At 36.2% G+C, this 238,827-nt stretch overlaps 5 protein-coding genes across 29 annotated transcripts; 2 read left to right on the forward strand and 3 right to left on the reverse strand.

The window, feature by feature from the left end:
• Nucleotides 1-6,824: 6,824 nt before the first annotated feature.
• On the reverse strand, nt 6,825-12,510 carry LOC128233422 (LIM domain-containing protein A-like). Its single transcript, XM_052947091.1, has 8 exons — nt 12,381-12,510; nt 11,641-11,751; nt 11,423-11,506; nt 10,555-10,953; nt 9,986-10,411; nt 9,551-9,640; nt 7,675-7,802; nt 6,825-7,363 (listed from the first exon to the last, which is right to left on the reverse strand). Exons 1-8 carry the CDS (start codon nt 12,469-12,471, stop codon nt 7,181-7,183), a joined length of 1,512 nt encoding a protein of 503 aa, XP_052803051.1. The 5' UTR covers nt 12,472-12,510; the 3' UTR covers nt 6,825-7,180.
• Nucleotides 12,511-22,562: 10,052 nt separating this feature from the next.
• On the reverse strand, nt 22,563-126,177 carry LOC128234931 (rho guanine nucleotide exchange factor 12-like). Of its 25 annotated transcripts, none has more exons than XM_052949568.1 (44): nt 125,835-126,177; nt 124,248-124,286; nt 113,577-113,650; nt 112,984-113,085; nt 106,730-106,779; nt 106,232-106,289; nt 88,646-88,776; nt 80,209-80,289; nt 75,237-75,362; nt 74,913-74,975; nt 74,003-74,191; nt 72,075-72,128; nt 68,989-69,114; nt 67,900-67,995; nt 66,999-67,067; nt 65,017-65,229; nt 64,480-64,654; nt 63,952-64,051; nt 63,210-63,387; nt 62,529-62,637; nt 61,050-61,172; nt 59,652-59,693; nt 56,568-56,663; nt 55,278-55,362; nt 54,845-54,889; nt 53,491-53,523; nt 52,077-52,145; nt 46,729-46,780; nt 43,791-43,888; nt 42,242-42,408; nt 40,543-40,689; nt 40,079-40,158; nt 38,552-38,677; nt 37,881-37,998; nt 37,432-37,604; nt 36,704-37,035; nt 35,261-35,377; nt 34,664-34,782; nt 32,812-32,921; nt 32,084-32,201; nt 31,290-31,393; nt 30,046-30,093; nt 27,070-27,349; nt 22,563-26,500 (listed from the first exon to the last, which is right to left on the reverse strand). In XM_052949568.1, the coding sequence occupies exons 1-44, from the start codon at nt 125,849-125,851 to the stop codon at nt 25,659-25,661; spliced, it is 5,574 nt and encodes a 1,857-aa protein (XP_052805528.1). In that variant the 5' UTR covers nt 125,852-126,177; the 3' UTR covers nt 22,563-25,658. The 25 variants fall into 25 exon arrangements, with proteins under 25 accessions (XP_052805528.1, XP_052805514.1, XP_052805516.1 ...); XM_052949554.1 differs by lacking the exons at nt 124,248-124,286; nt 125,835-126,177 and adding exons at nt 116,217-116,386; nt 118,441-119,661; XM_052949556.1 differs by lacking the exons at nt 43,791-43,888; nt 124,248-124,286; nt 125,835-126,177 and adding exons at nt 43,953-44,047; nt 116,217-116,386; nt 118,441-119,658.
• A 274-nt stretch (nt 126,178-126,451) lies between these two features.
• Nucleotides 126,452-159,113, forward strand: LOC128236237 (beta-galactosidase-1-like protein 2). The gene is made up of 18 exons (XM_052951117.1): nt 126,452-126,554; nt 128,571-129,155; nt 129,368-129,436; nt 129,900-129,995; nt 130,722-130,830; nt 131,480-131,572; nt 131,888-131,981; nt 133,244-133,402; nt 133,781-133,924; nt 135,656-135,799; nt 139,692-139,747; nt 147,544-147,690; nt 149,507-149,593; nt 150,042-150,129; nt 151,784-151,874; nt 152,276-152,390; nt 154,742-154,858; nt 155,890-159,113. The coding sequence occupies exons 2-18, from the start codon at nt 128,587-128,589 to the stop codon at nt 155,956-155,958; spliced, it is 2,247 nt and encodes a 748-aa protein (XP_052807077.1). The 5' UTR covers nt 126,452-126,554; nt 128,571-128,586; the 3' UTR covers nt 155,959-159,113.
• LOC128236238 (E3 ubiquitin-protein ligase TRIM71-like) lies at nt 142,927-144,492 on the reverse strand. Its single transcript, XM_052951118.1, has 2 exons — nt 144,378-144,492; nt 142,927-144,126 (listed from the first exon to the last, which is right to left on the reverse strand). Exon 2 carries the CDS (start codon nt 144,119-144,121, stop codon nt 143,075-143,077), a length of 1,047 nt encoding a protein of 348 aa, XP_052807078.1. The 5' UTR covers nt 144,122-144,126; nt 144,378-144,492; the 3' UTR covers nt 142,927-143,074.
• A 1,431-nt stretch (nt 159,114-160,544) lies between the features above and the next one.
• Nucleotides 160,545-211,420, forward strand: LOC128235983 (protein C-ets-1-like). Its single transcript, XM_052950767.1, has 11 exons — nt 160,545-160,580; nt 165,930-165,984; nt 166,223-166,344; nt 174,861-174,996; nt 201,945-202,073; nt 203,980-204,180; nt 205,812-205,919; nt 206,183-206,257; nt 206,573-206,770; nt 207,357-207,638; nt 208,003-211,420. The coding sequence occupies exons 1-11, from the start codon at nt 160,545-160,547 to the stop codon at nt 208,344-208,346; spliced, it is 1,686 nt and encodes a 561-aa protein (XP_052806727.1). The 3' UTR covers nt 208,347-211,420.
• The last annotated feature ends 27,407 nt before the right edge of the window (nt 211,421-238,827 follow it).

A 238,827-nucleotide genomic window follows, 5' to 3' on the forward strand; every position in this document is an offset into this window, starting at 1 on the left:
AGTATTAACTACGAGTTTCCATCTATTACAATATTCAAACAAAGCATCTAAGCTTAACTGTAGTTCATTTTCGGAATTTGCAAATAATACTATATCATCAGCATATAAAATCAGAAATATTTTAAACATATTAACATCTATGCCATCTAGGCCTTTGTGTATAAAAACATCTTCTAAATCATTTAAAAACATAGAAAATAGGAAGGGCGACAAACTTTCGCCTTGCCGTACACCTAACCTACAGTCAAAGCCTTCTCCTAATAAATTATTATGTTTAACTTTCGATTTGACATTATCATACATTGATTTAACTATATTTAATATTTTACCTCTAATTCCAAGTTGAATTAGTTTGTACCAAAGATTATCTCTTACAATATAATCAAAAGCTTTTGTGTAGTCTATAAAAGCACAATATAAACGTTTACCTTGGTTTAACATATGATTAATAATACCATGTAATACAAAAATGTTGTCAACAGTTCCCATATTTGACCTGAAACCTGCCTGTGCTTCGATATACACATTGTATAGTTCTGCCCAATCAGTCAACTTATTGTTTAATATCCGCGTAAATAATTTACCAATGGTGCTCAACAATGTTATCCCTCGATAATCATTTTCATCATTAACATTTCCCTTTTTATGTAATGGTACAATAAAACCCTCAGACCATGTCTTTGGGAAATATCCAATATCAAACAACTTATTAAAAAGTGTAAGTAGATGCGGTAACAATACAGACTTTCCATGGATGAAAAATTCATTTATATGCATATCTGGTCCACCACTGTTATTTGTGTTTAATTGTGCAATAGCCTTTATCAAACAATTAGAAGTTATCGGTGTATTTAATTCATTTAACATAACATCGAATTCATTCTTCTCATATCTATCTATGAAATCAACAACATCCTCATCGATAGAGAAAAAAGGGTCATCGGGGTTATTTACCGTTTTAAAATACCGTTCAAACGTGTCTAAAGATATATTGGTGGCTTGTATATTAGCACAGCCTTTTAACATATTCCAATATAACTTTGCATTTTTAAACCGCGATTCATTTAACTTTTTTGTTTGCATTTTATCACAAGAAAGCTTATTTCTACGAATGCACATTTTATAGCGAGATCTCGCATTTACCATATTTAATCTATTTTCTTCGGAGTTGTAATGTCTAAAAGTATTTAATGTGCTATAAAATAGTCTCCTATTCTCATAGCAATCTTCATTGAACCAAGGCTGGTCATTGCTAGAGCTATATTCAAAACGATTTGTGTCCGACTGAATAAAACATTTACGCATAAATGGTTGTGCCGAATTATGTATAATAGCAGAAAACTCAGAAATACAAGAGTCCAAATCTTGGGCTGTTGTAGCATTTTTTATCCTAATATTACAAGATTGTAAATCATCAAATGTATCTTGACATGATAAATTTTGCATAAAAACATCTTTTTTACTACTATCCCACACGTATTTACCTTTAACGCTACTACGACTACTCTCATTACATGTTACATCTGCTGTATGTTTACTAAAAGACAATGCAAAATTAACAGCACAATGGTCTGATAATATGTTTGGTGAATCAACAACAAAACTAGAAACATGCTCAAATAAATTTTGTGTAGTTAAAACATAATCTACAACACTTGACCCTCGACAACCAACATGTGTATAATTGCCCACTTTATCTCTATCAAAACGACCGTTTAAGATACGTAATCCGGTTTGTTTACACAAATCTAATAGCATTAATCCGTAATTATTTATCCTGCCTTTATCCTTCGAACATCGCGCAATAGGTACATCAGTTATATAGTTATCGGGTAAAAAATCATTTATATGTGTATAATTATCATCTGTAACATAATCTGGGTAATCCGACGTGTGTGCATTCAAGTCTCCACAAAGCACAAAATAAAAGTTTGAATTATTTGATTCAATATCGGTTATATGGGAAAGTAACCTATCAAAAGTATGTCTTTCAATTAAACTTTGTCTACTACTATTTTCCGGTACAACATACGATAAACAGAAATACAAATCATTATCTAACCCCAAGGTCGAACCATTAATTTTAATACATAATGTATGTGTTTGTATATGTATGTATAATTATTTTTTATTGATCTTACTGCGAAATTTTGTGTCGTCTAGTTTTGCATGATAAAAATAGCATTTACTGCCTAAGTTTTGTCACCATACCTAACAACATTCTTTCAAGCTTGTTTTCATAAAAGAAAATGTTTTCATAACTGTATTAGTTTGTTCACTTAAACAGTTATTAAACTTCTTTATCGATTGAAAAGGCCAGAGGTTCGCTTCTGGTGCTCTATTGGTGCTTGTTTATGTATTATTCTGTATGTGCAGCATATTAGTCACTGTAAATGAATATTTTTCTTTCTCGTATAATTATTGATCACATTTATGTTTTGAGTCAATCAATGCACCGGCGGATCCAGGAATTGACGTTAGAAAGGGCAATATTTAGGCGCGTAAACTTTTAATTTGCGCCCATCGCTCTGACCCGAAAATTATTTTGTTTAAAGTGTATTCAGGGTTTGCTGTAAAAATATTGACACTTTATAGTCCGAAGTGGTGCATTTGGGGTATAGTTTTTACTTTTGTTCTCCTTTGTGGAAATTAAAAGCAAACGTGGACGATTTTTGATCAGCTGGATCAGCTAGTGCAATTTAACTGAGGTTAAGTGTATGTATTAATTAAGCTTTTGTATTAAAAATATGAACTTTGTAATATTTAATCAAGTGACAAAGATACAACAAACATATATCAACAATGCATATAAGCTCTTGTTTGGGTTATTTTATCTTCATTCATTTATGTTGTCTTTCCTAAAACTTGTTTCATACCTGTATTCATGTTTGTGAACAATAAATTTACTTTATACTCCTATGCCTTTCAATGGATACCTTGTTAATCCACTTAATATCTAAACTCATTTCCTTGTGTTATTAAAGTTCTTGCTCCATCAAGCTGGTCCTTATAGAAAGAAATGACGGAGGTATTGCCATAGTCATTACAACAGTGTGGTTTTAGAAACTCAATATATATGCAAGGGTCATAAGTCGGGCTGCAATATTTTTCGTTGTTCCTCTTTTTTCAGCTTTGAATGAACTGACGAGCGTTTGTGTCTGCTCCCTATCGTTTTGTTTGATGCAGAACACATTCAGGGCGTTCATTATACAAGCTTCAAAGTGTATTTGTAAACGCAACAATGCCTTTCGCTATTTACAATGCAAACATATTAATTGTATATATATATGAATTCTAAATATTGTACTAGCTGCAAATGTACGGTAAGTTAGACTTGCCATCCACTAGGCTTCAGAAGGGTTTCCGGACGCGGAATTTGCGAAATCGGAACGTTTCGGTTGTCTTCGCGATGTTCTGATACCATTCCATCGTGTCATTCCTTTATACGTCTCGGAAATCTTCTCGGCACTTCGGGCCAAATCGAGATCGAAAAAACTTCGGCATCCAAATTTTAAAAGTTTGAACATTTGGACGCCGAATGTTTTTTTGGGGGGGACGGCTTTGGGGTCTTCGGCAAATCATCTGCAAACATTCAGGACGTTCAGTCACCCATTGTCTTTCCTCGGCATCTTCGGAAAGCCAAAATCTTTTAGCTATCTGAAATGGTCCCAAAAGGAAGCTCACTCGATGCCGAATTCTCACCGAAGACGACGAGTGGAATAGTCCTGTTTCGCGTGAACACGCTTATATAAATTAGCTGATGATGTAATGACCACGTTAGGATATTTATACCTTTAGAAACTAAATAATTGAAAAAACATGAAACATGAACTTTATCAAATTATTAACAATGTAATCATATGATATTAAACACATTCAAACATTTTTTACACAAGTAATGTAACGATATCAAACCGAACTACTGAACATATTGAAAACAATGACACATTAAATATAATCCAGTCCATGTTTCTCGTCCTAACTACTAACTATCTACTCCACCATTATGTCTTGCTATGGCACCGATCCATTATTGTTGACCAAGTAGAACCTAAGGTGTTCCCGCTGGCGCTTGCCGGCAGCAGCGTCGATGTTTCCTCTTCCAGCTTCTCGATCAACCTCATGGAAGTGGATTCCTGTCTTCCAGGCTCCAGGCACCAAGTCGTGAATGTTATCCTCAGCATCAACTGGCCAAAGTCAAGTGCTGGATACTGCATGCATATACAGGCATTGACGATGTTTCGAATTACCCCTGAACGTTGAAGCATGGCGTTAGAAAGCAATTACACCGAGCAGAAAGAATGACAAGCGCATCTTCTACTATACTTCTAGCCTGGAGAGCCTGTAGTTGAAGATCCTCTGGCTATGGTTAAAGTTGTATCGGTTTTATGGCTTCATAAGGTTGATACTCATCAGAAAGGGCGTCATCTCCTACGATAAAGTAGGGCATTTCACTGCAATCATTGGTAATTGGCGAAGGTGGTGGCAAACCAATAGAATTGTCGTCCAGTCATTCCTTCAATTAAGAATTATTTCAGATCTGGCAGTCTGTCATGAAGCCCATGCCCGAATGGTCACACCAAATAAACTTACAGTTTGCATCGATAAACACCAGAAGAACGGTGCTAGAGAAGCACTTGTAACTGTGATACAATTTCTCCATTTCCACTTAATGCCATCGAGGACACCAAGAGAATTGGGCATGTTTCACATTGTCTCAAATTGCGCGGCCACTTCACGCCAGGCTTCTGGATGTCATCGACCTCAGCGTCATCGTAAACTTTCAGCCAGCAGGGAGGGCAATACGGAACCTATGGTCCTTTGACTGAATGCAAGGTAAAGGTCTCTAACATCCATAGTGTCCCACTAGCAACTGATAACAAAATAGGAGTTCAGCATCGTTTATATAGCCCGACTCTCAAATCGGCAACAGTTAAGCATTCTATTGCTAAAGATTCGGCAACTCTTCACCATGTTCTGCAATGTAACCGCAACAATTATGCACGATCGGGGAACATTCGGGAGAAAATTCCGTAACTGTCGGCGTTCTTCCGCGTCGCTATCGGCTGCTTCGGATAGGTTTCGTCGTTAATACCACGACCTTTCGTATAACATGCGAATACAAGCCGAACGAGCACGATGGGAAAGGTTCGCCCAATTATTGATGAATGATCTCGAAAGGTTCTCAAAACTATCAAAATGTTATCGGCAACACTTCCGCAAATCATCAGGGCTGTAGTGCACGGCATATTTTACCGAAATATTGGATAGGTTGACCGCTACAGTGATTCCTCTATCTATAACACAGTTTAAACTATGTTATGTTTGTATGTTTGTTTGTTTGTTTAATTATTGTTGTTGTTGTTTTTGCAACATCCCATATTTACAACGGTCACCGCGTTAACAGTCACAATAAAACCTGAGATATTTAAACAAGTACTTCAAGTCTCATTCGTGTAGGTAGCAAGTGGGCACGGCACCAGGTTTCAAATAATGTATGCACGATTTAAAAATCCGCATGTTGTTTGTGTATTATCTTTGTATTAAGAGCAACTAATGCACCAGTCATTTGAAACCACGCCCCCCTCCAGGTCCGGGGAATAGCCGGGACTTTGACTTTCGGTCCAGCCAACCCCGGGTAAAATCCCAGCCCTGCGAGGACGAACTGATGGTTAAACCCCGGCCAAATGCCCCGCACCCCAGAGACTCTATATAAGGCCCAATCTCGGCTTAATTTGGCGCTATGACAAAACCACCGCGGTCACCCGGCCCTGCGCGGCCACCTGGAACGTAAAAACACGGCCCTTTTCACCGGCTATCCCCGGTATACCCCCGGGGGCCGTGGTTACAATTGACTAGTGCATAACTGTATGACTCGTGATCCGTGAGCAGAAGAAACAAAAAGATATGATACATAAGATATTTCATCAGAGATATTTTAGATAATCAAATAATGCTTATCCACTGAAGTTCAAACAACATGCTTTTCATGTATATAAAATCGTGTTATCATATTTAAGAAATACCAAGGTCCTCAAAGGCGTTCGCCTCGGTGACATTTTTTTTTAATTCTAGCGAATTTACTACATTAGGAACGATATATTCAAAGAAACAAAAAAAACACAAGCAGCTCATAGAAATGGTCTTAACGCCCGAAAACACATTTAACTACGTGTTTGCTTAAAGTATATTACTGATTTTAATTTCTGTTTTGTATAACTTTAGATATTAAAGGACAGCGATTTTTATACAAATTATACGTGTAATGATTTAATAAGGACTATTCTGAACTTGAAAATACAAATAAGTTATTCTCTGCAATTGTTATGAAATTTAGTCAAAACACTAGTCTGCATGTTTTAACATGGACGACATAGGCCCGCCCGTCCAAAAGCCCATCCGGTTACGCGTAATCTTTTGTTGAAAAATCCGGCTTAAGATGGCATTTCATTTCTTTCTGTGTTTTAGGTGAACGCGCGGTAATACAAAAACACTGAGGTCTCAAGAGGAATTGCACCACCATATTTCAACACGTTGAATGACGTACACGATCTCTGTTGCAGATTTAATAAAAAAAATCCAAAAACATGTTTGTTTCAGTGAAATATCGCAATATATTTCACCGAATTAATATTTCAAGTGTGAAATATTTACTTTTCGTCTTCACGAAGATTGTATTGTATGCTTAAAAGGGATAAAATTGTAGTGATAATGTCAAATTGTATTCAAAACGTCATTTCAGAAGTCGTTGAAAGTGTGAGAGCCAAGAGAGCGCTGACGTGAAAGCAGGCTAAGATTTCAAAACAGTGAATAATATCAAAAAGTTAAATACCACTTTTATTTTACTGATATAGTGTATAAACCACGGCAGTCGTATAATACATAACCATGTTCACAAGAACTTCAATCACTATACTATGCATCATTCTATCAATCAATTAGCTTAAGAGTTTTATAAAATATAACCTAATAATTGATAAAGGATCAGATAAAAATATATAATGACATTGACAATAAATAAGTAGCCGCAAGTTTTCAATAAAATACTTAATATTTTAAAAGTTAGCATGCTAAATATGCAATATAAGTGTCTAGGAAGATTATAATGTTGGCTCCACTTTCCTTCTCCCTTGTTCAAGGCACATTTATATCATGGAACTATCCATATAGAAGTTATATATTATTCATCAATTACAAAGTCATTGTCCATCCCATCCTTGTCAGTTGGCTCCCTCCACTCTTCAGTGACGGCATCATCTTCATCATTATCTACCGGTACGTCACAGTTGTCCCCTGACATTCCCTGGTCTAAACATGGGATGCGGAAACATCCGTATTCGATTGACCCATTCACGTGTTTACCCTGGAAAATAGACATGATTAAATCTGAAAATATACGTCTTCTATATTCAATATTAAAAACATATTATCCCTAAAACTAATTTGCTTTTTATTATTCAAGCAACAACGTACGGAGAAAAACGGACAGAGAACAGTAGAGCAACAGCACAGTTTTTATTTGATAAAAAAGTGTTGCACATAGTTACATATCTTAGAAACTGAAACCAGACGACAAATATGGTAAAAATGTTCTCAAACTTTGAAGATACTCTACATGTTCTATATAATAATTAATAACGGTGCCAGAAAGGGTAAGGTGTGAGGAGATCGTACGTTGATGAGTGCGTTTCCAAGGAGACGCGTGCACATTCTGCGACCTCTGACATTGTAGATCTGAAAACACAGGGACTTGTCTTTCCCGAGCCCGGGCACAGGCGTGCAGACGTTCGTTCTGTTTATCACTGGAATAGAAATATAGTAAGTTTCTATTAGTATACAACTGTATTTGCACCAACACGCCAAAAGATGGCAGAAATAGCTTACTATATGAATCAGATACAAACAGTTCCAATTAAATTGTCCGATCAACTCAAACGATCTGTAGCTAGGTATAATCAAACAAAACAGTGACTATTGTCTTTTGTTTAGGCACAACTGGTGTAAAGCAGATACAAGTATAGTAGCTGAACTATTGCTTATTGTTCGAAGGGACAACTTTGAAACCCTTCGTAGTTAAGAAAAAAATCACAAACAAAGTCAACGCAAGACTGCACATTTCAGTGAACATCAATTTAATACTTTGGGTGTCCATATTGGGTTTGATCATATGTTTTGTGACCGTTTGTGTCCGTCTTGGAATGTCTATGACGCATTGAACCACTTAACAGGTTCGTCGTCAGTTGTTTGACTACTGGGGTTTTACTATAGTCTTTTTTATTTGCTTCTTGATAATCAAAATACTAAAGCTTTAGTGCATGTAAAAGTTATTTTGCTCTTGCTAGACGTCCTAAAAGTTGCAAAACTTCTGTTGTCTCATAGGTTAAAAAATCCACCGTGTCATGAACCATGGTCGTCCCTGTCCTGTGAATATGGTCGTTCCTGTCACGTGACCATGGTCGTCCCAGTCATGTGACCATGGTCGTCCCTGCAATGTGACCGTGGTCGTCCCAGTCATGTGACCATGGTCGTCCATGTCAAGTAACAAAGGTCGTCCAAGTCATGTGACTATGGTCGTCCCTGCCATGAACCATGGTCGTCCCTGCCAAGTGAATATGGTCGTCCCAGTCATGTGACCATGGTCGTAGCTGTCATGTGACTATGGTCGTCCCTGTCATGTGACCATGGTCGTCCCTGTTATGAACAATCGTCGCCCCTGTCATGTTACCATGGTTGTCTCTGTCATGTGACAATGGTCGTCCAAGTCATGTGACCATAGTCGTCCCTGTTGTGAACCATGGTCGTCCCTGTTATGTGAATATGGTCGTCCCTGTCATGTGACCATGGTCGTCCCAGTCATGTGACCATGGCCGTCCCTGCCATGTGACCATGGTCGTCCCAGTCATGTGACCATGGTCGTCCCTGTCATAAACCAAGGTCGTCCCTGTCAAGTGAATATGGTCGTCCCTGTAATGTGACCATGGTCGTAGCTGTCATGTGACTATGGTCGTCCCTGTCATGTGACCATGGTCGTCCCTGTCATGAACCATGGTCGTCCAAGTCATGTGACCATGGTCGTCCCTGTTGTGAACCATGGTCGTCCCTGTTATGTGAACATGGTCGTCCCTGTAATGTGACCATGGTCGTCCCAGTCATGTGACCATGGCCGTCCCTGCCATGTGACCATGGTCGTCCCAGTCATGTGACCATGGTCGTCCCTGTCATAAACCATGGTCGTCCCTGTCATGAACCATGGTCGTCCTTTTCATGTGACTATGGTCGTTCATGGCATGTGACCATGGTCGTACCTGTCATGTGACTATGGTCGTCCCTGTCATGTGACCATGGTCTTCCCAGTCATGTGACCATGATCGTCCCTGTCATATGACTATGGTCGTCCCGTTTCTCTGTAGGTTCTATTTCATTATGAGCATTGCTTTTGAATTTAAAGGATTTCTTAAGACAAGACAATATGTTTAAGTTGATTGTGACATGTTTGTTGTGATAAAAAATATCACTACCAAATCGTGCGCTGAAGGAAACCATCACTTACATCTCATTTGGTGGTAGTACGTCCGATACCCGTTGATGGTTAAGCCAATAAGATACTCCCGTCCTCTCTTGTACTCGACTGTTCCACAAGCTGTAATCCAGCAACAGTATAAAGCAAAATGTCACGCTCAGAGGAACAATGTTAAAGTGAAAATAATATTGTAATAACTGGTGAAAGTGCAAATGTTTAAGGTTATGTAGCTCCGGGTTTCGCTACGCTACAAACACGGTAAATCGTAAGGCCGGTATATCGAAATGATAAGTAATTATGTCTATCTAAACTAGTTCTCCCTTATTATCTTTGAAATTAATTTCCTAGTTAGGTACAGGTAAATGGATATTAATGGACTTTATTTTCAAACAAGTCATACAAGAAAGATATCAGAATAAGCCATCCAAGAAAGATACTATACTAGTACATGTATGAACAAAATACCTTGCAGCTTGAACGTCTTGTTCACTTTCAGGGTTGTTCCGAGACAGGAGGTACAGCTGTTGTGTATGCACTGGGTCCATGGTTTCATCGTTTCAATCTTTGGACATTTGTGGTGGTGGTGGTGGTGGTGGTGGTGATGATGATGGTGGTGGTGGTGATGGTGGTGGTGGTGGTGGTGGTGATGATGATGATGGTGGTGGTGGTGGTGGTGGTGGTGGTGGTGGTGGTGGTGGTGATGATGATGGTGGTGGTGGTGGTGGTGGTGATGGTGGTGGTGGTGGTGGTGGTGGTGGTGGTGGTGGTGGTGATGGTGGTGGTGGTGGTGATGGTGGTGGTGGTGGTGGTGGTGGTGGTGACAGTGTCGGCGATGATGATGGTAGTGTCGGTGGTGATGGTGGTGGCATTCCAAATCATCGCGTTGCTGATCTTAAATAATAAATAAAAAAGCAAATTTAAATAGACGTGTTTTCTTGTCAACAGAACAGCGTATGTCCGAGCCTTAGAAATATCAATATATAGATCCAGTTCAATCGAAAAGATAGAATAAAAATCACATGCATCGCCTATACCTTTGCAAGCAAGATTGGCTTCTGCATACGCCTCTGCCTCTGTTTCAAGGTATTGCATATACGCTGTGTCATTGGCAAAACCATAACTATCAAAGTCCAATGGGCTGTCATTCTCAGAGTCTATTTCATCACCGATCGCTTCATCTTCTGATTCTCCGTAGTGATAATCGTACGTGTAGTCCTTGTCGGAATATTCTTTCGGTGCAGATTCCTCAACATCATAACTGTGATCGCCTTCATTGTTGTCTTCCATATTTTCATGGTCATCTCCTATAGTTGTTCCTTCAGAGCTCTCTGTCATCAAATCCGCTGCTTCATCAGACGCTGTATACTCGCCAACTAGCGTTTCTTCAGGTATATCTTTATCATTATTTGCTCCATCTGCTGGGTTTCTTTGATCTTAAAAGAAGGAGTTTATAATACTACATTGGAAATAGCAAGGATAAGCTCAGGAGCCAATCAAACATAGTATGTGTTCAGTGGCACGATGATAAAACACTCAATTGTAAAGCTACAGTTATTACTGACATATCTTTATTAATTAAAAACTATCATGACATTTTATCATTTTCTCAAGGAAACAATGGCTATGTAAATGTATAACTAACACCAGTTTCTAAATTCCATTTAATCAATTATCATTGTCGTTCAGAAATGTACATATTGATGTTCTTTTGCACAATACATTTTAATATGATAAATTTGAACAAGAAAAATGGCTCTATCGATATACTTTTGCAGATGCTTGTAATCGATATATTGTTGTTTTTCAGCAACAAATTTAAACACTGGACACTAATGGGACAGCAAAGACCAATACCAATTACTATAGGTGTCGCTTTGCGAGGTTTTAAACATGAACACTCACCCTGCCTTGCTTTGCGAGAATACCACCAACCTAGGCCTTCTGGTGTTGCTTTGACTTTGTCCGCGTCTTGTCTCGTCTCACTCTCTGTTAAAACAGGAAAGCAACAATCAAATCTGCAGCCTATGTGTTTACGAACATTTCAAATCCACTCGAGAAATTTAGAAATCTGAATAAATAACAAAATCCATCCGTCAAACAATCTTAAGAGACTAATATACCCGTGCTTAATGAAATCTTTTGTGCATCATGATGTGGATGTAGGAGTGGCTGGTCGTCAACTTCATGTGAAGCCGCTTCCCCACTGACCCATTTCAGATCTCCATTGCTTTCTGTAAAACAGGTTTTAGAGATGTTAAATGTTGAATAAGTTTTTACCATATCAGTACAGCATGTAAATTCAATAATAGAATGATCATATCAACAATACGCTGTGGAAGAGAGATCATTCATAAGTTGTCGCTGTTAGGCTGGATCTCTTAATTGGTAAGACTAACATTGCCCCCCCCCCCCCCCCCCCCCTCATATAAATATAAACATTAAAATAAATCAGCAATTCAATATCTAAGATGGCAAGGCGTGACAAGAAATAAGCTTATTTAGCATAGATGAAACATTAAGTCAAATGATAATTAAAAATATCGAGTGTGTGTTTTTTTCTTCTGTATCTGATGTACCGTATTTTGTATTGATTTTGCTGTTGTATACATATTAATAAAAAAAACCTTACATTATCAACGCCTGCAAATCGCCCTAACCCTCATTAATACGTCATTTACACCTAAAATGCATATTTTGCTGATCCTGAAGAACCAGACAACGAATAATAACATCACAGATAAAGAACACACACGATGTAAGCAAATATTTAAAATTAACAAAAAAACACACAATCGAATATATACTGTATTATATTTAAGACAATTTATCTAGATGTTAGGCAAAGAATATCTGCACTTACCAGAATCCGCCTGAGCCGGAAGACAAACAACTTCCCACGGTAGCGCAACAGCCAGCAGGCACACTGCCAACACCTCTCTACACGCCCGCATCGTGCGTACACACAGAACGAGTTCAAGGAGATGATTGACTTTCGCGAAAATGTTTAGACTTATATTTGTACAGTATTGACGTCACCAAATAAAGGCACAGATGATCGGACAAGAGATTGCTTGGAACACTTTAATCAGATTGATTTTAATTATGATTGGCATCTATGATATAGGTACATTATTCAAATGCAGAAGTATGAAGATGTGAGTTGTTCAGTACGTTCGACTTGCGGCCGGTGGTTCCCATTGTGTAAGCCTTAACTCCACCTTTTGCTGCACGGTGTTCAAGGAGGTGTGAAGGGGTACACTGGATTCAAGAAGAAACTCACCACTTGGCATAACACGGCGCAAAGACTCTCAAAGCAGCTTAATAGTATATGTCACGACAGATATGGGTAGAAATTAAAGGGGTATTCGATACGAAACGGGGTGGGCTCAGGGTAACAACATTCTGCGCCATCTGCAACATAAAATCTATGCTATCATGACAATCGTTTAATTTTCTCCGCTACAATTTCGCTGTCATTTAACATGTGCCTTTATAATTGATAAAATCATGTCTGTATAGTTACAGATTGACTCGTATCCGAACGAATAAGATTTCAAGATTGCACATTGACAATGGTAGAAGATAGCATCTGCGTCCTTAACGAAGATCCTGGTTCCTAGCCTTCGAACGGATGACAATAATGATATTGTGATAACATATAATTGATTGATTAAATTTAGCAGCTTATCTTAACCACTTAGTTTTACTTAAATGTATCTAGTGGGTCGATTGGTTAGATAATACTTAAAGGAAAGTAATGGACAATAAGTAGTTGAGTTCATTTAATAAACCGAAACCATAGGGGTCAGTATCTATCAGGACTGCCTTAATATTTGTTTTGTATTACTAGTATGTATATATATTTTACATTTCAATCATCCCTGATCGATTCCACCGATAATGTACCACATACAAACTGGCTCCGGATTTTCAAACTTAATCATAAAAATTATAATACCGGATATGTAAAAAAATGTTGAAAAATATTTTTTTTAAATATGCACTTTGTTAGTATATTATACAGTACAAAGTGCATATATATATATATATAAAAAAATATTTTTCAATTTTTATTTACATATTCGGTATTATAATTTTGAATAAAGAATTATAAGAACTTTTTTTTATTTTTTTTAAAAAAATGATTGAGTTTGAAAATCCGGTGCCAGTGCAACATACATACCGCATTTGTCTATATGAAATTGATTTAATTTAATTAAAAAACAACAAGAAGACATGTATCGTATTCCTTTGGTGAATATGGAGAGAACCGCTTGGGTAAGGCAGTAAAATGAAATTTACGTTAGAAGGGAGGATTGGGCAACTTTGGTCCAGAAACCCGAAAACGTAGATGGTGTAAATGTTGTAAGAGGCGTTATATGTTAAATACTTTGAAACAGATTATAGTAGCTTATTATTTATCCTACAAAATTCTCCTATTAGCCAAGCAGTCTGTTAGCAGGGATTTCGAACTATTTTTCTAATGGGGTGCTTAAAACGTACATTTTTATGGGACAGATGCAAATAAATGCTGACCTTGTGTTCAATGGACCTCTTAAACAGACGAGGAGGAAGACGTTGCATATTTGCTACTGTGGATTGGTGACGGAGGTTTGGGTTGCCGCTCGTACATAGACATAAGTTTACACTCATCTACGTTTACAACGATTGAGAAACAAGCTATTACAATTTATATCAATCACTCTGCGCGAGAGTGTGGTTCTGTGTTGTAGGGGGAACCGGTGTACCAGGAGTAAAGCCACTTGGTGACCACAAACCAAACTCACATGCGCTCAGACCGGGAATAGAACCTGGACAGCTTGGTGAGAAGCGAGTGCGACAACCATCAAGACATTGATCAATAAGGAGGCACAGCAGCTTAACATGCACTTTGACAAATTTCAGACTCATGTTCAGGAAAAACTGTTCGTTACCTACAGGTTCAACAACGATATTCAAAGAGCAAACTCGGCTGATTCTTATGTCATCCGACTGAGAATGGTAGCAAAATACTGTACGTTCTCAGATTCTAAACAAGACAACCTCATAAGTGACAGAGTCTTATTGGAGCAGATTCAAGCTAAATGCGTGAGAAGCTAATCAACGAAGCTAATTAGACAAAGCAATGGCTATTGAGAGGAGCACTGACACTAGCTGACGACCAAAGATACGTAATTCGAGTATTTAAAGAATTCGATTTTGGGATAACGTTATGGTTAGTCAGAGGTAGGGTTATTTTTGAATCCCCTCCATCATTTAAATAATGCGAAAACATTTCCCATATAACCAACCTAAACTTAACGAAACAAACGTGCACAATCAAAGCAAATGTATCTAATAACACATACAAATGAACGTTTCGGGGAAACGTCGACCCAAACCGAAATCTCGATTCTAGGGGGATACATGTTGAAACTGTGGATTCGGGTATGGATCATATACGCAAAAGGCCTGCCCAGCATAAGGAAAAACGTACCATCGTTGTGGTTATCAACCATTTTAAAAAGCTCTGCAGTTCCGTTCAAAGGGTGAATGGCATTGCCAAAAAGACTTGACGTGGCATCGATATGGTACACGATTTTTCATTGAGGAGCCTCTTGAAGAAAGTCGTAGAGAACATCTGGGATTGCAATCTCACACCCGTCTTAGCATCCGTCCGATAAAGTCATAAAATAAGCGTCCAACAGCCTCTCTTCTCGATAAAAGATGTATGTCAGTTAGAAAGAGTTATATGCCATACTGTTGGCAGACAGGTCAAAGTACATTGTGATCAAAAACCGATTGGATTAATCATGAAAAAACCTCTACCTGCACATTCGGAACTCCTCGGCCATTTTTTCAAAAACAACCTCGGATGTATTTGAACGGTTTACATACTCAAAAAGAGGTACGTTTAAGTCCGCTGCAAGTAGATCGCGTAGTAATTTTATTTAGCAGTTAAACTTTATGTCTTTACTCTTGGAAATCTTAATTATGTTTTCAATAATCCACTTCACTGGTAATCAATTAAAACTTAGATCAATTAATACAACTCTAAAACACTAAATTTAATTAACGATATAATTAAAAAAAAATACGAACTACTTCAACTGATGTACCGGCATACATCCGAGGTTGTTTTTGAAAAAATGGCCGAGGAGTTCCGAATGCTACCTGCAGCATCTACAGTAACAGTATGACAAAACCGTTCTTCAGCGGAAAAGACGTACCGGTAAGTGACTGTTTGTCTCTTCAGTCAATCTCAGACAAATATCCTTTTGTCTCAGAAGATCGTTTTGTTTAAGCTCACACCACCAGGCAGCACCTGTTTGTTACTGTCAGGCGTCTTGAAATTGTCAAAAATGAAACAATACTGATTCACAAATGCATTGTCTGAAAAATACTATACTCCAATGATGGCTAGACAGCAGACATTCTGGAACCATCGTGGATTTGTGAATAATCTGATTCAGTGGTCAGATATAGAGATCATCTCGAAAGTGCACACTGGCGAAAGATCATTTAACCAGCCATGCATGTCTAAAATCATCAGCATTTGGTTTACTTCCATATTTGTCTAACAAACCACGACGCAAATCCAATAGAGCCAATGATGACAACTGAAATAGCAGACAGGCCATACCAAAACACTGGTACCGATCTACTTCAATTCTATGCCAAAGATTACTTTTTGATAATTAGAGTCGATAATTATCAAGCACACAAACACATTCTGTAGTACAAATGGAGCTCGGTCACTGTCTATATGAATTTCCTTATCATAAATATGAAAAATACTTTATGAATAAAGTTGTCTACATGTAGTTCAACGCATGCTGTTTTTTAACTAAGATATTGAATTTATGGTGGGCATAACACAACTACAATTACACAAAACACCCATGGCAGTTGCACCCACGCTTAATGGTACGGCTGCGATCCCCATCATCTCCACACAGGCCATTTGTTTTGTTTTTAGAAATAAATAAACGCTTCGTATGACTGTAATGCACATGATAAACACAAAACACCGTAATTGAGATGAAACCAATTTTCAACTGTTTTTCTATTTTTAGTAACATATACCTTGACCTTAAGTCTGGAGGTCCCAGGCGTAATCCCATGAATGTTCTTCAGTTACTCTTCCTACATACCAAGTTTGGTTACAATATGTCAATCATGACTAAGGTTCTAAAGTTTCACCAATTGTTTGTTTTTTTAGTAACAGCGAACTTGACTTTGAACCAATGGCAATCCCGTGAAATGTTTTCATAAACTCATCTTATGTACCAAATTTAATCACAATATGTCAACCATAACTTAAGGTATTCAGTATCAACCATTTTTCTTTTTAGAAACAGTGACCTTGACCTGAGGGGCCTAAACGCGGCCCCATGAAAGGTCTTCATAAACTCTTCCTATATACCAAATTTGGTCGCAATAGGTCAACCCTTACTAAAGCTATTCAATACCAACCGTTTTCCTATTTGTAGTAATATTGACCTTGACCTGAGGGGCCTAAACGCGGCCCCATGAAAGGTCTTCATAAAATATTCCTATATACCAAATTTGGTCGCAATAGGTCAACCCTTACTAAAGCTATTCAGTACCAATTGTTTTCCTATTTGTAGTAACATTGACCTTGACCTGAGGGGCCTAAAAGCGGCCCCATGAAAGGTCTTCATAAAATATTCCTATATACCAAATTTGGTCGCAATAGGTCAACCCTTACTAAAGCTACTCAGTACCAACTATTTTCCTGTTTGTAGTAACATTGACCTTGACTTTGACCCTTGGGGCCCCAAACGCAATCCCATGAAATGTTTTCGTAAACTCATCCTATATACTAAAGATGCAAACGAATATGCGAATATTCGATCAAACGTTTCGATATTTGGTAGTTGAAAAAATAGAATAATAAACCTTTTGCCCACAACTCTGTTGTTGTGTATAAGGTTCGTTGTCTTGTTCTTAAGACGTTTGACCCATACTGCCAGAGGTGTGAATATTATGACAAAACACTAAACACGAGTCATATGTCATTTAGGGACATCGGCGGGAACCATAAAAAATCCCCTTTAAAATAACTTGCTATATAACAAGTGGCATAAAAAATCAGTTATTTTCAATAAATTTAAATGCCTTTGTCAATTAGGTATTTACAGAATCGGCCTTCATACCAATATTTTGTCTTAGCGGCAAATTAAGGTGTGCAGCATTGCTTAAAACGCCGTCATGATATGAATGACATATGCTACAATAATGACGTAGTTTCATAATTATACATATGTGCTTTAAACTGTTTCCATGTTTCGATACAATGTTCGTGCTTTGAGATGTAACTGTATAGTATAGCGTTTTATGATATATTTATTCTATTGATGTACAATAGAAGAATCAAATTCCACATATGTTTTCGATTTATTACTTGACTAGTTCCCGAATAGGTTTGGTTTTTCCATAGTTATATATAGTAAAGGTCATTCCCAGAACGAGGCTGCTAGTCCTACGGAAAGACCCTCCATTGCCGCATAATGCACCAGTCAATTGTAACCACGCCCCCAGGTCCGGGGAATAGCGGGGACGTTGGCTTTCGGTCCAGCCAAGTCCGGGTAAAATCCCAGCCCTGCGGGGACGAACTGCTGGTAAAATCCCCGCCAAACGCCCCCCCCCCCCGCACTCCAGGGACCCTTGACCTGTAAGGCGGGGACACCTGAAAGGTAATAACACGGCCCATTTCCCCGGCTATAGCCGGTATACCCCCGGACCTGGGGGTCGTGGTTACAATTGACTGGTGCATAACGCCATTTTGGCAAGGAATCCAAGTTCACATTATTTACAAATGTGAAGGCAGTGGAATTTAAATTAAATGGTTTTGTTTTTTAATTGTTCACAATGTATTACTTTTTGTCTTTTTGAAAATGGGGAAATTCAGGGTACTGGCTACGAATTAAAATGCCCCGTCTATTACGTTAGCGAATGCTAATAATAGTTTACTACATGAACGACTTTTAAAAGATGTATTTTAGTAATCGAATATTCGGTAATTCCTTCGATCGAATATTGCAATATTCAATTACTCTATTTTGCCATTCGTTTGCATCCCTACTATATACCAAGTTTGGTCAAAATATGTCTACCACAACTAAAGTCATTCAATACCAAAATTTTCTTTTTTAGAAACAGTGATCTTGACCTTAACCCTAGGGCCCAAATGCAATCCCATAAGGTCTCTATAAACCTTCATATATACCAAGTTCGGTCACAAAATGTCAACCCTTACTGAAGTTATTCAATACCAACCGTTTTCCTATTTTTTAGTTACATTGGCCTTGACTTTGACCCTAGGGGCCCCATACGCAATCTCATGAAATGTTAACATATTCTTATCCTACATTCCAAGTTTGGTCAAAATATGTCTACCACAACCAAAGTTATTCTGTACCAATCATTTTTCTTTTTATAAACAGTGATATTGACCTTAACTCTAGGGCCAAAATGCAATCCAATGAAAGGCCTCCATTAACTCTTCCTGTATACCAAGTTTGGTCGCAAAACATCCACCCTTACTAAAGTTATTCAGTTTACATATTTTAAGTAGCAGTGATCTTGCAAACCTCTGAACGGTATTCATTAACTATATACGAAGTTTTGTCACTTAAAGCCAAACCTAACTAAAAATCGATTCCGAAGGTGTGTTTGACGCTGCCCACCAAGGTTGTATTTGGATAATGAATACATGATGATCATCAATGCTGCTAAGGTGCTGCGACACCTAGTTGTAAACATTGGCATTGACCTTCACCAAAACGGTGCCCGAAAAATCCAAAGTGAGCTCTCCACATGTTCTATACACCGAGTTCGGTGTCCATATCTTAAACAAAATTGTAGTTATTCGCTGGAAACGACATTTTGATATTTAGTAACGGTGACCTTGACCTTTGACGAATCGGTCGCAAAAGCAATACAAAACGACCTTTCCATTCGTTCTCACTATACACCGAGTTTGATTTTCATTTGTTGACAGAAACTGTAGTTATTTGCCAGAAACTACATTAATACATTCAGTAACAGAGATCTTGACGTTTGACGGTACGGACCTTAAAGCTTTCCCAATTAAGTTATCCACATTTTCAAAATATACACCAATTTTCGTGTCCATATTATGAACGATCCTCAAATGTATCGCCGGAAACCAATTTACTATTTAGTAACGGTTAGTGTTTAAAAATCGGACTCCATTTGCTATCGATAATCGAATCGGACCAAGCACTTCGATTTACTATCGGACAATAATCGAAAGTTCATAATATGAGTAAGGAATACATTCTTTATACACAATATCAGCATGATCATTTAAATGGTTAAATCTGGAATCAGTACGTGTGATGCTATAGTCATGCTTTTGGCAACGGTAAGTAAATTTCCATAACCTTTTTCTGTCTTTAATAATTTAACGAAAAACATAAGAACACAACACATATTTAATAATTGCACATCAATTGCAAAATGATACACACCGCATCAAGTAAGTAACTGAGCATTTTATCCATGTAAAAGCATATTAAATATTTGTGAACCAGCTAAACATTCAATAACCTGTTATATTGAACATTTCATTAGAATATTTTAATTTCATAAAATTTTCACAAAAAAGTAAATAGGTTAATTATAAACGATACCAAATAAGTTTTCAAAAACAGAATGCATCGAGCCAGGATTCCCTGTATTTGCAGGTAAGACTGGGCCCACTACACCACAGAGGCAGGTTATTGAAGGTGGTTTCATGAAATATATAAACAATTACAATTTTGTGATTTGGGGAGAGATTGTAAGTTGTTCAGCAAAAGTGTTTACATTCACCGCATTTCTGTAAGAGAGTGACATCTCCTGTTAAAATGAACTCAACGAGAATTTACCGGAAAGAAAGATTGACATTTATTCAACTTTGACCACAAAACAAACAAAAATTACGTAGTTACCGGAAGTAACATTAGCGACATCGATTTTGGACAACCACAATCGATTGTTGCCGACATAGCATTGTCAGCGACGATTTATCGATTGTTCTCGATAATCGTTTCATCACTAGTAACGGTGACCTTGACCTCTACTGTGTCCTACTATATACCATATTTGGAGCTCTCCACATGTTTTAATATACACTGCGTTTGGTGTCCGTATGATGAACAAAACTGTAAACCAAAGTGAGCTCTCCACAACGAGTTAGGTGTCAATATGATGTAGGTAAATGTAGTTATTTGCAGGAAACAAAATTTCTATTTAGTAACGGTGACCTTGACCTTTAACAGAACGGGCCCAGAAGCAATCCCAATTGAGCTCTTCGAATTGTTGTTACAATATAATACGTTTGGTGTCCATATGTTGAACAAAACTGTAGATATTCGCTGGAAACGAAATATTCATACTTAGTTACGGTGACCTTGACGTTCCACGGAACGGACTGAAAATCAATTTTCTCTCCGCATACTCTTCATTAACCACACGTTTGGTGTCCATATGATGAAAGAAATTGTAGTTATCCGCTGGAAAAAACACACTTTTATTTAGTAACGGTGAACTTCACCTTTTGAAGGAACACTTGTGATAAGACGCTTATCAAAACGGTGTAATTCGTTCCTCAGAATAGTGAATACTTAGTAATACCTCATTATTTTCAACTTTTCTTTAACTATTTTGTAAAGAAACTATTTCTATGTCTGACAATAGATAAAACACTCAAATAAATCATGCTCTATAAAAAAAATTATAAGTCAGACGGCTATTACGAAAATCAACAAAATTATTCACTTCAATTTCAATGTTATTGGTCGCCAGTCAGACGAAGCGATTATTTCCCTTTGTCAAGTCAAAGCTCAGAAATCGCTACTAGTTCATACGCATACCTCTCATAAGTTCAACAATAACAATCACAAGTCCCAAGTATAGCGCTTAACGCAAGTTTACAGACAACTCGAGTATGCCTTTCTTATAGCCTTATGTATAGTTACTCCCCTTGTTATCATTTACACTACAATTATTTATATAACAGCATAATGCTACAATAACTACTAAAGTAGGAAAACACTAGGCGAGTACCCACCTGATATGTTTTTCAACATTTCTCCTTAATTGTCGCTTATTTCAATCACTTACTACAACTATGATTCGCATGTAAAGCTATTCAGCCCCATCTTTGGTCTTCCATCAGAATTTGTCTTGTATTCTATTCGTACAACAAAACAAAAGCTTCCACAGAAATATGATATACATATACATATTTATCCCCCCGTTCAGGTCTTGTCAGATGGATACACATACATATTTACCATTTCAAGTCAGTTAAACCTATCATATATTGATGTGGTGTTTGAACATGTGTCGCCCATCAAGTGCAGTTTGGGCTACCTTGTGTCTCTATACCTTGTGTCTCTATACCTTGTGTGTCTATACAGGGTCGAGTATTTTACTACTGGGCTTGTCCCTGTAGTTTCCATTGTATTATTCAACACAATTCCATCAACAGAAACAATGTTGGGACAACTATTAAAATACAATCAAGTTTTGAATTTTGGCTGCATTGACAAGTGTCACGTTAATCTTTGGGCTGACAGAATATGTCTGACAATCCAATGTTGCTTTTCCAATAACATTTATTTGGTTTAACTGAATGTCTAGAGCGCCAAACATTGTCAAATCGTAATCAGTATCAATTTTAATGTAAAGATGAAGGTTCAAGATCGTAGGATCAAGCCTTCTGAATATATTCACTGGAGACTGTCAACATCCATCTACTGACCCCTATTAAATCGTTAGGTTTCATCCACTGACCATGACCAATGTCTAAGTTTGAGGACTCTATCACAAGTCATTAAAAAGTTACAGATAGGGTAACTTTGTTGTAAAGGGCACCATGACCTTGACCTACTGACCTCAAAATCAGTTATATTGTTACCATAGCCAGTGTAAACACAGAGATCAAAAACTTAAAAAAGTCATTAAGGGCAATGAAATATGACCTTGGCATGTTATAAACTTAAATTAAAAGAAAACTAGACAAATCTGAAATGATATTATTTATTTATCATTTTATTAAAGCAATAATCAATAGATTGTTGCATTAGAATTAAGATATAGAGAATCGACACAGCGACTTTAAATATAACTTCAGGCTATACTATACAACATAATGATAGAATATAACAACATACACAGCGTCAGGCATAGCGGCCTCACTCTTTACAAATATCTAGAAAAAACTCTCAGAATTAGGAGACTTAACAAAGATATGACCTTAACAAAAGTCAGTAACAACAACAATAAAAGATATAAACTGGAAAATCCTGTTATTTTTAACATGCACACACTTAAATAATAGTATAAGAAATGACTCATTCAGACTATTCGTTTCTTGATAAATAACTCGTAAAAAACTATAATAACGAAATTGCTAATGTACTTGTATATAACTTCTTGGCTCAAAAATGTCAACAAAGAAGAAAAGTCAAACTGGAATAACTATTGCACATTATTCAGAAAGGGGAATAACCAGTGATTATTCAAACATTGATAATTTATTTGACTGCTTTTTCAATAGAATTTAGCAAATATAGCACAAGTATGTGAGTGGTAAACACGCAAAGTAATATATGAACCTTTACCACATGTAGATTCGACGGACTTTCTCCATTTCGTAAATTTAAAACATGCAAGCAAAAATTCCCATATCCAATTTATTAAACAAATATACGAATATCTGTAGTTAGTTCTGAATATATATGTAGTCAATAAACATTAACACAAGATTTTCATTTAAAAATTTATGTATTTAGAATCTATAGCTTTAACTCTCATTTATGAAGTAATCTTAGTATTGGAAGTACTGCAAGATTTATGAATTAAATAACCAATCATAATAACCAAATATTAAAGTTAATACATACAAAATTTGTTGAACTTTTGTAAATGTTAAAAAGCTTTTCATATTTCTACATAATTCAATACATAATTCTAGGACTATTTTCCACTTGACGCTCAGTGTTTTCTACCAAGGGATGAACCCCTAAATAAGATTCACTTTCAAAATCTTTCCCCTAACAATGACTTAAGGTAGTATGTACAGTTGAACACAATCACAGAAATGTTGTAATGGTGAGTATATAAGCTGTGTTTACACAGTGTTTGTCTACATGTGTACACATATGTTTCATGTGTCACCATGTGATTACACAGCGTATGTTTGAACATTGGTGCTTTAATTTTCATGTAAACCAGGAACAGAAATGAAGACATGATGCACCAATGTGCTGCTGATGTTAACATACACATACATGTATTTACACATACATGTATATACACATGTACACATATGTAAACGTATACATACATGTACACATACATGTATATACATGTACACATATGTAAACATGAACACACATATAAAACATGTGCACATATATACATGTTTATGTAAATGTACACACATAACATACATGTTTATTTAAATATGTATATATATATATGTATTTTTATATATAAACATGTATAAACAATGCGCACATTTTATAGGAACAATGCGCGCATGATGAATAAAGCACTATGTCTAACAATCCCTGATTGCAGGGAAACAATTGTGTAAATATATATATATATATATAACAAAATACAGTCATACAATGGTCATATCTAGGTCAAGGTCATTGAAATACTAAACATTTTATATCAAAATGTGGAACCTTAAACAGCCAACACATTTTTCAAGTTTGGGTTAATGTTGAATGAACCTACCAAAGTTTGTTCAATGATTGATTCTTATATTTGCAGACATCTTCTTAGTAAATTTTATTCCAAAAGCAATGTTTTTGATAAAACAGTTTCAATGTATCTTTATATTTAGTAATAAAGGCAATATACATATAAGTAAACATTAAAGACTTCATTCTGTACATAGTAAAGTAACGGTAACTGGTATTAGTGGTTTAGAAATCATCATGCTGTGACCTTGACCTCAGGTATTTCCATCTTGTTCAGTACATATTGCAACAAAGAAAACTTCTATACATTTCTATACACATATCCTATCTACACATACATATTTACTGTATATACAGACATATTCCTATATACAAATATCAATGTAAGAAAATCACCACAGCTGTACTTTGCCTTGTGCCACACAATGAGAGACCAGAACAGTTTTGTGATAAGTAGGAGTCAATCATGAGGAGAAAACGAATACCGTCGATCAGTTCTTTTATCTAATGTCACTAACAACTTTTTCAAATCTCGAAATGCTTTTTATGGCCATCATAAGAATCTGTTCAAGCAGTTATCAAGTAGTGGATCACACATAGCGGGGAAAAAAGTATCTCTTTTCATCGAAACAGAGGAGCATTACCGACCAGATGGCCATGACAAAAAATAAAACATTTCCTAATTATAAACAGTACAGAGATGACATATTCAGTTTGTTAAACGGGTGCAGAAAAAATGTTTTGCAGAAAATTTCCACAAAAAACCATAAAGCAGAAATACAGACTAGCACAGGAAAGATCAGGTACAAGTAGAAAACAAACAACAAGAAAATGGCACAATGTCACAAAATCACAATTTTGGAGGATGAAAAAACAGGGACATGTTTTGTTTCACTAGCTTCATAGCCAATTATGCAGTAACTTTAGTTGTTTCTCCTCGTGGAAATAAAAAAGTGTGTTGTACAATTTGTTTTCTCCCGTTAAAGTGTAGAAGTATTTTAACTTCAATTGTTTCTCATATGAAACATCATCATACCGGACAATATAAACAACGGTGGTGAGTTACAATTCCATTCTAGCTATAAAATGGCAAATGCTAGGCTATATATAAGTGTATAGAAAAATGAAAAATAATTAGTATCTGCCCTTTAAATATTTTGGAAAACATATGTAGCATATACTCTGTTCTACATAATAACTTGTTTATAATCTTTTATACATTAGACCACTTTACACTACTCGTCTAACCCATTATAGCCAGATAAAGATATGTTTGTCTTTCAAATCCACACAGAGGATGTTTCTTTCATCTTCTTCGTTTCCTTTCTCTTAAGCAATACTGCTGATTCTACAGTGTAGATTCATACATGTATTTCTAACATTGTCCAATTATTAACTAGTTTTCTTCAGACCGGTTCACTCTTATCATTTACACTATTAACACTAGCATCAGTTTGTATTTGATCACCAGAATCTTGCGCTTGTTTATCTGTCACATCTTTTTCATTATTATTTGAATGCAGTTCACTGCTAGTTGATTCATTTTCCTCATCATTTGTACTCGCCATCTGTCCACACTGATCCTTTTCACTTTTATCCACATTATCACCTATACTAGATTCATTAATTTCACTATTCTGCCCTTTACTAGTTCCACCTGGGTCTTCTCCAATGTTATCAGTCTGTTCAGCTGCGGGGTCATCACCACTATTGTCTTCGGCATCATGATACACCTCCCCACTATCTCTCTTACTACCATCACCATCAACACTATCCCCCTCTGTCCCCTCTGGCTCTCCTGTAAGTCTATCTAGCACAGCTTCATCACTGTTTCCACTCTCTGCCGTTCCTGCATTCACTGTGTCAGTTCCACTATCACCTTCAGTATCATCCTCATCTTCAGCCTTTCCTTCATCAATTTCCGCATCTACATCTTGTTCCGACTCAGTTTCTTCATCATCTTCATGATCATCATCATCATCATTTAGATCACTTTCTGGGCCTTGAATTTCAACAACTGGTGTGTCCAAATCTTCCAGATGGTCTTCATCAGGAGGTTCAACCTCATGAAGAGCCTCATCTAGTTGCTCAGCATCATCATATTTGTACACCTCAGCCCCCGCATTTTCCTCATAGTCTATCTCGGTGTCATCCACTAAACTATCTGACCCTCCAGGAGGTGTTTCATTTAGGGGCCCTGTCTCTTCTGGATCTATTGGAAGACCAGGCATGTTGTCTTCTGCAACTTCTGCAATTAGAATGAACAAATTTCAAGACTTACTATATCATTAGTTTCTTGATGGACATAAACATGACATGACTTATACACAAACTCTATAAATATATCAAAATACAAAACACAATCAAAGAAGTTTGTCCCTTTGGATGAATAAGTCCCAATACAAAATACAATTTTATAAGATTGATATGGGGATATCATTAAAAGAAATCATAATAAATAATATTTAAATCATATCATTATTAATTATTAATATTAATAGTTTTCATGTTTATATAATAATTAATATAACTTAAATTAAAATTTAATCAATAATTGACAAAATAAGGCTCGAATCATGATAAATTATTGGTTATTTAGAGATTAAATACAGTTTTGTACTTAACAGAATCTAACATGATTTTTAATCATGAACCAATTGTGTGCTTCACACTTATTTACGCATCTGATTATGATTAAAGGAGGTATAATTTGTACTGGAGGGCGTAAGAATTACCTACATGTATATGTGATGTGATTTCTCATTTGGGCTTTATCACTTAAAAACTGTCATGTTAATGACATTGGAGTTCACATACCAACAATGATCGGGTCCTCCGCCTGTTCGCTGTCTGTCTTGCTGTCCTCCGACTCTGACACCGTGGATGCCTCAGACACGAGACTGGCGGGCCTCTCAGCTTTTTCTCCACTGCCTGTGACGGCCGCTACACTGATCCCCACGAGGCTTGCATCCCCACCCTCCTGCTGGGCCTCCATCTGGATCTTCTGTATCCGACGGAGACGGTTTAACTCCTCCTGTGCAAACTTCAACTCCCGTCTCAATCTATCACGCTCCTCATTCTGACTGTTGACTGCAGCCTGTGGAACAAAAGGGGTTAAGTTAATTATATGAAGTTGTTGAGTGCAACTGTAACTTGTATAATGGAAAATACTGGACAATTAAATGTCAACTTCAGGGTGAAAAATCAACAAAGCTTGCATATTACATAAATAATGATTTTTAAGTTACTTTATCTATTATCAAAACTGAAAAATGAAAGTAAGAAAGTTTTGTGACATTTTATAAGAACATATGTTGCATGTTGGTCACAAAACATAATTTATAGCATAGAAATGTTTAAAACTTGCACGGCTGAAACAGAGGTTTTGTGTCATAATACAACCATGCTGCTGAGCTACTGCATGTACAACTCTACATTGGATTTTGCATTACTACGTTTGAAAATATATCTATAATCCTATCAAGACAGTATGCCAGTTATCTAGACCTAAAGGTTAAATGTTTTCATTCACAAACTATGAACCAGTTTATACTTCTTCATATCATTTAAATATTACAAGTCATAATTTCAACAATAACGACAATCCAAGGGTACACTTGCCCATTATTTCTAATTAAAGACTACTTTATGTGAACTTTTCTATTGGTCATTGCCACCATACACACAGTGCACACTGAACACATGCATGTAGTCACTAGAACATGAAACATACTGTCATTCACAGAACAGTGCAAACGGATTAAAGAAAATCAAATCACTTCACTTACCAAAATTTTAGAGAACTTTCAATAATTTGCAAAACTTGAGCTGATAAAGAACTTAGATAAGATAACTCTCAACTTGCAGTTACTCATTCTTGGAAAAAATCTGAATAAGAACCTATATTTTTATGCTGATTGTGATTTTGGCCAAAAAACTAAACAGATAATTCACATCAATGGCGTACATGGGAGTATTTATCCACACACACATCTGCATCTAAATTCCATTAAACAAATAGCAATTTTCATGTTAAGCTTCATTTATTTCCAATATAAATATGATTATAAACACAAAAGTTTATATATATACACTTTTATTTCTTTTATATTTGCTATACTGCAAAGCTGTGATTTACTGTATGTATACATTTAAATGCAATTAATGTTTTAATGTTTTGCAGACATAGCTTTTTATTTCTTTAATATTTGCTACACTTTAAAGCTGTAATTTACTGTAATTTGTATACATTTAAACGCAATTAGTGTTTTGCAGATGTAGCTTTTCAATCTCAAAATACAAAAAATAACTACAGCATTTTCATAAACATAAGTGTACATAGATGGATGTCTGATTTGTGAAGCAGTTCGAATTGCATTGTGATAACTCTACCACAGTAGCTATTTAAATGTTCACAAAAATACTGAATACCAATTTTTGAAACATGCAAAATTGTTTGATTTTTTTTAACCACGTTCTATAAGCAAAGCAAATCAGTAATAATTGTGTTTGTTTGCATTATTCGAACAGTTTTTTTTACATGGTGCATTTTAATTTTTCACAATCAGCCAAATTTCCACAACATGCAAAACATAAATCTAAATGGCCGCCACAGAAATGATTGAGAAACATGAAACTGAATAGCTACCATGACAGGGTGTGACAAAGAATAACATAACAATGGGGCTGACAGTCTAGAATATATCTCCATGTCTGTATAATCAAAAATGTGTACAGTTTTGGACAAAGAGTGGCAAGAACTATAGCTACAAAATTCATATGACATTATACCAACAGAAGAAAAAGCAGGAATTTCTTGACAATACTATTCAACAAGAAGATACAGAAAGATTAAGAAAAAAATATTTGGTAATAATTTCCTTTTTGCTTCTCAAGACAAAAACTGCATGTTTTTCAAAAAAAAATAATAATAATTGAATTTCCTCAATGGTCTTTAAGAAATTATCAATAAGCCACTCTGTCCAGAAACTGACAAGTCTCTTTTTGGTAACAATAAGCAGTATAAGATTCTGTTTTAGTCTGATATGTTCCTCAGTGTGCCAGTTCCCATACATGTATGTCCTGTTATCACGTTAGTATAACAGTTGTGTGGTGACAGCCTTTCAACATGGATCTTAACAATTGGCTCTAGCCTTCTATTCACCAACCAAACTTCACATCCATAGTTTATTAACTCTCTAAAGCAAAGCATATAATTTATGCCCAAAACACAAAACTTTCTGACTAAAATAAATACTTTAAAGCCAAAACATGTTCTACTTCTATGATTGAAGCAAACATTTTACATCAATCTTTATTTTGTTTTGTTTGAATAGAGAACCATTGATAAGCAATAGCAATTTATTTACATGAGTTTTGACTACCTAACAACTAGCCAGTCATACTTGCATGTTACGGGTTGGTGACTACAGGGCTACAGATTTAGCAAGGCAGAGCTGTGTTAATTAATAAACATGTACTGCTGTCTGCAAAGATGCTGCCCCTCCAGTCATAGAGACATTTAGTAGCTGATAAGCCTCCTAATTTTATATATTTAAACAAATACTTACAAATGTTTTGTTTTTTTAATTAATCAATTTTGAATGGCCTAAGTTTAATTCATCCAATCTAGCATTAGGCAGAAAAGAAGCAATTTAGCTGACATACAAGATGGAAATATCAGGTTAAGTGAAGAGAGATTTCATTTGATTGGTAACAAAGAAATATGTTCCAATTAGGACTGAATGACTGGAGAGTGTTTAGTTTTAGTTGCCTAGCAACGGTTGCCCTGACCTGAGACATTGATGCTGACATGGGATTGGCTGTTGCTCGAGTTTGTGCCTGACAAATGAAACACAAAAATAACATTAACGGTACGGAGACCACATGGACATGAACATTCCTCTAGATGCTGGCTGAAAGATGATGACGCACACGGAAAATGAGGTCTGAAATAGTGGAATGAATGTTCTAACAACTTCTGAAACACAAATTTACAGTTACAAATGTACAACAATGGGACAACATTTGAAATAGGATGACATGGTAGCTACTGGCTTCTCTAAAACTCCGCAAGAATATTTGCATTTCTTCCGTAAGTCTATTTGATGGGTAATTATGTAAAAACCTAATTTCTGTACTCCCGAATTCTTACAATTTTGGCCCAGTTTGCCAAGAACAGATTTCTGTATCAAGGCTTGTATTCTACCATAAACTGGGTACAGGAATATTTCACTGATTTGGCATAAAAAATGTCCTTACAAAACACCATTAACAAAATTGGAATTGAAAGAGATTTGTTTAAACTCCAGATAGTTCTAAATTTCTTTAAAGGACCATCATAAATACATGTATCATACTTTGCCAGGCTGATTTTTTTCTTGCTGAAAATACCATCTTAACAGCATCACTTTCCAAACCATGAATACAATAATTAACGAAACAAATATAGTGTTTTCTACAGGCCTAAAAGTGAACAGTGAAAGCGATGGTGATCAGCTACTTCAGGCACCAACACGTTTAAAAAGCCGGTAATGCATCTCAACATCCACCAGGCTAATCAAGTCCTACACCGGCTCAGCTTGATTTGTACTCTCAAATTAATCGATTAAAATATTTTAAAAACGAAACAGACCTGTATTTTAGTAACCTTTTAAGCAAAGTCAGGTCCTATAAATTTTCATCAAGCTATGCCTTGTAAAAAGACATGATATCGTCAATAATTATCTAACATACACTAAAATTGAAAACTTAAAGGGTGAACAACTTTTCACAACACCAGGATTTAGTTTTTGGAATCACCAACTATAATGAAAACCATCGAAATATAAACAAAATACAGGGGTGGTATTTCATTAACACCTTTGAAAACTTAAAAATCAAAGAAAAAAAGTTAAAAATGTAGAACAGAAATAACGGACATAATTTCATTCAGAGAATCAAGTCACTGAAGCATGACAAGATCTGAGTAAAGAAGCATAATGAATACCACCCCAGTGTACACTAAGCCTGGAGTACCTGAGTACCCTGCTACTCACCAGTAGGTTTGTGAGTATCTGGTTCATGCGGTTGGCCATGTCCCGAAGTTTGTCCATGGGAATGGGCAACGTTAGGTCTTCTACAGACTCGATCCTCTCGCCAGCTGTAAACAATCACGTTACAGTTCTTCACAAGACACTCAATATGTATCTTATAACTGCACAATACCATGTTTTCTATTCATGTGGAATAAAAAAGGGGGACCATGTTTTATTTCTGAACAAGCAGTAATATCATTGACCATAAAAATCTGTATTCCTGGCTCATTTCTCGCCAATGTTACTCTTCAAACATGATGTGCATCCCTAAAACCCTCAAAGTTAACTGACTTTTTATGGATTAACCTTTTGTTAATTACTTGAATATTAGGGAACCCAATTTTTTACCAGGAACCTCCGGATGGTAAACAGGAAGATTGTCAAACCTTAGGATGGAAATTTCATGGGGAAACCTGTTGCTTATCTTTCAAAATATCATCATCCTTTTCTAATAAAGATAAGCAGCTAAATGTCCATGCAGTTTCTATTGGTTGTCATTGTCACATCAAATCATGCTTTGTTTATGTCAACAGACATGATCGTTTAGTATTCACTTGTTAGTTCATGCAGTCAACAATTTCTGAAACGTTATACATATGGAATGTCAATATCAAAGCCACTTTCCTTCTTTCATTACCTTTGGGCATTAAAGTCATAACCTGTGATGTTTTACACCTATATCTTCATTCCATCAATACATAATATAAATATTTTTGTGTTATTAGGAGCAGTAGACAGTGATTTAAGCCACATACATTCTGTGACGGCGAGTGGGGTAGGTGAGTCCTTCATGAGGTCAAAAATCTCCGTGGTCTGGTGCTGGCATGCCGCTATCAGGTCGTTGGGCTCCCCTTCTCCCTCCTCAACCACATCCTATAGGGGTGTACAGGAAAGGGTTTTAATAATGAAAAAATGCTGTTAACTGAGCAATGTAAGAAATTTGGTTGATCTAAAACTGAATGAATTTTTTTGTGAGCATGGAAGAGCAGTCAAATTTAGCACAAGCCTGCAAGCTGTGCACTGGTAAATCACTTTCCAGGCTGATTCAAATTCTGAGTTTTAGCAGAGCTTGTTGATTTGATTCCAAGCATTAGTGTACGAATGATCATCAAAGAGTATAATTTCTATGACAAATGAAATTTCCAAATTTCAGAACAAGATCACTGGAAACAAATGCCAGTGCTCTTCCCCTTTTCTCCGAAACAAGTGGCACTCAACAATAAGTTTAGGCAGAATGAAAAAACTTGCTGCAAATAAGCATACTGTCATTGAATATGGGTGTACCAAGTTCCAATTAAACAACTCAAAAAACTGTTCAATATTATGGCCAACATACATCACCACCAAAACCTGCACACAGGATTTAAAAACTTTTTTTTAAAATTAGGCTATTAAATCTAAGTGTGTCTTCAAATAATTAAAGGTAACACTGGAATCCTTTGGTAAACCTTACAAACTGTTCAAAACAATGCATGTGACCCACCTGCACCTTGTTGGCTACTTCTGTTTGGGGAATGTTGAGGATTTCCGCTATCAGCCCCTGTCTCTCCTCCAGCACCATGGCCAGGTTCTCATCATTCTGTCGCAGCTTCTCTGTAACCATGGCAACCACTTACAGACACATGCAGGACAGCTACACAAGGGGGCACAGTCAGGATTCAATGAGTGCTTCATGTTACTATTTAGTTTTATAGACATGTTCCTGGCAAAAAGGCATTGTACATAGTAACAAAATAATTCTGCTTAAAGAGAATTTAAAAAAAACAAAAAAACAATCTCTCTACAAGTTTCTATAGCAAGAGTTGTAGACAACAATTGAGTTATCTCATTATTCAAAATCATTGCATCATCCACTGATTGCCTGGTAACCGGTTGCCTGGTAACCTAGCAGGGTGATGGTCATAACAACAGTAACAGTTCAAGAGACCCCATGCTTGTGCTCAATATTGCCCAACAATTTTATTTTCAGATTGCTAAGCATGTTTGGGCAAGCTGCTTTTTACTGTTGTATTTTGTGGGGATTCTTCGGCCAAATTTTGAAGAATTAAAAAGTTGGTAATTTAAGGAAAGGGGGATTTGGGGAAAGAAGATGAAGCTGAACTGTAACAATGAAAAACAATTAGTTTGATTTCATTTCGTAGACTTTATACTAGAATTAGGCAATATTGGAAGTTTGGAAATGCGTCCAAAATAACCGGGAAATAATAGAAAGCAAGAAGCAAAATGAAATAAATATTAAAAGCAAAATATAATGATCCTGATTACTGTTGAGATGAACACAAAATATAACTTGAACAGCTTGCCCTTGCAACATATAAGTAACATGGAATTTACAGTGAGCCATTATGATTAGTGACAGGTAGGGTGCAGTTTGGGGTTTACACATACAATGGACAGGGCTCAAAATACTCCAACATAAAAACAACCAAACCTCAACTCAAGCTAACATTTTACACACAAATCATGATGGTACAGAATGCCAGGCAGGTGTCTTTTTTAAACTGATGGCCTAATGTAAGACTGTCGTCACAATCTCAGTTTGTATACGAAAAGTCTGAACAGTGTAACATTAAGCAAACAATTCGGATAAAGGTAGAAATGTAACAGACAAATGAAGCAACCTTACAAAAGCGTTACCTGGCATAGTGTATTCATCATTTGAAAACTATTGTTTGCGAACAAGAGAGGGTGGGGGAAGAATGTCATGTTAGTATTTGGCACGAGCTAGAGGACTGCACTCATGCCGCTCTACTAGCTGCTTATCTTTTATCTTTTCTCAGAATTGTGAATTGTATCTGTTTGTATTTTTCATCTGGATGTTCTTTATGATTTGGATTGAAGGTATCGTATGATATTAAGCCTTGATTGCCGACTTCACAAAAATAAACTAAAGTGGTATTTTACGGGGAAAATTCAGCAAGATTTTGTAGCAATGAAAAGAAGGTCATTAAAGTGTGTGGTACATAAGTGACCATGTACCTTGGCATACGTTCCTTGAGTATAAAACCCCCAGAAAATCTTTACCCTACTCGTTATTTTTTGTCAAGTTATCAACTTAAGAGTACTTTTTCTATGCAAAAAAGGAACAAGAGCTGGACTTTTGAACTATTTTTGCAAACACTCAAAGTAATTATATCCGCAGTTGTTCAGAGACTTGTTTTCCTCAATAAGATTTGAACAATATAATGTTACACAAAAGTAACTTCTCTACTCCAGTTTTCAACAGGTGACTGAGGTGATAACCAAATCGCTCACAGCAAAACAGTTGTAACTGACAGTATTTCCATAGCAAGATACTACTGTGTTGCCATGAGACTCCTGAAATATTTGTGTACCGAGAGGTGTGATGACTTGAACAGCGGTGTTAATGTCGGGGGCGTTGAATGTGATGTCCTCAGGGTGGACGATGTTGTCCGCGTCAAGGTCCTGGATCTCACCCCTTTCCTCCTGGGCACTGCAATACACACATTCACAATTAAAGTTATGTAATCATTTGTAGACAACTAATTATCAAAAGCCTTTATCTGCTTAGCTTGAACTCGTTAATTGTGAAGAGAACTTTGAACAGATATAGATAAAGGCCTAGCCTTCTTTATGGGTGGAATGTATACATGCAGAAGTCCACAATGAGAATGTGTGTGGAATGTGTTCACAGTGCGACTTGCATGAACAACCGGTCATCAACATAATTCCTCCGATAAGCGTCTATTCTTTATGTATATTACAAAATTGACAGTCAAGGATCATTAACACTATTTTCTAAATTAGTTTTGAACACTACATTGCATTCTCATTTAAAACACTCAAACAAAAGCAATACATTATCAAAGCTTAGTTTCTATTCTTCATGCAATCCACTTAATTGTAATAAGACTCACACCTACATTTTATTACAATATTACAGAAAAAAGTACACAAGGGAGGTTACTCACACTTGGCTTTCTACAATAGTCTCTGTTGGAGTTGTCTGTTCCTGCACAGGGGCTTTATTCTTGTTGATCTCCGCACGCTTTTGGGCTTCTGATGCTTGAGTGATATACTTTGTCCATCTGTTTGTTAAGAAATATTCTGTTAGCTAGTTTTGAATGGCAAAGCCTAAACATTCTGCCATATTATATTAACAAGATACTTTTTTTAACTTTAAAGATGCACAATACAGATGGTGCAAAATTATTGTCTTTATTTTTAATGCATTATTGTGTTAACCTCATTTGACTTTAATGATAACAACCAAAAAATCATAAATAAGCAATATTTTGGGCTTTTAACCATGAAATTTGTGGCCACTTAGCTTAAAAAAAAATTGTTATCAAGGCTAATATTTTTTTATCTGATCATTCAAGTCAATTTATTTTGCATCAAACTACATGTATGTTGTACCCCTTAAAATGCTTGGGTAATATGTAGTGTATCCATCTGTCAGTGGAAATATGAACATGTTGCTTCCCTTACCACCCATAACAATTATAGGAACAGAGACATTTGGACAAAAACAATAACATACCAGGGTTGTTCAGGAGGTTTGTGGAATTTTAACATAATATGAACCGAGTTGTTGAAAATGATTGAAAGATATAAATGAAGTTTAATGCAATCCACATTAATAATATAAGAATGGTGTATTTCATATCAAGCTTCATGATCATCTAGATTTCTGGAATCCATGATGACAAATGAGTGTAATAGACACAAGTTATTGTCTCAACATTTGCAAAATAAAGTAATTCTACAGTATAAAAGCACCATAATTTGACAGGTTGATTTGACGCTGTTATATGTGACACAAGCGTCTTGTCTTGGCATTAATGATCACATCCTACAAATTTGGAAACTTTGTCTAAAGCAGCAACTAGTAAAAATCTTGTTCCCAAAACTTTGTTTTTTTATGTGATTTGTGGCCAGCTTGGACCCTTGTTTCTAGCCACTTTGTTGGATAGCATATATCATGTTTACAAGTTTGGCCTAGAATGTGGAATGGGAGGGAAGGGGTTTTTCACTTCTTAAGGGGCTGGGTTGTGCTTGAATCAGACCGTCATGTGCTAAAGTTGAATAGCAAAATAGGCCATCCTTAAAAAATTGTTTGAAGTGTCCTGACAAACTCTTTGAAAATGCCCACACTAAAATCTGTTTGACCACTGAAGTAATCACAAATGGTGGCATGAACAGGGTCACTAATTAACTTTGAATGGTTAAAAAGCTTCTTTAGGTGGTCCATGTGCGAAGAAGGTACGTAGAAGGTGAGAAGTACCATCCTCAGGTGAGATGTATGTTTGAGGGCTTTACTAATAATGTAACATTAATTGAAGCTTTCAGAAAGAAAACCCATATATATATAAAATTATTGACATAAGAATAAAATCATTGTGAAAACTTACATTCTCTGCTCCTCCGCTGTGCCTGCCAACAGCTTGTAGATCTGTGGTCCTGCTTTAGAAGTGTTCACCACAAAGAATGCTTTTTTATCCGTAGCGTCATTCCTAGCTAACACATTGTTCAACCATAAGAGTGGGCTGTGTTTTTTAGCTTCAGTTCGACCCGCTACGAGCTGGGTATTTTGTAATTTTAACACTAGTCTGTCTTCCTGTTTTTGTAAGATCACCATGGCCTTTTCCAACAACACTAAATGCACTTCGATCTGTTTTCTGTTGTTTATATTCCATATTAAAGGTCCATCATGTACAAGGTTATGTGATCTAATATCCAACTCCTGAAAAATAAGAAAATATTATACATAAATTTCAGTTAAAATAGCTAGGTTCTAAATGCTCATGGTTCAACAATAACATTATTTTGCAGACAAAATCCAATGTTTTTGGAAGTTTTTTATTTTCTACTAGACAAACTTTCCTATAAAACATATATAATCAACTAACACTTTAGCTTACAGTTAGAAGCTTTTCAGGTAATTGTATTTTGAAAAGCAAAATATAGAAATACATATTGATTTTATTAAATGTATTTCCAATTTCAGTAGATAAGTATATAGTATGTATTGACTATGTCTTAATAACAAAGGCAAACCTAAATCCAAAACAACTTATAACATATACACTTGTTACAACATTCACTAATTTAACACATCTACCCCACTCATATAACGTACCCTAAGTTCATCAGCCTCCGAAGAGTTATCGATGGACTTCTTGTCAATACGTCGATGAAGCTCCACCAGTCGCTGCCGATTCTCGCAGACTTTGACCTCCTGATTTACATGTGTGAGGATTCGCTTGCTGCACTTTAGCGATAACTCGAGGTTACGATACTCATCTGTGTTGGCTGTGGAAGAAGAAATATGTTCAAATTTTAAAAGCGATGCATGAAAACGCAATCACTCACGTCTTTTTATGCTTTTGCTTTATTTTTGCTTCATTTTTATTATCATGGAAAATATGATGAATTTTTAAAGTAGTTATTTGCAAATAATCATTTACATGTTATTTTGCGCTTTAAATAACTGTTTTTAAACAAAAACATGAAGTTTTTAAACAAAAACATGAAGCACCTTTCTTCAGTAAAAACATCATATTTACAGAAGGTTGTAGGTATCCTTACGTGAAGTATATTTCATGAGGTTCTCGATGAGGAGTGGGTATTTAGTGAGACGCATAAACTGTTTGGGAATGATGTCTCTCAGGGCCAGTCGCTGACACAGAGGGTTGTTCTCAGCATCCTGTGATACAAGGGGAACCAAACAAGTTAACAACACACAGTTTCAAGAGTAGAGCTTTCTTTGTGATAATGAACTAATTCATTTTTTGATTATTGAAAGTAGTATATAAATGATGAACAGAAGACAGACTAAAAAGATACAGTGCTTTGAAATGATTCCTTACTCAAGCAACTGCTTAATGACTGTACCCTGGCTCTAATTTCTCGAAACTCCTTAAGTCCCTTATAACAGGATTAAGCTAAGCTCACTATTTTTGTTTTTCAATAATTTGCGTATTATTTACTTCTTTAAGAGTTTTTATACTTTAAATAGAACTAATCTTTATGATAATCACAATAAACCATTTTTCATACATCAAATTTCAGTTTTGATATGTATGTTGGCTAATTGAGAAAGCTACTTACCGGTAAGCCTATTAAGAAGTTTCAAGAAATTGGAGCCTCATGTCTAAATAATCAACACTTGATCAAAGCAAGACAAAAGGAATAGTTGCACGTACATAATGGCAAAACCACAATTTTTTTTTAGACAAGATAAACTCATTCAAACTCACGGCTAGTAGTTGAGCTGTTTTGGTTTCCTTGCGGAGGCGTAGCTTGAGTTGTTCGAGCATGTGTGACTGGTTACGACAGAACACCGCACACCCGTGCTTGAAGTTCTCGCCCTCATGATTATCAAACTATAAAAAAACACATATATCAAAGCATTGACTTTACCTAGATTTCTCATTCATACAAACACCAGTGTACAGCAGTCACATGACCCAGCTCATGCTGGGGTCTGTTTGAGTAGGAGTAGGAGGGTTTCCTGCCCAAAGCAGTGTGAAGAAGCCAAGGCTCCTTTTGACATTGTTTCCAAAGCTATTCATATCCATTTCATGGAACTTCCTTGTGTTTTTGATGCAAGGGTCTCAGCAAAAATGTAAATAGATTGAACTCAAAAGATCTCAATCCCAATTTTAAGATTAATCCTGACCTTAAGAACCCCTGTACAAAACAACAGAATCAGGCAAAACACAAAATAGTGGCACCATTTTGAACTCTACCGTTCCATAGCTGCTTTCCAGTTATCTTCATCTAAGCAATAGGCATATACTGGTTCATGCTAAGCGCTAAACAAGAGCAAGTGGTGGCAAAGCTTATCTGTTATCTTTTAGGCCAAATGAGGGACTTAAATTGGCAACTATTAAATCCAAAGTTAAGGGTCTTACGAAACAAGTGCATATTGTCAATGGCAATGTGAATACTAAGTTCAATGTAAATAGCTTGAAAGGTCTTTCAGCTATATCCAAGGCTAGATAACTTGCAAGACTATGTCACCAAGGCCATCAGTGATCCATTTACAAACAGAAAATTTCCTCATTACTTGGATTCAAACTTACTGAATAGTACATGTAGGTCATGACAGTAAGATGTAAAATGTAGAAGGTTTCATTACTGTGAAATCATTAATGTTCGTGGGGCATTAATGTTCGTGGTTTTCGTGGGTAGGGTGATCCACAAATTTAAGATCCCACGAAATATAGACCCTTAATTCACTTTTTCAACTGCCATGTTATGTTCATACTAGTTTATTCGTTACAGAGGCCGCAGTATACAACGTTTATACCTGCCTCACTGTATATTTTACTATTATTGCTTTGTTAATATATTATATCAGCCTTTAACAAATAATAAACCAAATCAATTAAATGTGTTTTTATGAACCAAATGACAGAAGCAGGTGTTTAAACGTGTGCTGTTAATGAAAATCTTCAGGTTTACTAGATGTGCGTGATGAGTGTAGTACTCGATTTTTTTATTTAATGAAATTATTAATCGATTACATTGGAGGTTAATGAGCACCAAAAATAAAAAAACAAGAATTCAAGTACCCACGAAATTGTATTTTTTCGGCAAACCACGAAATTTCATGCCAACAAATATAAATGATTTCACAGTATATTATTTATTCTTTCTTTATAAGAATTTATATAACTAGCAGTTCTAAGCAAACTACCGGTAGTTACAAATACAGCTTAACTTTTAATGTGAATCAGAAAATCTCAAGGGTCATTCAAGTAGCTACAAGTCAAAATTACCCTTTGTAAAAGGAGATCTCCTACTGCTGTGACTACAGACTTTTCCTTGCGCCGTTCCTTCATAGATTTGTTAAGGGCACCTGTATTAAATATAAGCAAAACAGTTAAAGGTTGTACAGGGACACTAAATTGGTATTAAGTTCTGGAAGTAATAGTTATTATTCAGCATTGAATATTCATGGGGATTTCCAGTATAACAAACCAAATCTTATCATTTTTTTTAATTTAATAGATTTTAACATTATACAACAGCTGTATTTCTAGTACTACTAATATCATGAAACCTGATTTGAGATTTTTTTATCAAGTTACATTAAACGCACAGAAATATTTCATGATTTATTTGAACCACATGGTACAACCTGCTTTAAGGGGAAAAAAACAACAGAATATACAAGTTCGGAATAAAGTGTAATGTATGTATTCAACCAACCAAACTCGGGTATGAAACTGCAGGTACTCACCATGAAGTTGAATCATGGTTTCCAAGTTAGGAAATAGACTCTTAGTGAATTCTAGACTAATGGATTGCTCATGTTTCATAGGCTGATAGAACAGCTTGTCCAGAATCTTCAGATTACGAACATGGCACTTCTCCGTGTAAAACAGCTCTGAAATAAGTTGAAGAATGGTTTTGAATAGCATCCATCAAATTTTTCAATTAGGTCTAAAAAAAAAATATGTCTGTTTCGGGTAACCCGACCCTAACTATAAAAATGCGCCGACCCTAACTATTTTTTTCCGTTTCTGAGCAAAAAAAATATTCGTTAGGGAATAGAGAGTTAAGAAGGGCGGATAAATGCAGATTTTAATCAGAATTATTGTTTATATGATAAAACAAAGTCAGGCAATGACAGTAATGTAGGAAAGACTGCCATGTGCAAGAAAACACTCTGAACTTACGACAGATTTTGAAAAAAAATTAAAAAAATTCCCTACCTACCGGTACCTACCTAGAAATTTTGGGAAGGTTACCCTAAACAAACAATTATTTTTTTTAGGCCTTAGAAGTAGCTTTAGGTCACATTTATACAATCGCCTGACTAAAAGTAAAGATTCTTGTATCTTGTAATAGTGATGATATCCCCAGTAAGATAAGTGCTCCATACAATCTAATACATACAGTTGAACACCGTTAATCCGAAATCGTAGGGACCCAACAGGTTATTTCGGAATAGCGATGTGTTCGATAAATAATTTTCAAAAAATGACAGCATTCCCGAATTATAGATGACGTGAAATACTAAGTCGTGAAGATTGCAATGTCGGTTACACGCTACCAATACGGTAGCATTCGGTTTGAGAGGTCTTTCATATACGAAAATATTTGTTTATTTTTTCGGAACACGTATTGTTCAGTAGCGGGTCTAGTGAGCAATGCGGCAATCAAATCTGATGAGATAGACATTTTCGAATGATATTCAGGTTGTGCATGTAAGCTTATTTATACTCGCACTTGGGCCTTGCCCATTCAGAGAGTGTTATTGTTAGTCATTCAGGTTCTTTTAACCAGTGTATACACACTACACCACCCAAATGAATCGCTCATTTTCTGACATCAATGTTTGTAACATATGCGTGCTCAATGTCATTCTTTTAACAAGCGCTAATTGTGCTCCAATGTCACCTCAAGCCGATGCCCAAGTGCATTCGAAGTAAGGTGTGAAAAACCTTGACATGATCCAGTTTGAAATAAAAATTGATAAATAAATGTGAAATACCCAATCAGGACTATAATTTTTACTTCGAAATAGCGATTATTTCGGACTATCCAATTCGGATAAACAGTGTTCAGAATAGCGGTGTTCATTTGTATTTAATACGGTTGTTTGAAGTTACCCATCCCCAGACTGGCCTTTATAATATACATTGTAGATGAACATGTATGAATATTACCAAGGCTGGGGCTTTATTCAATTACCAACCTCGCTCAAACTTGTATTTAAGAGCAGAATCTGAGTGCTTTCATTGGACAGTAAAACTAACTTGCCAATAAACTGAACGGAACAACTATGGGGTGGCCATCATTTTATATAATTCTTCCTTTTGCTCTTCACTTTTCCAGGCTTCAAACTCAAGCCAGCAAAACACCACAAAAACATTAAAACTTGTCATTAAAACTTTTAAATCTTGTACAATCCCCCATCCTATTTCCAGACTTACCATTGATGACATCCTGGCGTTTCTTCTCCTTTGGTTTCAGTTTGCGTACCGTGTCCTCACCGAGCACTTGTTTCAGGGAGGGTAACTCTGCCTCCACCTCAAAGTCGGAGTCTTCCTGTATCTGAGCCGTCAATGTGTCCATTGAGTTACTCGGGCTCTCTTGAGACCTAGGCGGGAAACATAAATGTATCTTATTGAATTACCTTATTTGTGAAATTTATGGAATTTGAAAATATAAAATTTTCAAAAATATGTAACTCTCAAATAAAATGTAAGCATTATTATAGCAATTTGGACATAGGAGAATTCTAATACAGTTGTTTATGTTTATGTTCGAAATTCTTTTTCTTTTTTAAACCTTTTTAGAACTTTCCAAGTGTTTCAAGTACTGAAGACAATGTCATCTAAGTAAGCATGGTTATATCATTTTGATAGTAACAAGTCTGTTGTATTACAGTGTAAGCCATGGTTGTTGAGCTGGTATCTCTTTTTTCATTTACATGTGTGCTTGTGTACACAAAACTACAGCCATGAAGAATACCCCAAGAAGCTACCTGGACACAGAAATGGCTGTTCTCTCACAGATTGTCAGTTTTGACACTTTTTAAAAAAGTTTTCTCAGAATCGAATTTGGGCATCAATGCCTTCAATACATTCATATAAGATAATTCACAATAGAACAAATCTCAAATGTTTGGTAAAATTGATGAGAAGTTCATTTTTCATAAAGCGTTAGTAACGCTTTCAGCCATAAAACATCAATTTTCGAACTTAAATATGATAAATTGCAATCTGATCTTTTGACAGCAGTCTTATATCACTGGTTTCCAGACATTTACGCAAAAATTGGCTCATTCAAAAAAATGTCAAAACAATCAATCTGTGAGAGTGCAGGTTTAACATGTGAAAAGTGAAAGATATGGCAGGTGCTCATAACCATGCTAACCAGCATTTCTATGAAATTTCATAATTAAACTTTTTTTCAGTTATATGTGACACAATAATTTGTAATGGGACAAGATGTGACGAAACTTGACATACTAAACTATATAGCCCCCACATAAATCTGTCTGCTGGCTTTATTTAATGTTACTTGAGTACATGAAAATATACTTGTGTGCTTGTTATAATTACTTGTGTAATCACAAATTTTACATGTGTGATAGTTTTTAAACAAATGTTTTTAAGAGTGCTTAGTTACATAGCAAACTTTGTGTGTTTTATACTTTTTTGTTGTGTTTTTGTGTATCTATTGATGTTTTTTGTGGATAACAATGCCTAACATAGCATATTTTATTTTGGTACTTGTGGTACTAGTGTAAAAACAAATTTTACTAGTGCTTGTATACATAACAAGTGCTACCTGTGTATAAGTATACAAACAAAGTTTATGTGTGTGCTTGTGTACATAACAAATGCTACTTGTGTGCTTGTGTACATAACAAATGCTACTTGTGTGCTTTTTCACTTTGCTCAACCTTTGCACTATTGTGTTCACATTTTCTATACCTGGTGCACTTTACCTTTATATCATTGTGCTCTAACAAACCTGAGTGAGTGACTGAACGATCCTGATGACCGAACAGGCACAGGGGCATCTTCAATATTCGAATCTCCCGTGTATGAGCGGCGCCAAAGCTTTCGAGCCTAGACATCACCAATGATAACATGATAGTTATATAAACCATGAAAGAAAATAGCCAACACATACTTGATGCTGGTCGTTGATGAACCCGGCGTGATGGTACGAAGTGTGTTTTCATCCATCTTCAGATCGCTGAGCGAGCGCTTTTGCACCTTACCCCGCTGAAACCGTGTATAAAGCATGGTTTGTGTTACGGGTTAATAGGCTTGTAGCATACAAGGCAGTTATTTCAGGTGCATTTTTAAGGGATGTGAAGTCTTCTTGTTGGAAGAAGAATGCCCTAAAAACATTAGTTATAGACAAACATATTGATGATAATACATAATATTAGAATCAAAATGGTTGTTAGATTTCTTTAGCGATACCTTCTTTATAGATTATATGAGTGTCATTATAAATCAATTCACATCCCTTACAATTCCAAACCTTTATCGTAAATTGTGGAAAACACCGAGTGTTAAACACTTTACACCTTTTACCAACAAAAAACGCTAAGCGTTACTATACTTTTTCATGATATATGAATGAACAAGAAAACGCCAATGTTTGAATGTTGTTGATGTTGTTTCTTTCTGTCAAATTGGAGGCATAACGCAACTATTCTGATAGCCTTGCTGTACACATGAGCTTGTATTTAGCAATATTTGTACCAGGTTGAATTTGAATATCTTCAACAGTTTAAGAGTTATGACCAGGTTTATACAACTACCTGACGAAGACGTGGACAACAACATCAAGGCTCTGACAATACCTCACAAACAAATTTCTTTCAAATAATTGATGAGCTAAAATTGTCAGATGAATACAAACTTTTAATTTCAGAGTTTTCTTTACTACAATATATATTTATTTATCTTCTGTTTTTAAACAAAATGGCAGATGCACACATATTTATATAATTACTACTCGATTTTTTCCAAAGGGTCACCTATTATTATTTTGATTTTGGAATTTTAAGCTGTAGAACAAATTACGAACCATTTACTTATATACTATCAACACTGTTTAGTCAGACTTTTGGATAAATGATCATTTTTAACATTTAATAATTAAGTGAACTGACATCAAAAATGATGTCAAGATATACATGAAATTATTGCTATATGTATATAAAATATAAAAAAGAAAACAATTTAATTTATATAATCTTTAGTCAGATATAAATATGACTGAAAATAAGGATAAAACCTGACATTTCATATTTCTTACATTAGTTGTACTGTAGTTATGGCCCTTGAAAATTTAAGGCTTAGGTGACCCTAAGCAATTTGTCGAGTAGTATTCGTGTATTTCACAACAATTCTTCCAAAACAGGACATAAAACATTGTGATTAATTTTCATTTACCAATGATGAATGATAGCGCTGAAAGTGTTGAAAGGCTGTGAATGCAATAAGGCCTAAAAAGTATTATTTTGTTTCTGGTTTCATGCCACCAAGGCAATAAAAATGTTTAGAGTCGGGCTTAGAGTCGGGCCAAAAAATAGGGTAATTCAGGAAACCGGAAACAAAAGAATTTACGCTTAGTTTTACTCCTAAGCGTTATTTAAATTTTTCCCGATTTTATTCAAAGGCAATAAAAATCAAATCCAAAAAACCTTTCCAGTGGCCTTTAACTGTTACCGATAAGTGCTTGTCATTCAAATTGATGAACTTTTAATACAATTACGTAGTTTCATAACAGCTACTGAAAAACCTATATATACCAGGATGTAGGAACATCACTTTCATCTCTCAAGTGTATTGCTATTGTAAAGTTAATTAAATGAAACCTGATATTGGCGGAGGACGTTATGAATATTTGTAGTAGATAAAATAAGCAGGGTCTTTTAGTCAACTCATTTCCATTTTCTGCATGATAATCTATAATTATCTATTCCCCTCGGATCAATTTTAGATTCTTCAGCTTGTTTTCAAATTCACATTTAGGTTGCAATCTTATGAACATATTTAAATATAGTGGTCTTTCAATTCATACTTTTAAAAGCATTTATAACACCATTCATCCCATATTGAAACCCAGCGCAATAATTATTTTAACATGTGACGTCAAAAAGTAGGTCTGACGAACCCTGATTTTGATTTGCGATACTAAGGTCCTACAGCCTAAAAACACAGGTTTCTTACAAAAATTGATCATGTATGAATAAAATCTTATTCCTTGCTAAAATAAATCAATCCAGGTTAATGATAGCACTTATTCCATGACATTTCTTGTTTCGAGTGTAATACAACCATAACCTGTTTTATTATATAACAATATTGTAATAAATCATCATTTCTACTAAATGAGCATGAAACTTTTTATTGGGGAAAAAAAAATCAAAAAAAAATCTTAAATTTTTCACAAATAAATGTGTCATGTGATAAAAACAAATTTTACATTCATTGTCGTTTAATACAAAACTTTGTGAAACAAAGTTATAAAGCTAGCCAAAGTATCGCATAATAACTTTTCCGCAATGCGTTTTCATTTTGTGTATCAAATGGCAATCTATGTGTGTTAAGAAGAAGTACAATACTTTATGCCACCAAAAACCAATATGTTGTGCACAAATTCAAGCAATATTCTGTGCATTAGGAGCTTATAAGTTTAAACGCTTTGCAAAACAACAAACACGTATATGTCAAGGTCAGAAATATTCATAACAATAAAAACCAATATATATAATATTATTTTAAAATACCTTGAAAAAATAGTCAAATCGTTTTCATAAATCTGATGTCTGATGTAATATCTCACAGCATTCACTGACAGATTAGAACCTAAAAGTTATAAATATTGTGATATATTTTTCAAAGGAACGCTAGTATTGACTTAACATAGATACAAATGAACCTACCAAGTCATCCCGGCCCTTCATGCTCTCAGACCTCTGGACATCGGAGTTTTTCCTGGAAAAATAAAAGACACATTGTCAGAAAAGTAGGAACAGAAACCGAGTCAAGATAAAGTTACTGGTTACAATTCCTCAGAAGTTACTAAGGATCACAAACTTAAGTAGCTGATTAAGATTGAGATTGTTTCCTTTTGGGGTCCAAAAAGTCTTTAAAATAAAAACATAACAAAAATGATACCTAAACAAAAATTGTGAGCTTAGCTTAATACTGTCATAAGGGACTTAAGATATCTCCAGAAATTGGGGCATAGGCCCCAATTCAATAAAGGATTTTATTTGTGACATCAAAAATGGTAAATCTGTTGTAACATCACAGTTGGTAAAAAGTTAATTGTTTTTTAATCCACAGTTTTTTCATATAAAAATTATATTTATCCATATAATGAATACATGATGCTAAAATGATTTCACTTGACGACTAAGATGTTTATTGAAGCAGGCCCCTAGTTCACAAACAGCAGCATTGCTTCTGCTTACAAGTAAATAGCAGGAATACAGAATGGATCAGTTTAATTTCCTATATTGTACTTAAACACAGTCATAGGATGGTTCATTTAGATGCAAAAGCCTTCAAGCATGCATGAATAAAAAACGGAATCTGCCATTGGACACAAATGACATGCCTAGCCCACAATTATCATAAACACACAGTGTACTTGGTAAACTTTCTATGCCGGTCTTGTGCATGGAAGTCATACAATTATCATAAACACACAGTGTACTTGGTAAACTTTCTATGCCGGTCTTGTGCATGGAAGTCATACAATTATCATAAACACACAGTGTACTTGGTAAACTTTCTATGCCGGTCTTGTGCATGGAAGTCATACAATTATCATAAACACACAGTGTACTTGGTAAACTTTCTATGCCGGTCTTGTGCATGGAAGTCATACAATTGTTATGACTTGGGAGTTTTGACATATTTGATCAATCATATTTATAGTTATTATTTATTTGTAATCATAAACACAAATCAAAAATGGTTCATTGTTAGTTATATTGGTGGTGGGTGAATCTGCCGTACAACAAACTGATCCAGCTGTTCAACAGAAAGCCATCGTCTATCTCCAGTTCTATAAACCTCACCTGAATGTCTGTCTACAGAAGTATAGAAAACTCTTACCTTTTCTTGAAACTCATGCTCCAACTAGTACTTGATGATGACACATTTGGAACTACTTTCTGTTCCATGATTTACAAAGTTCACAAGATTCCTCATAAACAATAGTCTCATTCAACTTACTGTCATATAGAAATCACTGTTTTAATGAATCCAAAATTCCTACTTAAATTTTGATGTCTTGTGTTCATCAGATCAACCATATATACTCAACCAGGGTATAAATAAATGTACCCAATTCTGAGTAATAATTTCGCTATAACATTGGGAAACTCCTAGGAAATCCTTCCTTTCCACTTCAGTAAATTTGGAGCATTAAAGGATAAAGGTTCTATCTGCTTGTTTAGTTAATGTCACATAGAACCTTATCGCATTAAGGCCTCCAGCTAATCACTAGCCAACAATCCATGGTCTGGTTATTTTTATAAAATAATTCTATACATGCACTATGTCTATAAACTAATCTATATTCTGTACTCTATTCTTTATGATTTTATTAGTTATTTTATAGTTCACAGTGATATTAATAAATTATTTCCTTTATGTTAAAAAACTGATCATAAAATTAATGTATTTAAGTTTATTACAACAATGTTTATCAAGTAACGCAACATTCATTGCAAATGAAATTTAAAAAAAAATCACTTTAATTAGTTAAGACTATTTTTGACTTCAACTTGATAATTGATGATGGTAACTTGTATTACTGTATGGAAATCCCTCTTGAGTTTGCAAGCCTACAGTCAGGAAATATACACTTGGGACATATGGTGAGATGCAGCGCTTTGACGTATCAGAGAAGTATACTCAGCAACAAAGAAGCAGCAGATACGGACAACAGAAAGAATAGACCACCATGGCACAGAATATTTCAAAGAAAAGATATAGCCACAGAATTATCCAAATTCAACTATTCTTGAAAAAAAAAGTACTAACTGGATGCATGAGGTCAAAAACTGGTCTACAGTAATTGCATTTATATTGATTATCCCTAAAATGTACATGACTTTAACTATTAGGCGAACACATGTTTTTCTCTTTCCATAACAGCAAAACTATTATTCTGGACATTAACTACTGTACATGAAATCAAGAAAAAATCCATCCTAAAATATCCCAAACAGCAAAACTAATATTCTGGACATTAACTACTGTACACAAAATCAAGAAAAAATCCATCCTAAAATATCCCAAACAGCAAAACTATTATTCTGGACATTAACTTCTGTACACGAAATCAAGAAAAAATCCATCCTAATATATCCAAAACAGCAAAACTATTATTCTGGACATTAACTACTGTACATGAAATCAAGAAAAAATCCATCCTAAAATATCCCAAACAGCAAAACTATTATTCTGGACATTAACTACTGTACACGAAATCAAGAAAAAATCCATCCTAATATATCCAAAACAGCAAAACTATTATTCTGGACATTAACTACTGTACACAAAATCAAGAAAAAATCCATCCTAAAATATCCCAAACAGCAAAACTATTATTCTGGACATTAACTACTGTACACGAAATCAAGAAAAAATCCATCCTAATAAATCCAGAACAGCAAAACCCGGATGAGTAATGCTATTAACACTTCAATAAACAGCATAGAACAACAATGAAACTGGAACAATGCAAAATTACAGCATTTGGCCTCTGTGGTAGAAAAAACCTTGTAATAAGTGCATGGTGCTTGTTTGATGTCTTACATTTTGCAGCTTTGTCAGTCATAGAATGCATTCATTAATTGCAGAATAATTGCCGCCCAAGTGCTTCAAGACACTGAGTAGAGGTCTACACACAATTTTATGTTAGTGGCACTTGTACAACACTATTACTATACCAACAAAACCACGTTTAAGATGGTATGGTAGATAAAACCACTGTAACAACTGCATTTTATATGAGAGTTGCACCAATGGAATGCAAGTGATCGTGAAACATAATTTAATTATATGATAATATACTTGCTGTAGCTGGTTTGCGGAAGCTATCTAAGAAGTATTGCACTGCACCATCCACAAACATATTGTAAAAGCAAAATTGTCCTTTAATGTCATGACTAAAATTTCACGAGTGTTGCCTGTCGGGAGTGCCCATTTTTATACCTTCAACATATTGACCCCAAAATTAACATGGGTCAACCACTGACCATGACCAGTGTGCATACCAAGTTTGGAGACTCTGCACCAAATAGATAATAAGATATTGGTCAGAAATGCAAGCACAACACTGACCATGTGAACCACTGTAATACAAACCATTGAACAAAACAATGAAAAAAACAGGAGGCAGCTTACTTGTACATGAATCTTTGGTAATCAATGTCAAAAGAAGAAACAATTTTCAATTTAGAAATAAAAGGGTCCAACAACCATGAAGAACGTGAAAAAAGACAATACTGCATTGTTCTCAATGGATCATTTTGGTAACACCAAAGAGAAGAGTGTACAAGAGAAAGCTGAGAACATGTCGAGGGTACAAGAGAAAGCTGAGAATATGTCGAGAATACAAGAGAAAGCTGAGAATATGTCGAGGGTACATGAGCTGAGAATATGTCGAGAATACAAGAGAAAGCTGAGAATATGTCGAAAGTACAAGAGAAAGCTGAGAATATGTCGAGGGTACAAGAGAGTCGAGGGTACAAGAGAGAGCTGAGAATATGTCGAGGGTACAAGAGAGTCGAGGGTACAAGAGAAAGCTGAGAATATGTCGAAAATACAAGAGAAAGCTGAGAATATGTCGAAAGTACAAGAGAAAGCTGAGAATATGTCAAGGGTACAAGAGAGTCGAGGGTACAAAAGAGAGCTGAGAATATGTCGAGAATACAAGAGAGAGCTGAGAATATGTCAACGGTACAAGAGAGTCGAGGGTACAAGAGAGTCGAGGGTACAAGAGAAAGCTGAGAATATGTCGAGGGTACAAGAGAGTCGAGGGTACAAGAGAAAGCTGTGAATATGTCGAGGGTACAAGAGTCTCGAGGGTACCAGAGAGTCGAGGGTACAAGAGAAAGCTGAGAATATGTCGAGGGTACAAGAGAAAGCTGAGAATATGTCGAGAATACAAGAGAAAGCTGAGAATATGTCGAAAGTACAAGAGAAAGCTGAGAATATGTCGAGGGTACAAGAGAGTCGAGGGTACAAGAGAGAGCTGAGAATATGTGGAGGGTACAAGAGTCTCGAGGGTACAAGAGAGAGCTGAGAATATGTCGAGAATACAAGAGAAAGCTGAGAATATGTCGAAAGTACAAGAGAAAGCTGAGAATATGTCAAGGGTACAAGAGAGTCGAGGGTACAAGAGAGAGCTGAGAATATGTGGAGGGTACAAGAGTCTCGAGGGTACAAGAGAGAGCTGAGAATATGTCGAGGGTACAAGAGAGTCGAGGGTACAAGAGAAAGCTGAGAATATGTCGAGGGTACAAGAGAGTCGAGGGTACAAGAGAGAGCTGAGAATATGTCGAGAATACAAGAGAGAGCTGAGAATATGTGGAGGGTACAAGAGAGAGCTGAGAATATGTGGAGGGTACAAGAGAGAGCTGAGAATATGTCGTGGGTACAAAAGAGTCGAGGGTACAAGAGAGAGCTGAGAATATGTGGAGGGTACAAGAGAGAGCTGAGAATATGTGGAGGGTACAAGAGAGCTGAGAATATGTCGAGGGTACAAGAGAGAGCTGAGAATATGTCGAGGGTACAAGAGAGAGCTCAGAATATGTGGAGGGTACAAGAGAGAGCTGAGAATATGTGGAGGGTACAAGAGAGAGCTGAGAATATGTGGAGGGTACAAGAGAGCGCTGAGAATATGTCGAGAATACAAGAGAAAGCTGAGAGTATTGTCAAGAATACAAGAGAAAGCGCAGAACATGTTGATGGTACAAGAGAGAGCTTAGAATATGTAGAGAACACAGAAAAAGCTGATAATTTGTCAAGTGTACAAGAGAAAGCTGAAAATATGTCGAGGGAACAAGAGAGAACTGCATATTTATGCTCATGGAACACGGCTAAAAGCATCAACACATAAAGGATGAAAACGGGCAAAATTCCATGTAAAAATACAAGAGAGATAAAAGCTCAGCATTGGGGAGAGAGAGAGTAGTAACTGGTAGTTATATGATCTATACTGCAATACAGGATCCAGCAACATTCGAGCAGGAGATTGGTCACCTACTTCATGAGTCTAGTTCCCGCCGGAAGAGACAGCGAGCTGGGGGTGTTCAAGCTGATCCTGCGGTTCTGTCTGGTACACGATAAAGGAGACGATGATTATATTGATTCATATCAGAGTGGACCAGAGTAAAATATGATAACGTCTATCACAGTTTTATTTTTACTTTTTTTGCTAAGGTAGTTCTCATAAGAAAGAATGCATCTTCTGTATCTACATCTGCTCTACATTAAAACAGAACAACTGTGTCAAGTTCAAATACACGTCTGTGCAAAGGTATGTTAGAATTTGTGGGGATATTCACACGCTATATACTATCAGATCTACTGATTTATTGTTAGTTAAATTGAGTCGTGAACAGACCAATATAGTAAAGGACTACAAATCTTTGAGCTGGATGAGAATGAAAATACAAGGTGTACTCAAGTAAGTTTAGGAAGTAAAGTTTTTATTAAATATAGGGTCACCCTCTAAATTACAGGCCAGCCCACTGACTTATGAGACATTTTATTTAATGAACATTTTTACTCTGGATTCCTATCCTGTATGGTTGCCTGGTAGTAAGACAATTGGTACCCATCCACTTAACTAGCTGCTGGGTAAAAACCAGCTATTATATTAGCCTGTAAATTCCCTTGAACACCCAAAACAAGTTTCTTAATCTATGACTACATGGAATTATAAAAATATCGAGCCAATTGTTCAGACCTTTGTTATATTAACAACGCTGCTAATTTTATCATTGTTAACTTTCCAATCTTTACTGCTTTAGTAGTTTAATGGATACAGTATTTCTAGCAAGTTTTGAGACAACTGGTTCAGCTGTATTTGTTTTATTTAAAGATGCACTCTTACTCCCAAATAAGATTTACCACAATAAATACAATTGTTTAAATATACCAAAACAGTTGAATAAATGTCAAAAACAATGATTCTTATGAAGCATACCAAGTTGAATTTGAAAGAAAGGTGCAGAAAACACGGTATTTCTACCTTATGAGATGAAAGTGAATCACAGTAAATATTTTAGCATTCACCAATCATTTAATACTTTTTGCGTTTTCAGCCATTAAATACATGATTTTAATCGTGTTATCAGTAATTAATATTTTCCATAAAACATTTTTTAGTAAGCAGTTAAAGATTTATCACTCAAAATTGATGTTTGTTATACATTATTTTGTTTGTATTTGTTTTGAATAAGAGTGTTACTTTAAATATATTAGTAAATCATCAAATGCTTCACCTTTAACTGTTAACAACGACGTCGTTAATCACGCTGTTACCTTTAACAAAGTTCTGAACAAGCAGCCCGTTATGTGCATGTCACTGAGTGTATGTTCAGCAGTGGGCTCAGGGTACATGCTGGATATATCGGTATTACATGACCGGCTCTACTCTTTATTCTAGAACTCACCTTGGAGACGACATGGCATTTTTTCTATTGTGTCTAGAATGAAACAAACGAAATATATGAAAACAAGGATAGTAATAAAAACCAAAAACTGACTCAAGAAGAGAACAAAAGGTTTTTAATTTCTGGTAATCGTATTCTTTACGGCAAAATTGATTTAAAAAGAACAGTTTTAAAAGAAAGATATTTGACATTGTTCAAATCAGTCGAAGTATTTGATAGAGGTAGAGAGATGATTATTTCTCTGGTTTGGATGCTGAATATGCTGAATATGTTGAATATTTTCACATGATGTGGCCTTTGATACACGTCCAACATGCTCTATTGTCAAGGAAATAAGTCATACATTGAAGATGATTGAATATCTCATTATATGTAGGAGTACTCTAAAAGGCTAGGTTCCATGTACTTCGATCGTACCAGTATGCATTCCTCCATCAGTGATATCGTTACATGAAAACATTTTGAAATGTTAAACAAGAGGATGCCAAGTGATTCAAAGTAATAGATCCCTGACTTCATGCAGGTCATAGCAATAAGGTTTCTTTTTACACATACCAGGCTGAGATCAGTGAGCTTTACACTGCCAATAGCTCGCATGACCACTAGAACATGGCGGTCAACATACACCAGACTCGGTAAGAACTTTTTATACACTAAACAGTGTGTATATTAGCATGTGAAAGTCGCACGTGATGAGTACAGAAAAATACTGACAATATTTTTAAACTTAATGGGATTTACATGGTAGACAAGCACAGTTATTTTCGAATTTGAAGAATTCGCAAAAACTGTGAAAAATACTTTAGTTGGAAGCGATATGATACATCAGTAATTAAGATTCAATGTGTTATACACAATGATATCTGTATAATATAAGTTTTCTTTTTAGCCCAATATTATCCGAAAAAAAAACAAGTTAAGATTATTACATTAAAGCCATGATAAGGAATTGGATGCTGTTTCATCAGGACTCTTAGGGGCAATTTTGTACCTTAGGAAGGAGTTGAAACACTGTGGTGATACCGTTGTAAAACTCTCTATTGAAAAGGTACAAGTTGCTCCTACAATTCTTGATGAAAAACCTCTTTGGACCTGCTTACATCAAGCAATGCTGTAAGTTTTTTTGGAGATATTTTGCTGTTTAAAATAATTCCCAGGTACACAAAACTTTCAAGGATTCTTAAAATAACAGCGCTCAGAAAAACGGATCCCAAGATTGTTCACTGACATAATTTTTGTATTGTTCTTTAAAGCCTTAGCGAGCTACTGATTGAAGTGCCAAGCCTACAGGTAGCTTTCTTATAAAGCATAAATCATTGAAGAAACACAGCAGGGGGATGCAAAAGATACATACCTGGTTGTTGTAAAATCATTCGCTGGGCCTGATTTCTTTATATACCTACTCAAAATACATCAGGCAACCTCGTAAATAAGGTATATATTGAGCTGAGCTCTTATTTAACTACTTTATTTGTATCTCATATATTGAAGATTACTCAACATATCTTTCCATACTACTCAAAACTTTGACAAGTTCATGTAAAACAACATCTCCACAGCACTTATGATTAAACTCATTTTTGACCCCAACTTCCCAAACAATGTATGCCTTTGATGTTATGCCTTCATCTGCAAGCATGACAATTAACAAAGAATTAAAAGATGGAAGTATCATTTATTAACTCTTCAATGGTCAAGTCAAAGTTATGAAAGTATGACCTACCTTGAAATAAAAATCTCCAACATAAAAAGCATAAGTAAAATATTTCCAACTCATATGATCTTACTTTCCAGAGGTTTCCGGGTCCGGACTTCTGTTCTCGAATCTGGTGACCAGCTTGTTCACAGAGTGGCCTTGCTCTTTAAATGCGGCTGAAAAAAACAACAGAAAAATGTCCTTTATATCATTCCCCTATTTAAATCTCTACAATGACCAACATTTTTTATTGTAATTATTATTGTTATTTATTTGTCATTTCATTCCAACTTTTATTCCGTCCATATAATGTATGACTTCATATTCCAACTTTTAAAAATCCCTCCATGTAATGTATGACCTTGCATTCTGACTTAAGAATCCCTCCATATAATATATGACATTGTCTACTGACTGAAACCCCTCCATTTAATGTATGACATTGTATTTTGACTGAAACCCCTCCATTTAATGTATGACATTGTATTCTGACTTTGCAATCTATACATATAATGTATGACACTGTATTATGACCTTGAAATCCATACATAATTATAATGTATGACAATGTTTTCTGACATTGACATCCTTCCATATAATGCCTGACATTGTATTTCGACTGAAATCCCATCATTTAATGTTTGACTTTGTATATATTCAGACTTCGAAATTCAGCAATATAATGTATGATATTGTATTAATGATTCCAATTTTAAAACATAGTTTTCCCACTTTACAATGTATGACAATATATTCTCACCTGGAAATTCCCCTTTCAATGTAAGATATTTTGAAATCCTGTTTTTAAATGTGTGACATTAACACACCGATCACCACCATTGAGTGTTTAATTGACTGTTAATATTGCATCTTATGACATTTCGTCACTTTACCTTTCATAGATGGAAATGGTGTTTATCTATCCATATCACATATTTGTGGTTTAAATCTATGTAGGAAAGCAACATTTCCTATAACTGATATCCCATGTATTTCCATTAACAGTCCATATCACAAAAGTTTCACAACAATCTCAGTGATGTAGAATGGTTTACTAAATTATGCCTTGGAGTAACATGTGCAAAAACAAGTATGTTTATTGTGCAATAATAGGTGAGCCTGAAGCTGCAGAACTAACCTAATTTATTCATTAAATATTTGCTACATTTTTTTTGATACTGCATGACTGTGTTAAACACAGATTCATTTATTATGTGCACAACAAACGGCAAAATGGACCTCTGAGACTTTATAAAGTTTGATTGTTATTTCGAATGAAGTCATGAAGTTTAAGGATGGCCTGACAAGACCGTATGATAAGAATTGAGCCAGCTCGCTTACATGACATGCAACAGGGGAGTGTATTAAAACTGATACATACACAAGTCTTGATCTACAGGCCCCTGCAGTGTGTTTACTAATGGGCCAGGGCTACTCTGGTGACTCAGCTGGTCCATATCGGGCAGCACCTGACTCGCTGAAATGTAAAAAAGAACACAAAGTAAGAACTTGAGAGTAGTTAAAGGACAATCATTTCATTTATGAGGTTATAGACTTTATTAATTTGCTTTAGGAAACTGCATCATTGAAAAATATTGATTATCAAGTATTCCGAATGAAGAGCATAGATAAATGATTACTTCCAATGAAGAAGATCGATAACTGATTATTCCCAATGAAAATTATCGATCAATGATTTTTCCCAATGAAGAATATTGATAAAGGAGAATACCCTATGAAGAGTCTAATAAAGGATTATCCAAATAAAGAGTATCGATGAAGGATTATTCCTGGTGAAGGGTATCGTTTAAGTATTATTCCTAATGAAGAGTATCAATAAAGGATTATTTCAAATAAAGAGTATCAATAAAGGATTATTCCAAATAAAGAGTATCGATAAAGGATTATTTGAAATGAAAAGTATTGATAAACAATTATTCCCAATAAAAGCATCTATAAATGGTTATTTCCAATGAAGGGTATCATAAAAGGATTATTCTTAATGAAAAACATCGATAGAGGAGTATTCCAAATGAAGAGAATTGAGCAAAGATTATTCCCAATGAAGAGTATCCATAAAATATTACTCAAAATAAAGAGTATTGATAAAGTATTATTCCCAATGAAGGGAATCAATCTAGGATTATTCCAAATGAAGAATATCGATAAAGGATTATTCCAAATGAAGAGTATCGATAAAGGTTTATTCCCAATGAAGAGTATCGATAAAATATTACTCAAAATAAAGAGTATTGATAAAGTATTATTCCCAATGAAGAGTATCAATCTAGGATTATTCCAAATGAAGAGTATCGATAAAGGTTTATTCCCAATAAAAAGTATCCATAAAGGATTAATCCCAATGAAAAGTATCAATAAATGATTATTCCCAATGAAGAGTATCGATAAAGGAGAATTCCCAATGAAAATTACAATAAATGATTATTCCCAATGAAGAGTATCCATAAATGATTATTCCCAATGAAGAGTATCAATCTAGGATTATTCCAAATGAAGAGTATCGAAAAAGGATTATTCCAAATTAAGAGTATCCATAAAGGATTATTCCCAATGAAGAGTATCCATAAATGATTATTCCCAATGAAGAGTATCCTTAAATGATTATTCCCAATGAAGAGTATCCATAAAGGATTATTCCCAATGAAGAGTATCCATAAAGGATTATTCCCAATGAAGAGTATCCATAAAGGATTATTCCCAATGAAGAGTATCCATAAAGGATTATTCCAAATGAAGAGTATCGAAAAAGGATTATTCCCAATGAAGAGTATCCATAAAGCATTATTCCCAAGGAAGAATTTTGATCAAGGATGATTCCCAATGAAATTTTAGTGTCATCTTACAAAAGGACAGGGGCTGTATTCAATTAGCAACTCAAATTGAACTTAAATATAAGAAACGACGTATTTTGTTTGGTCTGTATATTTAGCTGACCAATAGGCTGAATGGACTTACTGGTGCATGTCTTAAAATAAGGATAAGATCAGTATTGAATACTGGCTTGGACTTAAAAATGCATTTGGGCTGAACAAAAAACTGTGATGTTGTGGACCATGTGCCTTTCAGCATTGCTGTTGTACAACTACAAGTACATGATCTGTATGGCACCATGCAACAGGGGTCCTAACAGCTAATAATTGTCAATCCTGAAAAACAGCTGGGGGTTTGTTGGAGAATGAGGGATTCATGCCCACGGCAGAGTTATGGGCCTCGAACCCCTTTTGAAATTGTTCCAAAGTCATTATATTCATTCCAAATAATGTTCTACTGTTTTTAATGCAAATATCCAAGCGTAATCAAGCTTTACACAGGTATGATAGTCTGAAGACTAAAATCTCTCATTTCTGCTTTAATTGGATTAATCCTGAACATTAGAACCCCTAATAAGACAAATGTTCAAAGAATAAACTGATACACTTATAAACAAAACTTAGGCAAGAAAGGCATACTTAGGCCATCTAAATAATAGAAGATCAAAATGACAGAATAAATCAGAAGAAATATACTCTAATACTGTTCTAAAAATAAATGTGAAAGATAACTTTTGGAAATTATTATATACACAATACCTTACAAATTAAGGCATGATTAATAAATTATACATCTTAAAAGTTTAAGTTAAATGTTTTATTGCAGCTTGCCATCTGACAAACCAAAATGAGCTGACCAGTCTGAATGCAAGTTAATAATACATGTTATGTATGTTTATGGTTAACTTACTATTTTATTGACTCACTATTAATGCCCTATAATCCTATATTAAAATATGAGCATACCGGACCATACAATATGTGAGTGGATGAAAGCTTATATGTTCAAAAAGCCACATGAAAACACACCACACCCCTTGAGTTGCAATGCATCAGACCAGCTCTGGTCCATATCACTTTACTGACTGTTACTGGCTAACACCATACCACCATTACAAATTACAATTACATATAATATGCCTTAGTTTTCAAGGTATCACATAAATTAGAAGGTGAAAAACTGACATCACAGTTTATATCATAGGGTGATATCATTTGGAAATTACGTCAAGTTCAGGTCAAATAGGTCAGAGGGACTATGAATAGAACATATATAAATTGGAAATGAATTCTACTAACAGACTTTCATATTTCCACAAATAAGTTATTAAAATAACTCCATTTAAAAAAAAATAATCAAAAATGTGTAAATTGTATAATAAAACATGATAATATATGTTTTATGTACATAAATGCTGTATGAAAATTTTTGGCGTTTACTTGCCAAACTCCACAAAAGCTCTGGAGACAAAGCGGTCAGTAAGCAAAAATCCACAAGTATAAGAGGCAACTCTAGAATCAATTACATTACACAGCTCATTGAAAAATAAAGCGACTTGTAAAAGGTTAGTAAAGCAAAGTCATCTATGTATACATTAGGGAAGTTAGCTTCAATACAGTGTTGAATGGTTTACCTGTGGCTATAAAGTCAGAGAATGCCGACTTAATTGCACTGCCTGTTGATAAGAAACTGGTCTATAATTTCCCGTCCAATTCTTTTTTTGCGCATCACATTATTCAAATTTTCAAAAGCATAGTTTTATATGAAGGATGGCAAGCACATTGGTTGGTTCCTGTTAAAAGCTTGTAAGTGTATAAAGTTAATAGGCACCATTATTAGCCCACTGAGAAATCATTTTAGAAATGCACAGGTATTTTTTTTTGTTGAATTGAGATAAACGATCCCTCGCAAAGTTTTTATTCGAAATTATTGTTTTAAAATGATTCCTTTAAATTGGTATCATATTTATGACAGAATTATGCTATGGGTTGCTCCATTTAGAATACGACCCACCCCAGGAAATCACTTTCAAATTGAAGCTTCCCCTTTGGATGTTTTTTTTAACTTGATGTAGCAAAAAACAAACAAACAGGAACCTCCCCTTTTGAATTACTTTATTATACCTTCCTGGGGTGAGTTGTATGTTTGAATGGAACAGTCCTAACATTTAATGCATTTTTTTTGATAATTATGCAAGCAACATAGAACTTTTAAGAAAGAAAAAAACGTGCAACACCTTTTATAATGTTGAATGAGTGCATGGCGTATGAACAAATGCGCCCTTCACATGTGCAACATGAACACTTACAAATATGAAAAAAAAATTCAACATCAGACTTGGGTAATTTATCCAGATTATTCAGTATTGGTAGTCTATGATGATGCCATATCATGGTTTTTTGTTCATACTTTAAAGGGGCTTTACTCTGTATGATGAAATAGCGAATAAAAGGAAGAAAATTGTCGATAACTGACATAAGCTTGGTATCGATGTGTACAATGCATTGAAACTTACTAACTGAAGTACCACATAGATTATAAATTTTTTCGCAGTTTTCTCGTATTTTCCATTAAAAAAAGATTTCTAGGTATGTCTACCTAGTAGAATTCATTCCTAATGCGTGATTGGCTAATTGATGTTAACATGTGATATTATCAAGTTAAGTATATAACTTAAATGGGGTAAGCCTTCGTAGCACAGTGGATACAACACTGGACTGCAATATTGGTGACACCGTTTTGAACCTGGTCTCCCAGTCGATTTTTATTTTACATTTTGGTATATTTTTTTACAATTATGATATCAAAGAGTAAAACATTTCATTAGGTAATTGTCCTGAGATTAGTTACAGAAAAAAACTTTTTTTAGTGCCAATCTGGTGTACAGTCCCTTTAAAGGGGCATGTAAAAGTATCAAAACATATTTTTTTCAGCTATAAAATAAACATAGACTACCAATACTTTTTGCCACTTATTACAACGGGTTACATACAACCAATAGCTGTGGTCATGTGATAAAGGACATTATTACCTGGGGTGGGTGGAAGTTTCTTGTTGAAGGGATTAACCATGGATGAGCGATTCTTCTTGTCTTTTTTGCTACATGATTCACTCAGATCCTCCACGCATGTCTTGTGAACACATTGGTCGCACGCTGAAATGTACATAGATATAAGTCATTTCCATTCCATCAAGTTGATGGGAAATGATAAATGTGAACATATTCCTGTGTCCTGCTTATGAAAACACAAACATTCCAACAGTCTAAACCACATCTTATACGCTTATGCTGCAATTCTAAAGTACAGATGCATTCTATCAATATTCAGTATTAACCTAGGTGTAGAAGTGCTGTTACTTAAAAGATAAGTACAGTCAAACCTGGTTGAACGGTCACCTGCTTTAAATGGCCACCTGCCTTAACGGGCCACTCCTAATTCCCCCTGTACGTTTTTACTATATAATGTATGTGCATTTAGCGGCCAACTGTCTAACACGGCCACGGCCACTAATTTTTGTCCCTATGAAGCCATATAATCACTAATTAGCGGCCACTAATCCCTTGTCACTGACACTTCCGCTTATAAAGTATTCCAATACACAGCTTTAATTGCGTATGGAAGTTTACGGAAAAGAATGACGGCCTCGGGTATCTCCATCATCCAATGAAAATGAATATTGCATCACACGATTGCCATTCTGTTTACTCATCGAGAAATCATGTTTATTACACGTCGGCAAATGTTTTGATCAGAATTGACAAAATTAATGACACAATTTATAAGATAATTAAATAGTTACAAAGATAATTATTAAATACCGACAAAAACACCAGTTTTTATGAATTCACAGTTTGCATTGTCATTCGAAGGCGTGAAACGAGTTACGATTTTTATGCACTTCAATACTATTTTTCAAAGTGCACGGATTTATATTTCTACGAATGGATATTTACAATGCATTGTTCTTGATATTTTTTTACCTTTGATTATGGCTGAAACTAAGACTAATCGAAAGTGTTTGACTCTAAAAGAACGTGTCAAGTTTATAAAGTTATTAGAAAACGGCCGTAGTGCCAATAGTGTTGCCAAGGAATTTAACTGTGGAAGGACTCAAATCAATTTCTTACTTAAGCGTAAGCGTGAAATGTGTAGACTGATATGTGGTGTGTTTTATTTATGCCTTGTATCAACATTTATCTATTGTATTTTATTTATAAATTTGAAATAAATTTATTTTATCTATACAAATGTATTTGTATTCAACCTTCTTCAATAATATTTATACAGATGTTACTGATTGTGGTGTGAGGTGGTGGTTAAGATACATACTCCATCTCTGAATAAAGCTAAAGGCGGAAATGTCGAACCTGGATTAAGTGGCCACCTGTCTTAAGCAGCCACTTTGATCATTTCCCAAGGGTGGCCACTTAATACAGGTTTGACTTTATTTATTTTATTTAGTTGAGTGTAACCATGGCATGTGCAATAGGGTTTGTGTTTGTACATACTCTGGCACTGGTATCCCTGCGGTCCCACGCCCCACAGTACTTTATTGCATGTGAGACAGAACTCCTGCTTTGTCAGGTGCGTCAACACAAAGTTGTGACCTTTATGTGTCTGAAAAACAAAATAATGATAATAACAACAATCAGGGTTGACGGCCAGCTTTGGAATCCTATCTTGACATGACATACAGTTTGAACTTCGACATGTTACTTTATCTTTACAAAAGCTCGTTACTGTTTACATTGAAGAAAACTACATAATTACTGATTAAATTAATAAGATCAGCTTCTTATTACAATGAATATCATGTGGCTAATTTCACAACCACCAGTTTGGGTAAAACATTTTGGATAACAGGCTCTCCAGACACATCCCATAGAAAGGTACAAATAAAATAGAAGAAAGAAGGAAATAAGAAATTTTGAACATCAATTGAATATAATTTACAACAATTTTCTTGAACATCACTTTAAGACCATTTACAAGAATTTTCTTGAACATCTGTTTAAGATCATTTACAAATTTTTTCTTGAACATCACTTTAAGATCATTTACAACAATTTTCTATCTTAACAAACATTATATAACATCTTTCATCATACCTGTGATGAAAATAAGCCCTAATTGACAGTTTGAAGTTGTAGAAAAGTTTAAAGCTATTACATCAGTGGGCCAAAGATTACCTTTTTCTTGCTATCCCTGCTGCTAAAGCTGAGTTTAGAGCTGCGCGACCGGTCCTTGGAAACAAAAGAGAGGGTGCGTTCCAGCAGGCTAGTGTGGGCTTTACTGTGCCCAGTGTTACGGAGGAATGTGGCGAGTGCCCAAGTCTGCGCTATGTGCTTCTCATCATCCTCTATTTGTCTGTAACATATCGTACATGGATGAAGTTTAGCAAGTGATCTTGAGTCAAATTACAGAAATGCATTTCATTTTATTATATACCCATCATAAATCCACGCGCAATACATGTTGCAAAATACAGTAGTCCATATTCCACCCAGAGAAATATGGCTGTATTCCACTCTTGTGATGTCACGTCATAACAAGTATCATTGCGCAATGTTAAAATGATGTCATAAAACAAAAAAGAATGTCGTTAAAATTACATTTATTTTTAACATGTGTGGCTTTTAAGTGATCTAACCAGTAATGTATATAATAAAAGGGTTATTAGTTCTGCTTGCGCCTCGTGAAATCCGAATCTGCAAAAATCCACTGGAGTCGAATACAACTCCCGGATCAAAACGCAGTACTAATTACCCTATTATAACTACATGTTTGTCCAATTTTCAACATGTTAAACAAAATGCTTTATTTAACATTAATTGCAAATATTAATAAGCTATTACAATGCTCACTTTATTTGATACCACTGTAACAGTCTGACAATTATTTTTCATCACTTATATAAAAAACCTATCTTACAGCGACTTTTCCAGGTCAGGAACCAAGTATTTGTCTACAACTTTCATCTCCTCATTTCTGTCCATACTGTCCTTCAGCTCAGGAGCCCCCTCTAACAAACCTGCAATATGCACATGAAAAATCTGTAGTGACTACATAACGAAATCATTACATGTACAAAACGAACCTGGAACAATACAAAGTCAAACTATGTGAAATCTATCTAACAATATTGAAACTTTAAATAATGCACTACTTTTATATTTTCTCACATGAGTGATGCTAACCATACCCAATTTTCCACTACTGCCTTAACTAAATCTACATTTGATGCAAGTTATGTCCCTTTGAAGTTAAAAATGTAAACAAACGCCTTTTCTTCCATTTTTCTATTAAAGCAAATTTGGCAATAAATGAACTGCGAAAAACATGCCAGAAGCCTTTACGGGCTTTATTCTTTGACTTAAAATTCTGAAGGCATTTTTCTACTTGAATTCTGGGCCAAGTACATCCTATATATAGTATAATACAAGAGTTTATATATCCCACCTTGCTCCTTCCTTTTCCTGAGATCATCCAGTAGTTTATGTATTGTGTCCTCGGTCGATTCCCGAGCCTTGTCAAAGATGGCTCGGAGAACTGTCTCCTCACGTTCTGCACGGTACATCAGCGATTTATCTATCTCTTCAATAACATAGTCTGGTACTGTGTTCACCTTTAATGGCTGCAAAGAACAGGAGCATTCATTTCAAATTGCTTGATAGATACAGAAATATGACATGCCATAAACACTGATGCTGACAGTGGTGAAATCTTTCTAAATAACAAAGTTATAAACAGGTGCATGTTTGATGTATTTAATTAAATAATGAACTTTTCCACTATGATCTGAACTTTGCACATTTTTCACTCCAGTCAAGGTGCGATTCACAATCTGATTAACTTGAATAATAAAACCTAAACCATCAACCTTCACATTTAATGTGAAATCTTTAACGGGGGGGATAAAAATGGCTCCAATGTCAACTTGCCCCAAGCTAAGATACATTTATAGTCCCCACCTAAGTAAAAATCTATCTCACTTACTGCCATGTGAATTATGAATGTTGAGTGTATCTCGTAGGCCCACTTCTTCAGGTCTTTGGCGCCGCCCTGGGCGCTGCTATAGATACCAGACAGCGTGTAGAAGAGGATTGGGGCGGGGTTGTGGAACGATATCACCCAGTGAAGAAACACCGCCATGTGCGCCGCATGCTTCTCCAGCGTCTGCATGTCCGCAAATATACGATTGTCGCCCACCTGGAGGGAACATGCACGTATATATATGTGATATTTAATGATTGTTTTAATGCGATGTATATAGACTTTGTGTGACTATCCGTAACCTGCAAGGTACATCATCATTGCAAGCATTTACTTGTAACTCGCGTAGTTACACATTTTAAAGATCTAATATTGTCATGCTCATTATGTAGGTCATGTTTTGTTACACAATGTAAAATTTTAAAAGTTGTTACTGTTACTTAGGACTACTAATGCATGTTTAAGTCAATCAAAAGCATCCAAAATATCCAGAAAAAGCATTTCCTAACAAAAAAAACAACAACCCTAAACCATAATAAACTATTCTGTTTGAAGCCATGCAATAGACCTGCAAATACACAGTTTTAGTAAAGTAGAAAATCTGCCTTTCAATTTTAAGCTAAGATACATTGGTGAAAATAAGTACCAATTCAATCATAATGATTCATTCATATTATATATGTTGTCATTATGGTAGGCATTTTAATATTTTTTACTGTAAAGCAAAGCAGGTTTATGAAAAATATTTCATTTTGTAATTTTTGTACATTTTCGAAAAGGAAAATTATACAGGAACCATGCGTTAAGACAGGTTTTTCAGTAAAGCAAATATATGTGTCACTAATCCATCAGTATGAAAATACATCTAATAAGCCCCGTAGCCGAGCATCGTCTGGAATTCTGTTGCAACATTGCCAATATATAAAAAAACAAATAAAGTAGCTCAACCCAATGCTAGCATGGAAATTGAATCTGTAAAATATTCCGTGAACAAATCACAATATTGGATTGACTGAAATTCAATTTTTAACAAACGTAGTAAAAACTTATTAACAATGGTACTTATGAAATAAATCATATCAATTAAACTTTAGCCGTCATGAAAAGGGAATTTTAAAATGATAACAAATTGAAGGTGAATAACTAGTAAAGGATCACTCATTGAAACTAGACTATTTGGATTAATTAACTCTGTGAAGATAAATATAAGTGATCGCAAACTGGATGTATACATCTACAAGTGAAGGCATACAAATGTCACCCCAAACTATATAGCCAATGTAACGCAAAACTACATAGCCAATGTCAGCGTCTAGTGACACAGAATACATGATATTCTTAAGAAATAATATACGATTTAGTGAAAGAAAATAGAGCTTGTCACAGGGTGCAGTGTATTTTGAAAGGAATTGAACAGAGTTTAAGTAAAGTAGGTGATTTGGTCAGTCTGGACTTCCAAGATTATCCATAACCTCAGTGTGTTTTCATTATATGAACATCAATTCTAAAATATCCATGGTGTATATATTGACACTCATTATTTGCGAATCGATCTGGACAATAAATCTACAATGCTGAAAAACGCTTCCCAGACAAATAAAATTTGACTCTCAGATCAGAGACAGGAACATCCCATACAGTTAACCAAAATAAAAAACATCAGTTACCGAATCAGAAACGTCATTTTTGTACAATCTGAGGTATTCTTAACAATTTTCATCGGAATATGAAAGCAAATGAACGATGCGTTCATAAAGATTCACAGTATGAGTGTAAATATACATATATCTTCCTTTATGAAGATTTTTTTTATTATTCCTTTTTTCTTGTAAAATAACAACATATAGTCCTGGCCAAAATGCAAAATTCTTAACTGAAAGAAATATATTTCTGATTTCTGGTGTGTTCCTAACACTGGTTGCCATGGTAACAAGCCCTGATTTCTTGTATGATAATGTGGGCAAGTGCTAGAGAGGACAGGGCACCTCAAACTGCTGATGTTTTTTAAAGAAGAAAGGTGATGACGGTGGCTTCGAACGCCGATCTCCCTCAAACTGAAAATATACACCTCACCACATCATATACCCACGTCGAACTCCTCAACATTTCTTTCATAGCCTTGTTTTATTGGATCAAGTGCTATTTTACTAATTTCATTCTTGCTGAAAGCATGGCATTGCTTGATCTTGTTAATTTTTACTAAATTTTAATATGCTCCCAATTTCTACTATGTATATAACAAACCACTATTTTAGAAACAAGCTGTCAAACTTCTACAAGCTTATTTAGTATATTTTTATATAAGTATATATACATGGTTTGTTTGTAATTATCTAAATAACCAACCATTGCAAAGGGAGGCAAGGCAAACTTGTAGGTTAGATTTCTGATTACAACAAACATGAAAGTGTGATATAAAAATAAACTGCAATATCAAAATGGATTCTTTGTGCAAATATAATGGAGGTTGATTTAACAGCATTTGCATAGCACAGAAGTACACTCATATTAAGTTACCTATACAAAATACACAGTCTTTTCAAAAGACAATTTACTTCAATCGAATCAATTAAATCAATAAAATATTCAATTTTTAGCATTCTTATAAATATAGCTTCCTGGTCAGTTATTTGCTTTCATGCCAATACGAAGATCATAAGGAAAACTAATGCTATATGCTCAATATACACACTAATTAATCACTATCTACTGCGTAATTGTAAATCAATGCAAAAAAACAAACTCTTGACAAAATCAAATCAATGTTTAATGCACAAGAACCAAAAACAAAATCCTCGTCCTGGAGAATGACAGAGTAACAGAAGAAGGAAGTATTCAATGATAATGCACAGTGTAGAACACAAGCGGGTACGTGTAGACACTTACACATTCATCCTCGGAGGCGAAATCGTCGTCCTCGGCTCCTATGATCTGTGTCGTGGGGCTAGGGCGCATCATAACTATAGAATTCTGGCTGCCGTCCTGAGGAAAAATACAAAAAAACTTTTAAAAGTGTTGAGAAAACTTGAGATTATAGTTTAATGTGTATAATAACTGTAAATAACATACTGGATAACTGTACATAACATACTGGATAACTGTACATAACATACTGGATAACTGTACATAACATACTGGATAACTGTACATAACATACTGGATAACTGTACATGGATAACTGTACATAACATACTGGATAACGATAACTGTACATAACATACTGGATAACTGTACATAACATACTGGATATTGATTGAATTTGAATGCATATTTTGCCATTGAGGATGCAATGAAGCACTTTGTAACACTTAACATAAATACCAGTAGTTAGATGGAAGCTTTGATAATTTGGCTCCCCATAGGAAGTCAGCATTATACAACGCAACATTAATATGTGCACTAAAAACGTTTTAGACGAGAGGTAATAATATTAGCTGTTAGCTATTTCCTCAATCCTTCTTACCTGTGTTGTTTCCATATATTTTCATGAAATAAATATTGCTTAAACTGAAAATATATTACTTTTGCATTTGTCCCTCCCACCGGCCTAATGGATGTTGCTATTATCACACTCAGAAGGCAATAACAATACTTAACATCAAGTGACAAAGTAGACCTGTAGCAGAACAGGTTTGTTAACTTCTGCTTCTTCTGACAGCCATTAGATCTTAACGGAAATCAGCCAACAAAATTTACTTCTCTTTGGGATGGGGTCTGCATCTGTGGTACACTTATTGGGAGAGTTAGTTAAGCATACATCTTATTTTTCAAACCTGTGTTTACTCTTGTGGGGCGGGGTGGGAAATGGTGATGTCTACATTAAAACCCTTTGATGGGTTATTGACTGTGCATGTGAACATTAGGTAGAAGTGCGCATTGTAAGGGTTAACTACTTAATACCCTGGAATGTTTGTCTGAGATCTTGGTGGGTTGGTGTTTGGGGTTTTAAAATAATTAGTGAAAGTGTTGTCATACCTCTATTCCAGAGTCGGCTGTTACGGGGTCTATATCTGGGTTCTGTGTTGGGGTGGGGGATGAACTGGGGCTAGTGCAAGGGGAATCCGAGCCCACATCAGACACAGAGTAAGGCACTGACGCAGTCTGAAATAAAGCAAAAGGTTTTAATATATTCTGTGACATCTAAAAAATCATTCTGCATATTTGCAACAAAATCATGAAAAATGACAACTTCCATGGAGAATTTCAAGCATATAAATTCTTTTGCACATCAAAGCATTCCATGGTGACAGATGTATGTCCCCTGTTTGTCCACCATTCAGGCCGGTGACCAGTGTCCTGGAGGTGTGACAGCTTTATTTGCTGGTCACACACTTACACATACTTGTGTCCAAAACAGAACTCACAATGAACAATGCATACAGTCATAGTTGTATAACAATCAGGTATATTTTGCAAATGTTTAACACATTTAAAAAAAAAAATGAATATCAGTTAAGTACATAAGAATTACGTTCACATTTAACATTTAACATAAAAACTTCGACATTTTAAATATCAAAGAAATGCTTAAACATCAATCATACTTAAACCACACAAATGTAATCCAGGTATTTTACACCATTATTATGCACCATGTTTTGATAAGATATACAAAACTCCAACAAGATCATATTAAACGCCATTAACATTATTCATGCCCTTAAACCACTGCATATTAGTTTTTGAGGTAAAAATCATTCCACATGCTTTTATAATCACCCAAAAACGTATCACAGGGATATTTGTCGTTAAAATCTTTCATTAATCACTTTAACATACGCAATGTTATGCTGCACTGCACTTAACGATGTAAATATCTCACAGTAGAAGGGCTTTGAAAATAGACACACAAAAATAACACAAATTAGAGGACTAAACGCAGCAACGAATAGAGTAATAAACCAGTCATGAAGACCTTCATATGTGAATGACCTGGTCACAGTTTCCCTATCTAACACAAACATGACTGTATAAGGGATATCCCAGTCAGCATTTTGTAATACAAGCCCGCTAACTAAACATAAACACAATAACAGGAGACTACCTTAAGAAATATCTAAGCTACGACCACTAGCTATCATGTGAACAGACATCTAAATCATGCATATATAAAACTAGTGTCTAGCTCACGGATTCTCTACAAGATGACAGTTTCAATGGTTAACGTGAACTTGTTATATAAATGTGTTCATTTAATTAGAATATATTATCTTTTTTATTTAATAATAACCTTGTTATTTTTTATGTACATGACTTTTTGTCTTTTGCATATGATACTGAAAGATATAACTAACAAATTCAGTTAAAGAGGAGTAGAAATTCAGATTGTCAATTTAGGTACTTATTTAATGTACACCATTTTTGTAGAACTAGCCAAGTTGTAAATGACTTCTTTTCATCTGAACAATTAGTTTGAATTTTATTTTTACTTTATGTTAATTACCTGGTTATATTCATTGTAAGCCTTTTTACAGTTCTGACTTGAAAGCTTAAGTTTTATATTGTTGAAGCTGTCAGTTTGGACAGGCTACACTTTTCCTGTGAGCTATTTGCATTATAAAAGGGTAATTTACATATACAATATCTTGTTATAAAAGCCCAGAGTGTCTTAATAAACGCCCAAAAGTCAAGCTTTGTAAAGAATTTGTTTTAACAGTTTTGCAATCTTAAGACAGGAAAGTAGCTGATTACAACCCCAAATAACAGCATACTGAACTGTTGTAAGTACAATTTACTAAACAATACAGTGAAGATTCAGCATCCGCCATATTAATATCTATCAAAGTATAATATATTGTGCAAATTTGTTAAGATAACAAAATCCTGTGTGCGAGTCAAGCCTGCATTATTTTGATCAACCTGTCCCTGTTTCCATGATCAAGAGTTATCATGACCTTCATTTTGATGAAAATAATCTCATGTATAGTGAGGATTTCTAATAATCATGAGAATTTCATACAGTCATTACAGTTTTAAAACTCTGTAGCACATGTAAAACAAACATAGTAAACATAAATAGTTTACCTTTAACAAATGATCCAGGTAGAGAAATGGCAATCCAAATATACCTATGTACTACACCCTAATAACCTTCGAGTAGTCCTAAACCAAAGTGAGATAAAAATTTCACCAAGCCCACTTGGGTCTGTTATCTTAAGTCAAATAGGGCTGAAGCCCAAAACTTCCTTCTCTGCCTTTTACAGTCAACAGTGCATATTTTACGACTTAAACTTTCTAATTAAAACCTGGGTATCAAAATTTAACAACCCATATCATGATAACTATTCCAAAATTGTGTATGCAGTACAGCATGGCGGTTCTAAAGGTATTAAATATCATAGAAAATAATCTGTATGCAAGTAATACAAGTTCTTATTCTTTTGAAAGGGTTCTTTCCAAATATGAGTAAAAGCAATGGTGAAACATGATATAAATATGTAGAGCTAAATACAGGACCATTGCTATGTATTAAAGTCAATAAAGACCGACAGTTCAGTGAACTGGAGCTAAAACAAACTACCCATAGTTATGAAAGGATCTAACGGAGTGTATGACATATATATCCACATTTCTTGTGCACGATTATCCATGAATACTTAAAACCTACTCAAGGGTAATGAAAACAACAACGTTTTTGAATGTCAGTATCACTGTATAATAATTACACATCATTAAACTATGTCAATAAAACATGACCTGTCATATCATTTTGCTTTGTCATCGATTTTTTTTTAAACTTAAGGTATAAAATGTAAAATTAATAATTGCTAACAAATTATTTTAAATCAAAATATTTAGCAAAACATATTTCAATTGACTGAAAAACATGTTTTAGTAATCAAAATCTCATTAATGCAACCAGCTCGTCCTCCAATTTATATCAAAACATACTCTTGCTACACTACACATCTATGCACCTGACTGGGTAAACAAACCAAACATCACAGCACATGATATAATCAGTCACACATCCAAAATGCATCAACCAAATCAAGCACAGACTTTTCTATCAAACTAGTTTCAAACAGTTTGTTCAATCAAGCAGGCCGCAGCCGGTTTACCTTCCTGATTGTCATTTTAGGCTTCATGAGTCTTCGTCTAAAAGACTCAGTGCGCTAAAAACATGGAACAAAAAATACAAAACATTACATCACAAGAAACATCACTGGTGTCATACAATGGTCACGTAATGGAGAAAATCTGCTTTTCTCCGCAAAGGCCGGCACTACATAGTGATGGGGGAAATATAATGTAAAATACAACAACGACGATTTGACACGACAGAGGCAGCTCGCTTCTTTCAGTCACCTTAATCCCAAACTCCCTCTGGAATTCTGCTGTACAAAACAGAAACATTACAATCACAAACATTATCAACAAGAGCACCACCAACCAACGCTACCGCTTGTCCATTTTACTCCATCAACGCAATTCAGCCATGGGATATAACTCCACAATTATATAAGCCACTGAAAGACATTTCTGCCCTTGGAAACATAACTATCATGAATATTTATAACAGTTCTTTCATCCCAAAACACTTTTTTAATGGCTCACCAACGATATCTGTGCTATGACTATATTTTTTTTAATGTTTTCTTTGAGAAACAGAAAAGCTGACAAGAAAATGGCATCAAGACTTTCAACAACATACAAATTCACAATAAAGTCACAATGTTTACAACATTTTGCACATATAATTTCATCAAAAGACAATAGAAGTTTCAAGTTAGTTTCGAAACTGTTTATAAAAGTTCAAGACAGACAAATAATATACATGCAAAAACACCGACACCTAATATGTGAGTTCACATGCTTAAAACTAAACAGAACTGGTGAAGATCATGACAGTATAGGAAACTATTTGTATATTAAGTATATTGAACTGTCCATATTTTATCTCAATTTATTTTCCATTGCTATTAATCCCTGCATCTATGCATGGACACTGTGCACTGTTATGGTACTATGATTAACATGCCTCCATAAGAGCGCAATAGGCCAGTTCAAATACTGTTTATAGATATCAAACTATATTGCTGTTCAATAAACCCAGTGTGTGTAAGAAAGTCCACATCCTTGTAAGTTGATAAGAAAATGTTAGCCAAGGTTTAGGGAGATTTTTATTATATTAAGTTGAAGAAATCTTACAGCGGACTTGATCTTCTTGGCATACGTTCTTCGAAAGCTTTTGAAACTGGAGCTTTTCTTAACTTTCTTTGGTAGAGCAAGGGAAGACTGGCAGACCTACGTATCCATGGTAACAATAGTTCATTATAACCTGTCCCGTTACAACAATGTTCTCTTTTAACATATTCCATCACAACAGTATCCACTTTATCTAGGTTACATTATAACATGTTCCATTTAAAAACAGTTCCATGATAAAAAAAGGTTCCTTAAAAACATACTCCACTTTAAAACAATGGTTCATTTCAACTGGATTTTACTCTTAAAGGTTCCAAAACCAGGTTTAATTATAGTAAGGCACACATAAATATAATATGTAGAAACATTCCCTACAGTATATATAATTGGCTACATAACCTGTATTTCATATAACTAGCATTTACTAACAGCAATATTTCAGCCAAATGAATGCAGTGAAATATTGCAAAAGATAATTGTAAGCAGTAACAAATTGCAATGAATACTTCTGTCAGCCAAAAGCCTCTAACATTATGAGAATGAAATAAAACTGAATAAAGCAGATATTTGCGAAGGTTCTCTTACATGGCAGAGAATTGCTTAGAAATTACAAATGTTTAACAATTGTTACAAGTACGAATAACTGAGTATACAGAAAACCACACTATGCTATATAACGTAACTGAAATTCAAAGGAACCAATTTCAAAACCACAAGGTCATATAAGGGTTACAATGTGACGGTTGCAATTTGGATACAGCGGTCAAGACTTAGGCACACAGGCGTACACATTTACGGTCAGTTAGTGGTGAGAGAAACATTGATAAAACAACATGGCTACCTCAGGGCTAGATTCGGTGCGTTTGTATGCCTGAGGGGCAAACATATATTCAGAGAGGCCAGTTTTTCGTGAGGAGACATCAGACTTAGATCGAAAGACATTGGCCCCTTTCTGTTGTGAATCTTTTGGCTGAAACATGGACCCCGGGCTCGAGCTGTGCTGCACGTGTTTCCGATCTTTCTTGGAGAGCTGGCAGAAATAAACACCGACAAACATGTTCAGTTAACTCGTCAACTTGACAAAATACTGAAAGCGAAATGCTTTTAATTCATATCCTGACTGAGACAAACTACAATTATTCTACTGAATCAAGCAACATTGATATACAGTTATCAACATTTGTTATATAGACAGGTATAAGCACAGATATTGTTTCATAAACCCACAATATCATTAAATGCTGAAAGAGAAACTAAACATTTACACAACATACAACTCTCACTGTTATAAATCTATGAAAAAACAACTTTGCCCATGAAACATGAGAAGACCACAGATTAACTGCTAAGAGATAAAGACCTTGGCACACCTGTCTAATGATAAAAGTTGAACATGTATTGTCTGCATTATTATTTTTTGTACTTAATTGTGTGCTTAATACAAAACCTACTAAATTACGCATATTCTGTTGTGCCAGGTGTAGATAGATATTATACTTACAAGCAGACGTCATATTTCGTATCACTATTATATTAACTAACACCAAACATAACTATCTTAAATCACCCGTTTGATCATTGAAAAATATTCCATGTGCAAATTATAAGACAGGCATATTCATGCACAATGATTGATCTTGCAAATGACAATATTTCATTTCACTATGAGGATCTATAGAGAGAAAAGGGCAAAATTTGAAGACATTGAGATAATGCTGGTTGTAAAGATATAATAGTGGTGTGTAACCTACCCCGCTTGGCCCCGAATCTGTGGTCATCTGTTCTGAACTATCTACACTTATGGTGGGTGGCAGCTGAAATATAAGCAAATGTTATGTGAGTGAGCATTCGACAGCCTTGTATAATAAATCATTTTTGTATGTATGAAAACAACCTTATGGAAAATTAAATTCAGTTTTACAAGCAATTTAAGAGATACATTAGAACAACTGGAATTTGAACACATGGATGGTTAGGTAAATCAGGCAAACTTCTAAGAAAGCTTTTTGGTAAAATCTTTCATTTTCACTGCTGTTTTCATCAAGTTTTGAAGCAAGATCAATTCCCCTACCCACCTGTGTATCATTCCCAGACAATGCATTGATCTGAGCCTCCAGTGTCTTTAACGTTCTCTCCTTGTCCCTAAACTGTTCCTGGAGTTTGGCGTCACCTGGGTTCGCCTTGCAGGACTTACGCAATTTCTGTACAAGGGGAGAGAAGAATAAAACATTTAATAATCGAATGTTGGTTATTGATTGTCATGAAAATATCCCTTATCCAAAACTTGGCTGATACTAATTTAGTTCCTCTATCATGGAGACGGCTTTAAGCTGTAGGTATGTATGATGTCTACAGTCTTTTACTTGGGTAGAACCAGTATTTTAGCCTTATTGAGGCTATGAAAGGTACCCCTAGTGAAAATTAAACACAAAATCTCTTAGGTGAAATGTGGACAACTATACCACCTGTCACCCAGATGGAGATCGAACCTACATTTTGGGTGAGAGGCAGACACCTATTCTACATGTCCACTCTCACCCTGGTGGGGATCTAACCTCTTAGGTGAGAGGTAGACACCTATACAAACAGACAAATCTCACTCTGGTGGGGATTGAACCGTCAACCTCTTTAGTGAAAGGCAGACAATTATACCGCTTATCCACTCTCAGCCCCTGTTAAGGTCAAACCCACAACCTCTAGGGTAAAGGCTGACAATTATACCGCTTATCCACTCTCAGCACCTGGTGTAGTCAAACCCACAACCTCTAGGGTAAAGGCAGACAATTATACCGCTTATCTACTCTCAGCCCCTGTTAAGGTCAAACCCACAACCTCTAGGGTAAAGGCTGACAATTATACCGCTTATCCACTCTCAGCCCCTGTTAAGGTCAAACCCACAATCTCTAGGGTAAAGGCTGACAATTATACCGCTTATCCACTCTCAGCCCTTGGTGAAGTCAAACCCACAACCTCTAGGGTAAAGGCTGACAATTATACCGCTTATCCACTCTCAGCCCCTGGTGTAGTCAAACCCACAATCTCTAGGGTAAAGGCTGACAATTATACCGCTTATCCGCTCTCAGCCCTTGTTAAGGTCAAACCCACAACCTCTAGGGTAAAGGCTGACAATTATACCGCTTATCCACTCTCAGCCCCTGTTAAGGTCAAACCCACAACCTCTAGGGTAAAGGCTGACAATTATACTGCTTATCCACTCTCAGCCCCTGGTGAAGTCAAACCCACAACCTCTAGGGTAAAGGCTGACAATTATACCGCTTATCCGCTCTCAGCCCCTGTTAAGGTCAAACCCACAACCTCTAGGGTAAAGGCTGACAATTATACCGCTTATCCACTCTCAGCCCCTGGTGAAGTCAAACCCACAACCTCTAGGGTAAAGGCTGACAATTATACCGCTTATCCACTCTCAGCCCCTGTTAAGGTCAAACCCACAATCTTTAGGGTAAAGGCAGACAATTATACCGCTTATCCACTCTCAGCCCCTGGTGAAGTCAAACCCACAACCTCTAGGGTAAAGGCTGACAATTATAACGCTTATCTACTCTCAGCCCCTGGTGAAGTCAAACCCACAACCTCTAGGGTAAAGGCAGACAATTATACCGCTTATCTACTCTCAGCCCCTGGTGAAGTCAAACCCACAACCTCTAGGGTAAAGGCTGACAATTATACCGCTTATCCACTCTCAGCCCCTGGTGAAGTCAAACCCACAACCTCTAGGGTAAAGGCTGACAATTATACCGCTTATCCACTCTCAGCCCCTGTTAAAGTCAAACCCACAATCTCTAGGGTAAAGGCAGACAATTATACCGCTTATCCACTCTCAGCCCCTGGTGAAGTCAAACCCACAACCTCTAGGGTAAAGGCTGACAATTATACCGCTTATCTACTCTCAGCCCCTGGTGAAGTCAAACCCACAACCTCTAGGGTAAAGGCTGACAATTATACCGCTTATCCACTCTCAGCCCCTGTTAAGGTCAAACCCACAATCTCTAGGGTAAAGGCAGACAATTATACCGCTTATCCACTCTCAGCCCCTGGTGAAGTCAAACCCACAATCTCTAGGGTAAAGGCTGACAATTATACCGCTTATCCACTCTCAGCCCCTGGTGAAGTCAAACCCACAACCTCTAGGGTAAAGGCTGACAATTATACCGCTTATCTACTCTCAGCCCCTGTTAAGGTCAAACCCACAATCTCTAGGGTAAAGGCTGACAATTATACCGCTTATCCACTCTCAGCCCCTGGTGTAGTCAAACCCACAACCTCTAGGGTAAAGGCAGACAATTATACCGCTTATCCACTCTCAGCCCCTGTTAAGGTCAAACCCACAACCTCTAGGGTAAAGGCTGACAATTATACCGCTTATCCACTCTCAGCCCCTGGTGTAGTCAAACCCACAACCTCTAGGGTAAAGGCAGACAATTATACCGCTTATCCACTCTCAGCCCCTGTTAAGGTCAAACCCACAACCTCTAGGGTAAAGGCTGACAATTATACCGCTTATCCACTCTCAGCCCCTGTTAAGGTCAAACCCACAACCTCTAGGGTAAAGGCTGACAATTATACCGCTTATCCACTCTCAGCCCCTGGTGAAGTCAAACCCACAATCTCTAGGGTAAAGGCAGACAATTATACCGCTTATCCACTCTCAGCCCCTGTTAAGGTCAAACCCACAACCTCTAGGGTAAAGGCTGACAATTATACCGCTTATCCACTCTCAGCCCCTGGTGAAGTCAAACCCACAACCTCTAGGGTAAAGGCTGACAATTATACCGCTTATCTACTCTCAGCCCCTGTTAAGGTCAAACCCACAATCTCTAGGGTAAAGGCTGACAATTATACCGCTTATCCACTCTCAGCCCCTGTTAAGGTCAAACCCACAACCTCTAGGGTAAAGGCTGACAATTATACCGCTTATCCACTCTCAGCCCCTGGTGAAGTCAAACCCACAACCTCTAGGGTAAAGGCAGACAATTATACCGCTTATCCACTCTCAGCCCCTGTTAAGGTCAAACCCACAACCTCTAGGGTAAAGGCTGACAATTATACCGCTTATCCACTCTCAGCCCCTGGTGAAGTCAAACCCACAACCTCTAGGGTAAAGGCTGACAATTATACCGCTTATCTACTCTCAGCCCCTGGTGAAGTCAAACCCACAACCTCTAGGGTAAAGGCTGACAATTATACCGCTTATCCACTCTCAGCCCCTGTTAAGGTCAAACCCACAACCTCTAGGGTAAAGGCTGACAATTATACCGCTTATCCACTCTCAGCCCCTGTTAAGGTCAAACCCACAACCTCTAGGGTAAAGGCTGACAATTATACCGCTTATCTACTCTCAGCCCCTGTTAAGGTCAAACCCACAATCTCTAGGGTAAAGGCAGACAATTATACCGCTTATCCACTCTCAGCCCCTGTTAAGGTCAAACCCACAATCTCTAGGGTAAAGGCTGACAATTATACCGCTTATCCACTCTCAGCTCCTGTTAAGGTCAAACCCACAACTTCTAGGGTAAAGGCTGACAATTATACCGCTTATCCACTCTCAGCCCCTGGTGAAGTCAAACCCACAACCTCTAGGGTAAAGGCTGACAATTATACCGCTTATCCACTCTCAGCCCCTGGTAAGGTCAAACCCACAATCTCTAGGGTAAAGGCTGACAATTATACCGCTTATCTACTCTCAGCCCCTGGTAAGGTCAAACCCACAATCTCTAGGGTAAAGGCTGACAATTATACCGCTTATCCACTCTCAGCCCCTGGTGAAGTCAAACCCACAACCTCGAGGGTAAAGGCTGACAATTATACCGCTTATCCACTCTCAGCCCCTGGTGTAGTCAAACCCACAACCTCTAGGGTAAAGGCTGACAATTATACCGCTTATCCACTCTCAGCCCCTGGTGTAGTCAAACCCACAATCTCTAGGGTAAAGGCTGACAATTATACTGCTTATCCACTCTCAGCCCCTGGTGAAGTCAAACCCACAACCTCGAGGGTAAAGGCTGACAATTATACCGCTTATCCACTCTCAGCCCCTGTTAAGGTCAAACCCACAACCTCTAGGGTAAAGGCAGACAATTATACCGCTTATCCACTCTCAGCCCCTGGTGAAGTCAAACCCACAATCTCTAGGGTAAAGGCTGACAATTATACCGCTTATCCACTCTCAGCCCCTGTTAAGGTCAAACCCACAATCTCTAGGGTAAAGGCTGACAATTATACCGCTTATCTACTCTCAGCCCCTGGTGAAGTCAAACCCACAATCTCTAGGGTAAAGGCTGACAATTATACCGCTTATCCACTCTCAGCCCCTGGTGAAGTCAAACCCACAACCTCTAGGGTAAAGGCAGACAATTATACCGCTTATCTACTCTCAGCCCCTGTTAAGGTCAAACCCACAATCTCTAGGGTAAAGGCTGACAATTATACCGCTTATCTACTCTCAGCCCCTGTTAAGGTCAAACCCACAATCTCTAGGGTAAAGGCTGACAATTATACCGCTTATCCACTCTCAGCCCCTGTTAAGGTCAAACCCACAATCTCTAGGGTAAAGGCAGACAATTATACCGCTTATCTACTCTCAGCCCCTGTTAAGGTCAAACCCACAACCTCTAGGGTAAAGGCTGACAATTATACCGCTTATCCACTCTCAGCCCCTGTTAAGGTCAAACCCACAATCTCTAGGGTAAAGGCTGACAATTATACCGCTTATCTACTCTCAGCCCCTGTTAAGGTCAAACCCACAATCTCTAGGGTAAAGGCTGACAATTATACCGCTTATCTACTCTCAGCCCCTGTTAAGGTCAAACCCACAATCTCTAGGGTAAAGGCTGACAATTATACCACTAACCCACTCTCACTTTCGTGGAAATCTAACCCACCTTTTGATTGCAAGGCGGACAACTCAATCACTCGACCAGTCACACTGAGGTGGAAATCAATGTACTTCAAGTTGGTCATGCACAGTTTAGATGTCAATTTTAAAGGGCAGATCTAGACTTCCATTTATAGTAGATAACGACAACTTACCTCATACCCCTCATGGGTGGCATCATACATGGCATTAAGAGTCTTTAATTTCTGTTGCTGTAACTCCCTGTCCTTTTGGGCCTGCAAGAACACAAGCTTAAGAGTGAGAACAGTATCTAAACATCATGTTTATATCTTCCATATATCTACAATACCATTGTGTTCATTAGATGTTGATCTTCTAATAATGTGTTGATCTTCACGGGAGATGCAGTCAAGAAGTTCGATAATATTTCTGATCACATCTTTTCGTTATATTAGAACGTAGGTCTGGAAGTGACAAACATCTTTATTTACAGTTGATGTTGTATTCAACAACAACATGTGGTTTTAAATATAATTGTATAATTTTATTTCTTTAATAATTTATTCTCATCTGTAATTGTTACACATTCAGTGTGATTACGATGTTTTTATCCATATAAAACATTTTATCTTGGAACGAAGTTACTTAGCACATGCTTCAGAAAATATATGAAAAGAAACACATGATAGAGCAAGAATATGTAAACATGTGAGCAATACCTTAGAGATTGTTGCATAAGCTTTGAGGAATTTGGAAATATTTGACTAGATACAGTATCAAATGCAGTAGAATGTATGAAGAGTTTTTGTTGTATGATTGTTTTCAGATTATATGAACCTGCAGTAATTTTGACAAGTTCTTGATTAGCCTTTTCCAGGAAAGCCATGGTGATCTGTAGAGATAGCATCAGATTGGTTTACAATTCTGTAAGCCCACAGAAACACACAGACTAGCTCACTACAGGAAATTGATCACCACTTTTGAGGATCACTGCCTTTTATTTGAAAGATTTCTTGATAAAATGCTTGATGTTTGAAAACAGAAAATAAAAGAAGACAAAATCCCAGTGATTAAATCAAGAATTCAAAAGACTTTTAAAGTTTATTCAAGACATCTTTTCTTTCTTTCTGAGAAATGTTCTTTAAAGCAAATAACAGGTTAACAAAGCTCAGGGTTTAAATTTATAAATATGAATTGAGGATTGGATTTCTTTTTTGTTGCACTTATGTGATCTGTAACACAACGACCAAATTGGCAATTCCATGGAGCCCCATGTGATGCCACACACACTTTACACAATGGCCTATTCCATGGAGCCCCATGTGATGCCAAGCACACTTAAACACATGGCCAATTTCACAATTCCATGGAGCCCCATGTGATGCCAGGCACACTTAAACACAATGGCCAAATTGGCAATTCCATGGAGCCCCATGTGATGCCACACACACTTTAAAACATGGCCAAATTGGCAATTCCATTGAGCCCCATGCGATGTCACCAACACTCAACACATAAATCAGTTCAACAGATAAGTTTAGGCAATACAATATTACAAAGATACAATAGTATATAATAGTTTTCCTTTTATCTCAAGAGTGTTAGAAGCAAGGAGGGAGAGGTATGATTAGATAGGAATGAACAATGTACATGAGTCATTTCACAAACAGTATTAGGGAACAACTACATTTTGAGATGTCTTTAAAACATTAGCATGAAAGTGTTACGATGAAGATTATTTGTAACATTCAATTACTCAAACTTACTTGATGCTTCTGAAAATGATTAAAAAGGATTGTTCCATGTATGTATTCCACTCAATTGAAACCATAACTCACATAATATCATGCCAATTGTTACTAACATTATTATGATGTTTCTGTGAATGCACCTGAATCTAGTGTTTTAAAACAATGACCTTAAAGCCTGGCTCACAAATCATGAAACTATTCCTCTGCAGCTGGTCCTACTCCACTAACATCATAAACAGTAACAGAGAGCCATAACTGTCCTAAACTAAACTGTCCTCAGCCATTACATTGTGTGGATTTGTCAAAAAAAACATCAACCAGAGACTATCAAATAAATTACAAACTGAAGATTCTACTGCCAGAAGCAACATCTTTTTAATACCTAAGACAAGATCCAAGATTACAAGATTGAGCCTACATGGCGCATATTAACTCTAACATCTCAATACATTATATTTCACCCCCTTCCAAAACCAAGATTTATTTCTGCACCCATTACTTTATTACAGACTAATTACATTAGCACCAAAACAACCAACACATGTCTGAACAATTACAGAACAATTATAACTTATCAAGGAAATTCATTCATCTCTCTGAATAGTTTTGCACTTGCTGGTTTCTCAAACTATCAAAATATGAACATGAAGTTAGGTCAGAATGGGTGCGTTACTATAAACTTGGTGAACGACCTGTGAAATCAACTGAATTGAACTTAATTGCGTGGCGCCATGTACAAAATGTACTAATATTAATGCCAAAATAAGTTGGCATAGAAGAATGTTAATCAAAGGGCAAATTAACTCAACCAAAATATTACAGCAAGAGTGCTGGGCCTTACTTCACATGTGGGTGTTGCCATTCAGACAGTTAACATCTGTATATTAAAGCTAGAGTGATGGGCCTTACTTCACATGTGGGTGTTGCCATTCACACAATTAACATGTGTATATTACAGCAAGAGTGCTGGGCCTTACTTCACATGTGGGTGTTGCCATTCAGACAGTTAACATGTGGATATTACAGCAAGAGTGCTGGGCCTTACTTCACATGTGGGTGTTGCCATTCAGACAGTTAACATCTGTATATTAAAGCTAGAGTGCTGGGCCTTACTTCACATGTGGGTGTTGCCATTCAGACAGTTAACATCTGTATATTAAAGCTAGAGTGCTGGGCCTTACTTCACATGTGGGTGTTGCCATTCACACAGTTAACATGTGTATATAACAGCAAGAGTGCTGGGCCTTACTTCACATGTGGGTGTTGCCATTCACACAGTTAACATGTGTATATTACAGCAAGAGTGCTGGGCCTTACTTCACATGTGGGTGTTGCCATTCAGACAGTTAACATTTGTATATTACAGCAAGAGTGGTGGACCTTACTTCAGATGTGGGTGTTGCCATTCAGACAGTTAACATTTGTATATTACAGCAAGAGTGCTGGGCCTTACTTTATATGTGGGTGTTGCCATTCAGACAGTTAACATTTGTATATTACAGCAAGAGTGCTGGGCCTTACTTTATATGTGGGTGTTGCCATTCAGACAGTTAACATTTGTATATTACAGCAAGAGTGCTGGGCCTTACTTTATATGTGGGTGTTGCCATTCAGACAGTTAACATTTGTATATTAAAGCTAGAGTGATGGGCCTTACTTCACATGTGGGTGTTGCCATTCAGACAGTTAACATCTGTATATTAAAGCTAGAGTGCTGGGCCTTACTTCACATGTGGGTGTTGCCATTCACACAATTAACATGTGTATATTACAGCAAGAGTGCTGGGCCTTACTTCACATGTGGGTGTTGCCATTCAGACAGTTAACATGTGGATATTACAGCAAGAGTGCTGGGCCTTACTTCACATGTGGGTGTTGCCATTCACACAGTTAACATGTGGATATTAAAGCTAGAGTGCTGGGCCTTACTTCACATGTGGGTGTTGCCATTCAGACAGTTAACATCTGTATATTAAAGCTAGAGTGCTGGGCCTTACTTCACATGTGGGTGTTGCCATTCACACAGTTAACATGTGTATATTACAGCAAGAGTGCTGGGCCTTACTTCACATGTGGGTGTTGCCATTTAGACAGTTAACATGCGGATATTACAGCAAGAGTGCTGGGCCTTACTTCACATGTGGGTGTTGCCATTCAGACAGTTAACATTTGTATATTACAGCAAGAGTGGTGGACCTTACTTCAGATGTGGGTGTTGCCATTCAGACAGTTAACATTTGTATATTACAGCAAGAGTGCTGGGCCTTACTTTATATGTGGGTGTTGCCATTCAGACAGTTAACATTTGTATATTACAGCAAGAGTGCTGGGCCTTACTTTATATGTGGGTCTTGCCATTCAGACAGTTAACATGTGGATATTACAGCAAGAGTGCTGGGCCTTACTTCACATGTGGGTGTTGCCATTCAGACAGTTAACATTTGTATATTACAGCAAGAGTGGTGGACCTTACTTCAGATGTGGGTGTTGCCATTCAGACAGTTAACATTTGTATATTACAGCAAGAGTGCTGGGCCTTACTTTATATGTGGGTGTTGCCATTCAGACAGTTAACATTTGTATATTACAGCAAGAGTGCTGGGCCTTACTTTATATGTGGGTGTTGCCATTCAGACAGTTAACATTTGTATATTACAGCAAGAGTGCTGGGCCTTACTTTATATGTGGGTGTTGCCATTCAGACAGTTAACATTTGTATATTAAAGCTAGAGTGATGGGCCTTACTTCACATGTGGGTGTTGCCATTCAGACAGTTAACATCTGTATATTAAAGCTAGAGTGCTGGGCCTTACTTCACATGTGGGTGTTGCCATTCACACAATTAACATGTGTATATTACAGCAAGAGTGCTGGGCCTTACTTCACATGTGGGTGTTGCCATTCAGACAGTTAACATGTGGATATTACAGCAAGAGTGCTGGGCCTTACTTCACATGTGGGTGTTGCCATTCACACAGTTAACATGTGGATATTAAAGCTTGAGTGCTGGGCCTTACTTCACATGTGGGTGTTGCCATTCAGACAGTTAACATCTGTATATTAAAGCTAGAGTGCTGGGCCTTACTTCACATGTGGGTGTTGCCATTCACACAGTTAACATGTGTATATTACAGCAAGAGTGCTGGGCCTTACTTCACATGTGGGTGTTGCCATTCAGACAGTTAACATGCGGATATTACAGCAAGAGTGCTGGGCCTTACTTCACATGTGGGTGTTGCCATTCAGACAGTTAACATTTGTATATTACAGCAAGAGTGGTGGACCTTACTTCAGATGTGGGTGTTGCCATTCAGACAGTTAACATTTGTATATTACAGCAAGAGTGCTGGGCCTTACTTTATATGTGGGTGTTGCCATTCAGACAGTTAACATTTGTATATTACAGCAAGAGTGCTGGGCCTTACTTTATATGTGGGTGTTGCCATTCAGACAGTTAACATTTGTATATTACAGCAAGAGTGCTGGGCCTTACTTTATATGTGGGTGTTGCCATTCAGACAGTTAACATTTGTATATTAAAGCTAGAGTGATGGGCCTTACTTCACATGTGGGTGTTGCCATTCACACAGTTAACATGTGGATATTAAAGCTAGAGTGATGGGACTTACTTCACATGTGGGTGTTGCCATTCAGACAGTTAACATTTGTATATTACAGCAAGAGTGATGGGCCTTACTTCACATGTGGGTGTTGCCATTCACACAGTAAACATGTGGATATTAAAGCTAAAGTGATGGGCCTTACTTCGCATGTGGGTGTTGCCATTCACACAGTTAACATGTGTATATTACAGCAAGAGTGCTGGGCCTTACTTCACATGTGGGTGTTGCCATTCACACAGTTAACATGTGTATCTTACAGCAAGAGTGCTGTGCCTTACTTCATATGTGGGTGTTGCCATTCACACAGTTAACATGTGTATATTACAGCAAGAGTGCTGGGCCTTACTTCACATGTGGGTGTTGCCATTCACACAGTTAACATGTGGATATTACAGCAAGAGTGCTGGGCCTTACTTTGCATGTGGGTGTTGCCATTCAGACAGTTAACATTTGTATATTAAAGCTAGAGTGCTGGGCCTTACTTTATATGTGGGTGTTGCCATTCAGACAGTTAACATTTGTATATTAAAGCTAGAGTGCTGGGCCTTACTTTATATGTGGGTGTTGCCATTCAGACAGTTAACATTTGTATATTAAAGCTAGAGTGCTGGGCCTTACTTTATATGTGGGTGTTGCCATTCAGACAGTTAACATTTGTATATTAAAGCTAGAGTGCTGGGCCTTACTTTATATGTGGGTGTTGCCATTCAGACAGTTAACATTTGTATATTAAAGCTAGAGTGCTGGGCCTTACTTTATATGTGGGTGTTGCCATTCAGACAGTTAACATTTGTATATTAAAGCTAGAGTGCTGGGCCTTACTTTATATGTGGGTGTTGCCATTCAGACAGTTAACAATTGTATATTAAAGCTAGAGTGCTGGGCCTTACTTTATATGTGGGTGTTGCCATTCAGACAGTTAACATTTGTATATTACAGCAAGAGTGCTGGGCCTTACTTTATATGTGGGTGTTGCCATTCAGACAGTTAACATTTGTATATTAAAGCTAGAGTGATGGGCCTTACTTCACATGTGGGTGTTGCCATTCACACAGTTAACATGTGGATATTAAAGCTAGAGTGATGGGACTTACTTCACATGTGGGTGTTGCCATTCAGACAGTTAACATTTGTATATTACAGCAAGAGTGATGGGCCTTACTTCACATGTGGGTGTTGCCATTCACACAGTTAACATGTGGATATTAAAGCTAAAGTGATGGGCCTTACTTCGCATGTGGGTGTTGCCATTCACACAGTTAACATGTGTATATTACAGCAAGAGTGCTGGGCCTTACTTCGCATGTGGGTGTTGCCATTCACACAGTTAACATGTGTATCTTACAGCAAGAGTGCTGGGCCTTACTTCATATGTGGGTGTTGCCATTCACACAGTTAAATTCACACAGTTAACATGTGTATATTACAGCAAGAGTGCTGGGCCTTAATTCACATGTGGGTGTTGCCATTCACACAGTTAACATGTGGATATTACAGCAAGAGTGCTGGGCCTTACTTCGCATGTGGGTGTTGCCATTCAGACAGTTAACATGTGGATATTACAGCAAGAGTGCTGGGCCTTACTTCGCATGTGGGTGTTGCCATTCACACAGTTAACATGTGGATATTACAGCAAGAGTGCTGGGCCTTGCTTCACATGTGGGTGTTGCCATTCACACAGTTAACATGTGGATATTAAAGCTAGAGTGATGGGCCTTAAATACTTCACATGTGGGTGTTGCCATTCACACAGTTAACATGTGGATATTAAAGCTAGAGTGATGGGCCTTGCTTCACATGTGGGTGTTGCCATTCACACAGTTAACATGTGGATATTAAAGCTAGAGTGATGGGCCTTACTTCACATGTGGGTGTTGCCATTCAGAAAGTTAACATGTGGATATTACAGCAAGAGTGCTGGGCCTTACTTCACATGTGGGTGTTGCCATTCACACAGTTAACATGTGGATATTACAGCAAGAGTGCTGGGCCTTACTTCACATGAGGGTGTTGCCATTCACAAAGTAAACATGTGTATATTAAAGCTAGAGTGATGGGCCTTACTTCACATGTGGGTGTTGCCATTCAAACAGTTAACATGTGTATATTACAGCAAGAGTGATGGGCCTTACTTCACATGTGGGTGTTGCCATTCACACAGTTAACATGTGGATATTACAGCAAGAGTGCTGGGCCTTACTTCGCATGTGGGTGTTGTCATTCAGACTTAACACGTGTATATTACAGCAAGAGTGCTGGGCCTTACTTCACATGTGGGTGTTGCCATTCAGACAGTTAACATATGTATATTACAGCAAGAGTGCTGGGCCTTACTTCACATGAGGGTGTTGCCATTCACAAAGCAAACATGTGTATATTAAAGCTAGAGTGATGGGCCTTACTTCACATGTGGGTGTTGCCATTCACACAGTTAACATGTGTATATTAAAGCTTGAGTGATGGGCCTTACTTCACATGTGGGTGTTGCCATTCAGAAAGTTAACATGTGGATATTACAGCAAGAGTGCTGGGCCTTACTTCACATGTGGGTGTTGTCATTCAGACTTAACACGTGTATATTACAGCAAGAGTGCTGGGCCTTACTTCACATGTGGGTGTTGCCATTCACACAGTTAACAGTAAATTACAGCAAGAGTGGTGGACCTTACTTCAGATGTGGGTGTTGCCATTCACACAGTTAACATGTGTATATTAAAGCTAGAGTGGTGGACCTTACTTCAGATGTGGGTGTTGCCATTTAGACAGTTAACATGTGTATATTACAGCAAGAGTGGTGGACCTTACTTCACATGTGGGTGTTGCCATTCACACAGTTAACATGTGTACATTACAGCAAGAGTGGTGGACCTTACTTCAGATGTGGGTGTTGCCATTCAGACAGTTAACATGTGTATTACAGCAAGAGTGGTGGACCTTACTTCACATGTGGGTGTTACCATTTAGACAGTTAACATGTGGATATTACAGCAAGAGTGCTGGGCCTTACTTCACATGTGGGTGTTGTCATTCAGACTTAACATGTGAACATTACAGCAAGAGTGGTGGACCTTACTTCAGATGTGGGTGTTGTCATTTAGACAGTTAACATGTCTGATTGGCCTTACTTCACATATGGGTTTGTTTGGATGTGAGCAACTGCAGGGACACCTGTTGTAATAACTGTTAATCATTATGATGAAATTCATATAAAGTAACTCTTCATTTCAATCAATTGTAATCAATCTTCCATTACTCACATCAACAGGTTGCGGTATGGATATGGAGTCCCTATTTGGATGTTCTCGATGCTCTATGAGTGATTCCCGAGAGTGGCTCGGTTGTGACGTGGATGGCTTCCCCAGTAACGTTAACGCCACGTATGAACCAGCTGGAAAAAGAAAAACACATGAGGTTATACACAACTTAGGACTTAAACAAATATAACATGTGTCTGAGTATCAAACTTTATTCTTGTTATTACTGTTCATATATTCTATGCTACATCTGTTGAAATTTTGAATTTAAATTAATTCTTAATTTATTCATTGCATCCACCATCAAAATACAAAGGATGTTTTATACTTGCAACTGGAGATGTGCATTCAGCTACAACAAGGGCTATCAAGCCTATCACTATGATTGACATTATCCAAGGTGATTTAATAATAAAGACGTAAATGTTGTGATACTAATGTTTTGACAGATACTGCTCTAACAAGACCAAGTTATACACCCTACCAAAACGATAGTCACCATAATGTACCATCAGTGAACTTATGTTCTAAATTTACTTTCCAACAAAAATAACATAGATCATTTGAAAATGCTTTAAACAACAATCATTTTATAGAAATTTATAGGCATAATTCATCACGATTTGCATAAAATATATGCAAAACACATTAAGAAATTTGGTTCATTTAAATCATTTACATGCTTCATGTCTCAGTAAACACAATTGTTACTAAGGCTTATCCTTGTTCAACACTTAACTCATACTGAGGACTACTTAAAAACTACACCTTTTCATAATATTTTCACACCTTCATGTAACTGTTAACCTAGTTTTCTGGACAAGAACAAGGTGTTTTCTTGGAAACTGTTTGGTCAGAAGGCAAAGGCTACAATAAAACACAGTTTCCATTCAATGAAGAGCATGTTTAGACAGACATGGAGTTAATTAGGCACATCAAAACAAGTCTCTCACTGGTTATTTCTTGTGCCATAACAACTAACCACACCGATTATGCAGACATTATGGCACATCTAGGCTCCAATAAATTGTTCCAAACTCATACAAATCTGACAATAAACAGGTCATCATATATTGAGTACTGATGTTCTAGAATTTCCTAGAAATAATCATACATATATTTTAGATATTGGAATAGACATCCTGGTTAGTCTCAGATCAGGTCACCTTATGTCAGAAACATTTCTGGTCAGTGACCATTGCTTCGCTGTCAGACGTTCTGGTCAATGTCAGCAAATGACACTGCCTCACTGTCAGATGTTCTGGTCAATGGCTTTTATCTGTTTTGTCCATAAGCTGAATCTTGACCATTGCCTCACTGTCAGACCTTCTGGTCAATGTCAGTAATCTGTTTTGTCCAAAAGCTGAATCTTGACCATTGCTGCACTGTCAGACCATCTGGTCAATGTTGGTAATCTGTTTTGTCTAAAAAAGCTGAATCTTGAACATTGCCTCACTGTCAGACCTTCTGGTCAATGTCAGTATTCTGTTTTATGTCCAATAAAATTGAACCTTGACCATTGCCTCACTGTCAGACCTGGTAAAAAAGCTTTCACTTTTCATGTCATTTTAACAGGACAAGAGCTGGTTCTTTTCTCTGAAGAACATGGAAGTTTTACATGCATCCAGCATCATGAGATGCAGCCAGCATTCTATCAGGTTTTGTTGCATAACATGACACAGGCACAGCCCCACCTACCCAGTCTGACAATAGGTGATTAAAGCTCAATCTGTAAGCCCCATTTAGCATCCTAAGTAGCAGGTAATGACCAGCTCTGCCTAGAATAGAACTGTAAACAGCTACATGCCGCCAGAATATTCACAAATCTAACAGATAATGGATGTGCCAACAAATTAAAGACATTAAGGACCTTGAGACAGTATTGCACAACAATTACAGTAAATGCTTTCATGGTTTCACCAACTATTTACATATAACACAGACAAGTAGGCTAAAAAAATGTTCCAACGTCATTGATCAGAAATATTCATCTTTATGCTTACCTGTTATTCAGTTACAAACAAATTTGTGTATATTGATGAACACTAAAACAGTTCCAGGGTCAAAACACCAAGCAGTTATTCATGAACACTACAACAGTTCCAGGGTCAAAACACCAAGCAGTTATTCATGAACACTACAACAGTTCCAGGGTCAAAACACCAAGCAGTTATTCATGTATTGCTGAATCAGGGTATCAACAAATAAACAAACAAACCTGGCATTAGTCAAGAACTAATCAAACCAATACAAAAGGTGAACATACATGGCACAGGGGAGTTTTATTGCCCCTATAAACCATATGCCAGAGAGCCAGACCCAACGCCCCGTGCTGGTTTATGCCCTCCCCCACTCTTCAATGCACACATTCCCATGAGGATTCTTCACACCTCAGTTCAGCCAAATGTCTTCCATGAAAATTTTAAACATTCCTGGAAAAACCTGCGTCACTTTTTTCAATCAAAACATTAATTGGTGATGATCAGAACTTGTTCAAGTATTTTAAGAGCTTTAAGAGTCCCAAATATTTCGCTTTAATGCACATTCTGCAATGTTCCACTTTATGTTGCAAATTATAGTTTGGTAATTTCTTTTCAATCCTTTAATTAGGACATTAACACAGGCATGATGATATATGGCAACAAAAGAGTTCCGAAAATGTAACTGTTCACCTATTTCCACTAACAAATGCCATTGCCTCATTGAATAACAAATGGAATATTCCCTTTCAACTTTCATTCACTTCTCAGAAAATTACTCCCCCAGTACAGTGAACTCATTCATGATGAAAGAAGGCTAAAATAAATGAGGCAAATTCAATTTAATAAATGCAAAAATATGGAGCAAAATTCCACCCCAAAAATCACATCACACATGTAACAAATCTGCAATGAAAAACAACTCCAGTTATCCCAGTTTTTTTTAAAGCACAGCTACACAATGAAGGGAGGAGTGTGGCTTTCTCAGAGAACCATGAACGAATATTACTGAGACAAACCAAAGTAAACAATACCCTTTGCAAACTCTGAATGGCCACTTGTAAACAGGAAGATGGCCAATTAAGATTAACAGAGATTCATGAAGAATTTCTGTAGTTCCTTGCATATTCCTTGTGTATATTTCCGCATTGTAAGCACAGGTCAAAAGTCTAGAATTGTTGCAATTTGGTCAATGACATTGGGTGCCGTTGTTTACATGATTGTCTGATACTAAATCCATCTCCTAACAAATGTAAATGTCAGGAAAACAAGAGGAAGTGCCCATGTCCTGAGCTTAGAACTAAAATTATTGTTACCCAAGAGGATGAACCAATTAACTGTGTTGCCTTAATTATATATGGCTCCCATTTGACCTTGGACATTACTGGAGGATGGGCTTTGACAATCAAGTCAAAATGACTTAGTTATTCAAGGTCATTTGGACCCAAGTCTCATTCAGCAAACCTCATTTGACCATTTCAATTTTGATGCAGTTAACCTGAACCCTCTTTTCTAGTTTTCTTTCCACCACGACAGGGTGTGTAACTGCGAAAGGGTGTGTATCTGCAGTTCCATGGTTTGCATTGCAATATTTACACTGTGGCAAAAAGTTTAAACAAAATACTGTAATAAACCTAAGGCTGTCAGCGTGTTGCAATTACTTTTGCACTTGAGAACCATAATAAATATCCACACATCAGGATAGGCAACTCTTTATGATGATTATTTCCACTGGCTTCTTAAAAGGACACAGCCCCATGACCCCTTGTGCCTTACCCATGAGAGGTGGTGACCTGCTACCTTGTTTTATTATGTTTCTATGACCCTGAATTGTGCCCCAGCCAATAATAATGCTCCCTGTATCAATGTACACACCTGTTGGTGCCGATAAGATATCAACTGTACTTTACATCTGCCTTACATTCTCTCTCCCTCAAATTCTGATGGGTATCTCTCTCGCCCAGATTTTTTTTTAAACTTTCAGCAAATGAAATATCTGCGCAATGCTTGTTTCAAAGGAAGAACATATAAAGAGATTTTTCATCAAATTGCTTTACATTTTTGTATTCCAATAAAATTATTGGCAGATGTGGTAACAATACTACAAGAGGTACAAGGGGGTTTGTGCCCAATCAGTAAATTATAACTCTCTATTTATGGGGGACTGAAATCTATTATATTTAACAAAGAGTCGAGCATTTAATTCACATAGTGATTACTTTATACGAAAATTTTGGGGTTTTCCACATTGGTAACAACTCCCACACATGTTTTGTTGACAAGTATAACTAGTTGAGTAATAAGTTATGACTCACCTGAAACTTGAAGCATGTTTATGCACATATCATATGAATTATCAGCAGATACATACTACTTATCAAGTTATAATCATACCTTATCTTTCTTAGTAGTTTGTTTATAATTGAAAACTTGACAGGCTTTTCATTGCTAAAAAATTGGCATTAGTATATGGTATAGTAAGTACTGTTTCTGTGACAACTGCTGTTGCTAATATCTGCAAAGGACAGGAAGATCATTTTGGTCTTATCCCCGAAAATAGAACACCACTTATTAAGATACACAAGACACAGTTTGTGCATCTTATAAACCACTTGTCGTGTTTCGATTGATAAAATCTACCAAACTGGTTGGGAGCAGCCATTATTTTGACAATTCTTGGGCAATAACTCCAAAGTGACAATAGCGATCTGACTGGTAACAAACTCAGTCAAGATTTTACGCCAATAAGCATTGCTGCCAAGTTTTGTAAAGAATGGAGAAGATACATCTAAATTAAAAAGCGTAAAACAGGTGTGCAGCTGAGGTCAAGGATGCAAACTAAGGTGACCATGACGCTGGTCATATGTATGATCCCCTAAGATGTCTCTGACATGCTACAAAGGCGATACAAAAACAACACAATAACTTGATGCTCATTTTATCTACAAAATAAATCCAACTAATCTAGCCAAGAATCTCATCTCAATAGCTGCACAATCATGATGCAATCTTCATTTGATGCAAAACAGTGGCAAACTTGTGGAAACCAACTTTCAATGGATTACTTGAGATCCTCAAATCAATTTCTTTCCAATGAGTGGAATTCAGACAGGGAACCAACCAGTAACCAACCAGTTCAGCTCTATCCATGTAAGAAACATCTCAATCATCATATTAAGAAGGTCTTTACTGGGATTAACTATTGACCGAATTCTTTGGCAATGATTGACAATAGTATCTGTCTTCTCTCATTTAAGAGCTTGTTCAATTTCTTCAAGGTAAACACATTTGATCTACATTCCTGATACATAAGATATTTTCTGTGTTTTGTTTTAAATTAACAAAACATTTCATGTGTACCCTGTTATAGACTGCAATAATTGCAAAAGAGACACAATAGAAAGGGTCAACAATACTTCAATCGGTTAACCAACAATTTCTAAGAAAACAAATCCAGCTAGATGCTAGTCAGAAGAGGACAGAGACAACATACCTTAAAGACAACTAGATTAAACTATTATACAAAAAGGCCCCTATTTCTGGAAAGTCCTTTGTAACAGGATCATGAATTAATGATGAACTATTAACCAATTTTCACTATCAAAATCTAATTAAAGTATGTATTTTGGCTAATTGAAATAAGCTACTTAAGCCTGTCAAGCTTAAGAAATAGGGACCAGGATATTACCAACGACAAAAATGCAAATTGTCCAAATGTAGTCAGTAGCCAGTCCAAACGAAAAAAGACAATTCAAATCAAATCGGAACATGGAAACTTCACAACAGCTCTCCAGTACCAAACAAACCCGGACAGCTGTCTGGGATTCCTGCCGCTTGTTTAAACTTCCATGCTGCGCTTCCTGCTCAGGTAGAGGAGGCAGGGAAAAAATACAAACATACCCAAGATAAACACCAGGATAACCACTGGACGGATGCTTATAAATGCAGATCAAACAATGTAATAAGAAAAAGAGATCACTTATTTTGTTTCATCTGACCGATATTTTGTATCTTCCACGATATTTTGTATCTTCCACGTTATCACTTGTCGAGTTTGCTTTCTAAAACCTAGGAGAGTTGCACAATAAAATAATTTCTTCCTGGCACAATTACCTGTTTTTATTGTCTTTATTTTCAAGTCTTGGATAAATTGTTTCTTTATAGAGATACAGAGAAATAAACAGTGTAATGAAATCAGTATGTATAACAAAGTCCCATTAAAATCAATTTCATACAAAAAAAGAACAGAATGTTTACTTAGATAAGAGACAGTAAATATCTTTATTGGTCAGATTATGGAAGACACGAATAACAACAGACCATAAATAACTTGGTTATTTGCGGAAGAGAATAACAACAGAAATGTTAAGGCCGAGGGTCATAACTCTAGATAGTTTGTGCCAAAAGGCATAACTCAAGAAAGTTTAGCCAAGGGGCATAACTCTAGAGATATTTAGGCCAAAGGGCAGAACTCTAGATATGTTTTTGCCAAGGGACATAACTCGTGATGTTTTAGCCATGGGGCAGAACTCGTGAAATGTTTTTTTGCCAAGGGTATAACTCTAGAAATGTTTTGTCAAGGAGCATAACTCTGGATTTTTTTTGCCAAGAGGCATAAATTGAGAAATGTTTTTGCCATGGGTCACAGAACTCTAGATATGTTTTTGCAGAGGGACATAACCTTGGAAATGTTTTTGCTGAGGGGTATAACTCTTTAAATATTTTCTTAAAAACTTACATGTGTTTTACCATGAAAAATATGCTGTTTCATTGTGTATTTTGTCATGCTATTGCAAAAAAATACTGCCAATGCATTAAAGATGGCTGTTGTTGATGATGGTTTGAAGCAAGTCTGATATATATATATTTCAGTATGGTATAGTAATCAAGAATATTTACCTGAAAATCTTTTACGGCTCATTTTGAAGTGATTTACACACTACATGTAAAATTAATTGCCAGTATAACTGTAATATCCATCAAGTTTTTGGCCTAGCTGCCAGCATACAGCAGTACAGTAACTGTAATATGCATCACAATCTTTCAGACATACTATCATTACGTTTCACTAGTCTCCTCACATTATTGATTGTTGCAACTAACTTTCAAACATGTTCACATAATGAATCAAAGAATTTAACTTTACTACCGATATTAAATTCTTTACCGATATTAAATTCTTTGCTATAAATAGTCTTTTTTAATGGATATTAAAGTAAGCTATCCAGCTGAGCACTACTCATTTATTCGGTATTTATTTCTTTCACTATATTCACCGCCTCAAAAACACAGATATTTAAACCACTTATACATGACAGTTTTATATGAGAGAGGAATAACAACTTGAAACTGCAAATGACAAGCAGATAAATGCAAACACATCAAAGCATCCTTACGATGCTTTACAACGATAATTTATGGTAGATAACAAAGAACTAATTATCTCCATCTTGGGGCATGATAACATTTGTCTCTGATATGCATCCTTCAACACCATGATGAGACGCCTACAAATGCATGACTGAATTTGGAAAATTAAACGACAGCAATTAGGTAACAAGTACAGTAGATGTTTTATACCATACACTGTACTAGCTGTTGTACAACACACTCGTCTATTGATACTCAATGTCTCTGTTTTCCCATCACCCATGATTGCCCATGAGTTTTGATGCAGCCTTATTTGGGCAAATCCTGTGCATTATTTAAACTGAAGTACCACAAGCGGGTTCCTGACACTCGATCTGCTGTTGTTGTATTTTCAGTTTAAAAAAACAACAGCATTACTAATCATTTATTAAAGCCAGTGTGATAGGCCTGGCTTCACAAGCACGTTCGATGACTCTGGAAACATGTGTACCAAGTTCAATGTGTACTTTTTGAAACGTTATAGCCAAGCTTGAAAGTTTTGCATTACCACACCAGGGCTATCACAATTTCTTCAAAAACAGCTAAAAAAATCATTGACTGTAAGATTCTTCCTCTGCTGAAAAATGTTTCTTTACATTCAAAAACACAAATTATTAATCAACGAGTGTCATCTGACTCAGACAGCAGTCTATTTTCAGAGACAGACTTTTGGCGTTTCTACCCTTAAAGCTATTTCAAATTGATTACATCTAAGCAATATTAAGGTATGAATAGTAACCATTTTCAATTGTTTATCAATACTTACACATGGCTATGAAGTTTGTCAGATCTTCACCATCCCATAACCAATGCTAATCCAATAAATTCACATGAGCATGTAACACTGAACTGAACAGAATATTATCAACTTTGGATAACCAGAAAACCATGTATATCCAAACACACTGTCCTAACTTACATCAGCTTAATAAATATCACAATTCAGCATAAAAACCTTCAACAATTCCAAATAAGTTTTTCTCAGTTTCTCAAATGAAGCAATATTGCCAATTTAATATTGCCAAGGCAATTATTATAAGTGATATTATCCATAAGCGGTAATAAATCTGTGTATCTGTGAGAGATGCCAGGCACAGCCTCTACAAGAGCCAGGCAGTATTGATCCTTCGTAAACACTTGTTACAGCAAGGCCATACAAGACTCCAGAACTGTCCTGAAGGATTCACTGGAGCTTGAGGTTACCATTCCAAGAGCTCTGTCACTTGTCTCTTTATTAGGACAAATATCGCCCAAACAAGGTTAGCGCTGTCCCCCAGTCTTCTCCTCTCTGAAGAGTCCGGTGCAAAGTGTCTCCCTTTTTCTGTATCCAATTTATCATGCTATGGTTTTAGGGTTACAGTGACCCCTTCAAGATCTATATTCATTCAATAGTAGGTCAAGAGTTTAATGTCACTTTCACAGAAAACAAAAAGTCCACTACCATTGCACAAAAGAAATGAAAACAAAAATCTAACAGGGAAGGCTAATAAAATCCAAACAGCAGTTATTCGCTTTCTCCTTTTATCTCCAAGGTAAATGTAGAGTTAAAGTAGTTCACTTACCAAACTTTACTATAAACTGCACTTAGCTTACATTCTGTAAAACCAAATTCCTCACCCATAACAGGCATAACTTATATGAGAATTAAACACACAGTTTTCTGCTCCAACACTGCACAGGAGTCACACTCTTGGTGTACAAGCACAAGGAACTGAATCTATTTCCAGGTTTTTAGCCTACAAAAGAATCTTCATGATAAAACACCATCCAATTCAGTACCAAACAATCCAGTAAGAACTAAGAGTGGCTTCCACTATCAAGTCCTATGACACCAGCATTCGGTCAGCAAACAGAGCTTAGCCCTTATGAGCCAATGTAACTATCTTTTTTTCACAAAGCAAGTACCTTTAGTTCTGAAACTCTTACTGCAATAATATGAATCCTGTTAAATCACAGCTGCCTTGGGTATGTTTGAACAATTACTTGCAATTAGCCTTGCGATATGGCCATGTATCTGTGTAGTCTTTTACCCAGAGATATTCCCGGCTTCCAGACTATTCTACTGGAGCAGTTTCACAGGTAGCTAGCTTTGTGCCAAGCAGAACTGATAATCTCTGCATGTAGATCTAAGTGAAAAATACCTAAGCCTCCCCACCTCTCTGAGAATAGAACACTTCCATTTTCCTCATTTTCCACTTTAACAGATCTACATATGCAATCTATTACATAACCATTCATCAAGAAGATTTCAAATTTAGGTCTTGGATCTCTTTGATGGAACTAAAACAAAGTAAACACACCATTCAATAGTGTTCATCATAACCGCTTCCCTTAACACTTAAAAGAACTCTCATTTACAATACAATCAGCTATAATGTTTTATGTTCTTTAAGAGGGAAAGTGCCACTGGTTTGTACCATGTGCAAGAATGTGGTTTGGCATAAAGACATACTCAAATTGACATGTGTTTGGTGCTATCTTGGAAACTGGATTCAGTTTGAAGCCTCAACACTGACTTAAAAACTTGCTGAAGCATGGGACCTTCACACTGACTTGGAAACTGGCATTTAAGCATAAGACCGTCACACTGCCAGGGAAACTGGCTACAGCATGAGACCTCCACACTGACTTGGAAACTGGCTACAGCATGAAACCTCCACACTGACTTGGAAACTGGTTTCTGGAGCATAAGACCTCCACACTGACTTGGAAACTGGCTACAGCATAAGACCTACACACTGACTTGGAAACTGGCTACAGCATGAAACCTCCACACTGACTTGGAAACTGGTTTCTGGAGCATAAGACCTCCACACTGACTTGGAAACTGGCTACAGCATAAGACCTACACACTGACTTGGAAACTGGCTACAGCATGAGACCTACACACTGACTTGGAAACTGGCTACAACATGAGACCTCCACACTGACTTGGAAACTGGCTTCATGCAGGATAAGACCTACACACTAACTTGGAAACTGGCAACAGCGTGAGACCTCCACACTGACCTGGAAACTGGCTTCATGCAGCATAAGACTTCCACACTGACTTAAAAACAGGCTACAGTGTGAGACCTCCACTATGACTTGAAAACTGGCTTCAGTATAAGACCTCCACACTGACTTGAAAACTGGCTTCAGAATGAGACCTCCACACTGACTTGGAAACTGGCTTCAACATTAGACCTCCACACTGACTTGGAAACTGGCTTCAACATTAGACCTCAACACTGACTTGGAAACTGGCTTCAACATTAGACCTCAACACTGACTTGGGAACTGGCTTCAACATTAGACCTCCACACTGACTTGGAAACTGGCTTCAACATTAGACCACCATACTGACTTGGAAACTGGCTTCAACATTAGACCTCCACACTGACTTGGAAACTGGCTTCAACATTAGACCACAACACTGACTTTGAAACTGGCTTCAACATTAGACCACCACACTGACTTGAAAACCAGCCTCAGCATTAGACCTCCACAATGACTTGGAAACTGGCTTCAACATAAGTATTCCACATTGACTTGGAAACTGGCATCAGAATGAGACCTCAACACTTGACTTGGAAACTGGCTTCAACATTAGAACTCCACACTGACTTGGAAACCGACTTTAGCATTAGACCTCCAAATTGACTTGGAAACTGGTTTCAGAATGAGACCTCCACATTGACTTGGAAACTGGCTTCAGCATAAGTTCTCCACACCGATTTGAAAACTGGCTACAACATGAGACCTACACATTGACTTGAAAACTGGCTACAACATGAGACCTACACACTGACTTGGAAACTGGTTTTAGCATTAGACCTCAACACTGACTTGGAAACAGGCTTCAACATTAGACCTCCACACTGACTTGGAAACCAGCTTCAAGATGAGACCTCCACACTGACTTGAAAACTGGCTTCAACATTAGACCTCCACACTGACTTGGAAACTGGCTTCAACATTAGACCTCCACACTGACTTGGAAACCGGCTTCAGAATGAGACCTCAAAACTGACTTGGAAACTGGCTTCAGCATTAGACCTCAACACTGACTTGGAAACTGGCTTCAGCATTAGACCTCAACACTGACTTGGAAACTGGCTTCAACATGAGACCTACACACTGACTTGGAAACCAGCTTCAAGATGAGACCTCAACACTGACTTGGAAACTGGCTACAGCATAAGACCTCAACACTGACTTGGAAACCGGCTTCAGCATTAGACCTCCACATTGACTTGGAAACTGGCTTCATAATGAGACCTCCACACTGACTTGGAAACTGGCTTCAGCATAAGTTCTTCAAACCAACTAGGAAACTGGCTTCAGTTTAAGATCTCCACACCGACTTGAAAACTGGCTACACCATGAGACCTCCACACTGACTTGGAAACTGGTTTCAGAATAAGACCTCCACACAGACTTGGAAACTGGCTTCAACATTAGACCTCCACACGGACTTGAAAACTGGCTACATCATGAGACCTACACACTGACTTGGAAACCAGCTTCAGAATGAGACCTCAATACTGACTTGGAAACTGGCTACAGCATAAGACTTCCACACTGACTTGAAAACTGGCTTCAGCATAAGACCTCCACACTGACTTGGAAACTGGCTTCAGAATGCGACATCCACACTGACTTGGAAACTGGCTTCAGCATAAGTTCTTCACACCAACTAGGAAACTGGCTTCAGTATAAGATCTCCACACTGACTTGAAAACTGGCTACATCATGAGACCTACACACTGACTTGGAAACTGGCTTCAGAATAAGACCTCCACACTGACTTGGAAACTGGCTTCAACATTAGACCTCCACACTGACTTGGAAACTGGCTACAACATTAGACCTTCACACTGACTTGGAAACTGGCTTCAGCATAAGACCTCCACACTGACTTGGAAACTGGCTTCAGCATAAGACCTCCACACTGACTTGGAAACTGGCTACAGCATAAGACCTTCACACTGACTTGAAAACTGGCTTCAGCATAAGACCTCCACACTGACTTGGAAACTGGCTCCAGCATAAGACCTCCACACTGACTTTGAAACAGGCTTCAGCATAAGACCTCCACACTGACTTGGAAACTGACTTCAACATAAGACCTACACACTGACTTGGAAACTAGCTACAACATAAGACCTCCACACTGACTTGGAAACTGGCTCCAGCATAAGACCTCCACACTGACTTTGAAACAGGCTTCAGCATAAGACCTCCACACTGACTTGGAAACTGACTTCAACATAAGACCTACACACTGACTTGGAATCTGGCTTCAACATAAGACCTTCACACTGACTTGGAAACTGGCTTCAACATAAGACCTTCACACTGACTTGGAAACTGGCTTCAGCATAAGACTTCCTTATTGACTTGGAAACTGGCTTCATAATGAGACCTACACACTGACTTGGAAACTGGCTTCAGCATTAGACCTCCACACTGACTTGGAAACTGGCCACAACATGAGACCTACACACTGATTTGGAAACTGGCTTCAGCACAATACCTCCACACCGACTTGGAAACTGGCTATAACATAAGACCTCCACACAGACTTGGAAACTGGCTATAACTTAAGACCTCCACACTGACTTGGAAACTGGCTACAACATAAGACCTGCACACTGACTTGGAAACTGGCTACAACATAAGACCTCCACACTGACTTGGAAACTGGATACAGCATAAGACCTCCACACTGACTTGGAAACTGGCTTCAGCATAAGACCTCCACACTGACTTGGATACTGGCTTCAGCATAAGACCTCCACACAGACTTCGAACCCGGACTTAACATTAGACCTCCACATTGATTTTTCTTCCTTTTGCTCATCTTAATATAAAATAATAAAATATTTGAAAAATGCTTTTTGTGACAACTGAAAGAGATGCTTACATAAAAGATTAAAATTAGACATTCTTTTTCCTTTTAATATCACTAAAGATAATCATTTTAGTTGGTATGTTCAAAACTTAAGCTGTCAAGTTCATGCTAATAATCAGAGCCTTTTCATGAAATTGGCTTTACCATGTTGCTGTTTTTTTACTGTTGTTGTTTTTTTTATTGTGGACTTGATGTTTGTGCAGATTTAAAACTAGTTGTGTTTGTTTTAATTGTATGTTAATCGTTCATTGATTTAAATACATGAGACTGTTAAAATTATCCAATTTGAAGCATTTACGCATTAATATTTTCCATGATGAAAAGGAGCCTTTTCCTCTTTTTTGCTTAAAAAGCCCAGTTAATTAGAGCAATTGGTTTCTACCTCATTTCTTTAATGATATTCATAGTTTTATGATTTATTTCAGTCTCATCAATGCATTGTACATTTAATAAGTATAATGGGAAAGTTTATGCATACATCCTGAATATAACTGTTTAGTTCATTAATGTTTCGTGCATATCTCAAAAATCATAAACAAATGAACATACACTTGAAATCAAACAGAAAATTACAGTCTGCATCCTTAATGGTGCACATAGATGGCAAAGATGTGCTGCAAAAAGTACAGATGAACATTTTTAATGTACAAAGATAAATATATGCCCCATAAACCCATGAGTTTTCAAGAAAGAAGCACCATTTTTTTTACCAGCAGGCAAAACCTTCATTGGCAGCTGTTGGGCGAATGTTTTTTGTGGCTTCAATACTGAGGAGAGATTTATAGATATTGATAAACTGTGGAAGTCATTCCAAACCAAACAACACTTGGAGAAACTCTTATTTTGATTTCATTAATTCCACCCTGATTAAACAAATCTTATCAATATAAAGACCATTCGCGGAAGCAATGATACTTATATAAATTTAAGAAGTAATTATTTCAAGTGTATTCAGCAACAACATGCAGTATCATTTTCTCCTTGTATAAATCATGCATTAATTTGAAGACTAAAGTCATAAGTTATCTTTTTTTTTCAGATTTGACAAAAACTTTGAAAGAGGATGAGACTCAATGACTAGTAGATTAAAGGAAGTGAATATCTTGTAAATTAAACATATGATACACGCCTGTTAAAAATAAAGCCCTTGTAGAATGAAGCCGTAGATTCTAGAAGTGGTCCTCCACTAACACAGATAGGTTGTGATTGCATGTTTATTGACAGTAATGGAGTGCAACAGTGTCCACGCCCAATAGCATTTGAGGCCACCAGTTATCTATAAGAAAACTACAACATACTCATTCTTGAATTGAATGATTTGATTTGAATGTTTACTTAGTGTGTAGGCTCATTCCTTCAGCTAATGGGATCACCGCTAATTCCTTCTGCTAATGGGATCACCGTTAATTCCTTCTGCCAATGGGTAACGCTAATTAGTTCAGCCAATGGGATCACCACTAATTAATTCCGCCAATGGGATGACCAATAATTCCTTATGCCAATGGGATCCCCGAAAATTCCTTCTGCCAATGGGATAAATGCTAATTAGTTTACCCATTGGGATCACTGCTAATTAGTTCAGCCAATGGGATGACCAATAATTCCTTAAGCCAATCAGATCACCTAAAATTCCTTCTGCCAATGGGATCACCACTAATTATTTAAGCCAATGGGATGATGGATAATTCCTTCAGCCAATGGGATCACCGCTTATTAGTTCAGCCAATGGGATCACTGCTAATTAGTTCAGCCAACTGGATGACCAATAATTCCTTCAGCCAATGGAATCACCGATAATTCCTTCTGCCAATGGGATCACTGCTAATTATTTAAGCCAATGGGATGATGGATAATTCACATTTTATCATTTAAAAAGCCTCTGACAAAAATAACAGCCAAATTTTGATTTAGTCATTAATTGGTTTCATTGAGTGGGTTAATTTAAAAGCTTGAACAAGTGCATTGGCTAGTATGGAGGCATTTGGTACCAAACACTAAGAAAGTGAGCACTTCTTTTAGGTCTTGCATATAATACCAACAAAAGATGTCATTTTACAATGGCCATGGTAACAGAACATATACTTACTAGTTTATCTGTTACCCCTCATTCATCAACAAAAGACAATGCAAAAAACAACCTCAGGCATTAAGCAATTCTGTGCTACTTACATAACACAGTTATCCACGTAACGATAACTGTTTCACAACCAACACTTCTTTAAATCCTTGCGATATTTGCAACAAAACATACAATCCAATGAATGCCGTTTTAACGATGAAAATATATATAAAGAACAACTAGTTAGGCGTTGTATGACTGGCAGACATAATGCAATGTCTTATTTAGAACCTCAGCATTCCAACAACAAATATCTGCCAACTGAAATAGCAGTAAAGAATCAATTCTTACTGTTAGGTGGAGGGAATAACCTCCCGTAAGTAAGATGCAGGGGAAATACTGATGTTTCCAGTTACTGACACCAGGCAACCTAGCTGGAGGTATGGATGCTATGCTAAGGAAAGTGACATTACTTAGCAAAAGCTCAAACCAGGTAATCATTAGACATGTTCAAAAATAAAATTGAACATAACATGTTTTTTTTTTTTTTAACAGCCAAAAGAACAATATAAGAATTTCCCCTAAACATAGTTATTGTGAGAAGTCCTGTTACAACAATGGGTTGTGTAAAAAGTCTGCCTCTCATCCAAGAGGTCTAGGACTTGTAAACATAACTCCCTTGCTTAGGGTTTTAGCCAGATTTTACAATGGGCAGGGTGCGGCAAAACTGACAGGGTGCTGCAGGTGAAAGGGCACGTTGTATCAGGCTGTGAGGAACTATTATCAATTTGACAAAAAAAATATTCAGGGATGTGATTGACCTGGCAGCTGGAGGGCTGAAACCATTTTGGCCATTGGTTCTTGAGGCACTATTGGGGTCAAAAGCACACTGCCGTAGAAACTCTTTTGAGGGTTCTTCTGACATTAAATTTGAAGCAAACTGGGAGATCAACTCTAACAACCAAAAGTACACTAATCAATAAGAAGATTTTTCAATTGCTTATCGGGGAGTTTAGTCTCAAACAATTGATTTCGACAATACTTTATCATTGTTTATCCCAACTGAACATTGATGTCTTATATTTGTATTCCCATCAATGATGTTCACTGCTCTGGTTCCCATAGATGTGTGGGTTCTTAGCCGGCTGGCAACCAGAGATAAAAGTTATTTCACAATTAGACCTGCACAATTTCAATGATATAGGATGCTAGAAAACCAATCCATTCCACTTTGTTCTGTATAACATCATTACATTCACAGGCTTTACCAAGACCTGATACCAACAGTCATAAAACCCAGGCCTAAAAAAAATTATATTTGGTTCGAGTTAACCCATCCTACCAATGAAAAAGGCACTGACTTACTGTTTTTAGTTGGTAAAAAAAACGTTTTCATGTGTAGTTCACACCTAGAAGTTTTGAACAGAAGCTGACTTTGACACCATTCTTCAATGGTGACACTATCATTCTTACTTAAAGTCCAGTAAAATTAAAAAAGCCTACCTACCCTACCGGTTCTTGAAAAGGATGTAACCCTTACCAAATATAAAAAAAATTGGCCCATATAAAATAATAGATTCACCATTGCTTATAACACTTATATTAGTTGATGACCTGTCTTAAAACTGGTTCATAGTTTTTAATCATAATCATAATTTACATTTCTCAGAAATTAATTGATTGTGAAAATTGCATTTCAGTGTTCTTTTCAAGTATTCTCAAAACCAAGATGACCTTGAAGAAGATATATTGCTTAAAATATACTTAACAATTATCCTGTTTCTTCAGCATAAATCAATATGTACTAAGGAAAAAATATTCATTTATATTCTGGGAACAAAACCAAGTCAAAGGCAGGAACTAAAAGACACTGCCAAGATATTTTAGAATAATTGTTAAGAATGGAAAACACAATTCTAATGTGAAGGACAAATTCTTGCTGGCACAGCCTTCTACCTTCGATGAATAAAGTTTATGAAGATGGACATCACAAATTTATAGCTTTAAGGTTAAATTTCAATTAAGTCATTAAAACGCTCAGAAAAGGCTCTACTGAAAAGAGGTCAATAGAACTTCAAATTGATTTTTATTCCAAATACTTGTTGTAATAATTAAAGTATAATTCTCTAACTTCTTTCACTTCAACGTTTTTTTTGTTTCAATCAAAATTGAAAGTCTGGACAACCACGAAAGACTTCTTTCAAAAATTGGACTTGAGCAGCTATATTTTAACATTGAGCACTTACATTTGATGAGCTTGACAACCTCCGGGTGGTTGGAATTGATCACAAGCTTTCCGTTAACCTGAAAACGTATATACACTAGTTGAATTCATCAGAGACATGGTTTAGCATTCTTCAACAATATATTCTGTCCTACATTTTTTTTTAATCTTAGCTAAATTCTGTTTGTTCAACACATTCATGTACAAAAAGTGTTTTACTTTTCCAGTATTATACTTCAAAAGAAATAGTAGTAGTTACACTTTAATTTGTCCATTAGATTACACTCATTCTATCAGCTGAATTGTGACCAAAGATTCAATTTTGAGAGGCTACAGTATGCCCACGGTGCTAAGCCATACGTCGGTTTTGTGAGAGGTGGACACCACAATACACCACCTATACCTCTAATGGCTTGATTTTTTGGCAACCTATCACAGTACTGAGTGAGAGATGGACAACTATACCACTATTCTAACTCTAGCAGCGCTTTCACACTCCGCCAAGATTAACAAACCTCACCTTTATGATTTTATCCCCCATCTGCACGCCAGCCTTCGCTGCAGCCCCACCTGCAAAATACAAACACACAGTTTGTATACCTTCTGTTCAATATGTAAAATCCTCTTAAATTAGGGATCAAACCCAGATCTTCAGATATGTTCTAATGATTAACTATGATATATAAACTAAGGTTCTTATTTCTGAATGATTCCTGTATAAGTATAGTGTTTGGAAGAACTGTCACAGTGATGACAAATATCCTCGAAATTCTATCTAGTACAATAGAATATGCACTTGCTTATATGTCTACATTCAGGTATAGGGCTCATAAGCTATAAGGATTATCATGCCCCACCCAATTACAGTTGACCTCAAGTGTGGAGGAGTGATGCAGTAAGAGGTGGGGACGTGGCTCTTGCACGCGACAGGTCTTCTTTATGTACTGAACACAGGTGCCAAGTAATTTCACAAGACAAGGAAAATCTGATGGACCTATGAATGTACTGATGGTGCAATCATATATTCCTACCTTTGGGGGCATAAAAATGGATTCCTATGGGAAATGCCAAACTGAAAGACAACTTTTAATATCTCATGTTCAAAAGCATAACACACAAGTTCATGTTTTGAAAAACTGTACAAGCTCACATGAATATTTCCAGTTTATAGCATACAATTATGGAATTTAGAGAACTTGTCAACATTCCTCCTACCTAGGGAGACAAGCACATGAAAAGTCTTCCCCACCGTGAAGTTGGCAAGTACTTGATTAGATCAGTAAGTACTTTCATCAGTGTGAAGTCATGTCAACATTGGTTTTTATGATGAACATATAATTGGAATGTTGTAAGCACGTTTACTTCCTCACTTTAATTAAACAAGAACTCCACAAGGGGATTCCATCGTTTATCTGTTGTTCTATTGGTAGTAAGTGTATAATTAATTATTCAATCAGAGTTATGTGCCTTCCTGCACATATATGCATACAGTGCTTCAGCTAGGCATAAATAGCAGGGGTGGGTCACACATTTGCCCTTTTCCGGCACCCTTCTGCTCTTTTCTGGCACCCTGCTGCCTTCTTATTATGCCCCCTGTGCCCTTTTGTTTGACAGAGCAGCCTTTGATGATAATCAACTTCATTTGATAATTATTTGACATCTTGTCAGGTCATTTTTTTGAAAAATAAGTATTAAAATACTATATATATATATAAAAAATTAAACATAATTTTCACACTTAATTAAATAAGATCAGGGCTCATCCTACCAGGCAACTTAGGCGATTAAGTCGCCTTGCCCGCAGCAACTTCGCTATTTTCTTAGATCAAAGCGAAGTCAACTTCGCCAACTTTTTCAAAGATCAAAAAGTCGATATCGCTAAGGACTAACGCTTGTCAAAACAGAGCAACTCCGCCTCCCGCCTGTCAGCTCGATTGACAAACAGCCAATCGTGTTAAACCTAGTAAATATGCTCCATTGACTTCAGCCAATGAGAACGCTTGTTTTATTCAATCGAAGCACGTGTTTGCACCATTGACTTTGTGTACAAGCGCTACGTCATCGATGAAATAAAATTGTAAGGGATTAATATTTACACTTGCCGATGTTTGTAAATGTCTATTAGTGCCAATTAGGATTTATACTTTATGACAATAGCGGTTTAAATGATGTGCACTGATGACAAATGAACTTAATTGGGTGTGATTACTGCGAAGTTAGCGAGAAGGGCAAGTCAAATCACAGTTCCAGGTTTGTTGTTTTTTTATTTCAGAAATGCTTCCATTATTATTTTTTCTTCGAACGGTTCACATCAATATTCTATATATGAGATATTTTGCATTCTGTTTAATTGTAATCATGCTTTCTACGTGGCTTCTGCGGGATTTCCCAGGCCTGAAACGTAAAGCTGACAATGTTGATAGTGATGATATGATCGACAGTTCAAATAAGAAATCATTCAAAAAGTCAAATTATCAAAATAATTTCAGTTGGTACAAACAAGATGCAGACAAAAAATGGCACTGCGAAGTTTGTAGAGGTGCTAAGTTGGACAACGCCTACGCCCTTGGACATGACCAACCAGCAAAAACAACCAATCATCAGAGACATGGCTTGTGTAAGTATTTATTAAAACAATAGAAGCATTGCTTAGTCCGCAGATAAATCAATTCAAAGTGGTATTAATTTTAAGGTGTCTGGTTTTATATATTTTAAAACATGTTGTAATATATGCCCAAATTATTTTAAATGACAGCTGAAAATGATGAGATACTGTGAAATATTTTTAAAGAAATATTTTGTGTATTTTCAGCAAATCAGCACAAGGCCGCCTTGGAGAAGACAGTTCTGCGTTCCGAGGAACCCATGAAGAAAATCGTACTGGCCAAACTGTCCAAGGATGACGAGCTTGGGGTCAAGCTCCTTAAGACTGCCTACCACCTGGCCAAGCGGGAGCTCCCCAAGGAGGAATTTCAGTACCACCTCCAGCTTGCCGGGGCCATAGGTGCTGATCTTGGCCATCTCATGAATGGGCCCTCACCCTCTTACACATCAAACAAGAGTGTAACTGAGTTACAAGATGCCATCATGTATCATGTATTTAAATTCTGATATATATGTATGTGTGCATGATAGGTTTGCATGTAATAAAATGTTTGAAACTTTACTTTTTTATATATATATACAACAAATTAATTCCAACTAAAAACAACCAGTATGACTATTTTAAAAACAATTTAAACACCTATTTAAATGCATAAAAAAAGTTGTCCAGGACACACCAGAACCCACCATTTGACATTTAAAATCTCAAAATTTTCCACCCTCCCCCGTTCTCACTTCTCCCTTAAAATTTAAAAAAGGATGAGCCCTGAAGATAACAGCTACGACATCACAACAAACTATAAGAATTGAAAATAGTTACAATACATACACAATACGAATTGAACATTGACCCTTTCCAGTGCCCCATTAAGGCTCACTCTATGCCCATCAGAAGTGCCCTTTCTGTCCTAGCACCCTGCCCAACTCAAATCCTGGCTGGAGAATCAATTGATAATAGGTGTTTTTGAGCAACAATGTTGATGAAGACGGTAGTGGTATGTTATAATAATATAAGTACATAAATTCTTACATCATATCAAGGTAAGTAACTGCATTTTAAGTTGCACTTGCCGGATGAAATAATCACTTCCCATTGTTCCAATTATGAAAAGTATGAAGTAAAATTACGCAATAGACCATTATTAAAATGATGTGGTTTGGAAATATGATGTTTATTGTGAGAACATGACAAAATATTCTGCATAGAGCACATTAGTTACAGATCTTGAATTTGATACTAGTAAGATTTCCTCACAATGATATTATCTGTAGCAACTTATCCTTAAAGTGTGAGCGCGAGTAAGGCATGTTCTACAACCTCGTTGTGGTAAACATGACACATTGTCAGTTCAAATCCTTTTCAGTAAGATGAAGTAAGCTGAATTTGTGCATGTGAACAATAGACCTTGAACATAAATTTGAAATATCACCAAAATAAGGTAGATTTACCTTACACAGTCCTGACAAATACATAGTGTATGGAATGACATGGGGTTGAGATCCAAGTGTGAACTATTCAGCAATGAATATGAATGCCATATCAATCTATTGCCATTAACAATGTGGGCATAGGTCATTTCATAAAAGCTTTTCTTACTAAACAAAATTTTGGGAAACATTCTGCAAGACCAAAGTCCTATTATTTTATGTTGACATGGAAACAGATACACCATTTTGTTTGTTACTGTCGGTTGATGAAATAAAGTATCCAAGAAATCCATGTATCCTCTGTTTTTATAACAATTCTTTCAATGCATTTTTAAGTTTTCAAATAAATGTTCCACACTTGCATATGTCTGTAGTGCTAGCTTACCCTCATCCTTGGCACCCCAGCATATCATAACCTTTATGATACCATGGGCAAATTGGCTAGGAAAACTTCGTAAATCTTGAATAAGCATAAGCATTTTCAGACCAACGAAATAGCCGATAACAAAAGGAAAGAATCTCCTTTGTGGAGAGCTATTGGCATATTTAAAAATATCCTGCCTAAAATGATCCGTAAGCAGGGATCTCATTGGATTATTTCGAATCGAGATTACATCTGTAACTTCTCGGCCATTTCCACACCACATGAGGTGTGTCTCATGCGACCAATCAAGAGGCTGGATTTCACCTTATTTAACAAGAGATGTTTGTCAAACATTATGCCCCCCTGAGCGCCATGTTGTCAGGATTATATGGACAATTGAATGAAATATGCATGGACCGAAATGACAGCTGATTTGTTGCTGTTTTAAGATTATGACCATTAAAGTGTGAGGATAAAGTGTGTTATGACCGTCATGACCTTTGACTCTATGAACTCAAAATCCAGAGTCATCAGCTGGTCACCAGAAACCTAAATGTCAAGTTTGAGGGCCATGGGTGCAGGCATTGTCAAGTTATCACAGGACAAGTTTTTTTTGTTCAAGGTCACTGTGACCTTTACCTTTGACCCGATGACCCCTTAAATCATAAGGGGTCATCTACAAGTCAGATGCAACTCCAAGTAAAGTTTGAAGGCCATGGGTTCAGGCATTGTTGAGTTATCACTCGGACAACCTTTTACCATTCAAGATCACTGTGACCTTGACCTTTGGCTCTATGAATCTACTGGTCAGGCTTAACATCCATGTCAAGTTTAATGATCATAGGTTCAGGCATTGTTGAGATATCAGTGGGGGAAGATTTGCTAACTTTTTTGCGTTAAAGGTTACTGTGACATTGACCTTGGCCTGATGACCCCCAAAGTCGATAGGGGTCATCTACTGGGCAGGCCCAACCTTCATGTCAAGTTTGATGACCATAGGTCCAAGAATTGTCGAGTTTGCTTTCAAGGTCACTGTGACCTTGACCTTTGACCCCTAAAATCAATAGGGGTCATCTACTGGTCAGGCCCAACCTCCATGTCAAGTTTGAGGGCCATGGGTGCAGGCATTGTTGAGTTATCACTTGGACAACCTTTTATCATTCAAGGTCACTGTGACCTTGACCTTTGGCCCAATGACCCCGAAAATTAAAAGGGACAATCATCTGGCCGGGTTCAACCTACAAATCAAGTTTTAGGGCCATGGGTGCAGCCATTGTCAAGTTATCACTCGGATAACCTTTTACCATTCCAGGTCACTGTGACCTTGACCTTTGGCCAAATGACCCCTTAAATCAATAAGGACCATCGTCTGGCCAGGCCCAACCTCCAAGTCAAGTTTGAGGGCCATGGGTGCAGGCATTATCGAGTTATCACTGGGACAACCTTTTACCATTCCAGGTCACTGTGACCTTGACCTTTGGCCAGATGACCCCCAAAAACCATAGGGGTCATCTCCTGGTCAGGCCAATTCATCAAGTCAAGTTTGAGGACCATGGGTGCAGGCATTGTTGAGTTATCAATCGGACAACCTTTTACCGTTCAAGGTCACTGTGACCTTGACCTTTGGCCCGATGACCCCAAAAAACAATAGGGGTCATCTACTGGTCAGGCCCAACCTCCAAGTCAAGTTTGAGGGCCATGGGTGCAGGCATTGTCACGTTATCACGCAGACAACCTTTTACCATTCAAGGTCACTGTGACCTTGACCTTTGGTCTGATGACCCCCAAAAACAATAGGGGTCATCTACTGGTCAGGCCCAACCTCCATGTCAAGTTTAAGGGCCATGGGTGCAGGCATTGTTGAGTTATCACTCGGACAAGCTTTAAAATTATTTTACCATTAAAGGTCACTGTGACCTTGACCTTTGACCCGATGACCCCCAAAATCAATAGGGGTCATCTACTGGTCAGGCCCAACCTTCATGTGAAGTTTGATGACCATACGTCTAGGAATTGTTGAGTTATCACTCGGACAAGCTTTGGTCTACCGACGGACCGACCAACCGACATACCGACATGCCTGTACAAAGCAATATACCCCTCTTCTTCGAAGGGGGGCATAATTATTCATGAGTACGAGAGTTTTACAGCTGATTTTCCTATAGTATCATATAGGTTATGATACGCTGGGGTGCCGAGGATGGCTTAACCTTTGGTTATACTAAGTCTGACAATGGTCAAATATATGAAGGGTTTATCCTACGGGTTACATGAACAGAAATTTAACATTTTGTTTTGTCAACTGTTCTAGGCAAATAAGGAGAAACAATACAGGGCCTCTTATTTATAAATTGTCCTGCTTGTTTTTTTCGTTATACCTGGTTTGACGCTGGCCACATACACGGGGTTATCGCCACTGACTGTGAGACCGTAACCCTTCTCATCTTTCTGTATTATCGCCACACGCTGTAACAAGGGACCTGGAAACACACAGGAATGTGTATAAATGTATTATTATAGGCAACAAAATAAAACTAACAAGAGAGAAACTCCTTCCTGCCAGAAGTTTTCAATACCATCCATTACGAGCACATAATCAGTCATCTTGTTTATAACGTTTATGCCTGTTTTGGCAATCAACCAGCAAATCCTTCATACATATCCCCAAATTGCTGTATTTTTGCATTTTTGTGTTGGTTAAACTTATTTAAGTTACTGAAACTTTAATTAATGGTTATCTGTATGTGTTAAAATGATGAAGTCTTTGATGTCACAATGTCAATCATGGACAACGACCAATCACAATGTCGTTTATCGACAACGACCAATCACAATGTTGTTTATGGACAACGACCAATCACAGCTCAACTCAAGTGCTTTGAGCTCAGTCATACACATGTACAATAAAAATGCTTCTGCCTGATGCCAATGATTAGGGTTTAAAGTCAGTACATTTAACATCAGGCCTTACTTGTGGGCTCAGTAGTATCTCTATTTGGGGAGGTCACCTGGTCATCTGGCTTGTCCTTGGTCAAACTGCCCAGCCTGAAAATGTACATAGAAGCCTTATTACCACCTGTGTCATACACATAATTCTTCTTACCAATCCTCTTGAAAGATGTTTTGTCTAACAAGCAGTTAGGGGTTACCTAGCAAGAAATAGAAAATGCTTTGTTAGGCAGTAATCTGCGTTCTGCAAACTAATTTGAGTATATAATTATATGTAGATACCGTGTATTTTGTAACGCAACTATTTGCCAATAACAGAGTTTTTACTGCTTCTACCAGGAAGCGCCTTGTAACAGTGCAACACAAAGCTGATGAAGAATCTATAATGTAACAAAGGATGTCGCTGACCGATCTAGCACCATAAATGGGTCCCTCATGACCACATCTATGGTTCATTAACCTAGTGGCTACTTAACATGCACTTTCTTTTTCTAATCATACAGAAACCTCCACATGGGGCCAGTAAATTTCTAGTTTCCCCAAAGTAAGGTATATTGCTTTTCCGACTTTCCAAGATCTCTCAAGGCAGTGTACCCCTTATCCTCTTGCACTCTTAATACTCTTCTATTTCTGAATCATGCTGTTAGAATAACAGGGAAGTTTGAATAACCTATTTTGACAGTTGGGATACAAAAACGTACCCATTTGATTTGTTTTCACATACAGCATACCACTTTCATTCATACCAAATGCAACTTAAACCATTCTGATAACATGTTACAAAAGTAGGTAAGTGATCTAGTCATATGTGTAGCTTTCCGCCTCTCAACTGGGAGGTTGTCGGTTTGAGCCGAACCATGCGAACACTCTCTATAAAAAGCTTTCTGTCCGGATACAGACAGCAGAGAGATTAATATCAGCTTTTTGCAGTATTCTCAGTCAAGCTAAAATAAATACATATAAACCAAAAGAATGGTTTCAAAATGATGACACATATATGCTGTCAAAACAAGTTATTACCAACATAGCTACAGCGCTAGTTATTCAAAGTGCAATCACGAGTTGGCAAGTACTAATGGACACTCATATTGTGTCATTATATCAGAAGAGACAGAAATGGCCCAGTTAACATACACTCAACCTTAATCATACTTCTAGAATAATCAGATTACTACTACTGCATAATACTATATGTATGAAACATGTCCTCAACATAATTATCATAATGTAAATTCATGCAAATGAAAAACTATTTTACTTAAAAAATGACATGTCAAACAAAGCTCATCATTTCTCCTAGAGCACTGGGCCAATGTATCAGAAATCTAAGGCACTTTCAACAACAGACTTGCATCATGATCAACAGGGCTTTTATTGGAAAGAAATCTAACTGCAATAAATTATCTGCCAGCGATTTTCTTCCACATCAGCAGTATTAGTCAGCTTGGAGACTGATTCACCAGAAACTACTGTTGATTGTGTTGTACACAAACTATGGGCTATCATGGCATTGTAATGTAGCACACATGTGCACACCATCTCATCACTTAACAGGTGTTAATATGCAGCAGGCAACTGGGTCAATGGAAAAATATTATCTACATTATACATGGCACATTATATCACAGTCACAAATCCATAATGTTAACACTTTTATTTTAAGACTCCTTCATAGCTATGCCTTTTTACTCTTCTATCCTTGAAACCTCTATTTTACTCAGAAGTTATGTAAGGAGTGGATAATCGACGTAACCACTGCTCTATGAAGGAAAGGGTTAAATAAGCACATTTCTAGCTAGGTGCTGCTTGAGAGTTGTCTTAATTTCTACCCAAAAACATTCAAATGTGAATCATTTGCTTATGCCTCTTCCTGGTCTCTGAGATGTTCCCATTTATTGGATTTCAGTCAAACAATCAGCTGCCCTTTAAAATCTTCTACATTATGAGCAGCATCTGCTCAACATAATTCCAGTTTGAGAATTGGTAGAAGTTGTACAGAATTTGACAGCAGTCAGCTTTAAAAGCTCTTCAGAGCTTGTGTTTCTATATGTTGTAAATCCGACTTTATAAATATATATTACTTGACTTGACTTGACTTGCAGTTTTAGATTTCTCATGCATTTGAACTGCTGTACTACAAAGGATATGGCACAATTAAGAACTAGCTGAAGCTAGCCCAAGCCAAACAGTACTGATGATTGATCAGCTGGGTTGTTGTTCTGCAAACCTCTATCATACATCAACATTTCTCCATTGAAGCTTCAATGAGACTTACAAAAAATGTCAACAATGCTCTGTGACTAGAAGAAAAGGAACAAAAAAAGTGACTAAGAGCTAAATTTTCATCAGGCTTGAAGGAACAATTAGTTTAAACTTTATTTAATTTTACAACGATTGTGAAACAAGCTATTACAACATATATTTATCACTCTTGTTGGCACGCAGTTGGGCGAGAGTGTGGTCTTGTGTTGTGGGGGAAACCAGAGTACACAGAGAAAACCCACTTGTCCGGCTTGGTGACCACTAACCAAACTCACATGTGCCCAGGCCGGGATTCGAACCCGGGTCGCCTTGGTGAGAAGCCAGTGCCCTAACCACTGCGCTACCCGGATAACCGAAGGAACAATTAAAACAAAAAGTTTAATTGTAACACAAAACTCACCGTTTTTTTCTTAGCAATGTTCCTGCATGTGACTGCGAGATTTCAGCAAATCGACTAGATATTCCGCTATCCATTTCACTGTCTTTACTTCCATGTGAGAAATTAAATATATCCATGTAGGATCGCCATTTTTTGAGGGACATAGTCGCCGCTAATTTGAACTTTACCACCTTTTCATGAATAAATTACACACAAATAAATAACACAAAACCAAAAATAAACACAACTCACTATTTCCGTGAAATGACTTTTACTTTTTTTGCCTACATTTACAAGCACTCCTTATTCATTTAAATGTGATTCATTTCAAAATGAAACAGTGGTTTAATGCAACCAGTAAATCAATCAAGCATTTTACACGAAAAATTCCGACATAAATTCAACTAGTAGTATGTGTGGCAGTGTTAATTTTTCCATGAACATAAAAAAATCCAACAGCTAGAAAAACCACTCAACCAAAGACTGTTTTGTAAGACTAAAAAGATTATACAAATATTGCCAATCTGGCTGACAGTACATAGGTAGGAGAAACACAGCAGGTAAACATTGACAATACCTTGGCTATGATGATCTCCTATATGTTTTACCAGCATCAGTGCTGTCACATTGAATACATTGGCTACCGTCATTCCCCCAGTAAACATCACAACCTGTTCAGATTTCGGGCCAAAATAACATTCTGGTGGGGCTTTTGGGAATGAGGATGGAAAGTGCAGAAAACAGAAGAAAAACTCTATGAGGCATTGTCACACCTGTTCTGCAGTATGTCCTTATGAAAATGCCCGACATAACTGACCAATGTATCTGTATATTATGAAATCAAAGACTTCCACTACTTCAGGCTGATCAGATTTATATGAAATCACTTGAAATCAGGTTAAATTGTTCTTCTCTGCATAATTTGCATTATTTCCAATTTGAAATAAGGTTTTAGTAACTATTCAAGGTTGGCCTACACTATCATGGCTTAGTCATAGATGACAAAGATTATGACAGAAACAAAACAAAATATGTCACAACTGATTCTGTTATTTTTATGCTATTTACTCATATAATAACTATTTGGCCAGCTGTCCATAGCATAATAATAGTCAAACTCTCCAGATAAGAACTGTTCAATGATATGAGGAGGACAGGGTGACCTTTTTCAAGAATGGCCCATAAACCCAGCCTAGTGGTCAGCCATACTGTGGGCTGGTGGAAAATGATGAATTTTATATTTACAACCTCTTGAGCAAACAAGGAGTATGTGACTCGTGACTTTACTGTGACATGGTCAATGCGTACATCTAACTGACCGCTGACCACTGCTAAAAGAGTGGTAGACAAATAAAATTATACCTATAATATGGCCATCTTTTGGGAAAAATTATCATTTCTGCAGGAAGAATTCATTCAATGTTATTATGGAAAAAAGGGACATAGATGATTTCTCATCATCAAATAACAAACAAGATGAGAGGTTCATCCGTTATGCCAATAGATATAACCAAGTCACATCTATGTCACACTAAACTGGACCAGACTGGACCACAACATAATATACTTGTAGTCAACATATTACAGCACAAAATATCGAAAACAAATTTGATGAACTGCTAGACTCTCAACTATCCGAATCTTCGATTATAATCAAGTTTCAATTTCCGTCCTAAATGACTGCATATATTGACAAAGTGGAGTATGTAAACATCATCCATAAACATGTTTCACTTCAACAGCTTGATATTGAAATCAGGACTGAATTAATTATCCAAGTACAAATAAATACACTCTTACACATTAAACCTCCAAGCAGTTTCATATACAATCGCACGCAAAAATAACTTGTTTTCATTAAATGTGCAGTTAGTCATATAAAATTGAAAAGCATGGTTAATTATTTTCGGCCCTACATGCAAGAGAAATTAACTGAAACATCCTTCGCAGGAAGATTCATACTTCATTCTGCATAGAGTCATAATACTTTTATTTTAGCACAACATGTTAATTTGAATGGAGACGTTATTTAATATAAATATTAAATATGTTTGCGATAAAGAAACAAGCATTACATAACACTGCCACACATATATTTAATTGTGTTTTTGAATGGAGACGTTATTTAATATAATAATGTTTGCCATAAAGAAACATACATATATAACACTGCCACACAAAGTCATATATTTAAATGTATTTTTGATAAAATCCAATTTTTTGTTGAACCAATAATATACATTACCCTCCATTTTTCTTGTATGGTTAAACATAAAGATGAGTAATTTCTGACTTCAAACTACAACAATTTATTTTCAATGGTTATCGCTTGTGCATCACTAAATTCATATCCTGTTCAATGAGCACAGTAATCCTACTGATCACGCAATGCAATCACATACAAATATATACACCACTTTTCTTATCAAGGTCGCGTTTTAATCACTTTTTTTCAACTATGTTTTACACATTTTCCTGGTCACGTAATCTGACCTCATTTACAATTGTGACCAAAAAGCAGTCCATTTCAGCGTATCCAAGCACCAAGGAGCATTCAGCCAGTATCTTCACCTCTGAATTACAATATCGCCAGTTCTATAATTATCCGTGACCTTTCAAACACTATAACCACAAACACTGACAGCTAATTTCCATTTCAATCTAGTGCAACATTACTGTGTAAAAGCGTCAAAGCCTTTCCTATAATTTGCAGCACATATAAATTGTGTATTCTAGGTTAGTTTGTTAGCTATAACTGTTCGACCACTTTAAATGATAGATTGAATTCATGATTATTACCCAGTTTGGGGCCCCGGGGCACGTTTCAATACGATCACCACTGTCAACGGTGTCTCATCAACTAGACTGATCAAACAGTGACGCTGATTTAATTAAACTTTGGATGTATAATTAAGAAATCTGCGTACATTTAATAAACAATTTACAAAACAATTTATTGGAAAACACTATATTTTTGACATTAGTTTCTTGTTTGCACTGATAGTGGTCTGTTGTCGAATGTCACAATGATATGATTCAGCTAAATGATTTGAATATTTATCTTTCCATACACATAAACAGGGTTAAAAGTTGAAGTAGCATCATCAAAGAGAATAAGTTTGCTTTAATTCAAGGCTCATGTACAATATCAGTCTTTGATAACTATTTTAATAATCCTGTAATGACCATTAATAGTCAAAACCATAAATATTCTTAAATGAGTATTCCACAAAAACCCAAGTTCACAAACATTAATAAAACTCAGCACAAAGCACGAATCATGATCATGTTCATCAATTAACTTAACAAGTCTTAAGACTTTTTAAGATGAAGTTCACAATCTTTTCATAAATGATTACAACCTTTTGGCTATATTTCTTTAACATTCACCATATTAATCCTTCCATGAATATTTACACACAAAATCACACTTTATCTCCACAACAACTCTGAACAATGGAAAATACTCAATTAAAACTGTGGGAAGACATTATCCGCCATTTTATTTATCAAGTGCCCTAACTATACATGTGTTCAAGAGCAGTGTGAGTTGTACACTGCACAACTTTAGTTGTCCTCCACAGTGGCCAGTGCCCTAGCCCATGAAAATATATAAATCAGTTTTCCCCAGAATCACGCATCCACAGTTGTGTACCTCCATGAAGGTACTTTAGTCTTGGGTTGCATATCATTGTCAGAGAATAGGCTTTTTAAGTCTTAAATATGCAGGAAAGCACGCATACAGATACATAAGAATTGAAATTCCCTAGCCCCTAGCAGGCCAGGCCTGCATATCTAATTTGGTGAAGCTAGGCTGCAATAAAGCAGTGATGAAATCAATTGGATATCTTGTTATTACACTCATATTATGCTCATGTAAAGTTTAAGTTTAAATCTAACACATTTACAACATACAGGAAACTAATAACGTCAGTAAAACGTAAATAAAAAAATTGACAAAGAATGATTAAAAAAAAAACAACAAACAAATCAAGCCTCATTACAGTGAATTTTGTCTTTTGGGTTTTATTTTAAAGCCGCACTGCAAACCTGCAAACCAATGATAAAAGATTGCTGACAAAAGATCAGAAGGCAAATTTTCATATTTCCGTTCGAAAATTAATGTTTACTAACAGTTTGAGATAAATGCATAAAACATCAATTTTTCAACTTAAGTATAAAAATCTGCGATCTGATTTTTTGTCAGCAGTCATATATAACTGGTTTCCATACATATTCCCAAAAATTGGCTCGTTCCAAGACAACAAGTAAATATGTTATCAAAACGTTCAATCTGTGAGGGTGCAGCTTTAAAAAGAAGGGATAACATTCTATAATTCATGGCACGATTTTATTACTGAGAAGTTTACCTCAATTTCCCAGACGAGGGAGCAGCTACATGTACACACTCTGAACAAGTGTCAGATGACATAACAAGGGAGACAATGCACTGTAAAATCTGTCAGAATACATCACTGGAGTTATCTGACATTAAAAAGAGCTGTTGTCTTCAATTATATTGCTTATTTCAAAATTACATAATTGACAAATCAAACAAAATAGAGTGCACAAAGTATCAGTGATCAAAATCAGCACAAGCCCTGTAATGGTAATATTTTCCGGGCTTGCTCAAATTCTGGGTTCTGGGCTTGTTCAAAAATGTTATGCCAGAAGTATATGAATTCGGGCTTGTTCATCCAAAAGACTAATTTCGATGACTGAAGTACTCGGCTCTTGTTTAAAGTGATTAGTTATGAGGTTATAATACATTTCAGTTTTTAGAGAGCTGAAATATTTCAGTTTTGTATTTAGATAACCGAATATAAAAAGAATGTGAAATGCTGAAATATGATCTACCAAAAAACTGTCAGTGTCACAAGGAAGTGAAGATTTCCCTCTGATAATACCAGGTACCAGGTCTTTTGCATCTATGTTGAGATTATAATAAACGTTAATATGCATATACTAAAAATATAACTATTACATATGGCTATAATGCATCAGTCAATTGTAACCACGGCCCCCCATGGTCCGGGGAATAGCGGGGATTTTGACTTTCGGTCCAGCCAGCCCCGGGTGAAATCCCGCCTTGCGGGAACGAACTGGTGGTAAAACCCCGGCCAAATGCCCCCGCACCCCAGAGACATAATATAAGGCCCAATCTCTGCTAAATTTAGCGCTAAGACAAAACTACCACGGTCACCCGGCCCTGCGGGGCCACCTAGAAAGTGAAAACACGGCCAATTTCCCCTGTATACCCCCAGACCTGGGGGGCCGTGGTTACAATTGACTGGTGCATAATTCTATGATTTATATTTTACATTTTATAAAACAATACTTTTTGCCAGATTAAAACACAATAATATTGTTATCACTTGCTTGTAGTATAGTATATCCACTAGTACTTTAAACTGGTGCAATTGCAATGGCCTATCTACACAATACTGGTGAATTTGCAATACATCGTTTTGTGAATATAATATTATTCTCTGCTCTGTTCTGCAATGGAAAGTTTGTTTTTTGTGCCCTTCAGAAAAAAAAGTTTCTACCAATAAATTGTTCAGTTTGATATTGAACACATTTTTTTCTGGAAACCATATTAAGCGAAAAAAATTGCAAGAAAAATCACACAAGATATTTTACAAATCACATGAGTGCACTTTCCTTTGCAATCGAGAATACAAATATGCTAAGCAAGCAGAAAATGTGTGGCTATCTTCAAGTCAGGCAACTTGATTTCAGAATAAGACAATAAACTATGGCAAATTCAAAGTGAGGGAACATCTGATGTTTTGTTTGTCATTCCTGCTGACAGTTTAGCATGTCCTACTAATAGTTTGACAGTGGTCGAAATTAGCACAAGTCTGCAACTTATTCAAAACTTGTTAAATGCTTTCGGGTCTTGATCAAATTCTCAATTTTATATGGCAGGGCTTGTTAATTTTTTTATGGCAATAAGGATTCAAACTTGTTCACCCAAAAGTCTTTGGCCTTTTGCCATCTGCACAGACTATTTCTGAGCAACTTGCCTGACTTCACACATACATTGACACTTCAAGATGATTTGTAACCTGCAGAGCTACAGATAAAAAGGGTTGTAATTGGCCTAAATACGCTTTAAAATGAGTCAATTACAATATAAAATCTAAGAGCTGATTGTATGGGTACGATTAAAAATTGTTAAAAGGGCGTACTGTTACCGGTTTCATTAAAATCAAAGATGGCGCTAAACGGTGTAGTATCACTCCTCCTCGATCACTGCATTAACCCTTTACTTCATAGATACGCAATTTTACTTATCTATCCATAGCTTCATAGATACGGATCTTAACGTTTTATCCATAGCTTCATAGATACGTAATCCTACGTATTCGTAATGTAGGGGCATTTATTTTCATACCTGATGCTTGTTTATTCGCTATAAATTCATATTCATGAAGTATAAACATCGATAAATACAATGCACTAAAAAAAACACTATGTTACTATTTAAAGAATTTCGGAAAATCGCGAAATAAGGTCATTGGTATCAAAGATGCGTAAAACGTTGACTGCGCAGGTTTGTGGGCATTCCTTTCTCGTTTTCCTCGTGGAAATTTACACAATACTGCAAGTTATAATTAACTACCAATAATACAACTATATTTTATTGATCACGCGCCTGACGTCAGAGGTCATGGTTCGAAAACGTGTCAAAATGTCGGCCATGTTGGATAAACAAAAAATCATCTGGCTTGTATAAACAAAGGCCATAAATCATTATATGGGACATATGTGTCACTTCTGTTTCGCTAATCCGGTCATAAAAATGCGCATCTGCTTCTACAAATTGAAAGTAAGTACAAATGTGTTATAAAATAATGACTATCCCTATTGTTAAACTTTGACATGACCCAATTTAACATCGATCAGCTGTTGAAACACGTGTTTTCGAATACACAAGAATGCAATGTAGAGCTAATTTCTGCCCTTGTTAACTTCAGTTTAAAACAACATTCCTGAATAATGTCATTTATATTTCAGTGTTTGTCTGACGAATCGGAACATTCTGGCTTCGATTAAAATTAGTTTGAGTACGACGTCGAGATGGCGAATTCGGACCTCGGCGTCACGCACACAAGGATACGAGAAATGATGATTTTTAAAATCAAACCCAAATGACAATACCTGGACATGCAATAAACGATATAAATTTAGAAAACAACAACATGCAGGCCTCATTTAGTAGTTGAATAATAACTTTATTTGTTCATTGTATTGTTTAATAACCGAAAGTTATACGTACTGTGACTGTTGATCAACTTTTTTTTTCTGTTTCATATATATAAATATACCGTGCTTCTTTGTTGTGAATTATTTTTTAATTCTGTCCATCTTTGTTTCAATTCAGGTTGCATTAAATGAATTATAAAAATATGTTGTTTATATAATATTTTGTGTTATGTTTGATAAATAAAAGTGTAATAAAAATAATTTTCATCAAATTTGACGTATTTTTCTGTTTATTTATGAATATCATGCGTAAATAATTTAGATAACAAAATAAAATTTATATGACTGGATTAGAAATTTAATTCTCTATAAACTTTACATTGATGACTTATTGATAAAACCAAAAGAAATACTAAGAAATTAGGTTTGTAATACATGAGGGTTAAAATTCCAATAATATCAATAATCTCCTATGAAGTAGGGGTACTGATATGAACTGATAAGCCATACACTGGCAGCCTGAAATGGCTAAGGTTTACATGAAGTAAAGGGTTAAGGACCAAGTCTATTGTGTATGTAAAATATGTTTGCACCTCAATGTGCCAGCAGACTTTAACAATGGCCATAACACTTCATTCATAGAAACCAAGGTGTACATTACACTTTACAAAATTTCATAAGAGCATACAATACACTTTATTTAAAAAAGGTACCTGTAGCTCTGATCGAACTTGCCTTCCAATTCAACACAAACAGTCTTTAACAATAACATCATATGCAGGACAAAACATGGACATAACAATATGCAACCATCTCATATATATACATACTACTACTTGCCTTGGCCGTTTTGGTGGATCCGAAATCCTCTTAAGTAAGCTTATAAGAGAAAGAAAAGATACATCAAAAAATATGTCACATCAGAGATTGATGACAAAAAACATTTTAACTCAAGAAACAGTCCACCTAGCCACAATAATGAAATGCAGGAAAACTTTTGATTTTTTTTTTAATTTTGACACTTGTCATTCTCTACATTTGCCTGCTAAGTACACACAATTGTCAAAGATTGTGGTGGCCATTCACACTAAAAAATAACTGAAAATACAATCTAACTCCCATACAGAAAAGTTTGGCATACCATACAATAAGACATCTGACAATTCAGCTTAAATCGCCGGTAAATACAGCCCCGAACCCATATAGCCCAGGTTGAAAAACAATAGCCTACAGCACAGACACAAGGAAAATACTGCTAGTACTGATGGACCATGTTCAGGGTGGATAACTGATTTGGGCTGCAAGGAAAAGGGACATGGATAGTTTCTGATCTGCCAATCAGGGCAGGAAGGTAGTCTAAAATAATAGACGTGTTATAAGGGATTCTTCCAATCCCTAACGTCTAAACGGGAATGTGCAAAAAACGGTGCTGTTTTAAAAATATTGAAATTGTTTTAAGTGAAGTATTTTATGGTTGAAATTGATCATAAAGAGTTATATTCATATTTTACCATGTAAGTGAAATGTTATTTTGCACTAAACAAGCATTTAATGCATTAAAACAAGTTGTTTACCTTTCCAATAAAACGAAAGTTGACTGACACAGAAAACAATTATGCGAAGGGGAACAACTCGATACAATCGTAATAACTCGGCCTCCTCCGACAAAGCTTCGAGATAGACCTCGTTATACAATCGTAACAACTCGGCCATGGCCGAAATGTTCCGAGCGCTTTTAAAACTGTGCCCTGAAGCCTTGCAGGTGCCCTTCATGTATATATCGTTATGTTTTGACAGACAGAAATGAAAAAAAGCCGTCAAACTCATAATTATAAGTTGGATATTTATTTTTTGTGTACGGAACTAATATAAAATAACATTATCTGGTAATATGTCTTGTTTTTATGATATTTTATAGACTCTATATGCTTTAACCCGGAACCCTGATCGGAACAACTACCCACTTTTGATACTAAACAATTTGTACGTGAAGGATTTGCCATATTAAAAATCCGCCAACGTACAATTATTTGGACTAGACAGGAAGGTTCCCCTGTCTGGGCCATATCATTGTCGAACCTGGGTTATATCATATACGGTCTTTGAAATTGGACGATCTTGTCAGTCAACCTGGGCCGCATCAAGAATGGGCCTTATAATCTAGAATTGGTTCATAATACGTGCTTTGACATAAATACATTTTTGTGGTTTGAGATCCAGAAATTGGCCTTTCACTATTACATCAGCTTGAGTGGGTCTTGAATGTGAATAATTTTAACATTCAATTTGTGTTCAGCATATCATTTGCACAAGGAATGCTAAGGTATACTACACAAATGACATGACCTACTAGTTTCAATATAGTAGGAAGTTGGAACTACTCCTGTATATCCAATATTGCAAATGAAGTTATGTGAACATACTTACTTTTCAGAAAATGACATCTTCAGCCTTTACGCCTGTCCTCTTCTTTTGGTTGAATAAAAGATAAATCTTTCACGTTTTGCCTCTGAGAGATTTCCTATGTTATGATTTTGACAACTTCCAAAACATCAGGTCGACTTTACCAATTTACTAGTGTGGTTTTTGTTGTCGTCTAAACATAAAAAGGTCAATTAAATATTGCAGTGGGTACACTAAACCATACTTTTTCTAAACCCCAAATCAAAACGAGATGAAAATATGCTTTAAAGTACTGTATTTACATTTTTCATCATTTCGGGTCAATTTGCTAAAATCAGACATTATTAACCGCACAACGCCTTTCGTTAGTAAAATATTTCTGTAAATAGATCTTTTTTCCATCTTGATATATGATTTGGTCAATAGTTTCTTTTTAAACAGAATGATTTGTTTTCATTTTTTCTCACAATTTTTAATCATCTTCTTTAATTAAACAATGAAATTAAATATAGATTGGAACTATTTTGCTCAATGATATAGCACCTGTTTCAGATCTACTTTATACAGGATTGCACTAAATTTGAGATACGGTATCATTGGTCAAAACCCTGGCTAGTCACATGACAATCATGTGATCAAACAAAATGGTTGCTGATGGATTGAGATTTTATTGCGCTTAGAATGCTGTACAAATTATTTTAATACTTTGTTTGTTCAGTGTTCCATTCTCAACGTTTAGGCAAGGTTGGGACTAAAATAATCTGACAAAATATTGCACTGCACCAGCACAATGTTAAAAATCATTTCACTGCATGCATGTTATTTATAGCTAGGTTTAAAAATTAAATTATAAAATTTTCATTTTCTCAGACTCATGTATGTTATTACCCTGTCTATTGGTATATCACGAGCGTGACATACCGTAACATACCATTTCTGAGGCCTAGTGGTTAAGGCATCCGCCTACGGAGTGATAGGTCGTTGGGCCAATCCCTTGCTGTGTCATACCGAAAGATGTTTAAAGTTGTTACAAGTAGCTCCCTTGCCTGGTGGTCGGCATTTAAAGGGTAGTGCTTGGAAAAGTTGTGTACTCTGGTTTAACCCAGGAAAGTTATACCCCGTGATTCGGTGCTTTACACCTAGCACTTAAAAGAACCAAGGGGTCTCTTTGAAAAAGAGCTAGGGTAGCCACAATAATGTGCATTAAGGAACTTTTTTTACATTTGGATATTCAAGTTTTTATTGAAACACAAATAATTAGTTTAATTTAGATCGACTTCTGTCAATAAAGCATCGCCATTTTGAAACCATCTAGCAGGTGCCCGTTATCTTTCCGCTCAATATACTTAGATCTGTCATTCTTGGCTAGGAAAACAACAAGTGGGATATGGACGTGTAGAGTCGCCAAATAAAAAATTGTCAAAGACTCTGAAGGGGCTTTTTATAGGGACTAGAGCTAGGGTATCGCACCAGGACTTCCTTGTATCCCACCACTGTCTCTTCTGTGTGCTGTCCATTCAGCAAAAACAAAGTAAATAAGTGCTTGCACTTCCACAGGTTATGCTTGACCGCAAAGTAATCCTTGTTTGCTAGGGGGCATGCTTCCAGCACATTATTATTCAGGATGTTCAGGGGTCAGCAACGGGTGTTAATATACTACTGTACAAGTGTTGAAGTGTGTGATTAGAGTGCCGTGCTAGTTTCCAGGGTCAGGGGTTCAAGCCCCATACTGGGCAAACTTTTCCTCCCAAGTTTACTTTAATGGTATCAGCGGTAAATGGCAGGAGTACCTGCATCTGTCTAAAAGGTTAATGGAAGGAGGAGTGTAGTGTGCATGGGTAAGAATCAGCCGCCTGGTTAGCTCAGTTTGTTAGAGCGCCATGCTAGTGTACTGGCGGTTGAGCCCCACACCGGGCACACTTTTGCTCCCAGGTTTACTTTTTTGTACACCCATTATTGACATGGAAGCTGAATGATTTGCCTCTTGCTGAAGTTAGAATATGGGTCATCTGGGGTCAAAAACTAGGTCACAGAGCCCAAATATGGAAAAACCGTGTTAACACTCTAGAGGTAGCATTTTCATCCCAAATATCCTGGAAATTTGTCAGAAAGGTTGTTTCGCTGATTTCTAGCTCAAGTTCAAATATGGGTCATCTTGGGGCAAAAACTAAGTCACAGAGCCATAATATGGAAAAACCTTGTTAACACTCTAGAGGTAGCATTTTCAGCCCACATCTGACATTTGTCAGAAATGTGTTTGCGTTGATTTCTAGCTCAAATTCGAATATGGGTCATCTGGTTTGTGACAAATTATGTAACTCCAACTTAAATATTGTAAGTGTTATGGCCCTTTGTAGCTTTTTAAACTAATACTTATTTTTCATGTTTTTATACGCCTTTTTAAAATATGAGACATAGTCTAGTTTCACTTGTGGCATACAGGCTTCCAGGCTAGCCAAAGCTTCTTAGTCACCTGAGAGTTATTGCCCATTTATTATAGAAAAGTCCAGAGCACCTTTTTTAAGTTTATTCAGGTGAGCGATATAGGGCCATCTTGGCCCTCTTGTTTGTAAATTGTGGCTTTAGAGAATCATGGGTAACTGGTCTAAGGAAACCTACATGAAAACCCCTGTTTCTTTTCCCTATTTTGCTACAGTACCACTGTAATACGGGTATGCTCATTCAACCTTTTCATAGTTTTAATTTGTTGTACTATACATTTTTTCCTGCAATAGAAAATCATTAATTCTTCTACTTCAGGTAGCAGCTGGTGGAGATGTTGTATGGTGACACCCAACGCCGAAAAAACAAAGGCTCAGAAAGTTTGCTGGCACAAGCAGTTGGACAGGAGGCCAAAGAAAAAATGGCCAAAACAATGTTTTCTAGGTCTAACTTAAAACTGATTATAATTGGATTAATAGCTATAATCTTATGTACAAAACTTTGGCAAATGTTTCTGTCATCACCTGATGTAAACTTACCACCTCCCGATGCTAAAACTGACATTCCAGTATGGCGGCATACAAATAATCCTCAGGGCATGACTAAACAATCTCTCAATGATATTTTAAGTGATATCGGAAAGCAAGGTGAGCTTGACTTTGAACGACCACTGTCTGAAGCTGAAAAAGAAACAATTCATTCCGTTAGCAACATTAAACTCCCTAATTTAAAGAATGTGTATAAAAGCACTGGAAGTTTGATTTTCAAAAATGGCGAGTTCTTCTTGGAAGGGGAGCAACTGAGAATTTTGAGTGGTGCAATGCATTACTTCCGTGTCATGCCGCAGTACTGGACAGATCGTATGCAGAAGATGAAAGCATGTGGGCTCAACACTTTAGAAACGTAAGATATCATCTTTAAACTTCTAGTTTCATGATTGTTTTAAGTGCTTAGTATCAATTATTTTCTTGTATTATATAAACTTTATTTTTTGTATGTTTTTTTTAAGAAGACAAAATATCAATCTGTTTTCAATATATGTTCTCACTTTCTAGTTATGTGATGTTTCTATTATTCCATATACATGTATATTATGTCCATACGCTGTTTTACAGGTATGTCTCTTGGAATCTCCATGAGGAAAGTCCCGGAAACTTCAACTTTGAAGGAATTCTCAACATCAGGTGGGGTTTTATTTGCATTCTTAAGATTATGTTTTGTATTGACCATAGCAATACTTTGCTTAAGCAGACTTGAATATTTTATATGTAACATAAAATCAGTTTTTAAGGTTAAATTTTATTTCGATCGTCGTTATATCTTACTGTCTTGACAGCATTTGGTCTGAAACCAATAAAGATTTATTACCCAAACTAATATAATATGTCCACCTAAAACCATGTTCAGCTGCCAGTTGTATACTCTGGCAAAAAAGTTAGCCAACATGTTTATTGATTGGTCAATATGTATCCAATAAATAATATTAACCAATCAAATCATTTATCTGTATAAGCTAGGCATAACTATGGATAATGTATCAAAGCTTTATACACTTGATTGCAGTTGGAATAGTTCTGTACATTTAAAGCAATACTTCTTTAAGGCCTTATTCTAAAATTTATTATGAAGTTTCTGTGTGTTTTCCAGGGAATATATAAAGGAAGCCCAGAAACAGGGATTGCACGTGATACTGAGGCCTGGCCCCTACGTCTGCTCTGAGTGGGACTTCGGGGGCATGCCAGCGTAAGTGCACTCTCCATCTGTCATTTGGTTTAAGCTAATTTATCTTAGCTTGATTATGACGAAAGCTGATATGAATCTCTCTGGAGCCCGTTTCTTGGGTAGCAACAAGTACTGGTGTCCTTTTTGAGAGGCCAAGAAAACATTTTAATGGTGGGGCTCAGACCCACAAATCCCTTGGTGAGAGATGGACCACTAGACCACAATCATTGCTCTTTTCTACCATTCTTTTTTTGAACGTTTCTTAATTAGTAAGCTTTATTAAGCATAATGAACGTTACAATGAAAATATAGTTATATGATGGCATTCATAGGCAGCTCACTCTGACCTAAATGGTTTCAGGTTTGCAATGGCGCCTTTCTGTATAAGGAGCACATTGATACTTCTTTAAACCCAAGCAACAGACAACAGCATGATTCCAAACAGCTAGGATATACCTTCATATAATAGTTAAATTAATAAATTTTGATATAGAAAAGTTACCTTTTCAATAGAAAATCATCATTTTAATAAATTCTCTGGGTTTGCATTAGCTACCAGGTACTTTTATCATCTTTTATGTTATAGCAATGACATAGCAATATCAACAATATAGCATCATAGCTGTTGTTAAGTGAGCTGAATTAAATGCTTAGTGATTATTTTTAATATCAGCTGTTATTGTAAGTGTTAAATAACAAAGTTGGAATGATAACCATAGTCATATGAGATTTTTTTCCAATGCCTAGCTGGTTGTTACGTGACCCGAATATGAAGGTGCGCAGTAACTACCTGGGTTACCAGAAGGCCGTGGAGCGGTTCTTCAACAAGCTCATACCCCTGATCACTGACCTTCAGGTGAGTTAACCATCTCACCGTGAGATTACAAAATATTGCCAAATTGGATTCTCTAATCAGAAAAGAGTATTGTATGCCCCTGAAGGCAGGCAGTTTAAATACTCACACCGTCACTCTATCCATCTTGTCAGTTAGCCTGTCCATCCATTAACAATCTCTCTCATCCATGACATATTATTAATTGAATTTCAATAAAACTAGTAGATGTGGCTTTTTTGTTACTTTCAATCAACACATTTGTAGAGCAGCATGAGAGAGTTTGTCATGTATACAATATTTTTATCATCTTCAATGGTCAATATTCCATTTGGAAGTCAATGTTCCAATACTAAGTGTCTCAGTCATAACTAAAATAATTGATGGGAATTCAATTAATATCTCGATTTGTTCGCTATATCAAGTGAGAAAAGAATTCAGAATCCAAGGTGTTGGGTTGGGATCTACATTTTTTGTAATTGGATGTAATGAATGTTCATTAGTTCAAAGTATTTCCCGAGGTTCGGACGACTTAAACATAACTGGTTTCAACTGTATATTTTGTTTATTGTCAATTCATTGTCGTATCTCATTGATGTGAATGAAAATGTTTAAACTAAATCAGATGGGGGTTGTGTTGGTTCTCAGTATGTACATAGTTGTCTGTTTTCAGTACTCCAATGGAGGACCAATCATAGCTGTACAGATTGAGAACGAGTTTGGATCCTACAGTTCAGAGGTCGAGCATCTCCTCTTTGTCAAACAGGTGCGTGTAATAAAGTAAATCTCCTTAAAAAACAACAACAATTGACCATATACCAGTCTTCAAAATGAGCACAAGCCCGCAAGCCCAGCACTTGTACTTTCAGGGCTTTGCTTCATATATGTCCCACTTATTCTTAGTGTGTGTCGTTTTTGGATTAACATAAAGTCAAAAAATGTTCTGTTAAAATTTGTGCAGTTGAAAATCACTGTGATTTTGTAACTTGCTTTTTATATGCATAGACAATTTTACATTATGTATAGCACATTCTTTGAATGAGATTTATGGGTTTACAAATTGATTGATCTGATTTTTCAGCTGCTTGTGAAGAATGGTATCAAGGAGTTGGTATTTGTGTCTGATGGTATAGTTCAGGACAAGACAGGATTCCAGGTGGCTCCGTTCTACGATGGTAAGCTTTAAGTACAGGGTAACCTGCATACACAAGTACTGTTGTGTGTAGGCAAATGAAGGGGAACATAACCAAGGTCTTAGTCAAAACTTGTTGGCTCGACATTCCAGGGACTGGCCAGAATACCTTGAGCCTCAAGAATATCAAGCCAAGTTCAAGTAATGCGATATCGAGCCAATGAGTTTCGACTGTACAACATTGATAATAATAAAGTATTTTGTCCATCATTGATTGTTTGCCACCAAATTCGGCAATATTGATGTTTTAAAAAATAGCTAGGAATAAAATCATATGATATAATATTTTATTGAAATTTACATGATAAAATATTTTAAGAATCTTGACCAATTCCAAGTATTTTACCCCATTATGGCTCGCTTTGATGATTTTAATTACTAATCATTGTCAATGTCGTGTAGTGATATTTCTGATTGACCAAATGTCATCTTAAATAATTAATGAATAACATTCAGCCAACAGATTTTGGCAACTGCTCCTTCTCATGTATGTCTTCAGTTTTGATTTAATCACAATAACCATTCCTCTACATTATCCATAAAATGATGGCATGTTGCTTCAAGACAACCTTACAATAGTGCAACTATTTCAATGTTTTTATGGTTTTAGTCATGTTTTAAAAAGGGCTGTGTAATGAAAGAAGAAACAGTGTGCTAGGGTGATCAGGGCCACATTGTAGCGGGTGAAGAATTTAATGATTGTAAATTTGACAAAAAAATGTTAGAAATGTGTTTAATTGAGAAATTAGAGGTTTCAACTGTTTTTATAATCATAAGATAAGCTTTTAAACAAAACAAATGAAATATTAATTATCTAACAATTAAATTCTAAGAAGGCATAAGGGTTCACATGCTGGTCAAAGGGGTGCTACCAAAAAATTGCAGGGTACAGCACCATCCTATAACTCTACAGCAAACTTCATGAAGTACATGGTTGGTGAGCTGTTTTTCCAGCACCATCCTATAACTCTACAGCAAACTTCATGAAGTACATGGTTGGTGAGCTGTTTTTCCAGCACCATCCTATAACTCTACAGCAAACTTCATGAAGTACATGGTTGGTGAGCTGTTTTTCCAGCACCATCCTATAACTCTACAGCAAACTTCATGAAGTACATGGTTGGTGAGCTGTTTTTCCAGCACCATCCTATAACTCTACAGCAAACTTCATGAAGTACATGGTTGGTGAGCTGTTTTTCCAGCACCTCCTATAACTCTTTACCGAAAACCCTTGCTTTATTACAGAGTCCCTGCCCACAGCCAACTTCATGAAGTACAAACTTGGTGAGCCGTTATTTCAGCAGATCCGCTCAATCAGCCCAGACTTCCCACTCATGGTGATGGAGTTCTGGGCGGGGTGGTTCGACCACTGGGGGAAAGCCCATGCCAACCCCAGCACAAAATGTAAGTGTTACCTTTACTGTTTTATACGTGTCCTGAAAGCAGATGTTTTTATACACTCTGTGATCTCTTTCACGCACAATAGCAAGCCACATGCAAGCACATGAACAACTTGAGAGTAAAAGTGTGTATCATAAACACTTTAATCTGTATCCCATATTGTACAATGAAGTGGACCCGCTTTCAGTTTTTCTTTTGTGCAGGTGTTTCGCAAATTTACACATACCAATTAACAAAATATACATGCAAATTAATATCAAAGGTCAAATATTAGATAGAACAATCCATTTTGAAACTGCTCAAAATTTATTTCTATTTTTATTTTAACATGCTTACAATCTGACAGAATATTTTACTATACATGCACTCGTACTGTTTCAGATTTTGCTCGTGACTTGGAGCACCTGTTGAAATCTGGGGCATCGGTGAATTTCTACATGTTTCATGGTGGGACAAACTTCGGATTCACGGCCGGGGCCAACTGGTTCAACAATACGGGGTACAAGACTGACGTCACCAGCTATGGTAGGACTCGTTAAAAAGATTAACATCCAATTGTATCGAACCTTGATAAGTTGACCATAGGTTATGCTTTAGCTAGTTTTCACATTGAGTTTATTTGATTGGTTGGTAGTAATTATTGACCAATCAATGAAATTTCAACCAAACCAAAGAGTTATCCAGTTTTATGCAATTGGCAATTTTACTTACTGTAACAATGTTCAGTAGCTAGGCTAGATCAAAATGGGTTATGTCATGAAATACTTTTTTAAGATTAACTAGGGAATGTGCAGAACAGAAGGAATTTAAGAACTCCAATTTATTGCCACTCAAAGTCAAAATTACAGTCCTGAACATTGCTATGTTACGAATGTACAATCATTTAGTTTTACATGCATAAAGTTGTGTTAACCAAAAGTATAATAGCAAATTATTTGTCATTTTATTAAACAATAATTCAACATACTCTGAAAATGATCATTCAAACAAAAAAACAACATGTTGTTGGGAACGTGTAATTTTAAAATTTTCATTACTTAATATTTAAAGCACCAATAATTTGTGAACGCTGTCATTTCTAATAATTGTTAATCTCGGTTATCATTGAACAAACTTTTTATCTTGGCCCCGATGATAAAGAAGTAAAGGTGTTTAAATGTACAAGTTTGATAAAAAAATTAAAACTTCAGTTCCATGTATGTGAAATTATTTTCACTCTATAGTAACACCTTTATCATGGCATAGGGACATCACACTAAATACATGGCTCTTTAGCTGCATGTACTTGAAATACTGGTTTTTATTCATCAGCGAATTTTTAGGTAAACAAAATTAGTCTTAACCATATTTAACTTATAAAACATACATGCCATTGCAGGTCATTTGCATTTTTACGGACTGGTCAGATATAATATGTGATATGATAAGCAAAGCTGAGGTCCGTATATCATCTTCAGTCTGACCTCCCAGGCAGTAAACATGCCTATGGCCCGGCAATGTCATGTTTTATTTGTTATATTATACCAATATGAATGGACACCATTTTTGTTTGCGTGTATAAAAATACTCAAAATCTGAAATTGTGACACTCCTTCCCCCATCCACCAATTTTTGCCATAGACTGTTCTAGGAATGTTCATCTTGACAAAAAAATGTTTTGTGACCAGTAAAGAGAAAAATAAACATTTGTAAAAATCTATCTCAGGGTTTATACTGAAATAAATTTTTACAAAACAATAAATAGTATTGAACAGAAAATTATTCAGCCCACGGTAAACTGCAAGAAGGCTTGTATGTTTGTACATTCCCTGGCAGTATTTCTTATCTTGGCATAAAATGTTCAAATCCTGTAGTTTGACACAGTGAAGTTTTCGAACTCGCCGTCCATGTTATTTTCTGTTAATTATTCAGGAAACATTTTGACAGCATGTTTTGTTTCTTGTTTGGTGTTAATTGAATCTTTAACATCAGTTATTTTGCTTAAATCATTCTCTGTCAATGAAGCGAACTTTTGGCAGCCATGTTGTTGTTTTTTTGGTACACTATCGCGTGACGATTGAGGTAACAATACTTCTCCGATTAAGGGTAAGGCACAATTGCAGCCTGCGCTCATAAAATATTGACTGGTTGATGTCACATTAAGTAGATAAGGAAAAAATCAAATGAGGTATAATATTTACATATATATATATATAAATATATGTATATACATAAGTATACGTAAATCATTTACCATGTATTTTGATATATTTTCAGACTATGTTGCACCAATATCAGAGTACGGAGAGATCACACCAAAATACGAGATTATTCGAGCCCTGATTCGTAAATATGAGATTCTGCCGAAAGCAAAACCAGACCTACCTCAGTTGCCCGCTCCAGTCAGTACTGCTAATTATGGTATGGCTGAAAGCATTTGTTGTTTCACCTACATGTCTAAAAGACATAATAAAAAAGGGACTAGATAAAAAGGACTAGATATATTCTGCTTTGCGACCTCCTTTTGCTTGATAACCGCAATTTTTCCCCATACAACTTTCATACTAGAAACCTGTTTGAATCAAACTTCACACACAGACAGGTTGCCCCTTTTGAATAAAAGGAGGTGCTATTCTTGTTCTAAAAGTAGCAAGAGTTTCGAATATTTTTACATGCAGATAACTCTTTTAAAATACATTACGTAGATTTACAAATTTTGAATTTATGCATATTTCATTAATCAATCTATCAATTAATGCATTCTTTCACTCATCGATCCATTCTGTCTATCTTCATCTATTCCTTTATTTCTTTCTTTTGTTCATTCATTCACTCAATCACTTACTACTATTTATACATAAAGATTAATCAATTAGTTGGTTAGTCAGTTACTCACTCACCTACTGACAACCATTAAAAGCAACTTTGCAGAAATTCTAATAAGACATCATATTGTCAGTATTCACTCCTCGAGTACTTTCCAATCTGTACAGCCCGCCTAATCATGTTATTATACAGATAAAATTAAAAGCCAGACCAATACGTCAAGCTTTCGACCCTTCTACCATCTCTTCCACCTTCAAACTTCTATCATTAAACCATCCGCTAAGTTCATCACAGCTGTATCAAAATGTTCCATCCTTTAATTCTTTAATTATTGTTCTCTCTATATACCCTGCACTGTACATGTGAGCCATAATTTGCATTATACGGACATTGTTCATGAATAACATAAAGAGTTGCTCTTAACTGTGCATCTGGAAATCGTTATGTGTCAAACTCCTCTTGCTCTATTCTGAGGATTCAGGCCATTTGAAACTAGCACCAATGATCAGGCCGTTTGAAACTAGCACCAATAATCAGGCCGTTTGAAACTAGCACCAATGATCAGGCCGTTTGAAACTAGCACCAATGATCAGGCTGTTTGAAACTAGCACCGATGATCAGGCCATTTGAAACTAGCACCAATGATCAGGCCGTTTGAAACTAGCACCAATGATCAGGCCATTTGAAACTAGCACAGATGATCAGGCCGTTTGAAACTAGCACCAATGATCTGGCCGTTTGAAACTAGCACCAATGATCAGGCTGTTTGAAACTAGCACCAATGATCAGGCCATTTGAAACTAGCACAGATGATCAGGCCATTTGAAACTAGCACCGATGATCAGGTCGTTTGAAACTAGCACAGATGATCAGGCCATTTGAAACTAGCACCAATGATCAGGCCATTTGAAACTAGCACAGATGATCAGGCCATTTGAAACTAGCACAGATGATCATGCCATTTGAAACTAGCACCAATGATCAGGCCATTTGAAACTAGCACAGATGATCATGCCATTTGACACTAGTACAAATGATCAGGCCATTTGAAACTAGCACAGATGATCATGCCATTTGACACTAGTACAAATGATCAGGCCTAATGTTCAGGTGGCCAAAAAGGAGAGTTTTGTACTGCATCCATATTGATCAGAATTATTCACCTCTGAATTTTTATTTAGTATATAAAGTATAGTTCAAAAAGCATGCGTGCAAGACTTGTATCTCATGGAAGGTTTGCTTCAAACTTTCACAGATGATAAAGCGTTATATATCAACAGGTGTAAAGTTTGATCAATTTATGGAATCTTTAATTGTTGGTTGTAGTAGCAAATTATCTTTAGAAACTAAAAGATTGACTGGAAAGGTAACACTTGGTTTATTTGAAATTCTAATTTTAAAATGCCAAATTTTTTGTGAATTTCTTGATTGTATGCAATTAGAAAAGTGGTTTCATTTTGGGTTTTGAATAGTCTCATTGACGATTTTCCAGTCCACTCACTATGACACAATTAGTTACAAAGTGGCATTCATATCATAATGACAGATATAGAATAGAGGGGCCATCGTAGGGACACAATTTAATATATATTCATCACACAAATTTGGGTTTTTTAGTACTGTCACTTTTCATGCAATATTCTAGGCTCCATGATGCATCAAGCTGTAAATTCATGAGATGTAACATAGTAAAAGATAAGTTTCTTGATTAATGGTAAAAGAAGTTGGTGGCCTTGTTGAATATTTTTTAATTTAAATCCTACAGTCTTGTCTGGCCAATATGAGCTCACAAACATGTTGGTATCACTTTAGCCATGGCACTTGTTGCTTAGCGTATGTGTAAGAATCTTTTTCTGGAAGAGCACTGAGTGACTCAGTCTGAAATCATGTGGCTAAACACATGCTTGTAAAAAACCAACACATTATCCACCAGTTTGTACAATTGTTAGTAACAAGTGAGAAAACTGCTATGCCTTGTGACATCCTTTGGATCATTCATGTCATCACATATATAAATAGGACTTATGGGAGGGTACTTCAAAAATTAATGTTACAAATAATAATCCATACTTAAATTTGCCATTTCTTTTCGAAAACCCTGTTCAAATATATTGGTCAAATTTTAATGTACATAAAAAGAAATATTTCATAGAAATTGGTGTATATTCAATTTTAAAGAAGTATATCTCCTATCACTGCACTGTAATGAAGGAAGAAAACTTAAAGGGACTGTACACCAGATTGGCACCAAAAAACGTTTTTTTCTGTTAAGAATCTCAGAATACCAAAAAGTTAAAAAAAAAATGTCTGAGACCGGGTTCGAACTGGGGTCGGCAAAATTGCAGTCCAGTTTTGTATCCACTGTGCTACGAAAGCCTACTCTTTAACAGGGATGTGATTTGTCCGCGGATTTGCGGAATTCCGCGGATCTAATGGCCCCAGGGACCTCCCTCCCCCCCCCCCAAAAAAAAAAAAAAAAAATTAAAAAAAATATTTATTTTTTTTAGCTGATTAAAAAAGATATTAGTGTGCTTTTGGTTGTTAGAGTTGATATCCTAGTTTGCTTCAAATTTAAAGTCAGAAGAACCCTCAAAAGAGCTTCTGAAAAGCCAGTTTTTCTTCTACGACAGTGTGCTTTTGACCCCACAAGTGCCCTAAGGACACAAGGCCAAAATGGTTTCAGCCCTCCAGTTGCCAGGTCAATCACATCCCTGGTCTTAACGGTTGGAATATTTCAGCTATATACCTAATTTGGTAATATCACGTGATTACATTGACTAGCCAATCACGCATAAGGAAGGAATTCTACTAGGTAGACATACCTAGTTATCTTTTTTAATGGAAAAATACAAAAAAACTGCAAAAAATAAATTAATTGTAAACTATGTGGTGCTTCAGTAAGTAAGTTTTAATGCATTGTACACATCAATACCAAGTTTATGTCTGTTCTCGACAATTTTCATTTTTTTCCGCTATTTCATCATACTGAGTACAGCCCCTTTAAGTCAATAAATTAAAATAGTAATGGAGTGAATTACTTTGCTGATATGAGGGAATTGGTATGAGGAGATCAGCAATAAATGGTTTGAGATATTGATGCTTTTACAATTTGGATTTCATAGTGGAGTATTATGATATATACTTTTCTGACTAAAGTATATGGGAATATGAAAGGGCATTCAAACAACAATGTGTCAGTGCCTTAAGAATATACCAAGGGCAGACAACTCTGACACTTTCAGACAGTAGGATGTTAGGATTACAAAATTACTTTTTTGACAGGAGGTATATATTGTGCTGTAACAACAAAGCGATTTCATGACTTGTATATTTTTGTGTTTGTACTTTATTTACCATATACGACAAAACGTTTTGAAGGAACCTTCTAGAATATTCTATGAAAAATACAAAAGTACTTTATTTTTTGCTAGTCACATATATAAACAAAAATAATGTCAGTGATTTTGTCAATTTTTTATTGTTGCAGGTAAAGTGGTAATAGATGAATTCTTACAGCTGGAAGATATGATGGTGCCAGTCAAGGTGAGTGTGAACACATACACACTTAGCACGGAAGGAAAGGGTCACGAAAATAACTAATAGGCAAACCACGCTTGTTTATAAATAAGCTGATGCCTTGTTTTTAGCTCTACTGGCAAAGGCCAGAAGAGGTATGTGATGGTAATGTGTACGTCGTATGTGCGTCCGTGTGTCTGTAAACTATTGCTTGTGAATTGCTTTGATTGAATCTCGATGAAACTTGTACAGTATGTAGATAATCATCAGAGCTTGGTTCCTTTCGAAAACCAGATCGGCCCATACACGACTAGATTATGGCCCTTGAAAGTATAAAAAATGCAATTTTTAGCCAGGTTTATAGCCAAGTCTAGGATTAAAGGGAGACAACTTGTTTTTTTGGATTTGCAGTTGGTATTATGTTCTACTTTCCCTTGCCCTTGTTGAAAGAGATCAAAATTACAGTTTAAAGGGGTTGGTTGGTTTTTAGCTCTGTTGACCAAAGGCCATTTTTAGCTCTTTTGGCCAAAGACCGGAAGTGTCTGTTGTTTGTGCATCCATCTGAACATAAGTCCTTCTGGATGAGGATTGTCTGCTAGACAGACCCTTGCTATTTTGCTCAAATAAGTGGTCCGACACCATGATTGTTCAAATTATGCCCCTGTTGTCAAAACTGGCCTGCCCCGGGGGTCACAAGTTTCGTAGAGACTTATATAAGAAAAACTTCTTGTTTCAAACCACATGGCTCATACCTTTGATATTTGTTGTGGAGCATCATATGATGACCCTCTACCAAAGCAGTTGAAATTATGCCCCTGGGGCCAAAGCTGGCCTCACCCCTTTTGACCTACTTTTTAGCTCACCAGAGCATGAAGTGCTCAAGGTGAGCTATTGTGATTGGTCTTTGTCCAGTGTCCAGGCCAAATTCAATGAAACTTTACAGGAAGCTTCCTTGGGTGACCTGCTACAAAAATACAACAAGGGGTCACGATTGATCAGCAACAACAACAACAAAATGGCCGACTTTCTGTTCTGCTTTAAAAAACATCTCTGAAACTACCAGTCCAAATTCAATTAAACTTTACAGGAAGCTTCCTTGGGTGACTCTTTTCAAAAATACAACAAGTTGTCACAATTGATCAATAACAGCAACAACAACGAAATGGCTGACTTCCTGTTTTGCTTTAAAAAAAACATCTCCTCTGAAACTACCTCTCCAAATTCAATTAAACTTAACAGGAAGCTTCCTTGGGTAACCTTATACAAAAATACAACAAGGGTTCACGATTGATCAACAACAACAACAATCTGGCCAACTTCCTGTTTTGCTTTAAAAACATCTCCCCTAAAACTACCAGGCCAAATTCAGTGAAACTTTACAGGAAGCTTCATTGCATGACCCTCTACAAAAATACAAGGCATTGAGATTGATCAACAACAACAACAACAAAACAATGGCCGACTTACTGTTTTGCTTTAAAAATAATTCTGAAACTACCAGGCCAAATTCAATGAAACTTTACAAGTAGCTTCATTTGATGACCATTGACAAATATAAAACAAGGCATTGTCATCAGTAAAGATATGTTTAAATTGCAACATTTTTATTAATGCTTTATCACAGAGTTGTGGCCCTTTGCTTAGGTGAGCGTTTTAGGGCCATCATGGCCCTCTCGTTTATTTTTTAAGCTACAGCAATAAAATTTGGACCATGTGTACAGTTGTGAAAATGATCATCAATGTTGTCCTCAGATGACCTTGATTGTGACCTTTGGACCTACTTTCTTATTTTTGAAGCTATGTGTACAGTTTTGCAAACAAATATTATTTTTTTCCTCGGATGACCTTGACTTGGAACATATTAAAATAATGCAACTAATCTGCTTACAACATTACTGTCCTCAGATGTTGAATGTGCAACGTTTTCAGCTAACCCAACACAAAACGTGAACTACATGTTTGTTGCCTTTTACCTATACATACATACATGTTCTGGATTGAAAATGACCACAAGAGCCATGCCAGTAGAGCATAGGCCCTCATGGGCCTCTTGTTTTTTTTAAAAGAACACCTAAGTTTATATTCTCACAGAATATTATGAGAAGACATCAAAATCTTGATAAGTTATAAAAAAAGTCTACATGTTTTTTAATGACCCTAGTTTGTTGTTGATCATATCCCCTGTGTCAATATTTACCTATACACTAACCTATATATGAACTTTGTATATATATTGAGTAAATATATAGTGTGGACCCCCCTGGAACCTTAAAATTGCTCCTCTGTCAAATATGCTATCATTTTGGGCCCTTATCACATCCTGTCAATTAATAACAATGATACAATTTTTATTTCCCCCTTCAAAGAAGTTGGGACATGTAGAATTGTGAATGTCAGTAGGTTGGTCATTTTGTCGGTCAGGTAATCTGTTGGTCAGTTTGTAGATCATGCCTTATCTTGTCTACACAATAACTGAAAAATAAATAAACCTTTAAACCTGTAGTTAGTTGCTAAATACTCAAAGGTCAGTTGGTCAGTTATGGAAACTGTCACCACAATAACAGGATAGTGTTTGACCCAGAACCATAAGACTTCAGTGGTTGGTTGCCATTGACCAGTAAATGACCTTTATTATGTGTGTGATCAAAGATCAAGGTCAATGTGAAAAGTATTAAAAAGATGTTTGTTTGTACAATAAGTTGTTATCAGTTTGACTTAGGACAATGAAACTTCATATATAGATTACCCTTTGGCATCACATGACTTCTATAGGGGTGGGTTGTCAGTAGGTCAAATATCAAGCTCACATTCAACCTTATTTATAAAATTTGTTTGCACAATAATTCAAGAACAGTTTGACAAAGTCTTATATGAAACTCCACTAGTTCGTTGTTTTCAGTGGTCATTGTAACTATTACATATCCATATTTTGTTTTTGGGTCATTAGATCAAAGGTCATGGTCAAGGCCAACACTTTCTGTAGGCTTACTAACATAACAGGCTTAATTACTATTATAATCATATGTTACACCTTGTTTCTGATTCAATGCCATCACATTTCATGAAGCTGTTGAATAAAACTGTATTATTTGACGTCTTGTGACAGATCCAATAAGTAAGCCTTTATTCAATCTTGTGCATGTTCCTGGCAAAGATTGGCTATGAGAATTGATTAAGTAATGACAGTAGGAACAATGGTACGTTTAATAAGTTATAGTGAACAAAATGTATAAACTGTAATTACACGAAATTAATATGACAGAAATAAAAAGTGGCAGTATATCTGTTACCATAGTTCTAGCACTTCATGTACACACTATTTGAGAAAGAATGCACTGAGCTTAAATTGCTTCTCTATTGTTGTCTGTTTTCATCATTCATTTCTGTTTTTTGCTCGTGCGTTTTGTTAACAGCCCCATCAATGTTCTTCTTGACTGGTCCATGTGTTTTGCCTGGTTTCACACCATTTTCATTATCCTCATGTAAACCAGTGCCAAACCTAACTGGGTCTTTCTTCACAGACACTTTCCCAAACATCTTCATTTTCCGCATGTTTTTGAGGATCTCAAAATTTTCATCAAATTTAACATCAACGTTGTAGCTGGAATCCTTTACCTCCTTCAGAACGTTGTTATTTTCCTGTACTTGACGCTTGCTTGTTTTGGCAATGGTGAATACTCTATTCACACTCTCCGACTCCATGGCAGATTCTGTCTTCTTATAAGTGTTACGTAAAGCCTCGAGCGAGGAGTCACATTTGTTGATCTGTTCATTAAGATCATTGGTATTTATTTCAATAACCTGTTTCATACCACTAAGGACTTGCTTTTCAAGTTGTTCCAAGACCACATCAATTTCCTTCCGATAACGTCTCACAGCCATAGCGAAGTCTCTCCGTTGTCTTTCCATGTCTTTGAGTCTTTTATTTGACTCCCCTTTAACATGTTCCAATTGACCAATCAGAGCTTGAATTAATTTTAGAACCATGGAACAATCCTCATTTGGCGGAGTTGACAGAGTTTCTGTGAAGTCCGGTATGTAGACGTAGTCACAGTTCTTGTGTTTCGCTGTGGCACAGATAACGCAACACACTTCATCGTGGCCCTTACAATACAGCTCCAGAATCTTGTGCTTATGTTCTCGGCAGGTTTCTAACAATGGATCCATACTGACCGCTGGGGTAGACACTTCTCTGGGCATAGTGTCTTTGTCCAGTAAGACATGAGCTCGTCCAAGGTTTTGGTGATATGCAAAGCAGTTTTTACAAAGGTAGTGTCTGCAAAATTGGCAATATCCGATGGCAAGTTGGGTCTTGCTGTCAGCACTACATGGACCACAGGCAAACTCACCAGGCCCAATAACATCCTGTTTCCCCTTCCGACTCCGAGCTGTGCTTGCCATAGCAACTGAAACATAGGACAAGGATCATTGCAAGAATTTGCATTTTCCTTTTAATCAGTTTTATTTCAGGAAGATCTATGCGCCATAGGGAATGAAATGATAATTGTTTTAAGTATAGTTTTGACAAATAAATAAATACATAAATGCAATTTAATTACAATAGCTCTCCATAATAATGTTTTTAAGTTCACTAGAAATATAACCCTTTTCAAAATAATTTAACAATTTTCCATAGTTACAAGGAAAACATACTCACTCTAAATTGTATCACAAAATAAAATTATCATAGATGTTCACACCGATATCTTAATTAATTAAAGCCATAGCTATCCTTCATTAAATCAAATATATATTTCATTTTCTTGCCAAACAATTACATATCTATAAGCAGAGTGGTATGCCAGTTTGTTATAGGTCTGGGTCTATTTTATATGGATCTATATCAAATTACACTCATTGGCAGTGTGTAAGTGCTAATTGTATTAGGTGAAAAGTGGTTGGCCAGAGTGTATTATTTTTGCTAAAACAAAGGGTTATTGTTTGCAGATATTGGTCTTTGTGGACTAAATATAGTAGCAGTTTAACATTGTATTGTCTTCTGTTAGTGCTATAGTTTACTGTGTTGTTGTAGTCGAAGTATCTTTATTCCGAATATTTTTTAGCCCACCTTTATTTTGAAGAAAAATAGTTGAGTTGTTGTCATAGCCTTGGTGTTGGAGGTGTTGTCATCATTGTGCAAAAGCTTTAACCTTTTAAATCATCCAAGTTTAATTCTTATTTCAATATAGGGGAAGAAAAGTAATCATATACGCCAAAAATGCACCATTTCAGACTCGAAATTGTTTAAATTTTCTTGGGGGAGGACCCCCTTATCCCCCTGCCAACCATTTACGCCCCCTCTAATGTTGAATCTTTGACAGCCCCTGCCTTGGCCATTACTTCTAGATGTTCAAATAAAAATTGGTACACATGTTGAAAATAGCAAGGGTGATAACTCTATCTTTAATCTTTTTTGAGTTTTGCCTCTTATTTGAATATTAACAATTATAGACAAGTTTTGGCATTTATCATGCGTCGCTCTTTTTCTTTGTAAGAAAGACAAAACCTAGACAAGCTTGTAGATTAAGCTAGCATTGTTATAGTATTTCCCCCTGAAAAGTTTATTGCTATATAACTGACTTAAAGTTTGGAAGGGCATTTTCTCATATTTTGGAGAAAAATAAATGTATCACAGTTAATGCAAACTTGAACAATATTGTTTAAGACATGACAGTGATGTCTTAATTACAAAGGCGAACTTGTTAGTGTAGCCACTCAGCTTTAACACTTGTGAATAATGGGCATCTCTTTTGTAGGTTAAAAATTTGTTTTTTTATGTGCCACATTGTACAACAGTGTGTTTGTTATAGATGCAACAAGATGCGAGAGATTTTGTTTTAATGGGATATAAACAAACAAGACATTGTTTTATTTTGGTACTTTGAATTGCTGTTATGATACAAGGCATAAACAGAATATAAGAAGAGTATGTTCAATTTTGTCATTGAAAAGTGAGTGTTTTGACGGCTTATGGCGCCCTTGCACTAAATTGGATGCAAATTTTACATGAAATAGGAACCTTTTTGTCAATATGATGTTTGCCACAAGCAAATTGAAAAAGGTCCGAAGGGGAAACATGATTTTGAACCCAAACCAAGGGCAATTTTGTTGGTAACATAAGGGCTGAAACAACATGTCAGATCACAAACCCCTGACAAGTCAGATAGACCAACCCCTAGAGTGTCAGATAGACAAACCTTTGACACGTCAGATAGACAAACCTCTGACAAGTCAGATAGACCAACCCCTAGAATGTCAGATAGACAAACCCTTGACACATCAGATAGACAAACCCCTAACAAGTTGGATAGACAAACCGCTGACAAGTCAGATAGACAAACCCCTAGAGTGCCAGATAGACAAACCCTTGACACGTCAGATAGACAAACCCCAGACAAGTCAGATAGACAAACCCTTAGAGTGTCAGATAGACAAACCCATGACACGTCAGATAGACAAAACACTGAAACATCAGATAAACAAATTCCTGACATGTCAGATAGACAAACCCCTGACACGTCAGATAGACAAAACCCTGACACATAAGATAAACAAACCCCTGACATGTCAGATAGACAAATCCCTGACATTTCAGATAGACAAACCCTTGACAAGTCAGATAGACAAACCCCTGATGCGTCAGATAGACAAAACCCTGACACATCAGATAAACAAACCCCTGACATGTCAGATAGACCAACCATTGACAAGTCAGATAGACAAACCCCTGACATAACAGATAGACAAACCATTGACAAGTCAAATAGACAAAACCTTGACACATCAGATAAACAAACCCCTGACATGTCAGATAGACAAACCCTTGACACGTCAGATAGACAAAACCCTGACAGATCAGATAAACAAACCCCTTACATGTCAGATAGACATAACCCTGACACACCAGATAAACAAACCCTTGACACGTCAGATAGACAAACCTCTGACAAGTCAGATAGACAAACCACTTACAAGTCAGATTGAAAACCCCTGACATGTCATATAGACAAACCCCTAACATGGCAGATAGACAAACCCCTAGAGTGCCAGATAGACAAACCCTGACATGTCAGGTAGTCAAACCCCTGACACGTCAGATAGACAAACCCTTGACAAGTCAGATAGAAAACCCATGACATGTCTGATAGACAAACCCCTAACATGGCAGATAGACAAACCCTGACATTTCAGATAGACAAACCCCCGACACGTCAGATAGACAAACCCCTGACACGTCAGATAGACATGCCCCTGACACGTCAGATAGACATGCCTCTGACAAGTCAGATAGACAAACCCCAGACAAGTCAGAGAGACAAACTCTTGACAAGTCAGATAGACAAACCCCTAGAGTGTCAGATAGACAAACCCTTGACACATCAGATAGACAAACCCCTGACATTTCAGATAGACAAACCCCTGACACATCAGATAAACAAACGCCTGACAAGTTAGATAGACAAACACCTGACATTTCAGATAGAGAATCCCCTGACACGTCAAAACAACAAGCCGTAGACGCTTCTGATAGACAAATCCCAGACATTTCAGATAGACAAACCTCTTACTTGTCAGATATACAAGTTCCTGACACGTCAGATAGATAACACTTACATCAGGCATAGTTATGCATATGATACTTTGTCTGAGAATGAAATAAAGACAAAAACATTGTTCAAACATCATGTGTTTTTATAGTGTCTTGTTTAGTTTTGCATCCATTAAAAAAATCTCTAAATATCTGCTCATCTTTTCAGTTTCCTGTTTCGTTGAACTTTTCAGTCAATAAGAATGTAATTAGTGATATATGTTTATATTTACAGCCAATCAAGTTGGAGCATCCTGTTACCATGGAGAAGTTGGACCTAGGTGAGGGCAGGGGACAGAACTTTGGCTTTGTTGTGTACAGGGTCATTATAAAACATGGGAAGAATCTCAAGTTCACAAAGCCTGCTCGTGACAGGGTTCAGGTTAGTGTTACAAACTGAAATATTACATTGTCAGACAATATGGTGTGACATAGTATTTGATTGTTATGCAGCAGAGAGGGGGTTTGAGATGGGGTAGGCGGTAAAAGACCACCCTCTCATCCACTTTATAGACATCCAGTTCATATGTTGCAGGATTGTCTTAAGTCATCAGTTGTTGTGTTTACAAAGTTGGCCTCTTCACTGACTTCCACAATGCCGTGTCTGTTTTTTATTTAACTCAACCCAGCCAATTTCTGCTGCATACTGCATGGCCTTGGCCTTAAGAGTGTCCCCATCTTTAGTGGAGTTTTGAGCTCTTTGACCTTTAAACTGTTTTATGAAGCTTCTTACTCTGGCCACTTGGCTGTCCACACTAGCTTGCTCTCGGGCTCTATGTCACAAGCGAGGAATGTGGCTCTTATTTGGTCTTTATTTTTCAACCAAGTTGAAAGCGTATTCTGTGTAATGCCCTTATACTTCTCAAGGTAGCTTTTTACAGTAAGTTTTCTCTTTGTCCCCTAAGGCAGAAACCTTTGGGGTTGCCAATCAAGATATCCCGCTGGTGGTACCAGGTGCTCCTCGATTGATTACCATTTGACATTTGTATAAATATTTTCTATTTGGAGAAGCATTCAGCCCAATATTTTATGTGGGCCTTCTCAATATGCATTGATTTTACATTTTTTTACTCATGCCAATTAAAGACAGCAAATAAAGTGATGGCATGTTTTCTCGAACTGTTTAACCAGTTTCATTTGATGATAATGATACCAACCAAGCAATTCTTATGGACTAGCACCTTATGCGAGCCAAGCAAACAAATTAAGGTGTAAACATTTTTACCTGATACGGCTAAAAGGACAAACAACTAAAAGTGGGAAATTTCATGAAAGGGAATACAAAAATTACATCGAACATGGTGAAAAATTGACCCTCCAGAAATCGAGCCATTTGATTAAATTTTATATAAACATATAATAAACAAACATATGTCCTTTCTAACCGATTCGATCCAAGGAGGATATTAAGCAAAGTGATATGGAGCCAATTATTTTTTGACTGTAGACACTTATTGGTCATGGTCAGTAAATGATTGATATTAGGTCAAGGTTGCAGTAACCTTACGTTTAAATAAGTCCCAGCTCAATAATTGGACAATACTCTGACCTATGACCTCAAGGCTTATTTGTTATTGTACCCTACCCTATTGAATTTAAGTCTGTAGACACTGGTGTCTGCTTCTTTCTTTTTTCTTTATATGTTCAATTCGGTTCTATTCTATTTTGTTATGTTCTGTTCTATTTTATTCTTTTATGCGTATAATTGTATTACTATTTGTAAGACTCTGCCTGTTTTACTAACTATCTAACTATATGAAAATATTTCACTGAGCTGTATTGTTCATGTGACATTTACATTTAAACCTAAAATATGTATAAATAAAATGTATAAAAACATGCTGAAACAAATTTGTTTGATGCTAAAAAAAAATATATTTCATTTTTGTATTTTGTTTTTAGCATCAAACAAATTTGTTTCAGCACCACTTGAGGGTAGGGTTCCAAAAACAATGTATCACAAAATGACCCAATTGTTTGTGTGAAAACAAAGGTTCAACACTGTTGATTTTGAATTGATGATAAGATAGTTACTGTTCAATGACTTCTGAGTGAGACAGTACTTCGGACTGCGGGCCAAAATCCTGCAAAGTAACACATTACCGGTACCTAAAACAATCATTTAAAACCAATGTGATTCCTATGCATACTGCCATGGTACTATATTTGAAAGTTGATACTATTATTTAATTGTGTAGGTTCTCCTGAATGGTATCCAGGTTGGTGTGTTCACATGGATGAGTTCCTTCTGGCAGACCACCTTTCCCGTTGACAAGGTCTTTGATGTAAGTTAGGGCTTTTCCACTTGTTGTATGTTAAGAAAAGGAATATCTTTACCTTTCATAGGAAACATAAACTTTTACTCTGAGCAGATTCTTTCATAATAGTACTGTAAGCAAACTTATCCACTTTCAGTATATCCAATGTTCTATAACTCAAGAAGTAAGATTTCAAAAACTGTATTAGTTGTTCCCCTTAGATACATATTTAATCGATATGATAAAGAATAATCATGTCATGTTTCTTTTTTTGGAATGATACACTAATGAAACGTGCAGTAGTTGTTCAGGCCTTTAATTTAATTTCTTTAATTAAAATGGCTATTGCACTTCACCAATATCGATTTTGCATGTACAGTACATACCAATTAGATGATAAACTTAGTGTGCTCATTTAAACATAACTTGTTCATAACTTGTACATAACTTGTTCCTGTGTATGTATTTGTTGCAGGAGAATATCTTGGACATTATAGTGGAACATCAAGGTCGGGTGAACTACGTACATCAGGGCTTCAACAGGTTCAACGAGGAACACAAGGGTACGACTTACTACATACTTTATGGTAGCTCTGTTGTCAGCTCACATGAGTTTAACAAGGAACACATTTTAAGATTAAACTTAAGTGACTGATAATATTGAAATGTTCAATAAGTAACCTCAGGCATGTTTCAGTACACTCTGAATAATAACAATTGACATTTGCAGACATATGACGATATGTTGAAGGTCCCATCTGTATTGCTAAGATGTTTGTTGAGTGTGGCCCTGGGTATCAGTATATATGGCTCATGTTATATTTTTAGGCCTGGCTAGTGATGTGTTATTGTATGACAAGCCTCGAACTACCCCTATCCCAGGGCTTTTAAAAACCGGCAATTTGCCGGTCTGGACCGATTTTGACCAAGCCAGACCGATTTCCGTTTCAACATGTGTAAAAAAATCGGTCCGAAATTTTCTCATTTTTTTTATAATTTCGATCCAAAATGACTAGGTCAGTAAAAATTGTAGAAATTGTAATACACAAATATTTATGGGTCATTCACACATTCAAAACTACCCCCAATAGGTCATAAAAGTGTCTTAGTTACCATGAGACTAATGCGACCAGCTGCTTTTTCCGCTACGCTGATCACTCTATAGCCTATCTGTTAATTAGCAGACGCTTGCAATCAGTCCAATCGCGTGTATTGGTAGGTCGCAGAAGACACAATTAAACAAACTATGTGTTAATTGTGTGCTTGCAGCTATCCTGATTAAGTGTTGAAATCGGTTCATATTTTCACATGACAATATGCTATGTCGTCGTCGATCATTACATGATATATCCGTTTGTTGATTACCAAACTGTTAAATTTAAATTGTAATATATAACCATTGCTGGTTAAAAACGGTTTTAAAGATAAATGCATATGTCATTGTTAATCTGTGAAAGCATTAAAAATCCGAATTAATTAACCTAGTCATATATAGGATATCAACAGCGACACGCTTGATTATTAAACTACATAGTCTGGAAGCTGAGTGCACCGCTTACGTCATTATAATTCGCAGTAGTAAAAAAAATGGTTGTCAATATCACACTTATAGCTTGAAGCCCCGATTATAAATCTAGATATTTATTATTATTCAAGATTATCAGTTGAATGTTGGCCCATTGTAGAAGCCATAAGCAAATAAATCATTGTACTTTTTCACTGTTTGTTGTCTGATCGCTTCCCGACAGCCACACTTAGTTACGATCGCAGTCATTCTTATGAGACAGGCCGCAGAACTCGATGAGAATCTCATTTGAATTAAGCTTGTACCAATGACTATCTGAATGGGCTATGCGGCTCTAAAGCCCTCTTACGAATTGCCACATTGCGAAAAAAAAATGACAGAAAGACGTCGCGAAAATGTATGACATTTCTCAATAATCTGACTTTTTAACAGGCCCATCTTTTTTTAGGGGGGGGGGGGATTTTTTTGATGGAGGGTGGGGGGGTGTCGCCGGGTCCGAACCAATTGAGGTTCCAAAATTTTAGAAGCCCTGCCCTATCCTATGTCATGCATGCACATTTACTGGCAGAGCTCATGTTATATTTCCAGGTCTTGCCGATGATGTTTTACTGGATGACATACCTCTAACTACCCCTTCCCTATCCTATGTCATGCATGCATGTTCACTGGCAGAGCTCATGTTATATTTCCAGGTCTTGCCGGTGATGTGTTACTTGATGACAAGCCTGTAACAGGCAATTGGTCTGTCTACCCTCTGCCCTTTACTAAGGAACAAATTAGCAAGTAAGTCAAATAGACATTTAACATTACAATACCATGTATCTTTATGTGAGCCAGTTTTATGTCTGAATTCAAGGTGAACATGAAAATAAGCTCAGTATTATGTATTTTCATTAAATTTTAGTTTAGCCAGTCAGTACAAAAAAGATTAAGTCCATGTTTGGCATCAAGTAGACCCCAGTACTTGTTCCATTTGAAAGCTGATGAGAAAATGTTCATGAGTTTCAAAGTTGTGACCTTGTGAGCAAGGGGCTGCACCCTTTCATTATTTACACCAATATTTCTCTTGCATAATTCTTCCATTTACAGCAACCGGATTAAAGTGTATAGATGCATATGTTTTATGGTGAAGAACCTTTCGTCTTGTTAGGGACAAATGATTTTATGTACCAGTATTTCTTCAGATTTGAGGAGAGCAAGAAATGGAAACCGTACGCGAACTGGAAGGGAGTCTCGTCACTGTACCGTGGTTCCCTCTTCATCAATGGAACACCAAGGGATACGTTCGTCAATATGAAGGTAAGATGCTGCAGTATTTTATTCCTATGGCACATGGAACATTTATGCAAAGTTTCATGCTTTTCTTGTGATTTGCCTAATTTTTCCAACACTGACTTGAACCATATTGCAAATGAAAAAAGAGAGTTTAAGTTTTGATTTGAAAATAAGAGTTTAAGTTTTGATATAAAAATTAGGGTTTAGGTTTGTGACTTCACTTTCAGATCATTGCTGGCTGTTTTTTATTCTATTTTTATATTTTTGTAGATGTAGTAAAATTAATATAGACTTTGCTTGCTAAGTATAAGCTATTGAAATAAAAGGCTTTTCAACAGTTTTGTTTAAAGTCTTTGAAATGTATCCTAAGGTGAGTCCAAAACATTTTGTAATCACAATTTTTGTCCGCTTATACAATGCAGAAACTAAAATAAGAACTGAGTGTCTTGTTTAGAAAGTAAGACCCTGTGCCCATGTTTTGACAAGCACATGTTTTATTAAGGTGAGTGATTTTTTTTATAAATTGTGACCATTCTAGTACAAGATATATCCAGATATGTATGTCAGTAGACTAGAATAATTATAAAAGTGATAGCTTTGAAAATGGAATACAATAGCTATACAAAGGATTAAAAAACAAATTTATTTTTATCTTCTCAACTTTTTTGGCTAGAATTATCATCACTTTTACAATATGATATTCCTATTAAAGGGACTCATCCACCAATTCTATGTAGATAAGCAGGTCCTTCACATATTGTTCAAATTGAGATATTTGACTTAACAAACAACAAACAGCAACTGGCAGATACTAATTTGAACAAAATGTTGTAAAAGTAAGCCTAAAGTGGCACAGTTTTTATTAGCATTACTAAAGCTTCCAATCCAAATAGAGCTCTTGTTAAAAAAGATATTTTTATGCTGCCCACTTTGTCCATCCATTTATCCTGGTAATGAGAATGGCGTAGGTCGTTGTTCAGGCGGCGTCAAACTCACCTATGGTAGATAGGATTGACATAGAAGTCCAAACTTGGTTTATAGGAAGAGTACAAGGTTACCTTTCATGGAAATGCATTTTGGGCACCTAGGGTCAAGACCAAGGTCATAAAGATCACTGTTAATAAATATAAAAGGTTTGTAATGAATAAAAATTAAGGTATAGCTTGACATATTGTGACCAAACTTGGTATACAGGAAAAATTTACAAAGACCTTTCATGGGACTGTGTTTTGAGACCTGAGAGTCATGGTCAAGATCAAGGTCACTGTTACTAAAAATAAATACTCGTTTGGTACTGAATAACTTTAGTTGGGTTGACATATTGTAACAAAACTTGATATATAGGAAAAGGTGGAAAAGCTCAAAGAGACCTTTCATGGGATTGTGTTTTGGGATCTGAGAGTCAAGGTCAAGGTCACTGTTACTAAAAATCAATTTATGTTTGGTACTGGATAAGTTTAGTTCGGGTTGACATATTGTGACCAGACTTGATATGTAGGAAGAGTTTATGAGGACTTTCTTGGGAATGCATTTGGGCCCCTTGTGTCAAGGTCAAGATCACTATTACTAAAAGTAAATAACAGGTGTTGACATATTGTGACCAAACTTGATATGTAAGAAAAGTTTATGTGGACTTCCATGGGATTGCATTTTGGGCCCCTTAAGTCAAGGTCAATGTCACTGTTACTAAAAATAGAAGAAAAAAAACAACAGTTGAAGCATAATCTCACAATGAAGACTAAAGTTTGTCTGTCAATCATTTTGTTTTCATTTTACACAAATTAATCCGTTTCATATTCAACAGGAAAAAGTCCTTTTAAAAGATTTTGTCATTCATTCCATAATTATGCTGGGACATAAATTCTAAAATATAACTTATCATGAAAATGATCAATAAAGGTAGCCAATGATAACATTATTTTTTATAGGAAAGATTAATGATGCTTTGAGGTTATAATTTATGCTTTGTCAATGTGACCCTCAGTTTCTTTTTCCCAATCTCGTACCATCAGTTTGACAGCTGTTAACATTTACCTAGAGTATGTTAAGGGCTTTAGACCAAATATTCAGTTCTGAAATTGGTTATACAAAAAGACATGTTATGGGTTGAATTGTCCTTCAAAAAACAGCAAAACTTATCTGGGAAATGCCAAAAATATATTTTTTCCAAAGATACTATAACAGCACTGTTGATAGTGATCCATTTGCTAACTCTTTGTTGTATAGAGTTGACAATGTGACATACTTGAATTGGTAATTTAGCTATGTTTAGCTTAATTTGCAATCACTGATTGCAGTTTCCATTTGTCTCAATGTTCTCAGTATAAATACAATTTTAGAAAAGCATGTCTAACATTTTCTCTCCATATTTTCAGGGCTGGAAGAAGGGGATTGTGTCCATAAACGGATTCAATCTGGGCCGTTACTGGGAGGAGGGGCCACAGAAGACCCTTTATGTCCCCGCGCCGATCCTCAAACCTGGCTCCAACAAGGTAACCATGTGATCTCATTTAGGTCATATATTTTTAAAGAAAAGTAGTTTGGGTTTGTGGTGGCCAGGCTTGATGTAGGGGTGGCATCATCGCTGATAAAATACATTAATCTTGACCATATTTCAAAAGACCATTCAAGATATTCAACTGAAACTTGGTCCGCATGTTGCCAGACAAATTACACACATGTACAGAAACTCTGACTTTGATCATTTTCAAGTTGTGCCCCTTGTTTGAATGGTAAAGCAAACAAACAATATTGGAGTTCACTCCACAGCGCTCTGGTTTTTAAGTAACAATGTGTTTGGATGATCTTGGATTGTATTTTAAGAATAAAAAATGCCGTACTAAAATAATATAATAATAGCCTGTTCAGTTGATAGGACCACTTGAATGCAGCTATAAATTATTAAAAATAGTAATCTTAGTAGTGGATAACAGTTCAATCATTAAATATTTACAACACCAACAAAACTCCAACCAATAAGGGCAAATGAACATTACATTTTCTACACAATAGTGTGGTATAGTGAATATATCAGACATTGCTGATAAAATGGTAACAAGGTTCATCAATGTTAATCAATCATAAACTGTAATATTATTATATAATATTTCAATTTATAATCAATTTAATATCCAATAGGCATTATTTGAACTGTCTATCAGAAACTCAAACAGCCAAAACTATATAATGGTACTGTTTATGGCCACACTTCTTTTTCTGAAATATTTAACTAAATAGAAAAGCAGTCATTCAGTTGGTGTCATTAGTGCTCCTAATCTGGTAAATATATCTTAAATAAAATAATTTATTTTTTCCGTGCACATAAGCCTTCAGTATTCAGTATGTCTATTCTGCATTTAACTGAAAAGCAGAGATGATTTATAGGTATATCATGGTTCGCGTAGATGCCAAGATGTTTTGCTTTTTATGATAATGATGGTTACCTAAGTAACCTAACATCAGAAATGAGCATGATATCTCAGCGTAATGACTCGCTATTGTATTACACTGATCTCTGTTTCAGATTGTGATATTTGAGCTGAATAAAGCCTCACATTCGGTGACATTCGACAACGTCCCCAATCTTGGATGAAAAGAGGAGAGTCGTACTGAATGAAATCTTGGGAACTTCCACTTAAGAGTCAACTTAGGGCACACAAATATGCACATCTGTCACATGATTTTTAATATGAAGAAGTATGAAATATTGGATGTTGTTTATTATTTTGCAATTAAGAATTCTTCATAATTATGTTATCTGTGTATTTATTACAGATTTATTAGTTGCAAATTAGAAAAGAATGTCTTCCTGTTCAGATCTGCAGCAAACTGTATAAACTGATAATTTCTTTGGTTAGAATTAGTCAAAATAGTTTTTGATTGGTCAATATTTATCTAATAATGGCTGTTGACCAATCACATTGCTTGCATGTGCAAACTTACCAAAAGATAATCTGCGAAAAAGTAATCCAGTTTTAAACAATTGGCCCTGTTCATTTTTTTTTTTTAAATTCTGTTATTTTTTTCTTGGTTGTGATGTGATTGATCTGAATTATAGATGTTGTCCATGGATTGATCTGAATTATAGATGTTGTCCATGGATTGATCTGAGTATTAGATGTTGTCCATGGATTGATCTGAATTATAGATGTTGTCCATGGATTGATCTGAATTACAGATGTTGTCCATGGATTGATCTGAATTATAGATGTTGTCCATGGATTGATCTGAATTATAGATGTTGTCCATGGCTTATTGACCTGTAGCCAATTGTCCACACGTTGTAGTCTAGTTTGCACATTGAAATGAAATGATTGGAAGGTAAAATTAGCTTGATGATATTGACCAATCAATAGACAGTTTGTTTAACTTTTACCAAACCAACAGTTTAACTAGATTTATGCAATTAGCTGCTGATAAAAACAGAGCTTAATTATTCTTGACAAACAAAATACCATATATATAACATAATATATATAGGGTAAAAATAATTAAAAGAAGCCCCTGTGGACAATAGTACATGCATAGATTAAGTGATTTTCTATGTTACCCATAAATATTCCTAAGGCATGGTTATAAAACATTGTGTTATTGTGGGAATAAAATAGTTTTATTTGCATTTTTATCTACAAATTCAAGCGTGATGTTGTGCACGTGCCTAGATGTACATGCATATTGCTTTGTATACCTGTGACTATGAAACTTACATTTACAAAGTATTCTTACAGACATGGAGCATTCGCTCATTTACTGTGCCTTATATTTGTGATATAAAAAACTTCACATTCCCTCATTTTCATCTGCACTTCTTTTGTCATTTGCACATTACGTATAGTTTAGTTATATGTACATATCTGCATATATTTTTCTTATGATACACATTATTTTAAATAATCATTAGTTTTCAAATTTTAATTGAAGGGTGGATGGCTAGTTGTGAAACAAGCTAAGTCCAATAATGTAATTCCAATGCTCACTTGCATAATAGCGGGGAAAATCCTTCCATGTCACATTCAAGGAGGAAAGAAATCTTAGTTCAAAACGTACATCACAGGAATTGATAATTGTCAGGGATTCTAAAGTTCAGGGTAAATCCTGGAATCAGGAATGAGAGCTTCATACTAGCATAGTGATGTAGATTAGTCTTTGCAGGGACTCTTGGATCCAAAATAAGTAGGAAGTACCTTGAAATGAATATAAATGACTTGGAAAGAATTTCAAAAGGGGTCTTATCCTGCTTTGGGCATGAATCCCTTGACTCGAACAGAACTGTGGCTATTCTTCAGGATTGACAATTATCAGCTGTCAGGACCCCTGATTTGTGCTTGAAAACAAATGATAATGAATGGAACTGTTCACATGTAAAAGCCTGGGGGGTTGGGTTATAGGCTCTTGTGTACAAAAATGGATCTGTTTACGTATAAAAGCCTGGGGGGTTGGGTTGTAGGGTCTTGTGTACAAAAATGGATCTGTTTACGTATAAAAGCCTGGGGGGTTGGGTTATAGGCTCTTGTGTACAAAAATGGATCTGTTTACGTATAAAAACCTGGGGGGTTGGGTTGTAGGGTCTTGTGAACAAAAATGGATCTGTTTACGTATAAAAGCCTGGGGGGTTGGGTTGTAGGGTCTTGTGTACAAAAATGGATCTGTTTACCTATAAAAGCCTGGGGGGTTGGGTTATAGGGTCTTGTGTACAAAAATGGATCTGTTTACGTATAAAAGCCTGGGGGGTTGGGTTGTAGGGTCTTGTGAACAAAAATGGATCTGTTTACGTATAAAAGCCTGGGGGGTTGGGTTGTAGGGTCTTGTGTACAAAAATGGATCTGTTTACGTATAAAAGCCTGGGGGGGTTTGGTTGTATGTTCTTGTGTACAAAAATGGATCTGTTTACCTATAAAAGCCTGGGGGTTTGGGTTATAGGGTCTTGTGTACAAAAATTGGATCTGTTTACCTATAAAAGCCTGGGGGGTTGGGTGGTACGGTCTTGTGTACAAAAATGGATCTGTTTACCTATAAAAGCCTGGGGGTTGGGTTATAGGGTCTTGTGTACAAAAATGGGTCTGTTTACCTATAATAGCCTGGGGGGTTGGGTTGTAGGGTCTTGTGTACAAAAATGGGTCTGTTTACCTATAAAAGCCTGGGGGGATAAAAGCCTGGGGGTTTGGGTTATAGGGTCTTGTGTACAAAAATGGATCTGTTTACCTATAAAAGCCTGGGGGTTGGGTTGTAGGGTCTTATGTACAAAAATGGATCTGTTTACGTATAAAAGCCTGGGGGGTTGGGTTGTAGGGTCTTGTGTACAAAAATGGGTCTGTTTACCTATAAAAGCCTGGGGGGATAAAAGCCTGGGGGTTTGGGTTATAGGGTCTTGTGTACAAAAATGGATCTGTTTACCTATAAAAGCCTGGGGGGTTGGGTTGTAGGGTCTTGTGTACAAAAATGGGTCTGTTTACCTATAAAAGCCTGGGGGGTTGGGTTGTAGGGTCTTGTGTACAAAAATGGATCTGTTTAACTATAAAAGCCTTGGGGGTTGGGTTATAGGGTCTTGTGTACAAAAATGGGTCTGTTTACCTATAATAGCCTGGGGGGTTGGGTTGTAGGGTCTTGTGTACAAAAATGGGTCTGTTTACCTATAAAAGCCTGGGGGGATAAAAGCCTGGGGGTTTGGGTTATAGGGTCTTGTGTACAAAAATGGATCTGTTTACCTATAAAAGCCTGGGGGTTGGGTTATAGGGTCTTGTGTACAAAAATGGGTCTGTTTAACTATAAAAGTCTGGGGGGGGGGGGGGGTTATAGGTTCTTGTGTACAAAAATGGAACTGTTTAACTATAATTGCCTGGGGGGTTGGGTTATAGGGTCTTGTGTACAACAATGGATCTGTTTACTTATAAAAGCCTGGGTGGGTGGGTTATAGGGTATTGTGTACAAAAATGGATCTGTTTACGTATAAAAGCCTGGGGGGGTTGGGTTGTAGGGTCTTGTGTACAAAAATGGATCTGTTTAACTATAAAAGCCTGGGGGTTTGGGTTATAGGTTCTTGTGTACAAAAATGGATCTGTTTAACTATAAAAGCCTGGGGGGTTGGGTTATAGGGTCTTGTGTACAACAATGGATCTGTTTACGTATAAAAGCCTGGGTCGGTGGGTTATAGGGTCTTGTGAACAAAAAATGGATCTGTTTACGTATAAAAGCCTGGGGGTTGGGTTGTAGGGTCTTGTGTACAAAAATGGATCTGTTTACCTATTAAAGCCTGGGGGTTGGGTTGTAGGGTCTTATGTACAAAAATGGATCTGTTTACGTATAAAAGCCTGGGGGTTGGGTTGTAGGGTCTTATGTACAAAAATGGATCTGTTTAACTATAAAAGCCTTGGGGGTTGGGTTATAGGGTCTTGTGTACAAAAATGGGTCTGTTTACCTACAATAGCCTGGGGGGTTGGGTTGTAGGGTCTTGTGTACAAAAATGGGTTTGTTTACCTATAAAAGCCTGGGGGGATAAAAGCCTTGGGGTTTGGGTTATAGGGTCTTGTGTACAAAAATGGATCTGTTTACCTATAAAAGCCTGGGGGTTGGGTTGTAGGGTCTTGTGTACAACAATGGATCTGTTTACCTATTAAAGCCTGGGGGGTTGGGTTGTAGGGTCTTGTGTACAAAAATGGATCTGTTTACCTATTAAAGCCTGGGGGTTGGGTTGTAGGGTCTTATGTACAAAAATGGATCTGTTTATGTATAAAAGCCTGGGGGTTGGGTTGTAGGGTCTTATGTACAAAAATGGATCTGTTTACGTATAAAGGCCTGGGGGGTTGGGTTATAGGGTCTTGTGTACAAAAAGGGATCTGTTTACCTATAAAAGCCTGGGGGTTGGGTTGTAGGGTATTGTGTACAAAAATGGATCTGTTTACGTATAAAAGCCTGGGGGGTTGGGTTGTAGGGTCTTATGTACAAAAATGGATCTGTTTACCTATAAAAGCCTGGGGGGTTGGGTTATAGGGTCTTGTGTACAAAAATGGGTCTGTTTACCTATAATAGCCTGGGGGGTTGGGTTGTAGTGTCTTATGTACAAAAATGGATCTGTTTACCTATAAAAGCCTGGGGGGTTGGGTTATAGGGCCTTGTGTACAAAAATGGATCTGTTTACTTATAAAAGCCTGGAGGATTGGGTTATAGGGTCTTGTGTACAAAATGGATCTGTTTACCTATAAAAGCCCTGGAGGTCTGGTAGGTATTCGAGTGTTGTGAACATCCCAAGATGATAATTTACTTGGTCACTTTATTTAGGATTAAATCCATTTCATCCAATAGATTTGATTTTATTTTTCATTTATGGCTGGGTTTTTTCCTTGAGTTGAAACGAAGCTCACAGATTGTAAACAGGTTTATAATAAATGTGTGTGTTCTTTTCTATGATCCTACTGATCCCTTTCGCTTTGATGAACAAGATGTTTTAATTTGTAGTTCAAAATATGAATTAATTAGACACTTACCTGCATTATATTTAAAATAATCGGAATTTGATACCTTTTAATACAGATTTAATTTGCATACTAACTTGCCCTATGAACTAAATGAGTGAGGATATACATCACACATGTACAGAAATAGTCTTGTTGCCTACATTTTCAAAGAATATCTAAATGTTTAGTTTAATTTAGTTACTTTCCCATTATAGCGAGAATATTAAATATGTATGTATAAAAACAACTTCATTTTGTATCAATCGAACATATCATTTCTGCTCAGACAGTATAGTGCTGACATTGATTTTGGTTTTGAAAATGTATTTGATATCAGATACTATGTTGCATAGTTATAGTTACGTGGTGCACGTTTCACAGCTAGGATTATATTGCAGTGCTGTTTAAAAAAGAAATATGTATGAATTACAGTATGTATTTAAATGTTTTAGTTTGAATATGAATCAAATTGTGGAAAATAAGGTCTCAGAAATTTTGAGATATTCAACAATTTATCACATTTTTTGTGTGTTCAGGTTCAGGCAGTATGAACAGAAAGTTGGTAAATTCATAAAATGAGCTAACACTCCATAGAAAATGTTTAAACATTCCCTCCTATGTTTATATAACATTACATGAAATAATGCAATCAAGCCATATAATTACATTTTCAACAATAATGAATCATGATGAAAACTTATTAAAACCTGTTTTGACATATTTTTATACTTTTTTGGATGATATATGTCTGCCATAAAGAAGCAAATCATTTCAAAGCCATACTAGTTTTATCATTGGTTAAATGGTGGTGTGCTAATCCAATCCATGTATTTACATTTTCAACAATAATTTAGCATGATGAAAACTCAAAAAAAAATTTTTTTATATTTAAAGCATTTTTGACTGATACAAGTTGTAAATAATTGCAAACTCATACTAGTATATGATTGGTTAAATGGTGTTGTGCTTATCCAATCAGAGGGCCATACTCATATATTATCAATGACATAATAACCCCTTGTGGTTCGTACAAAATGAACTTGTCAAGTTTTATCCGTACAAAAGGCTAGGGAAGAGTAAATTAATATGTTTAAATATGTTATGCATTAAGAATGAACAACAAACACAGTAAGATTTGTGGAAAAAAGAATATCTGTTATTAAGTGGTAAAATAATAAATGTTCAGCGTTAAGTTGCTGTTTATCTTAGTGCTATTTACATCATTGTTTATATAGAACATTATACATATATGTCATGTGATTGATTCAGCTTTTTATTTGTTCAAATTTGTAAATATGTACATCCGTAAAAGACAATTATATATTTGTTCACTTTTTTTAATAAATCCTTGTTCTGAGAAAAGGAATTGAAACTTCATATAATGCTGATTTTGTTTTGTAATAAAATGCCATTTTTCACCTACTGGGCTTGTCCCTGTAGTTTTCATTGTATGATAATTATTACCGTATATATAAAGCCATCATATCAATGCATGTATTATACAGTCAATTTTTGTATTCAATATTTCGGAGTTTTAATAAAATCTATCTATCTGTCTTTTTCGTTAGTTTAGGTGCAGTTTGTTTGATTTGCAAGTAAGCATTTCAGTTTAGTTTGTGACATTAACTATTACGATGTTTTGTCAATCACTTATTCATAAGATGGCCACTGTATGACTGTGTATCATTATACCACTGTTACAAAGTTCACAGTTTATTAAAATCAATTCAACTTATATTTAGAACATCTGTACTATTCATACTAAAACCACCATCAGCAACAATGGTACTTTCTTCCATTACAATTCTACATACAATATTGACTGACAAAATCACGTTTTAATGAATGTGCAAAAGGAAGGGGAGAGAACTCTTCTTTCAATAAAACCACATGTTACAATTAAACACTCTTCAATAACCCTATTCTGTCAGTTGTCTCCGCAGGTGAGTGGTCTAAGTTGCTGATTTAAAATTTGTTGTGATCAGGCCGACCAAGTTCAATTCGAGCTTTTGCCAGATTACTTTTTCTATGGAAAAACAAGTATGTTTGTCTGTGCATATGAGTCAGATTTCCAAAGAAATTTCCTTGTGGTGCAAATGAAACTGCCTCATTTATTATTTATGATTACAAGATTTCATAGCCAAATCGCCCATGGTACACAATGAAGCTCAGTGCAGTAGTGTATGAGGGGTATCCGAGGATGTACTTACACATACTTAATGGAAACATAGATACTAGTTTAACACAGTTAGGTAGCCCAACTGGCGTGTAACATTGTCAGAAAACATTTTCATGCAATGTTTTTTTTTCCTGTCGGCAATGTCAGCAACAATATGGACTAAATCAAGTGTTTAACGATGCAACCAAAATGAATGCTATTTTTGTGTAATTATGCCGTGGTTTTAATTATGTTCTGTTCATATTATGCAAAAAGTAGAGGAATGAATATACCTTGTGACATGAATTGCCAGAAAATGTCAAGCTTAATGCCTTCATTATGTAATAAAAAATATGAATGAATGACTTCTTTCTCCGGCGTTTTTCAATGTCGTCCACATTTAGGACTTTTATGAATGGCACATAGATAATTTATGTAATATGACTTTCTGACTTTCGTAACATGATTTGTAGGGGTGTGGGGAAAGCTAACAATTGCGGGCATTGTTATGTATTTCGTCTGAAGGTCAATGATCCACTTTTTGGCTTTGCAGAGTCATTTCAAGTAAACATGTCATAGTTAGAAGTGCTTGTCCATTAAGAATGGTTCATTGCTTGATGTGGGAATGCATGCTATAGGGTAATTAGTTTATAATTAGTTTGTAAAACCTTGTGTCAACCTGGCTCCAAGTATTAAGACTTAAGAAAGCTTATCACTGTACGTATAATTATGTAAAAAAATAAAAAAGACACCTAGTGGCCAGAACATGTATAATGGTCCACCATTTTCTTTTTGCTGGAAATTTTAAGTATTAAGAAGCAATTCGAGATTGCAGTGATGTTTGGAGTTTCCCATTATTACTAATTTGATCAGTCTAACATTTTAAAATGCTACTTAATTCAGGTTGAAATGCATCCATAATTTTTACGGATATGTTGGTCCATCCCATTTTTGTTTGGTCCATATGTTTCTCATGCATGGTTTAATTATAAAATCATATGGCAGAAGTGATCATCATTGCATGAGGAATCGTGTTCAAAATAGGACCTGTGTTCCTCACTTCATGGTCAGTGTCACAGTAACCTTCAGAACTTAGTATGTTTTGCTGAATAAGCCTTACTGATGATAGTTTGTGTCCAGTCCATATCTTTGTCATACAAGGTTGGATTTTAAAAATCATTGGCTCAAGTGACCATCACAGTATGAGAGTGTCAAGCACAAGACCCGATAGTTTGTGTATGGTCCACATCTTTGTCATACAAAGTTGGATTTTCAATATTATTTGGCATAAGAGACCACCATAGTATGAGAGTGTTTCATAAACAAGATCTGTGACCTTTGATGTCAAGGTCATCAAGGTCACAGCAACCTTAAGCTCTAGTTTTGTTTTGTTTGTCTCTATTGTCTCTTGTGTTATAATACAGTAGGGTTCTGTGTCTGTTTTGTTTTGTTTGTTCAAAAAACATTGACATATATATGTTAAGTCCAATACCAAGGTCAATTGGTCAAAGGTCAAGGTTACTCATACATTTTAAGGTGAAAACTGCAAAACGAACCATGATTCCATGAGTCCCTGAATGCATGTGCACTTTTTGTCTCCATAATTATGAGCCACTCCATACAAAGATTAAATGAGACAAAGAATTGAAGTTTTTTTTAAAAAGGTCATTGTTAAACAATAACTTGTTTGCAGTGGACCAACCCACTCATTAATAATGATATGATTTGTTTACCCCAAATATTTGTGAGCCAAAACAAATGTGAAAAAAAGTTTGTTTTTTTTCTCTTAATAATGCAAAGGGATTTTATAATCAAGGCTGAAGGCAGGGACGAAAATAAGCAGTAGCCAAAATTTGTTGCTGACTGATATTCATACGTTAAAGAAATTACATTCTGCAAATTTAAAAATGGAATCTTCATTTTGGAAATAGGATTAATAGGTCTCAAAACTAATGGATATATAGATAGATATCTTTATTTTATGCTTTCAAAGAGGGTTAAAGTACTGGATTTCGGTAAAAAACCTAATGAGATTTCATTATGTATATTTCAGTAAAAGTTTTTCAGTAATATTATTTCACTCTTAGTGGTAAATGATGTATGAAAATCATTTATTATGGCCACCTTTCAACGATACTTGATCACATCATTTTATAATTACTTATACATAAGTCACCTCTCACTCATGAAAAACACACTTAATACTGACTGGGCGTGAGATAACTGTAAACAGTTTTTAAAAGGAATCGATCATGTTTTATACGGTAAAACATCAATATTAATTCTTTCTTTTTTTGAGTGGCATACGAACAAAATGAAATGTAAAAACATCATCGAATTACAGCTCTACCAGCTATTTTTGTTTTTTTTATGAACATGGCAGAAAAAAGCTCTATTTGGCTTAAAAATTAATTAATTTAGGCATGGAATTACAATTATATCAAGCCAATTGCTATTTGTTTTTCATAAATGTATGTAAAATAACCCCTTTTCAATCTTGGGCCAATAAACTATCAGACTCTCAGGTTTCAACAAATTTAAAAAATGTTACCAACACAATCTGTGAGTGAGTCCCTTTTATTATGAAAGAACCAATTATACTAATTGATACCATTATGATAAACAATGTTGTAGGCTGTGACACTTCATATTTTCACATTGCTGATACAGCAAGTAACAAGGGAGATAACCATAGAACACACTATACCACTTACTCATTGTAGTAAGTATAGTACTACTTTCTTTATGAATGAAAACATAGTAGCCAATCAGAGAACAGATGCAGTTGACATGCGCAAACGGTGTCATGTTGCACAGCAGAACTTTTGTCCGAAGTCGTTTACCGAAGTTTGGACAAAACTTTGTGCAAGATACATGTCATAGTGCTTAAAACTTGGTATATTCAGTCTGTTTATTACTGTTGACTGGACTGAGAAGTAATACAGCTGCTGTCAGATACTAGATGTGGAGGAAAGATCGTTTTTCATTCATAACTTGAATCAACGCTGTGGTGAGTTTTATAGGTCATCATGTGTTTTGTAAAATAACAACGACAATACTGTTAAATAGTTTTTGTTTACATAAATCATATCAAGTACTGTCTTTTACCATGTTTTTGTTGAAATAAGGTAAAATAGATTAAATATCACGTTTATATTTGAAGAACTATATTTTAGCAAGTGTTGGTAATATTTTTATAAGCGGTAAATCGTTTCGTAGTTTTTTGAATGCATTTCATATTTATTTAGAAATGGATTGCGACTTGATGCATCTCGACTACTGCCTTGATCAAGAAGATTTTTTCTCCGGTGAAAAGAACAAAATGACATCGAAAAAGACGTTTGTCCCTCCGCTGCAAATTATTAAAACGGTATGTATTCTTACGCGTAACCATTCATAAAAAAAGTTCTGACAGCTTTCATAAAAAGCTAAGAGTTCATGTTAGTAAGATGACATGAAGGAATCAACATGAAGTAATGAAGTAATCATGTCATCTTACTAATATAAACTCTTAGCTTTTTATGAAAGCTTAATGATAAAGAATATTATAACTTCTTCTTAATCATTAAGATTTTTTACCTCAGTTTATATAACTGACTTAGAATACAACCTCATTGGCTGACACATAGTCAATGCAAAATCTGAAGCAGTATAAATTTTGTGTATCGGATGAGTGGCAGTATGCAGACCAAACACCAGCAAAAGATGAAATTGTAAATAATGAGGCCTAGTAATAAATGATTGCCTGTCTGCAACTTCATTGGCTGAAAATGCAGGATTTAGTCTGATTATCATTGAAAAAAGAAAGCATAATCACAAGCTGATGCCATGGTTATAACTGCCTGAACTACATGTACATTGTATGCATAGAACAGTTCACTGAACATTTGGGTAGATTGAAGTCATAGTTAAAGTAAACCTGTTGCATTGGCATTCACACTTGTTGACTGCCAATCATGCCAGTGGCAGCCAAATGACTTAAGGGCCATCTTGTCAATGATTGTAAGACAAAATATTTTAATATCATGAATGTCAATAATGTACAGTAGGTAACTGTCACAAATTAAATTTAAAAAAAATACTTACAAAATCAATTAGACTTGCCAATGAAACAAGAAGGGCTTAGTCTTCGTCTCATTTATATTTACATGCACCAAGTATAGAGAAATTTTGATGCTCATATTGTATATCATACATGGAGTTAGGATCTTATAATTTTTCGATATTGTGCTCTGATTGACTTAGCACGACATCATTTAACCAATGATATACAATGTTACAAATATCAGCTATTATTTCATGCAAACATATGTTATCAGTTAACTTTCTTTAAAGACAAATGTTCAACTACCAAAATATTTATGATTTTTAATCATAATGAACAGTTATTTAAAATGCAATAAAAAGTTTTGATCACATTTTTTCTTGTGTTTATGTAGTATGAACTCGGGCAAGTGAGCAAATTACCGTGAAGGGCTAGCTACTTCTATGTTCATAATGTGATCAATCCATAAGAAAACCCCATCATAGGATATAGGCATTGATAGGATGGCCCCTTATATTTTAGGTTCAGCGCAGTCTGGCTGTTCATTTTGAGCGATTTTGTTATGGGATAATTATATGACATGTATTTGCCTGTTACTAGTACCCGGTAGTCTTAATTACAGGCAATAATGGATTGTTTTTCATGAAATATGTGCATAAATCTGGGATTCTCAGCACTCAAGAGTTTACAAAAAGATTAGCCAAACCAATTTGAAATTTAATCACAGGTCTATGGTCATTGCTGCTTAATTCCCAGGGTTGGATCATTACCCATTTCATCAGGTAGCCAGCAGCACTACCAATCTGAAAAAATCTTGTAGCCTTATCAGGTATTTTTGAGAATGAGGAAAAAACACACTCAAACTCAACATTCTAATTTAATAGGTCCTTTATTACATCTAAGGTGGGGATAGAGGTGACAGTGAGGAATGTCAATAAATTGATCGGTAAGCTTTAATATTGCAAGCGTCTATTCTGAGATTAAAACTTGTACCATACTCTACATAAACTCACGTGTGTCGTTCCTTAACAATACCGTTTAGGTTCATAACTAGCTTTACTTCCGTATAAGTGTAAACAAAATATTTTTTTATTAAACACTTATAAATAGTCGAGGGCCTGTTGGACGACCCAACTGGAAGAAATAAGTAGTCGTCCTGAAAAATTGGTATCCTCGGGCTACCGATAAGGTTTCATTTCCATTATGTGAATTTATCCCTTTTGTGGAAATGTTATATTATTTTATTATATGCTGCTCAAAGAGTTTGTTGAGGTAACAATACACGCTGCATCCACCAGTTTATTTTAGTCATTGTCCCATCTGACCTCTCTGACCGCCCCATCAGTTGTTTTTTTCCAGAGTTTACTTTTATTGCTGGAATTCAATGAAAGTAATAGGGAGCTTCGCAATTATAATAGGTTCAAATCAAGAACAGAAACACATCATCAGTATAAAGAATATTTTTACATCAAGTTATCCAAATATTGTAAATCTCAAATATCTGCAAGAATGTTTAAGATGAAGGTCTCCAAACAATCTTGTTTACCTTTCTTGTAATTTTCTTTTAAAAAAATGCAGGGCAGTTTTTAAATTTCTTGGGTTATATTTGGAAATGTTAGGTTCATTTCAACTTATTGCTGTTGACCATACATGTATCTGTTAGAAGTTTCAAACAAAAACTTAACTTCTCTTACATCATATTAACTTGTTGCTTTCTGTTAACATTAAATGCTACAATAAAAATCTTTGAAGACAGAGAAATGCTTAGCTTGTTCAAGACCCTTATAAATGTTTTCACGAAAATCATAATGTAACTTTCTTGTTTTAGTGTACTTAAACATTGAAAAGCCCACTAACATACACCATCAAAGGCAATGTCATGTAACTCATGTCACTGGTGTTTTATGGAGGCTGATGGTAATTAATTTTCTTCATATAAAGAACTGTTTCCCTCATTTAGATCATTGGGTTAATGAAATAAATTGACATTGTTGTTAATCTGTTCTATAGCAATAAAACTCAGGATAATAAATTACAGATAATTGTACCAATTTTACTCAAACTCAGCCAACTTGCCGGTTTTCAAATTGAAGTGTGAACAACAGGAACATCATCTTTGTCAATTTTGTAAAAGGGAAGTGTGTGGACATCTTCATTTACGCTATTTACTCTGTCATTTTAAAGACTTCTTTGCTGAACCTGTTTCTAAAACATCGACATCCATATTTTAAACAAAGTAGAAATGTTCCAGTGCCAGAGTTGGTCATAATTTTAAGTGGGACTCATTAAACTTAAAATCTTGAGTGTGCCACTTAGTTTAGTAGACACAAACATTGTGGTGTATGCCAAAAGAAAAAACGTGCTCTTTGGCAGGCACAGGTTTGCCATGAAGCAACACAACAGCTTCTTTGCATCAAGTAGCCTTGCAGACGTTTTACAACTGATTAGAAATATTTACTGCAGTGCTATGTGACATGCAAAGTTAGGAGTAATGTTTCATGTTTCTAAATTCAGACAAGTTGGCAACCTGAAGTTAAATGTACGAAGAAAATAATTGAAAACTACACTTTAGCGTTTTTTTAATTTTGTTTATAAACTGTAGGGTTTTCGATAAGGCCACACCAAATTGATAACTTGTTCATCGGATTTTTTCCAAAAAATAATGGGGCGAGCGAGCAAAATAATAATAAAAATATTTGTTTTGCATTTAGCAAAAAAGAGGAGCGAGCGAAGAGAGAACAAATATATATAGTCATTTAACTCACTTTTGCTCACATTTTATTCACTTATTAACTAAACAATGATATTGTAAACAGTACAAGGATGACATCCAGTGAAAGAATGATAACACTAAAAGATAATTCTATACAAATATTAGTTTTGAGATCAAACAAATGCTATTTGAGATCAAGCAAATGTATTTCTTTAAACTATTTCATAAATGAGAGAACCCAAACCACAGTTTTTTTAAACCTTTTTGAATTTATTTTTTTTTCAAAATACCCTATGCATGGCTAAGTTAAAGCCTGGACACAAGCGCCAGTGGTCGCAGCCACCTGCCTGTCCAATAGCATATCTAGATCTATTAACTAGGTTTTTCACTTTTCCTTAGGAAAACTTGGTTAAAAATAATTCTCTATTAAAATACATTGTCATATCTCATGCCATGGAAATGACTAGACAAGGTGACTTGAAAAATAACTCACAAAATGAATACAGTAAAACTGTGATCGCTCGAGGTCGCCGGGGACCAAGCATAAACCTCGAGGGAACCGATGTTTCGAACGACCCAATTTTCAATTCTCCAGTATTTTATGAAATATATTTCAGTGTATCTCACGTATGAAGTAGTCTGTTTACTAGGACATCGATTATGTGTTGCATTGTGGAAATCGCTCATATGTTCAAAGGCTGTCGTTTACTATATGTATATTTAATATAAAATGTAAAAGAAATATCAATGAATCAATTTTTTTTACAAAATGGCCATATTGCAAAGCAAAGTGACAAAAAGGAATTCTTTTCAGAGATTCCGATGTTGGATCGATTTGGTAACGATCCAACATCGGAATCTCTGAAAAGAATTCCTTTTTGAATATGGCCATTTTGTAAAAAAAAATGATTTATTGATATTTCTTTTACATTTTATATTAAATATACATTATTCATATTTTTATAACTCATTTACATTTCTCACAACTAACTTCTCATAGTTATCTTTTAAAACTAATATCGGTCATGCGTTAACAGTGTTAAACGGTTTTTCACACCTTATCAATTGCCTTTCAACTGTCATTGCAATTTTTATAACTTGCGAAAACTTTAATACCTAGCAATTGATTGTTATTATGGAACACGCGGTCGGGAAAAAGTGTAGAATTATGACCTCGAGGGAGCCATAAGGTTTTGTTCATGATTTGTGTACTTGGGACCGAGAGTATTGCTCGACTTTGACATAATTAGGTTTCGATGCAGCGTAGGTATATTTTATATGAAAATAGAAGGAAAAAAGTTAGGGACCAAGCTCCGACCTCGAGGGAAAGACGGTTCTTGAACGACTGCTTGTTCGAACGACCGCAGTTTTACTGTATAGTCATTTGCAATCAAATATAAACTATAGCTATCACTCTTGCTTTGACTACATGATTGGCATTGGTAGCCATCTAAGTTCGAAGAAAAGAATTTACAAAACACCTACACCGTATTGTAAACCTTTTCAGCTGAAAATATGTCACAGAAAATTCCAGCCAGCTCCAGATTGATTTTAGGCTTTCTCAGAATTTAACGCCCATCTTTTTTAAACTTGCAGATTTTCCTTTATTTTTTTAGATATCTTGTTCAAATTTAATACAAGTAATAGAAAACATTAACATGTATACAAAAGACACTTTTACTTATGTTGTACTGCAAATACTGATTGTGTCAATTTTCATATATATAGCAAAACAATATTTCAAGAAAATACAAGAATATGCAATATTTTTTCATAGACAAAAACCAATCGGCATAAATATTTAACACTTGAATAATTTCCATATATAGTATAAATATACACATGAACATCTAAAAATTCTACAAACATTTATTCGCAACACAAAGTGTGATTAAAACCTTTTCCAATCACACAGTCTGACACCTTTTTTTTATCCTTTTTGATTAATATTTACAAAATATACACAATCTGGCTTGTTTGATGTTTTTGTTTGAATGGTAAAACTCATGGGATTGCATGAAGCACACATGAATGTCAGTCAGGTTAATTTTTAGCATCATCCTACTGTCCACGAACATTGACTTATCGGCGACCAAGGACTCCACCCCAAGCACGCCCTCGTTGCCTCATGGGGACAGGAATTTCATGATACGCTGCGTCAGAGGAATCTGAAATTTTAATAAGCAATATTATACATAAATGTTCATTGTAGTATAATGTAGTATGCATTACTGAAACAGTTTGACAATAACACAAGAAAGGTGGTGCTCGTTTCTTGGCCAAACTTCATTTTTCTATTAATGTACATGCATTGCATATGAATTAAATAGACACTATACTCTGATCTGTAGCAAAATAAAAACAAATATGCATAAATCATAAAATGTATATTTTTGAAGGAAACAAATAATACAAAAAATACATCATATTTGCTATATTAACAGCAAAACATCAAAGAAGTTAAAATACACACCTGAAGTTTTACCTGGACAGGTGTAGTAGGTAAAGATGACTGTCTTTTCACTGTAACGGTCATCTGAACTCCCGTCAAACATGTCCGAACCAAATTCACTGTCATTCACGATAAAATTCAGCAACCCTTGCCCAGTATATATACGTGTACTTTAAGCGGGAGCCAAATTAAAACAAACACATTTGTCCAAAATTTAATCAAACTTTAAATGGTGTTAGAATTGTCATTTGTAGAAATGTTGATGTAATTTTCAAGAATCAGGAAGTGTTTTAGTCTCGGTCATCTAGACGCTTGTATCTCGGTCTATATCGTTCATATACTCTAATTGATGCGGCTGCATGATTGAGCCGGTGCATTGATAATTGTTACGATCGAAAAACGCGGTGATAAGGGAAAAGGCTACATTCTACTAAATAAATTGGCACTCGTAAAAAAACAACTTTTTTTTTAGATGGTGCGGGCGCAAGTGATAAAAAAATAAAAATATTTTTTTTGCTTTTCTGAAGAAATAGGTGCGGGAAATCCGATGAACAAGTTATTAATTTGGTGTGGCCTAAGTCAAACAATAAAGAAGCAGATAAGCTACTACTCATTTTACTTAAAATTTACTTATTTTTTTCCCAATTTTAACTGACCTAATATTCATCTGAAAACAACATATGTATTTTCATGCTTTATATATCATTATTTTTCAAATTATTAAATACATCCATAATCATGTTGACCCACATTCATGTTTGTGACTGTAAGAATCTGTGAAACTTAAGATAGGAATAATCTATAAAAATGTGACATACTCAATCTTCCACTAATTGATAATCAATGGAGACACATTAGGGTAATTACCCGAGTTCCAGAAAAAAAGTTCTGACATTCTTTGCAGAGACAATGTGATAATGTCGTACTGTACAGTTGTATTAGTCAATAATAGTACAATTACTTAAGTATGCTGTGAAAAATCTAGGTTTAGAAGTATGTTACATTCTAACTGCTGATAATAGGCCTTTTTGGATGAATTTTTAGTCTGCCTCATATACATCTTTGGAACAGATAGTGTCAACAATTAAGTCTGTGGGCAGGACGCAGCTCAGCAACGACTTAATTGATTCACAGACCAAAAACAAGCCCTTACTTTCTTAGTGTAGAGTGCAGAGCCTTATAATTAACCTGCGCGCATGCAAGATCTTCCAAATAACCCACTTTATAAAGCCAATTAATGACTAAATAGAAATTTGGGGGTTATGTTTGTCAGCATTTTTCTAAATAATTAACTGTGAATCCTAGCAGGTATCCCATTGGCACAGGCATGAGCATAGACACTAAAACACATGGAAGGCTCATCAGAGGATGTGGAATTCTTTTTTATCATGAGTACAATGCTTAAAGGTGACATGTATATGTTTCAAGGAAATAAAGCTGTTGTTATGATTTAAACTGGAGAATCAAGTTTTCATTACTAGAGTAACTTTCTTCATGTATATTATTGTTCCTTTGGTCATGATTTCTCATAATTGGAATTCTGCTTGAACTCTCCCTGATATATTTTGTTAATATCAAGCACCATTCTAAAAATAATACATGTATAATAAACACCTTGACTATTTATGAACATATGGCAATAATATTGTACATCAATACATGTATCTTTGTTGAGAAGAGCGATTTCAAATCAGTCAGGTAATTTGACATTTTCATTGGCACATTACTCAGTTTTCTGTTTTACTCTGTGTCTGAAGAATACACATTTTTTTAAAGATATTCAATACAGCAATATATGTAATGTAATCATAGAAGAATAAAGACATTCAATACAGCAATATATGTAATGTAATCATAGAAGAATAAAGACATTCAATTCAGCAATATATGTAATGTAATCAAAGAAGAATAAAGATATTCAATACAGCAATATATGTAATGTAATCAAAGAAGAATAAAGATATTCAATACAGCAATATATGTAATGTAATCATAGAAGAATAAAGACATTCAATTCAGCAATATATGTAATGTAATCAAAGAAGAATAAAGATATTCAATACAGCAATATATGTAATGTAATCATAGAAGAATAAAGACATTCAATACAGCAATATATGTAATGTAATCATAGAAGAATAAAGACATTCAATTCAGCAATATATGTAATGTAATCAAAGAAGAATAAAGATATTCAATACAGCAATATATGTAATGTAATCATAGAAGAATAAAGAAATTCAATACAGCAATATATGTAATGTAATCATAGAAGAATAAAGACATTCAATACAGCAATATATGTAATGTAATCAAAGAAGAATAAAGATATTCAATACAGCAATATATGTGATGTAATCATAGAAGAATAAAGAAATTCAATACAGCAATATATGTTACATAAAAGCATTCAATACAGCATTATATATGTAATATAATCATAGAAAATAAAGATGTTCAAAACAACAATACATCTAACGTAATCATAGAAGAATAAAGACATTTAAAACAGCAATGCATGTAATTTGTAATCATAGGAAAATAAAAACCTTTGATACAGCAATAAATGTAACATAACTGTAGGGTACATAAAGATGTTTAGTTCAGCAAAACAGCAAACTGTATGCGAAATATATGCAATTAGAAAAATCCACAACGGTTTCTTTCTCAATCCAGGTGACCTACGACCCTGTAACTAGGGAGATCCCACTGTTTTACCGTCGCCAGGAAAGCAACGAGGACCACCGCGTCCCCACCCTCAACAACCTTCAGCGTGTGCCATCCTTCGATGACCTTTCTGATGACTGCTCTGGTGGGTTTCATGTAAATGTAGAGCCAAATTGTGTGAAAAATTAGATTTTGCCTGCATTCAGTATTTGGTTTTACCAAAAGCATCCCTTGTAGTTTTTGTTTGTCTTCAGCTCCTTAAATATTTTCAATGGTATTCATTGTACTTCAAGACTTGTACTACTTTATTGTCTACAAGACAGTTGAAGGTTATAATAGAATTCAGATATTTGTACCTTTTTACCATTCCCTTTCCCGTTTCATTAACGCTGTACTTTTCCCTTTCTTTTGAAGGTGCTATTTGGGCTGTTTTCATGTACCTAATATTACTGTAAGATGTCATTTTCTTTCAGCAAATATTAGATTATGGTAATCAGTTCATAGTCCCTTTAGTGATATAATATTTATTAGCTAATTTCAGTGTTTCGCCATACTAAGATCCCACGGTGGGTTGTACAGAATCGGAAGGTGACAGGTCAAAAGGCTTTCACTGACGCTTTGTCCGGGCAAAAATAAATCCTTTCACCTAAAAATACATGTTTTTAGTAATATAATCTCAGTTTGAATGAGGTAACAATTATCAGGTAATAAACAGGACTTGAACCTTTTTCATGTCAAAATTTGACAAGGTATCGCAATTTTCAGAGTGATATCTTTATTCAAGTGTTCATTGATCGATTCAGAAGACATTGTCACTCAATTATAATCAATTCAATGAAATTGTGTCCATATTTCTGCTGATAATTGCTATAATGGATGGTTCTTGGGGTAGATAACATCGCTATATCACCTGCAAACAATATGAAAATCAGCTGAAATTGTCACGTAATGGATCCGTAAACAGTGATTTGCATTTCTATTTCATGTGATTGAATTTTATGTCCCTAAAATAGCTGAAATTGGAACATTTCTCGAGGTAGAGATAGGACAATTTTAAGAATGCACACAGCAACGCTTTTTGAACAGAAAAATGGTTTCATAAGTGTTTTACATATAATTACTAGTAAAAAATATGTGAATTATGATAATAATCAGATATTACAGTATCTTCCCTCTGATTCTGAGAATCATTATAGTTGTTTTTTGTTGTCTATTAAAATGAAATTTTGATGAGTTAGGAAAATAATTCTCCTGAATTCAAGTTACTGAAAGGTTTTTTTTTACCAGTGATGTATCATAGGGATTTTTCCATGGTGTTTTTTATGTCAGCTGGAAATAAAAGCAGCCACAAGATGGACTGTACCACCCCACTTCATGATTCACAATAAGTTTTGGTTGAACTGGTCCAATACCTGATGTTTTACACAAAAAAAATATTTGAACTGGCCTTAAAGTCATTTGAACCATCTGTTTTGGCCTGCAGCCTGTTCTCATTGAGAACCCTGACACTGCAGTTTATCATATAGTTGGCCAGCATTTTTAGAGATTTGATAAACAAAGATGTACTGATATATTAATATAAGTAATAAGGTTTATAATTAGTTGTCTCTGGATCATGGCTCGCCATAACATGCTGAACTACCGGCAACCTTGTACATGTTTTTGTTTCATGCCAAAATCTAGGGTATAATTATTACTTGGTGGTTCTGGTAACAGTTATGTGGAACAATTCATTCATACAAGTCTGCTAACCTTACAGTATGATCACACATGCTTGCCAATGTTCTGATTCAGAAGTTCCAACCGGCAACTGCTGAGTAATTAATGTCTTTATAATTTGCGTATTATTATTTTTCAAAATGTTTTTTTTTTTTCAAAAATTATGTCAGGCAATTTATCAACTCCAACATTTACAATGAGAGGTTTTGGCTATAAAGAAACTGTAATGTTCTCGAGTTGTTATCAATCACTGATAGTCAAATAAAAATGTAAATTTGTTTGTCATGGCAACTCCCGATTTAAGTGGTATTATAAATAGCTTATTGAATAACGGTATCTTGGTTACATTTAGGGAAGTTTAAATATGAATGTTACAAGCATATTTAATCCAGTTATGAAATTTCAAAGAATATTCAAATGATCTTATACCAGATTATGTGATCCGATTGAAATGTCAAGCACAGGTTGTGTTTGAACAAAAAGATGAAATCATGAATGAGCAGCTGATCTGTGATCTGATTGGTTAATATTCTGACACTTTGACCCAGTGACCTTACACTGATGTTATGCAGGCTTCCAGCCAATAAACCACAAACCTCAGATTATCCACCTGTAGAAGAGCACTGGCAAAATAGACTGGCATACCCAACCGACATTGTTTGAGTTTGTCTGATTTTCTATGAAAAAAGTTGAGGTATTGTCAAACTTACAGTATTGTGGCCTTTAGTTGCATCAATGGATTTTTATGATTCAAAGATTTAAATTTTGGCCAGTACTTAACACAGTTTTTAAGATATTATATCATCACAAAAGGGGGGGGGGGTTCACTGGGGGGTTCACTGAGAACAAAACATGCATGTTAAACAAAGCCCATAAGTAACTAATAAGTTATGACCCTTGATCAACAGTGAAAAATGAACAATGTAACAATGCTGCTAACTGTTTTAAATATAGGTTATAACTCAACTCTTATTAATTGAAAATCAAGCCACGTGATTGAATAATGTTCTGGGACAACATCTTGTAGAGTTAAAAAATGACTTGACTTCATTTGTTTGACAGAAATAAACATTCATTAACCAAGACTTTATTTCAAAGTGACTTTAAAGCTGAGTTCATCAACATTCAAATGTCAAGGTTATATCTGGTCATGTTCACTTATTTATCTTGACATTTATTTCTACCTGTTCCCATACACTAACAGTACCAAAGTTGTCTTTTGTAACTACAATCTTGCTATTCATGAACATCTTCATAATAATAAGTGTTTATTTCTGCTCTTCTAAACAGTAAGTGCTTATGAACACTAAAAAATGTTAATCCTATTTTATATTCAAAGGCTGCGAACATGTTTGTGACAAGTAAGTATTTAATTTTATGGAAAAAAGTCTTAAAGCTGACTGTTCTTATGATATTTGCATTATTTCGAACCAAATTTGCATTAGTTCATTGTTCTGGCCCTCCTTTTTTGATCAAGTTGTCTAATATTCAGAGGTTAAGGAAAATACACCTTTTAAACTTTACATCAAACTGACAAGGGGATTTGTATGAAATGGTAAGAAAAATAATTCAACCTCAAGTAGACCAGCATACAGACTGCCAGTTAATAATGTTCTATGCTTTGGCTTTCTCCAGATATGTGTTCCAACTTTATTAATGGTCTAACCACAACCTGGTAGGAGCCAGTCTATGTTCTGGTGTAGCACTGGTTAGCAGTGGGCCACTCCTTATTATTGTCTGAAAAAAGGCATGATTATAATATCAGCTGGGTTATGAGATTGACTGGACTTTATCACTCCACTGCAGGGTTAATAGTACCCCCTGCTCCACATCAACAGTCATTCAACTCAGTCATTCAACTTGTGCTAGTTACTGGGATCAAAACTGATTTAAACCACAGAGTATTGCAACCTTGTACTGCCCAAATCTCGATGAAGACTCTTTGCAATGACCAATTATTTCACAAATTTGATGAGATTTGGAAAATTTATACCAAAATAGTGTAAAAACTTTCAAGGGTCACTTACTTTGGCGCCAGGCATTCAAGTAGGGGCTAAAATCATTTTGCTGATTTTAATTTATATGGACAAGAAATTGATAGTTTTTGATATCTGATTGTGTATTTTTTTTGTGAATGGTGGAGTGAATTTCATTAATTCATGAATAACATTTCCATTCAGGGAGTAACTGGGCACTCATTGTCCAGCCCCTAATGTTCAGATAAATGAGAAGGCTTTCAAGGTTGCTTAACTTAATTTCTTTTTCATTCAAATTTGATATTGAAAATCTTCATTGAGAAAAAGAGTCGTGGTCCCTGTAGGGTCAATTCTCCAAGTTAATGGACAAAGCTTATCATTTTAAAGTGATTGGACATCAATTTTAACAGGGGTCAGGGGTTTTAGAATCAATTGAAACCTAGATAGGGGCAAAGCCCTTGTAGCCAAATTTGTTTTATCAATCTTTCATGGTTGTAATATAAAAGGAGGATTTGTTCGTTTATGACTCTTGTTATTTGATCTGTTTGAATCAGGGAAGAGAAGATGGCCTTCAAAGCATTTGCACCATCTGAGAACTGTTTATTGCCCTGTAGTTGATACAATGTATACAAAATAAAGATGTGTTTTGTTTTCTTCAGTGGCCAAGGGAGTGGTCAAAGTCTGTGTGTATGTGCTGGTCAACCTTTGATCTCCGTTTTACTATTCCAAACAATTTGTATCATCTTTCTGCTTACTGTTAGTAGCTGTTGCCTGCTAGAGGCAGCATCTTCTAGATTAACAGTTACTAAAACATTTAAAGTTTTATATTTTACATTTATTTTAAATGTTTTTTTAGATGTGTGAACAATGTTTTACCTGACTAGGTTGATTTATAGGATTTCAGGGTAGATTTCTCCTGATCAAATATCTAAATTTATCAATTGGGATTTTTTAAAATTGGTTTTATAAATAGAAAAAGTATTTACATTTTATAAATATTTTTTGTGTCTCCAAATTTGTCAATCATGTCAAATATAGAGACAAGGAACCTAGACTTTTACTTAAAATGATTACTCACAGACTAGCTTCTAAAACAATATTCTTACGGAAGTCAGAACGTTTGCTTTGTGGCAAAATTTCGTTGTTTTATACTAACAATGGTGACATAGTAAATGGCACTCCCTAATTTGTTTAATTTTACTTCTTCCCTTCGTTTGTTGCTTAGTTAAGGAGTTACGGGACAGACGTTCATTGTTCGTGAACGTAATCATATCTATGGCATTGTGCTATTGTAATTCTGCTTCCTTGCGTAATATAATCAGTTTTTACCATTCAAAAACAGCCTGTGACTCAGTAGTATTTGTTTAATGATTTTAACGTTTTCATTGTCATGGAGACTTACATAATGGTTTGAAAGGCTACCTTTCATTGGGCAAATGTTTTCATTGTGGTTTTATGTTCATGGCGACATTTTTATTTTGATCACTCATAAAAATACAATTCCTCAAACAAAGATCTGTTTGCCTATCAGAGCATGTAATATGGTATAAAGGTTTGAATTCAATTAGTTGGCCCTCACTGATGTTAAATAAAAAACACAATCCATAAAGACTTCATTAATTTAGATCAATTTCCGTATTTTCAAAATTTACAAACATAAACGTTCATTAAATTTTTTATAGTATGATATTTGTAAAATTAATCTTTAAAAAAAAAAACCTGATAGTTTTTACAATGGGATTTTTTTTGTAAATGTTATATAATCCGACGGAAAATATGATTTATTGCCCATTATTTAATCAAGATTAATGCAATCCCGTTACTTAGTACTTATTTCACAAAACATAATGGGCCAGGTTGGTTGATGCTGACAGAACATTAATTCTTATGATGTAAGTATAATGTTTGTCCGCATTAATTAATTACATCACATCATGAACATAGACTGCGTTCACGTTGACAGGCCATGTCGGCAGCGACAGACTGGTTTGTTTATCTGCCAGCTCGTGCCTGGGATTGGCTCCTGCGACTTTTCTGGGTCAACCCGGAAAACTCAGATAATAAACCTTCAACATTCATATTTACTGTCTTTATAATTGTATGCATTTATTTTAATAATGGCTAATGATATTAATTATTGTTGTTGCCTCACTTGACGTTGTGCATTGGGAAAGAGGACTAATTTATGGTGAAGAGAGCATGTTAAGGTTGTTACCTTGTTTATCTGAATTGTTGGCCAAGGTCTTTTCCACTTGTTCTTAACACATGATTTATTTATGGTGTCATAGTCTGTACTGTGTTTGCATAAGTGATAACATTGATTCAGATGCTGCTATTACTGCTGCTGCTGCTGCTGTTGCTTTCATTCTGATGGTGTTGGTGGTGGTGACGATGAAAATGATGAAACCAACAATGATGATGGTGATGATAAAAATATAATGTCAGTCCAGATAACTTTTTGAGCCTTTTCAGTGGAAAATATTTCAGTTGTCACCAAAGGATGGTTTATACTAAAATACCCTAGTAAAGTTATGGTCAGCCTGACATGGGATGGTCATACTGGTGACCTGAAATCCGGCCTCCTGCTCTGTATAGTGTCAAGGCACAAAGAACCTGCCTGCCAGTTTTTAAACTTTTAGATGATATTGCAATCTTCAAACTGTTCTTTAAACTCATTGCAAATTACCTCTTTTCTTCAAAGATGTATTTTAACGTCAGAATCCATTAATTTTTGAGAAAGCACTTTGTGTACTGAAATGTCAAAAAAAAAAAAAAATTGAGCAAAAATATATCTTAGATGTTATGTAAATATGAAATTTTTGCCTTGTGCCTCACCTGTGTAAGCAATATTGGCGTCACCTGCCAAGCAGGCACTGGTTGCACGTGCTTCCCGTTACCCATTGCTCGGGAGAGTAGTAATGGGAAGCAAATGGTGCATGTGCCACTTCATATTTCATTGATAGAGAGTAGATCATCAGTCTCTTGAATGGCGTGTGAGAAAAACAGTGAAAACCGCCACTCTGCAGGGTTTGAGGCTTGTTGTGTCATTTTTAGTAGTTTTAAAACTCAGTAGGTTAAGAGCCAGTATTTATAACATGTCGGATGTGCATGTTTTTCTTGGAACATGCAAACTGTTGGAAATATGGGTGTGAGACACATGCTTGTATGGCATGTATTAAGGAATACAAATCAAAATCACAGTTATATAAACACTTCTGAAGCATGCAACTCTTTCCAAACAAATATCATGAGAAATTGATGTTCAATTTCTAATGCTGAGAAATGTTGATGAATTACTCTGAAGGCTTGTTCCTCAGTTTGGCCTTAATTGAACCCTAAAGTTCAAGTGTCAAAAGGACAACATTAATCATGATGACCATGTAAGCCTGAACATATTGGCATTCTAGGTACACTCTTGCCCACAGTGGTCAGAAATTAGCTCAGGTTGAGCGATGTTTTATTGCATATTATAGAGAACTGAATTTTCTACCTTCTGTACCCTGTGTGTAGGAGTGGGTAGGCTTTTGTTTTTGGTTACTAGGCACCATGCTATCAAAATGTTTTTTCCAGACCCAGATAATATGAATGAATTAAAAACCTACTTGGCAGTGAATGAATATCTAGTGATGATGTAATGACATTCCCAGGGCTGGAATCGTCATCTGCCTGATGGCTCTTGTTAGAGCAGGTGGACCACTAGAAACCCTCTTAGACATAACGGTGTGCTACCTTCACTGAGTTGATGTATTAAACTTCCCGAAAATCTTGAAGTCATTTGGGGAGACTCATTATAATCAAGTCTTTGTCACTGTTGTCGTAAGCAGTCTGGGAAAAAATTCAAGGAGGGCTTATCAGGTTTGTTTATGGCTCAAGGTTTTTCCATTTAGTCATTCTGGTAACTTTGGAAACAAAATCAGATCTTCATTAGTTATTCCCAATATAATAGTGCAAAAAGACTAAAATTGATGATACTAAATCTGCTGAAGATCTAGCTAGTCTGCCAAATAAAAGACAGGGATTGTTTTACATTACTGCAGTAAGATGCATGGTGTGACAGGTGGCCAGCATATTATCAAGGAGTCCTGGTTGCATTATCAACAGCACAGCCTGTGGAAGTCAAGCCTGTAGTCAACAGCAAGCCAGTTTGGTTGAGTTGTTTCAGTTTATCTTGCCGGGAAATCTGTGTGCAGTGTTGGTGATGGATTAGCGCAGTGTGATGGTTCGTGGGGGTGTCACAAACTTGGCACTGATGCAGCTTCTTTCCCCACTTAATTTTCTCCAAGCAGTTCATGTTTGCACTTCTTTTAATGGCCTTGGATTGTATCTGAAATTTCTTCTGATCGGCACTTTCTTGGCATAATGCTTTTCCACAGTACTTGATTACTGTCATCTATGTATAGGTCAGGTTGGCTGGGTGGATTTTTATGTGATCTTTCAATACAGCTCCTAGCACAATGGAATTGCAAAAAACGCAAACAGCAAACGCCACCTGTACCTCGTCACAGAAGAAGACTTGACTACCACAGCTTTATGTACTTTCTTATCACTATGGCATAGCACTTTGTTACTCTAATTCTTTTACAATTACTTTATGGTTTCTGCTAATTTTAGCAACTAACAGTGAGTACAGCAGCAAATATAGGATCCTGCATAGCATCTGCAATAAAAGTCATGGACTGACTTTCACCTGCCCACTGCATGTATGTGAACATAATTAAAGGGGATAATAAAATATGTATACTTTCTGCATAATGAGTAATACATCTAAAAAAATATATTCAGTATTCTCATGGAATTGGTATTCAAAGTCATACTGTTTTGCACTCATAACACGGTTTAGTGCAAAATAAGCACTGAGTCACTTAATTGTTTGAAGACTACATATATATCAATTCAATTAAATCTTGTATCTTCATACTTTTCTTGAAATCAAAATCCTGATTTTGAGTGTGTTAATGTCATGTATGTAAATCAGTTATTATTAGCATTTTCCCTGCATAATATTTATGTTTCAAGATGCACATAAGTTTAGGGTACTGTCAACTATGGCAGACTTAAGTCTGAGCTGTGTGTCAAAAATATGTTTTTATTTTCAGCTTAAGCTGTTTTAGTTAGATTTTAATTAGCTATGACTTGATGCCTTCTAAAGAATTTATCCAAATGTGGCCAAGCATTCTGAAATTTAGTTATTGTTTATTACCACAAACAGATACATGAAATTCCTCAACTTTCATTTGTAGTTTTATTAAAGGACATTTATGTTTAAGTAATGTAAACTTATTTTATCCAAATGACTTCCCTTAAAAATTTTTAGCTCACCAGAGCACAAAGTACTCAAGGTGAGCTTTTGTGATCGGTCTTTGTCCGTCGTACGCTGTCCGTCCGTCAACAATTGCTTGAAAACATCTCCTCTGAAACTACCTGGCCAAATTCACTGAAACTTTACAGGAAGCTTCATTGCATGACCCTCTACAAAAATACTAGGCATTGAGATTGATCAACAACAACAACAAAATGCTCGACTTACTGTTTTGTTTTAAAAGAAAATCTCTGAAACTACCAGGCCAAATTAAAAGATACTTTACAGGTAGCAGCTGAGTTCATTGCACAATGTCATTAAGAAATTTGAAAATCACCTGACTTTCTAAATACCTAAAATTCTATGTTGCTTTACATACTAATGATTTGCATTTTAAACCTAAGATGTTTTTGGTTAAAAAAAATATTTTTTAATCATACTTACACTGTTACTTTCATAAATTATTTCACTTGAAAGCTTAATTATATTCAACTGTTGCAGTTCACAGGAACCATAACTATGGCTACAGTATTTCCGGAGTTATTTTTATTTGTTCATTTTCATTCTTTACTTTTGTGGAAGAATTTACTCCAAAAGTCTTGGAGGTATTGACATGAAATAATTGATGAAAGTTACAGTGTAAGTATGATTTTTTTCACCAAAAACATCTTTGTTTTGCACAATGAAATCAAATGCTGTAGCTGATGCTAAGTTGACATTACTCAAAAATTATTAAGCCAGAGTTATGGGGCTTGCTTACAACTTAACAGGGGTTGACACTTACTATATTTCCAAAGTGTCTTTGTTCTATGTTTTAATACAAAAATATCATTGTTTTTGATGGTCAAATAATTTCAGCTTGAGCTTGAAATGAATTTCGGTGGTCTATGTATCATGAAATTTGGTGTCATCGGGATCTGGCGATACTGTTATTATTGAATGTTGATTATCATTGTAAGCATATGTACCATTTCATATAATGTCTAATACCATAAGGGCAATGACACTAAGGCTAGGCAAAAATCTCTGTTGCTGTTTTTTTCCAAAACTGTCAGGCTAATAATTAAAGAGTACACATAAGTCAGGAGAGTTTGTGCACTGTTGGTAGAGACTTATAAATGGAATATGAACCAAGAAATACTTGTTGTCAAATTGATTTATTCTTGTTGTCTTACCATTGCTGAAAAATGTCTCCTATGGTTAATGATGAAACCTTCATTGATTGTGATTTGCATTTTTTATGTCTCCCTCTGCAGCGGTAGGCTATATTTTAATGTTGTTATCTCACACAGTCATTTTGAATTAATGCAATGGGATGGACTGATGGATGGATGGATGTATGTATGCAATTATATGTATGGATGTATGCAATTAAATGTATGGATGTATGCAATTAAATGTATGGATGTATACAATTATATGTATGGATGTATGCAATTATATGTATGGAATTGGATGAATGGATGTATGCAATTATATGTATGGATGTATGCAATTATATGTATGGATGTATGCAATTGTATGGATGGATGTATGCAATTTTTTTTATGGATGTATGCAATTATATGTATGGATGTATGCAATTGTATGGATGGATGTATGCATTTTTTTTTGATGGATGTATGCAATTGTATGGATGGCTGGATGGATGGAGGGAGGAATTTCGATGAATTTTCACAGGAAAAATAAGTACCAAGCCTAGTTATACATCAACATTGGCATGTTCATCTCAGTTATGGCCCTTTGATTTTGCACTTCTTGAGATTCTTGTTGGCATGTGCCTACCATAAAAAGTTTTTCAATCCCATTCAAGATGACTGCCAGCCACATTGAATTTTGTCATAATTTTGCAGATCTAACTATAACTATTTCTTCAGTGTATGCTGCATCTTGTTAATACTTCACAAAAATAATCGTTACAACCAGGTGTGGTGCAAGACAGATCAAATTCAAGATGGCCTACTGGTGGGCATATTGGATTTTGCCGTATTCTTTTTAAATCTTTTCTTTTTATTGTCACAATTCCCTACATGTCTTAATTTGTATTTCAAGCAATTTTTAACGTTCATATTAATTTTACCATCCATTGATTTTCAGTAAAACATTAACACATGTTTTGAGTTTACTTGTGTATTTTTAAGTATAAGAGTTTTCTCGTATGCTGCCAAGAATAGTTATTAATGGTTTTATTGAAAATAATACATTATAATGAACATACATTGGACATAAAACTTGAGATTAATGTCTATTATTTGGGCTCAGGCAACTAAAGGGCCAAAATAGTAAAACCTTCTTTTTTAGTTTTTATGAAAAATTTCCCTGTATACTGAGTTCAAGTTCATTCATAAATCAAGAGTGTAGTAAAACATTGAGTGTATGTTTGCTGATTTTGAAATTGATAACTATGTTTAGTTCCCCTCTACTGCAACGAGCGTTGATAAGTCCCGGATCTCGTAAACTGCATTAAAGTGACGTAACAAGTGCACCTCAGTGGAGGATTTTGGTGTTCTGGCATTCAAACCTTTCAAAGATAGCTTGACATTTGTACAAAAACTCACAAAAAACCTGAAATCTTTCCTCTCTGTCTTTGCCAGGGTAACAATGAAAATGACTTTTTTGTTCGGGTCACGGGTGTCGCATCCATTGTGAGCTAATTCTGATTGTCATCTTTTAGGTTTTAGAATATTGTTTTATACCTAGTGCAGGGCTCTGACACTCCATTTGTCTAATGGCAAGGATGGGTCAATTGTACAACTGAAATGAGAGAAAAATAGTGGCGACTCTCAAACAAAGAAAGATTGCTCAATGTTTTGCTTAAGAGACTTACTTTCCATAGACTGAAGTGTCTTTTTAAGAAGTGGTTTTGTTTGCATAGTATTTCTGTATTGGTAATGTTTCTTTTCCTATATTAATAGGATAGATGGAGGTATGAAAGATGGGGACTTAATAGTTTCATTGAATAAATTAAAGCAAAAACATAATGGTGTTTAAATGTCATAAACAAGGAAATAAGAGTATGCAAACATATGGTTTACTGTCAAAATAGTGGCGATGAATCTGCGTAAAAAACAAAAAAAGAATATGAAAACAATTTAATTTCATCTTCAGATCCTTAAATTACTTTTTTAAGTGTTGTAGTGATTTATTTTGCAATAACTTTCAATACGTTGTATTATAATTTTCAATGTTGCCCATCATTTTAAGCAATGAAAATGAAAGCAGTAAATCAACTTTACGAAGTCATCCCGATATGATCATAAAAGTAATCACAGGGGCAAATACTTCAAATTTGATTTTCTTTATTGTTCTATTTACCCATGACCATTAGGCCTGTGTGTAGAATGGCTTGTAAAGTGCCCTTGAACCCTGACCTTGATTGTCCAGGGCTCCCAACGGGTGTGTGAAGTGCCCTGGGCTCCAATTGTTATCCCTATTCATTGATTAAACTGCAATTCCCTTGGCCCCAGGTAAAGGTTTCATTCACTGGTGTAACTTTCCACTAAACCATGGCCTAACCACAGTGTAACACCATACTACCTCAGACTCACCTTTTGTGAATGAAAGCCCAGGTTTTGCGACTCCTTGTTAGTAAGAACAGCTACAGGGTTCTTAATTGCCAGGTTGTTACAGTCAAGGAGGGAAATATATGGGTGACATCGTATATTTATGGTGGTAGTAAAATGACTATGAAAAAAGATGTTTTTACTTCATTACGTCTAATATTGCCTAATCTGCTGAAAGATGATAGTTTAATTTGTGAAACAAATGCTTTCTCCATATTTGCCATTACAAACCTTCAACTGTGTAAAAAAAAATCCCAGAATGCTTTAGCAGCATTTATTTATGTAAATAGCCTGAACTAAATAAAGGACAGTTTCTGTAAATGTTTCATTTATAAATCACATTTGATAGTTAGTATCATGCATTCATGTTCTATTTTGCCCTAATAGATTAATGCTAATGACATTATGTACATGACAGAAGTATTAATCCTTCAGTCAGTTACCTCATGCAATTTATAAATATAAAGAAATGGTGTCATTGCCCTGTTTTTTATCCCAGTTTTTGACAGTCAGCACAAAGAAAAACGTTGCACCATCAGGATATTTAATTTATGAAAAACCATAGCCAATAAAGTGAAATAACTGTTTGATATTCTCAAGTCAACCATTGAGAGATTTCCAGTGAGAAGCTACACCCTGTATTTTGCGTTTATAGAGGGTATACTTTAATCTGCCATCTCAATTCAAGTGTCAGGCAGCCTGTTGATTAAGCGTAAAGTTCCCTGCAGGTTGCCTCCACAAGCAAGGCTTAACGGCTTCATTTGCACGCTTCACCAGTCATCTAGGCCATTTACTCCACTAGGTCACGCTATCTTCTCCAAATATAGCTCCCAGTTCATTCATAAATTGGCCTAGTGGGTGGAGCATCATGAATTATGTAGATGAGCTGTAATCCGATTGGCTTGCTAATATTTCCTGCAGAGTGGTATCAATGAACTGGTAGGCCTCTAAAGGTTTTCATTCAACGAATCCACAGCTGTTAGCTTTTGGAGGGAAGAGTTTTTCCCAGGCTGCAGTTCATTCATAAACTTGAAGCAATTTTATCTGCTTGCAGTCAATGGTATATTTTTCAAGTGATGGGGTATACTTAATTGTAATTGTGAAAATTTGGAGTTTGGGTTGTAGAGATAATTGTGAGAAAAATGCTTCATGTTTATGAAGGATAAAGTAATTGGTGTTAATAGAATCCATGTGCACATAACTATGAACATATCGCATACCACAGTCAAGTAACATTGTGGTTTACCTGTGAATGGGACATATACCACTGTGAGTTGGGGGAAACTCGTCAGCAGTGCTCAACTGTTTTTCATTAACTTCAATACACTAAATTAAAAAGTGAGCATAAGTAATTTGAGGATAAAATTGGTGGTAACATTAATTCAGAAGCCGCAGAGATAGACTGAAATTTAATGCTGATCGTTAGCAAAAAATTTATGTTACAGCAAGAAGGATAATCGCAAACTACATCAGAAATATTATATTTCATTGACAGTTCCCCAGCGTGATTATGGCTTTACGCCTCTATGATAAGCTGACATTAGAATATAAATGATATTTATCTATATGACAAGACTTTGGGTGTTGATATACTTGCTATAGGGCTGTGGAGTAAGATTGCGACATTGAAATAATATCGCCCCATTGCCTGCTGGTTAAATCTGTACTACCTTTAGTCGACAGATGACATGAGAAGATGTTGTATTAAAGAGGCGGAGGTGCAAAACATATCACTTGAGTATCAGATGCATTTCTGTGCAGTGCTCTTTGTGTGAAATCTGATTTAAATGCTATATGTCAGAGCATGTGTGAATCAAGAGATTGACTTTTGCGTTTTTTTCACTTGCCGGATTTTGACTCACAGGAGAAGTGGTGTCAGAAAACTATTACAACCTCGTTCTTTGTTAAAATGGTGAAAAAGTAAATCCTGATCTTAACCAGGCAAATATTTATCCAGGATCTTCACGAACAAAATGACATGAACTAGTTGTTTGCTTTAAGACTTATTAAATAACCCTGCCTCTCTGTTGGCCAATGGAACATCATTGCTATGGTAACAGCTTATGACTTATGTAAATAGATATAAAGTTTGAAGTATCTGATGACAGGAGGCGTCAGGTATGATTGGTTGCCATCACTTGCCATTTATTATAGGAGGCAATTAAAAGAAAGTAGCAACTGATGCATATTCATTATTTCCTAGCCTCCACTCTGAAGAGTAACAGATGAGATGTTTTAAAGTATGATATAGTGCAGACAGTAACCTTTACATTTTGAAAAGTGGGGAAAGTTGACAGGCTTAGAGCTTATGCCGGAAATGTGTATAAGATTTCTGGGTGTCTGTTACAATACCATGGCATAATTTTATTGAATGAAATATATAATAATTCCCAGAGCAGTTGATTGAAAACGGAATAGATAGATCATATTCATTACTGCCATCAAAGCTTAAGTGTCTTGAAAAGAAGAAACTGTTGCTTTGAAAGGTGATACCACTAAAACAAAGAATTGTGCAAAGATTTGATTTAACATTGATGACTTTGAAAAATATTCTGTCCATAATAATGAAGATGCATAACATTTAGTGCATAGTCCTATTCAGGATTTGATAATTTACATATTCCATGCATCACTGTGATATATCAACAATTGCAACATATGCACAGCACATACGAATGGTGATATAATTTATTGTGATATAACTAAACCTACTGCACATTAAAAATTGGTATGACCGCTACAAGGGGACTTTAAACCAACAGTACGAAAATGATCGATATGATAGCGCCAACGCCAGTTCCGCTTAAGGTACCGTCCGGGTTGCCTGCATTACGAGCCGCGGCTTCATGGAATCGTGGTCGGCTGCTTCCTCAACCAATCAACACACGGCGATGTAACCTTCTAGGTAAGACCATTTACATATTAAGTGCAGATGAAGATTCTAAGCATGCATTCATATAGGTGGGAAAAATATTGAACAAATTCAGGGCTCACAATAATTGATAAACCTCTCACAAACATTTGCATGTGAAATATAATTAACATTTCTATTTAATACGAATATGCTTAAAAATTATGAGAATCGACAGCATTGGCCTTTAAACATTTTAAAATTGCTGATTAGCGAAATAATTTATTCATTTCAATTTATATATATCATAATGGGCTTATTAGTTATTCAGCAGTGTGTATGTGTATGCAGTTGAGCCAATAATGTGGATATGTTCATTAGTTTATAATATTCAATAAAACAATTGCACCCTGAAATGATATCAAACTGTTTCTTAATGCTTTTGCTTGACACTTCTTTTAAACTTCCATCCCGCACCCAGTATGTTTGATTAATTGAATGAGCCTGGTAATAAATCCCGCTGTCTCTTGTAGTTTTACTCCTAGATAAGTTCATTCATAAATTACGAACTTATCTTGGTATCTTGGTGGAACCTTGACTTTATGCACAGTTTTACGGTTACATAAAAATCAGCTGATTTTGGCTCTATCAGTTAACTGTATCATGAGAAATTGAGATGCCGTTTCTATGGATTTGTAACCGGGTGATCAAGGGTTTTTCATGAATCATATGTTTACATACCTGAGGCAAGGTGTTTCTGTGGTTTTTGGAAACAGAAGCTTCAAATATAATGAAGTTGACTTTCAGAGATTAAACCAGACCAGCATATGGATGGAAAATTATGCTAGCTGAAAAGTTTACAAAATTATGCTACACTGAAAAGTTTAGCAAATTGCTATGTTTTTGCCTCATTGAAAAAAATTAGAAAATTATGCTACTGTGAGTCACAGAAAAAAATAAGATCAGATTTTGGAAATGTTTGTATAATATCATTACTTTAACGCTTAAAAATACAGTTTCATAGATACTCAAGATTAATTTCTTCTAAAAGGGGTACCATGTGCATGAGATGATGTTTGGAATATGATCTTTGAAGAAAACTTAATTCTTTTCTTCTAATGGCCTTGTAAAGTTCTTGTATTGATCTTTTTTGCCATTCTTAAACTTCATTCACATCAATCACGCTGACAAATTATTTCTTGAACACAGCTTCAATATTTCTGGAACACAGCTTCGTTCTTATCAGCCCAGCCTGATAGGATTTATCATACTACTTGAGATATCTTAATTTTTTATTTTGCTCATGATTGTCGACCAATCATAATATGCCAATGTTTATCATGAACATTTTGAACATTAGCACAAGATAGTCAAAATTGAACAAAACCGAGGTGCGTTTGCAATTCAAACTTAAATGCAAGCTGGGGTAGTTTACTTATAAGGGTGTTCACCCCTCCCCTCTGCCCTTTCCACTTTGCATTTAGAATGCTCCTACATTTTCTGTCTACAAATAGTAGGGTTTTTTTTACAAATTAGAGAATCTGCATATGGAATACTTCTCATTTTTTTGTTTCTATGTACTGCGTACCATACTTTTGAGTATGGATTACTCCTTCAAACCCTCTTGAATACTGCATACCAGAAAGGGGGATTGCAGTGTCTCTTAAACTGGTGAATAAAGTAATTTTAAAGGTAATAAAAAATTAACATCTTGATAAACATTATACTTTGCATATTATATTCCCTCCAGGAAAAACATAAAAACAACTGTCATTCATGATACTAACAAAATATCTTCATTTTGAATAATTGTAACCGTTTTTAACCGAAAAAAAAAAAAAGGTCCTGGGGACAAAATGTTGACAAAAACAAGTTTCATTCACAAAACTAATGAAGATGGTATCATTTAACCACAAGCAGGGAGAACCTCGTGACATGCGACCCACAAGCTAAGAGTGTTTGGAGACCTTTTGGTTTATATGAGACCCCCACTCCGTTTCTAGCGGATACGGCAGCTTTTGAAAAACAACTAATTAATGCCACGAAGAGTGTTTTCTCTGCAATTATATTTATGTTTGTAGTAGCAAAAGGAAAATTGTGCAAAATATGGGAAAGTCCTTACGATTATTAATGTTTAAGCGGGATATTTTTACATTGTCACATGACCGGGGTTCGCAATGGGATGGGACCGAAGTGGGAGAAACAATGTGTGTATGTAACAGGTGCACATCTTGAGTAATGACCAATTGTTTCGCGCGCCTTTTGCATTCTTCATGCACTGAGGTTTGGTGTTTTATTTCTCTATCATTGTTTTTTTCGAGAAGACAATTGTTCTAGTTATGTAACTTTTCAGGATGTAATTATGATATTATACAATCATTAAATTGCTCTGTTTTGCAGTTGTGTATAATACCAATTAACCGCATTTCAAAAAGTTTTTATGAAAATAAAACTGTGTTAATTGTTATGACTCAATTAATTCCAGTCTTGAATTATAAAAAATGAAATATGACTAAAACTTTTCTGGTCTTTGATTTTATTTGAATTACTTCAAAGCATGACCAAATGAAAATACAAAAAAAACATTTACCGTAAGTTTTCATTCATTTAAAGAAAAATATGTTACGTAAAGGTACACTTCTGATTTAATGATAACTGGGGTTATGTAACCTTAAAAAAGTTCAAAACCCTACCAGTGGTGCCAATTTGACTTCATCCATACCCTTTGAAGGTGCACTGACATACATGTGTTTTGACAAGGCCTAAATGAACCAAAGATCACAGCATTCAGTGCTCTTGATAGTATCGCAAACTTCAGGAGAGATTCAGCATTTAGATGTTGTTGGATGTTTTGATGCTATCTTTCATTGTGAATGAGAGAAGATGTGCTCCTTGATGACTCTAAGGGCTGTATGTATCTGTAGAAGTCCTTGACATGTCATAAATACATGGAAATGCTTTGATTCTAATAGACAAGGAAAGTGCACTTTCGGCAGAGTTCATTCACAGCACCAAAACTAGTAAATTAAGTTCATACTAATTTATTTTAGTTCAATTGTGAAGCCATCTGAAAGTTGATGAAATACTAGTACTCCTGTGTCTATTTCCTAGGTAGAAACCAGAACTTGTGTCCTTTTGAGAGGCCTTAATTAGGGGATCAAACCAACTAGCTGTTGGGAGAGGTCCTGGCAGACACATTTACCTAGACCCTTGCATGTTTTGTGCCAAAAAAGTAGTTCATTTGTGTCAGATGCTACCAATTGGTTTTGATCTACATTCTAAAAACAAACCTGCAAGAAGTAGTCGTTCATTTCTCGTTTAATATAAGATGACATTTCTGGTGCATGGGTGGCAGCATAAGTCCGAGGGGGTTGAAAGAAATCTGTTGGATGTAAATATCATATCTGACTGATGCTGCCAGCTATGTTCTGGCGTACTGTACTGCGGCAATGTTTGCTTCCATGTTTAACTTGTGAATCAAGATATTAGTCTTTATTTAACTCCCGTTGGTCATAACAATATATTTATTTTGTTGCTTTGCATGATAATTCAACCGGAAAATACATTCTTCCGATAGACTGAGGGGGAGTGGCAGTCTGTCTCTGAAATTCATCTCTAAATAATGCAGATCTGGCGATGCAAAAAAATAGCCACAGAATCGTTAGAATGCTTTCTAATCATATTGGCCTGGAATTAACCATTCTTTCATGTCTTTTAATCATAGAATGTGTTGTACCTATTCTTCTTGAAATTGTTTTTATATTTTTTTACTTTAGCTGTTTTAAGTTTTTTCACTCTTTGAGAGAATTGTGTGTTTGCGGGGTATTTATTAGTAGCTACATTTCACATCAAACATAGCATGGACTGGCAGCTGACGACTGTACCAGCTAACCTGGGATTGATAGATTTCATTTGGAAATGTTCATTTGAAGTCAATATTCATCTCTTCAAATCCTACAGAAAAAAGTAGCAAGTTCTCTGCCTGGCAAGATCACTGGCATAGGCCAGTTCCTTACACTTAAATACTTGAACTAATTATAAGAAGCAGCGATTGTAAAGAAGCAATTAGGCTTTTGATCATTTGTAAAACTTTCCTTGTTTAATTATACTTCTTCAATTTGCTTAAAAATAATGTTTACAAAGTGTTAAAGAAATGGTTAAATCCCATTATTACTACAAAACACTGCTGATAATGCTGTGTGGAAGCATTTCAGACATATGGAATTGAAATAATTTCAAACAAAATCAAAGGAAAGTATATGAGTCAATCGTTACTAGCAAAAAATGAAAGGATTCAATATAGCATAAACATGAGTTCTGAGAAAGCAAATTGGGAGTGGGTTTGGTGTTTAAACTAAAGGTTTACATTCTTCAGTACTGTTGGCCACAAATTTCATGTGTTATCTCTTCATTTCATGTGAGAGAATTTGTTTATAAAACAAACATCCCTAATGATTCTTGTTGTCATAATAAATCCAGCCCTTTGTTCTTTTTTATGTTTTTTGCTGTATATGAGCATTCGAATTGCCACATAGATATATATAGAGATGTTAATAAAGAGTGTTTTCAGAAATTACAATGCAGAATCATTTGTATCAAATTTAGAGATAAAAAACTTTCAGAGAGTAAGAAAGGAAATCTGCCCGTCATTTCATTAATTCTTTGGTGTTTTTTCAGTGATTTTCGGTTTGGGGAGACTTTCAATGATTTTGGAGTATGAAAAAAATTCTAATTTGATAGTTTTAACATATTTATTTGGGTAAATTTGCATATGAACAACAAGTACAATAAAGAATAAGGCATGGTAAAACAAGTTTGGCAAACTAATGTTAATCCCTCTCCCTAGTTTTAACTTGATGTTGCTCATTTCATTAATGTAAGGCCAGAGTTTTTATATCTTTAGATTTACGGGAGCGCCGTACCTAAATATTGCAAAACCCAAATAAAAATAAAATTCATTTTCGTAGTTTTATTTTTATTTTTTCCGACGAACGTTGCTCCAATGTTAAGAACAAAATAAAATTAGTGTTCTATAACCCATATCTCAGAACCAACTAGTGTACCAATTGTCATTCATTATCGGTCTTTTTACTGCACAAACCACGTAAACCAGTCGGAAATACGCGGAGAAACAGAACAGGTACTCGTTACCATAACAACGTCCTGTCAAAAGTGAAAGTACTTTTTGTCATACCCCTTATTTCTCGCAATTTCTGCAGCTATATAGAAATGTTTTTCTACAAAAAACGTTCCGATGTTTATATTTCATTATTTAAATCAAACCGTGGTGAACTTAAAGCTTGTTTATTGTGATTTATTTTGTATATTCAGTATGTTGTTCGCGTTTCGTGGAATGATTGCGAAACTTCCGGTCAAAATAAGGAGACAGAAATTCGTGGGTTGTATTGTCTATTAAAAGTCGTTGGCGCACGTCGTATATTAACAAGGATGAATTGGATTACAGCGCAAAAATGTATAGCTTCTGACAAACACAAACTGCAAAATGATATCGTGTTCATCATAGTCAAAATGGATATTTTTTTCTGAATTTGACTCTGGGGAGCATTGAACACACTGCTTCACAATCACATATTTGAAGAGAAAAACACAAGGTATCGTGATATTCGTAGTTGTTATTTAGTTTAATAATGATTTCGAATTTAAATCGTTATAGAATAGTGAAAATGATGTAATAATAACATAGTGTGTGTTTCCGATAAAAGAGAAAAAATCTGAACATAAGATATCTTGCAGTCAGTGCAAGAAGTCAAACTTATCCGTTACTTATTGCCAACGGGCATAGCTGGAATTAGAAGGATATTTTTCAGGACTGATTCTAAAATCAGTTCTTAGACCTGTTTTTTTTTAAAACATATAACACTTGTAAAATTTATCTGAATGCTCCCGAATTTTCTTTGGTGAAGTACATAAATGTAGATTTTGACTGTCTGTGTATCCGTAAGCCCTGTCAAACTTTGAAGTGAAGAGGAATTTCCATCAGGGCTTTTACTTTTTTTTGGTTATATTTTCTATGTAAAAACCACATCACGGTAAATTGTCACGGTGCTATTTCGTTAAAGACAGAAAAAACACATTTGACCACCTTATTATACCGTGTCTGAAACTGTGTTCAATGTTTGATTACTTCACAATGGAAAGGATATGCTTATATTGTGGGCAAAAGGTTAGAATTGGCCATTTAAACTTCTTTATTACACTGACATGTTTCATAAAATCCATGGGTTGATAATATATGCACCTCATATGCATAGATGCATTCGAACAAATATATACAATTAATTTCAATGAGCGCTTGAACTCACAGTGTTGAGGTCAATATTTTCAGTCATTAAAAGGATCTTTTAATTATGCTTTTGAAACTTTATGGTGATCTATCACACTTTTTTCAGCCTATGAAATAGCTGACACAAGTAAGGTGTGTTTTGTCTTCATGATATAAGAAGTTTTAAAAAATAAAAAAAATCGGAGAAAAATCCGTTTTATTTTTATTTATTTCTCCTTTGGGACATTTTATGCATTTTATTTTTATTTTTATTTCCTCCTCCTTACCCAACTTTTTGAAAAATCTCCCGTAAATCTAAAGATAAAAAAACTCTGGCCTAAGATGGGATGAGAAAGTCATTAAGAAAGTAAACATGAATGGTACTGGTATGAAACTGGTCCATATTTTCACATTGTGATCATTCAACAATTGTAAATAACATGTCAATGGAAAATGATCTGTGTAATATTTCATAATACTGTATTTCAAATCAAGTATTCATTTGAGAACACAGACATAAATATAATAAGATTTGACACAAAAATAAATGACTTGGTCGCTGTAAGTTAAGGTAAAAAGTAATGCAGACCAAGGTCGTAGCTTGATGCTGGATTTGATTAATAGTGGCATCTAGTGGATCCTTGTGTCGGATCCAGGAGATGTGAGGCTTATCCTGGTTCAGCAATGATATATCAGGTGGGACATAATATGCTTATTTTAACACTAGAGCACTGAGTTTTGCATGTTCCATACCTATATCATCATGACTGGCATAACAACCTGATCTGAACTCGCAACTGAAAAATAACAAATGCAAAAAAATATATAAATATATTTATTTCTTATAATAGAAATTAAAACCATTATTTTGATGATAAATGCTTGTAATAGTAGACAAGCATCTACTCTTTTTTTCATCCTAAAAAGAAAATTATATTTTATGTTTAATTATTCTCCATTATCTATGCTTTTGCTGATGTTATTAACATTATTTGGTGTCCCAGTGCACCAGATTATTAATGTCACTTAAGCTGCTAAAAATATTGTCTTTCAAAGAATCCAAGAAGTTCATTCACAGTGTTTGAGCTTATTTTTTCATGGTCCAAATTATCATAATTATGTTATATAATCACAAAATTTGAAATCTGGGAGTCTGAAATTCATGCTCTGTGTAAAAATGGTCTGCATTATACAGATGGATAGAATTTCATATCTAAACAGCAGGAAACATCATAAGAAAAATGAGAACGTAGTTGACTTGATAAGTCTATTACAATGCAAAAAATATATATAATCCGTGTATCACTTTTAATTTGTCTGAATAAAAGTCACTCAGGTGTATGAGTTTTTACATAATTAAAAGATTATTACTGTCATCCGATTATTTGCTCATTTTTCAGGGGGCTGAAATTTTAGACTCCATAGATGAAAAAGAATTATATCCCTAAAAAAGTATCTAGACATGATATACATTCGTGATGCAAAAGTTATTTATGAAAAAAAATATTACAAAACACAGATGCATACTTACAGAACAAAAATTGTGAAAGCTAAACTTTTTTGTTGTATTCAAAATTCTCAGTAGTTTGAGTTCTTCATGACTTAATCATTTGGCCAGACTGTCTGTCTGTCTGCCTAATATTGATAAGACAGTTCAGACCCATCCAGACAACCACCCCTTGATTGGGATGACATTAGGGGTCTGGACCCCTTGATTGAGATCACAGCAGATTAGTCCCCTTTGATTGGGATCACAACAGATTAGCCCCCTTGATTGGCATTCACAATGGATAGTCTCCCTTGTTTGGAATATGGAATGAGTCTAAAGGGAGATAACTGGTACAGACTAAAACAGATCCTCAGAAGATAGATTATCATAGTGATTCAGAATTCATTGTTTTGAAATAAAATGTTGTTTCATATATTTTTTGTTGGTGCGCTTATACACATTTGGAAAAATAAAATTGTAATTCTATTATTCATTGAATATCTTTCAAACAGAAAGGACTGACTTTGATGTTCCTTCCCAAGTTCTGCAGTATGAAAATAATTAAAAAAAACATTTTAAAAAGTTAAGGTAGTATTAGGCAGAGCTGTAAAATCTTCACATTAAACATTTTTCTTGTTTGTTGTTAGAATGACAACATTGTAGCAAGTGAAAACGTTAAAAGGAACATGTTTCAGGTAGAGAACACATCTTGTTTAACATTACAACATGTGCCAGTAAACCTTTGTATGATCCGCAGCAGCTATTTCTGTCAAAGGGCATGTTTTTGTTTGATTTTTACCTGTTTTAATTGTATTATATTTAGAGAGATGATGTCATTGACAACCAATTTTAAATGTAGATTTTTTTCTTGCATCAAGGGATGTGATAAAGTTTTCAGCATTTGGTTTGATCTTATGGTTTTGTGCAAGCGAGGTGTTCTGTTTTATAACTACAAGCGTTGAGCATTTAGGACATGATCTCACTTATAATGATCCATATTTTCTTCTTGGAACTACTGATGTTAATAGTTGGTTCACATATCAAAATATTCAATATTATGCTGTTGATATATAAACATGATAGAAAAGAGTTGTCCTGTAAAAGTACTTGAAGAAGAACTGAGAAAGTTAATGAGCCAACTTGATGTCCAGTTTTCCCAAGGTGGACTTTACAGCAGGATCAGTTATAATAACAGAGAGAAGATCCCTTATGTTTACCTTGCCAGTCGTAACTTTAAGATGTCAGGGTTAGATCTACCCAGGGGCCCCTAGGTAAAGCGTCAGAACCAACACTGTTAGGTGATTTTGCATAACGGGCCCTCCTAGCACAGACTCTGACACTTGCCGCCCATTAAGGGCCGTACAATCAGTACTATCTGTGTAAACACAGCCTTAATCCAGGGGTCCACATTGGAACGGCCATTATCCAAGCCAATCTAGGTAAAGTCCCACAGAGCAGGCTTAAAAAAGATTATTACCCATTTATGGGAGTTAATTGGTAAAGTTGACCAAAGTACACAATTGATGCAATATTTTGAAAGCGAAATGGGCCATTAGTGATAAGTATAAGAGCTCTTTATGATAATGTAAAACCCTTTATTTGGATGATGTTAATGATGTTGATTTTTCTTATTCAGGGTATTTAACCTTCTTAGGCCTTCTTACCATAATGTCTTGAGTGCCTATCACATAAGTTGGAGTGATGGGGAGTATAAAAGGTTTATCATCAGATCAGTCCTAAATATCATCTTTGTCATTTTCTTAATTAAAGAAAGATGAAATTGAAGTGAAATATTATGATAATATTGTTAGACCCACATTTAAGGTTTCAGCATCATATAACTGAATTATTTATCCAGAATTTGTGTGACATGGACCTAAGTACAAACAAATTAATATTACTCAGTCTAGTCTTTGTAGAAGAAGTCATTGAAATATCATTCCTTCTATTCAATTAGAAAAAAAAACATATAATAAATCTCTTTTTATTTGCATGATGAACTTAGTTTCAACCTTAAAAATAAAAAGATTACCACAATTAACTTGAATGCTTCTTTTTTGTGTATTACAAGTCTACTGGAACTATATCTATGTTTAAGAATTCTAATTTAAAAATATATACTATATGTCTTAAAACATTCATACACTAATATAAGACTTTTATAAGATTTACTTTTATATTGTTGGGATTTTTTTAACAAATAAAGTGAGTATATTATGTTCATAAATTATGTTTTAATGCTTGTATAAATATATGCTATATTTTGTAAACATTAATGTTTGAGCTAAAATATTACTTTCAAAAGGAGGCAAAGTAAAAAGGCCAGTTTTTCACACACAAGTCCAATTATGTATTAATTAGCAATAATAACCACTTAACAGTTTCAACAATACTTGTAATATAGCTATCAAAGCATTGTAATGTGTTGTAATTAGAGGGGATTTAATTGCCTGTAATGGCCTATGGGGCTTTGTTCTGGTTTTGATGGTACAGAGACATCTCTTAGATCAACAAGACACCTCTTTCCATCTCCAGTACTGTCACAATTAACACCACCAGGATTGATGCATTGTCCAGCACTTAATCCTTACTCAAAATTCCACTCAATGATTAGGATTAGTTTTAAAGTTGGAACATATAATGTAAGACTTCCACTGTGAATTTCACATTCTCATGATATCTTGTGGTGTTTCACCATTGAGTTACATCTTATCAAAATTAGTGTTGCTCTTCACTACAAAGTGTTGAAATTCATAGATACTGTGTTATTTGGATATAAGTGACTATTTGTTATCTGTATATTTTCATATTAAATACATTTGTGAGAAACTGGGATTTGTCTTTAGTACAGTTGGTAGAGTGATGAGATTGGAAAGTGACTTATGGTAATGAGGTTGTGACTTATTTAAGTATAAAGCAATAGAGTGTTATAAGTAAAACTTCTCAAGTGCTACCATGGTGTTCCTGGAAGACCCTCAGGAGTATGTGCAGCAGCCCAAGCCCGTCACCCCTAAGCTTGTGAGGTACCCAGAGCCAGGTTACCATGGCAATACCATGCCCTCATGCATGCTGGCGCAGAGACAAGATGTGAAGCCCCACGCAGTTACCATGCTGGAGTTTGAGCCCGACACTAAGCCGGGGCCAATGATGATGCCCACTCACTACGGCCCACCCGAGGGGAGACTGACATTCAAACTAAATGTAGACTGTGAGGCAGTTTTGCCAATGCGAGTTGCCAAGAGGAAACGGGGCCCTGACGATGATATGATGTGGGCTCAGCAGAACAAGAGGGCTATGATGCAGTACCACGTACAAGGGTTGGACCTTAGAAGGCACCCACAACCTGCCAGAGAGCAACCAGTCCCTATGAGGACCCTCAGAACATCCCCACGAAGACTTGCCAAAGCAGCCAGGGCTCGACGCGAGGCAAGCAGCTTGCCAGCACACGTCAGACTTCCCAGCATACCTCCGCCCTTACCACAATTCTGTCTCTATGATATACTTTTTGGTGGTACGAATCTTTGTATTTGTAATTAGTAGATTTAAGACCTTTTCATTTGCCAATTTGTTTTCAGCCAGCTGCAATATAACTGATGTTTTTGTGATTAAATTTCAATAGATTAGAATTCAGGATGCAGAAATATTTATGGCCTTTTGTTTAACGTTTGGTTCTAACTTATTTGGAGTTGACAAGTTTAACAGATTTTTTCATGGGCTTCAAAGACTTCATTGAGTTCACAGAAACTACATCAGTAGCCTTGTTACAGTACAGCATTAATGCATGTGTACATTTTCTTCAGAGGTGCCACCAGCTATAGGGCTGCAGTGTTAGTGTTCTTAATGAGGTTTTAAATTAAATAAAGACAAATATGCAACATTTGATTAACCATGCTGTGTGTTTGTGTATTTCCAGATGTGTCAGCAGCGACAACAGCGCAGGTGCCCCCTCTCACACCAGGAACGACCCAGAAAATGTCACAGGCGCTACTGGAGAGCTTTAAGAGCTTTGAGAAGGACCAACACAGACTCAACATACCCAGAGGTAGGTTTCAGAGTACTTAGATGATCAGTGAACTCAAATAGACTCATTTAGGAGTCATGTATATTTGCCTTTCCCATCTCCAAGTGTAAAACTTATTATCTGTGAATATTTTATAATTTACATGTAAAACGTTTCATTTACATAAATCAACAACAAGTTCTCTCTCATATTTTATTTGTAAAAATCATGGCCTAAATGTAACATCTTGGAAAAATATCAACCGTTATTTGAAATTAGAAATATTTGTAATGTATAAAAGTGCAGCGACCAATGCTCAGATAGATTCGTTATGTTAACGTGCCTGTTTGTTATAAACACAGTAAACACTGCCCATCATTCACAGATACAAAAATGATAGAAGAAATAATTATGATCATTATGCTAATTTCTACTTTAACATTTCACAAATACTGATTTAACCTTTTTAATACAGACCAGGGAGAGATAAACGTTGGCCAATTATTAACATAGAAGTTGATTTTCTGTTGGGAAACGATGGCCTTAATGCCGTAAACATGTGTTGGACCTGATTTTCCCATCAAATTAATTCTTCACATATGATAGCTGAGTTGCATTTTCATACCACTGTGTACTTCTATTATTACAAACAAAAACCACAGAATGTTTGTAATGTTTTCTTGTTCATTTTATTCTTTACTCAGGTATTTATTATTTGTCAATAACTCTCTTGGGAATTGTTTTAATTTTCTCATGTTTGTTCCTGGTGTAATGTTGCAATTCTGCCGGTAAGAGCGGCTTTTATGGTTATGAAATCATGTTGATTGGAACCCACAAATGATACCGTTACTGGCTGTGCTTTTTGTCTAATTAAAATGCGGAAAGTTTCACTTTATCCCACTGTGGGTATCTTTTAGTCTCTACTGGGTTTAAATCGTAAAGATGATGGGCTATGATTAATTGCGAAATATTTGAGATCCCCAATTAAGTTTGATTGATTCAGGTTCCTGCCTTTCAAATTGATGACATAATGGTTGGAAATAATAATTTGTTTAGAGCTCCAGAAGACTATCTTGTGGTTACTAAATTGGGAGTGTATAGTTACAATATGTCGTAAAAACAGCAGTTTTCCTCTGGGGTTATTCGTGATATTAAGGATACAATGCTGATGATATGATTAGGAATGAGTTATTTTACGGCACAAAATACTGATTAAATAATTCAAATGGGCGTGATTTAGTATCATAATGGTTGTCGGGGATGCTTCAAATACTCTCCAAGATCCATTTTTAGGACATTCTGCTTAAATCACTCACAGGATTATGTTTTAAGGAGTTCAACTTTTGTGTAAAATTTGAATTAGGTATTTATGATAATTTGTTATAAGATTTAGTGTAATACTTTATTCTCAATTTCATTAATATACTTTCAAAAAGTGATACATCAGATACTTCAGATGTAGGGATCACCCTGAAATGAATATTTCCTGTTGTTCTAACATGAGATATATTTTACAAAAATAATGCTTTTTTGAGTCAATTGTCACCTTGGGGTAGAAGTTTGTTGTTTATATTGAATAAAATAAAGTTTTGAAAACTCTCTGTTGAAAGTGGTATGCAAAATTGCACAGTTATATTACATTTTTGGCATAAGTAAAATATAAAGGTTATTTTACAAGACTAAAAAAGAATAATAAAATAGAAAAGTCAAGTCTTTTTCCATATTAAAATGTAAAGAAAAAAAGAAGATAAAGCTAATTGTCAAAAGAAAATGATATGAAACTGTATCAAAGTGAAACTAAATGATGTGTGCAATTTAATGGAGATCACTGGTACTCTGTAATGGAATAGATCAGGAGTTAAATCAAATTGTAGGAACTGTCTTCATAAATGCATATTTCAAAAATTGATTAAAATATACTTACAAAATATTCTTGGCGATCTTGCAGACCCTATGCAGTGGAACGAGGGTCAGGTGTCACAGTGGTTGAACTGGGCGATACACGAGTTCACGCTGGAGGGAGTTAACGTGGCTAACTTTGCGATGTGCGGTTCCGAGCTCTGCAAGATGGAGAAAGAAAAGTTCTTGAAGCTCGCGCCGCCATATATGGGCGACATCTTGTGGGAACATCTTGACATTTTGCAGAAAGGTACATGGGCTTTGTGTGTTTTATCTCTGTCTCATTCAGTGTTGTACTGTTTTGTACTGTTTTGTTGTTCCTTGTAATGGGATAGTTTTTACTTTGAAGGAAAGAAGTCCCTACAACTTAGTGCATTCAATGCATTTCATTAAGTGTTGTTCTGTTTTTATGTCTATAGAAGTGCTGTATGTTTTACATAAAGGAGTAAATAGTCTCCATAGCTTGATTGCTGTTTTGCATGTGCAGGTTTTTCCTTTTCGAAACATTATGAAAATGTAACTGACGCAAATAAAGTCAGAAGTTTAAGAGAACATTCTGTTGATATATTGCTACATTTGAGTTAGCAAAATTACAAACAAATGTCATATTTAGTACGCTATAAAACAAAAGGAATACAAAAAAGTAGATAAAGAAGAAGCAGTAAATAATTCTCTTAGCCTCTTGTAATTGTCACACCGAAGTGTATTTAGTAATTGGTGAAGTAAACTACCACATAATAAATATACAGATAAATAGATTCTTACAAGCTAGACTTCTTACAAACCTCATAAAGTCTTACACAGTTCTTAAATAACCTATGAAAATGTCGTTTCTAAGGACTACTACAATAAGTTAGACAACAGTTAGCACTCCAGCACAGCATACACTTGTTATTACAATTCTGGGAATGTCTCTTGTCATGGATAATTTACTTAGTTTCATTTTTATGGCAAAAACAAGCATTTATATCACAACTCAAAATTACATAAACTAACATTATAGGCTTGGGACAAAGGGGTTTAGCTGATGCACAAATGATTTAAATCTTTCTAAATGTTCATACCTGAAACAAACTGACAAATCATATAAGACATCAAATAAATTTGCACAAGCATAAGTGCCGGGCTTCAAAAGCCAGTCAAATAAGATAGTGTACCCTCTCAGTGAGGATTGCTTGTCAACTTTGGCTTCCATCTTGCTACTTAGTAAAACCCCTTCATTCTTTTATCCCCTTCTTGATAGACCACATTTGGCTGCACATCTCTACGAAACAGACTTGACAATGTTAATTGAGAAAAACACTTGTCTTGTTTTACCAGTACAGTGTCACTGCGCTGAAATTGTGGTAACAGTAAATCTTATGGTGGTGAAATCCAGAATCAGGAACCTAGAAGTATATTCTGGAAGCTTACAGTGCAAAAGTGTTTGAAAATGAATGATTTGTTGGCATTTTACTGTCACTTTTTGACAAGTCAGATTTATAAAATGAAATAATCTTGCTCAATGCGAGAACAAATATCCATAATGTTCTCTCAAATGATAATTTATAGATTATTTATAAAAAGAACTGTAAGATATTACATAAAGTCTATAAAGACAACGCCACTGGATTTTTTAAAAATTAAGTGCAGAATTTATATATTGTAAGCATGCATGATAGCATTATTGTCAGTGATTTATGGTAATTGGTCATTCTTCAGACCGGGAAAACATTCTTGTGCCTGATCAAGAAGTACATGTAATTGGAATAATTAAGTAAAAGTATGAAACATATGAAGCATGAAATGGTTCCTGGTCTGTAAATGCTGCATTATTATTGTGTTGCACAGTGTTGTTATGTTGTGTTCTATATTCACACATTTGTCATTGTTGTATTATAGAGGTGGTCCAAGATCGCAGCTCTCTCGTAAATGCCCCACCCACGTATAGCGAACCTGTCTGCATGCCTGAATTTAGTGGTCATGAAGACCAGCAGGTTTTTAACCAAGGTATTACAGTATTATATTTTTTTATTTTGCATGAAATGTAACTCTTTAATAATATACATATCAAAGAATATTTCTAGTTTTCACAAATAATTTTGCATGTCATTGTTGTAAAAGTTCTGTGTGTTAATTTATGTTTCTGTACTATATTTGCAAAAATATTTATCTTTTCCTTAAACCAAAATTAATGATATTGAGTGAAAAGTGTTATGTAGCCATGTGGTATAAATCAGTGTTGTGTACCCTCATGTTGTTTCGTTGCTTAGGTTACACCAGCTCTCCAGAACAGCTTTCTCCTCCTGTACAGACCAACTCCCAGCCTCCATTCTCTGAGAACAAATGTAAGTTCACGAATATCTACGTTCTACTTAATATTACTACAGAGCAAGTTCACTTACAATAGTATACCAATTTCAATTACAGATCAAGTACTGTTGAAGGATACTTTCTCAATGACATAGAAAGCAGTGATTGTGTAAATGTCATGAAACAATGTTCAAACTTTTCTCTACAATGGCGCAAGATGTATAATTCATACAGGAAAATGTTTATAAATTATTTTTTTCATATTTTAAGTGTCTTTTTTTTTTTGGCTCCTAGTAACACATTTGTTTTTAAAAAGGTTAAAATTGAACCCTTGAATTATATGTTTGCAGGTCAAGGACAACAGTTCCAGATGTCGGAGTCCATCCAGGCATTGAACGACCTCTCACCCACGTACGAGGACACGTACCACAGTCTGGAGGAGATCCAGCATGGGGGTTTCTATGGCGACCACAGCCCCACAGAGTTCTACACCATGCCAGAACAGAAGTACCGACCTCCACCGATGAAGACCAACAACATGTGTAGAGGTGAGAACAAGTGAAGTGCATTAATTAGGAATGCATTAATTAAGTGTTCAACCTAGTTAAGTTATTCAGAATATTTGCATTTTGACCCACAGACAATTGTTCGTGCATCACTTACAGTACAGAAAGTGTAGCCTGTTCTAGCTGTCCATTCATGTCTAGAGACTGATATTTGCATGGCAATAAAGCATATGACACATGTCAGATGTAAGTTCCAACTGTCTGACGTGAAACAGACGGTGATAAAATAATTTCAATATTAAATATTTAAACAGGCAGATCAGTGCAATACTGTAGGTTAATACGCTAGTGATTTATTAATTCAATGAGATGCTTCTCTAGTTTTTGCAACTTTGGAGCAAGGATAGTTTCTGATAATATGATTTTGTGTTTCCTTTTTTGAACAAGGGACTTTTGTTCTTTTTTATGTAGTACATTTACATTCTTATTTAGAGAATCAATTAATTAATCATACCAAAAACTCATATACTAGCTCTCACTATTGCAGCCATATATGCAGAGTGTATATGATTATATCAGTATATTAACAAAACATTTGTAATTTACTATTGTCTCTATCACTTGACAGGCCAGCAGTTCCTGCCACAGGAAGCACATTCCCAGCCACACATGGAGTCGTTCTTCGACCCGCACCACCAGTTCTCACAGATGGTTCCCAATGTTAAGATGGAGTTACCGTGGTCACAAGCCGAGTATCCGGGCTGTCGGGACATGGCGGGCACCTGGTCGCCCACCGAACGCCCTGGTATGCTGCGTCATGGTTACCACCCACTACAGAACATCGGGGAGCTAGGGTCACCCGTTGAGGGTAAACCCATGATCCAAGCTGCCGCCCTGGCGGGCTACTCTGGTAGGTCCACGAACATATTCAAATGTAAATAAATTTCATCATTTTATGCTAACAATTATTAAATTATGCAACATTTTATTAATAAAATTTAAAATGCTGATACAATCAAGATATTAATTAGTACAGCATAAATAAAAAGTTATAAGGTCTTGTTGAAAAAGTCACCATTTCTGGCTTTAAGTAAAAATTATGTAGTTATATAGTTAGACTTAATTATTTATTCTTAAACATCATCCTATGACATATATACCAATATATTAGGAACTCATTCATTTCATACATCTTGTTTCTGTATAAGTAAACAAATGTGAGAAAGCAAGTATTAAAAATGATAAATAATGCATTGTTTATTGTATGTTTTCAGGCAGCGGCCCTATTCAGCTGTGGCAGTTCCTGCTTGAACAGTTAACGGACAAAACGTGCCAACACTTTATCAGCTGGTCGGGTGACGGCTGGGAATTCAAACTCTCCGATCCAGATGAGGTCGCGCGCCGATGGGGAATCCGTAAAAACAAGCCAAAAATGAACTATGAAAAACTTAGTCGAGGTCTCAGATATTACTATGATAAAAACATTATACACAAGACGGCAGGAAAACGCTATGTGTACCGGTTTGTGTGCGATCTCCAGAGTCTCCTAGGCTACACCCCAGAGGAATTATGGGATGCCTGTGATATAAAGCCTCAGAAGGACAAAGATGATGAGTGAGCAATCTGTGTCGTGAGAAGCTTGTTAAATATTCAATTGTGTTGGTGACAACAAGTATTTAGGAACATTCGCACCATAGGTAGTTGAATGCACAGGTGTTGGTGTTGAGATTGGAAAGGTTTTAGCGAGAATTAACGGCTAAACGTTTGTAAAACCAAAAATGGTTCAGATACTGTGTGCTGAGAAAAGTTCATTTTCATCTGACTTTTCAAGTAGCGTTTTGCCTCAGCTGTTTGAGTGCCTTGTATAAAATACAGGCCAAGTTTGTGAACTGTTTGTGACCACCTGTGTATTAAGAGATATCAAGTATTGTGTCTAGATATAATCATATAGCACTGTATTTGTGATACTCCAAATATGTCTGTACATAATGTGAAGAATATATCATATTTTTCTACCTTACCTATGTGTGTATTATATTATGGAAAAGTTATGGTTGTATCATAAGCCATTATTATTTATGGCTTTCATATGCACTGATTTCTATAAAACAAAAGCTGGAGAAAAAAAAAATCGAAAAAGATGATGCAAGGCTATGAGAAAAATCCGAAAAGTTTCTGTGTTAAAGCAGAACAAAAAAAGGGGCTAAACAAGACAGATGCATGAAGATTTTGATAGTTTTTGCAGTTGTGAAGGTCGTACTAAAAATTCAGGGTTTTTTGGTATTTTTATATTGTAAAGCATTAAATTTTTATACACCAGATAGGTTGAACGGAAATACACGCTTTTTCATAGGGTACAAACAATTGCCATTCATTCATCCTGTAGACCTTTCTCTAATATGAATGGTAAGATAATTCCAAAAGGAAATGTAACTTGATGTATATCTCATTTAATATTCATCAGGAAATAGCTTGTCCGAGGTCAGCTCCAGTGTCACTATATATAGCCTACCCTTACTTGTAGAAAACATTTCAAGATTTGGACTAGATTTTCCTAGTGCCTCATGTGTTCCAAAATAGTTTTGGCAAAATGTAAAGTTTACTTATTTAATTGTTTCCATTTTATTTTAATGTGAAGTGAATCTTCTGATGGTTCAATAGAATAATTGTATTTTTTTGTACATACCAAGTGGATTTTTTCTCTCCAAAAAGTGTGCTTTTGTGCCTTAAAAAATCTGCATAGTAGGCAAAAATATTCATGCAGTTTTGAGGAATTTCTTTAATTGTTTTTCAGTATGACTTGTGGAATAGAACGTGCCTTATTAATGAATGGAAGTGCTCTTAAAAAGTCAAATACTCAGCAGTGAGTTCATACTTCTGTCAACATGACTTTTGTTCAGAAGCTTATAAAAAATATTCCAGTGAAAACAACTTGCTTTTTGTGATATTGTCTGAAAATGGCGTCGCCTTACTACAATGGTTGAATAGTGCTTTTACCCATCTATAACTTATGCATTTTGTGTATAATTTATTCCGACTTATGTTTGTAAATAGCTAATATTATTATATTTTACTTGCTAAATGTACTAATACCAATTCAACTTACAGTAATTATTGGTATATTATTAAGTTCATATTTTACAGGACTGTCTTCATTCATCCAACGCTATAATTGTGTTTCAATATGTGTAATGGAAATCAAATCTGACGAAAGAGCTGAATCAATAATTAATACCAAATTTTGGCCAAGTCTTTGTGAAATAGAATTACATTTGTCTTTAACTATGCATTTTTATTAAATATTTTATATTTGACTTGAGATCATTCAGGTATTCTTAGAAGGAATCTCTACCTATCCGATTGTGTTCAAAATGGTCAGATCTTTGTATGTTGGTTCTTTTCCTTTATTTTATTTCTATATTTTCTTTATTTTGCCATACTTTTTTGAGTGTTTTCAGATATAATCAGAGTTGAAACTGTTACCTTCTACTCATTTAAATGTGTTCATTGTTCAGAGTTTTCTTATGTTTATTGTTGATAAGTGTGTTAACATTGTTTCTATACCATGTATGTGTTCATTAATTTCATTTATTTGTTTTATTGGAACTTTAATCGTCTTATGCTACATGTAAGCAGATTAATTTTTTATTTCCTTTTATTATAGATGTAGGAAAATTAAGTCACTAGGCAAATATGACATGTACTTCAAATTCTTAATAAAGTTTGAAATTAAATTCAAAAAATAATCTTGGACTTTGGTTATCAGTAAATGAAAAATTGACCATATTTGCAAATAGTATTGAATAACATTTAAATTTCAAACAAATGAGGAACAACTTTGATAAAAATAATTGAAAAAAAATCAATCAGCATTCTTGTAGCTAAGTCAGCAGTTCATATTTTCCTCCTTTCATTTGTAAAAAAACTAATCATCTACACTCAAATTATTGTCTAGTCCACAAAAATAATTATCTTCGAATAATAGTGTTTATTGCTGTAAAACATAAATATATCAAACTAATAAAAACTATATGTGACGCACTCTGTGATTTTGGGTCCAAATGAGGTAACCTCGTTTTCAAAATTGACGTCACGCAATTAACTTTTTTTTCCAATATTTTTTTTTTTAAAGCATTTTTTGTCTTTTGCTGAAGTGTCAGGTAAGATATGCATGATATTCTCAAAATAAATAAATAATTTGGGTTGGGAAAAGAATAAGCTTTGTGAATATGAAAATAACTCACTTTCGCCAAGATACCTCATTTGGGCCCAAAATCTCATGTTGTGTCACATATATTAAAATATTGTAATAAGTGTGTCAATGAACAAATTACAGTTTCTGCATCAATATTGTTTTTGGCTTCGGTCAAATTATTATTGAGAGCATTGGGTAAAATCTTTATTAAAAAAAAATTGAGACTATTTATTTACACGAACATTTGCAGGGAAATCACAGTTTTTAGACACCTGATAGAATCGTTCCTTTAGTTATGTGTTCAGAACAAATATTCTGCAATATTTCAAGATATTAACAGTTATAAACACGTTTTTACTTTATTGTTGTTTTATATTTTTGTTGCATATTGAATAATTCTGACAGCAGTTATATTGACATGTTAAATCAGCTTACCATTTGGGGTTTACTGATTTCCTGTACAAAATGAAGATGAATAAATAAAACGGAAAATACCATATCAGTGTTGTTGTTGACATGTACTTGTATGCCTATTTTACCAAAGAAAATGTAATCTTTTTGTTCATTCGTAGCTAGTGTTTTTTCCAAGAAAGGAGAGTTGAGGCATTTTCGTTGTCATAGCCTTGGTGGCGCTGTCGTCATAGCCTTGAAGGTATTGTCGTCATAGCATTGGTGGTATTGTCGATTTCAAAGCCTTGGTGGTATTGTCGTTGTCATAGCCTTAGTGGTATTGTCGTCATAGCCTTGGTGGTATTGTCGATGTCAAAGCCTTGGTGGTATTGTCGTCGAAGCCTTGGTAGTATTGTCGTCAAACCCATGGTGGTATTGTCGATGTCAAAGCCTTGGGGGTATTGTCATCAAAGCCTTTGTGGTATTGTTGTCAAAGCCTTGGTGGTATTGTCGTCAAAGCCTTGGTGGAATTCTTATCAAAGCCTTGGTGGTATTGTTGTCAAAGCCTTGGTGGTATTATCGTCAAAGCCTTGGTTGTATTGTTGTCAAAGCCTTGGTGGTATTGTCGTCAAAGCCTTGGTGGTATTGTCGTCAAAGACTTGGTGGTTTTGTCATCAAAGCCTTGGTGGTATTGTCGATGTCAAAGCCTTGGTGGTATTGTCGTTGTCAAAGCCTTGGTGGTATTGTCGATGTCAAAGCATTGGTGGTATTGTCGTCGTTGTCAAAGCCTTGGTGGTATTGTAGTCGTCAAAGCGTTGGTGATATTGTCATCAAAGCCTTGGTGGTATTGTCGATGTCAAAGCCTTGGTGGTATTGTCGTTGTCAAAGCCTTGGTGGTATTGTCATCGTTGTCAAACTCTTGGTGGTACTGTTGTCGTCAAAGCCTTGGTGGTATTGTCATAAAAGTCTTGGTGGTATTGTCGATGTCAAAGCCTTGGTTGTATTGTCGTCCAAGCCTTGGTGGTATTGTCGTCCAAGCCTTGGTGGTATTGTTGTTGTCAAAGCCTTGGTGGTATTGTCATCAAAGCCTTGTTGGTGTTGTCATCAAAGCCTTGTTGGTGTTGTTGTCATAGCCTCGAAGGTATTGTCGTCAAAGCCTTAGTGGTATTGTCGTTGTCAAAGCCTTGGTGGTATTGTCATCAAAGCCTTGGATGGTATTGTCGTTGTCAAAGCCTTGGTGTTATTGTCGTCAAAGCCTTGGCGGTATTGTCGTCAAAGCCTTGGTGGTATTGTCGTCAAAGCCTTGGTGGTATTGTCGTTGTCAAAGCCTTGGTGGTATTGTTGTCAAAGCCTTGGTGGTATTGTCATTGTCAAAGCCTTGGTGATATTGTCATTAAAGCCTTGGTTGTATTGTGGTCAAACCCTTGGCGGTATTGTTGTCATACCCTTGGTGGTATTGTCGTCAAAGCCTTGGTGGTATTGTCATCAAAGCTTTGGTGGTGTTGTCGTCATAGCCTTGGTGGTGTCGTCGTCAAAGCCTTGGTGGTGTTGTCGTCATAGCCTTGGTGGTATTGTCATCAAAGCCTTGGTGGTATGGTCGATGTCAAAGCCTTGGTGGTATTGTCGATGTCAAAGCCTTGGTGGTATTGTCGTTGTCAAAGCCTTGGTGGTATTGTCGTCATAGCCTTGGTGGTATTGTCGATGTCAAAGCCTTGGTGGTATTGTCATCAAAGCCTTGGTGGTATTGTCAATGTCAAAGCCTTGGTGGTATTGTTGTCAAAGCCTTGGTGGTATTGTTGACAAAGCCTTGGTGGTATTGTCGTTGTCATAGCCTTGGTGGTATTGTCGTCGTCAAAGCCTTGGTGGTATTGTCGTTGGCATAGCCTTGGTGGTATTATCTTCAAAGCCTTGGTGGTATTGTCGTCAAAGTCTTGGTGGTATTGTCATCAAAGCCTTGGTGGTATTGTCATCAAAGCCTTGGTGGTATTGTCATCAAAGCCTTGGTGGTATTGTCATCAAAGCCTTGGTGGTATTGTCGTCAAAGCCTTGGTGGTATTGTCGTCAAAGCCTTGGTGGTATTGTCGTTGTCATAGCATTGGTGGTATTGTCATCGTCAAAGCCTTGGTGGTATTGTCGTTGTCATAGCATTGGTGGTATTGTCGTTGTCATAGCCTTGGTGGTATTGTCATCAATGCCTTGGTGGTTTGTCGTTGTCAAAGCCTTGGTGGTATTGTCGTTTTCATAGACTTGTTGATATTGTCGTTGTCATAGCCTTGGTGGTATAGTCGTTGTCATAGCCTTGGTGGTATTGTCGTTGTCATAGCCTTGGTGGTATTGTCGTCGTCAAAGCCTTGGTGGTATTGTCGTCAAAGCCTTGGTGGTATTGTCATCTTCAAAGCCTTGGTGGTGTTGTCGTCGTCAAAGCCTTGTTGGTATTGTCGTCGTCGTCAAAGCCTTGGTGGTATTGTCGTTGTCAAAGCCTTGGTAGTATTGTCATCAAAGCCTTGGTGGTATTGTCATCGTCAAAGCCTTGGTGGTGTTGTCGTCTTCAAAGCCTTATTGGTATTGTCGTCGTCGTCAAAGATTTGGTAGTATTGTCGTCGTCAAAGCCTTGGTGGTGTTGTCGTCGTCAAAGCCTTGGTAGTATTGTCGTCGTCAAAGCCTTGGTGGTGTTGTCGTCGTCAAAGCCTTATTGGTATTTTCGTAGTCGTCAAAGCCTTGGTGGTATTGTCGTCGTCAAAGCCTTGTTGGTGTTGTCGTCGTTAAAGCCTTATTTGTATTGTCGTCGTCGTCAAAGCCGTATTGGTATTGTGTCGTTGTCATAGCCTTGGTGGTATTGCCGTCGTCAAAGCCTTGGTATTGTCGTCGTCGTCAAAGCCTTGGTATTGTCGTCGTCTTCAAAGCCTTGGTATTGTCGTCGTCTTCAAAGCCTTGGTGGTATTGTCGTTGGCATAGCTTTGCTGGTATTGACGTTATCAAGCCTTGGTGGTATCGTAGATATAGCCGATGATACATTGTCGTTATCGAAGCCTTTGTCATGGTCTTGGTGGTGTTGTTGTCACAGCCTTGATGTCGTCGTTAGCATCGTTGTGCATTTTTTCTGAATGTATGAATGCAATTTCGTACATGCTGCCACAGATAATACTCACAAATCTATAGTATTATGGCTATTTTTTTATATATTTTGTAGATATGCCTTTCGTCTGACTGAGAAAGAAAACACGTTTGCATTCGCACCGCTGTTATCTTGTCAGAGGCGGCTCCAGGATTTTACTTTAGAGGTGGCCTTACTTTGGGGCGTAACCTTTTGATTTGCGCTATTCCTTAAGAACCAAAATCTAATGGGTTTAAAAATTTGGCAGTGGGGTTTTGGGGTGCTCTCCCGCCCCGCCCCCCCCCCCCCCCCCCACACACACACATTTTTTTATATATTTATATTTTATAATTATAGTCCTAAATGGTACATTTTGGGCATGTATAACAAAAAAATGTGCGGAGGGGGTGTGGGTACCCTAATTGTGCTAGTGCTTGTTTTGTGTTTCCTGCACGAATTTGAAACATTGAAAGGAAAATCTTCCTCGGTGTTTTGCCGTGAGTAAACCTTCCGCAATCAGTGTGGGGCAGCACCAATTCAGGCAATTGTTGCATCATAGTTTATAATACAGTGCGCATGCAATTTCAGAGGGATGGTTGAGTAATTGATAGAAACATTGAATGTATAACAGCAGATGGCTGTATGTAGTGAGGTTAACGACATAAACAACAAAAAGTCTGATATTTGGTAAAACGGCAATGAAACTATTTTTCACGGGCACAGGTACATGCACTGTTAACTTTGCACACACATACATACGTAAAAACATCGAAAATGCATGTCCAAATCATGTCGTCTTCCGATTGATGCTCTTTCAACATCTCAAAATCCAATGAACGAAATTGGACAGGAGCAAAACTTCGCGATAATGTTACACATTGGTATTGTGCTTCGGGGTTTGAATTGAAAGTTATAGCTGTTTGAAGCAAAGCTGGTTGTAATCCAAATACCGTCCGTACAGATCACAGGGGCGTAGCTAGACCTCTATTTATGATTTATGTTAATACATACTAGTGATAGGGGGGTCAGTGGCATGCCCCTCGGAAAGTTTTGAAAAACATGGTGCAATTTGGTGCATTCTGAGTGTTCTGTGGTGCTTTATTAAGTACTGGAAAATGGTTAGTTTGAGGATCATAATTATGAAGTCAAGTACGCAGATTGCAACTGTGGATTTTTTTAGATTTTTTTGCCAGAATCATGTGGATTCAGCCGCGTACTCGCGTAAAGGCAGCTACGCGCTTGAATTATAACTAAGGCTTGCTCAATCTGGCATAGTCTAAGAGAACTTCTGTCGAAATGTACGTTCGCCAAAAACACACTATACCCCGGGCCAAGCGAATGTTGTCATTTCAGTTATTTTCTAAATGTGGCAATATGAATGTGGTCGATTAAGGCACTGTCTAAATGTAGCAATGTGAATATGGTTGATTCTAGCACTGTCTAAATGCGGCAATGTGAATATGGTCGATTCCGGCACTGTCTAAATGCGGCAATGTGAATAAGGTCGATTCTGGCACTGTCTAAATGCGGCAATATGAATGTGGTCAGTTCTGACACTGTCTAAATGCGGCAATGTGAATATGGTCGATCTGGTACTGTCTAAATGCGGCAATATGAATGTGGTCGATTATGGCACTGTCTAAATCCGGCAATATGAATGTGGTCGATTAAGGTACTGTCTAAATGTGGTAATGTGAATATGGTCAATTCCGGTACTGTCTAAATGTGGTAATGTGAATATGGTCGATTCTGGCACTGTCTAAATGTGGCATTGTGAATGTGGTCTATTCTGGCACTGTTTAAATGTCACAATATGAATGTGGTCGATTTTGGCACTGTCTTAATGTCACAATATGAATATGGTCGATTCTGGCACTTTCTTAATGTGACTAAATGCGAAAATATGTATGCGGTCGATTCTGGCACTGTCTTTATGTGACAATATGAAAGTGGTCGATTCTAGCACTGTCTAAATGTGACAATATGAATGTGGTCGATTCTGGCACTGTCTAAATGTGGCAATCTGAATATGGTCGATTCTGGCACTGTCTAAATGCGTTAATGTGAATATGGTCGATTCTGGCACTGTCTAAATGTGGCAATGTGAATATGGTCGATTCTGGCACTGTCTAAATGTGGCAATGTGAATATGGTCGATTCTGGCACTGTCTAAATGTGACAATGTGAATGTGGTCGATTCTGGCACTGTCTAAATGTGGCAATGTGAATTTGGTCGATAATGGCATTGTCTAAATGTGGCAATATCAATATGGTCGATTCTGGCACTGTCTAAATGTGACAATGTGAATGTGGTCGATCCTGGCACTGTCTAAATGTGACAATGTGAATGTGGTCGATAATGGCATTGTCTAAATGTGCAAAATCAATATGGTCGATTCTGGCACTGTCTATTTGTGGCAATAAGAATGTGGTGGATTCTTGTATCGTTTAAATATGGCAATATGAATGTGGTGGATCCAGGCATTATCTGAATGTGGCAATATGAATGTAGTAGATCCTGGCATTGTCTTAATGTGGCAATATGAATGTGGTCGATTCTAGCAATGTCTTAATGTGGCAATATGAATATGGTCGATTCTAGCATTGTCTAAATGTGGCAATATAAATGTGGTCGATTCTAGCATTGTCTAAATTTGGCAATATAAATGTGGTCTATTATGGGATTGTCTAAGTGTAGCAATATGAATTGGTGGATCCAGGCATTGTCTAAATATGGCAATATGAATGTGGTGGATACTAGCATTGTCTTAAATGTGGCAATATGAATGTGGTGGATTTAAGCATTGTCTGAATGTGGCAATATGAATGTGGTGTATTCTGACTTTGTCTGAATGTGGCAATATGAATGTGGTGGATTTAAGCATTGTCTAAATGTGGCAATATGAATGTGGTGTATTCTGACATTGTCTGAATGTGGCAATATGAATGTGGTGGATCCAGGCATTATCTGAATGTGGCAATATGAATGTGGTGGATTTAAGCATTGTCTGAATGTGGCAATATGAATGTGGTGTATTCTGACATTGTCTGAATGTGGCAATATGAATGTGGTCGATTTAAGCATTGTCTAAATGTGGCAATATGAATGTGGTGTATTCTGACATTGTCTGAATGTGGCAATATGAATGTGGTGGATTCTGGCATTGTTTACTTGTGGCAATATGAATGTGGTGGATTTAAGCATTGTCTAAATGTGGCAATATGAATGTGGTGTATTCTGACATTGTCTAAATGTGGCAATATGAATGTGGTGTATTCTGACATTGTCTGAATGTGGCAATATGAATGTGGTGAATTTAAGCATTGTCTAAATGTGGCAATATGAATGTGGTGTATTCTGACATTGTCTGAATGTGGCAATATGAATGTGGTGGATTCTGGCATTGTCTAAATGTGGCAATATGAATGTGGTGGATTCTGGCATTGTTTACTTGTGGCAATATGAATGTGGTGGATTTAAGCATTGTCTAAATGTGGCAATATGAATGTGGTGTATTCTGACATTGTCTAAATGTGGCAATATGAATGTGGTGTATTCTGACATTGTCTGAATGTGGCAATATGAATGTGGTGGATTTAAGCATTGTCTAAATGTGGCAATATGAATGTGGTGTATTCTGACATTGTCTGAATGTGGCAATATGAATGTGGTGGATTCTGGCATTGTTTACTTGTGGCATTATGAATGTGGTCGATGCTTGTATGGCCTAAATGTACATTCACCTAAGTCGTAATTCATCCCTGGTCAGGTAAAGCACACTAAAAGTTTTATTCACGTTTAACCGTTCTGATTTTTCTAATCATATGCAAAAATTATTCAAAATGCCAAAATTAGTATACAATATGTTTACTTATATTTCCACCTTTCCTGTATGTAAATTTCCGAAGAAACCCGAGACTGTTGGTAACTGAAAAGTTTTTGGCCGAACGAACGTGGATGATCCGTGCCAACTTCTGCCCTAGTTACTGATGAGCTGACTGAAATCATCGACACAATAACGTGATGATAAGGGTTTATTTTGTATAATGTTCCAGTTTTTGTTAAAAAAAATCAGTCGGCTACGGCTCTCATGTTCACGTGATGTTGAGTGTGCTACTTTTATGACAGCATTATCTGATCATCTCAATGAGACAAACGAGGACATGATGTGCGTATCATCATTAATCATATTTTGAACGATATATATTTTGATGTAGCCTTTCAATTTTTCAGTCTTTGAATAATGCTTATCCTTCAGTGAGGGCAGACGTCCTTGTCCTAGCTTTTCTGTAGTGTAAATAAAGTAGAATGACGATGAGTGAAAACCTTTTCGTCCATCCTTTATAAACACAGAGAGGACGTTTTCTTCAGTTATATACGTTTGTCCTACTGTATTCCATATCATGGTCGGATTATTGACCGTTATGGTCAAACATGACAATGAATGCGTCAGTTGCATAAGGTGGTAGACATTAAAGACACTTAGTAGATTTTGTCGGGTCCCGTGTGGCAGGGCCTTAGACTGATGCACGTTAAAGAACCAGGGTAGTTCTAGCTAGGGTTACATTCTGTCTGTGCATCGGTTGACCAACAATACGATCGTTGATAAAATAGCCCAGATGTTCGTAAATTTTCCCGGGGACATCCCAGCCCCCGTTCAAACCCACCCTCTATCGCCACCCGAAAGACAGTCTCGTTCCTACGCGCTTGTAAATAAGACAAATTTTGACCTTTTATAGAAATTATATCGTCCGGAAGAAAAATAATAAGTTAGAACACTAAAATGTGTGCATGGCTCGTTACCATCTCACCAAGATCGTTGGTCGATGGATCAATGCGTGCATCTAAAAGTGTTACATTTCAGATATAGTTTTCGAGAACATATATTAAAACAACGGACCCAACGGAACGCATTCGGCTTTGTCAACATGTGGACAGTAAAATGCTTGAGGGTGCTGTCAACATGTGGACAGTAAAATGCTTGAGGGTGCTGTCAACATGTGGACAGTAAAATGCTTGAGGGTGCTGTCAACACGTGGACAGTAAAATGCTTGAGGGTGCTGTCAACACGTGGACAGTAAAATGCTTGAGGGTGCTGTCAACACGTGGACAGTAAAATGCTTGAGGGTGCTGTCAAATGTATATATGTACAACAGATATATATGAACTATGAAGTGCCCCATTTTCTGGGCTGAAAATTACGTTTAACCATGAACATGCAATTCCAAAAATGTTTCGTAACGAGCCTCTATGTATATGTGTAGAAACTTGAAAAACAACTGTCAATAAATCATTAAATGCTTATGGTTGCTGAACTGAATGTTTTGTTTAACCTTGGACCAGAGTGATTATTACTACAGTAAATGATATTAAACGCCACACTAATAAGACAAAAACAAGGAAGGATTGTTTGTTAAAAATGTCTGTCTGATAATTCATGACATATGCATGGTAATGTGCCAAATAGTTGCAAAATTGATATACGAAATACACAAATTGCATTTTATTGCACTTTTTTGCCAAGTTGTAAATGTGTTGTTTTTTTTATGTCAACATGTTTTGTTCTGTTGATAAGCGGAGAAGGCGAACTATCATTCTCTTATATTTTTATCAAGAACAGATGTGTTTATTCGGATGTATTTTTTTTTTTTAAATCTTGCCAAAATTTTAAGATTGCTACAAATTAGATTTGTCGTCCCAACTCGAAATGTTAAGAATGTGCTGAGCATTCCTGCCATCTACTCGGGAGACAATTTACTGTCCTAACTTCACGGGACGCCAGACGTTCCGACATAAAATTTAAAGGGCGGCTTGATACATCGTTTTAAAAATCTATTTTTGAAACTATATTTAGAAGTTAGTTTGAATACGTTTCATATAAATTTGCTAGATCATACATCAAATTTTTATGCAAATGCAATCTCCAATTACAAAACCATAGCCGACGTATGCGATTGGTACAGTCGGCCTTACAAAAAAAAAACAAAAAAAAAACCACACACACCGAAATACGATATATATATATATATATATATATATATATATATATATATATATATATATATATATATATATATATATATATATATACAAATGTAGAAAGTGTAGAAATTATCAGTTGCATTCAATTATATAACACACCCTGTTCCTGTTTGTACAACATTGAGATGAATCAAGTAACAACCCGGACAGGCCTTGTTACAAACCTCAACATCGCTTTAGCAAACGTTCGGCCTTGGCCTAGCAAACCTTCTACCTCGCTCAATCAAATCTTCTTAAAACCTATATTTAAACCTGTTATCTCGATTTTCCAAACTTTCTACATTGTCAAGCAAGCCTACATTTCTCTGACAAACCTCCATTATCGCTTTCGCCAACCTTCTACCGGTGCCTCGCTATGAAAAACCTTCTACATCTCTTTATCAAACTTCCAACCTCGCTCTAGCAAACCAGAGAATAGTCTACCTACCTAAACCAAACCAAGAAACCTTCGTTGGTCTAGAAACCAAGAAGCCCTTCTACATTGCCCTGATAAACCTTCTACATCAATCAATCAATTAATCATTCTGCCTAACTCTGGCAAACCCCGTCTAAAAAACGTTCTAGCTTGTTCTAAAATAAGTCTATCTTTCTCAACACTCTGCATTGCTTTTGCAAATATACCTCACTCTGTCAAACCTTCCAACTCGCTCAATGATACACTCTGCCTTTTTCTAGTAAACTATTCCCTTAATTACTTCAAGCATAGCGTTCACATCGCTCTTTCAAAGCTCACCTCGCTCTAGCAAACCATCTACCTCGCCACAGCAGACTTGCTCTAGAAAACCAGAAAACCATTTCTCCCACCCCAGATAAGTAGGTCCAAAACATTAACCATGTTAGGAATTCTTTTCTCCCACCTCAGATTATAAGTATCTTCCATGGCCGAGAGTGTAAGATAGGTTCATCCCAACCCGAGCGCCGGGTGTTTTGCGGAAACGAGGTTTACCAAAAATCCAAAAATTTAACCATGCTAGAAATTCTTATCTTGCCCACGGGCAAAGATAAAACGCCCGTATGGAACTCCTTTTTAATGATCATCACATTTTAATTACCTCCCTTGTTGAAGACTATCGTCTGTAGCATCGTAGAAACGTTGTCTTGTTGCAATATTTAGATTGCTAATTAATTATTTCTCGCTTCAAATATCTCCATATTTTTTTTCCACGCACCTTTCAAGAAATAATGATTCACTCTCCTCAGAACTATTTAAAGGCCGATTTGACTATTAACATAATGTGAATCACTGCGCGCATATCCATGACAACCACGAATTATCACATATCCATACGCATTTATTTTCACTACGCACAAAATAGTTCCAGCAAAAAATACATTTTAACTTAATATTGTTTCACTGAGGTGGGAGAAAAAGCATCTACCATAGCCACTCGTGTATGATAGGTTCATCCCAACCCTCGCGCTCGGGTCGGGATGAACCTATCTTACACTCACGGCCATGGAAGATACTGATAGTCTTGTTCTAGCAAACCATTCAACTCACTCTAGCAAAGCGTCCACATTGTTCTAGCAAACCTCACCTCGTCCTAATTAATCATCTTCCTTGCTCTAGCAAGCCATCTACTTCGCTCAAGAAAACCATCAAATTCGCTCGTGGAAAACCTTTTAAGTTTCCCTAGAAAACAATCAACCTCACTTCAGCAAACCCTCTACCTAGCCCAACATTTCTTTGAGCAAAACATCTAGTTCGCGCATAAAACATTGGTGTATAATCAAATAGTGTATTTTTCCCGATTGGGCAATGAATTTACCAAACCTTTCCGATCGAAAATTATCGAAGTGGAATCCCATTGTTTCCATATCTAGTATCTATTGTTTCCCTCGCTTTTTCACATACCATAGAAGAACAATACGACCACATCAAACATCAATACAACCATAACACAACCCACACCCAAATCAAACAGCAATACTACCATAACAGGACATTACACCCACATAAATACTACTAAAACAGAACAGGGTATCCAAATCTATCATAACAGGACACTTCACCCATAACTAACATCAATTCAACCACAACAGCACACTATACCCTCATCTAACATCGAATCTAATATAGCAGGACGTTACACCCATAGCTAACATCAAGTTTACCATAGCAGGACACTACACCCGCATCTAACATGCATTTTACCATAACAGGACACTACACTCACAGCTAACAGCAATTCTACCAAAGCAGGACACTACATCCACAACAAACATCCATTCTGTCATAACAGGACACTACACCCACAACTGACATCAAGTCAACCATAACAGGACCCTACACCAACAGCTGACATCATGTCTACCATAACAGGACCCTACACCAACAACTGACATCAAGTCTACCATAACAGGACCCTACACTCACAACTGACATCAAGTCTACCATAACAGGACCCTACACCCACAACTGAAGTCAATTCTACCATAACAGGACACTACACCCACAACTGACATCAAGTCTACCATAACAGGACCCTACACCCACAACTGAAGTCAATTCTACCATAACAGGACCCTACACTCACAACTGACATCAAATCTACCATAACAGGACCCTACACCAACAACTGAAGTCAAGTCTACCATAACAGGACCCTACACTCACAACTGACATCAAGTCTATCATAACAGGACCCTACACCCACAACTGAAGTCAATTCTACCATAACAGGACACTACACCCACAACTGACATCAAGTCTACCATAACAGGACCCTACACCAACAACTGAAGTCAAGTCTACCATAACAGGACCCTACACTCACAACTGACATCAAATCTACCATAACAGGACACTACACCAACAGCTGACATCAATTTTACCATAACAGGACCCTACACCAACAGCTGACATCAATTTTACCATAACAGGACCCTACACCAACAACTGACATCAAGTCTACCACAACAGGACCCTACACTCACAACTGACATCAAGTCTACCATAACAGGACACTACACCAACAACTGACATCAAGTCTACCATAACAGGGCACTACACCCACAACTGACATCAAGTCTACCATAACAGGACACTACACCAACAACTGACATCAAGTCTACCATAACAGGACCCTACACCCACAACTGACATCAAGTCTACCATAACAGGACCCTACACCCACAACTGAAGTCAATTCTACCATAACAGGACCCTACACCCACAACTGAAGTCAATTCTACCATAACAGGACACTACACCAACAACTGACATCAAGTCTACCATAACAGGACCCTACACACACAACTGACATCAAGTCTACCATAACATGACCCTACACCCACAACTGAAGTCAATTCTACCATAACAGGACCCTACACCCACAACTGAAGTCAATTCTACCATAACAGGACCCTACACCCACAACTGAAGTCAATTCTACCATAAAAGGACACTACACCCACAACTGAAGTCAATTCTACCATAACAGGACACTACACCAACAACTGACATCAAGTCTACCATAACAGGACCCTACACCAACAGCTGACATCAAGTCTACCATAACAGGACACTACACCAACAACTGACATCAAGTCTACCACAACAGGACCCTACACCCACAACTGAAGTCAATTCTACCATAACAGGACCCTACACCCACAACTGACATCAAGTCTACCATAACAGGACCCTACACCAACAACTGACATCAAGTCTACCACAACAGGACCCTACACCCACAACTGAAGTCAATTCTACCATAACAGGACCCTACACCCACAACTGAAGTCAAGTCTACCATAACAGGACCCTACACCAACAACTGACATCAATTTTACCATAACAGGACCCTACACCCACAACTGACATCAAGTCTACCATAACAGGACCCTACACCCACAACTGAAGTCAAGTCTACCATAACAGGACACTACACCAACAACTGACATCAATTTTACCATAACAGGACCCTACACCCACAACTGACATCAAGTCTACCACAACAGGACCCTACACCAACAACTTACATCAGGTCTACCATAACAGGACACTACACCCACAACTGACATCAAGTCTACCATAACAGGGCACTACACCCACAACTGACATCAAGTCTACCATAACAGGACACGACACCAACAACTGACATCAAGTCTACCATAACAGGACACTACACACACAACTGACATCAAGTCTACCATAACAGGACCCTACACCAACAACTGACATCAAGTCTACCATAACAGGACACTACACACACAACTGACATCAAGTCTACCATAACAGGACACTCCACCAACAACTGACATCAAATCTACCATAACAGGACCCTACACTCACAACTAACATCAAGTCTACCATAACAGGACCCTACACTCACAACTAACATCAAGTCTACCATAACAGGACCCTACACTCACAACTAACATCAAGTCTACCATAACAGGACACTACACTCACAAATAACATCAATTCTACCATAACAGGACCCTACACCCACAACTGACATCAAGTCTACCATAACAGGACCCTACACCAACAACTGACATCAAGTCTACCATAACAGGACCCTACACCAACAGCTGACATCAAGTCTACCATAACAGGACACGACACCAACAACTGACATCAAGTCTACCATAAGAGGACACTTCACCAACAACTGACATCAAGTCTACCATAACAGGACCCTACACCAACAGCTGACATCATGTCTACCATAACATGACCCTACACCAACAACTGACATCAAGTCTAACATAACAGGACACTACACACACAACTGACGTCAAGTCTACCATAACAGGACCCTACACCAACAACTGACATCAAGTCTACCATAACAGGACCCTACACTCACAACTGACATCAAGTCTACCATAACAGGACCCTACACCAACAACTGACATCAAGTCTACCATAACAGGACCCTACACCAACAGCTGACATCATGTCTACCATAACAGGACCCTACACCCACAACTGAAGTCAATTCTACCATAACAGGACCCTACCCCCACAACTGAAGTCAAGTCTACCATAACAGGACCCTACACCAACAACGGACATCAAGTCTACCATAACAGAACACTACACCCACAACTGACATCAAGTCTACCATAACAGGACCCTACCCCCACAACTGAAGTCAATTCTACCATAACAGGGCACTACACCCACAACTGAAGTCAAGTCTACCATAACAGGACCCTACACCAACAACGGACATCAAGTCTACCATAACAGAACACTACACCCACAACTGACATCAAGTCTACCATAACAGGGCACTACACCCACAACTGAAGTCAAGTCTACCATAACAGGACCCTACCCCCACAACTGAAGTCAAGTCTACCATAACAGGACCCTACACCAACAACGGACATCAAGTCTACCATAACAGAACACTACACCCACAACTGACATCAAGTCTACCATAACAGGACACTACACCAACAACTGAAGTCAATTCTACCATAACAGGGCACTACACCCACAACTGAAGTCAAGTCTACCATAACAGGACCCTACACCAACAACGGACATCAAGTCTACCATAACAGAACACTACACCCACAACTGACATCAAGTCTACCATAACAGGGCACTACACCCACAACTGAAGTCAAGTCTACCATAACAGGACCCTACCCCCACAACTGAAGTCAAGTCTACCATAACAGGACCCTACACCAACAACGGACATCAAGTCTACCATAACAGAACACTACACCCACAACTGACATCAAGTCTACCATAACAGGACCCTACACCCACAACTGAAGTCAAGTCTACCATAACAGGACCCTACACCAACAACGGACATCAAGTCTACCATAACAGGACCCTACACCAACAGCTGACATCAAGTCTACCATAACAGAACACTACACCCACAACTGACATCAAGTCTACCATAACAGGACCCTACCCCCACAACTGAAGTCAAGTCTACCATAACAGGACCCTACACCAACAACGGACATCAAGTCTACCATAACAGAACACTACACCCACAACTGACATCAAGTCTACCATAACAGGGCACTACACCCACAACTGACATCAAGTCTACCATAACAGGACCCTACACCCACAACTGACATCAAGTCTACCACAACAGGACCCTACACCAACAACTTACATCAGGTCTACCATAACAGGACACTACACCCACAACTGACATCAAGTCTACCATAACAGGGCACTACACCCACAACTGACATCAAGTCTACCATAACAGGACACGACACCAACAACTGACATCAAGTCTACCATAACAGGACACTACACACACAACTGACATCAAGTCTACCATAAGAGGACACTTCACCAACAACTGACATCAAATCTACCATAACAGGACCCTACACTCACAACTGACATCAAGTCTACCATAACAGGGCACTACACCCACAACTGACATCAAGTCTACCATAACAGGACCCTACACTCACAACTGACATCAAGTCTACCATAACAGGACCCTACACTCACAACTGACATCAAGTCTACCATAACAGGGCACTACACCCACAACTGACATCAAGTCTACCATAACAGGGCACTACACCCACAACTGACATCAAGTCTACCATAACAGGGCACTACACCCACAACTGACATCAAGTCTACCATAACAGGGCACTACACCCACAACTGACATCAAGTCTACCATAACAGGACCCTACACCCACAACTGAAGTCAATTCTACCATAACAGGACCCTACACCCACAACTGACATCAAGTCTACCATAACAGGACCCTACACCCACAACTGAAGTCAAGTCTACCATAACAGGACCCTACACCCACAACTGACATCAAGTCTACCATAAGAGGACACTTCACCCACAACTGAAGTCAATTCTACCATAACAGGACCCTACACCCACAACTGAAGTCAAGTCTACCATAACAGGACCCTACACCAACAACTGACATCAAGTCTACCATAACAGAACACTACACCCACAACTGAAGTCAAGTCTACCATAACAGGACCCTACACCCACAACTGACATCAAGTCTACCATAACAGGACCCTACACCCACAACTGACATCAAGTCTACCATAACAGGACCCTACACCCACAACTGACATCAAGTCTACCATAACAGGACCCTACACCCACAACTGACATCAAGTCTACCATAACAGGGCACTACACCCACAACTGACATCAAGTCTACCATAACAGGACCCTACACTCACAACTGACATCAAATCTACCATAACAGGACCCTACACCCACAACTGACATCAAGTCTACCATAACAGGGCACTACACCCACAACTGACATCAAGTCTACCATAACAGGGCACTACACCCACAACTGACATCAAGTCTACCATAACAGGACACGACACCAACAACTGACATCAAGTCTACCATAACAGGACACTACACACACAACTGACATCAAGTCTACCATAAGAGGACACTTCACCAACAACTGACGTCAAGTCTACCATAACAGGACCCTACACTCACAACTAACATCAAGTCTACCATAACAGGACCCTACACTCACAACTAACATCAAGTCTACCATAACAGGACCCTACACTCACAACTGACATCAAGTCTACCATAACAGGACCCTACACCAACAACTGACATCAAGTCTACCATAACAGGACCCTACACTCACAACTGACATCAAGTCTACCATAACAGGACACTACACTCACAAATAACATCAATTCTACCATAACAGGACCCTACACCCAAAAATAACATCAATTCTACCATAACAGGACCCTACACACACAAATAACATCAATTCTACCATAACAGGACCCTACACCCACACACCCACAAATAACATCAATTCTACCATAACAGGACCCTACACCCACAAATAACATCAAGTCTACCATAACAGGACCCTACACACACACATAACATCAATTCTACCATAACAGGACCCTACACCCACAAATAACATCAATTCTACTATAGCAGGAGACTACACCACAACTAAATTCAATTCTAACATAACAGGACACTACAACCACAACTAACATCAATTCTACCATAACAGGTGTAGTGGTTTCTGATATGCTCTGCAGGACCTGAAAAGCTCCGCCGACAAGCTAGTTGTCAGCGAATAGCTTTCACTGCATTATATTCATTTTTTTCAAGAATCATAGTAAGTTGTTGTTAAACTTTTGTACAGAATAAACCAATAATACAAAACCCGTTTCGGGTCTGACTTTCCGATTTATATACACAAGTTTCTGTTACTTAATGTTCTAATTATACATAACACAGATTATTAGAACCGGCTTCTACACCCATAACTTACATCAATTCTTTCATAGCAGTACACTACACCCACACCCTAACATCAACTCTACCTTGGCAGGACACTTCACCCTTAACTTACATCAATTCTATTATAGCATGACACTACACCCGCATCTAACATTAATTTTACCATGGCAGGACATTTCACCCTTAACTTACATCAATTCTATTATAGCAGTACACTACACCCACAGCCTAACATCAACTCTACCATGGCAGGACACTTCACCCTTAACTTACATCAATTCTATTATAGCATGACACTACACCCACAGCCTAACATCAACTCTACCATGGCAGGACACTTCACCCTTAACTTACATCAATTATATTATAGCAGTACACTACATCCGCATCTAACATCAATTCTACCATGGCAGGACTCTTCACCCTTAACTTACATCAATTCTATTATAGCATGACACTACACCCGCATCTAACATTAATTCTACCATGGCAGGACACTTCACCCTTAACTTACATAAATTCTATTATAGCATGACACTACACCCGCATCTAACATTAATTTTACCATGGCAGGACACTTCACCCTTAACTGACATAAATTCTATTATAGCATGACACTACACCCACAGCCTAACATCAACTCTACCATGGCAGGACACTTCACCCTTAACTTACATCAATTCTATTATAGCATGACACTACACCCACACCCTAACATCAACTCTACCATGGCAGGACACTTCACCCTTAACTTACATCAATTCTATTATAGCAGTACACTACACCCACACCCTAACATCAACTCTACCATGGCAGGACACTTCACACTTAACTTACATCAATTCTATTACAGCATGACACTACACCCACAGCCTAACATCAACTCTACCATGGCAGGACACTTCACCCTTAACTTACATCAATTCTATTATAGCATGACACTACACCCGCATCTAACATTAATTTTACCATGGCAGGACACTTCACCCTTAACTTACATCAATTATATTATAGCATGACACTACACCCACAGCCTAACATCAACTCTACCATGGCAGGACACTTCACCCTTAACTTACATCAATTCTATTATAGCATGACACTACACCCACAGCCTAACATCAACTCTACCATGGCAGGACACTTCACCCTTAACTTACATCAATTCTATTATAGCATGACACTACACCCGCATCTAACATTAATTTTACCATGGCAGGACACTTCACCCTTAACTTACATAAATTCTATTATAGCATGACACTACACCCACAGCCTAACATCAACTCTACCATGGCAGGACACTTCACCCTTAACTTACATCAATTCTATTATAGCATGACACTACACCCACAGCCTAACATCAACTCTACCATGGCAGGACACTTCACCCTTAACTTACATCAATTCTATTATAGCAGTACACTACACCCACACCCTAACATCAACTCTACCATGGCAGGACACTTCACACTTAACTTACATCAATTCTATTATAGCATGACACTACACCCACAGCCTAACATCAACTCTACCATGGCAGGACACTTCACCCTTAACTTACATCAATTCTATTATAGCATGACACTACACCCACAGCCTAACATCAACTCTACCATGGCAGGACACTTCACCCTTAACTTACATCAATTCTATTATAGCAGTACACTACACCCACACCCTAACATCAACTCTACCATGGCAGGACACTTCACACTTAACTTACATCAATTCTATTACAGCATGACACTACACCCACAGCCTAACATCAACTCTACCATGGCAGGACACTTCACCCTTAACTTACATCAATTCTATTATAGCATGACACTACACCCGCATCTAACATTAATTTTACCATGGCAGGACACTTCACCCTTAACTTACATCAATTCTATTATAGCAGTACACTACACCCACACCCTAACATCAACTCTACCATGGCAGGACACTTCACCCTTAACTTACATCAATTCTATTATAGCAGTGCACTACACCCACAGCCTAACATCAACTCTACCATGGCAGGACACTACATCCACAACTATCATCAATTTTGTCACAGCATGACACTATATCCATATCAAAGGTAAGTACTGACATAACATGGCACTACACGCAAATCTTACAGTTATAATACTGCAACACGACACTCGACAACACTAAACAGATTAAACGTACAAGGTCGCACATCCTACAGAACACTTCTATTAAAACCAAATGCATGGTCTTCAGAAGGTCCTAGCAATCTTGCACAATTTAACATGCTGATCCAATTACCACAAGTATTTGTGATGATATCTTTTTTATCAACGCATCACTTCGACATTGTGCATGTCCTTACTTTTAAATATATGGGTTTGTCCATTTAAGTACCTATGCAAAAAATGACAGGATATAGTGTTGGCCCATTTTTCGAAGGATGTCCTCAAAACTTGTTATTTTTCCATATTTTGATTTGAATCGTAGTCCCTAAAGAAGGCCATAACTGAAGGTCATATAGGATGCTCTTTAGCGTCGAAATGATAAATATCTGACGGATTCTGGTCAATGTTCTTTCATGTAATTTGAGAATAAATACAGAATTCGTATTACTACGATGAACTTCAAGTCGATTGACGGTTGTTTGAAAAAAACCTGGCGTAGACCAGTATACTATGGCCTTATAATGATGTTTTGGACATAAATTAACTCGTTACAATACATCCATGAATTTAAAATTAATGTTATATATTGTATTTCATAATATCATCGCCGGATGTCATTAAAACTACCCAGCTCGGGTTTGTGGGAGATGGCTCAATGGAAATTAGGTACAGATTATGTGATGTAAATATATTTCATTTTTCTAAATATATGCAAACTTGAGGTGCTATTTCACAAAAATATTAGATCCGGTTGTACCAAATGATGGTTAAGGTCAGACGAGGTGTTTTACTTCTGGCCTAGTGACCCACTCTGCTTGCCGAATTTTGGACGCCAATTAATAATAACATGTTTATTAACTCCAGGCCGTGCGGGCATCGCGCCTAACTCTCCAATTCTGCTTTATTGTAGAAAGCAAATAAATATATAAACAAACATTGTCATCGAAACAAAATTTGATTTAACACACAATCCCCATCAAGTTTGACTTCAAGTACATACATAATTTACATGATGATGACGCTGATGGTTTGGCAGTTAGTGGCGCTGATAGGCGTTGTAGAATTCCTTAAGGATACTTGTGCGAGTCTCGAACGACAAATGGCAATTTCTACGAATATTAATCCTATTTTTAATGAGTTAGAGAAAATTAATAATATTAATTTGGCTAGCTGATAATATTTCGTTATGTTTTAAAGGCAAGGCCAAATTCCCTACCACATGCTGGTGTGCCCCTCCCCTCCTCATAAATCGTCCAAGTTTACTTTATACGACAGTATCGGGGAAAAAGGTAATACACTACTTGAATTGCTCCAATTCGGTCTAGAAACTGTCTGAACAAATTTGGGGGAGTACCTCCACCCCCCCCCCCAAACATATTAAACTATTTCAATTTTGGCTCTAGGGGAGGGTCAAATGTCAAAAGGTTGTGCCCCTAAATTACGCCCCCTCTAGTGTCAGTTTCTGGAACCGCCCCTTTCTACGAACGGTCCACCTACAATGATTGTGGGTGATACCCCCCCCCCCCCCACACACACACACACACACTGCTTGGTTCTCGAGTACTGCTAAATTTCGATCGAGTTACGAAAAATGCTTAATGTTTTAACCAAGTCCTGAATACTTTGATATATACCGGTACATAATTCAAATAGTTTTAAGAGGGGTGGGTGGGGGGGGGGGGGGGGTAGGCATAATTTAAAAAGTTCTAAGACAAACTGAGTCGCTTATATTGGGTATAACATCCCAAACAGTTTTAAAGTGAGTTTGAGTAATCTAAAGGTGTTTTAAAGAACTTGCTCATGTGTTTTACCCTATTTGATCACGTTAATCTGCATCTGAAAAGACTGATGATATTAATACTTTACTCTTTGAAACCGAAATCCCAGAAAAAATTAATAATTTGAGTTTAAAAATCCCTGGTTTTAGTGGGTAGCGAACAGCGCCAGTACAGTCAAGAAAATAAACAAAACTGACAACAAAACCGCTCGCCCACGAGGACCGTCTTAACTAATCTGAGGGATAATTTAACTTTTAAGCCTTTTATTAAAAAGTGTTACTAACGCTATTCAAAATCGTGGTCTTCAAAGACAATATTTGAGCATATATCAACATTTGTTGAACGGTTCCAGCCGTCAGTATCCTAGTTTTAATAATCCTAATGATTTGCCAGGGTTTATTTCGTCATAATATAGTGCATTTTACAAGACATGAGCGAGGCACTTTGAAGGTTGATTTTTGTTTTCATTTCATGTTTTCATTTTTAACACACCGTGTTTGTGTTGCTTATAACTCAACAATAATTAAATGAAAACAACAAGGCTACGCCTAGCGGTCAATATTTCAATGAAAACAACAAGGCCACGCCTAGCGGTCAATATTTCAATGAAAACAACAAGGCCACGCCTAGCGGTCAATATTTCAATGAAAACAACAAGGCCACGCCTAGCGGTCAATATTTCAATGAAAACAACAAGGCCACGCCTAGCGGTCAATGTTTCAAATATAAACCCTGTTTAGAGGCATGGGACACGGGCTCAAACGACCCTGAACTAGAGACACAAACCTGTTATTGGTCCCAGCACAAACGACCCTGAACTAGAGACACAAACCTGTTATTGGTCCCAGCACAAACGGCCCTGAACTAGAGACACAAACCTGTTATTGGTCCCAGCACAAACGCACAAACACCACATACACGTGTACACACACCACTAAAATCCACACAAAGTTCTGCAACATAGCTCTTCAGCCAATTATAAACAAACAAAAAAACTAGGATATTTTGTCAACAAGTTATTTTTTGGCTAGTTCACATTTTGATTTGAATTGATTGGTAAGAAATAAAAGTGGATAAATGCATAATTCGGTTGACTTTGACCAAACCAAAAAGAAAAACGGTTTCAAACAATTGGCTGCTGAGCCTAGCTCAGAAAAAGCAAACAGCACTGTCTAAATAGGTGTCTCGTTCCGTGAATATATACCGCTTCCATATATAGGAACAAGAAGTGTATTATAGACTGGCCAATTTGAAAGGTGCATTAAAGGGGCTTTAATCCGTATGATGAAATAGTAAAAAAAAAAGAAAATTGTCGAAAACCGACATAAACTTGGTATCGATGTGTACAATGCATTGAAACTTACCAGCCGAAGTACCACATAGTTAACAATTAATTTATTTTCGCAGTTTGTTTTTTTCGTATTCTGTTAATTGATCTTAATCCTTTTGGCTAATTGTCTTACCAGATCTTCAATCTGAGTATCCTGCTGTGCAGTTTTCGATGTTGTATTATTAAAATGGACCCCAAATGGCTCTGGGCCAATAAACGAATACACAGGAAATTGGTCCCTACTGTGACACAAGTGTAATTAACAGGAGATGCACAGCAGGGAATTATCATGCCAGACATTCCTTAAAGTAGGCTTTTAAATATTCCAACCATTTAGGGTAGGCCTACGTAGCACAGTGGATACAGCACTGCAATTTTGGCGACACCGGTTCGAACCCGGTCTCCGACTCGATCTTTTTAATTACATTTTGGTATTTTTTCACAGTTATGATATCAAGGAGTAAAACATTTTATTAATTAATGGTCCTGAGATTCGTTACAGAAAAAACTTTTTCTGGCGTCAATCTGGTGCATAGTCCCTATAAAAATATGAAAATATGTATTGTTTTGTGAAGTGTATCTATAATTTCGAAACAATTTGTTAACAAGTCAAGTCAATATTTTATTGGCAAATGCATTAAATACATTGCCACAACACTGAATAAACAAGCATGGTGGTGACATTTACAATAAATCAGCATAATTTTAGTATATACTATATGGGTTGATAAGATCACATATCATTATTTAAGTCATGTATTAACGTGAAAAAGTATTAACCACGTCGTTTAAAAGCTTGATATAAATAAGTTGCGGTTTTGTTGATAATATTTACATTTGTTGTTAACAATAATGTTACAAATTTGGACAAACATGGCCAACGTGTATAATACTTAGGCAAGTGGGATGTTCTCAGATCACGATAAAATGGACATATAAGTAAGAAGTGGTATTCATTTTCAACATAGTTCATATAACATTTAGTACATATTCTATTTTCCCTTTCAATATTTCTATATCTGCCTTCTTCTATCAATAAAGTATGTGCTGAACATCTTAACCTCGTCATCATCATTCTATTATTATCATTTTTAATACATAAAAGATACTTTTCTAATACAAATTCTGATTAGATAATTCTGTAGCTGTCTAACTTTGGTGATCAATTAATACTATCACCCCAATCTTGTAAATATACATCATATATTCGTCTTACAACACTATCAACTTGGGCTTATGATACAACATCAAGAGCAAATAAGAACGAGTACCCGAGTTCATTAAACAATTTTTATACAGATAAAAACCATGTATTAATATACTGACCACGGTCATTTTTCATATTATAAACTATGTATACAAGTGAATCAGGTTTACTCTTTATTTAAACCAGAATTTCACAATACGTAATTTTCGCAAAACATTCATTGGAAATCTTGCTAACTCGCCGTATACAGAGACATTACTAGTTTGTTGTCTTACGCAAAGGATATGTTTTAAAAATTTAAGATGGACACGTTCTATATCGGGCGATTTATGAAATCCCCAAATCTCCGAGCCTTAATTAAGTATTGGACTAATTAATGCATCAAACAATTTGAGCTCCACTCTTATATCAAGCACAACAAGCTCAAATAATTTAGAAAGAGATAAAAGTGCTTTTAAAGCTTGTTGAGATAAATGCTTTTGAGCCTCTAAAAAGTACCGTTGCGAAAAAGCGTTACTCCAAGATAAGTAAATTTATCAACGACATTTAATTTCTTGCCGTCGTAATATAACATAATATAAATATATAATATAAAAAATATCTACGTTTTCTAAATGGTTGCCTTTTTTACATAACATAACACAAGTTTTCTCAATATTGACAGATATACCCCATGTATAACAATAATTATACAGATTATTTAACAATGTTTGCAGACTATGAAAATAACACAGTATCATCTGCAAATAACAACATAAATATACGAATATCATCAATAGTAACAGCATCTACGTCATCGCTATCCAAATGCTGTTGCATATCGTTAATGAAAAAAAACAGAAATAAAAGTGGAGAGAGTGGTTTCCCTTGTTTTACACCCATATGACCTTCAAAGAAATCCGTATACTCTGAATTTACTCTGACACATGAAGCAACGACATCATATATCATATATTTTCCTAAGCATTGATACCATTCTACTAGAAACGCCGTAGCGAATAAGCTTAAGCCAAATACCATTCCGATATACAACATCAAACGCCTTACAGAAATCAACAAATGCACAATACACCTTTCGTTTATCATTGTTAATTACTTTGATAATAATAGACCATAAAACAAATATGCAATCAGAAGTACTTCGTTTACTTCTAAAGTCATATTGATAGTCTGACAATAAGTTATTATTGTCCGCCCACAGCCGCAGCCTATTATCGAGAATAATTGGATATAATTTCGAAAAAATACTTGTAAGGGTAATGCCTCTGTAGTTGTTTACATCGTTTAGATTACCTTTCATAGGTACAGCTAGGGACAATAATACCTTTTGTCCAGCTAGTCGGATATAGAGAGTTGAAATACATATAGTTAAATAATTTGCTTAACATCGGAGCAAATATGTCTTTACATTCGATAAACATTCCCGCAGTTAACTTGTCTGTACCACTACTTTTACCTCGCTTAAGAATTGCAATAGCTTTACCTACTTCCTCAATATCAAACTCTTTGTCTAATTGCTCAACATTAACAACATCATTACTATCTAAAATAGATCTTTTAACGTCATCATCGCTGAACATCGTGCTATCACAAAAAAAAATCTTAAAATGGTAAAAAATAATATCGTCTTTTGACAACTTTGAAATGCCTGATTTGCTACTGCGAAGTTTTTTAATTTCTGCGGCTGTGATTTAGCTAAATTATGTAAAATATCTTTCCTATTAGCATTATAAACGTTTTTTTTTTTATTTGCGTGTTACATATCTATAGTGTTTGCGCTTTAACAGTAATATTCTACAGTTATCATCACATTTGAATTTTCTAAAATTTCTATTAGCCAAACGAAATTCCCGTCTAGACTTTTCACATTCCTGATTAAACCATGGATTTTTAAATTTACGCTTAGGTTCTTTATGTTCAACGTTTAATGTTCTACCACAAGCTTTAAAAGCTTTATCATATAATAACTTAGCGAAATCATCGATTCCTGAATCAATTACAATTATTTTCAACAATATTGTCTATAATATTACAAAATTCAGTGGAATTTGAAACTATTGCATTTTTATAAAATTCTATATTGTAACAAAACGTTTCACGTTGTGCAACAATTAAATGCCGTCCGTTTCATATGTACTAATTACAAGTGATAAAACATCAGTTTAGGATAATGATTACAAACATTTAATAATGTACACGGTACAAAAGAGACACATTCAAACGATTGTCATTATTTTAACGGAGAGGTTCCGTGAAATATAGTAAAGTAATTTGCGTCAAAAGTGTTATTGCTTACTATTTGACTTGTACATTTATTCCTGGAGAAGGTTTGTTATTGGTCCGGTCCCTCATTGGATAAAAAAACTAATATGTACCTTTATGTGTATGGGTATCTTTTTAATGAGTATATTGCTCAAACGGTGTCTATCGAAACATTATCAAGTATTATGTGTAACTTATGTATTATATATTTAATATTAATATGTATTAAACTGTTAATTGTATATCGATGTTTGTTATAATTATTATGATTCGGTACGGAAATGGTGGTGGTGGTGTTAGTAGTTTATACTCCGGGTCCCGGCGTGAGCACATTGAAGGGTCCCAGAGTGACAGTTCGACCACTGCACACCTATCCTGGGCAGAACCAGTACTAGGTGCCTTCACCTCTGCAAGGAACTGACAACTTCTGTACATGCCATGGGCAGTGGTACAATGCGAATGGTCGTAGAAAGGATTTCATAACCAATCACAACAGAAGTGACCTGACCCGCCCGGGAATCGAACGCGGGTTGTCCGATTCAGAGTCCAACGCTCTACCAATTGAGCTAACCGGGCGAAATGGTCCGGTGGGGCCAGTTTTTTATACAAGATTGAAATTCTGAAGACTGAACGATTTCCGGACCGGTACGGACATTTTCGTTCGTTCGGAATTTGCCCGGTCACCGGCTAGGCTTTTATACCCAACCGTTAAATCACGGTGCGGGGTGATACAGGAATCCAGTGGATTTCACGTGAAATCCACTCAAAACGTGAAATCCACTCAGAACTCAGTAATTTTAATAAATAATTTTCTGTTTTTGTATATTTATTAGAAAGTGCCTCATAAAGGGTTTATATTTCAAATTTTATTGAAATTGGTCAAAAAATGAAGAAGTAAGAGCAATTTTTCGAAAATAGATCGGAAATCGAGGTGAAATCCAGTTTTCGAGAAGTGAAATCCACTCTTAACTCAGTTTTATTAATTAGTAATTTTTATTTTTTGTATACATTTTGGAAAGTGCCTAATGAAGGGTTTACATTTCAAATTTTATTGAAATATATCAAGAAATGAAGAAGTTAGAGCAATTTTTCGGAAATCGAAGTGAAATCCACATTTTGACAAGTGAAATCCACTTTTTCAGACGTGAAATCCACTCATAACTCATTTATTCTTAACAAATTATTTTTTTTGTTAAACAAATAATTGAAAGGGCTTCATAATGGGTTTATATTTCAAATTTTATCCAAATTGATCCAAAAATAAGAAAGTTGTAGACCTATTTTGAAAAAAGGTCGGAAATCGAAGTGAAATCCACATTTTGACAAGTGAAATCCACTTTTTCAGACGTGAAATCCACTCATAACTCATTTATTTTTAACAAATTATTTTTTCTGTAGAACAAATAATTG

Source organism: Mya arenaria, chromosome 5 (assembly GCF_026914265.1).
Source record: "Mya arenaria isolate MELC-2E11 chromosome 5, ASM2691426v1".
NCBI lineage: Eukaryota > Metazoa > Mollusca > Bivalvia > Myida > Myidae > Mya > Mya arenaria.

Coding starts and splice junctions, on each gene's coding strand:
- LOC128236237 (XM_052951117.1), top strand. CDS start 128,587: ATGTTGTATGGTGACACCCAACGCCGAAAAAACAAAGGCTCAGAAAGT. Junction 129,996..130,721: donor GACTTCGGGGGCATGCCAGC/GTAAGTGCACTC, acceptor TCCAATGCCTAG/CTGGTTGTTACGTGACCCGA. Junction 150,130..151,783: donor GTTCAACGAGGAACACAAGG/GTACGACTTACT, acceptor TTATATTTCCAG/GTCTTGCCGGTGATGTGTTA.
- LOC128235983 (XM_052950767.1), top strand. CDS start 160,545: ATGGATCTGTTTACCTATAAAAGCCCTGGAGGTCTG. Junction 160,581..165,929: donor ATAAAAGCCCTGGAGGTCTG/GTAGGTATTCGA, acceptor AGCTGCTGTCAG/ATACTAGATGTGGAGGAAAG. Junction 165,985..166,222: donor TAACTTGAATCAACGCTGTG/GTGAGTTTTATA, acceptor ATATTTATTTAG/AAATGGATTGCGACTTGATG.
- LOC128236238 (XM_052951118.1), bottom strand. CDS start 144,121: ATGGCAAGCACAGCTCGGAGTCGGAAGGGGAAACAGGATGTTATTGGG.
- LOC128233422 (XM_052947091.1), bottom strand. CDS start 12,471: ATGCGGGCGTGTAGAGAGGTGTTGGCAGTGTGCCTGCTGGCTGTTGCG. Junction 11,752..12,380: donor TCCGGCTCAGGCGGATTCTG/GTAAGTGCAGAT, acceptor CCTGTTTTACAG/AAAGCAATGGAGATCTGAAA. Junction 7,803..9,550: donor GTACTACCACCAAATGAGAT/GTAAGTGATGGT, acceptor TTTCTATTCCAG/TGATAAACAGAACGAACGTC.
- LOC128234931 (XM_052949554.1), bottom strand. CDS start 116,359: ATGTCCCTCAAAAAATGGCGATCCTACATGGATATATTTAATTTCTCA. Junction 67,996..68,988: donor CAGCCGACTCTGGAATAGAG/GTATGACAACAC, acceptor ATTTTTCCTCAG/GACGGCAGCCAGAATTCTAT. Junction 31,394..32,083: donor CCCACTCGCCGTCACAGAAT/GTATGTGGCTTA, acceptor GATTGTTTACAG/CTGGCGAGAGGATCGAGTCT.